Below are 279,729 nucleotides of genomic sequence, written 5' to 3'. Positions count from 1 at the left end.
GAGAAAATTGAGGGAGGGCAAGAAGGAAAAAGTAGAAAGGGGGAAGAGAGGGAAGGAGAAGAGGAGAAGAGAAGAAGAAGGGAGGACCTAGGAGGGAAGAGGAGAGAATAGGGGAGAGTGGGAAAGAAGAAGGGGAAGAAGAGAGGTTATACCACTTAGAGAAATTAAGATTCAGATCCAACACATTTAGCTCCTGTGGTCTAACACTGCCATTTATTTTGCTTTTGATTTGTAAAATATGAATATCACAAGAGTACACCAAACTGACATTATGCAACATCTAAAATTATTGTTTCCTTTATTTAAAAAAATCTAGTAACTGTGATTTCAATTACATGTTGATAGCAAAATTGTAGATAATACTTCCATCTTCTTCCATCTCTAGGTTTAAGCTACCACTTACAAATCAAAGAATATTTCTGTCACTCTCTGGGCTCCAGGTAACTTTTGTGGCCCAACCTGAGACTTTTGAGAAGAAGAAGAAGAGGGACATGCTAATATTATTTTAGTATGCCATAAGTACACAGCACCATAAAGAACTTACCGTTACTAGCCTAGTGTGATGGTACACACCTGATATCCCAGCTACAGTGGAAGCTGGAAATTGAAATTTGAAGCAGCAAGGCAAAAAAAAAAAAAATCAAGACTAAGTCAGCAAACAAGCTGGGCATGGTGGCATGCTTTTGTAATCGCAGTTCCGCTAAAAATGTTGGTGGAAGCATCATAGTTCAAAGCTGGATCCAAGCAAAAGGCAGGGGCAGTGCCCAGGCCTTGCCTGAGTTCAGGCCTCATGACCACCCCTAAAAAAGAAGAGTTAATCATTTTGTTTCTTGATTCAGACATATTGGTATCAGCCTGAAACAGTTTTAAAAAATAAATAATTAACCACATTCTTTATCCTGGAGGAGTTTAGTTGGGAAATAGCTTGATGTAGGCACAACATGTTATTGCTTAACTTCAGGTACATACAGAAAGGTTTCAGCATCAGCCATCACATATTCATATCACAAATGACTAAATATAAGTACTTTGTATTTCCTTTTTTTTTTTCCAGTCCTGGGCTTGGGCTCAGGGCTTGAGCACTGTCCCTGGATTTTCTCAAGGCTAGCACTCTACCACTTGAGCCACAGCACCATTTCTGGCTTTTTGCTACGTATGTGGTACCGAGGAATTGAACCCGGGTCTTCGTGCATGCTAGGCAAGCACTCTACCACTAGGCCAAACTCCGGGCCCTGTATTTCCTTTTTTATAGTACACTATAGGGTGGGTGACCTGACTCTGGAGACTCTGGAGTTAGATTACCTATTTTTAAATCTCAGTAGATGGTGTAATACTGAGTAGGTTTTTTTTAATGTCTCTATGATTCAATTTAATTGTAAAATGTGGATTAAAAAGAACCAACTGCTTCGTTGCATTTTGTGCCTGTTTACATAATAGATAATAATAAATAATAGCTACTAAAAATATTAAAAATAAAAAATTCTATTACCCTCCCCCCCAAAAAAGAAAAAGGGAAAAAAAGCTCAGCATTGTTGGCTTGAGCCTATAATCCTAGCGGCTTAAGAGGCTGAGATCTAAGGATCATTCTTTGAAGCAACCTCTATCAGAAAAATCCATGCATGAGATCACTAGCTCCTTCACCACCAAAACGTTTGAAGTGAAGCTGTGACTCAAGAGCTTAGAGCACTATCCTTGAACAAAAAGAAAAAAACACAGGCCTGGCACGGTGGCTCACTCCTGTAATCCTAGCTACTCAGGAGGCTGAGATCTGAAGATCAAGGTTCAAAGCCAGCCCGGACACTAAAGACCAGGAGACTTATTTCCAATTAATCTCCAGAAAAGGGAAAGTGGGTCTGACTCAAGGGGTAGGGTGGTAGCCTGGAGCTGAATAGCTCAGGGACAATGCCCAATTTGAGTTCAAGCCCCAAGACCCACAACTCCCTCCTCCCCCCCACACACAAAGAAACACCTCAGGGACAATAGCCACACCCTGAATTCAAGCCTCAGCTCTGACTGGCACACACACACACACACACACACACACACACACACACACACACACACACACACACACATCTGTGATGATCTGTTCCAAACTCTAAAATTCAAGTCAACCTATGTTCTGTCTTAGTTTTGTTTATAAGTTTTCCCAAATTACAATGATCTCAGTGGCAAAGCTGTCAGAGGAAAGTTTTCTATGGGTAAATCCACCATAAATTTTTGTCTTTTGGAGAGTTCTTTCACAGCCTAGGGAGCTACTTTCCTTTTAGGTAAAGAACTCTCCTGGAGGAATTCATTTTCCAGCTTCTCTAAAACGTCAAGGGGAGAGTAAAGAACTACAAGAGGCAGTATCAGCCATGGGTTTTGTCTGTTTAAGAGGGACTAACAATCATTTAAAGTAATAACAGTAACAGGAGCCAGGCACCAGTGCTCAATGTATCCTAACTACTCAGGAAGCTGAGATCTGAGGATTATGGCTTAAAGCCATCCAGAGCAGGTAAAGTGTTTGAGACTTTTATCTCCAATTAACCACAAAAAGCCAGAAGTAGAGCTGTAGCTCAAGGTTAGAGAGCTAGCCTGAGAAAAATTGCTTAGGGTCCACCTTAAGTTCAAGTCCTAGTACCAGCAATAATAATAATAATACTGCACAACTTTCTTTGATTCTGCACTTTCACAAAGGGTAATGGAGCCCTCCTGCTCTTTCTGCCTCTAGGAGCTCAGATGTGTGGATTTTGTGCAGAAAGACAATTTTTTTTTCTCTCCTTGTGTACACCAGACACTGAGAAGAGAGAATTCATGAATGCACACATTTTCCCCAAGCTGATGGCAAGATAGCTTTTTTCTGACCCCAATATGGCACAACAATTTCTCTAAGAGATCCTGAAAATAATCTTTCTGAGTTGTGACAACTATCCACACCCTTTTGGAATTTTATCAGACTATCTTAGCATGGGGCAGCTCAAACAAACCAGGGCCCCACAGCACTCAGCTGCCTTGCTTAAGAGTTGGAGAAACAGGATATGAGGCTGTATCCGTCTCCTGCAGGTGGGTGTTGGCTCATTTTAAGCAGATGGTGGGTTTATCATCCTATAGTGCTACACATTTCTCAATAGACAAATATTTGCATTGGACTAGAATACATAGGGGAAAAACGTATTCCTGAGCTCAGCTTTCAAAGAATGTCTAAAGTTTTTGGGACACCTCAGCATTCAAAGAAGAATGAGAGGAAGTAGGTGAACAAGTCACAATTTTGTCCTGTCTTCTACTAATGCATGAGGCCTGCCCCAATTGAAACAGAAAACATTTGGAAGGCACTAGCTTGGTGAGGCATGTGTGCAGATCTGTCTGCTTCTTCCACTCAAATAGCTCTTGAAAACAGGCAGGAAAAGCATATTTTCCCTGTAGTAGAAAGACTTAGGTTCCTGACTGGAACCACCAACTGTACATTTCCTTCTCTGGTCATTCCTATTGCTTCTTTCTGCAGTATGACAGCAATCGAGTTTCCTTTCAGAGTGTGCCTTGGTGAGGGAATTGAAGTAAATGTTTAGCAGGTTTATGAGGACACCAGCTTCACCTACACAAAGCAAGAATGTGTGAGTCTCTCTTCTGTGGAGGCTGGTTTCCCTACAGGACCTTCTTCAATGTGGCCCCAGAAAAAGAACAAAGATTCAGCATTAGAATAAAAGTTATTTAAGCTCTAAGTATGGTTATACATATGAGGCACTTGTCTGATGCATAGCTGGTGAAGATCTTTTCTACGAGCTTTCTATTTGTCCTGCTAGCTATGTCTTTTGCCATGCAGAAACTGTTCACTTTGATGCAATCACATTTATCCATTCTTTCTTTGATTTGTTGTGGTTCTGGATCTTAGAAAGTTTTGACCCATGCCTAGAAAGCGCAGTATTTTCCTCACCTTTTCCTGTAATATTTTCACAGTATCTGGCCTTACATTGAATCTTTGATCCATTTAGAGTTGATTCTGGCACTGGGTGATATGTGAATATCTAGCTTCAGTTTTCAGCACACGGATAACTAATTTTGCCATCACCATTTGTTAAAGAGGCTGTCTTTCTTCCAAACTGTGTTCTTGGCTCCCTTATCAAATATTAGGGGAGCTACAGGTCTATGGGACTATTTCTGGGTCTTCTATTTTGTTCCATTGGTCCTCTCAGGCCTATTCCTGTGCCAGTACCAAGCTGTTTTTATTACTATGGTTCTACAATAAAGATTATACATGGGGACATGATAAATTATATAGATCTCTAGACATTCACACATTGAGGCCAAAAAGAGAATATTCATAGGAGCAGATCACAAAGGCTCAATACCTCCAGTACCTGAGTACCAGTACTTCTAGTACCTCCAGTCCTAGAATACCTCAAGCACACTTGAGACACATCCCTCCTTATTTTTCATATAACCTCTCAGGATTTTGCTGGAACCACCTCAGACTGCTGGAATCATCCTCACACCTATGTCCCCCAATGTTTTTACTGGTCATTGTTGTTCTGTGTCATTTATCCCTTGATTCACTGCCAGCATTTCTGTTGTTCATATACTTAATGATGAACATTCTTACTGAGGTGAGAAAGAAGCTCAATGTTGTTTTTCATTTGCAGTTCCACTTTATTGCCAGAGGTATTGAACATTTCTTCATGTGTCTATCATCCATTTTCACTTCTTAGAAGCCTCTATTTAGGTCCTTTACTCATTTATTAAATGAGTTATTTGCAGGTGGTGGGGAGAAGGATGGTTCCTTGAGTTCCTTATATATTCTGGATATTAGGTCCTTGTCAAACATATTGTATAAGCTGTGGTGGAATAAGTATATAAGTTGTTGGAAATGTAAATTAGTACAACCATCACTGAAAACAGTTTGGAGATTCCTCAAAACATTCAACATAGAAATACTCTCTTATCCAGGGATACCATGCTTGGGCATTCATTCAAAAGATTACAAATCTAGATAAAGTAAAGGCACTTGCACAGTTACTTTCTTTGCTGCGCTGTTCACCATTGACAACTTATGAGACTAGTTCAAATGCTTTAGAGTGGAAGAATGAATCAAGAAAAGTGTGTGTGTGTGTGTGTGTGTGTGTGTATACAATGGAATTTTATTCCTTCACTGGAAGAATAATATGTCATTTACAGGGAAATGGGTTGGTTTGGAAAAACTAATGTTAAATGAAGTAACTCAGGACAAAAGGCATATGTTTTCTATATATGCCAGGGGAGGATTCCAATGATGTAACTGCTTTCAACAATTTATTTATAGTTTAACAGAATGAGTATGTGGGAGCTACAACATGTTTTGTCAAAGGGGAGTGGGAGTGAGGAGCCATTCTTCAGGTTTTTGTTTCTAAAGTCAGAATACAGCAAAATATATCCTTTACCATTTTGCCATGGAATGAGAATGATCACTTAGAAATAAACAGCACTTAAGATATTTTTGAAGTCAACAAGGATGATCATAAAGTCTGTTCCTGCAGTTTACCTCTAGGTTATTCACCCGGGATGGACAGATCTTAACAAGACCAGATGAGACTAATGGCTACAACCCAATCCACAAAAAGGAAATAATCATTTCAAACCCTGATCCTTAAATACTCACCCTCCCACACATGAAGAATATCCAATAGACAACCCTTCTTTATCTTCAAAATTTAACTTTGTTATTTATTTTCACCTAGAAATCTAAACTTATAGCCATCATTAAATAGGAAGGTCCATGAGCCAGTCTCACAAGTTTTAAGTTAGAAACCCAAGTAGGACCTGAGGAGAAGGAACCCCTGGGAACAGCTTTAGAAAAAGCTAAAAGGTTTCTCAAACAGGAAAAGAATATAGAAAGTCTCTTGGGTTGGAAACTCTGTCAAGTGTTCCAATGTGTTCCTCACATGTACTTTCTTGTGTTTCATTTATTACCCACAAAACCCTTGAAGTGTCACAGATGCTTTCAACAGTATCAGGAAATGCAGAGTCCTCAACTGGGTAAGAGAGACAGGACTCCTCTACCTCTAGTGAAGGCTTACTCCAGTGACAATATAAAGTAGACTAATGAAAAAGAAAATAGAGACATTCATCACATTTAGCTCAGATCTAGCTTTAGCCAGTTGTTATTCAAGTCTTTACTTCAGTAACCTGGTTTAAATATGTATGATAAAGTGCATTTGACATATCCTAGTCTACTAATATTTGGTTTTATATTAACTTGGTCATTTTTAAGTGGCCCATTGTCTTAAGAAGGTAAATGTTCCCATTTGAAATATTATTTACACCGTATCTTGGCACAGATTCACTTTTCCAAAGGCATATCAAAGCTTAATGTCAACTAGCCAGATGTGTATTATTATGAAGTCCAAATTAGTGTGATTGACAGTCTAATTTCGTAGCAATGCAGTTGAGCTTAGCTCAAAGGCTGGGATGTAAGATTTTTAGCAACACTAAGACATTGTTCTAAAATGGTTTTTAGCATTTAAAGGTTATATTATTTAGAAGTTATCTTCCCCCTCTTTTATACCTAAATATTCAGATGTATTCAAGGCAAAGATTTAGATTAAGAGAACAAAAAGAGATCAGAAAATAACGATGTGTCATACTGGTATTCTCTGTGGTGATTGATTTTCTTTTTTTTTTTTGGTGATTGATTTTCATAAGAGTAACAGACCAAGATAGGTTTGTTTTCTTAATTTAAATTTTATTATAAAGGTGATATATAGAGTAGTTACAGCTATACAAATCAGGTAATGAGTACATTTTTTTTGAACAGTGTTACCCCCTCCTTCACTTTCTCCCACATTTTCCCTCCCCCTCCCCAAGTTGTAAAGTTCATTTCCAACATAGTACTTAGTGATTTATCACTGAGACCAGGACACATTTGAAACAAATGTCCTGCAGCCTAAGCATGACCAAACTCCCTTCTAAAAGAACATATTTGAAGTCCTTTCCTAAGTAGCTTCAGCTGACAGGTGATAACAAAGGAATCTGATTTTTGCTGGAACAGGGAACCATTTCCATGAATTCTTTTACCGTCAGATCATCACCTCTGCAGTCAAACTTCTTTCTACACAGCTTGGTAGTGTGTAGGGTGGGGAGGGCGAATTGTTTTGTTTTGTTTTTGTCAGTGCCTGGGCACTGCTCTTGAGCATTCTCAAGGCTAATGCTCTGCCACTTGAGCTACAGTACCATTTCCACCTTTTTCTGTGTATGTGATACCAAGGATTCAAACCCAGGGCTTTGTGAATGCTTGGCAAGCACTCTACCACTAGCTACACTCCGGCCTCAAAACTCAGGTTTTTGAGGAGCTTTGCATTCAAATTCTAGTCCAGCTAATTTTTAACCTTGGATAGTTTACACTTGTCACTTAACTTGTCTCAAAGCCGCCACTGATTTATTTAAAATATACGTATATATAATAATCATATCCATATCCTCTTGAAGTAGGCGCAGTGACATGTCCCTGTAATCCTAGCTACTCAGAAGGCAGAGGAAAGAGTATCAGTTGGGCTCAGGAATTAGAAGTCATCTGTGCAACATACTGAGACTGTCTCAAATAAAAAGAATAATAATAATATCAACATGGCTGATTTTAAGAGATATGGAATAGCAAAACCCTCAGATGAGGGTCTAACAACTGCTTGATAAATCATAATTATTCACTCAAGAAATTTCTACCCAATATTATTATCAGAAAAGATAAACCATAAATTGAAAAGTGGAATTAAGTCTTAGCATAATCTAAGCTATTTACTGCAACAATGCAAGTATCATAAAAGGAATATTGTCAATGGGCAATTACATGACTGTGTTTGTTTCCTTTGCAGTCATCCCCTTTCTCACATCCCCTCCCTCCCTAGCTTCTTCCTACTAGGAGAGTAAAGGCCACCCGGTCTGCTCTGTGCTCTGTTCCCATCTCAGGAGACCTTGAGCTCACAGACTGCATGCAGCCGCTCTACCCTGTGTACTAGGTGTGCTTTGTCTCTCATCTCTTCTCACTTCACACTCACTACAGTAGGAGGAAATAATTGTATGCAGCTTTAATTAAATCATACTATAAAACTATTTTCTTATACTCTACTTTATGCTTTTGGTATTGTTGATCTTTAAAAATTAAATGGTCTTTGATAATGGAAAAAAAAAGGAATATTGTACACATTTACCACTAGTAGAAATATTTTCTAGAAGAGTAGGCTAGAACCTATTATATATCTAATACACCCTGTCTATATGTGAGAATATCTTAGTGTTTTTATATTATTACATTTATATCCTCCTACTAATATCTTGAAACTGCCATGCTCACCTGCCAGCCTAACCTCTGTGTTTCTTCATTGTATGTTGTGTATAGGAATAAAGGCTCACTCTTCCAAGCACAAGTGGCCTATGCTACTCATGAGACTGGGATCTACAGAATCACAGTTTGAGGTCATCCCAGAAAGAAAAGTTCACTACACTCCATCTCCAAAATAGCCTTCAAAAAGCTGGACAGGAAAAAAAAAGGTGGACAGGTGGCATGATTCAACTGGGAGTACATCTGCTGAGTAAGGGCCAGGCCTTGAGTTCAAACTTTAGTGCCACAAAAATGTCTTTATAATAGTATAGTGGTCTGCTTCCTAGCTCAAACTTTAATAGTTATAAAATCTTGGGGAAATTAGTAGCTTTGCTTTTTTTTCCCCATCTACCTGTTACTGTCTCATAAAGTATAGTTATTTTCTTTTTTTATTCTGTTGATTTCTTTTTTTCATATATATTTTATTGTAAATAATAGAAGGGTTACATTATATTTGCCAGATAGAAGGTACATTAATTCACATACATTGATACCCTTTCTCATGTCTTGGTCCCCATTTCCCTTCCCCCCACCCACTCCCTCATCTTGTTTTCCCCCCTTCCCTATCCAATTTCAAATAACCAAATACAAATATATCCAATATATCCGATAACAAAGTAAGATACTGTAACAATATGAGATAATCAAGAAATAGCAAAAGAGATGAGAGATAACATAGTACATTAAGGACATCAATCACTCATTACATGGCTTTTGTTTCTATATCTAGAGGTCCTTCATTTAGTGTCATACTATATGGCCTTATGTATCTAGATTTTGCTCTATTGCAAATCTCTGCTAGAAGAGACCAAGGTTTCTACTGATTACCTCATCCTCAAATTGAAATGCTGCCTTCTAAGGTTATTGTAGAAAAGGAATAGGAGATACACTAGGCCTCCTTGGCACAGGTCGAAACTTTCTTAATAAGGACCAAGAATCACAACAAATCAGAGAAAGGCTGGATAAGTGGGACTGCATTAAACTGCAGAGCTTTTGTATGGCAAAGGACATAGCTAGTAAATTAATTAGGAAGCCTACAGAGTAGGAGAAGATCTTCACCAACCAAACAACGGACAAAGGCCTCATATCTAAAATATATCAACAGCTCAAAAAATTGAATCACTCCAAAACTAATCTCCAAAGTAACAACTAGTCAATATGGAGGTAGAAACTAGTCTGTATATTAAATTGGTGAAAATTGTCGCTAAGCCATTAGCAATTTTTATTGGAACTTGGCAGAATAAAACTTGTTTTCTATTTTTTCATAGGTTACATAGCCATTTTTAAAAACTCCCCTATGATTTGTCTATGGCATTCCTGGGTGTATCTATCTCTTTGTGTAGTTTCTAGGGATTGCTCTAGCAGTTATATATGATAGTTGCAGAAATATTATATGTGTATATGCATGTGTATATTTTACAGTAACAAGTTTACTGGCAATGGCATCTTATCAGTTTGAATAAAGGGGACCAGCTTTGTCTCCTTTGCATAATTTTCCCTTTTATACTATGGTTGTCATAACTATTTCTCACAGACCTTGAGCACTACGTTGTATGACCTTACACTCTCTGCTTCAGTTATCAAACCTAAGTTGGAAAATTTAAAAGAAAAAAAATTTCTCCATGTTCATCCTTTTTCTCTTTCTGAAGCCCCAATATTCCTTCTTTTATCATTCATAATGTGTGTGAGGGTGAGGTGTGTGTGTGCACATTGGTACAGGGATTTGAATTCAGGGGCTTTTGCTTGGCTATTTTTGCTCACAGCTGGTGCTCTACCACTTGAGCCACACTTCCACTTTTGGCTTTTGCTAGCACATGAGTCTATACTCAAGGAGCCCCACTGTTATAGTCTTGGACTCAATATTAATTTAAAAATACACTGAAAAATAATATTTGGAACATATTGTTTAAACAAGAGGCCACTTTGCTTTTCCAAAATGGCCTTGGATCAAACAAAATCACAAAGGATAAGGAACTGAATTTTCCTCCTCATCCTCTCTCCCAAACTTTTAGAGAACAGGTTTTGATTATACTACACTTGAGTATAAAGCTATTGGGATAAAGATGTATCTCTAAAGGGGCCAGGAGTTTGGCCTAGTCGTAGAGTGCTTGCCTAGCATGCACAATGTCCCAGGTTCGATTCCTCGGTATCACATATATAGAAAAAAGCCGGAAGTGGTGCTGAGGCTCAAGTGGTAGAGCTCTAGCCTTGAGAAAGTCCAAGGACAGTGCTCAGGCCCTGAGCTCAAGCCCAAGACTGGCAAAAAAAAAAAGATGTATCTCTAGCCATGCATCTAATATTAACAATAACAATGTTGATAGCTTTCATTATTAGGTACATATTACATGCCAGGAATATTGTATAAACTATTAATTATCCTTAATATAAACACTTGATTGTAACTGTTCTCTCTCCTGTCTGTGCCAGAAACTGAACTTTTATCTGTCTGGCTCTACCCACTCAGATGGTGACAATGTAGAATTTTATTGAAAAGAAAAAGTAATAATAATAACATCATTTCACTCTAAGGAAATACCCTAAGAAATTGCAAGTTCAAAGGAAAGAACAATTGCTGACAAGAACTTGAATGTCAAGATTAATAAACAAACAAAAAATAATTAAGGTGTATAGGCAAGAAAACAGAATGAATTTTGCAGAACCAAAGAAGAACCAAAGAGAAAAATCCATCTGGCCCTCAAGAAATTAGGAAATCAAGATGTCAGATTACTCTGATGTACAGTCAGAGTCTCAGACAAGAAAATTCCTAAAGTCTATGAACATTTAAGAAACTCCCATACATCATTAACAGAAACTCACTCTGTGTGGGAAGGAGCTCTAGAAATCGAAGCACAGTAGATATCCTGCTGTAAGTGATATAAATTGAAGGATTAAGCCTATAGTTAGATTCAGACACAGTGTCTTCATTTCTCCTCACTTCCAGGAAAGGCCTAAATGGATTTCGATGTCAGAAGCAGTGTAGATTTGATCTGGTAGACCCCCAGGGATTTTTACTGTAACAGGCAGCCTTTTCTTGCAAAGTAAGACAATTAAAGGTTTTGTGCAGTTTTGTACTAAAGCAAGAATGTTTGATAGGCCTTTCATTCCTCTGAATCTGTTTCCCTGTGTGTAATATAAGATCTAGAGTGACAGATTTCTAAAATAATCTTTAAGTATAAAATGCTATAACAATATTTAAAAATTTTGAGACAATACTCTTTTTTTTTGCTTTATTTTTTTATTGTAATTAGTAAAAGGGTTACATGATATTTGCCAGATAGAAGGTGCATTAATTCACATACATTGATACCCTTTCACATGTAGAGACAATACTCTTAAGAGAATTATGAATATAACTTCTGTCAACAGTATTACTAAATGTATTACTAAATGTATGGTCATTTTTGTGGACATGAATACAACTTCATAAGGACCAATCATTCCAATTTCATTTTAGGCCCTAAAATTTCTACTTCATGCTTTTGGGTCCTAATGAAAGCCAAGACAGCAAAGAAACTACTTGCTGAAAACTGCCTGGATCAAAGTCCAATGTTGAATATCCAAAATTGACTATGGACTTAGGCAAATTACTTTATGTTCCCAGCTTTCATTTCCTCTTTATTCCTCAAATACAATAATACAGGTGTCCTTGCTTTCTAAATTTAGGAACTGATGAGTTACATTCAATCAAACTCCTACTGCATTATTTTCCAATTTTGGATTTGATACTAATATTTCTGTTGTCATAATAATTAAATTATTGAAGAATGTATGACAGAGAATCTAACATTGAGTGTATGCTATTTCCAGTCAAAGTGACATAATCTATCAGAAATATTAAAAATGAATAAACAGACCTTCCCAAGTAAGCACTTTATTCTTTTACATTTTTGTCTGTCATAGGGCTTGAACTCAGGGCCTGAGTGATGTCCCTGAGCTCTTTTTTTCAAGGCTCTACACTTTGAGCCATATCTCTACTTCCAGTTATCTGGTGGATAAATGGAGCTAAGAGTCTCACAGACTTTTTCCTGGCTGGCTTTGAATCATAATCCTCAAAATCCGCCTTCTGCATAGCTACAATCACAGGTGTGAGCACCCAGCTCCCAAGCAATTTATTATTTGACACAGGCTCATAATACTATAATCCAAAACATTTTAAATATATTTTTATTGTAATTAATACAAGGGTGACATTATATTCGCCAAATAAAAGGAGCATTACTTAATAAACATTGCTACACCTTCTCATGTTTTGTCCTCATTTCCCTACCACCACCCTTCCCCTCATTTTGTTTTCTCCCTTCCCTATCCTATTTCAAATAAACAAATAAACATGTATATAATATATCAGATAACAAGGTAAGATACTGTAACAATATGAGATAACCAAGGGACAACAAAAGTGATGAGAAATAACAGTACATTAAGAACAACAATCACACATAATATGGCTCTTGTTTCTATATCTTGGAGGTCCTTACATTTAGCCTCATCCTATATGGCCTTATGTATCTAGGTTTTGCCCTATTGTAGTCCTCTACGAGGAGAGTCCATGGTTTCTACTAATTATGACAAATGAGGGAAATCTATGTTCCTTTGAGTATGGCTTACTTCACTTAGTATGATTTTTTTTCTAAGTCTTTCCATTTCCTTACAAATGGGGCGATGTCGTTCTTTCTGATGGCAGCATAGAATTGCATTGTGTATAAATACCACATCTTGTTGATCTAATCATCAACTGAGGGACATCTGGGTTGGTTCCATATCTTCGCCATGGCAAATAGTGCAGCAATGAACACCGTTGTGCTAGTGGAAAAATCCAAAATCTTATAGAAGGACTAATCCTCCCATTTCTTTTGTGTATTTATTTGTTTGGTTTTTCATGAGGACTATTTTCAGGAAAGAAAAGAACATAATACTATAAAGAAGGAGACCTCCTTTCTAGCCCTTTCCTTGCAAAGTACCATTATAGCACGGTAGTCAGGGGATAACTCTGAAGCTTCAAGTTTGTCTTCAGAAAAGTGAAAGAAGCATCTGCTCTTCATACCTAATGAGCTAAAGCAAAGCAAGTAAAGACATCAGGGCTCTGCTGATGGGGATCCATAGCATTTAAGAAAGAATTAGTGGGCTGGGAGTTTGGCATAGTGATAGAGTACTTGTCTAGCATGCATAAAGACATGGGTTCGGATTCCCTGTACCTCATACATAGAAAGTGGTTCTGTGGCTCAAGTGGTAGAGCTCTAGCCTTCCCTGAGTTCAAGGCCCAGGATTGGCAAAAAAAAAAAAGAAAGAAAGAAAGAAAGAGGGGCCGGGAGTTTGGCCTAATGGTAGAGTGCTTGCCTAGCATGCATGAAGACCCAGATTCCATTCCTTGGTACCACATACTTAGAAAAAGCCAGAAGTGATGGTGAGGCTCAAGTGGTAGAGTTCTACCCTTGAGAAAAATCCAAGGACAGTGCTCAGGCCCTGAGCTCAAGCCCAAGACTGGCAAAAAAAAAAAAAAAGAAAGAAAGAAAAGAAAAAGGGGTGAGGGGAGAGAAATGGGGACCGAGACATGAGAAAGGGTATCAATGTTTGTGAAGTAATGCACCTTCTATCTGGTGAATATAATATAACCCTTCTATTAATTACAATAAAAAATATATGAAAAAAGAAACTAAATAAATAAAAATTTTAAAAAAGAAAGAACGAAGTAGCTTCTTACTCCACTTAAATCATTTCTCCACTCTATCTGCAGGATATAGCTTCAACATTATAGTAGTCATCCTAAAACCCAGATGAAATCCAGGATCATAAACAATCTTTGGTTGCAAACAAAACCATACAATATTTTAATTGATCAGTGGACTAGTTGGTGTACAATAGAACGCATTAGAAACAAAGTTCATTGAAGCAACAAGTATTTGAAGAGAACATGCTTCATAGCAAGAGCTGTTTATCCAAACCTGGAGAAGTAAGAAAATATGACAGAAAATATTGATATAAATTCTCCTCCTAGTTGCCATGTTGTTTTCCTTTATTAAGTAACTTATCATTTCTCAAACTTCTTTTCTTTCTAAAAAGAAAAGGGGGGCTCTGTGTTTCAGGAGATTATGTCTATTTGTAAGATCATGTTACTACTGTGTTTGCATTTACTCAAAAAGAAATTCTAATTGAAAAGCGAGTATTTATTAATCATATTTCAGCGCAATAATTTCCAATGGCAATACCTGCTTTGTTATCCTTCTTTTTCTTCCTTGTAAATTTAATAAACTTTATCTGAAAGGGCAGGAGTCCTTCCTGTATAGCAGACCAAAGGTATTTGTAGAGTATTTAATATTTAGCCAACCCTTTACAATCTCACTGTTTATTTTCCCCCTAGCAACTCTATGTTGTTCATTATCACCAGTCTTTTTAGAAATGGAGAAGCTGAGGTCCCAGTGCAGATATAATTCATCAAATATACCCACCAAAGTTGGCCTAACATGTTTAGTCAAGTGAAAAATTAGTCATTGAGTTAAACAATATTTTTACCTTAAAAAATTATCCTCCATAAGACTTAGAAAAAATCATATTAAGTGAAGTAAGCCAGACTCAAAGGAACATAGGCTCAATGGTTTCCCTCATTTGTCATAATCAGTAGAAACCTTGGGCTCTCCTAGCAGAGATTTACAATAGAAAAAAACCTATATACATAAGGGCATATAGAATGATGCTAAATGAAAGGACCTCCAGGATATAGAAACAAAAGCCATATAATGAGTGATTGTTGTCCTTAATGTACTATGTTATCTCTCATCTCTTTTGCTATCCCTTGGTGATCTCATATTATTACAGTATTTCACTTGGTTATCTGATATATTTTATATATGCGTAATTGGTTATTTGAAGTTGGATAGGGAAGGGGGGAAAGCAAGATGAGGGGTGGGGGTAGGGGTAGGGAAAAGGGGAACAAGACATGAGAAAGGGTACCAATGTATGATGAGGAAAAAAGTTATCCTCCAAGCATAATTGACAAAGATGATTTAATTCCAGTAGGATTTTTTTAATTCTAGGTAGGATTAGATGTGTGGACCTGACTACACAGGAGCCTGAGTTTGAAGCCAGCCCTAACAGAAAAGTCCTTGAGTCTCTATATCCAAGTAATTAACAAAATGCTAGGGTAAGGGCATGGCTCAAGAGATAGAGCATCATCTTTAAGCAAGCAAGGCTGAGCAGTCATGAGGTCCTGAGTTAAAGTCTCCATACTCTCAAAAAGAAGTTCAGATAGAATACATATCTGATATCACACAATGAAAAATATCATGTGTGGGGCCAGGATTTTGGCCTACTGGTAGAGTGCTTGCATAGCATGCATAAAGACCTGGGTTCGATTCCTCAGTACCACATACATAGAAAAAGTTGAACATGGTGCAGTGGCTCAAGTGCACTGTCCTTGAGAAAGCCCAAGGACAGTGCTCAGGCCCTGAGTTCAAGCACCAGGACTGGCAAAAAATATATGTATATATAATTACATATATATATATATGTATCATGTGTTTTTCAATATGAAAGCAATTCTCCCTTAAGTCTCTTCAATATCCTTTTCACCTTATCTTCAGTATTTGCTAAACTAGGTACACATCTTCATTATCTGTAAATTATATATGCTACCAACTGAATGTGAAGTTGTGGCTCACTCAAGTGGTAGAGCACTAGCTTTGAACAAAATAAGCTTAGAGACAGCATCTTGGCCTTGAGTTCAAGCCCCAGGACTGGAACCAAAAAGAAAAATGGAAAAAACAATCAGATTATTATTATGAAGTTGCAAAATAAATAAATTTCCTAAGCAACAAGAATACTTTGGACTAAAAACAATGGAAAAAATCACCTGTCACCTACTGTGACTTCTCTAACTCAAGAGCAGTGTGTTTTTGAAGAAAGATCACAAGCCCTATTTGCCTGAGGACTTAGAGCCATGCTCTTTGACTTCTGAGAACCCTTACTGTTTGACAGGTATTTACTATACCTTTACTGAGTTTGTCAAATCAAAACTACTGCTTTGAATCTTCTTTCTCCAAAACCAATTTTTACTTCAACAAAACCACCTCCATTTTCAGAGATTAAATGCAACTAGACTGAATTTCTCTCTCTCTCTCTGTTAAAGAAGAGCTATCCTTTTTTTTTCTAGTCCTGGGGCTTGAACTCATGGCCTAGAAACTGTCCCTGAGCCTCTCTGTGCTCAAAACTAACACTCTATCACTTGAACCACAGTGCCACTTCCAGCTTTTTCTGTGTATACGGTATTAAGGAATTGAACCCAGGGCTTCATACATGCTAGATAAGCACTCTACCACTCAGCCATATTCCCAGATCCTAGTCTATATCCTTGTTTAGGAAAACCCTTGTCCCATATTTTTCCACTGTCACTGGGCCTCCAACTCTTACAGCCCTTTTTCGGTTCGTAATAAGGAGCTGAAGCAACCTCTACTCTAAAATAAACTTTCACTCATCCTGTTGTTATGCAGAACTATCATCTTTTCTCGTACTACCAATTTCTTGACTTATCAGTATTTACCTTTCCATAAATTATTTTCACCCAATGACATAAAAAAGACAAAAGAGGGGCCAGGAGTTTGGCCTAGTGGTAGAGTGCTTGCCTAGCATGCATGAAGACCCGGGTTTGATTCCTCGGTACCGCATACATAGAAAAAAGCCAGAAATAGTGTTGAGGCTCAAGTGGTAGAGCTCTAGCCTTGAGAAAGTCCAAGGACAGTTCTCAGGCCCTGAGCTCAAGCCCAGGATTGGCAAAAAGAAAAAAAGGAAAAACAAAAAACTAAAGACTGGCTTTTGTTCCAAATCATCTATCTTTAAGTCATATATCAAGACATATTTGTTTATTCAGAAAATAGTTTTGGAGCACATCCTTCTGCTTGGTGGTAGAAACACAATAATTACTTGTAATAGACAGAGGATACAGAGTCTGTAAAGAAGAAATATATAAAGACTTACAAATATAGAGAGATACTATAAGATAGATGAGAAGGCAAAACGATAGCTAATAGCAAGGGAGAACTATCCACAGCAGTGTGGTAGTCAGGGAGGATTTGATAAAGTGGGGATTCTAAAAAACACTATCAGTTATTCATTCTAAGAACAGAGAGTAGCCCTTCAGAAAGAAGCAATCGGATCTACAAAGACTCAGTTCAACGAACTGCTTAATGTACTGAATGAACAATTCAGTTCAACCCAACAAGCAGGACAGAAAGTGAAGGACCAAGGTCATGGAAAGAGATCACTGACTGATCAGACTCCAGTGCCAGTTCTCAGTAGAACATCCAATCAGGCAGGTAGAAAACAGTACTCAGGAGTGCCACTAATATTCTCCGAAGTCATCCAACACAGAGGACCAGAGATCCTTAATAGATGCAATATCCCGACAGGTAAAACTGAGAGATCTCATCAAATAGCATTGGGGAATTCTGGGAGTGGATAACAAAGCCTTGGTTATTGGATGCCAGCTTCAGTCCTAATCATGGAATCTTGTCTTAAAGGAACCAAGGCAGGATGTGAACCTTAAGCACAGAAAACAAAATGAAGAAAATATTCCTAAATCCATTTACCAAAACTGGGGTAGCCCATAAGCCTGAGCTGACACTCTGAGCTTTTAAGTTGTAATGAGTACATTCAAAGCAACTTCAGACTTTTCTAAATAGATTTTTATAAAAATTGAATCATTTGGGGGCTGGTGGCTCATGCCTGTAATCCTAGCTACTGAGGAGGCTGAGATCTGAGGATCGTGATTCAAAGCCAACCTTAGCAGAAAAGTCTGTGAGAAGCTTTTCTCCAGAATTAAAGAGCCTCAGGTAGTAGTCAACATCAAACTTAGGTACAGACTATTTGGCCAAGTCTGAAAGAGGACACAGGTGATCACAGCTAAATACATGACCCACTTTTGCAGTTGCCTCTGTCCTTATGCTGTAAAAACGGTCAGTAAGCAATCATTTTAGATGCGGTTGCCACTTCTCTGATGATGAAATGAAATTTCTTTTACCTTTAGTAGTGAGTCATCACTACCCAAAGTTCCTTAAGTACCTTAGTGTTTGTAGCCACACACACGCACACACACACACACACACACATCCATGCATACACACACACACACACACACACACACACATCCATGCATACACACACACACACACACACATCCATGCATACACATACAGACACAAACACTCTGGATGGTATTTTAGACAGGCTAAAAATGTGGTAACAACTAAACACTAAGTTAAGTTTTCTTGAACTAGAGAAGACACACATCCCTGAGAAATCTCCTGACTTACCCTCTAGCTGGACAGCTTACTTCCTTAGACATTTACACAAGGCCACCCACATCCTGAATGTTATCACTTCTCCTTCCAAGGACAAATACAAGAAAACAGGAAATAGAGGCCTTCTTCCATTCATTCAGAAAGAATTAGCTGCTATTGCTATATCAGCTTTAACCCAGGCACCCATCTGCTGTTCGATCACCACCTGACATGGCCTAGACTTGCTGCCTGCTCCACATTTCATTTCCTCCCTTTCTGAGTCTGCCTCTTCCAAATTGCAACTCAGGCTGGCTCCACCAAGATTTTAACTAAAACCACTCCCATGTTGCCATGACAATAATCACTGTCAGACAACACTGTTTATAGAAGCTGTCTAAATCCTCTTTTCCAGAGAAGCAAAAGAGTCACTAAAAGTAATAATGAGTGCTTGCATTAACACAAATCAATTCAGACCAGATAGTGCAGGAGACAGCTGCTTACATTCCCTACCTCACCTATGGACAGCTTCAGAAGACATTCAGAAATGTCCAGTAGCCAGGATATATGTAGCTCAGTGACAGAGCCCTTGTCTAGCATGAGTTTGAGACTGTGGTTGATTCTCAGCACGTCAATATAATAACAGTAATAGTAATAAAGGTGATTTGAGAGCAATAGGAGTTAAAACCTAGAATTCAGCCAGGTACAGTGGCACATGCCTGTAATCCTAGCTACTTAGGAGGCTGAGATATGAGGATGGAAGTTCAAAGCCAGCCCATGCACTAAAGTCTGTGAGACTCTTATCTCCAATTAACCACCAGAAAACCGGAAGTGGCACTGTGGCTCTACCAGAGTTCAAGCCCTACAACTGACAAAAAATGACAAAAACCTAGTGCTCTCCTGAAATTATGTACTTGTGGGAAGGTTGCTGTAAAATACCACCTAGTTACTGAGAAATTCAAGGAAGAAATGTCCTTTGCAGAAAACTGGTAAAGAGAATCAAAATAAAACAAGACACATATCTGTAAAAGAGGAAAAGGATGCCTCTCACAAGTGTGAGTTTGCAAGTGAAGTATCTACTATCTCCCCTGTGCAAGAACCTTCCAAAGAACAGCAATAAGCACAAAGCTGGCCCTGGCCTAGAGAGTAACTCAGAAAGGATGTGTGAGAACCTGTGTACTGATGCCATGAGCTTGGCCTAGTGGTAAGAGTGCTTGAATAGCTTTCACAAAGACTTGAGTTCGAGTCCTTGGTTCCTCATGCAAAGAAAAAGTTCAAAGTAGTTCTGAGGCTCAAGAGGTAGACCTCTAGCCTTGAGAAAGCTCAAGGACAGTGGCTCAGGCCTTGAGTTCAAGCCCCAGGACTGTCAAAGAAAGAAAAAGAAAAGAAAACCTGGATACTACCCAGCATACAGAAATCCTGTAGGAAAATAATTCATATGGAGGACAGATTCACAAACAAAAAGCATAGACTATGACAAGAAAAAAATTTTCTCTTCCAAAAGGACATCAGAGGGATCCACATAGGGAAAGAAGAAATTAAACTATCCCTATTCACAGATGACATGATCCTCTACTTGAGTGACCCAACAAACTCTACTCCCAAACTCATAGAATTAATAAACTACTTTGGCAAAGTGGCAGGATACAAAATTAACCTTCAGAAGTCAGTAGCCTTCTTGTACACCAACAATATGCAAACAGAAGGCCAAATCAAGAAAATGATCCCATTTGCAATAGCCCCCAAAAAGAATAAAATACTTAGGAATTAACTTAACCAAAGATGTAAAGGAATTATTCAATGAAAACTATAAAAGCCTAATGAAAGAAATTAAAGAGGACACTAGAAAATGGAAAGACATCCCATGCTCATGGATAGGGAGAACCAACATAGTGAAAATAGCTATACTGCCAAAATTGATATACAAATTCAATGCAATCCCCATCAAAATCCCAAAGACATTCTTTACTGAAATAGAAGATACAATCCAAAGGTTCATATGGAACAAGAAAAGACCTAGAATAGCCAAAACAATTCTAGGCAAAAAGAGCAATGCTGGGGGTAGTACAATACCAGATTTCAAACTCTACTATACAGCCATAATAACAAAAACTGCTTGGTATTGGCACAAAATCAGACCAGAAGATCAGTGGAACAGAATAGAAGACCACATACAGAAATAGAACCACATACCTATAGGCAACTTGTATTTGACAAATTTTATTGGTGCGGGCAAAACTGAGCATCCACATGCAGAAAACTAAAAATCAACCCTAGCCTTTCACCATGCACAAGCATTAACTCAATGTGATCAAAGACCTCAACGTCAGACCAGAAACCATGAAACTGCTACAGGATAGAGTAGGAGAGACACTGAAACTCATAGGCACAGGCAAAAACTTCTTGAACAGAATCCCAGGGTCACAACAGATTGGAGAGAGACTCGATAAAGGGACTACCTAAAAATAAAAAGTTTCTGCACATATAAAAGCATAGCTACTAAAGTAGAAAGACAGCCAACCAACTGGGAAAAGATATTTACCAATAATACATCTGAAAAAATGCTTAATATCCAGTATCTACAGGGAACTCAAGAAACTAATCCCCCCCAAACCCAACAAACCATTCACTAAATGGTCAAGGGAACAAAAGAGAGATTAAAATGGCAGAAAAGCATATGAGAAAATGTTCATCATCCATGGTCTTAAAGGAAATGCAAATAAAAACAACCCTAAGATACCACCTTACCCCAACAAGAATGGTCAAGATTGTGAACTCAGACAATGACAGTTGTTGGCAGGGTTGTGGAGAAAAAGGAACCCTACTACACTGCTGGTGGGATTGTAAGCTAGTTTAGCCACTCTGGAAAGCAGTGTGGAGGTTTCTTAAAGAACTGAAAATTGACCTTCCCCATGATCCCGCCATACCACTTCTGGGCATCTACCCTGAACATCATAACCCAAGATATTATAAGGATAACTGCTCAGCTATGTTCATCTCTGCACTATTCACAATAGCCAGGCAATGGAAACAATCCAGATGCCCTACTGCAGATGAATAGATACAGAAAATGTGATATATATATATATATATACTTATAATGGAATTCTACGAAGCCAACAGACAAGATAAAATAATGGCATTCACAGGGAAGTGGATGAATCTAGAGCGAATCATGTTGAGACAAGTCAAACCAAAGGAACAAAAGGCGCATGGTATCCTTAATAGATGGCTATTAGATCCAAACAGTGCAAGAGCGAGGACTCAATATTTGCATACCCGATGATATGGACATGGTACTGGAAATAGTAACATAACTACATAGACATAAAAACCTATAACTCTATAGACATAATGTTTTATTTCATAAATTAATATGTAGCTATGATATACAAACCCTTAGCCTAATTTTGATTATGTTCTAAAAACTAAGTGCCAGTGATTATATATAGATTCCCTTATTGAACACTTGTTTGTTAAACATGTCATTTGAAATATGATGTAAAAAAATAAATAAACAGATCAAGGAACAAAAAAAAATTTTCTCTTCCCTTTGTGGGTGGGGACAGGAGCAGGGAGAAAAAAAGCAGATTTCCTTAAGTGACTCACTCAAATATAATTAAACTTATTAAACAAACATTTAAGAGGAAATAAATAACTGATGCTAATAAATAATAAAAGTAATAGAAGTTTATAAATAATTTGCTTGAGAAAAAAAGCCAATATAACATCTAGAAATGGACATTAAAGTGTGTTAGTGTAAACCAAGTCCTTGAAATGAGTGGTAAAAGTGGGGAATCCTCCAGATACTTCTCAGACTGACGGTGACACTATTTGCACTGCAGAAGAGGGAAACCCTCCAGAAATATCGCCCTAATCCTAGCAATGAGACAACACTGTAACTCCAACTGAGCAAGCACCAGTGACAATTTCCTTCATTCCTAGCTACTTAGGAACTTGAGAATAGGAAGATTAAAATGTGAATCTGGGCAAAACAGAAAAAGTTCACAAGACCCCTTCTCAAGCCCATAGCTGGGTACTGGAGGCACACTACTGACTACATGAGATGCTGAGATTGGAGAGGATTTCGGTTCAGAGTCAACTCAGAACAGAAAGTTCTTGGAAATTCATCTCACAGAGGCTAGATTCACTGGTGCATACCTGAAGTCTCAGAGACATTGAGAAACTTACAGTAGAGTGATAATAGCTCAGGCACACGCCCAGTGGGAAACAAAACCCACTTGTAAATAAGGACAAACAGGACTGAAGGTAGGACTTATAGGCTAGCAAGCTCAAAGCCCTGAGTTCAAACTCCAGGACCACCAAATAGGGAAAAATTCTCTCTACAGTTCCTGTCTCCTTATGCTAACAGATCCAAGTGTAGGAGAGTTCTAGTATACAATATCTCCTAACAGCATCTTCTAACAGCATCCTTAAGAGAGAAGCCTTGAGGACACAAAACCTACCTATGAGGGCAGAGAGCCAAAGGGCTTTCCAGTTTATGGTAAGAAAGCATTTCCTCATTTCCCTTTTGCATTAGGCACTGAGCTCAGGTACTGCTCTGGACCTGCTTCTTTCTTAGCCTTTACAAAAAATAGAGCATGAGCACTGCATGTCTGCATCTATATCACTGACAAGAACTTAGGAAATAAAATGCACAACATTTATACTTAACCAACGACCCAGAATTGTACAATTAGCTAGCATAAACTGGTCCCCTGGGCACCACTTTTGCATTAGTAACTTCCTCCATCTGAGTTTAATAAATCTTTGTAAGATGATTGCCTAACTTAAGGGTTCCTCTAGAGTGACTTGAAAAGGGGAAATGGCCACAAAATCACAATCTCAGAGTGTGTGAAAGTCTTCCAAAACTGAGCCCGTCAGGGTCTTTGGTTCCACTGAAACGTGTGGTATTTCTAAGTGATGAAATGTGACCGGATATACGATTGTTCTTAATATGATATACTTTGAGGAGTCGTTTTGCAACTTTAATCTTTATTGGAATACAGATGCCAGGATAAATATTATGTTACCTCATTCATGGCTGCTGATTTATTCTAGCTCTGAACATGTAGTTAGTCAACAAAGAGGAGCAATTTTGCCAAAATTCAGTCATGTATACTGTTCACAATTGTACTCATAAACTGACATACTAAATTGAAGCCCCTTTCACAACTAATTTTTTAACTAAAAATTGTAACATTTACCAGTATGTCCTAAGAATATAAATTTCAGTTTTATTTTTCTAACAGTAATTTTATGGCAAAAGAAATTCCTCCTCTACACTCATTCCTTAATTTAGTATTCATAGATTGATCATTTTAGGCCTTTTTCCTTGTACTGGGGATTGAACTTAGGGCCTTGTTAGAAAGGGCCTCTGTCACTTAAGTCACACTCCAGTCCTTCTTGTACTGGTAATTTTTGATGTAGGGCTTACTTTATGCCAGGGCAAGTCTGGAATGAGATTCTTCTATTTGTTATTTCTTGGTAATGAAAAATGCATACCACATACCCATCCACTATGCTTTTCACATAGCTGGTGAAACAGGTGTGTGTCCCTGTGACTGCCACTGGGTTGAGATGGTATCTTATGAACTTTTATGCCCAGGCGGGACTCAAACGACAATACCCAATCTCTTCTTCTTTAGTAGCTAGGATTCCAGGGTTAAGCTATCACATCCTGCTCATTTAGACATTTGTGCCCATTATCCCTTGGTCCAGTCAGAGTAACCTATTTAATTGACTCTAAAGGACAATATCACAGAGGAAAAGTTTATAACAAGAGGTTGATACGAATGCACCTTCTGTCTGGCGAATATAACTGTCACCCTTCTATTCATTAAAATTTTTAAAAATCCTAAAAAAATTAAATAATCAATGAAAAAGGCAAATATAAAAAATATGGTTGATACATAAAGCTTAAAGAAAGATTTGTATCTGTGGCAACCATTTGCCATAAAGAAAACTCAGAGCATGAAGGATCAATGGCACATTGAGAACAGCCAGTCTAAGCCATAGGTTTTACTTATTTTATTTATTCATTTTTGCTGGTCTTGGGTTTGAACACTGGGTCTAGTTGCTATCCCTGAGCTCCTTGTGCTCAAAGCTAGCACTCTTAACACTTGAGCCACAGAGCCACTTGTGGCTTTTTCTGTAATTAATTGGAGGTAAGAATCTCACAAACTTTCCTGCCTGTGCTGGCTTCGAACCTCAATCCTCAGATCTCAGCCTCCTGACTAGCTAGGAGTACAGGTGTGAGCCACCATGACTGGTTTAAACTATAGGTTTTTAAAACATCTAAAAACATCAGCTACAATATGCTTTCAGAAATCTTTGACAAATTTCACAGATTATTGGCTTCATTTCCTTTGCTTGTCTTCTGGAAGCCACTCTTAACAGTTTTCTAAACTAACCTAAGCTACAAATGATTCTATACCTACCACATAAAAGCATTTTAAAATCACTTCCACTCCAAAACACTGTAAATGAATATGAGCCAGGTCTGTAAAATGAATCAGATGAAATTATTAAATTATAAATAAATTGCCTATGTATTCATTTGAACTTTATAACTCATATTTTCTTGCCAGTTAAGAAACAAAACTCATGTAGTGCTCTTTCTGGTATTTGAGAGAAAGTTGCCTTTATGATTCCATATGGAAATCTATTTATAGAATATCTAATTTCATGCTGTAGGTCCAGCAGACATATCTCCATCTGACTATAACGAAGCCTTAAAAAATTCACACCAAAGTCATAAAATGTTTGGATGTTTGCAGTAATTGGTAGAATTACTTTTATTAAGAAAGCCTTTTATCTGGCAACCTGATATAAAATGAGAATAAATGAAAACTGGTTTAACCATAATGAAGGTTCACTTCTAAAATTACATCCTAAATACTCTCTAGATCAAAATTCATTCTCACCCAACAGAGCCCCAAAGCCTCTAAATAATGGGGGAAAAAAGTGTCCTTTCCCTACGAATGCTGCAAAGTAAACACAGGAAAGCTTAGTCTTGAAGTGCTGACGAGGTCTTAGATCAGGAAGGAAGAAATGTGGCAACTTTCTTCTGTATTTGCTTTTTGGGTTGGCCCATGGCTGAAGACTATGGGAATAAAGTTAATATAAAGTGAGTCATACGGAAAGCAGAGGCAAACAGAAGGCTTTTGAGACTAGAGAACGTGCTATTCTCTCATTGGTACTCCATGTCAAGGATAAAATAGGAGAATTAGATAGTACAAACTGTCCCCCAAAGATCAATTTCTGGGAAAAAAATGGTTATCCTTTCTTTTAAATGAATACTTAAAACTGATACTTAATTGATACTTAAAAACATGTAAGTTTAATAATAATGAAGTGTCTTAGAGAAATTTTGATATGTGTATACATTATATAATCAGATTTAACATATATATCTCCCCAAACATTTATCCCTTGTAATGAAGACATTCAAAATTATTTCTTCCAGCTCTATGAGACACATAGCATACAAACACTATCTACAGTTATTGAACTGTGCAATAATAGCATAACCAAATTCCTTTCTCTGTCTAGCTGCAAATTAATATCCAATTATCAGATTAATATGTACTTTAGAAAAAATCCAAGCAATTTTTAAACCCTCAAATCACTCAAACATGGAGTGTGTGTGTGTGTGTGTGTGTGTGTGTGTGTGTGTGTGTGTGTGTACTGGCTCTAGGGCTTAAAGTCAGCGGTCTGAGCAGTATGCCTGAGTTTTTCACTCAAGGATGGCACTCTACCACTTGAGCCACAGCTCCACTTCTGACTTTTAGACAGTTTATTGTAGATAAAGAGTTGCATGGACTTTCCTTCCCAGGCTGGCTTCAAACTTTGATCCTTGATGCTTTTCCTGAGTAGCTAGAATTACAGGTGTGAGCTACCAGCACCCCACCAAACTCTGATGTTTTTAATCAATTATTTTTTTTCGAAACCAATAAAACAGAATCAATTGATAGAGACATAGACTAGCGCAATCATTAAAGTATAAATTTGGAATTGTTGAGAAATTGGCTTGATCTTCCAAGTTTACTCAATTTATACTAACAGCAAAAATTTAGGGACTGTAACTCAGTGGTAGAGCACTTGCACAAGGTCCTGGGTTCAATTCTGGGCACCACCAAAGAGAAATAAAGAGTTATTGGAAAGTTTCTTATTACTGTTAAGCAATAATAGTACTTAAGTTTAGAAAGTATAAGCACAATAGTGCTTTTTCCTTATGAGAGTGCTTAACAGTTAGATGTAATTTCTTTTTTTTTTCCTTTAAAAAAACATTATTGGGCCAAGAATTTGGCGTAGTGGTAGAGTGCTTGCCTAGCATGCACAAAGACCCCAGTTCCATTCCTCTGTACCACATACATAGAAAAAAACTGGAAGTGGTGCTGTGGCTCAAGTGGTAGAGTGTGTGAGTGTGTGTGTACATACACATCCATCTAGATATGTCAATCAGGAGAAATTTCATAGAAATACAGTCAAAGTAGAGTTATCTTACAAGGCAGAGTTGGGCTTTTCAAAAGGTCACTTACATGCGTATAGAAGAGTGAAAACTTCCAGCAGCAGCTCTGCTTGTTCAGTGCCCCACCCTCCTTAATGTGTTTGTCCTATAACAATACTGACTTCAGGAACAGAATCCTACTGCTAAGGACACGTTGCCTTAGATTATATGAGTCTCCTTTACATGCATGGCTAACATCATTAAGAAACTCAGATTTAGCTAGGCGCTGGTGGCTCACACCTGTAATCTTAGCTACACAGGAGCCTGAGATCTGAGGATTGCAGTTCAAAGCCAGCCCTGGCAAGAAAGTCCATGAGACTCTTATCTCTAATTAACCACCAGAAAACTGGAAGTGGCACTGTAGCTAATTGTGGCAAAGTGGTGGCCTTGAGCTGAAGAACTCAGGGACAGCACCCAGGCCCACAGTTCAAGCCCCATGACTGACAAAAAAAAAATAAGAAAAAGGAACTCAGATTTAAAAGAGAAGAAAAGGAACCCTGTTTCCAGCCTAGTCACTGAGATTATTTCAAATTTTCAAAACAATGATGCTAATGTCTCCTTTATAAATACTGTCTTCCAAAACATTAGAGTTTATAAAAAATTCATTTAATCAATTCAGATACCTGTACATTTAAACACGCTTTTCATCTGTTCTTCTTTAAAGAGGGAGCCTCGGTCATGATTAAAACAATTTCAGAATGTAGCCTTTTCATCAACAAGTACAACAGACCTGAAAAGCTATGGGATTTTATCCTCTCCCCATTCAGGATGGATATACAATGTTCAATAGCCAGGAAGATAGAGAAAATTACACTATACAACAAGACAAATACCCTATTCTAAAGCTGTGGGCTCCCTAAAATTCTCATGAGAGCAAAAGTTTTTAACCTGGGATGGATGGATCCCCACAAAGTGATCCTTGGATTGCATTCAATTATCTAAGGCAATTGTAAAATTATGCATGTGCGTTTTTCTAGAGTCAGGAGATTTAATCAAAACTGTCATTTATGGTTCAAATAATGATATTTTTTAAGCATGAAAAGCAAGTTCCTGACTATACTCAGTAACAAGCTTTAACAGACGCTATCGTGACCCAGCAGGGAAACATAGAAACCTTACTAGTGATGGCAAAAAGTAACATTTACCTGCATCTGCTTTATTTTTTCATTAGTTCAGGTAGAGGTATCATCAATGAATTGTTATTTAAGGTGCCTGATTTTTATACGAACAAGTCTATTCCAACTATCAACTAGAAGGTTCAATTGCATTTCATACTGGTTGTTGCTTTGTCCTTCTGATTCCCAGGTCCCAGGTCTGGTGTCCTCATTCTTTTGCCACACTTAATGTGCTATAAAAATACCCTTTTTTCTCATCTTTTTAAATGGATGGTGATGACCAAAACTTGATGCCAACCCTTCGATGTCATCTTCCCCCTCTACCCCAAGAAACACAGCTATTGGCCTAAGATCACATAGAAGCATATCAATGACTGGTTCTCAGCCTTGTTCCTACATGAGCTTCTCAAACTTCAGCTGGAAGGACCAGTTTATCAGAGGAGTAAATTCTGCTCCTCCACTTGCCACAGAGGAAGAACGAGTACTACAGCTGATGAACGAGTACTACAGCTGATGATGTTACTTAACACCTATTGATGGTCCTGGGCTAGGTACAGGGGCCTCCTCTCCCATAGTTCAGCATACCAGGCACCATCAATACCAAGCCCTTCGTTTGGAGCAGTAAAAGCTAGCCCCATCCCTTGAAACAGTATTTCTCTGGGGCAGCTGACCTTCAGGCCTGGGCAGCTGCAGATATCCCTTATCTACCCTTTGGGCAACAGCCATAAATCCTAGTCCTCCATGACAGCCCCTAGTTCTCACATCCACCCCAGAGTCTCCACCTCCTCTCCACCTCCTCTCTGCCTCCTAAACCCTACAGGTTATATAGGTCACCCCAGATAATAGCCTGTGCTTCTTCTCACTTGACTGACTTGACCTGTGAGAAGGGCTCAGCAGGACCCTTTCCCATCCATAAACTTCTCCCTTTGTTCACTGCAAAATATATACAAATACAATGCAAAATAATATGCAAAATCTGCATATTATCTAACACCTATAATATTGAAGATTTCCATACTGTTTTTAAAATATTAGACCAAAAAAATAAGGTGCTTTAAAGTGTTAATGAGACATAAAAGAAGCATATTTTTATCAACCCAAGTATTAGTCTTGTAACTTCAAAACATGTGTCTAGAATTAGGATTTTTATCAGGGAAAGTGTATAACTATTTCTGCAACAATATTAAAATGACTAATACAATCAATTGAATACTAAAAAGAAATACAAAATAAGAAATGGATTTATCCAGCCAGGTGTGGTGGCTCACGCCTGTAATCCTAGCTACTCAGGAGGCTGAGATCTGAGGATCAAGGTTCAAAGCCAGCCCAGGAACAAAAGGACAAGAGATAATTATCTCCATTAACCTCCAGAAAACAGGAAGTGGGGCTTGGCTCAAGGCTAGGGCAGTAGTCTTGAGCTGAAGAGGTCAAGGACAGCGCCCAGGCATAGTTCAAGCCCCATAATCCACACACACACACACACACACACACACACACACACACACACACACACAAAGGTTTTACCCATTTATCTTGGATCCAAAGTAATGAGAAAACAAATTTCTGATGTTTCAGTCTTCCAGAAGAGGGTAGTCTGTTATGGAAGTCCTAAAAAAACTAACACACCAAATATTTCTCATTCAAATGACTATATAAATCATCTCATTTTGTAGACAGGTAAAGTGAAGCTTTAGAGGTTAAGTGACAGTTCTGATGTCATCCAGTGCACAGGAACCAGCACCTTGATTGTAATCTAGTAACTCCCAGTGTCACTGGAAGGCCCTTTTCCACAGGCAATAGATGAGAAAACCACTGGGCCCTGGGCCCAGATCAGCCCTAAACAATGGGATGTTCAGAAAAATATTTTTTATTATCTTCATTTTTTTCTGTCTGCAAAATAAAATGGTTGAGTTGAATATCCCAAGGGCTAAATACTGAAGCTATTGTTATTTTAAGAATTTAGTACAAACCATTCCTTTCAAACTGCTGAAAAATTTGTCAGAAAATTCTTTTACAACTGGAAGAAAATTCAATTGTTTTAAGAATAATTATTTAGCTCAGAGAATTCAAGTCTCTCTTTCATTGCAAAAAAATGTTTTGAAATATAATCACCTTAACTCACTTTAAAAGGTTATTTTTTCATATATTTTTCATTGTAATTAATAGAAGGGTTACATTATATTCACCAAATAGAAGGTGCATTACTTCACATATATTGATACCCTTTCTCATGTCATGGTCCCCATTTCCCTCCCCTCACCCCCGCCCCCATCTTGTTTTCCTCCCTTCCCTACCCGACGTCAAATAACCAACTACCCATATATACAATACATCAGATGACCAGGTGAAATACTGTAACAATATGAGATCACCAAGGGACAGCAAAAGAGATGAGAGATAACATAGTACATTAAGGAAAACAATCATTCATTGTATGGCTTTTGTTTCTATATCCTGGAGGTCCTTCCATTTAGCATCATTCTATATTGCCTTATGTATCTAGGTTTTGCTCCACTGTAAATCTCTGCTAGGAGAGCCCAAGGTTTCTACTGATTATGACAAATGAGGGAAACCATTGAGCCTATGTTCCTTTGAGTCTGGCTTACTTCACGTAATATGAGTTTTTCTAAGTTTTTCCATTTCCTTACAAATGGGGCGATGTCATTCTTTCTGACAGCAGCATAGAATTCCATTGTGTATAAATACCACATCTTGTTGATCCACTCATCAACTGAGGGGCATCTGGGTTGGTTCTATATCTTTGCTATGGTAAATAGTACTGCAATGAACATCGTTGTGTTAGTGGATTTAGTATGTCCTTGTTTCTGGACGATTGGGTAAATGCCAAGTAGTGGAATTGCTGGGTCATACGGGAGCTCTATGTTTAGTCTTTTGATGAACTGCCATACTGTAAAAGGTTATTTTTAAACTGAGTGCTAATGGTTCATGCTAGCTACTCAGAAGGCCGAGATGCAATGGATCAAAGCCAGTCCAAGTAAAGATGTCCTCCAGACTCTATTTTCAACTACCAGCAAAAAACTTGCATGGAGGCCTGGATCAAGTGGTAAAGTGACAGCCGTGAATGAAAATGCCAGAAAGAGCGCAGACTCTGAGTTTAAGGTCTGTACTAACACACACACACACACACACACACACGCACACACATGCACACACACACACACACACACACACAGAGGCTATTTTTATTATATTTACATCCCATTAGCTAATTCCCTATTGTTAAAAATTTCTCCACCCAGGGCTTTTGAAAAATTGCATATAAACTGGTGCCAATAGCACAAGCCTGTAATCCTAGCTACTCAGGAATAAATGGTGTATTCCCAAGTATGCCTTAAGCAAAACATTTTTTAATAGAATGCCTTGCCTTGATATGCAATAAATTAAAGCAAAATTGTATTTGCGAACTACAAAATAAAACATCAAACATTTTGTGAAGTTTGTATTTTGCATACTCAAAGTGAAAATTAAGTTTTGTATAAATCTTTAACATTTTATCTGAAAAAAAACTGGAACCCCAGTACAAGTTAAAGAAAAAAAATATGTATATATGTACATATATATGTATACATACATATATACAGATATATATACATATATACATACATATACACACATATATACATATATATGTGAATATTTGTATATATTGCCAGGGACTGATGACTAAGGCCTACAATCCTAGCTACTCAGGAAACTGAGATCAGAAGATCTTGACTCAAAGTCAGCCCATAGCCAAAAAAAAAATGTCTGTGCGACTCTTTTCTCCAACTAATTACCAAAAAAACTGGAATTGGTTCTGTGGCTTAATAGAATGCAAGTCTTAAGCAAAATGAGCTCAGGAACAGTACTAAGGCCCTGAGTTCAAACCCTACAATCAACCAAAAAGAAAAAAGAAAAGAAAAATGCATAGTTTCATGAACAATGCAGAAAATTTCACTTCCCTTTTTAAAATTCTGTGTATGATTGGATTATCTTGAGTTAAAAAAATTAGTTTCTAGGTTCAAGAACTGAGATAAGTGGTTTTATGCATGTCCTATAAGAAATTATCTGTGAAATATCTTTGAGTTTTTTGGAGGAAAGTTGATATATATACTTATCAACAAGGTAATTATTACAAAACTAAGTTTCCAACAATCTAATAATTTTTGAAGTAGACTATAAATATTTGAATTTTATTTTTATGCCTATAGTTAGTGTATCCTTTTTTTTACCCAAGAGAAAAAAAAATGTATATCGTGGAAAAGAATTTGTATGAGATTATATGATTACACAGGATTAGAATTGTGAATGATCTTCTGTGTGTTTTCAGCTAAATCAAGGCAACCTGCCCAATGGACGTTAAAAAAAAAAAAGAAAAGAAAATCTATAAACCGCAAACTCCATCCAATCACATAAAGACAAATCAGCCTACTGGCAAATCAAAAGTCCCCATTTAAACCTTACCTGGATTTGGCCCTGTGCCCATTTTTAGTAACTGCCTTCTTAACGATGTACTTTCATAAATGGCTTTAAATACACACACATACTCACATGCATACTCAAACGCAGATGCTTCAGAATATTAGTTTTTAAGGAAGAGTCTCTTTAGCCTAGGAGAGACAATTTCTTGGGGAAAAGAAAGTTTGCTTCCCAGTCAGCTACATGTGGAAACAAGATTAGTGGGTGGGATTGAGGTGTGCTCCCATGCATAAATAGAGGCTCAGAGCTGCGCTGGCACACTCGGAAGCCCTGACCTCCTCCTGGCTGGCTCACACAAAACAGGTGGGTGGGGCAATCCAGGTAAGGCTCTTGACAATAGCTTTGGAATGCCACCCTGAACAGGGAGGTTTGCCCTCTGATTTCTCCTGTGCTGAGTTGCAGGGAATCAACAGAAAGAGAATCTAAGTTTTACAGGGTAATTGAGTGGGGGTTTAATGGAATCTCCATTAGAAATTAGAGGGGGAATAATGGAATCTCTACCAAAAGTTCACTGTGGCCTTTCTTTGGATAAGTTGGCAGGGTTACAATCTTACACAGGTTCTTACACAGGATGCTTTCTTTCTTTAGGGAACCAGCGGTTTAAGATTAAGTCAATTCTAGAATTTTCAGTCCAGACACTCAGAAACTCACCATCTAAGTACTTACTTGTCTTCCACAGGCTAAAGCAAAGACCTCAGCCCCCCCTCCTCAGTGAAACTTCAGATCAGACTGCCTCAGGAGAGTAGATTACTGCAAACCAGGAAATGGTTTCCTTTTTTCTATCAAGCATATCTAGTGGCTTTTTCTGTTATTAAACTCCTGATCTAGCCTGTCAGAGGAGAAAATATAGTTATTTTCCTGAGAAAAGGAAGAACAAAACACCCTTGCAAGATCATTTCTTGTTAAAGATAAGAAGACAGGATACAGTGAGCAGTAAAAAATGCTAGAGTCACAGTCGTCAATGTGTGTGTGTGTGTGTGTGTGTGTGTGTGTGTGTGTGCACGCGCGCGCGTGCACGTAAATTACCATTATCATCAGGTTAGTATTGGATTTTAATGAGTATGTGCAGGATGTTTGCAAAGCAGTCTCTTTGTCCCATGAAAACTCAGGAGAGTCAATCTCAGAACATCATCCCACAGCAGGATGTTTGTACAGCAGGAGTTCTATTAGCCTTCCTTGTATCCTCCTGCCATAAAACACATGTGCTTTATCAATAGTCCCAATTTGAAATCTACAGGGCTATGTAGAGAGGGGTCACATTACTCAATAAGAATCATCACTAGACTAAAAAGAAAAAAGTAGCTCATTATCAATTTCCTATTTTTTTCAAATATACAAATACTGCCATAAATGAAATAGATGTTTGATCATAAATACAGAGTAGTATCTTTCTGAACCAACTGATATTTCAGAATATAAAAGTTTTTAATTTTTTTAATAATAGAAGTCTTCACACCAAGAGAGATGAATATGGATAACTTGTAGTAAACATGAGTTATTCTAGATGAACTTTAGAAGATAAAAATTGTTAATGTCATTTCTACCTCTTATGAGTATAGAAAATGAGATTACATTCCTGAATTTTGCTTATGACATTTTCTTCTAATATTTAGCATAATAAATGCTTTAATAGTCATCTTTCTGAGTAAGAAATTTTGTGGCTGCATACCAAGTCATAATAACAACTGATCAGTTTAATATAAAGAATTACTTAGATTTCATAACTTAACAATTTTTTTTGGTTGGTCATGGGGCTTGAACTCAGGACCCGGTCGCTATCTATGAGCTCTTTTACTGAAAGCTAGTGTTCTGTCACTTTGAGCCTCAGCACCACTTCTTGTTTCTGATGATTAATTTTAGATAAAAATCTCGTGGACTTGCCTACCTTTGCTGGCTTTGAAAAGCAATCCTCAGATCTCAGCCTTCTGAGTAGCTAGGATTACAGGCATAAGTCAACAGCACCCAGCTAACTTGGCAACTTTTAAAACTATATAATGCCTAGTAAAGGTTCTCATTCAAGTATCATGGGAAACACTGTCTAACAAATACTAAGTCATGATATAATGTATACTACTTTTTCTTTAAGGAGTTAAACTTAACTCAAAAGCTATGTCAATTAGTTTGATGCTAGAGGTATTTTGTTGTTATTATCTTGTTTTATGTGTGTCTGTGTGTATCTATTTAGGTCTGTGGGGTGGAGGGGCAGGAGATAGGGGATGGAGGTTGGGGCGGGGCAGGGGGCAGGGAGAAGTCCCGAGGCATTAACTCTAGACCAGATGTTATCCTGAGTTCTGGTGCTTGGGCTAGCAGTAGGCTACTTAAGCCACTGCTGCTCCATTTCCAGCTTTTTGGTGGTTAACTGGAACCAAGACTTTCATGGACTTTACTGCTTGGGCTGCCTTTGAACCATGATTCTCATACCTCAGCCTCCTGTATAGCTAGGATTACAGGGTGAGCTAATGGCGTCAAAGTCTTACGATTCTTTCTAAACAGTTTTAAGGTGACCAGCTCTCTGTGTTATGTCCCCTGTGCAGCCTGTGACATGTGATAGCACTCACTTGACTAGCTCCCTCCATTCTCACCAGTGGAACTCATCCTGCCATTCACACTTCTAGTCATAAGCATTTGCTTCCACTATTCCTAGTAATTACCTACAATTTATAGGAAGGAAAGGGGGAATTCAGTAGAGACACCCTAGGGTTGATTTCCTCTGTGTTGTGAATCTTAACAATATTTCTATGCATTGAAAAGTCCACAGCCTGTAAAGGCCCACATATAAAGTCAATAAATGTTCCTCTAGGAGGAACTTAACATTGATGTGATTATTTTTATTCCAGTCCTGGGGCTTGAACTCTGGGCCTGGGCACTGTCCTTGAACTTCTTTTGCTCAAAATAACCACTGTACCACTTGAGCCACAGTGCCATTTCCAGCTTTTTTAAAGCAGTTTATTAGAGATAAGAGTCTCATGGAATTTCTTGCCCCAGCTGGCTTCAAATTATGAGCCTCAGAACTCAGCCTCCTGAGTAGCTAGGGTGTCTTTGTAAATTTAGAGCTAATACAGAGCCGAAGTAAATGTGACACTAGGGAGAAACATTTGGGTGGGTGAAAAGGAAAAGACTGGCAGGCTCTAAATGATAGAATGAAACAGCCATTTCATGCATTGTATGCGTGCTTTGATAGTAATACTTCCAGTTTAACGAAAAGTTAAAGAAGTGTGAAGGCATAGAGTGATTGTTTCAGGGTGGGAAGTTTAGAGCCAGCACTACCCAATGGCAAAATCAGGAAGTCTTGGTTCTGGTCCTATTTCATAAATCTTTTCAGCAGGGTGCCAGTGGCTTAAGCCTGTAATCTTAGCTCATTTAGGAGACTGAGGATGGAAGTCAGCCTGGATAGGAAAATTCCCTTTTTTTATTTTTGCCAGTCTTGGGGCTTGAACTCAGGGCCTGGCCACTGTCCTTGGACTTCCTCAAGGCTAGCACTCTATCACTTGAGCCACAGCACCACTTCTGGCCTTTTCTGTGTATGTGCTACTGCAGAATTGAATCCAGGGCTTCAGGAATTCTAGGCAAGCGCTCTCATGTTCCTGGTCCCTGGACAGGAAAATTCTTGAGACTCTTATCTACAACTAACTACCAAAAAGCTAGAAGTAGAACTGTACCTCAAGTGGTAGAGCACTAGCCTTGAGTTCAAGAATCAATACCAACACACACAAACTTCTTTTTAATCTTTTACCTCTGTAATGAGGCTTTGGGTAAGTGAAAACTCCTAATTCTTGTTTGCCTGTTTTCCATATAGACTTACCATGGAGAAAATTTTGGTGTCAGCATTCTTACTCCTTTTGGCTCTCTCCTGCACTTTGGCCAAAGAAACCACTGTCAAACCTGGAGCTAAAAAGGACACCAAAGATTCTAGACCCAAACTGCCCCAGACTCTCTCCAGAGGTAGGTAGCTTTCTATAGGTTTCCAACTGCTTCGTAAGTGAGAAAGATTTCTTAGCTTTTGGTGCTGAATGATGCATGCTTAAGCATATTTGCATGCTTACATGATTTATTTTAGTTTATTATCGTTTCTACATTCCCTTGAGGCTCTTCTTCATTTTTAGGATTGAGTATATATGTACCTTTACCTTTACATTTGCTTTTCAACAAGTTTGGGCCTGAAATTATAGTAGTGTTAATTCGGTATGTTGGCTCTATTTTATTTTTTTAAGGTTGGGGTGATCAACTTATCTGGACTCAGACCTATGAAGAAGCTTTATACAAATCCAAGACAAGGTAAGGGTAAGGTTACACAAAGCTCTCTCAAACTTGCAAGAGTGCCACCTAGTGATATTTAGACACACGTGAAATCCTATAAGTGCTGCCAGCTGAGACTCACAAGATCTCCGTCTCTTACAGCAACAAACCTTTGATGATAATTCATCACCTGGATGAATGTCCACACAGCCAAGGTAATTCATTTTAAATACTATTTCCTTTATACATTTTTAGGTAGTTTCAGAGTTCAGATCAGTCATCTTTGTGTCCTTAGAGCCTTACAAGAGTTGAATAAGCAAGATTATTTTAAGCAAGAAAAGCATTTTTCCTTTTAACATAACTTCGAATAGCTCATGTTTTCTGTTAACCATCAGTGCCTATTTTGAATAAGCTTTAAGACTGATCTCTCCTTCTTCATATTGCTTCTTCCCACATCCGGTAGACTAGCAAATATTATTGGTTTTACTTTCGAATTAGGGTTTGCTTTCAGTAAATGGGGAGAATGTGTGTGTGTATGTGTGTGTGTGTGTGTGTGTGTGTGCGCGCGCGCGCGCCTACAGAGATTCTCAATCCAAGACTATGTTGTTACTGCCTTAAAATTCTAATGATTCTTGACAAAGGGGTTTTGCATTTTCCTTTTGTGCTGTGCTCCTTATACTAGGATCTCAGCAAATACAATCACTTCCTATGCCCCTGGGCTACTGTGTTAATCTAAGCCAAGATCTCATTATATCTGACAATGGTAACAGCCATTCAATGAGTCATACAACAGTCAGTATCTACATAGAAGTCAGAGTGAAACTTATAGACACAACTTCGGTCCTTTGCCTCTTCAAGTGGCTTCTCATTTCAGGCCATGCCATACGACAGTTCCTCTCTATGGTGTTCATCTGGCTGTCTTTGCTTTCCTACCATGCTCTGCTTATTCTTTTATTTTGCCTTCAACTGTCCTCTAGAACTCCTGAATTCATCCTCATCTCAAGGCTATTGCTCTTACAGCCTGATCTGCCCCCCAATAATCTTTTGTGACCCACTCCCAAAATGGAGCCCACCCTTTCTTCAATGTATTCTCCTCAGATGACCTACTCTGAACAACCTAGAGATCTTAGTTTTAATATAAGATACTAATTATTTTGTGCATCAGTATGTATGTAGTGGTCCTGGGGCTCAAAGTCAGGGCCTGGGTTTTTTCAAGGTTGGCACTCTACCACTGGAGTCACAGCTCCACTTTCAGCTTTCTTGGTAGTTAATTGGAGATAAGAATCTCATGGGTTTTCCTACTAAGGCTGGCTTGGAACTTTAATCTTCAGATCTCAGCTTCCTGAGTAGATAGGGTTATAGGTACGAGACACAGGCCTTAGGCTTAATATATAGTATTTTAAAGACAAAATGATAGTGATAAGTGGTTTGCAGAGGTTCAGATTAAGGGTGAGGTAGGCTAAGAAGGAGTAGAGAAGTGAGTATATTTTTCTAAGAACAACATGGATTCTTATGATGATAGAATCTCCTAGGAAACCTATAGCTCTTAGAAACCTTGATTCACTATTTTCTCTCCAAAGTACAGATTTTCATCTGCAATTATTATATATTTCTTTGTGGGCATCTTTATGTCCTGTCTCCCATAGAACTTTGGATTCTATGGAAATAACACTCACTTTTTTATTCTTTGCAATTTCACAATGCTTAAAAATGACACAAAGCAGTAACTGAGTAAACATAGCTAATAACTGGATGGATAAATGAATAAATGAACAATAAGAAGCAAATAAGATCTCTCATCTCCTTTGCTGTCCCTTGGGTATCTCATATTGTTACAGTATCTCATTTTGTTATCTGATATATTGAATTTATTTGAAATTTGATAGGGAAGGGGGGAAAACCAAGACGGGGAGTGGGTGTTGGGTGAGGGGGAGGGTAATGGGTACCAAGACATGTGAAAGGGTATCAATGTATGTGAATTAATGCACCTTCTATCTGGCAAATATCATGTAACCCTTTTATTAATTACAATAAAAAATAAATTTAAAAAAAGATAGATGATATGGATATTACTTCACAATTCATCTGTTAAAAAGGCAAAGTCTTGCATTTTTAATGCAATTAAACTTGCAACACAGTTCAACTTAAAATACAGAACCAAAGCTGAGATGAATGCGTAATGATTTTCCTTTCCTTATGTTTCAGCTTTGAAGAAAGCGTTTGCTGAAAATAAAGACATCCAGAAATTAGCAGAACAGTTTGTTCTCCTCAATCTAGTGGTAAGTTTACCTTTTATATGACCAGTATATTTCCTTATGGTTCATTATCGGAAATGGATGAATCACTTTTTCTGTGTGTCTTATCAGACCACATTAACTGGGATCTCTTTCAAATATTAGAAGGTGCCGGGGCCAGCCGGCAGCAAACCAGGATTCGCAGATTGGGATTCCTGAAATAGGGGGCAAGGACTAGGAAAAAATAGAAGAGAGACAAACAGATGGGGTTCAGGAGGGCTACAGCCCAAATCAGGAGCCACAGCTTAAGAAGCCTGTAGCCCAAGACCGTAGCCCAGTTTATTTTCAGTTCTGACCTTAAATACACTTCTTTAAACTAGGGAACTGCCAGGGGCTACATTCGTACAAACAGTATCAAGTCTGAAATAGGTTGAATGAGAAGCTATTGACACAGCCCAAAATCATGATAAGAGCTTACTTCCTTGTGTACTCAATTGTGCGGGTCCAAGGTCACTGACCCCACAGTCAGTCCCCAACAAGAAGGAAAAGAGTAGTTTGTCTTATTAGTAAGCTTTTTTGCTTATCTGTTTGGTAATAACCTCAGTGTCTCTGAGGAATATTATGGGCATGATATTCTCTGTTGCCATAACAATGGCAAGGATTTTGTAGTTAGAAATTACTTCCTGAGCCTGTCCTGCTCACCCTCAGCTTCTTAATCCCTGCCTCCTCTCCTCCCTCCTTCCTTTCCCCCCTCTCTGATAAACTCCTCAGGTATCCAAATCTGCTCCTGTCTCCTACACTTATCATTCTCACCACCACTACCACCCTCTTGATACTCAGGTTTTCTGCCTGCAAATTCTTGTTACTCTTTTACTCTATAGGTAAACTGGGTCCATTCTCCCTCTAAAAGCAAAATAACTATTGACCATATGTCCCCATGAGCCTGTCTCCCTCTTAATTCTTACAGATTGGCTTCTTCAAAGAGCAAGCAATACCTATAATTCCTTCTCATCTCCTTCCACTCACTCTTCTTCCTCTATCTATTGCTCATCACCAGAAACTTGAGAAACCTCTATTTAACCCTTTTCTTTCCACATTTGCATTCTCTACGGACATCATTTATACATAAATGTATCGATTTCTATGCACCAATTTCTACATCTTAACCTAAATATGCAACAACATCCACTTTGTCTGCCCACCTTTATTAACAGATACCTCATCATTAATTTAAATTTGATAGGTTGCACACTGAAGTAATCACTCTGAGACTTCTCAAAACAGCTGATCTTTATTCCTGTGTCATTAAAAGTGGTTTTCCTCTAGGTGGTACTCTCTATTCTTGTGCATCACTTAATCTCTTAATATTCCTGATACCCTGCTTTATTAAAAACTCAGGAGTATGAGTTCTATATTTTGCCTACTGTAGTATTTCTAAATGGCTCCCTATTACAAAACAAACCTATCTGACCATTGATAGCTGCAGGACAATCATTCAAAGTACCAAACTGGGGTCATGGTGTCTCAGAGCCTGGGCTCTGACCCTCAGCTCTTTTGTTCAAGGCTAGCACTCTACCACTTTGTTCCACAGCACCAATTCTCATTTTCCAGTAGTTAACTGGAGATAAGGGTCTCATGAACTTTTTTTGCCCAAGCTTTGAACCAATGCTGATGCTCAAATCTCAATCTACTGAGTAGCTAAGATCACAAGCATGAGCCCCTGGTACTCAGTAGTTCTTAATTCTGTCTGAGCAGAGGAAAATATTGGAGCATGTGCACAAGCTATGCATGAGTTCACTCCAGCAGTAACTTATCATCTCCACTATATCTTCATGTATACCTATTCCTCTAACCCTTCTCAAGCTGCTGGTCCTATAAGAAAACTTGACCCTTCTCCTCTCCATCCTTGTGCATATGTGTCTTACCATATGGTCTTCTTTTCCAGCTCACTCCTATTCAGAAAATCTTAGGGGACCTTGCATACCAAGACCAATGAATGTTCTGTTCTGAGCATCCACAGAATTGACTAAAATTTTTGAGTCAGCTGGGCATCTGTGTCACACACCTGTCATCCCAGCTACTCAGGAAGTTGAGATCTGCTAATCATGTTTCAAATCTAATCAAAGCAGACTACTCTGAGACACTCTTACTTTCAATTAAACAGTAAAAATGGGGTTTTCCTTGAGCATCAGCCTTGAGTTAAAAAGCTAAGCAAGAGTACAATCCCTAAGCTCAAGCCCCATTACTGGCACAAGAATATAAATAAATAAACAAACAAATAAATACCTTTTGAATGAATACTGGATCCTCAGTATTGATTTTCCTGCCTATATCTCTCAAAAGACAATGCCTTTATCAAAGATAAGCACTGCATCTTACTAAATCCATAAATTCTAACTTGAAACTAGAGGAATAATCAAAAATTCTGTTTGGATTCATAGTCTTTCCATCTATGTCTTCTGTTCTTCTCATTGATCTATCTCCACCTATGCCTTCCAAGATGACTTCCTGAACCATCATCAATCCTTTTCAATGCTTCCTTTCTTTCTTTGTGTGTGTGTGTGTGTGTGTGTGTGTGTGTGTGTGTGTGTGTGCACATGCCAACCTAGGGCTTGAACTCAGGGCCTGGACTTTTTTCCTTAAGGTTAACACTGTACCATTTGAGCCACAGCTCAAATGCCAGCATATTTTTGGTGTGGGAGGAAGGTGGGGGCTTATTGGAGATAAGATTCTCATGGTCTTTCCTGCCCACCCTGGCCTTGAACTGAGATCATCAAATCTCAGCCACCTGAGTATCTAGGATTACAGGCATAAGCCACTAGTATCCAGCAACCAACGCTTCCCTCTTGTAGTTTTTGCTTCATGCTTCACATCCTTTCAGTTACTCATCTTCTGCCTCCCAATCCCTCCATCTTATCATCCATGCACAACTTGTCTTTCTATGTGCTCCAAACTCTGTAAAAGAGACCTCCTTTGAGTCACATTAGGTCTCTGGTAAAATACTGTACTCAACCATTTGTCAGTTGATTTGAAAGTCACTGAGGAGCAAACAAGCTAAAAGTTGTTTTGTTTTGTTTTAACCTCAGTATGAAACAACGGACAAACACCTTTCTCCTGATGGTCAGTACGTCCCCAGGATTCTGTTTGTGGGTAAGTGGCAGACACATTAGGGTTGGGCACTCTCCAGATTGGCATTCCTTCCTCCATTCCCCCCCCTTGTCATCTCCCTTCACCATGGTCAAAGCCACCCCCCAAAGGTCTAGAAAGGCAGATGACATTTCAGGGGGTATGATACTCCTTTAGGTTTTACATTTTCATTAGAAAATGTGAGCCTCTGTCACTTTCCACAGCTGACTGCTCATCTGCTCATTTGAACTTTTTATCTCTGTCTTAAATATATCTGAGAAGGACAATTTTGTCATTATCCAGACAGTCCTAAGTGGTGATTTTTTTTACTTATTAATAATTATTTTCAACAGAGTTGTCCTAGCAAGTCCCTGTGGTAAAGTATCATTGAGTGTTTATTGAGTGTATGAATAAATGCATTGAGTTTAGCTTTGACCAAACTCATATTGTTGTAAGGAAAATCTACACCAAACGTATTGAATAGAGTTCATTTTCATCAAGCTGCTCATCAGTTTGCAATACATGCACAAAACAGGAGGAATATTGCTTACTGCATTGGGGTTTTGATATATCCTAAGCAATGAGCAATGTCCAACCATGTTGCAGGAGCTCAATAAATGTTGGTGCATAAATATCTCAAATAGCATGTGCTAAGAGTTTGTAGATACATTTTAATTCACTCGAGTATCCTTTTTTGCTGATTTGGGTTTTTATTTTTTATTTTGTCCAGTCCTGGGTTAAGCTTAGGGCCTGAGCACTGTCCTTGGACTTTCTCAAAGCTAGAGCTCTACCACTTGAGCGTCAGTACCACTTGCAGCTTTTTTCTTATGTTTGTGGTACGAAGGAATCAAACCAGGGTCTTCGTGCATGCTAGGCAAGCACTCTACCACTAGGCCAAACTCCTAGCCCTTGATTTGGAGTTTTTATTGTTTTGTTGTTTGTTTGTTTGTTTTGGGGGTGGGGCTGGTCATGGGACTTGAACTCTAGCCTGGGCCCTGTCCCTGAGCATTTCAGTTCAAGGCTAGGGCTCTGCCCCTTGAGACACAGTGCCACTTTCTGGAGTGTCTTTTTGTTTTTGAACTCAATGCCATAGGAAATACAAAGCTGTACCCTACTGTTTTTAATACCATAGAAAATGTGGTGGCTTAATGTTATTGTTTTGGAGTGTATTTTTAGAAATATGAATAAATCTTTAAGAGGAGACATGTTTCAGCACTAATATATCTATAAAATCTGTAGACCAAAATTTTAAAACAACAACAGCATTAAAAAAGGTGATAGAGGACTATACAAGGCTAAATTCCAGTACAAATTAGATTAGGTTCTCTCAGGATTTAGAACAATTAGAACCGTAACACTGAAAGAGAATTTGTAGGTCATATAGTTAATGTTTGTGTGGAGCTTCATTTTAGTCTCCTGTAAAATTTCTAAATATATTCATTTCCTTCAGTCACAGGCAACAACCCTAGTGTTGTTTGCTCAAGCAGCTCCCTGAGTCTCCATGCCTCCATTCTGGCTGCATGTTAGAATCATCTGGAGGATTTAAAAGAGCAGGGTGTCCAGGCTACCCCTCAAACCAATTAAATAGGAACCTCTAGGGGTGGGTAAAAGCAATCATAATTTTAAAGGTCTCTTAGGTTATGATGTGTGAGCTCCAATAGGTGTTTAAAGAATTTTTCTCATATTAAATTGTTCTAAAGCACTCTACTCCACACACCAAGTCTTTATTGAATAAATAAATGTCTATTTCTCATCATTCTAAAATGATCATGACAGTCCACTCCAGAATTAATGACAGATTCTGCAAATTCCCAGATGGTTCTTATATACCTTCTCTGTTTTTAGGGTATGTGATTTAGTTTCTTAAGTCATGGCTGTTTTGAGGGGTATCAAACTTGGGGTCTGATGCATGCTTGACAAGCACTCTACCGCTGAACTACTTAACACTTTCTAGACTTCTCTGCATCCCACTTTCCTTTTGGGTGTCCCATGTGCCATGAGTGTATGTGTAAATACATAGATGTGTGTAAATATGTGTGTGTGTGTGTGCATAAATTTTTGCCAATAGTGAGGTTTGAACTCAGGTCATCACACACGTTCTCAGTTTGCTCTCTTGGCTGCTGCTCTACCACGTGAGACATTCTCCACTCTTACTTTTTGCTAGTTAATTAGAGATGGAGTCTACAAAAATGTTCTGCTTGGGCTGCTTCTGTTTTTATATTTTATGTTTATATTTTGTTATGTGTATGTTACATATTTATTATATGGTTTATATATTTTACATTTTATATAATTATATAGGACTAACATTGGATATATGTTTCTAATTATCTTCAATACTTTTAGTAAAATGTCACCTGACACATAATTGTTTAAAAAGTTTACAATAAAAAAAAAGTTTACAATAATTCCGTGCTAGAGAATGCTATTTACACCCAAACAGTAAATACCCAAAAAAATGCTATGCTGTTTTCAGATCACATTATATACTACAGTAGTGTTCAAAAAGGCTCAGACAAATAGCACTATGTAGCTGTTATGTGTACCCAGCCCTCTTCCAGTTATGATCTGTCAAAGGACAGGTAGCAGAGTAGATGAAATGGCATTTGATGGAATGAAGTTTGATGCAAGTGGATCCACGGATCCACTATTTCTTTCATAGGACATGGATTTGAGTCGGGTCACTTGTAAACGAAATATCCCCTTCCCTTTGCTTTATCACTGCAGATCCATCCCTGACAGTCAGAGCAGACATCACTGGAAGATATTCAAACCGTCTCTATGCTTATGAGCCTTCAGATACATCTCTATGTAAGTGTCACCTCCAGGGTGGATGCTATCCAAGTACCAACCACGTCCCTTTGCCAAAATGATGGGGTTTTTTTTGTTTTGTTTTATCTGTTTTGTTTTGTTGCTTGTTTGTTTTTGCCAGACATGGGGCTTAAACTCAGGGCCTGAGCACTGTCCTTGGGCTTTCTCAAAGCTAACCCTCTACCACCAAAGCCACAGCACCACTTCTGGTTTTTCTGTGAATGTGGTACTGAGGAATCAAACCCAGGTCTTCATGCATGTTAGGCAAGCACTTTATAACTAGGCCAATGTTCTGGCCCTAAAGTGATGGGTTTTGAGGCTGCTGGTGAGGTGGGTGAGACCTCTGTTTAGGGATGCCAGATAAAATGTTTGATTATAATTAGTCCTCAGACAAATCCCTTTCCATCTCAATTTCTTTTCTTTAATCTCAAAAATGAGAAGGGATTATTTAGATTAAGTATCCTTTGTTCTATAACCACATTACCTTCCCTATATGTCTCTCTCAGTAGGCTTCAACCCAGCTTATTGAAGTTGAGTTCAGGTTCAATTTAAGAATCAGTAGGAAAGATGACACTAAAAGATGCCATAAAAAGAGAAGTACGACACAAATGAGGCATGGAGAGAGAGACAGAGACAGTCACAGATTGAAGGATTTAAGACAACTGAAGTAACTAAAGGGGAGAATGTATGTAGTTGTAACATGCAATTAATCCTCGGAATACTGAGTTTTATTCCAAGAGCCACTAGTTGTAGTCAACTTTCATAGCTGCCTACACCCATCCTGACCAAAACATTCGCTATTACCCATATATTAATAAAAACTGAAATTTTAGTTTTGCAGTTATACTTTCCACATTCCACATGTTCACAGAGCATGCACAGATACTATTTCTGTGCAGTGCTGTCACAAGAGTATTGTGCTAAAGGACAGGCTATACCTACAGGTCCATAGAAGCATTCTTCATGGTCCATCAATAATGTCCCCGAGATGGGGTGGTGAGGGGAGAACCTCTGAGGACAAGGGAAAGTATGTTCCTAGTACTGGCCAAAATATCAGAGACAATACCATATATCATTATAAAACTTAACTCTTGGGCTGGGAGTTTGGCCTAGTAGAGGGGTGCTTGCCTAGAAAGCACAAAGCCCTGGGTTCCATTTCTCGGTACCACACACAGAAAAAATCGGAAGTGGTGCTGTGGCTCAAGTGGTAGAGCTCTAGCCTTGAGAAAGCCTTGAGTTCAAGCCCCACTATGGGCAAAAAAAAAAAAGCACTTAACTCTCAAAGGACCAGAATCCTATCTTTGTTCTGCCTTGCAGAACAAGCATTCATTCAATAAATATTACAGAAGAGACAAATAAGCATCTGTCCAGTGCTGATCACATGGATCACATAGCTCATATTCACAACCTCATACTGAAGGGTGGTGATGTAGAGCTCTGGATTTCGGAGCAATAGCTGTACCGCTTGTTAGTTTTGCGACTACAGGCAAACAACTGAGTCTCTGAAGTATTTAGTAGACTTTCCGTGAGGATTAGAAGAATTCATTTGGGTGAAGCACCTCCATTTGCTAGGATTTATATTGTAGTTACTTTTAAATAATTTTCATACGCATATCTAACACATAAAAGTTACCTCAAAACTACCAGAAATATTTTGGTGCTGATAAGAGTTTATAAAGTATTTTCTTTTGGAAAAGGAGTTGGAGAAGGAAGATATGAGAAGGAAGAAACAGAACTGAGGGGAGGAGATGAGTTATCTCCAAAAGCTACTCACATAATTTTAGAGAAAAATTATACTCAGATCACCAACTACTCAGCCTTTGGCTAAGCAACCCCCATTTATAGTGGAGACTAACTGTGGGGACTTATTCCACCCTTTGTTATGTTTTCTGATGACCCATTGTCTTGTCTTTTTCCATATCAGTGTATGACAACATGAATAGAGCGCTCAAGCTACTGAAGACAGAATTGTAGAGCAAAAGCAAACTGCAAACTCCTTCCTTTGTGTGGGGTCCTGAGACTTGGAACCAGAGATTTTTTAGAAGACCAGAAGATTCTGACACTCTGATGGGAACAGAATTTATTATGGTTTCATGTTACAAAAGCTATTTAAAGAAAGAAAAAAATTGGTTTCAAGCACATGTGAAACTATTATTGTTAACTACTCTAGTGAGCTATGATTTTCTAAGAAATAAATACTTTTGGAAGTACTCAAAGTTATTATTTTTCCCAACTTGATTCCTCACTGAAAAGCAATTTGATACATTTATCAAATAGTTCGATACTACTAGACAAAGGCCAAAGACAACGAAAGTTATCTCCCCATATCACAGGTCTCAGTGATGAAAATAGACATGAGCATAACTGAAAAAAGCATCAAATAGCATATTTTAGTGTGAAGAAGATGCAAAAAGGCATTGAAGAAAATCAGGTTCCTACTTAAGAGACAACATTCCTTGTCCTGGCCAGAAATTCCTGAGCAAACACTTAAATTGAAAAAAGTTTTGACCCATACTAGGAAGGCCTATGGCAGGAAAATTTCTTCAAAAGAATAATTTAGTGTAAATATCACCCACAGAATATCTATATCTCTAAAAGCACCCCATGAAGACATTCTTTGAATTAGCCTTGTGGCTTTGAATAAATTTAATATGAATTGTTTTGCCTGCTTCACCAACATGTGACTGTTTCAGAGGAAAGCAAAGGGGAATGAGAGCCAGTTGATGAGGGAGAAGTCTGAAGTCACTACCGTTTGGGACAGTTGTGAGAGGATGGTGAATTGGGCAGAGAAGCAGTTTGTTCTACTTTTAACTCTACATTATGCTTCACAAAAATGACAACTGTGTATTTTGGGTTTTTCCCCATATTTAATCTCACATTTATTATTCTATGGAATAATACCTCTACCACCCTCACTGAGTTTTTGGCCCCCCCCTCTGTAGTGGGCTATCCAGTACTTCCTTCACATGACGACTGCCTGTTGTCCTTAGTGAACAGTCTGCATACTCCCTTTTCTGGGCAGATCCTTAAATAGTCTACCTGCAAGGCTGTGCTATCTCTCACAGCGAAGATCTATCACTAGTCACAAGTTTTGAGGAAATAACATCAATGTAACAACATTCAAATCCTGAGCTTAAAAACCATTTTGGTATCAGCTCCTCTCTCCTCTCTCAGTAATCTACAGATGCTGACAGAAATACAACATTCCATTTAGAAAGCGCTCTGAGGGCTGAAATAAGGAAAAAGGAAATTTTTATTTTTTGTATTTTGTATGACTACTTAGAAATTGTCCAAGTTTCTTCTGTAGTCCAGGAAAAGAATTTTTCCCATTGAGCTTCTGGGAAATAGTGTTAGGTTCTTTAAAAAGCAGGTACAGCCAGGAAGGATGGTTCATGCCTGTAATCCCCACACTTTGGTGTCTGAGGCAGGAGGGCCATAAATCCCAGAGCCACTTATAAAAGAACACAAGCCAGGTGCTGCTGTTTCACCCCTGTAATCCTGGCTATCCAGGAGGCTGAGATATGAAGACTGTAGTTCAAACCTGACCTGAGCAGAAAAGTCCGAGAGACTCTTATCCCCAATTAACTATCTTGAAACCAGAAGTGGAGCTGTGGCTCTCAAGCAGTAGAGCATTAACCTTAAGCAAAATAACTCAGGGACAGTGCTCAGGCTCTGAGTTCAAACCCAGAACTGGCACAAAAAGAAAAAAAAGAACTCAAGTAATAAGATATTAATAAGATATAAACAATTTTTACATCTTTAGAAAATTAAATGTCATCTATAAAAGTGATGAACAAGAAGACATGGAAAGAGCTAAGTTAAAGAGTTATTTCTGGGCCTGGAGTGTGGCCTAGTGGTAGAGTGCTTGCCTAGCAGGCATGAAGCACTAGGTTTGCTTCCTTATTATCACCTACACAGAAAAGACAGAAGTAATGCTCTCGCTTAAGTGGTAGAGTGCTCACCTTGGGAAAGCTCAAGAACAGTGCTCAGGCCCTGAGTTCAAGCCCCAGAACTGGCCCCCTAAAAAAGATTATTTCTCTGCTGTATTTGCAACTGCAAGAAATGTATATGAACATTCTGAAGAGTTGAAGATTAAAATATGAAAATGTAGTCAGCTCTATGAGAACACCAGCAATGCCTATTCTACCTTCTGCCATTTCACAACCTTTCACTTATGTTCTAACAAAACATGAATATAAATTCAAATGTTCTACTTTCCTGGCTGAGAAATAGGTAGTCCAGAATAATATCATTCAATAGTACTGGAAGACTAGTGAATACAATGTTCAGTCGCAGAATCAGCATGTTAGTAACTCCACAGAAATGTCCAAGGTGGGTCCTAAAAATGTTAAACATAAAATTACCAGACAATCCAGCAATTCTACTTCTGGGTTTATGCCCAAATAACTGAAAGCATCTATCTATCTATCTATCTATCTATCTATCTATCTATCTATCTATCTATCTATATTATATATGTATTATAATTTTTTGCCAGTCCTGGGGCTTGAACTTGGAACCTCAGCACTGTCCTTGGGCTTTCTCAAGGCTAAAGTTCTGTCACTTGAGCCACAGTACCATTTGTGGATTTTTCTATGTATGTGGTACCGAAGAATTGAACCCAGGTCTTTGTGCATGCTAGGCAAGCACTTTACCACTAGGCCAAACTCCCAGCCCAATAAATATTTATTTAATACACCTGGCTCATAGCAGCATTCTTCATAATAGTTGAGAGGCAATCCAAATTTCTGAAAAATAAAACATGGCACAAACAATGGAATATTAATCAAACTTTAAAAAAAGGAAATTCTTGTACCTTTTACAACATGGGTAAACTTTGAAGATATTATGGCTGCTAGGTTAAATAAACAAGGCAGGAAAAGACAAATACTCAAAAAGTCTGCTTACCCAGGGTATGGAGGACAGTCTTCATAGAGCATGGAGTGTAGGTTGGCCTAGAGTTACTGTTTAGTGTGAAGTTTCACGTTGGGAAGATGAAGTGTTCTAGATATAACTAGTGATCACAGTTTACACAATGTATGTGTGGTAAGACTACTGAACTACAAACAAAATGATTATAATTAATTTTACACTATACACATTTTTCTACAATATTTTTCCTCACTTTTACCTGAGGTCTCATAGTGTAGGAGGGAAACACATAAAAATATCACTAACATAAAGCCATGGAAAGGATGGCCACACACTTGATTAGCGATTTTTCACCTATTTCAGAACTGGGATCTTCTTCAAATGATCATCTATGGATGTGTCTTCTTTGATTTGTTGGTTGTTTTCCTCCCCTTTTATCCAGTAATATTATTTAACTACTGAGATCTTCCTTTCAGTGATGAATGACAGGATGGGAGCCAGAGGGTAGAAGAAAACAAGAATAGCCCTTGCTTCAGTTCAAAGAGCTAGACTTCAAAGTTCAAGTCAGCTTAACTCATTAAAAGGCCACTTGCCAACTTATGACCTCACTTCTTTGCAAAAGGTGAAATACTCAAAGTAAGAAAACAAGTCGAAGTTCATTCCTCCATATGTAATTGAAGTCATAGGTAATTCCCCTGAATTCCTCATTTGAAAATTAATTCTAAAGCTGGCTTTCTTCAGAAAAGTAATGAGAAATAGCTTTCCACAATCGTAGGAGAATATGAATTTCTTTTTCTAGTCTGAAAAGAGTTCAAGACTACCATTGCTAGTTGAATTACATCCCCTTTCTTCCCCCCCCCCCAAAAAAAACCCTGCATCATGACAAGCCCTGTCCTCTCTACCACCCTCCCTCCCTCAACCACCCAACTTTACTCCACTACCAACTGCCCCCACCCCCAACTACTATCCAGAAGTCTGGAAAAGTTAATCTTCAACTTCTCTGTTTCCTCTAACAAAAACAAAACTGGACAGGTGGGATATGTGTGCAATTTGTCATGCATGTTTTTCTCCTCTGAAAAAGCATTTTCAGTACTTTACTAGTCAAGAAGTAAAATGGTTTCAAGGGAATGAGTAAACGGAAACTAAGTTAAACAAATATTTAGAAAACTGGGTGGAGGAGGAGGTCTTGACTCAAGGAATCTACTAAACACTACACTCCTGGTTTCCTTTCCTTCTCTGAAAGATCCCATTAAGTATATTATTAAGATTGAGCATGTAAAACTAGTTTCATACCAGATGTGCTAATGCTTAGAGAACTGAACTGAGATGATTTTGAGATATAAGGAGCTCAGATTTTAGAAATTATAGCTGAATCTGTGCTCCTCCAGCTAAAATTTCACCTTTAACATGAAAAACAATGGAGCAAATGTTCTCAGGAACATTCCTCTAGATAGAATATGTAAATAGGAAATTGCAAATCTTTTTTCTAAGTAATTTCTTTCTTTTTTTTTTTTTTTAGGAAAAGTAAGGTTGGACCTGCCTACAGTCATTTGTGGTTGAGAGCAGACCTGGGTGTGAGCCATCCCTTCTCTGATATTTCACACTGGCAGCATTGTGTACACACAGGCGGTGTCCTATAATAATTCTGAGATCTGCCTACAACAGGAGCTTTCAGGACTCAGGGTCAAATTCAGGTATGTTTCCAGTGGCCACTATGATATTGAGTGGAGTGGGAGCAGTATCTTTACATCCAAAAAGAGATCACATCTCAGAGTGGGCTGGTAATCCACAATCTTCAGATTCATCTAATGAAGGAAAAAGCCCAAATTCATTTGACAAGGACTTTTGCTAGTACTTTGAAAATAGACATCTCTTATGTGACTAATCATCATTTATTACTCACTCTCATAAGATACTAGTTCTAAAGATTCTAAAGATTCATCTGGCCCTGAACCTGGGTGACTCTAATAAAGCCAATGTAATTTAGAACACAAATCTAAGTAGAGGCTTGGTTTTCTCAAGATCACATCATCCTCATACAAGCATTTCTACCAAGGAAAGTATTTTGTTAGGGCATTCCAGAGCCTTACAGGATTATGAAATGCAACTAAACACAGAATGCTAAAGAAAGACACAATTAGAAAAATCTCCCCTTCAAATCTTCTGTTACAGCGTAAGCAACAATACTCTGTGGTCAATGTCAGCATGACATTGTAATATTAGCTTGGTTCTGTCTTCTTGGGAGATTAACTAGTGTTGCTGAATTTTGGAAGTGACATACATACAATGCTCTGCAGTTCTATCGATCACCATTTTCCTAAAAATCTACCAAGATTTACTAAACAAACACATGCTACCTGGAATGCAAAAATAACAGCAATGTAGTGCTTATTAATAATGGAAGAGAACTTTTCCTAAACAAATATGACTTCTACTTTATTTCTATTTTGTTCACTATACAATGTTTTGAAAAAATCTTTAAGTAGCCAGGCACTGGTGGCTCACACTGTAATCTTAGCTATTCACGTGGCTGAGATCCAAAGAGTTCAGTCAGTCCAAGCAGAAAAGTCCCCATGAAACATTTATCTCCAAATAACCACTTGTAAACCAGAACTGGCACTGCAGCTTAAGAGGTAGAGTGCCATCCTTTAGCACAAAGAGTCTGTGGGACTGTGCCCGGGCACTGAATTTAAGCCTCACAATGGAAGAAAAAGAATCTTTTGCACCATCTATCTGGCAAATATCATGTAACCTTTCTATTAATTACAATTTTAAAAATCACAAAAAAATCTTTTAAGTATTTGCATGAAGAGGTTTCAATATATGAAGACAATTAATCTTGACCAGTATTAGCCCCTTCCATTATTCTCCCCTATATATCTCAGCCCTGCCTGTCTCCTCAAATGATGTAGTAATTTTCACATAAGCACTTCTTTTTCACAGCCAACATTCTCTACTTATTACAAATGGGCCCACAGATAAGATATTTATGCCTGGATAAATGTGATCCCCATTATGTTAGGTTAATAATTAGAAGATAATTTTTATGAATTACTGTTTAGTACAGAAATTTAAAGCCCTTTTTCAGATGAGGAAAAAAATGTATTGAAAAGCCCAACAAATAAGATAATAAGTCCTTCTGGCTGAAAAACATGGGGGGAGAAGTGAGTACCAGAGACAGCTTGTGGGAGAGATAAAGGCTCAATGGAATGAGAAACAAATCGTTCCCACTCTCTGACAAAGTCCCTGGAGACTTTCAGCCACCCTAGAACATCACATAACATCCCATCTATGATGTAATACATTTTTGATAAAAGGAAGTCTCTAATTCTCTTCTTTGCCAATTCAATACTACAGAGTCCTATACTTCCTACTCATCAGTAGAGGAATTGATAACAATGAATAGATGAATTGACTGAATGAATACATATATACTTGCAAACAAACTGAGTGAAATCTTAGTTACTTTTCTTGCTGAGACAAAAGCCATTATTAAAATTGAAATAAAGTTGGATTTTTTTGAAACCCTGGTAGATTACAATATCAACAATTAAATGCTTTTAAAATTCTTTTTATTATCTTTAGTTGTACAAAGGGGTTACAATTTCAACACGTCAGTTTATGAGTGCAATGCATCTTGATCTCTCACCCCTTTCATCATTCTCTTCCCTCCCTCCCAATGCCACCCTTCCCACTCGATTTGAATTGTCTCAAAGTTACTTCACAAAATAAAAACAAACACACACAGAACTCTTTCCTGTTTATAATAATAAAAAAGTCTCTGGAGTGATTTTCTGTTTCTCCTAAATCCATACCCTCCATCTTTTGGTAACCAGACACTCCCATGCTCCTCTTACGAACAAGAACTTTCTTCCTTTCTGTAGGAAACCTATGCATCAATATATTCCATGGACTCTTATCCATCCATCCACCCATGTTTAGCCAAGGCATAGGCACATTGTACAATGCATTAGGCGGATGAACCAATCCTCTGGCCCCAATAAATGAAGCTTGTCTGAGATCCTGAGGTTCAAAAGCAATGATATGAGCTGTTCCATCCACTGCAGTGGTTATGATCAAATAGACTGTTCTTCAGATCTGCAACTGGGAATCCTGCAGCTCTGTTGATAAGAAGCATTCTGAACCTTTCTTGTTGTTTAGCCTTTTCTTCGCTTCTCTGGACTCTTGTATATTTCTTCACATTTACTTTTATGTATATATTTTTGTCGATTTGTAGTTGTTAGCCACAACCACTTCTAATACCCAAGAACAGTAAATAATCGAAGAATCCTACAACTAATAACATAGGTGGAAATTCACTTGAAGAAACATATTAGCTGGGCACTAATGGATCCTGCCTATAATCCCAGCTACTCAGTTCAATATGCTCCTAGAGGATTAAGCTGTAAAGGCAAAATAAGGAGTGAGGAAGAGAGTTCGAGGCATAGGTCAAGTGGCAGAAAGCCAGAACATCAAAAACAAAACCCCAGTACTCCATAGGCAGATAAAATTTGTTTCATTGTTTTGTCAATTCACTACCATTAATTAAGTCCTACATTTTAGAAGGTCTCTTATAAATATGTTGAATAAATAAATTTATTCAGGTGAGTAAATACATAAATTCATTTACACTTTTCAACAAACTGAATAAAATCTTACAGTTGTTATCTTTGTTGCTAAGATGAATGAAATTAAAATCTAAATATAATTAGATTTGAGAAATACATCGGTAAAAAGTATGAGCTAATATTGAATGTCAACCACTGAATTATGATTTAAAGTTACTCTACAACATAGAAATTTATATACATAGAATTCTGTCCTTTTCGTGTGTGTGTGTGTGTGCGTGTGTGTTTTGTCAGTCGTGAGGCTTGGACTCTGGGCCTGGACGCTATCCCTGAGATCTTCAGCTCAAGGTTACCGCCCTACCCCTTGAGCCACACCACCACTTCGGTTTTCTAGTGGTTAATTGGAGAGAAGAGTCTCACAGTCTTTAAGTGCCCGGGCTGGCTTTGAACCACAATCCTGAGATCTCAGCCTCCTGAGTATCTAGGATTACAGGGGTGAGCCACCAAACCTGGTTGTCCTATTTTTATAATAAAGAAAAAGTCTTAAAATACCTATCTATCTCTCTATCTAGTGTTTTACCTAAACATATAGCTTTTGGTACAAAAGCAGGTATAACCCATCCTTTTTTTTTTTTTTTTTTTTTGCCAGTCCTGGACTTGAGCTCAGGGCCTGAGCACTATCCTTGGACTTTCTCAAGGCTAACACTCTGCCACTTGAGCTACAACACTTCCAGCCTTTTTCTATGTATGTGGTACCAAGGAATCAAACCTGGGTCTTCGTGCATGCTAGGCAAGCACTCTGCCACTAGGCCAAACTCCTGGCCCCCAACCCATCTTTTTTTATGAACATGAACTTTCTTCCATTTCATACGAAATCACACCAAAAAATTCCACTCACTCCTTCTCCATCCACTGATGTCTGACCAAGATGCAGGCACGCTGCATTAGATAGATTTATCAAATCCTTTGGTCATGGGTGGGCACTGATGACTCATAACTACAATCTTAGCTGTTCATATGAGTAAGATCAAGCATTGAGGCCACCTGGAGCAGAATGGTTGGCAAGATTCTCCAAAAACAAGCACACAAACCAGCTTTACTGGTTTTGAATCCCAGTATCACCAGGAAGGGAGCAAGGAAGAAAAATATCTCTCCTTAATTCTCCCATCAATAGTTCCATTAGCTTTTGTCAATTCAAATATGCATACACAAAGAATGGTTTCCATCTTTTAATGTGTTTAAACAATCATACAGAACCACAATATTATTTCACTTTCGAAGTACGGGATATATCACATTTAAATATGCTTGGATTTGACAAGGTGTTACTATAATACTGAGAAATTTCATGAAAATGTTAACTCTTTAGGACAGTCAAATTACCTTTTTGCTACATGGGCCAATGCATTAAAGAGTAACTTGTTTAAAAATGCAAGTTTTTTTTTTAGACTTCAAATTGCTTTTGGTTTTGTTTTTACAAAGAATATTAAGATTATATAGACACATGTGTTCCATTTTGAAAGCAGAAGGGACTTGGTACACATTAGAACCATTCTCCTTTGTACTTAACCTGTAGAAGTCAACAATGAAACTACAATTTTCTAAAGATACAAATATATTTAGAATTACATCCGTGTCACATCACAGACAACTACGGAATGAAATGATCATTTCTATAGTAACACGTCATCACAGTACATCGTTTCCTAAAAAGACAAAGAAAAATATTGAGGATGTGGATTTCCCTTTACTGAGCTGATGAACATAATAAATCTCGGACTTTCTGGCTATAATAAACTTCCACCCTTCCCAGGCAGAACTATCTACACAGCATAGTGCTACACATAATTATTCCAGTGAGATGTATACTCCATTTCACAAGATGATCAACACAGTAGTGCCATACAAAGTTTTTCTGCAGATAAAAATGCTAAAAGGCCACAGTGGACAGTGCCAGACACCGTGAGGACACAGAACAACAGGTACAGATACCACTCAGGGTCAGGAGACACCATGAGTTTCCTTTTTTTTTTTTCACACTAACGGAAGCAGAAAATCATTTAGAGAAACACGAGTAAAAATGTATCATTCCACTGTAGGTAACATAACGTTTCAGTGTTTCCTTTGCTAAATGGGCAAATTAGCTTAATGGATAGAGAAGTGAACAAGATCCGACAAAGATTTCCGTGGGTCCTCCTTACAGGAACGCACTAGGGTTGGCTCTAGGGTCCTTCTGGTTCCTGTATCTATAGGTCAGCCAAACACCCAGGATCTGGAATTTAAAAAACAAATAAATAAAAAGGGAGAAAAACGTTTGTGTATAATTATGTAACTGTTTAGTTTATCAATAAAACAGCTCTAGAACATCGAAATCACCTTGCTTTATTATTTGTTTCATTTTCTGTTCTTTATTATTTTTTAAACTAAGGTATGCAATAAGGCTTGAACTCACGAGTCCCAAACTCAGGCTCTGCTATTTCACTTAAGACTGGCATCCCTTTTGAGTCCCAGCCCAACTTTCAGCTTTTTGATGGTTAACTGGAACATTGGCTAGCTTCAAGGCAAGAACCTCAGACTTCAGCCTAGTGAGTAGCTAGGATAACAGGTGTAAGCCACTAGAGCTCAGCTTCACCTTGCTTTTTCTGTTGTTTCAGAGGAGAGGTTTTATTTATTTATTTTTCTTTAAAAATGAAGTAAAACAAAAGAAGTCACAATATATTAAAGTACGCTCAGTGTGGTAGGCTACATGTCCCCCTCAAGCATCTACACCAAAAGCCCCCCAAAACCTGACAATATGTCACTTGGTGGGGTAACAGGGACTTTGTGGCAGTGACTAAGTTACAGATTATCAAGATTAGGTGCAGTGATGAATTACAGTGGTCTATAAAAGAGAGGGACAGGAAAGACCAACTCAGAAGGCACTATGAGAAGCAATAGACAAAACAAGAAAGCAGACCAGAGAGAGAGCGAGAGACAGAGTACTCCAAGGCTATGCTGGTCTTAAACTGGAGTTTGAAGCTTGATGTTCTTTGTCAACTTTGTTATTAACAGTTAAATGTGAACTTTTTCACTCAGGGGAGAAAAAAGAAGCTGAATTAATATAAAACCAATCACACATTGGATACCTACATACATATGCATACATGGTATACAGAGATGCAGTTAATAATTATTGAAATATTTTACACACACATAAGAAAGGCGTTTCTAAAGCATAATATCAAAAGGATAAACAATATGGGGGGAAACATTTGATTTAGTAAAGCTAAAAATCCTCTCTAATGAAAAAAAAATCCCAGCCATAAAAAAGTTTGATAAGTATCAAAGAAATTGAAAGCAGAAGAAAGCAAAGTACACGCGTACACACACACACACACACACACACACACACACACACACACACACACACACACACACAAATGTGAAGGATAATGAAGCATTAAAGGGGAAAATGGAAGAGAAAGGCAGAAGATAGGGTTAAGTAGAGAAGACAGGAAGCGACAGGGAGTTCCGGGGAGCCTTCCTATCCGCCTCCCCACAAAAGGCCCAGCTTGGTGCTAAACTCTCACACATGTTATTCCACCCCTGCTGACACTCTTAGAGAAAACTTCCCATTTAAAATATGTTATTTAAATTCACTATACACAATCGCAAAGGCCCCAACTGAAACAAAAGTTATTACACCCCTATAGATATACGGGTGAAATTCACTGGCCATGTCTTCCTTCACAAGAGCACGGAGGACTGTAGTACCACTAACAGCATCAAACTGCCAAATAGTAAAATAGTTAAAAATAACTAGTAGGTGACGGAATCACAAGTTAGTAAATTGGTTTCCACTATCAAGAAACCAATTTGACAATACAGTATTTATCAAAATCCTTTAGGGTGTTCCTATCCTAAGTCATATTTTAATCTAGCCATGTAAAAGCTAGGAGATAAAACATTCCACAGCAGAAAGCTGACCACAGAAATACTTATCGCAATGAAACATTAAAGGGGAAAACCACTGGTCAATCCATTAGGGAATCACCTGAAATTCTAAGCATTCAAAGTACTTAGGATTTTCCTGATTTGTCATATGGTTCTGTAGATATACACAACAATCTTAACTAAATACTTGACCTATATTACTTTGCTTAAAGCAGCAGCGGACATATAACTAACAATAACAGCCTCAACTCTCCTTTTCACTAAGGGGATCATGTGTTGACTTACATACCAGTAACTTCTTGTTACAAAATGACAGCTAACCTGCCATATACTGGGTACTATTTTAAGAGTTGTATAAGTTTTATATGTACTAAATACCTGTGATAAATAAAGGTAAAACTATATCCCCAACTGTACTCTTGATGTACAAACAAGATTAAGCAACTTGGTCAAGGGCACAGGATGCCTAAGCTGCAACACTAGGTTGCCACCCAGTCAGGGCAGCTGTTAGTTCTTTGTCCAACACTTCACCTAACCAGCACTGTAATAAAGAACAGAAGAACTTGAACCTGCTCCCAAAGGTTTAGTATTCAAAACTATAAACATCCGGGGACCAGGAGTTTGGCCTAGTGGTAGAGTGCTTGCCGAGCATGCACGAATACCCGGGTTCAATTCCTCAGTACCACATACATAGAAAAAGCCGGAAATGGAGCTGTAGCTCTAGTGGTAGAGCTCTAGCCTTGAGAAAAAAAAAAACAAGGAGAGTGCTCAAACCCTGAGCTCAAGCCCAGGACTGGCAATAAATTAATAAATATTTTTTTTTAAAAACTATAAACAGGGCTGGGAGTTTGGCCTAGTGGTTAAAGTGCTTTCCTAGCATGCATGAAGAGCTGGGTTCGATTCCTAGGTACCATATATAGAAAAAAGCCGGAAGTGGTGCTGAGGCTCAAGTGATAGAGCTCTAGCCTTGAGAAAGTCCAAGGACAGTGCTCAGGCCCTGAGCTCAAGCCCAGGACTGGCAAAAACAAACAAACAAACAAACAAAAAAACTATAAACATCCTTTGTGTTCACTTTGTATCTCCCTGAAATAAAATACTAGAAGACTTTATGAGTCAAAAGAAAATATACACTTTTAATATCTATGTGGTTAAAATAAAAATTAGACGTTTCATATTTATCTATCTATCTACTATCGTGGTTATAGAGTTGAACCCAGGATTAAGTGCTCTACCACTAAGCCATGCCTCTATATGTTCGTGAGTCAATGTCTCATTAAGAATGTGTTCTATGGGGACTGGGAGTTTGGCCTAGTGGTAGAGTGCTTGCCTAGCATGCATGAAGACCCGGGTTCGATTCCTTGGTACCACATACATAGGGAAAAAAAAGCTAAAAGTGGTGCTGAGGCTCAAGTGGGTAGAGCTTTAGCCTTGAGAAAGTCCAAGGACAGTGCTCACGCCCTGAGCTCATGCCTACGACTGGCCAAAAAAAAAAAAAAAAAAAAAATGTTTTCTATGGTCTCCAAATAAAGCTGGAGCTCCTTCTGCTTCCATGTCCTAAGTAGCTGGAATTGTATTATGGGCCCTATAAAAAACAATTTCATTCAATAAACATTTCCAACTTACAAGTATAGAAAAAATTGTCCACAACTGGGACCAGAGGCTTATGCCTGTAAACCTGACTACTCGGGAGGATGACATCTGAGGAGCTTGGCTCAAAGTCTCAGCCACAGCAGAAAAGTTCATGAGACTCTTATATCTAATTAACCAGGTAAAAAAAAAAAAAAAAAAAAAAAAAAAAAAAAAAAACCAGAAGTAAAGCTGTAGCACAAATGGTAGAGCACCAGCCTTAAGCAAAAAGGCTTAAGACAGTAATCTGATAATGAGTTCAAGCCCCATACTGTCACATACCTAATGATCAAGTCATAAAGACACTTAAAATTAGCAACATATATGGTTTTGCATATGGATATATGTAATATAAAAAAATGTGTTGAGCCACGCACTGGTGGCTCACGTATATAATACGTCGGGAGGTCGAGATCTGAAAATTTTGGTTCAGGGCCAGCTAGAGAAGTTGTGGGGCTTGGACTAAAGACCTGGGCACCATCCATGAGCTCTTCAGCTCAAGGTTAGTGCTTTACCACTTTCAGCCACAGCTCCACTCTGGTCTTCTGGAGGTAAAATGGAGGTAAGAGTCTCACAGACTTCCCTGCCTGGGCAGGTTTTGAACTATGATCCTCAGCTCTCGGTCTCCTGAGTAGCCAGGATAGGCATGAACCACCAGCACCCAATTCTGTGAGACTCATCTCCAACTAATCACTGAAAGCTAAAAGTGGAGCTGTGGCTCAAAGAGCAGAGCATTAGCCTTGGGCACAAAAACTCAGGCTCCAAATGCAAGCCCCAGAACCAGCGTGTGTGCACACCACTCTCACAAACACACACAGAGAAAGTATTAATTGGAATAAATAAGTATCAACTGGAATAAGTACACCAATGTATTTATTGTATAAACATATAGAAACAAATTGTAAGAGTAGTCACCTATGGGAGGCTGGAAACAAAGTGGGAATAGAGGAAGGCTTTGAGAGACAGTTTTTCAGAGCATATTTGTGTGTGTGTGTGCCTGTGTGTGTGTGTGTGTGTGTGTGTGTATGTGTGTACCTACCTATTAACACACATTCAATAATGTAAAGATTCCAATCACTGAACTAAAACTAATTTACCACATAATTCTTGAAAGGGAAGGGGAAAAAAAACTCATTTAATCTGTTCCTTCAATTTTCCCTAGGAGGAAATATTTCTTCATCATTTGTTCTTGTAGTTTGTCAGATGTCATCATCGCAAGCCCAGAGTAAACCTGTTACATTACTAGTTCTTCTACAGAGCATTCACTACTGCCTGTGGAAGTTGAGATTATCATTCTCAAGTGCACCACTGTGTCTTGCTGCTCCCTGGGACAAAAGAGAAGAATGAGTTGTTTGCACCTACCTCTGTAAAGCTGAAGAAGAGTCCGATACCACCAACAAATCTCAGAACCTCTCCAGCATATTTCCCAATTATTGGAGCACACAGTGAGCACTGCTGGCTGCTTTTAAAACAGCTCTGTCAATTAAAGAAAGGAGGGTAGATATGATCAGAGTACTTTATATACAAGTAATGAAAATAGAAAGGGGATAGAGCAGAAAAAAATAATTTAATAAATATTTTTAAAAGGGTAAGGAGGAATAAGAAAGAGGAACAGGGGTGTGGACTTATACACATGTGTGGAAATTTCATAAGGAAACCCCTTTGTATAATTGATAAGCCCTAATTTTTAAAAAAGGGAACAGTAGATTTACAAAAAGGCACACTTACAAAGAGCAATTGAAAAGTGCACACAAAATTAGGGTCTGGGTTCTTATAATCAATCCCGGGTATATTCTTAGAAGAGATGTAAATCTTTAGGGTGGCTTGTTGGTAAATGACCCTGTCTTCCTGTGGTTAGGACCTGTAAGTATAATGGGCGAATCACTCTCATGTCTAGACTACATTTACTATGACTCCATCTGATCAGAATGGAGTGATTTTCATGCTAACTTTATGCCTGTATTGTGACATGAGGCACCCACCTGACAGCCACCAAGAAAACAGGACCTTCGGTCTGGAGACTACTAAGAGCCAATATTCCCCCCAATAGTGAGGCAGCCTGAGGATCTCAGGCCTGTGTGACTATCAGCCTCTGCCAACAACACCTGATGTCGGCCTCATGAGACCGTAATTGACCCCTAATTGACTCCTGACCCATGGACCTGTGAGATGATGATGAATGAGTGCTGTTTCAGGTGGGAAAATGTATAACACTGTGTGACACAGCCAACAGAAGAATACTGAGACTCCTTCAGGACCCAGAGAGGTGGTGACAGAGGTTTCTCTAAAATATAAAACACACATGAATTTCCTAGGTGAGTTAAGCTCTGAGCTGTTTCTCATACAGTGTTGGAGTTAGAGCTTGAAGGTTCAAAGTCTGGCCTGGGACAGCAGAGTGGCTCTATTTGATCTATAAATAGTTTAACTCCAAATCAATCGTGATAGGAGAGAAGGGAGAAAAAGAAGGTACTTCTGTGTGACTTCCACCTTAGTGTCTATCTGGTTAAAAAAAAAAACAATCTAGCATTGATGTTTTTTTCTACTATCAAAATCATGATGTTTACTTGCTTCTTTTAAAGCTCTAAGATTGGCCTATTATTTCTCTTTCGCTATTTATTCTAGGAAAAGGCAAATGGGAAAAAAAATTAGGGGCAACAAACCAAAATCTTAGGATGTCTGACAGGGACCTGAAATAGTATTCTCATGTTATTTGAGAACAGGCAAATGTTTGAGTAGTGTATATTAAATATAATATAGGTATATGAAAGACAATTCTGACATACAACTCAGTATCCTCCATCACATTCATTAATTACTACATACATATTTAAAAAGAAAGAAAGAAAAGAAAAGAAAAGAAAGAAAGGAAAGGAAAGGAAAGAGAAGGAAGGAAAGAAGGAAGGAAGGAAGGAAAGGCAAAATCTAGCCAGGCACCAGTGGCTCGCACCTGTGGTCCTGGCTGCTCAGGAGGCTGAGATTTGAGGATGGCAGTTCAAAGTCAACCCAGGAAAAAAAGTCCACTGGAATAGCACACAGGCCCCAAGTTCAAGCTCCAGGATAGGCATTAAAACAAATAAACAGCAACAACACAAAACTTTATACTTTGGACTTACAGCCAGGCAGGTATCATTTGGGTTAAAAGTTCGGAACCCACAGCAGTTTAAGTTTCTCTGGATGTCATTTCGAGCACTTGCTGTATTGTTCCAACCAACCTCCAGAAGCTGACCCTGGGAAATACATTTCATACTTATTTTAAAATATGTGTCTGCATAAAATCATGAAGCTAGAGCCTATAGCTTCTAGACCTGAGTGTGCACAAAATTAATATACTCTATAAAACTATTAAAACCTTTCAAAGGCTTATCTTTCCATTTGCAACCAGAATTAAGGCACAATTCCATCTATGATATGCAATTTCAAATATGGACCAAAAAAGCATTTGGTCCAAAGGCATAATTATCTGACTAGAATAAGACTAAGTTTCTGTTGCCTTAACACAAGAAACCCTTATTTCTCTATATATTATAAACAGAGTAACTTCTAGGATGACACTACACACATCTCAAAGCCAATATCTCCCCACTTATTAATGGTGGGATGACCTATTAAACATCTTATAGCAGTAGCAACTTCTATTAGAGCTAAAACAGAAAGGATACAAAAGTTTACAATACCTCATGGTCTTTTCAGCTCCTATCAACCCACTAATAAGGACTCAAAAACAAAGAGTTAAGCTGGGCGAGGTGGCTCATGCCTGTAATCCTAGCAACTCTCGAGGCTGAGATCTGAGGAACAAGATTCAAAGCCAGCCCAGGCACAAAATGACCTGAGACTCTTATCTCCAATTAACCTCTAGAAAACGGGGAGGGGGGGCTTGGCTCAAGGGTAGGGCAGTAGCCTTGAGCTGAAAAGCACAGGGACAATGCCCAGGCCTAGGGGTAGGGCGGTAGACTTGAGCTGAAGAGGTCAGAGACAGTGCCCAGGCTGAGTTCAAGCCCTATGCCCACAAAAACAAAACAACACAACAACAACAAAAACAAACAAGGAGTTGAGCTATTCAGAGTAAAGTATCCTCAATTCTAGGCAAAATAAACATTTTCATAGACTAGTCATTTCCCCCCTTTTTTTCATGCCCATGATATAAAAAAGTAGTAGAAATAGGTGTTGGTGGCTTACACCTGTAATCCTAGCTACTCAGAAGGCTGAGATTTGACAAGTATAATTCAAAGGCAGCCCAGGTAGAAAAATCTGTTAGAATCTTATCTCCAATAAACCAACAAAAAGCTAGAAGTAGAAGTGTGGCTCAAGTGCTACAGCACCAGCCTTGAGTAAAAAAGCCAAGTGAAAGCTCCAGGCCTTTAGTACAAGCCCCAATACCAGCACTCAAGGAATGGATTAATGACTGGAAGAATAAAAATAAAGTAGAAGAAAAAAAGGCTCCACTCACCTGCTGCTCCTCATTCAGGGCTAAACAAGCACAGGACACAGAGAACTGAACAATAAATACCAGTAGGAGAATAATCATATACTGAAAGGCAAAGTTAAGGACATTTTTCAGCATTCCTAAAATAGTATAAAGCAAAAACACTGACATAACTTTAAATGTACTGAAAGAAATTCACCCAGAATTATATGTATGAAAAGTACACATAATTTTTACTTTGCTAACACACTGTAAGTTCATATTGAAAAATATGAATGCAAACAACACATGGATAACACATTAGAATTTCATCACAAATGAAACTAACTGTATGTTTGTATATATAAAACTAAGCAGACAAGAAATACACAAATTATCTAGGAAACGTACAAACTTGTCAACCAAATAATAGAAAACATTGGTAATTACTTCACTGAACTTTCCCAAAAAAAATTCTTTATGATTTGACTAAGAGTAGGAATATCTAACCCTACAATAAACTTTACCCTCACAAATGTTCCTCGTATTGGTGGAACAAACATGCAAAAGGTTTCTACAAGTTTGCTTTGTGGCAATTCCTTCCTAATAATACCAAATGAACTGTAACCACTCCAACAGTAATCGGTAATGAGTAAGAAGTCAACCTAAATGAGCTAAAAATTCAAATGTTACCAAGGATACAAAAAATAGCAGGACTTGATGGTGCTTTACAGCTCCAATCAGCCCCACCAGAGCAATCAGGAACAAGAAGATGCCCACTGCAATGACCACGCCAACCACACGGAGACTGGAAATGAGCCCGAAGCCAATACCCCAGGCAGCAATGCCGATCAGCAACAGACTAACCAGCTGGGAAGACAGAAGAGGAAATGATTAATTTACATCATAGCCACATTTTTATAGGTTCTTTTTTCTTCATTTTAATATCTTTCAAATCCTTGCAGAGCTCCTCCGTATCTGTAGCAGGGAACGATGCCAGGACCTCCCCTCATACAAACATTGGAGGTTTGTCATCTTTCTTATAAAATGATGTAATATTTGTTCATCACCTCTGCACATCTTCTCATGGACTTTAGTTCACCCTTGCCCTACGATACTGGACGCAAAGTAAATGTTATATAAATAGTAGTTATGCTAAATTGCTATGGAATTATAACAAGAAAAAAAAAAAGAAAAAACTCTGTCTGTGATGTAAGTACCCTGTCCCCTCACCCCCACCCAAGAATGTTCTTGATCCACATTTGGGTTAGCCAGCCTCTGGGTTATGTATCTGGGGTCTGATTTCCAGAGGCTGAAGATTCATGGATCCACAGCTAAGATGAAGTTTACACAAAAGATTTAAATGGAAAATACTGCTTAATGAATTACATTAGTATCCTCAGTTATACTTTATAAAATAACAATGTTCTACAAAATAACCATGAAGCCTCAGAGATCATCAGGTTTACTAAACTGTACTAAAATATGGTACTTAAGCTGGTAAAGTGACAGTGTAAGTAAAACTTCTAGACACCAGTATACCTTAGTCTAATGTACTGATCTCTGAAGATGAAAATTACTTTTCTTTTCCTTCAAGCCCAGTTGATCTGTGGCCTTCCCTAACCTTAGGCTCCAGAATAATGCTTTCTCTAGAAGTGTTAACTAAAATGTGATTCTATTTTCCTCTTTATTGCACTCACTCTTGTTTCTAAGCCTATGCTTCCAAAAGCCTGGTGACACTTGAGAGTCAGGGCCCAGAATTCTCTCACATCCTTTTGTTCCCAGAACCTGCCACAGGCACTGGAGCCTAGAGAACATGCAAAAATTATTCACAATACTGCTGTTGAAATAAATCATTCTAGATGTCATTATCTCATACTCAAATTTAGAGAGACACAGAGGCCATTAAAAAGAGAAAAAACTTCAGCTATTTCCAATGAAATGACATCCACAGCGGGAGAACAAAACAAAAACAGAAGAAATTATTATACAGTCTGATCACTTTACACTACAAGGAAGCCAGGTTTCAGTGAATCGCAACCTAATTCTCCCTATATAGGAGACTTGAGATCTGGAAGTCATGGTTCAATGTCAGCCCCACGAAAAACGTCTTTAATTTCTTATCTACAACTAACCACTAAAAAAGTTGATGTGGAGCTGTGACACAGTGGTAAAAACACTAGCCCTGAGTCTGAAAAAAAAAAAAAATCAAGGGACACTACAAGTGTGAGTTCAAGCCCCAGTACTGGCACAATAAAAAAAAAAAAAAAAAAAAGAGGGAGAGAGAAAGAAAAAGAAAAGAAAAGAACACCAGGAGAAGAATAAGAACATGCTTCATGGTAAAACTGTCATAATTACTTCCTCAACACTTAATAAGTAGGATGCACGTAGGGAACAAAATCAACTGATAGAAGCTGCAGCTAGAAAAGGTCTGAGTGAAGGGATGGAGGACAGCCATGTGGCAGAATAGTACTTACTTTGGATAAATCAGAATGGAATATAAATAAATATATATATATATATATATATATATATTTACCTTTACCTTCACTAACAGATGAAACCATATATACAGAGAGAAACACAGACCATGATTTCTTTCATTCCCATGCTTTGCCTCTTTGGTAAAGATACAGAGATTCTGGATAAAAATACATATACAGAAAGGGGAGGTATGGCTCTACGTGGTAGAATACTAGCCCTTAAGAGGAGAAACAAAGGCCCTGAATTCAGTCTTACTACCAACACACACACAAATACCCTAAATGCACACTAAATGAAACTCAGCAGGTTTGCTTGTGTTTCTCACTACATATAATCTTATATACTTGTAAAGTTAAAGTTTATCAAATGAACTATTTTACATGTGAAAAATTATACATTCAAGCAGAAAGGATTCCTTTGAAAAATGGTAAAGTTGTAGAGTCTATTGGTCTCTGTTGTAGTTCATATGCACAGAAAGCTTGTTTTCAGAGCAGTAGAGGGGGGAGTGCACAAAAAATTTTGCCCCCCAGAAATTGGTCTAATCTCCATTCTCAGTACTACTTATCAGCATGTCTGTTTGCTTCAGTTTGTTGGTTTTTTTTTTTTATCATCTTCTCTCAGTATTCTCACAACTTTAAATAATTTTAGACTGAGGGGTGAAAAAACTCTCTGTTCACAAGTGAGCTTCTCATTGTGATATCCAAATATAACATTTATTTTCCCAAGCAGCAAGAGACAGAAGCCTGAAGGAGGTGTGAGGGAAGAAGGGCCACATGACGCTTGGGGCAGCCTCGCCTCCACCAGGAGAGAAGCCTGGCTATCTCAAGGCTGAGCACAGAAATAGTCCCTATTTACACACATGAGTAGCTTGCTGTAGTACTTTGGGGGCTCTAGATAGAGAATCAATACGAAATGTCTACATCTATCCATCTGTCAATAGAAAAATAGGCAAAGACAGAGAGGAGAGGCTTTAAAAGAAACAGGTGCACACAACTGTTATGATTGGCAAGTGCAGGTTGTACTTCACTGACCTTTGCTCTGCATGACAATACAGAATGGAAAGTTACAATGGGGCAAATGCTTGCTATTGTCAGACATGCTACATGCTGAGAACCACAGTACCAGACAATACTTTTAAAACAAAAGAAAAATCTAGGTAAAGCTTGGTGGCTGGTGTTTCACACTTGTAATTCCAGCTACTCAGGAGTCTGAGATCTGTTAGCCTGAACAGACCAATCTTCAAGTATCTTATCTCCAGTTAACCAGCAAAATGGCTGAACTGGAAGGATGGCTCAAGTAGTAGAATACCAATCTTAAGTAAAAAAAAGGTGAGTCAGGCCCTAATAAAAGCTTTTAAAAATGGTAGGAACTAATAAATATCTCTCAATCTTAACACTCAATATCAATGGACTTAACTCGCCAATTAAACGGCATAGGCTGTCTAGTTGGATCAAAAAGCAAGAGCCATCGTTCTGCCGTGTTCAAGAGACACATCTTTTTTTTAAAAAACTTTTTAAAATTTTATTGTCAGGATAAGGTATAGAGGGGCTACAGTTACCTTGTCAGGTACTAGGTGCATTACTTCTTGCACATTGATATCCCTTTTCATGTTTTTAAGAGACACATCTTACCCAAAAAAACAATCATCTTTTGAAAGTGAGAGGTTGGAATAAACTCTATCAAGCTAACGGCCCCCATAAACAGGCTGGAGTTGCCATCCTCATATCAGATAAAATAGACTTCAAACTAAAATTAGTAAGAAAAGACAAAGAAGATTACTACATACTACTAAAGGGATCTTTCCTCCAGGAAGACATAAGGATCCTAAATATTTACACACCCAATCCCGGAGCTGCAAACTTCATCAAGCAAACTTTACTTACACTGAAACCATACATAGATCAAAATACAGTGATTGTCGGTGACTTTAACACACCACTCTCACCTATGGACAGATCAACAAGGCAAAAACTCAACAGAGAAACCTTAGAACTGAACAACTATATAGACCAACTAGATCTAACAGACATCTGCAGAATATTCCACCCAGCAACAACACAATATACGTTTTTCTCAGCAGCACATGGAACATTTTCCAAAATAGATCACATCTTAGGCCATAAAACAAACCTGGTCAGATTCAGAAACACTGAAATTATTCCATGCACACACAGACCACAAAGGCATCAAATTGAAACTGAACACACATCTCCACCAACGAAAACCCTGTAACTCATGGAGACTGAACAACACATTGTTGAATCACCAATGGGTCATCGAAGACATCAGAACAGAAATCCAACAGTTCATGAAATTTAACAGTAAGGAGCACACAAAATACCAACTCCTTTGGGACACAGCAAAGGCAGTACTCAGAGGGAAATTTATAGCGCTGAGTGCCTACAACAAGTTGGAAAAATTGCAAACCAAGTTAATGTCTCACCTTAAGCTCCTGGAAAAAGAGCAACAAACCAACCCTAATCCCAGTAGAAGAAAGCAAATTATTAAAATCAAAGCAGAATTAAATGATTTGGAATCCAAAAAAATTATAGAAAGAATCAACAAAACAAGGAGAATTAACAAAATTGACAAGCCCTTAGCAAATCTTACCAAAAAAAGAAGAGAGCATATCGAAATAAACAAAATCGCAGATGAAAATGGTAATATCACGACAGAAATTACCAAGATCCAGACTATCATGAGGGAATACTTCTCAAACCTTTATGCCAACAAATTTGAGAATCTAGAAGAAATGGATGAATTCCTAGCCAATATTAACATACCCACACTGAACTAAGAAGAACTAAACCAACTCAACAGGCCTATTTCAAGCTCTGAAATAGAAATGGCAATTAGAGAACTTCCACCTAAGAAAAGCCCAGGGCCAGATGGATTCACAGCTGAATTCTATAAGGTCTTCAAAGCAGAGCTCACACCAATACTCCTCAAGCTCTTCAACGAAATTGAAAATGAAGGTTGTTTACGAAACTCATTCTATGAAGCCAGTATAACCCTCATCCCCAAACCAGACAGAGATTCATAAAAGAAATATAACTATAGACCTATTTCTTTGATGAACATCGATGCAAAACTTCTCAACAAAATACTGGTCAACCTTCTACAACTCATCAAAAAAATTATACACTATGATCAAACTGGATTCATCACAGGGAGGCAAAGCTGGTTCAACATAAGCAAATCAATTAATATAATTCAACACATCAACAGGAGCAAGGACAAAAATCACATCATTGTCTCAATAGACACGGAAAAGGCATTTGACAAGATCCAACACCCCTTTATGTTAAAAGCTCTGGAGAAACTAGGAATCCATGGAACATTCCTCAATATAATAAAGGCTGTGTATTACAAACCCGCTGCTAGTATTACACTTAATGGTGAAAATCTAAAGCTATTCCCTCTAAAATCAGGAATGAGACAAAGATGCCCACTCTCTCCACTCCTCTTTAACATAGTACTAGAATTCCTAACCAGTGCAATAAGTCAAGAAGCAAGCATAAAGGGGATCCAAGTAGGGAAAGAGGAAGTAAAACTATCCCTCTTTGCAGATGACATGATTCTGTATTTAAAGAATCCTATAGACTCTACTCCCAAGCTCCTTGAGCTCATTCAAAACTTTGGAAGGGTAGCAGGCTATAAAATTAACCCTCAAAAATCAACTGCCTTCCTTTACGCCAACAGTGAGAGGAACGAGGCAATAATCAGGAAAGCAACTCCTTTCACAATAGCCTCAAAGAAAATAAAGTACCTAGGAATTAGCTTAACTAAGAATGTAAAGGACCTTTTCGATGAAAACTTTAAAACCCTAAAAAAGGAAATTAAAGCAGAACTAAGGAAATGGAAAAACCTCCCATGCTCCTGGATTGGAAGAATCAACATTGTGAAAATGACAATCTTGCCAAGGGCTATCTACAAATCCAACCCAATACCCATCAATATCCCAATGTCATTCTTTAAAGAAATAGAAGAGGCAATTCAAAATTTCATATGGAATAATAAAAGACTCCGTATAGCAAAAACACTTCTTAGCAGAAAGAACAGCGCTGGAGGAATTTCAATTCCAAACTTTAGACTCTATTACAGAGCTATAATTCTCAAAACAGCTTGGTACTGGTACAAGAACAGGCCTGAAGACCAATGGAATAGAACTGAGGACCCAGATATTAAACCACAGACCTATGGCCACCTAATCTTTGACAAGGGAGCCAAAAAAATAGAATGGAAGAAAGACAGCCTCTTCAACAAGTTGTGCTGGCAGAACTGGTTAAGCACCTGCAGAAAACTAAAGTTGGATCCTTCTTTGTCACCTTGCACTAGAATTAACTCCAAATGGATCAAAGACCTGGAGGTAAAAGCTGACACACTGAAAACTTTACAGGAAGGAATAGGAGATACACTAGGCCTCCTTGGCACAGGTCGAAACTTTCTTAATAAGGACCAAGAATCACAACAAATCAGAGAAAGGCTGGATAAGTGGGACTGCATTAAACTGCAGAGCTTTTGTATGGCAAAGGACATAGCTAGTAAATTAATTAGGAAGCCTACAGAGTGGGAGAAGATCTTCACCAACCAAACAACGGACAAAGGCCTCATATCTAAAATATATCAACAACTCATAAAATTGAATCACTCCCAAACTAATCTCCAAAGTAACAACCATCCCATTAAAAAATGGGCCAAAGACTTAAAGAGAGTCTTCTCTGAAGAAGAAACAAAAATGGCCTATAGACACATGAAGAAATGCTCAACATCTCTGGTCATAAAAGAAATGCAAATCAAAACAACTCTAAGATTCCACCTCACTCCAGTTAGAATGGCCAGGATCAGGAAAATGAATAATAACAGATGCTGGAGGGGATGTGGCCAGGAGGGATCACTACTACACTGTTGGTAGGAGTGCAAACTCGTTCAACCACTATGGAAAGCAGTGTGGCAGTGCCCCAAAAGGCTAAACCTAGAACTCCCCTATGACCCAGCAATTCCACTACTTGGCATTTACCCAACCATCCAGAAACAAGGGCATACTAAATCCACTAGCACAACAATGTACACTGCAGCACTATTCACCATAGCAAAGATATGGAACCAACCTAAATGTCCCTCAGTTGATGAGTGGATCAACAAGTTGTGGTATTTGTACACAATGGAATTCTATGCTGCTGTCAGATAAAACTACATCGACCCATTTGTTAGGAAATCGAAAGACTTAGAAAAAATCATGTTAAGTGAAGTAAGCCAGACGCAAAGGAACTTAGCCTCAATGGTTTCCCTCATTCGTCATAATCAGTAGAAACCTTGGGCTCTCCTAGCAGAGATCTGCAATAGAGCAAAATCTTGATACATAAGGCCACACTGTATGAAACTAATTGAAAGGACCTCCAGGATATTGAAACAAAAGCCATATAACGAATGATTGTTGTCCTTAATGTACTATGTTGTCTCTCATCTCCTTTGCTGTCCCTTGGTTATCTCATATTGTTACAGTATCTCACTTTGTTATCTGATATATTGAATTTATTTGTATTTGGTTATTTGAAATTTGATAGGGAAGGGGGAAAACCAAGACGGGGGTTGGGTGGTGGGTGGGGGGGAGGGTAATGGGTACCAAGACATGTGAAAGGGTATCAATGTATGTGAATTAATGCACCTTCTATCTGGCAAATATCATGTAACCCTTTTACTAATTACAATAAAAAATTTAAAAAAAAAAAAAGGTGAGCCAGAATATGCGACTAGGGGTTCAGTCTCAGTACACACACACACACACACACACACACACACACTTTTTAGTTGTTGATAAATAAAACTAGCCAAAACCTACAATAGAACAGAAGAGAACAGGGAGTAAACTGAAAAAGAAGCCAACTTGTGAATATTACCTTACTCAGCAAAAGAATAAATAGTAAATATATGGCAAGGGTATGACTAAATTAAGGATCTTCCTGCTGCTTTTTGTGACAGTCCTGGGGCTTGAGCTCAGGGGCCTGGGCACTGTTCTTAAGCTTTTGTTCAAAGCTAATGCTCCACCACTTAAGCAACAGCTCCGACTTTTGGCTTTCTTGGAAGTTTATTGGAAGTTGAGTGTCTCATGGACCTTCCTGGCTGGGCTGGTTTAGAACCATGATCCTCAGATCTCAGCCTCCTGAGAAACTAGAATTATAGGCATGAACCACTGGCATTAGGCTAAATGAATGATCTCAAAGCCGCTTTTCCTGCATTGTCAGGTGGGGCCTTGGATGTCATCACATCCTTATGAGACAGGGGGTAGAAAAACAGAAAAAAGCGAATTATTGGTATAGTTACAAGCCAAAAGAAATGTCAACAGCCACCAAAATGTGGAAGAGGTGAGGAACAGAGGCCTGGACCTAACTGACACCTCATCAGGCATTCTGATCTCCAGAATAATGATAGCACATTTTTTGTTCTCAACCACTGTGATGGTGGTCATTTGAAACAGCATCTCTAGGGAAAAAACAAAAACAAACAAACACACAAAAAACAGAACAATTCATGCCTTTGGAAAGAAGTCAGAAACCTCTCCTGTTTCAGGAACTGCCTGATATTTAAGCACCAATAAAATCCCATCTGTGTACCCACAGTGGTGCTCCAAGCAAACCAACCCTTTACACCAACAACAGCATTTCAGCAAAGGCGACAATGTTCTGTGTTCACTCAGTTGCAGCTAATAAGCTCACTCTTCCTCACTCACTTTTTCCTGAGATAGGGTCTCAATATGTTGCCCAGGCTGGCTCTAAACACCTGAATTTGAATGTTCCTCCTGCCTCTGCCTTTGAGCAGCTTGGATTACAAATGTTTATGACCATATCCTGCTCCAAAACAATACTATCTATAACTAAAAGTGAGTGAGGGAAGCAGTAATCTAGCCCCCAGAATAGCCAGTTTGCAATTACTGAAAATGCCATCAAGGACATTTATAGCCAGGTGGCAGTGGCTCACATCTGTTTTTCCAAGCTGCTCAGGAGACTGAGAGCTGAGGACCGTGCCAGCCTGGGCAGTTAACTCCACGAGACTCTTATATCCAACTAATGACTAACAAGCTGGAAGTGGAGCTGTGATTCAGGTGGTTGAGTATCAGTCTGGACATTCTAGAGCAAAGAAGCTAAAAGATTAATACCTAAGCCTTGAATACAAGCTCCAGTATCAACATACACACACACACACACACATACACACACACACACACACACACACACACACACACACACACAACTTATAGCTGAGAGCTTTTCTTCCTTTTTTCCAGACACAGAAAGGAAAAAGAAGAGACTACTTACTTCTATAATTCTGCCCAGGGAATTCCTCATCGAGGTGATTTGGTTAAACTCGTGTAGAGTGCAGTGTGTTCCCATTGTTCCTACCACACAATCTCTCCAAATCACTGAAAGTTAATGCTTAAAACACCTCTGGTTTGGACTGGGAGTTTGGCCTAGTGGTAGAGTGCTTGCCTAGCATGCACGAAGTCCCAGGTTCGATTCCTCGGTACCATATACATAGAAAAAAAAAGCCAGAAGTGGTGCTGAGGCTCAAGTGGTAGAGCTCTGTCCAAGGACAGTGCTCAGGCCCTGAGTTCAAGCCCAGGACTGGTAAAAAAAACAACAACACTGGTTTATTATCCTACAGTTCTACAGGTGAGACGTTCAACATGGATCCTTCTAGGCTACATGTCTTCTGCAAGTTTCAATGCAGAACCTGCTTTCATTCTTCTCTAGTTTCTACCACTTACTCACCTCCCTTGGCATACAGCCCCTTCCTCTTCAAATCTAAGAGGACAGCATCTTCACCTTTCTTGGATCTTTTTCCCTCAGGACATCTTTTTTTTCTGACTTAGACTCTTCTTTCTTCCTCTCATATTAACCTTTATGATTATACAAGTTTACCCAAAATAAATGACCAATGCAATTAATTAAATCTCATCTTCAGTATTCCCTTTGCTATGTAAGGCTACATAATGGCTGATTCCAAGAATTCAGATATGGATACTTTGAATACAGGCATTAGTCAGCCAATCTAATAGGGTTCTGGGAACATGGATTACCAAGTTACCATAGAAACCTTCCTATTGTATATATTTTTAAACAATGGAAAGGGTTCTAACATTGGATGTGTTTGTGTGTGTGTGTGTGTGTGATGAGCACAGAGAAACTATGGGACATTGCATAGGCCCGAAATTAAAGCAGAACTGAAAAAGCTCACACTGTTAAAAACAACAACAAGGAGTGGAATGGTGCCTACAAAGGAATAGGGATCACATGGTCTCTGAAGGAGACTCTGGCTTGAAACAAGGCAGAACTAGGAAATGGAAGTGAGAATTTTACCTAGTCAGGAACTTCAAAAAGCTAATTTTTCAGATAGTAGGTGGGAGGTAGAGAGGAGAACAAGCCAGAACACTACATAGCCAGAAAGGTAGCAGAGATTTTGTAGTCTCTTCAAGAGAAAAGGGAGCCTACCTGGAATTTAAATGTGCATGCAGTGCAAGAAACTTCATGCCGAACAATCCAGAGAAAACTAATTACGAGCTGAAAAAGTCATAGGAAACAAATCCAAAACAACTCAGGAAAGAGACTTTCAAATCCCAGGCTTAAGCCATTCTCAAACTTAAAAATTTATAAGTTGGTTACCAATCAAAAGAAAGAAAAAAATCCACCAGTCTCAAAACGGAAAAAAAAAATCTACTTTTTAGAAAGAAGCAACATGCATGTAAGGAGACATAGAGCTCCCAAAACTTTAGATAATAGGACTAAATGAAACTAAAAAGAGTTCATTTAAACTAACAAGATAAAGACAATATTCCCTGCCCCACTCTTTGGAGCTTGAACTAAAGACCTGGGTGCATTCACAAGATCTTTTTGCCTAAGGCCAGAGCTCTCCCACTTTGAGCCATTTCATTTTCTGGTAGTTAACTAAAGATTAGTCTCACAGACTTTCTTTCCTAGGCTGGCTTTCAACCAGGATTTTTGGAACTCAGCTTCCTGAGTAGCTGGGATTTACAGGCATGAGCCACCAGCCTGGCAAGAGATTTTTTTAATAGAAAAAGCTGAAGATTTAAAAGAAGCTTAAAATAAACCAGAAAAAAATACAAAGAAGACAAAAAATAATAAAATGTGTCTTTTAAGAAGGACAACTCTCAAGAAAAATTATTCTTAAGGAAAAGAACAGGAGTAAAGACACCTATTAAAAAAAACAGTGCAAGCCTGGCACCAATGACTCAAGGCCTGTAATTCTAATTATTCAAGGCCAGCCCAGGTAGAAAAGTTCCTGAGTATTCCCCCCCAGTATTACTGCCACTCCAAAAAAGTACAAAATTCAAACACAATGACAAAATATGACACTTCCTCTGAACTTCATTTCACTTCTTCTTTGCAGCTGTATAGAGGAGTTCTTAAGATATCTGGGAAAGAGTAAAGAAAAAATGAAGGTGATCACGGTACCCAGGGAATCAGAACGATAATCCGAGCTACTCAGGAGGCAGAGATCTAAGACCAGCAGTTTAGAGCCAGCCCAGGAAGGCAAATCTGAGAGAGTTTTATATCAAAAAATAAAAAGGCAGAAACTGAGGCATGGCTCAAGTGATGAAGCACCAGAAAAGCTGAATGAGAGCCTGAGCTCCTGGGTTGAAGCCCCAGAATAGGCAAAAATAAAATTAAAGAATTACGAAGGTAGCGGGGGGCACAGCTATCATTATTTAAAAATTAGTAATCATATTTACAAAGGAAATCCAAAACATCTACAAAATCATTAAAATTGACATGAACCAGTCAAAGCTGCTACACACCGCAGCAATCAACAAAAATATTTTTTAAATGTTTCCTCAGGATACAATTTATAACAGTCCCCTTCCTCCATGCACAAGGTGCCTATGCATAAATCTAGCAAAAGCAATTATGGAGAAAACTGTGAAATGAATGGAATTACTCTAAGTTAAATTAAGAGACATAACATGGACAGTGACAGGGGAACACTTGTAATTATCAAGCTTCAATTCACTCCCCAATTAGCCTACATTCTTCAATATAATTCTGGTCAACATCTCCACTAGGGTTTTAGTGTGGAGGCATCAGTGCTTCAGGAAACTCTGGGCACTGAGGATGCGTAAGGAGAAGTTCTCTATCTGGTGCACTTCTAGTCAATCCAGCTACACAGTCACCAGCACCTTGATCTTCACTTCACTGGCCCTGCATCCAAGGTTACGCCCACACTGTCTTGAATACTGTCTGCCAAACTGAAGCCCAACTACATTATCCGGATGCATTTTATTCTTGAAAACTTGGCAAAAGTAGGTACATACATAGGATTACAATAACTAATGATCTTTAAAAAAATCATCCTAACAGATCTCAAAATGTATTTTAATAGTTCAAGACAGCCACAGAGGCACACAAGACAACAGTGCTGGGGCCAGGAGTTCAGCCTAGTGGTAGAGTGCTTGCCTAGCATGCTCAGCACAGCATAATCGAGAACCCAGGTTTGAGTCCTTGGTATGACATACATAGAGCCAGAAGTGGTGCTGTGGCTCAAGTGGTAGAGCTGTAGCCTTGAGAAAGCTCAAGGAAGTGCTAGGCCCTGAGGTCAAGCCAGAATTGGAAAAAGAGAAAGAGAGAGAGAGAGGCAAAGGGAGAGGGAGAGGGAGAGGGAGAGAGAGAGGGAGGGAGGGAGGGAGAAGAGGGAGAGAGGGAGGGAGAGGGAGAGAGAGAGAGACAGAGACAGAGAGAGAGAGAGAGAGAAACAGACAGAGACAAACAGACAGACAGACAGAGAGGACAGCAGTGTTGTTTGGGGAGCTATGGAATTGTAGATCAGTGGAAAAGAAAGGACATTAGTAGCCTGTGACAATTATTTTCACAGTTTGAGAAAGGATAATTAATCTCCACCTCATGCTACATATTGAACCCTAAATAGGAGAGTATCACTGTTGTAAAAAAAAAAAAACATACAGGAAAGTATTTTAACAACTTTGTGATTAAAGAAGCATTTCTTAAACCTGACTCAAAGCAGCCCCAAAACATTAATATAGCAGTTGCTATATGGAAAAATTATCCTTAAGTGCTTTACATTTGTGAAGTTAATATTACAATAATGCTAGGAGGTAGGCAATAGCTGTTTTCCAGAAAGAAAAAGTTGACCGCAGAGATGTGGAGCAACTTGTCTAACATGACAGCACGTTAGGGGCAGAACAAGACAAGAAACCCAGAGCTTTCTGTCTGAAGATTCTATGTTATGACCTACTCTGTCACACTAAATACTAAAAATTTTCAATTCTAAACAATGAAAAATATAAGAAAACTATGGAACAGAAATGAGAGATGGCTCAAAGGATAAAGAGCTTGGCTAGCAAGTATTAGGTCCTATGATGGATCCCATGCTACAAAAAGGAAAAAAGAGAAATATGGGATGAGCCTAAGACTAGGAGAAATTATTGCCAGTACATATTTTCAAATGCCTACAAATCACAGTGAGCACACTTGAAAAGGACTCAAAGGCAGTGTGAGGTAGTCAGTAAAAGAAGTAACCAAAATCAACATAAGAATGCTGCTAAGTCTCATTAAAAGTCAGAAAATGAAATTTGGAACATGGAGATGGACTCTCACATTCATTATGACAAAAACCTGCTAGCACAGAAGGCACAGAGGATCTGCAATTCATGTTCAAGTAGAAATGTAAATTTTTATAACAACTTTCCAGAATACTCAGGCAGAAAGTTAAAGATGTATATCTCTTGTCACTGAAGCAATTCTGTTTCTAGGTTGATCCCCAAGAGAAACAGGCATCGAATCAGCTATCCACACTGTTGCATTCTACTGAGGCCTTGACGGTAACAGTGAAAACCTGAAATCAACTGCAAACTTGGCTAAGGAATTCAGAAACCCTAGTATAATCACATAATAGGATGTGCATATTTATCTACTCATGACATCAATAATTTTCAAAACATAAAATAAATCAGATAAACTATATAAATACAATGAAATATATCATTTATGTGAATTTTCAAACATATACTTACATTGTGCTCTTTACCCTTTTCTGTAGATTAGTATATCAGATAACTTGTTGTATGCTATATACATGCACAGAAAGGACAGATTTTTTTCGGGTGGATGGGGGTCATGGGCTTGAGCTTTTGTGCTGAAGGCTAGCACTTTACCACTTTGAGCCACACCTCCACTTACAGGTTTGGTTTTTTTCTCTGGTGGTTAATTAGAGATAAGAGTCTCACAGACTTTCCTGTATGGGCTGGCTTCAAACCCTGATACACAGATCTCAGCCTCTAGAATATTTAGGCTTCTAGGCATGAGCTAGTTAATTAGAGATAAAAGTCTCACAGACTTTCTTGTCCGGGCTGGCTTCAAACCCTGATACTCATATCTCAGCCTCTAGAGCACCTAGACTTCCAGGCATATGCCATTGGTGCTAGGCTGACAGATGTTGATGTAAGGAGAGTGACCACTTCTGAGGGATAGAAAAAAATGGGAAAGGGGTTCCAATGTGACCCTACAACTCTGATTAATTGCCTATAGAAAACGAGATACTCAGATCACTGGAATCTGTGAAATCTAGATAGTGAATTAACAAGACTTGGTCACATTCTTTTCTGCACATGAAATATTTCCTAATTGAAACTAGAAATGTTTTTAATTGGCATTGTTAGAACACATCTGTAATCCCAACACTCAGGAGAGGTTCAAGTTTAAGGGAAGTACAAGCTATACAATGAAACCCTGTCTTAAAAAAAAAAAAAAAAAACTGACCAGGGAAGGAGGAAGGGAGGCAGAAAAAGAGGAACGGAGAAGGTTTTGGTCTTTTTTTTTTTTCTCCAGTTCTGGGCCTTGAACTCAGGGCTTGGGCACTGTCCTTGGGTTTTCTCAAGGCTAAAGCTCTATCACTTGAGCCACAGCAACATTTCTGGCTTTTTTTTCCCCTATGGATATGGTACCAAGGAACCCTGGTCTTCCTGCATGCTAGGCAAGCACTCTACCACTAGGCTAAACTCTAGGCCCAAGTTTTAACAGCATCTTCTTACAAGGGCACTTTGCCTATGCCTCGAGGCAGTAGGCAGTAGGCAGTAATTTAATGATTCTCCACACATGTGTAACCAAATGTATTTTTCAGTCTAGGGGGTACTGGCTTGCCTAGCACATATGAGGTTCTAGACAAGCTTCCCAGTACCTGGAGAGGGGGGCAAGAGGATGGGAGAAAAAGGAAGAGCAGAGAAGAAAAGTAGTTCTCTAGGACTATTACATTTGAGTGGCATCAAGTATGAACCAAGAAACCCCCTACCCCCTCTCTTACACACATACAAATATATACAACTTATTCAAAAGGTAAAGCAGCAATCTGAACAAATGTGAGATCCTGACTTCAAATAGAAGAAATAAATACAAGAAAAACAGTAGAGAAACTAAAAGAAAATGTATTTGTATGCAACTGAGGTTTCTGAAGCATTACAACAAAATTCTGCCATATGTTCATAATTGGCTTTTTAAGTTAGAAATACTACCTGCCGACTTTTAATCTGTCTCTAACATTTGATTATAAGGTTTCTTTAACTTGTGCCCAAAAGGAGCTGTTTAAAGACAATAATAAAACAATTTATTTCTAAGCAGTGGTAATTATGTGCTATTGTTGGTTTGTAATTTTGAAAAGAACAAGATTATATGATGTCTTCTAAACTAGTGATCTAAAAATTATTGATTCAAATAAAATGAATTCTAGCTGCATAATTAAAAAGTCTAAGTTCGTTAATATAACTTAGTATACAAAGGAACTGGAAGGAACCCTTTGTTCAATTATAATAACAGTTTCCTTGTGAAACCGATTATAATAGAAAGTAAATTTAGATCTATGACAAATAAGTTTCCTTCCTCTGGGAGACAAAATGCTGATAAAAACAGATTATGGCTCTGTTAACTCCTTGATAATGATGTTTTTATGAGCAGGAAGTGTCAACCTTTCCTGTTTTCTCTTTAAAACAAAGAAAATCAGATCATATAAAAAGAGCTGTAATGGAAAAAAGGCACCCAAGAAGATTACTGAAGTGTCTAAAATTGGACTCGCTTCGCCAAACAAATAGCAAGAGACAGTGGCAGCGGCAAACCTGCCAGCAGATAGATTCTGACGCAGGAGAAGAAACAAGGGACTCGGAAATATTCAGCCAATGCTCAGAGACAGCACCAAACCACTGAATCAGGAGAGGCACCAAGGCCCCTGGTCAGGGATCTCAATCTACTCCTTTCCATTTACAGGCAAGGAATCAGAGTAGCCAGTTAGTATGTCAAATGATACAGACATAGAGCTGTAGCAAACTCTGCATAACACAGCTTTCCCTCTGTACTGAACCATGGCATAGGACCTCGAAATCTGCTGAAATACCTTTTAACACTGAGGTCTAACATTAAAGCTATCATTATAATGCATAAGAAATTATGGTCATTGCTTTGTAGCCTGATCAATATATTACATAGCACCACTGACCTACTCCCTAGGAAACCTGGCTGCACAGTGCCAGTAAAAGAACAATAAAGCCACCTTGGCATATGACCTTTCCAGTAGTTAAATGCCAAATGCTAACCTATTCCCTTTTGTGCTTCCTATTTATCTCTGATCTGAATAAAATATTTCCCCATATCTACTTAAATTCAGTCACACAGAAAAGCACACAGAGCATTCGCTACCTACAATGCTAGAAATCCTATTTTGCAAGAAATGACTTTTTCTTTGAGATCTCTCAAGTACACAGAAATGTTGAGAACTAATCACCAGGGATTCATGCAACTTTAGGGTTGAGACAGGTAATGCTACTAAAAAAACAAAGATAACCTGAACAATGTTCTTTATAATCTAGCACAAGTGTTAAATATTAAGCCATTAAGCATTCAAATGATAAAGAAATTGCTACCCTATTCTGGAATTGAAAAATGAAGAAACAAAGAAATTGTTGCCCAGAGGAAAATTAACCTCTTGAGTAGACAATGCATCATGCCTTTCAATCCAGTTTATTATTTTTAGCACATTAATCCTAGTGACTCACCCTATGACCTCCACCAACAGTAGATACACAAGACTCAAGTCCACCTTCCTGCCTATAGTGCTTGGTTTAACAGATGGATTCATAAACCAACAGAGTATATTCCATAAAATCGGACACAAGGATAATGAAAAGGAAATAAATAAGCCCCTCTGGTATAGAAAGCTATATGGACAAAGTTGATCTGTCAGTAACTATCTCACTCGTGGAAATAAAAGATCTGGCCTTTACAAAAATCAGCTAAGTGCTCATCCTATAAGTCTTCTTTATTTTATTTTTTTGGCCAGTCCTGGGACTTGAACTTAGGGCCTGGGCACTGTTCTTGGGCTTTCTCAAGGCTAGCACTCTACCACTTGAGCCACAGCATCACTTCCAGTTTTTTTTTTTTTTCTATATATGTGGTACTGAGGAATCAAACTCGGTAGAATGCATGCTAGGCAAGCACTCTACCACTAGGCCAGACTCCCAGCCCCTCATCCTATAATTCTAACTGTTCAAGAGAGTAATGTCTGAGGATCAGAGTTTGAAGCCAGCCCAAGTAGAGGAGTCCATGAGGCTCTTATTTCCAATTAATGACTAAAAAGCTAAAAGTGGAGGTGTGGATCAAATGGTAGAACCCCAGCCTCAAGCAGAAAATGCCAATCACAAGCTTAAATACCTGAGCCACAAGTTTAAGCCTCAGTTCTCTTCACAAAATAAAATAAAAATCTAATCAGAAACAAGCTGAATTGAAGCAACTAGAAGGAGTAAAAGAATTTTGACCTTCCCAGAGATGAGTCTAACCTATGATCTAATTAAATGTATGTCCCAGTTACACAAATCAAAACATTTTTTTTTGGCCAGTCCTGGGCTTGAGCTCAGGGGCTGAGCACTGTCCTTGGATTTTCTCAAGGCTAGAGCTCTACCACTTGAGCCTCAGCACCACTTCCAGCTTTTTTCTATGCATGTGGTACCAAGGAATCGAACCCGGGTCTTCATTCATGCGAGGCAAGCACTTTAACCACTAGGCCAAACTCCCAGCCCCTCAAAACATTTTTTCAAGCTCACCTATAATTCAAAAAGAATCCTAATTAATAAAAGCTCCATCTTTTAAATAGTCACTATAATTTTTTTTTTACTGGTCCTGGGACTTGAACTCTGGGCCTCGGCCCTGTCCCTGACTCTTCAGCTCAAAGCTAGCACTATACCATTCTGAGCCACACTTCCATTTTTCTGGTGGTTAATTGGAGATAAGAGTTTTGTGGGCTTTTATGCCCAGGCTGGCTTTGAACCTTGATCCTCTGATCTCAGTCTCCAGAGTAGCTAGAATTACAGCCATGAGCCACTGACACCTGGCCAACTATAAATTTTTTAAAACTAAACATTTACATTAACCTTAATTATTTTCAACATCATAGCCACCTTTCCTTACAAAACCAAATTTAAACCCCTCATCCTTGAAATATGTTTTATAAACATGAGCAACTGTTGTCACTAAAATAAACAATAGTTGTCTGGGTGCCTCAAATCTGGTCATACTCAATACTGGTACTGAGTATTGACTATGTTGAAAATGAACTGTACAACTTGTGAGAGGAGGGGAAAAAACTGGGAGAGAGCAATGGAAAAGATGACATGGTGCAAAAAGAAATGTACTCTTTACCTAACTTATGTAATTGCAACCCTTCTGTACATCACCTTAAAAACAAGAGAATGAGATCTAAGGATTAAGGTTCAAATCCAGCCTGGGCTGACAAATAGACTGCAGCTAATCATCAGAAGGCCAGAAGAGAAGGTGTGGTTCAAGTGGTAGAACACCACCAGCCTCCAGTGTAAAAGCCAAATGAAAACATGAGGCCCAGAATTTAATCCCCAGTAATGACATGCACATACACACACATGTACATGCACATACATACACACACACACAGAGTTAACAGAGCCTCAGAATAGGTGAGAGGGAAAATGTTCTATAGCAAACTAGGATAAGAATGTTTACAATCACCGAATATTTCAAAACAGCTAGAAGGAAAGATTTTCAACACTTCCATCACAAGGAAATTGTGTTTGAAATGGTGGATGTGGCAATTACTCTGATTTGATCATTACATGTTATACATATAATGATCAGATTTTTATTGAGATGTAGCTCATAAATATATACATAGAACCATTGTATCAATTAAAGATAAAATATTTCTATATTAAAAACCCAGCCGGGCACAGGTGGCTCACACCTATAAACCTAGCTACTCAGGAAGCTGAAATCTGAGGACTGAGGTTCAAAGCCAGCCCAGGCATGAAAGTCGGTGTGACTCTTACCCCCGATTAACCACCAGAAAACTGGAAGTAGCCATGTGACTCAAGTGTTACATAATCAAGGCACCTGTTGATCTTGAATTCCGAGTATGTGGCTAAGAGCCTAGTACTTAAGAAGGCTCAAAATTTAGTTGATATAGATCTCACTGACACTACACACTAGACTTTAAGAACATGGTACTCTGGAAGCTATATGATAGTCAGTGAGGGAAAACACTCAGTGTAATGGTGTTCCAGATTATTCTATCTATGCAACATATAAAAAAAATTTTCATTGTTTCATTAAATAGCTGGTAAGAAGCCAGCTACATTAGGTTTTCGTGTCAAAATTCTAGGGCAATAAGTAACTGAGAACAAAGTAACTGCTTTGCGCACACACACACACACACACACACAAAAACTCAAGACATCTTAAAAAAATTGGATTAAGTGCCATAATTCAACTGTGCTGTAATTAAATTATGTAAGACATGTTTTTCAAGCATTAAAGCAAAAAGGAAAGATGACAACAATGGGAGTTAAGAAAATTCAAAACCATTATTTCTAAGATAAAGGAGGATTATATTATATTATATTATATTATATTATGCCAAAACTCATACTACATTTCTCATGTAAAGAAAACAAAGGCACTCCATCAGCTCCTTTTACATGCTTCAGCATCAATGAGGAATGACCCCGGAAAACTGAACTCTGTTCCCAACTTTTTTCTTTCTTTTTTGCCAGTCCTGGGCTTGAGCTCAGAGCCTGAGCACCGTCCTTGGACTTTCTCAAGGCTAGAGCTCTGCCATTTGAGCCTCAACACCACTTCCGGCTTTTTCTATGTATGTGGTACCAAGGAATCGAACCTGGGTCTTCATGCATGCTAGGCAAGCACCCAACCACTAGGCCAAACTCCCGGCCCCTTATTGATCCTTTTGTGGAGCAGTTCTGAGAAATAAATGGACATATGGACATAACAACGATACCCTGACTCTTACATTTAGTAACTAATACTAGCCATATTTAAGGACTGCAACTCAGGACAGAATAATAATTGAGACAAGATCCTTACTGTTGGTGGACTCTTAGTTTACCTGCTATTTTCAATCATTTTTCTCGCAGCTAAACTCAAGAGTTAAAGTCTCAGTTCTCACCCTGAATCAGCAGCACTTGACACCCATATCCAAATTTATCTCCTTAACACACTTACATTTGGCTTCCAGGACACCAAACTCTCCTAAGTTTTCCTCTTCCATCACAGTTACTCCTTTCTCAGCCATCTGCAGAAAATCTTCCTTGTATCTTGGAGTTTGAGTAAATGTCTGTCATGAACTCTCTACCCCCTTCTGTAGCTCCTGTCATTTATGTACTGAAGGCATCCAGTCACAACTGCAGAAATAACATTCTCTATGCTGACAGATGCCATCTCTCAGTAGCCTTCTCCCCTGAATGTTGGTAATGATGTGTGAGAGAAAAAAATGTCACAGATGACTCATGCTGGTGACCCAAGTAATTAACAATAAGGCTATAGCAGTAAAGACTGTGGAATGAAAATTCAACCTATCAGGAGTTCAACTGACTCCTTCCTTAAAAGGGACCCAGAATTTATCTATTTCACTTTCACGGTTAATATTCTATACTTCTTCATACCTACTTTATAGCCTTAGGTCTCCATTCTCACAGAAATCAGACTGTGCCACCTTTAAGACCTCAAATTACCAAGAATATTCCCATTTTGTGTGGAATAAAAGCTCAAGTCTTTATAAACTCTCCAAGCCATTTGCAATCTGGGCTCCCCAGGTTCATCAGCATCCTTTCCTACACTTGCTAGCTGGTTCTAGCCCAGCCATACTCCATCCCTTTGTCCCTTACACGAACGAGGAATTCTCCTACAAGCTCTTTTCAAAGACCACTGCTCTAGCCCAAAACCTTTCCCAGAGAAACCTGTCCTTTATCTCCTTCCAATCTCTCTTCCAGAACGATTTTCCCAAGCTGCTCAATTGTTACTCAATTCATGGTATGACTGGAATAGAGGCAAGCCAATGCATTCGATTCATCTTATACCATACTTCTATTAGACTACAAATAAAGAACCCCAGTCGAGAACAATTATAATACAGTTTCACAAACTCACTAGGTGTAAATTTGCTGATGGGACAGACTCTAGGACATGTTGAAGTCTATCCACAAGTGGAACAAAAAAGTATTCCAAGACACAATACATTCTACAGTGACTGTAGTTCCTACTTAATTTTTTAAAATAATTTTTATTGTGATTAATAGAAGGGTTACATTATATTCACCAGATAGAAGGTGTATAACTTCACAGACATTAATACCCTTTCTCATGACATGGTCCCCATTTCCCTCCCACCCTCCCCCCACCTATCTTGATTTCCCCCCTTATCTATCCAATTTCAAATAACCAATAAAGCACATATAAAATATATCAGATAACACGGTGAAAATTTGTAACTATATGAGATAACCAAGGAACAGCAAAAGAGATGAGAGATAACATAGTACATTAAGGACAACAGTCACTCATTTTATGGCTTTTGTTTCCTTATCCTGGAGGTCCTTACATTTAGGGTCATACTGTTTGGCCTAATGTCTCTAAATTTTGTTCTATTGTAAATCTCTGCTAGGAGAGCCCAAGGTTTCTACTGATTATGACAAATGAGGGAGACTATTGGGCCTATGTTCCTTTGAGTATGGCTTACTTCACTTAATATGATTTTTTTTAAGTCTTTCCATTTCCTTACAAATGGGGCGATGTCGTTCTTTCTGACAGCAGCATATAATTCCATTGTGTATAAATACCACATCTTGTTGATCCACTCATCAACTGAGGGACATATGGGTTGGTTCCATATCTTTGCTATGGTAAATAGTGCTGCAATGAACATCATTGTGCTAGTGGACTTAGTATGCCCTTGTTTCTGGACAGTTGGGTAAATGCCAAGTTCCTACTTAATTTTTAATCTAACACAAACTTCTATTTGCTATAAGATAGTTGGCTGTGTGGTAGGGTTTGCTTGCTGTGACTGTATCTATCTCACATAGGCAACCCATCACCACAAAAAAAAAATTAATTGAAGAGGCCGCCCCATGGTAGTATATGCTTATAATACCAGTACTTGGAAGATGAAAACAGGAAGAGTCAAGTCTGGGGCTATTCAGTAAACTCATATCTCAGAAATCTAAAATACTAAAATTTAATACATAAAAATGGCCATGTTCTGGCTGCAACTTTTGCTTTCTGTGTGAGTCACAGTGCTGGAAATCAAACCCAAAGTCTCAGATACTAGGCAAATGCATGATCACTGAGCTAACCCACTCTCAACACTTAGTCTTGGCTTTACCTTGGATGACATGAGCTAAAAGAAAATAATCATTTTAGACAAGTTTTTCTTACCCAGGTTTTACCTGTGAAGAGTAGCTAGAAAAGAGGACAGCCAAGTCTGCAAATTCAGTTCAGGAAGTAGTTGGAGAACAGAAGCTCTGTGTTAGTGAAAATAATATAATTACACAGCAGAGGGATAAACCATAGGGAAAGCCATGACCTCTGCCAACAAGAAGTATGTGCTCCAGCAAGAGAAAAAAACAGGCCCAAGACCATCTTTAATATAGAGAACTGGGTTGGTCAAGAGCAAAGACAGAATAAAAATAAATCTGATCATACCAGCTCTCATTGTAAGCTAGAATTAGCTACTATAGAATTTAGGTTAAAAAACAAATTTCATGTATCACATGCCCTCACACCTCCCTGAATCCCACTGAGACAAAACTAAGAAGCCGGAGATGTGTGTGTATATGTGTGTATGTGTGTGTGTGTGTGTGTGTGTTTTAAAATTTTATTTGCTCCATTGTTTGCCCTTGCTGCTGTTGTTGTTGTTTGGCAGGGGCAGGGAAGGAAGTTCTGGGTTTGAAAGTCAGGGTCAAGCACTTGCTTAGTGTGTTGGGTCAAGTGGCACTCTACCACTTGTGTTAAGCTTTCTATAATATTTTTTTGCCAGTTCTGGAGACTGAACTCAGGGCCTGAGCACTGTCCTCAGACTTTGTCAAGGCCAGAGCTCTAGCACTTGAGCCACAGCACCACTTCCAGATTTTTTCTATGTATGTGGTACCACGGAATCGAACCCCGGACTTTGTGCGTGCTAGGCAAGCACTCTACCACTAGGCAAACTCCTGGCCCCTTGTGTTACACTTTCAACCCCGCTTTTTTTTTTCTTTTTCTGGTTAGTTGTAGAGATGATGTTTTCCTGGATTTTTCTGCCAAAGTGTGATTTGAAGTATGATCTCAGACGCCTGAGTAGCTAGGATTACAAGCATCCATCCACCAGTGCTCTGCAAATTTAAAGGTAAAAACTTTTTCCTAACTCAAGAGGTTTTATTAAAGTACATTGGAAAGATGGAGTAAGGGACCAGATACAGGTGTTTCACATCTGTAATCTTACTCAGAAGGCTGACATCTTAGGACCACAGTTTGAAACAAGCATAAGCAGTGAAGTCCATAAGACTGTACCTCCAAAACAAAAACAGCAAAAAAGCCACAAGCAGGCCGGGAGTTTGGCCTAGTGGTAGAGTGCTTGCCTAGCATGCACGAATACCCGGGTTCAATTCCTCGGTACCACATACATAGCAAAAAGCCGGAAGTGGTGCTGAGGCTCAAGTGGTAGAGCTCTAGCCTTGAGAAAGTCTAAGGACAGTGCTCAGGCCCTGAGCTCAAGCCTAGGACTGGCAAAAAAAAAAAAAAAAAAAAAAAAAAAGCCACAAGCAGAGCTGTGAATCAAATGATATGATGCTTGCCTTAAGTGAAAAAGCCCAAAAAAGCTACAGCTCAAGCCCCATGTTCTCCCCCCACACCGACCACACATACACAGAAGGCACAGGCTGAACAAACACATCATAGTGGGTTTTTTGTTGTTGTTTGTTGTTGCTGGTGGTTGTGGTCATCAAGCCTTGGACTCTGGGCCTAGGTTTTCTCCTTGACCTCTTCAACTCAAGGCTACCACCCTGTTCCTTGAGCCTCAACATTTCCAAAATCATAGTTTTTCTAGCATCCTAATGACTAGACCAAAAAGCAAGAAAATTTTTTTAAAATGTAGCGCTAAATTTAAAAATTATAAATCTGAATGTATATCACACCTCAGCCATTTTTCCCCTTACAACTGAAAGATGTATTTTATTAAAAGAAGACTTCTGCTTCTGGAAACCTGTTGACTGTATAATCTCTATTATGTTAGAATCCTAACTGCTTAAAAACCTTTCCAACACAGAAGACTGGTTTATAACTCAAAAGTTGGAAGTAATTCAGCTTTTTCTGCCCAAAGCTGCAGCAACTTAATTTTGTTTCTGTAATAAATCCAAAGAAGCTAGAGTCACAATTCCCCTCACCACAACCTCAGGAGGAAAGAATGGAAAATATCACCCATTTATGAATAAAGAAACTAAGGACCTCCAGGATATGGAAAGAAGAGCTATATAATGAGTGAATGTTGTTCTTAATGTACTATGTTATTTCTCATCCCTTTTGTTGTTCCTTGTTTATTCTCATCTTGTAGCAATATCTTACCTTGTAATCTGGTGTATTATACATACGTTTATTTGTTTATTTGAAATAGGAAGGGGAAGGGGGAAAACAAGATGAGGGGAGGGGTGGGGGAAGGAAATGGGAACAAAAACATGAAAAGGGGTATCAATGCGTGTGAAGTAATTCTCCGTCTATCTGGTGACCCCTCTGTTACTTACAATAAAAAGTTTTAAAATAAAAGAAAGAAACAAAAGAACAAATAAAATATGCATCGAATTGGAAGAACTAAGTTTTCTTTGTAACACTGGTATTTTTCTCCTCAAATTATATGAAGGTTTTTTTAACAGAAAATTCTAGTGCATTTATTTATTTTGCTAGTATTGGGGTTTGAAACCAGTCTTGCACATACTAGACCAACACTCTTATCATTTAAACCATGGTCCAGGTTCAGCCCTTTTTTGCTTTGGGGATTTGTTGTTGTTTTCACATGGGAAAAGACATGGTAGGGCTAGCTTTGGATTATAATCCTTCTAGCTATGCCTCCTGTTGCTGCTATAACTACAAACCTGGCTACGCACTATATGGTATATTTGTTGAGACAGGGTCTTGCCAGATTTTTGCCCCACATGGCCTGGAAGCACTGTCATTCTTGTTAAAACAGCTTGAGATTTGGAGCATGGTAAAGGACTAAGGATACCAACTGAAAAGGAACTCGGCAAGGCAAAGTTTACTTCTGCAGAGGGATGTGCCATCAGTCAAACTCTAGCAAGCAAGCACACTCCCTTCTTACCCCTAATTGGGTGCTCCCATCACTGAGCTCTGGTTTACAGTTTGCAAAACGATGTGGTTTAATTAACAGTATGTAACTAACCTTTAAGGAACTTCTAACAGGAAGTGCAGCAGGAAAAGTATGTAACTAAAATGTAATTAACAAGGGCCAAACTACCTGACCAAAGCAGGAACTTGTTAGGAAAACAATTTTTACAATTATTAGGATGGGAGCAAACTACTTGGATAGAAAAGAGCTCTTATGACATTCTGATCACTACCTCCTGAGTAGCTGGGAGTGTAGTTGTGAGGTACCATACCAGGGCACTGTAAAACGCATCACCATTTCATTTTAAAATGCAAGTCAGTGTGTGTGTGTGTGTGTGTGTGTGTGTGTGTGTGTGTGTGTAGACTGTGCTCTTGTTTACCAGTTTTGCTCAAGGCTGGCACATTATTACTTGAGTCACAGCTCCACTTCCATCTTTTTGCTGGTTAACTGGAGGTAAGAGTCTCAGACTTTTCTACTTGGACAAAATTTAAACTACAATCCTCAGATTGCAATCTCCTAAGTAGATATGATAACAGGCACAAAGAACTATGGGTCCAGATGATATTCATTAATAAAAACATGTACTTTCATGTTGCATGATGATTTTTCTCAAACTTACAACAGGGAAAATACACAAACACACACACACACACCCCAGAAAGGAAAAAAGTGTAAAGCATATTTTAGATGAACACTAAAGAAAGAGAACTAAAATTTCTGGAAATACTCTCATTCATTCTAAGACAAATAATTCTCTACCCTTACATTCTTAGTTAAGGATCACATATATTTTATCTATGTATAGATGGATGTATTCATAATACTCTAGCAGTACATTTCCTTAATATCCCAACACAGAAAATACTTTTCTGGTAATATTTTTTACTCTGTGTCTATTTAACAAAGTCATCTACTCAATCAGACCTATCTGTCTGGTTAAGTGCAGGGAACTATACTACAAAACTTCAATGTAGTAATGAGCAATATAATACAATATATGATCGATGTAATGTAGGATTGGGATATGATTCAGTGGTAGAGCATTTGTAGTAGGCCCTAGGTTCAAGCTTCAACACTAGAAAAACATTTTCTAAGCTTCAACATGCTTCAAATTTTAATATAAATTTCTTATGTCCTAAATTTCTCAATAAATCCCTATGTATTTTAAAGCTTCTACCTGTGAAAATATTCTCAATCTTAAACATTCATATAATATAGTATTAAAGTATGCATTCATTTTAATATTCTATTGAAAATAAACTTCCAAAACTAGCATTAACTCATAATTATAATCTAAACATTGCCACTCATTCCAAATACCCCAAATTCCATCATTCCTTGTTGATTTATAACCAACAAAAATATTCCCCAGTCTTAGATTTTAATGGCACTTACAATATAATTCACCACTTAATTTCTCCAATCAGAGCCTCTCTAATTGTGCAAGTATTTTCCTTAGTCTGTTTCTCATAGTTCTCTAAATAGAATACAATAGACATATGTTTACTGATTGACCTCAGTTCTGGAGATCACATGGAAAAAAGGTGGTAAATAGGCTTCATAGAAAGCAAGGGACTTTCAAGCCCTGTTTGGTTTGCTGTTGTATTCCCACACTGAAAATAGAAAGGGGTCCACAATAGGTATGTAACCAGTATTGATAGACTAATGTGACTTTATTTACTATTTGTAAACACAGGAAGCTCTAAAGTAAGTCATCCTCTCCATTACAATACCAGGAAGATTCAGCAAGAGATTGTAGCTTTTAAACTGGGCACTCTTGACTTACACTTGGAATCCTGGCTACTCGAGAGGCTAAGAGCAGAGGATCATGGTTTAAAGCTAATCTAGGCAGAAAAATCCGTAAGATTCTTATCTCCAATTAATCACCCAAAAGGCAGGAGTGGAGATGTGGCTCAACTGCTAAAGTGCCTGCCTTAAGGGAAAAAGCTAAGACATAGAACCCAAACATTTAGCTCAAGTCCAAGTACTAGCATGTATACACACACACACACACACACACACACACACACACACACACACACACACACACACAGAGTCTGTAGTTTCCCTCTATTCTCCTATACCTAACAAATTACATACATGTATTATACAACTTAATTAACATTATGCCAGGTGTTAGTGGCTATTCAGGAGGCTGAGATCTGAGGATTGTGATTCCAAGCCAGCCCTTACAAGAAAAGTCTGTGAGACTCTTATCTCTAATCATCAGAAAAGCAGAAGTGGCACTGTGGTTCAAAGTGGTACAGCACTAGACTTGAGCAAAGAGCACAGAGATAGCACCTAGGCCTTGAGTTCGAGGCTCACTACTGACAAAAAAAAAGTAATGAAAACCAACCATTATCTCAGTTTAGTCACCAAACTTCCAAAACACTTATGGAAAGGTGTCTTTTAACTTGTTCTAGCATCCTGCTTTCTGGATTATTCCTGAATATAGCCCTAATCTCAAACTCCTCAACCATCTGAGAATGTACAGGGGTTGGCTGGTGAAGTCCTAAGCTCCTGTGAGAAAATACTGTAGCACAACAGTGATGAGGTGGAAAGGTCTCTACACTCTAACTCCCAGGTGTAGCTCATGTCCTGTCACTTTCAGAGATGGCCTCAATCTTAACTCTGAGCATGCTTCAGAGGCACTGACAGAGAAAAACAGAATCTACAAAGTAATTTTGTTCTTCAACCCCAACACACATACACACATACACACACACACTGCTCTTTTTTGTGATTTTTTTTTTTTTTTGCGAGTCTTGGGCCTTAAACTCAGGGCCTGAGCACTGTTCTTGGGCTTTCTTAAGGCTGAAGCTTTACCACTTGAGTCAGAACACCACTTCCGGCTTTTTTTCTATATATGTGGTACCGAGGACTTGAACCTGGGTCTTCCTGCATGGTAGGCAAGTACCCTATCACTAGGCCAAACTCCTGGCCCCCCAACACACTGTTCTTTTCATGATTAAAATGTGGAAAAAAGCCAACCACCAGGAGGAGCCTGGAACAGTAATCCTAGCTATTCAGAAGGCTGAGATAGGAGAATTGCAGTTAAAAGTCAGGTCCAAAAGAAAAGTCTGTGACACTCTTACCTCCACTGGTGTGGCTCATGCCTGTAATCCTACCTACTCAGGAGGCTGAGATCTAAGGATCATAGTTCAAAGCCAACCCTGGCAGGAAAGTTTGTGAGACCCTTATCTACAATTAACCACCAGGAAACTTCAAGTGGAGCAGTAACTCAAAGTGGTAAAGGACTAGACTTGAGCAAAAGAAGCTCAAGGACAGTGCTCAGGCCCTGAGTGCAAGCCCCATGACAACAAACATATTTTTTTTTTTAATTAGGCTAATGTCTAGCCTAACTTTTGCCTGTTATTCACCTCTTTTATTTAAACTGCTGAACTACTTATTTAGCCTATGTACAATGTGTACAAAGAAACAGGCACTCATTTATTTTAATAAATGCCCCTTTGCTGAAAACTCCTATTATTTTAAAGAGCTATTTTTGTAATCCCATGAATTTCCAATTAGTTACATTTTTACTGCAGAGCTATTAAAATCATTGAAGAACAATAATTTAGAACAGACATTAAATAATCTCAATGTGTACATTTGAAAGCAACCTTCTTTTGCCTTCATTTTGTGAAATATTATAAATACAACTGGAAATAATAGTATCCTGAAAGCAATAGCACTTAGTTTGAAAATAACTTGCTTTTAAAAAAATTTGTACATATCGTACATTGGTCTATACAGACTCTTTGGCCAAGTAATTATGCAAAGCAGACACTCTATTGTGTGTAAGCAGACACTATAAGATTAAGTGTCTAGTGGATAGATGACTAAATCATTGAAAGAGGCAGAATGAAATTTTAAAACACACACACACAGAAATTAGGACAAAAAAACAAAATCAAGAAAATATAAAGCCCCAAGCAGATCATCTGCACTATTAAAATATTTGATCAGTGTTTACTTAATAAACAATGAGATAAGTAAGCATACTAAAGGGAACGCAGGTGAATTTTGATCTGCAACTTGACACCCATCTGCAACTACAAGAATCTGTACCAAGTGTTCTATCATTAGCAGCCCTGCTGACAACATTCTTCCTCACTGGCCAGAAAAGCATGCCTTTCTATCCTGCTTTTCTTCCCTCCCCCCCAAACAACCCCTCTCTCACATATACACACACACTAATGAGCCACTATCTGTCTCCCTGTGTTGGTGACCTCAAGGCATCCTCTCATCCTGGCCATTCCAAGCCTGTAACCTAAGCTTGTGTAGATGACCTAGCTCTTTCTACTCTTTGCTAATGCAAGGGAACTGGAACTGGGTTTGTTTTGTTTTGTTGTTTATTTTTGGGGCGAGGGGGCTGCAAAACACCAGATATATTTATAGAAGGGAGCAATAGCAGGATGGGGGGATGATGACGGAAGAGGAAGTTTCTTCTCAGTGGGAGCAGCCTGTACAAAGATCTGGATTTCACAGCATAGGTTCCCCTCATGCCCACCAGCTGCAAAACTTACTAAAAACCGTGTGTGTGTGTGTGTGTGTGTGTGTGTGTGTGTGTGTGTGTGTGTGTGTGTGTGTGTGTGTGTGTGTGTGTGTGTGTGTGTGTGTGTGTGTATTATCTTCTGTATTACATTTAGACAACCCTCTGATTACCAGAATGTCGCATATGGAAAACCTGGGGTTGTCGTAAGCATTCAATAAACACATTCTTCTTCCTCCTGCCCGGAACTGTGCCTCAAATTAAGAGAGAAAAAAAAAAAAAAGCCCCACAAAGAATCTAAAACTAAGAGGTCAAAGCTGGTTAGCGAGGGGGGGGGAGGAGGACTTGGGTGGAGGCTTGGCATAAAATGGAGCTGGGATCTTGACAGCGGGGTGGGGGGGGGGAGACGAAGGAGGGGGGAGAAAAGCATGGGGAAAGCATCCTCTGAGTAAAACTGGCAATCCCATCCACAAAGACACAAAAATCCCATCCCTTTACGTAAGCATTCAACAAAACTTGGGAAGCTGCGGGTGTTCAGGGAACCTAACTCGGTGGCCTCCATTCAAATGGCAACAGCTCGTGGGGCTTATCCGCGAAGCACCCCAAGCCAGAGACTGCTGCCTCGTCCATTTCAGAGCTCGCTAGGCTGGAAAGAAGAAGAAAAAGAAAAAGAACTATGCTCAAACCCCGGGCGGCGATCCCGCCTCCAAATCCGCTCCAGATGGGATTGGAGCGGCAGAAGGGATGGGGATGGAAAAATGGGAAGATCTGATTAAATGGGAGGGTGGGGGGGGCACCCAGACGGTGGGTGAGGGGGCGGGGTGGAGCGGAGCACCGAGGCAGAGACCAGACCAGGCAGCTTCACAAAGAAGGAAAGGAAGAGGCTGCGACAGGCCCGGACGCTCGGCCCTGGAGGGGGTGGGGGGGACCCGCTGGCGCGGCCGGGTGCGAGGGGGGGGGCGCGCAGGGCGTGGGAAGACGAGAAGGGGGCGCGGGTGAGGCGCCCCAGTGTGGCCGTGGGCAGAAGCAAGGCAGCGGGGCGTCCGAGCAGGTGCAAAGCCTTCGCCTCCACCCCCACCCCCGCCCCAGGCGAGAAGCCCCGGGCTCTCGGGAGCCTCACCGTGTACAGCAGGTTGAGCGCACACAGGCAGTTCTTGGAGCACGCGAAGCCCCCGCAAACCATCTTGGCGACTGGTTGCCGGCGACTGGGTAAATTCGATCCGGCGGAGTCGGATGAGACCAGTCCTTCAGGGCCGGGCTGGGGGAGGCCGGAGCGGCGGCGGCGCCGGGGGCAGGCCTGGAGTCGGGGCCGGGGTGGAGGGGGGGCTGGCTGGCTGGGAGGGTGGGCCTGCAGTGCGCGGCGCGGCTCGCTCGGGAACCTGCGGCCGCCGCAGCTCCAGCCCTGCCGCCGGCCCCGCCCAGCCACCCGCCTCTCTCCGCGAGCTGATTGGTTGCTGCCGGGGAACAAAGGTAGAAATATGCAAATAATTGCGCTGGGCGAGCGGGGATCCGGGAGGGGCGGGGTGGTGCTGAGCTCCGGGGGTGGGGCGGGTGCGAGCGGACGCGAAGCCCCGGGCCTGAGCTGGGGTCAGTTTCCCCGGGAGCAGGTGAGCAGCAGGGGGCGGGCCTCCGCGGAGAGGAGCGAGGACTGTGACAGCACCTCTCGATTCTTGGCCTGGGCGGATGACGTGGCACCATTTTGAATGAGATTTCAAAAGTAAGCACCTGGCATTGCTTGAAAGAAAGAGGGAAGGAAGGAAAAGAATGAAAGAATTGAAAGAATGAAGTAGAAGCAAATGAAAGGCGGAAAAAAGAGCTTAGGAGTAAATGGAACCTATTTCTGTCATTGTAACCCCTCTTTATGTCACCTTTATCATAACAATTAAAATCTTTTGAGACAAAGAAGAAGCAGAAGAAGGAGGAGGAGGAAGAGGAGGAAGAGGAGGAAGGAAGGAAGGAAGGAAGGAAGGAAGGAAGGAAGGAAGGAAGGAAGGAAGGAAGGAAGGAAGGAAGGAAAGAAGAAAAGGAAAGAAAGGAAGAGGAGGAAAGAAAGAGGAGGAAAGAAGATGAGGACGTAAGTAGGAAATATGGCCCATAATTGTGACCTGTGTCAGGACTTGGAGATTTGTTAGATAATAAATTTTTTAAATTATGAATACATGCTTGTAAAAGAAAATTGAAATTATTTCCATGATCAAGTCCTGAATTTCAATAAGCATTTGTCCAAATAAATCCCAGTTCATTTATTTTTACTGTATTGCTTGATCTTTATTACCCTCAGTTCCTCACCTGTAACTGGATATAAAAAATACGTCCAGTGCTTTTTTTTTTTTCTATAGAACCTGCCTGGTACAGTATAAAAGTTCAAGAAATTCCAACTAGTATTAGTAGATACAACTTAAAAAGAGAAAGAAAGAAAGCAAGAAAGAAAGAAAACCTGATATATCCCTAGCCTTAATAAGGGGTTGCTTAATTCAGTACCTCTGTCAATAAAATATTTTCATTAAAAGTTTTAAATTTACAATGCTTATCTGGAACCTAAAGTTGTGTATTTACTAAGTTAATGGAATGCTAAATGTGTTTAATAAAATTGTGGTTTAAACAAGCTAATTTAAATAGTTGGTCTTCTTTACTCCATCCCCTCTTCCAACCTAACAGGGCCTCATCAGCTCTGATGTCATCTACATTGGCTTTTTGTGTACACCCAAAAAGTTAACCTGGAAAACAAATGACCCCCAATTTTAAACAGCACTTAGGCACATGGGATTTCCTTTATTTTTTTTTTTTAAGTCCAGACATTGCCAGACAGGAGTGCTGCATGCTTATACTCCTAGCTACCCCGGAGGCTGAGATCTGAGAGGATCGCAGTTTAAAGCCTGCCTGGGCAGGAAAGTCTCTTATCTCCAATTAACCAGAAAAAGCTGAAAGTGGAGCTACAGCTCAAGGTATGGAGGACTAACCTCAAGCACAAAAGCTTAGGGACAATGCTCAGGCCCAGAATTCAAGCTAGACCACTGGCAAAAAATAAAATAAAATATAGCCAACTGTTTACTAAAGAAGAGGTGTATTGGCAGGGAATCTCTAAGCCATCCACATCAGAAACCTAATTAAATAAGGAGTTGACCATTTCCTTTGAGTAAATAGCAACATCAGTCTCAATTTACCTTTTATATATACTTTATGACACGCCATTAAAAATTAAGAAAGACTTGGATGAGAATAGACGCAGTCCAAAAGAACGTTTCCTTGAGGGATGGGAAGAAACATAGAAGGGGTAACATTGATCAAAATGCTTTGTACTCATAAACTGACATGTGGAATTGAAATTCTTTTGTCCAACTACTTAAAGATAATAAGAGAAAAAGAACAGTTTTCTAATAATTGAGGAAATTGCTAACTCTTCCTTTTCTCCCCCATTTACCTCCTCCTTCTTCTTTGTCTTTTAGTATATTTTGTGCCAGGATGAAGGAAAATTGTTGTGCATTCGCCCAGACCTTCAGAGTCCAGATGCCAAGAATGGGTTAGATGTGCAAAAGATTAATTAAAAGAAATAACTGTGAGGGAGGGAGAAAACCATAGGAGGCTGGAAGAGCTAAGTGACCACAATGCAACTGTGATATCTGTGAGAGGGTAGGAGAAGGAAACAAGGAAGGGAGAAGGAAGAAAAGGTCTAAGGCTGTGATGCACTTTTAAAATTTGACAAAAGGCTACCTAGGCTTTGAAAATGGTTTAGTGTAACCCTCGCCACTTATGTGCTGAAATTTAGTCCCCACTGTGAGTTATTAAGAGGTGGAACTTTATGGGACTGTGCTCTTTGAGAGGTGATTAAGATTATGTAAGTGTGTGTGTGTGTGTGTGTGTGTGTGTGTCAAAGCTCCAAGGTTAGATCCTGATGGCGAGAGAGAGAGAGAGAGAGAGAGAGAGAGAGAGAGAGAGAGAGAGAGAGAGAGAGAGAGAGAGAGAGAGAGAGATGCAGACACAGCTGAGCATGCCCTGCCTCTTGTCATATGACAGTAGCCAGGTGATGAAACCCTGTGTTGCCAAGGGACTTGGCAGCAAGCAGGTCTTCACCAGATGCAGTCTCTCCACCTTGGACCTCCACCTCGTGAGCCTAAATAAACCTCATTTTGTTCTGTTATATTGTGCTAGTGGCAATAGAAACAGGCTAATGTTCAACATGAAGTCTGTGGGCCAAACCCCAGAAATCTTGCACACCTCCTTGAAATGAGTCTGCTTCCTGATCACAGGCTGAAACAGCAATGAAGCTGAAATGAATTTCAGAGCATAAGCACTGGGCTGGCTCTGATTCCACTTCCCACAGTGGTTAGGACATATGCCATTTCTGAAAGAAGAAGAGAAAGAAGGAGAAGGAGGAGGAGGGGGAGGAGGAGGAGGAGGGGGAGGAGGAAAAAGGATTCAGATTACATTTGTCCCTTACGCTGTACAAATGCCTTTTATCTGGTGATATTTCAAGGCATTGTTCATTCCTGTAAACCTCATCATTTCCTTAGGGAAGGAAATTCTAACTTTAGGTAATCCATTTCAGATTTTCATAATTCTTATTTAAAGTTTTTTCTCTAGGTTTTGTTTGACATCGTCTTTTTTTAAAAAACGTAATTATTCAGCTTATGGTCAACTTTTAAATAACTCTGCATTGGGCTCCATATGTCCTAATCAAAAAATTACTCGTAAACACTTACAACTTTACTATTAAAAACTGTACCAAATAGTTTCTAGGCTCCCCAGAAATAAGAATGTGAAATTAGAGCAGGGTGCTGGTGGCTTACACCTGTAATCCTAGCTACTCAGGAGGCTCAGGTCTGAAGATCACAGTTTGAAGCCAGCCCAGGCAGTAAAGTCCATGAGACTACTATCACCAATAAACTACTCAGAAAAAGCCAGAAATGGTACTATGACTCAAGTGGTAGAATGATACCCTTGAACCAAAGAAGCTCAGGGACAGTAACCAGGCATTGAGTTCAAGCTCCAGGACTGGTGTGTGGATGCACACACACATACAGAAAAGAATGTGAAGCTAGATAAAAAAAAATTTATCATACATACACAAATTATAATTACATAAAATATTAATAAATTTCAAATTGTTTCACCTACAGTCTAAGAAGCTGTAGCTAAGTACCAATGTAATATTTCCTTAGCCTACAAAATATACAGTCATGATACGCGACAAACATTGTGTAAAAGTGAAACTAGGTAACTTGAGGGCATGAATGGGATTGGGAAAGATGGCAGAGAATGATGGAAGAAGTAACGTTGATTGGCAGGCATTGTACTCATAAGCAGACTCATTGAATTGAAACCCTTGTGTATACCTACTTAAATTTTTTTTAGGGATGGGGAAGGGAGAGGAAAACTGGGAGAAAATGAGGGAGGGGTGACACTGTTCAAAAAGAAATGTGCTCATTACCTACCTGACTTATGTAACTATAACCCCTCTGTACATCACCTTTTCAATATTTTTTAATTTAAAACAACTCTTGCTATTGGATAAAGTCAAAATGAATCTTTATAATGTCAGAAGTATTACATAGAGTTGTTATGTTTAAATGATTTCTAATGACAAATAATTTTTTATTCTCAGTATTTTTAGATTCTTATTCTCCTATCTGCTAAACAAAGAGGAGAGAGCGGGGACCTTCCTGTCATAATGCCTGGGAAACTTTTGGATGAGATGCACCAGAGGGAATATTCTTGTCCTGCCGTGAAAGAAAGAAACTAAGCACAGCAGTGTTCTTCCATGTTCTCCTCTGCTCTGTTTGCTCTGGTATCCTATTATTTTTGATGTTCTGCCAGACTTTGGCAATTAAATGCAGCACATTTCTGCAATAATATTCCATCTCCCTTTTGCTACACAGAATGTTTTGTTCTTCCTGCCAGACTTCAATTAAATTTTTTCTTTGCTTCTAACTGCAAATTGAACAGAAATGACTCTTGCTAAAATTTTTGCGCTCTTACTAGCCATTTGTCATATGTGAATGATGATTCTGTCCCCCTCTCAATATCATGTCAGTAGATCTAAATTATATCTAAGTCATATGAATATATTGCAATAATGATATTGACACTAACATTTCAGTTCTGAATTCTGATGTCTGTTTCACTTTGTTTTGGGGTTCCCCCCCCAACTGATATGAAAGCTTGAACTCTGGATCCTGTGCTGGGTTCCTTGCATCTGTCTGGTATACTACCACTTGAGCCATGCCTTCAGCCTAGCTTTTTGATGGTTAATTGGAGTTAGAGTGTTGAGGACTTTTGTCCTCATGATTGCCTTCAAAATAAAACCTTCTCAAGCTCAGCCTCCTGGATAGCTAAAATTACAGGTATTAGGCCCTACCTCATGGCTAAGTGAGAGGGTTTTTTTCCATATTTTTATTATAATTGTAATTAATAGAAGGGTTACATTATATTCACCACATAGAGGTGCATTACTTCACAAACATTGATACCCTTTCACATGTCTTGGTCCCCATTTCCCTGCCCGACCCCAGCCCCTCATCTTCTTTTCTCCCTTCCCTATCCTATTTCAAATAACCAAATAAGCATATACACAATATATCAGATAACAAGGCAAAATACTGTAACAATATGAGATAACCAAGGGACAGCAAAAGAGATGAGAGATAACATAATACGTTAAAGGACAACACTCACTCATTATATGGCTTTTGTTTCTATATCCTGGAGGTCCTTTCATTTACTGTCATACTACACGGCCTTATGTGTCTAGGTTTTGTTCTATTGTAAATCTCTGCTAGGTTTCTACTGATTATGACAAATGAGGTAAGCCATTCAATCTATGGTCCTGTGAGGGGCATCTGGGTTAGTTCCATATCTTTGCTATGGTAAATAATGCTGCAATAAACATCATTGTGCTAGTGGATTTAGTGTGCCCTTGTTTCTGGACAATTGGGTAAATGCCAAGTAGTGGATTGCTGGGTCATAGGGGAGTTCTATGTTTAGTCTTTTGAGGAACTGCCATACTGCTTTCCAAGAAAAACAACAAATCAGAGAAAGTCTGGATAAGTGGGACTGCCTTAAACTGCAAAGCGTCTGTATGGCAAAGGACATAGCCAGCAAACTAACTAGATAGCCTACAGAGTAGGAGAAGATTTTCAGGAACCATACAACAGACAAAGGCCTCATATCTAAAATATATCAACAGCTCAAAAAATTAAATCACTCCAGAACTAATCTCCAAAGAAACAACCATCCCATTAAAAGATGGGCCAAAGACTTAAAGAGAGTCTTCTCTGAAGAAGAAATAAGAATGGCCTATAGACACAGGAAGAAATGTTTCTGGCCATAAAAGAAATGCAAATTAAAACAACTCTAAGATTCCACCTCACTCCAGTTAGAATGGCCATGATCAAGAAATCTAATAACAACAGATGCTGGAGGGGATGTGGCCAGGAGGGATCACTACTACACTGTTGGTGGGAGTGCAAACTCGTTCAACTACTATAGAAAGCAGTATGGTGGTTCCTGAAAAGATTAAACATAGAGCTCCCCTATGACCCAGCACTTCCACTACTTGACATTTACCCAATCGTCCAGAAACAAGGATATACTAAATTCACTAGCACAATGATGTTCATTGTAGCACTATTTATCATAGCAAAGATATGGAACCAACCCAAATGCCCCTCAGTTGATGAGTGGATCAACAACATGTGGTATTTATACACAATGCAATTCTATGCTGCTGTCAGAAAGAACAACATCGCCCCATTTGTAAGGAAATGGAAAGACTTAGAAAAACTCATATTAAGTGAAGTAAGCCAGACTCACAGGAACATAGACTGAATGGTTTCCCTCATTTGTCATAATCAATAGAAACCTTGGGCTCTCCTAGCAGAGATTTACAATAGAACAAAACCTAGACACATAAGGCCATATAGTATGACAGTAAATGAAAGGACCTCCAGGATATAGAAACAAAAGCCCTGTAATGAGTGAATGTTATCCTTAATGTACTATGTTATCTCTCATCTCTTTTTGCTGTCCCTTGGTTATCTCATATTGTTACCGTATTTTACCTTGTTATCTAATATATTGTGTATATTCTTGTTTGGCTATTTGAAATAGTATAGGGAAGGGGGCAAAACAAGATAAGGGGTGGGGGTGTGGGGAAGGAAATGGGGACCAAGACAGGAGAAAGGGTATCAATGTTTGTGAAGTAATGCACCTTCTATCTGGTGAATTTAATGTAACCTTTCTATTAATTACAATAAAAAATGATGAAAAGAAAGAAATCTAGTAACAACAGATGTAGAGGGGATGTGGCTAGGAGGGATCACTACTACACTTTTGGTAAGTGAGAGTTTTTAAGGAGTTATTTGACTACTACAGCATTATATACAACTCTAGGGCCCAAAGGCAAATCTAGCATGATGGAAAGACACAAACAATGTACCCACTGACCCCCTGGATTTAATGAGGAGGAAAATCAGCTTTATTGACCATTAAGTGCACATAATTTTCAACTATTTTTGTCTCCACACCCTCCTTTCCAACTCACTCTTCCCTGTTCATACTAACTATGTATCAGTGAGAATGCCATTTAGAGCAGATGGAGGATATTTTTAGTATTGTTAGTATCACATCTAAAAGAATTTACTATGAATTTCCCCTCTTTGGATTCAAAGGCCTGAGTCTGTTATTTCCAATTTGAGGGTTGCAAATCACTGTTTACTATATTTATTTCATTAATACTACTTCACAAGTAGTTTTTTTTCTCTTTTACCTGAGAGTTAATAATACCACTTTAGTTCACATCTATCAGAAAGTAACCATTGAGGACAAGTGGAATTCTGGTGTTGGTGGGTGTACTCCTAGCTACTCAGAGATATAAGGATCCCAGTACAGAGCCAGACCAGAGAGAAAAGTTTGTGAGTCTCATCTCTAATTAACCAGCAAAAAGCCAAAAGTGGAGCACTGGCTTGAGTGGTAACACACCAGCCTTGAGCAAAAAAGCTAAGGGAGAATGCTGGTCCAAGCCTCAGTACTGGCACACACACAAAAGAAAGTAAAAACAATGAGTAGAGAAAGACGAGATGAAGCTGGACAGTTTAGTTGCTTCAAATGGGTTTTGCTTAGGTTTGGAAAGATTGAAGTATTATGAAATTTATTAAGGGTGACTGAAGGTTTCTAAATTTCATAAGAAGGTACTGTTCTCCCTCTTATGCATGAAGAGCTTATGAATTCTAAAAGTGAGGTTGATATACACTGACTGATCTGTGGTGTACTGGAACCAACTCCAATATCTATCACCAGTAGAAACATATAGCTAAATCATGGTATGTTTACATAATGATAACTTCCACATGAGAAATAAACAAAATTTAACCATTTCAGTAAAATTATGCTGTCCTACAGACATAGAGCTGAATCCAAGAAATGAGAAATACAAATATTAAAAAGTACGTATTGGTTCTTCACTACTTGTTTGTTAAACACGTCATTTGAAATATCATGTAAAGATCGATGTTAATAAATTCTTTGATTAAAAAAGAATACATATTGAATGATTCCATTCATATAATGGCTCACTCTATGTGTGCACGCATGTGTATTTGTATGTATGCATGAATGCATGCCATTACTGGGGTTTGAACTCAGGGACTGGATGCTGCCCTTTAACCTTTTTTTTTTTTTTTTTGCTCATGGTTAGGGCTCTGCTGTGGCTTGAGCCACAGTCCATCCTACTTCTGGCTTGGGTGGTGTGTGTGTGTACGTGTGTCTAATGATCTTTCATTTCCAGGCAGGCTTGGAACCATGATCCTCAGAACTTAGCCTCCCGTGTAGCTACGATTACAGACGTGAGCCCTCAGCTTCCCAGTTACAAAAACATTAACTTTCACAGCAGTTTTTAAGGACATTACAAATACAAATAGGGATTCATAAATACAAAAGTCAGAAGAGTAATGATATAGTTAGGGAAGATTACAGGAATCACGATTGGGAAGAACTAGAGGGCAATGGGAGGAGAGAGGAGGAAGGAGACAGGAATGTACATAGAATCTAGATCCTAGAGGGCCTTTGTTATTAAATAGTAAGAGTGTGTGGCGGGAAGTGGGGTGCCAGTGGTTTATACCTGCAATCCTAGCTACTGAGGAAGCTGAGATCGGAGGATCATGATTTGAAGCTGTCTAGGCAGGAAAGTCCATGAGACGTTTATCTCTAATTAATCACCAAAAAGCTAAAATTAGAGCTGTGGCTCAAGTGTATAGCACTATCCTGGAACAGAAAAGCTCAAGGACTGGCACACACACACAAACACACACACACACACACACACACACACACACACACACACGCATGCACACACACAGTGTGAAGGGAAGAAAAGTATAGTATAGACTAAGGTATAAACCTTCTTGATTTTAGATTATGCTGTTATGTGGAAAAATAGTAAAGCCATCTGTGTGGCTTGGTAAACAGGTTTTTCTTTAGAAAAGTAACTGTTTATTAAGGATGTAGTTGATCAAGTGACCTTTGGCATTCACTTCAAAGTGTTACTGCTCAAAGTGCCAGTTCTGTTTTCATATTTTTGGCAGAATACCAGCACAATCTAGGGCAAGGAGACGTCATTTGGGGAAGTAAATGTGTGTCAGTGTTAAGTCATTTCCTGTTTATACAACTTCAAATATACTGGAATTCATTGTTTACTAGTTTCCAAAAATGAAGTGTAGGGTAAAAATTTTAAGACTTTCTGCACCAGAAATATTTTTACTTTGTCATCCTTTCTTATTTGGTTGAAGTCCCACAGTATGTCCAAATTTAGGTTGGAAATTATTTCTGGCTAAAAGCTTAATGGCATTTTATCTGCTATTGAAAAGTTCAAAGACAGTCTAATTCCTGATCTTTTGTATGTGATAATTTGTTTTGTTTTGTTGAGGGGAGGGGAATTACCATTGGGTTTTGTTTGTTGTTTTTGTTTCTTGTGCCAGAACTAAACCTTGCACTCAGGTCTTCAAATGCTTAACCATTGCTGTCATGCTCCATGGCTGGCACTCTAACATATGAACCACAACTCTACTTACAACATTTTGCTGAAAATCAAAACAACTCTAAGATTCCACCTCACTTCAGTTAGAATGACCAGGATCAGGAAAACGAATAATAACAGATGCTGGAGGGGATGTGGCCAGGAGGGATCCCTACTACACTGTTGGTGGGAGTGCAAACTCATTCAACCACTATGGAAAGGAGTATGGCAGTGCCTCAAAAGGCTAAACATAGAGCTCTCCTATGACCCAGCAATTCCACTACTTGGCATTTACGCAACCATCCAGAATCTAGGGCATACTAAATCCACTAGCACAACAATGTTCATTGCAGCATTATTCACCATAACAAAGATATGGAACCAACCCAGATGTCCCTCAGTTGATGAGTGGATCAACAAGTTGTGGTATTTGTACACAATGGAATTCTATGCTGCTGTCAGAAAGAATGACATCGACCCATTTGATAGGAAATGGAAAGACTTAGAAAAAATCATATTAAGTGAAGTAAGCCAGACTCAAAAGAACTTAGGCTCAATGGTTTCCCTCATTCGTCATAATCAGTAGAAACCTTGGGCTCTACTAGCAGAGATCTGCAATAGAGCAAAACCTTGGTACATAAAGCCATATAGTATGAAGCTAATTGAAAGGACCTCCAGGATATTGAAACAAAAGCCATATAACGAATGATTGTTGTCCTTAATGTACTATGTTATCTCTCATCTCCTTTGCTGTCCCTTGGGTATCTCATATTGTTACAGTATCTCACTTTGTTATCTGATATATTGAATTTATTTGTATTTGGTTATTTGAAATTTGATAGGGAAGGGGGAAAACCAAGACGGGGGAGGGGTAGGGGAGTGGGGGGGGGGAGAGTAATGGGTACCAAGACATGTGAAAGGGTATCAATGTATGTGAATTAATGCACCTTCTATCTGGCAAATATCATGTAACCCTTTTATTAATTACAATAAAAAATAAATTAAAAAACTTATAAAAAAATAAAGTAACAGTACGACTAGAAAAAAAAACATTTTGCTGACTAATTGGAGATGGAATCTCAATGAATTTTCTTCCTGCCTTGCTCCAAAAATGACATCTTCCACCTCCCTACCTCCTGAGTAGCTAGAGTAGCTACAATTATAGGTATGAGTCACCAGCCCAAGCTAACAATTTCTTTCCACCAGATCAGTGGAAAGTCCTAAGAAGTCCTGGAAGTTTCTTTGTGACCACCTGGCAAAAGAGAATTGTAACAGGAGAGGTTCCAGTGGAGAGTCAGCTGCTTCAATTGATTGGGATGGACATGCCTTGTTTACAAACTTCACAAAACTTGAACTATGCACTAGCCATTTTAGAATCCCTCTTCAGGATTTAAAGAAGCCTATTTATATCCTTCTTCTCCCTTTCTGTCCTATACCTTCTACTCTCTGTATCATTTCAGAATAGAATTGTTGCCACGGCTTTGTAAAATCTCACCCTTATGTTTCTTTCCATCCATTCCCTATCATAGAACATTCAAAAACAAAATCAAACCATCCTAAAGCATTTAAAAAATTCCTTAATATACTTAGGAAAAAAATCATATTAAGTGAAGTAAGCCAGACTCACAGGAACATAGGCTCAATGGTTTCCCTCATTTGTCATAATAAGTAGAAACTTTGGGCTCTCCTAGCAGAGATTTACAATAGAACAAAATCTAGATACATAAGGCCATATAGTATCATGATAAATGTAAGGACCTCCAGGATATAGAAACAAATGCCATATAATGTGTGATTGTTGTCCTTAATGTACTATGTTATCTCTCATCTCTTTTGCTGTCCTGTGGTTATCTCATATTGTTACAATATTTCACCTTGTTATCTGATATATTTTATATATGCTTAATTGGTTATTTGAAATAGGATAGGGAAGGGGGAAATCAAGATGAGCAGGGGGAGGGGAGAGGGAAATGGGGACCATGACATGAGAAAGAGTATCAATATTTGTGAACTAATGTACCTTCTATCTGATGAATATAATGTAACCTTTCTATTAATTACAATACAAAATATGAAAAAAATTCCTTAATATGATTCAGAAGTCTTTTTAAAACCTAGACAATACCATCTTTCAAACTAACTCTTCCTATTGACATTCAAGTACTCTGTAATCCAAACACACCTAAAATAGTTCTAATGCCCTGATACTCTTTTCAAGTGTGAGTCTTTACAACTCCTAAATCTTGAGTCTGCACAATATCAGACGTAGTAGACTACATTTGTGCATGTGTATGTGTGTGTCTGTGTGTGTGTGCGTGTGTACCGATACTGGGGTTTAAACTTGGGGCCTGGGTGCTATCTGTTCTTTACCTTATTTACTCAGGGCTAGTACTCTTGAGGCACAGGTCCACTTCTTAATTGGAGATACTAGTGGCATGGACTTTCCTGCCTGTGTTTGTTTCAAATCTCAGTCCTCAGATTTCAGGCTCTGAGTAGTTAGGGTTATAAGCATGAGCCACCAATACCCATCTTAGAAAGTTTGACCTGAAGTTACATAATTGCAATGGTACAAAGTTTGCACATGCAAAGTTGTGTGGAGGAGCTGTCATCAGTGATGACCCAGCAACTCAAGCATCTTCTATCTTGCCACACTGAAGGGGGAGAGTGAGCTCAAAGTATACAAACATGCTCTTCAAACTAACCCCATGGAGGTTTGAAGTTGTATTGTGGCTCAATGGGAGAGTTCAACCCTTATCACAAAGGTGGTGGTGGTGGGGTGTTTGCATTACTTTTGTTCACTGTCCTTTGGTCATAGTGAATTACGAATGAGATAAGCCAGACAAAGTGATATATGCTTGTAATCACCAGGCTGTGGAATCTGAAGAATCTGAATCATGGGTTCAAGGCCAGTCTGGTTTGCACAGAAGGACTGTGTCAACCTCACCAGTCTCCAAATTTCTCTCCCCGACCCCCAAAAAATTCCTATATAGCAACAAAAAAGGATGAAATAATTGGTAATCATCACAATTCATCATTATCCATGTAAGCTGCTCGCATTATGCCTCCAACCAACCTTACCATCAGATTTGTCACACTTATTGCCCAGGTCCTGTACACTATTCAAATGCTGTTTATTCTACAGTAAATTCTGTGAGAGGAATAAGCTAAAGTTTGCTTTTTATTCGTACCTAGCAAACTCTAAGCATTGAATGAATGTTTACTAAATGGATAAATGAACAAAGAATTATTAGTCTACCATTATAAGTTCATTATAAGGCTTAACCTCAACTTTTCCTAATCACCAGAATAAATTATGAAACATATATACCTTCCACCACTTATTTTTGTTCATGGTTTGCTTGTTTGTGGTGCTAGAGATTGAACTCAGGGCTCTGCTCATGCTAATGCTAAACAAATGCTTTACTACTCAGCTTGGCGCTTAAGCCCTTGATGCTTGGGTTTAGATAATACAGCTTAGACAGGCTTCATGTTTGAGATTCTCTTGCTATTAGTGATGGGGTTATACCCATATGCCTCCACTTCCAGTCATGTCTAGGAAGCTAATATGATTTCTTGTCTTAATATTAAAGATTTTTTTAATCCTGAGGGACTGGAGGTTTTAAATTTTTTAATTTGTTTTGATTCTCTTTAAGTAATTGCATGAATTCACCCAACAGTTTATAAGTACAACACATTTTGATTAGTACCACCCCTTCCATTATTCTTCCTCATGGAAGATCTTTTCTCTTGGCCATATAGCAGACCCAATTCTATATATGGTCAGTGAGCCTGAGTAGCCTAAGCATACACATTTCAAAGGAAGACAGGTTTCCAGGCCTACCATTGGACACTTCCCAAGCGAAAATCTCTGAGCTCTGGAAATATTCTGCCCAAATAAGTGTGAAGTATTTTGCATACCTGATGTCTATTTATGATGAATGCCTGTTTCCTTGGGTGGGGCAAGGAGAGTAAGGGTTAAAATCTTAGTAGCTGTGATACCAGGATACCTATCTTCAGGAAAACCCAAGATGTCAAGGTTGGGGTGAGCTTGCCCATTTTATGACATTCTCAGTTATCACACATAATGCTGAGGAAATTACGTGCACCCCATGAGATTCCTCCACAAGGGACCCTTAGAAAATCTTGCTTCTGTTATTATTCTAGACTGTTTCCTGCATGTCTTTTCTTTCACTGATTCTTATCTGCATCCTTCCATTATAATAAACTGCCACGAAGCCTGTAGCAGCTTCCTGAGTCCCGCTAGACTTGTAATGAATCAACCAGCTGCAGGATAGATTTGGGGGGTCTCACACATCTGTAACATGTCTATACTATGTTCTTTATAAACTTGTGCTTTTTGGGTGGAAATCAAAACACTTTTCATTCAGGGCTACACAAGCCACCTCTGCTTTTGGCTTTTTGCTAGTTCACTGGAGATAAGAGTCTTATACACTTGTGTGACGAGGCTGGTTTTCAACAATTTTCAAATCTCAGCCTCCTGGGTTGTTAGGCTTCCAGACATGAGCCACTAGCATCAGCCTAAATACTTTTAACAACTTTGGAGGGACAGTTTAAAGATGAGCTCAACCACTTACTACATCTCCAGAACCTCAACATCTTTTTTCTTTCTTTTTTCTTTTCTTTTCTTTTTTTTTGGGGGGGGGGGGGCAGTCCTCGGGCTGGAACCCTGGGCCTGAGCACTGTCCCTGAGCTCTTCAGCTCAAGGCTACCACCCTGCATCTTGAGACACAGCCCCACTTCCCATTTTCTAATGATTAATTGGAAATTTCTAATGATTAATTGGAGTGCTGGCTTTGAACCTCGATCTTCAGATCTCATTCTTGTGTTTCTTACAAGCATCAAAGCAATAGCCAGTTCTAGTCAATTATCTTAAGGAAAATTCCTCTCTCTCTCTCTCTCTCTCTCTCTCTCTCTCTCTCTCTCTCTCTCTCTCTCTCTCTCTCTCTCTCTCTCTCTCATCTTTTTGTGTGTGCTGCTCCTGGGTCTTGAACTCTGAATCTGGACAATGTTCCTGAACTTTTTGTGTTCAAGGCTAGTGCGCTATCACTTGAGCTCCAGCTCTAGTTGTAGCTTTTTTGGTGCTTAAGTGGAGATAAGAGTCTCACTGACTTTCCTATCTGGGCTGGAATCAAACTGTGATACTGAAATCTCAGACTCCTGGGAAGCCACTGGTGCCTAGCCAAAGTCTCCTTTCTTTCTTTCTTTTTTTTGAAAAATCAGAAACACAACGTAGGTTTTGGAAGATCTATTCAGCTTCAATCTGTTCCATGGTGCAAGTTTGACTTTGGAGAAAACATGACAGTTTGCTCAGTTATAAACTCATTTATAAACTGTAATGATAATATCATTTTTTCCTCTTTCCTTTCCTTAGGTTGTTTTTGTTGTTTTGTTTTTTTCCCCATGGTAGTGAGGGGAGGATCAACACATGGCCTCACACATTCTGGACAAGCACTCTAGCACTAAACTATATTCCTCAGCCCTCCAACCAGGTTTATAATACTTCATTAAGTGAGAGTTAGAAAGGAGAAAAAGCAATAAAATAAGTCAGAAAACATTAAATCTATATTTAAAAATGAAGTATTATTATAAATTCTCATTGTAATGACAACAAAGCTGTTTTCAATCTACCTTATTTGTCCTAAAGAAATCTTGCTCTTAGGTAGACTTCTATAGTACTTACTTGAATATTTAACTGTAAGACTCATACTTAGGAACCTAAAAAGTTTACTCATAAAAAAAGAATATGATTATGCTATTAGCTATATAGCAGTGGTAAAGCTGGTTTTAAAAGGCCTATTTTATATATTAAGTTATGACCTTAAAAGAGACTAAAGTTAGGCTGGGTACTACTGATTTGTCTCTGTAATCTTAGCTATTCAGGAGGTTAAGATCTGAGGATAATAGTTCAAAGCCAGCCCAGTAAAAAAAAAAATCTGTGTGAGACACTTATCAGCAATTAACCAGCAAAAAAGCCAGAAGTAAATAGATGACTCAAATGGGAGAGTATCAGCATTGAGCAAAAAAGCCAAGCAAGATCACAGGGCCCTCCAATCAAGACCCAGTAGCAGCGTACACAAAAAAAAGACACTAAAGTTAGAATATAAAGAAAAAATGTCTCCAAAGCAGAAGTCACTTTTCCTGACAAAATGAATATTATTTTACAAATATTAGATAAAAGCAATTGTGCCAGACTATTCCAGAAAGGATGTAATCACGTGAGAAATATAACAATCAGAATCAACAAGACCATAATGTGATAGTGTTCACCCTAATATCTCATGGATTTAGGAAACCAAATTTTATCTTATTTACACACTCATCAAAGATGACAGAACCTTCTGGTCCATGTTATCACCTGGAGACTTTTATTCATACTTCCATCACTAAACAATAACTTGTCAAAATTTGTATGTTTTTGTGCTTTTTTTTGTCAGTTGTAGGGGCTTGCACTCAGGGCCTGGGTACTGTCCCTGTGCTGTTTTGCCCAAGGTTATCACTCTATCACTTAGAGTGAAAGCTTCATTTCTGGTTTTCTAGTGAGCAGTTGGAGATAAGAGTTATGCACTTTCCTACCCAGAATGGTTTTGAACCACAGTTCTCAGATCTCAGGCTCCTGAGTAGCTAAGAGTATAGGCGTGGACCTCCAGCATCCAGCTTATATTTTTGTTTCTTATATCAATAGAATCATAAGACACATGTTTTCATATTTCTGATGTGAATATCCCAATATAAGATTCTTAAGGTCATCATATCATGGTGGGTGGGGGGAAGACACCTAGAAAACCCTTAAACGTTTCAGTCATTTTTCACAGCATACTTTCTAAAATGATTGCTATGATCTGGCAAGTGTTCCTGAGGACTGAATGTAGAGAACACTATTCACCTGGATGTACCCAGATGGGGCACATGATAATGAGTCATCCCTGCTGCAAGATAAGCAACCAAGAATAATCTCTTTCCTAGAACCTAATAGAACTGACCTATATGTGCTGTAGTAAATTTGTTATACAGTGTCATGTAACAGACACTCTTGGACTATTGAGCACTTTACAGGCTGGACATCTAGCATATATATATCTGTACTTTCCACATCGTATTCTCCCTTGTTAAAAGTAAATACCATTTTCCAAAAGCAGCACTCAGAAGCTAATCCTACCCTACCCATGTAGAATGGGCTTTCAGTGCCTTCAGTGGCCTGCCCTTGGCAGAACATTGTTTTAAGGTAGGTATACAAACTAAGTTGCCCCATTTAGGCAAACCTTACCAGCCTTGCTTGAAGTATTGAGGGCAAGTTTCCTCTCATAGCAGACGGACGTAAGGCAGATATAAGGCCATCAAAGGGAAACCATCCTGAGATGGTGTGACACAAAGAAGAAACAATTGGAACTCATGGATCAGCTAGTCATGACCCTGTTTCTCATCTAAATTTGCAGGCAGATAATCTTGTATGACTTTGTAAGACCTTTGAGTCAACTCGTAAGTGTAGCCAAATATTAAAATATGTAAATATGTAAATCCTACACAGACCTGCCAGTTTACAGCATTTACAATTAGTTCCTATTGTCTTAGGAACTTAGAAGCTGTTTTGTCTGAAAAACTCCCAATTCCTCACTTGGACCTGTTTATGTCCAAAGAGTAGCTACAAGCAGGAAAAAGGGCTGGACATAGCTCGATCTCTTCTATATCTTATCCTTTTCTGTAAGTCATTCTATCCTGTAGACACTTTAAAGTCACCATGAAATCTAGGAAAGGCAGGACAGGGATAGATACCCTAAACAGGAGTTCATGCTATACCTAGCCAGGCTACAAAGACGTTCTCATTTTAACAATGAGTATTATCAATACTCATTGATAATGAACAACTGGACCACATCCAGGACAGAGACTGGTTAATAATTATATGTGAGCCCACTTATGCCTCAGTTTTTCCTGTATTTAAAACTAAAATAGAGGCCGGGAATTTGGTCTAGTGGTAGAGTGCTTGCCTAGCATGCACGAGACCCGGGTTCAATTCCTCGGTACCACATACATAGAAAAAAGCCAGAAATGGTGCTGAGGCTCAAGTGGTAGAGCTTCTAGCCTTGAGAAAGTCCCTAAAACACATGTCTTTATAAGGAAGTGGTCTGAGATATTTTACCTCTTTCTTTGGAGTGTCTGTGTTGTGTTAACAAATCTCCTTTCTCTGCCCAGTTCAATGTTTTGATTTGTATTTTTCCTGACGATTAATGTTAAAGGGGTTTTTTTTCCATGTATTAATTGGCCATTTGTGTTTCTTCGTTTGAAGAGTTAGTTCAGTTGATTTAGGCAAGTTTACAAAATAATCTCACCTCCACAGACTTGATTTAGTTTTTTCCTTCTGGGTCCCCATCATATCTGTGCTTTCTCCTGATGGCTTTAGTGATTATCCCAACTGTACTTCATACTATTTACAAGACTACAGTACTTTTCCCACATTTTCACTGAATGGGCTGTTTTATTTTGAACTTAACTGTTGATTTTTACATCTTACTGCTCCAAATCCAACCTTCTTATTTTTGAAAGGAAAAAAAAATAAACTAGCATCGCTTTCCGAGTATTTCAAATGGAGTTGTAATCCCATTGTTAATCAGAGATCAGAAATGTCTGCAGCCAAACTGCAGGCATTCCATTCATTGTGTAGCTGACCTTTGAAACATGGTTAACCTTTGCTAAGTTTCTGTACAATGGACCCTTCCCTCCAACTATCTAGGCAAAACACACTTCTTCCTTCCTTCCTTCCTTCCTTCCTTCCTTCCTTCCTTCCTTCCTTCTTTTTCCTTCCTTCTCTTTCCTTCCTTCCTTCTCTTTCTTTCTTTCTTCCTTCCTTCCTTCCTTCCTTCCTTCCTTCCTTCCTTCCTTCCTTCCCTCCTTCCTTCCTTCCTTCCTTCTCTTTCCTTCCTTCCTTCTCTTTCCTTCTTCCTTTCTTTGTTCCTTCCTTCCTTCCTTCCTTCTTTTCTTTCTTTCTTTCTTCCTTCCTTCCTTCCTTCCTTCCTTTCTTTGTTCCTTCCTTCCTTTCTTCCTTCTTTTCTTTCTTTCTTTCTTTCTTTCTTCCTTTCTTTCCTCCTCTCTCTCTTTCTCTTTGTGTGTGTGTATATGTGTTTGTATGTGTTTGTGTGTCTGCCTATCCTGGGGCTTGAACACTCTCTCTCTCTCTCTCTCTCTCTCTCTCTCTCTCTCTCTCTCTCTCTCTCTCTCTCTGCGTGTGTGTGTGTGTGTGTGTGTGTGTGTGTGTGTGTGTGTGTGTGTGTGTGTGCCTATCCTGGGACATGAACTCAGGACCTGGACACCCCCTGAAGCTTTTTGATTTAAAGCTAGTGCTCTATCACTTAAACTACAGCTTCACTTCCGGCTTTTTGTGGTTAACTAAAGATACGAGTCTCATGATCTTTCTTCCTGAGCTGACTCAGAACCGTGGTCTTCAGATATCAGACTCCTGAGTTGCTAGGATTACAGATGTGAGCCACCACCACCTAATCTAACTCCCTTTCTTTTATTTATTCTATCTGTCTATCTATCTATCTATCTATCTATCTATCTATCTATCTATCTATCTATCTATTTTTTGCCAGTCCTGGGCTTGATTTCAGGGACTGAGCATTGTCCTTGGGCTTTCTCAAGGTTAGAGCTCTACCTCTTGAGCCACGGCACCACTTCCAACTTTTTCTATATATGTGGTACTGAGGAATCAAACCGGGTCTTTGTGTATAGTGGGCAAGCATTCTACCTTTGGGCCAAACTCTTGGCCCCTAACTCCCTTTCTTATAAGACAGATTATCTTGTCATCTTCAAAGCATTGTTTTCCATTTTACCCTATTCTTTTATAATTATTGAGTCTATATGGTAAATAATCCATTATTGCAAAATAAATTATTTACTTCTTAAAAATCTCATTTGTATTATTAATAACAAATATTTACTGAATGCTTATTATGCACCTGAAAATGTGCTAAGTACACTACACACATTTCTTTCTTGTGAAAGCTAAGAACATGCATAAGCTTGCATCTGAGATAACTTGTGTTATGAAGTAACCTTAATCATTGCATTAAGCTATGACAACAGCTCTACAAAAGATTAATTAACTTTTAAATAAAGGTTAGAACTGTATTAATAAAAGAAGACTCAGGGGAAATTTGTGGAAAAGTAATAATTGTGACAAAGCCCTAAGATAAATAAGAACAGAAGGGTTTGTGTTAATATAATTCATAGGGAAATCCATCTTAAATAAAATATAAGATTGCAGACTTCTATACTAATACTACTATTCTATCATTTCATTTATGATTAGTAAAATCTAATACTTTGTAAAAACACATTAGTTAAAAATTTTTTTTGTGTGTATGTATTGTATATGGGTTGGGGGGCTTAGACTCTGGGCCTGGGTGCTGTCCCCAATCTCTTTAGCTCAGGGCTATTGCCCTGCCTCTGGAGCCACATTGACACTTCCAGTTTTCTAGTGGTTAATTGGAGATAAGAGTCTCATGGTCTTTAGTGCCTAGGCTTTGAACCGCAATCCTCAGATCTCAGCCTCCCAAATAGCTAGGATTATAGGCATGAGCCACTGCACCCAGAGACACAGTAGTTGAATTTTACATACAATTTTCCAAATAGTAAGCAGGTAACAGAGTCATATTTAAGAATCCTCAAGGAAGCGGGGCCAGGAGCGTGCGGGAGCGACCCGGGCCGGAGCGAGCGGGGCCAGGAGCAGGGCCGGGCCGGAGCAAGCGGGGCCAAGAGCAAGCTGGAGCGAGCCGGGCGGAAGCAAGCCGGGCCAGAGCGAGCGGGGCCGGAGCGAGCGGGGCCTGAGCTAGAAAGGGGGCCTGAGCTAGAAAGGGGGCCTGAGCTAGAAAGGGGGCCTAGCCGGGCCGGAGCGAGCAGGGCCGGAGCGAGCGGGGCCAGAAAGAGAAAGGGGCCAAAAAAAAAAAAAAAAAAAAAAAAAGAATCCTCAAGGAATGCTTCTACCAATGATGAGTTTAAATTTTTCCATTAATTATTTAAGAGGAAGTATTCATCTGGGCACTGGTGACTCACACCTAGTCACTCAAGAAGCTGAGAGTTAAGGATCCTGGTTTGAATCTAAGAGACACTTACCTCCTATTAACCAACACAAAACATCCAGAAATGGAGATGTAGCTCAAAGTGGCAGAGTACCTGCTTTGGGCAAAAAGACGAAAGGAGACTACCAATTCCTGAGTTCAAGCCTCAGTGCGGCACAAAAAGAGATGGGGTGAGTGGACAGAGATGAAATAAGGACACTGGGTCTAACCAGAGCCATCTTAGCCATGTCTTAATTTTAAATGATGCCATCTTGTCTTTATGGCAGAAGCAGGGAAGTTCTACCCACAGGTGATGGGCATGCCTGAATTCTTAGAGGCGGGGACAGGGACTTGGACAATAGGTTTCTGGACCTGTCAGTCCAGAGACTTGAACTTGTGAGACTCACAAGTTTTCTGTCACCTTGCCCCCTCCCCCCCCCACCCCTATTAGGCCCGAATCAGCTCAGGCACCATTATCTCATGCCTCATGCCTTCTCTCCTCCAGTCACCAAGGCAACCCACTTCAGCTCCCCATTGAAGTTGACCTGGTTTGTTGTTATTGTTTTTCTTCTCTTTCTTTCCTTTCCTACTCTCATGGCAGTTTTCTAACAGTGTTAAGTTATTCAAGGGGCTGCAGATCTTTGAGACAAGAGTCCACCTGCAGTTGCTGGCTTGCCAATACACTCACAATTTAACCTCTCAAAATGTGGCTTCTAGGTTTCTCACCAATCAAAAATTTTTATTTTTAACTTTTGATTAAGACAAAATAAATTTAGGTCAGGTGATGGCGGCTCCCCTCTTTATCCTAACTATGCAAGAGATTGAGGATTAGAGTTCAAAGCCAGCTCAAGCAGACAAGTCTGAGAAACTTTTATCTCTAACCACTAAAATAAGCTGGAATTGGAACTGTGCCTCAAATGATAGAGCACCAGACTTGTACAAAAAGATTACAAACCAGGATACAGCAAAACTACCAGTACAACCATGTTCATTGCAATAAAATGCATCATAACCAAGGTATGGAATCAGCCCACATGCCTCTCGAAGGACAAATGAATCAAGAAAATATGGTCATACATATATGCTTATATTTGCATAAGATGATCATATATGACATGTAGACATATATGTGTCTATATTTATGAACACAATGGAAATTTACGCATCCATTAGAATGATATTGTATCCATTGTAAAGAAATGGAAAGACCTGGAAAAAATTATAAGTGAATCAGCCCTAGAGAGAGAGAGGATACACATAGTCCTTTATATGTGTAAGCTATATATCTAGCTTATAAGCGTATAAGTAAATATATTGGGGGCATGCAAATATATAAAAAATGTATTAACGGAAATATGGTAGATTCAAAGGAAACTCATTTAGTGTAAATCCTTAGAAAGGAAAAGTTAAAGTTTAGCAAAATACCAGCAAATGGGAACTTGAAAAGGGTAGAGTGGGATCTAGAGAAGTAGATAAATGAGGAGGAGAAAAGAGAGTATTCGGTCAAGGAGCCAATGTATATCCTATAAAATTAAGAAAGGTGAAGTAAGGGGGGGGGTTGAGAAGGATAGGTAAGAATCAAGACACACTATATTCATAAACTGCTTTGTAAAATGGCAAACTGCTTTCGTTTAAAAAAAGAGCTGGGCCAGGAGTTTGGCCTAATGGTAGTGTATGTGCCTAGCAAGCGTGAATACCTGGGTTTGATTCCTCGGTACCACTTCCGTAGAGAAAGCTGGAAGTGGTGCTGTGGCTCAAGTGGTAGAGCTCTAGCCTTGAGAAAGCCCCCCAAGGACAGTGCTTAGGTCCTGAGTTCAAGCCCCAGCATGGGCAAAAAAATAATGGTAAGGGATACCATCTAAGACTTGAGTTCAAGCACTAATACCAATGTAACACAACACACTAAAATCTTAGAATTATATGTGAAACCAGGTGCTTGTGGTTCATACATTTAATCTTAGCTACTCAGGATGCGGAGATTTGATGATCACAGTTCTGAGCCAGTCTGGGCAGGAATGTTTGTAGGATTCTTATCACCAATTAGCCATCAGAAATATGATGGTACGGTGCCAGCCTTAGGCACAAAAGCTCAGGGATAGTGCCCAGTCCCTGAATTTATTCCTTGTCTGACAGAAAACAAAGGAGAATTTATATTTGAAAGTTAAGGATCTTCTTTAAAGGCAGAAGAGAATGTAATGAAGTACTCATGCCTGAAAGTCAGACTTCCTTGACCAGTTATCTGAAAAACTGTTAATAACTCACTTTGCTAAGCTTGTTTGTCCACTGTAAAGTCAGCTCTTTGTATGTCAGCTCTTCAGGGCTTGTTTTAAGATTAAAAAGAAGATTCTTTTTTTTTCATAGTGAATTAAGTATAAATACTGAAGTGGCAGTTATATTTTCTTGGTCAATTTTATGGATTTAAAATTTAATTTGGCAACTATGTGGATATGAGAGGCAAGAGTCTCCAGAGGCATTCCTTAGCCATGTATGTTTAATTTTGTTGTCTAAGAATTCAGTCTTGAGAAACAAAGAAACCACATTTTGAAAGGTTGAAACAGGAGTCTTTATTAGAGTCTTTATTATCCATCCACTGCAGATGGATACATGTCTCCAGAAAACTTTCAGCCTTGAATACTTGAAAATTGAACCAGGAGAGTAAGAGAGGAAAAAAAGAGCAGAAAAACAATACCAACCAACTAGATCAATTCCAATGGCAGGCTAAAGTGGAATGCCCTGGTGACTGGGGGAGAGAAGACATGAGGCATAAGATAATGTTGCTTGAGCTGGTCCAGGTCTAATAGGGGCAGGGCAGGAGCAGGGGGTGGGGTCACAGGAAACATGTGAGTCTTACCAGTTCAAGTCTCAGGACTGACAGGTCCAGAAACCTATTGTCCCAAGTCGATGCCCCTGACTGGGAATTCAGGCATGCCCAGCACCTGGGGAGGGGCTTCTCTGTCTCTAATATGTAGACAAAATGGCCCCAGTTAAACTCAATTCCCTATCATCCACCACGTGGTCAAGATGGCTCTGGTTAGACCCAGTACCCTTATTTCACTTTGTAATCTGTTTTAGAAAGCTCACTATTGGCCATTTTATCTTCTATCTTGTATAAAAATAATGAACATTTTTATGTAAACTTGACTTCAGTGTCTAGCAGAGAGCTCATTGTGGCTGTTCCTCTACTTTGAGTTTCCTGTTAGATACCAATCTAGTTTGATCTTTCTTTCTCTCTCTCTTTCTTCCTTTCTTTCTTCCTTCCTTCCTTCCTTCCTTCCTTCCTTCCTTTCTTTTTTTCTTTCCTTCCTTCCTTCCTTCCTGTCAGTCATGGGGCTTGGCTTGAACTTGGCCTGGGTGCTGTCCCTGAGCTCTTCAGCTCAAGGCTTCTGCCTTACCCCTTGAGCCACAGAGACACTTCTGCTTTTCTGGTGGTTAATTGGAGATAAGGGTCTCATGGTTGTTAGTGCCTGGGCTGGCTTTGAACCAAGATTCTCAGAACTCAGTCTCCTGGTTAGCTAGGATTATATGCATGAGCCACTGCACCCGGCCCCAACCTAGTTCTTTAGTTGGTGACTTGGTCAGCTTAGATTAAAATAACCAAATACCATACACTGACAGAGTTAAATGATTGGCAATTATTTCTCAAGGTTCTGGAGCCAGGGAAGTCCAAGAACAGGAATTGAAGCCCGGTCTTCATGCATGCTAGGTAAGCACTCTACCACTAAGCCAAACTCCTGGCCCCCATATCTTCTCTTTCAACTCTTGTCTGGTTGGAGATAGGAATCTCATAGAATTTTCTGCCTGACTTGGCTTTGAACTTTGATACCCAGACCTCAGTGCTTGGCCTTAACTTTTTTTTTTCTTTTTTTGCCAGTCCTGGGCTTGAGCTCAGTGCCTGAGCACTGTCCTTGGATTTTCTCAAGGCTAGAGCTGTACCACTTGAGCCTCAGCACCACTTTCGGCTTTTTTCTATATATGTGGTGCGGAGGAATCGAACCCGGGTCTTCATGCATGCTAGGCAAAGCACTCTACCACTAGGCCAAACCCCCTGCCCCTGGTCTTAACTTTTATAAACATTGAAAGTTCAAAGCCAAGTGAGGCAGAAAATTCTATGAGATTCTTATCTCCAACCAGACAAGAGTTGAAAGAGAAGGTATGGGAGCCAGGAGGCTCAATTGGTAGAACTCTAGCCTTGAGGAAGTGCTCAGTCCCTGAGCTCAAGCCCAGGACTGGCACCAAAAAAAAAGAGAAGTTATATCTCAGATATTTTTCCTTGAGGGAAAAAACCAAGTAAGAGTGCAAGGCCTTAAATTCAGGCCATAGCATACTAAAAAAAAAAAAAGAAAGATAAGGATATGAAGTGTCATCTAGCTCTCAAATATTCATATACTAACTAATTTTTCACGTTTTAAGAAATATTATTTAATATATGCTGTAGTCGAAGTGTTCTTATTTGGAACCTCTCTTCTATGGAAAGTATTCATACATAATAATGAAACTAAATCCTGAGCTTTGTATAACCAACATTTTATTTTATTTTTGCAAGTCCCAGGGCTTGAACTTGGGGCCTGAGCACTGTCCTTGGGCTTTCTCAAGGCTAAAGCTCTACTACTTGAGCCATAGTATCACTTTTTTCTATGTATGTGGTACCAAGGAATCGAACCTGAGTCTTCATGAATGCCAGGCAAGCACTCTACCACTAGGCCAAACTCCTGGCCCCAACATTTTATTTTTAAGAAAGGCTTCCTAGATGACTTTCACTTCGGCCTCTGCAGAATTAGCTCTCCCTGGTTTCCCTCGTCTCCATCCCAATGGCTGGCCCTAAACTCCCAGGTTGTCCACAGTGAGCTACTTCTTTAAGTCAAAGTAAGATCCACATATCTTCTAGAATGAGATTAAAAAAAAATTATTAAGAGGATGGGCAAAATGTGGAACTTCATGAACCCCAGATTGTGGCCTACCCCTAGGAAGGAGAGTTTAAGCATGGGGTGGGTAGGAGAATCCCATCCCTTACAATGTCCTAGTCTCTGGATGACTTCTGCTACCACTGTATAGGGCATTAATGCCCACTCTTGGAATTGTCACTCACAGCTTCTCACTTACAAAGAATAGTTCAGTTTGACAAACCTGAGCTCTTCTCTTGGTTCCAGGGAGTATTCCGATGCTGGCTGCCATTAGCCTCCAATCAAGCCAGAGACTTTTTCATTGCCCAGAGTTACACCTGAAAATGACTTAGTGGATTCAAAGGAGTCTTTCAGGAGAAATAACCCTGCTGTTTATTCAGTGGTAGATCTCAAGCTAAGCCCTGAAACAGGAGCCTGTAGGCAGTCACATGCAAGGTCTATACGGGATTGAACTTCATCTTTCTGTAGCAACAGGTAACAGGCTTTCTTGCTGGTGTTATATGGGTCCCCCTTGGCCTTTTTGCAATGGAAGTTCTCTACCACTGAACTACATTCCAAACCCCTAGTGACACTAGGAATGCCGCTTTAATAGTTATGCCAATTTATGTTTAGAAGTACTTTGACCTTTCCCCTTTACCACAGGTGCTGTTCTTCTTGATACATTGTTTGGGACAAAGTCTTGCTATGCAGCTCCAGTGCCTTAACTGCTGGGATTACAGGCATGTGCCACTATACTTTGCTTGATAAAAGTTCTTGTTAATAAATTTAACTTGAATTTACAGAAAGAAATAAGAAACACACACTTACAAAAAGCAATGGAATCCTATGTGTTATTGAGATCCATGTCAAATAAAATTAGCTGTTTGCTCAGTTCCCTGGTATGGTAGTTAAAAGGGGGCTACAAAAGTGCCGGGGCCAGCCGGCAGCAAACCAGGGTTCGCAGATTGGGATTCCTGAAATAGGGGCAAGGACTAGGAAAAATTAAAAGAGAGACAAACAGATGGAGTTCGGGAGGACTACAGCCCAAGTCAGCAGTCCAAGAAGGCTGTGAGTTCCAGACTGCCGCCTAAGACTGTCCTGTTTATTTTAAGTTCTGACCTTAAATACTCTTCTTAAAACTAGGGAACTGCCAGAGGCTACATTCATACAAAATAGTAAACAAGTCACATACAGGATAAATGAGAAAGGATTAACATTGCTTAAAGTCACCCTGATAAGAACTGATTGACATTGCTTAAGGTTATCCTGATAAGAACTGATTGACATTGCTTAAAGTTATCCTGATAAGAGTTACTTCCTTGTGTATACAGTTGTGTAGGTCCAAGGTCAGGTCCAAGGTCATTGACCCCACAGTCGGTCCCCAACACAAAAGGAGATATTAATTTTTTAAAAAATATTAGGCAGTTTTTACTAGAGAACCTTAATTAAAAGTCACTACTTAATTATTCATGTGCCACTCAAGGTATTCAAATGCTTTAGAAAGAACTAGCAACTAACCTTTGGACGGACTTGAGTGAACTAACAGTAACTCAGTATACATTCAGAACACTATTGTGATGTCAGGTCTTCAGGCTTGTATCTATTAGCTTTCAAAGCTACCAGCTAAAGTGGTCACTGATGAGATCAAAGTCAAGGAGATGCGGTTTTGAATTTAGACTTAAAATTCTACAGAAATGTCACACTGAATTTTACCAGCTTACAGGAAGTTGATAAGGCTGATACACCACAGATATTTTTGGTTGGGGTAAGTTGTACTAGGGTTTGAACTCAGGGCACCAGGCAGGTCTTCTACTATGACAGCCAAATTTCCAGCTTTACAGAGTGTTAGAAACTAAGATATAATCACAGCCAAAGCAAAATTTCAGTTACGGAATGTAACTGGACCCTCTGTAGCCCTTTGGTGAAAAGGCAGCTCCTGAGTGCTGGAGATCTCAGGATGATAAAATTCACTTTGGAGAAGCTGGGCTAGGGGTTTCTCAGTAAAATGAGTGGAGAGACATCTCAGTGAACCCAAAACAATGTGCAAAATGAACTCCTTAGTCAATCTCCACTTTGTGTCGGGGGGGGGCGGTGCATGAGAGAGGATGGATGTATATGTGTCTGCTGGTAATAAGGCCTTAACTCGGGGCCTGGTTATTATTCCTTTCCTTTTTCCACTCAAAGCTGGTGCTTCATCACCTGGGCCACAGCTTTACTGTTGGCTTTTTTCTGGTTAATTAGAGATATGAATCTCTCAAATTTGTCTGGGCTGGTTTCAAACCTCAATCCTCAGATTTCAGCCTCCTGAGATCCTTCTTTTTTTTTAAAGTTTTTTTTCATATATTTTTATTGTAATTAATAGAAGGGTTTACATTATATTCACCAGATAGAAGGTGCATTGCTTCATAAACATTGGTACCCTTTCTCATGTCTTGGTCCCCATTTCCCTCCCCCCACCCCCACCTCTTATCTTGTTTTCCCCCCTTCCCTACCCTATTTCAAATAACCAAATAAGCATGTATACAATATATCAGATAACAAGGTAAAATACTGTAACAATATGAGATAACCAAGGGACAGCAAAAGAGATGAGAGATAACATAGTACATTAAGGATAACAATCACTCATTACAGGGCTTTTGTTTCTATATCCTGGAGATACTAAATAGCCTTATGTGTCTAGGTTTTGCGCTATTGTGAATCTCTGCTAGGAGAGCCCAAGGTTTCTACTGATTATGACAAATGAGGGAAACCATTGAGCCTGTGTTCTTTGAGTCTGGCTTACTTCACTTAATATGATTTTTTCTAAGTCTTTCTATTTCCTTACAAATGGGGCGATGTCATTCTTTCTGACAGCAGCATAGAATTGCATTGTGTATAAATACCACATGTTGTTGATCCACTCATCAACTGAGGGACATCTGAGTTGGTTCCATATCGTTGCTATGGTAAATAGTGCTGCAATGAAGATCGTTGTGCTAATGAATTTAGTATGTCCTTGTTTGTGGACAATTGGGTAAATGTCAAGTAGTGGAATTGCTGGGTCATAGGGGAGCTCTATGTTTAGTCTTTTGAGGAACTGCCATACTGCTTTCCATAGTGGTTGAAGGAGATTGCACTCCCACCAACAGTGTAGTAGTGATCCCTCCTGGCCACATCCCTGCCAGAATCAGCTGTTATTAGATTTTTTGATCATGGCCATTCTAACTGGAGTGAGGTGGAATCTTAGAGTTGTTCTAATTTGCGTTTCTTTTATGGCCAGACACATTTCTTCATGTGTCTATAGGCCATTCTTATTTCTTCTTCAGAGAAGACTCTCTTTAAGTCTTTGGCCCATCTTTTAATGGGATGGTTGTTTCTTTGGAGATTAGTGTTGAAGTGATTCAATTTTTTGAGCTGTTGATATATTTTAGATATGAGGCCTTTGTCTGTTGTATGGTTAGTGAAGACCTCCCACTCTGTAGGCTTTCTAGTTAGTTTGCTAGCTATGTCCTTTGCCATATAGAGGCTCTGCAGTTTAATGCAGTCCCACATATCCAGACTTTCTCTGATTTGTTTTGATTCTTGGTCCTTATTAAGAAAGTTTCAACCTGTGCCAACCAGACCTAGTGTATCTCCTACTTCTTCTTATAAAGTTTTCAGTGTATCTGCTTTTACCTCCAGGTCTTTGATCTATTTGGAGTTAACCCTGGTGCAGGGTGACAAAGAAGGATCCAACTTTAGTTTTCTGCAGGTGCTTAACCAGTTCTGCCAGCACCACTTGTTGAAAAGGCTGTCTTTCTTCCATTCTATTTTTTTGGCTCCCTTATCAAAGATTAGGTGGCCATAGGTCTGTGGTTTAATATCTGGGTCCTCAGTTCTATTCCAGGCCTGTTCTTGTGCCAGTTCCAAGCTGTTTTGGTCACTATATCTCTTTAATAGAGTCTAAAGTTTGGTATTGAAATTTCTCCTGTGCTGTTCTTTCTGCTAAGAATTGTTTTTGCTATGTGGGATCTTTTATTATTACATATGAAATTTTGGATTGCCTCTTCTATTTCCTCAAAGAATGACATTGGGATATTAATGGGTATTGCATTGAATTTGTAGGTAGCCCTTGACAAGACTGCCATTTTCACAGTGTTAATTCTTCCAATCCAGGAGCATGGGAGTTTTTTCCATTTCCTCAGTTCTGCTTTAATTTCCTTTTGCAGGGTTTTAAAGTTTTCATCAAAAAGGTCCTTTAAATTCTTAGTTAAGTTAATTCCTAGGTACTTTATTTTCTTTGAGGCTATTGTGAAAAGGAGTTGCTTTCCTCATTGTTGCCTCATTCCTCTTGCTGTTGGCATATAGGAAGGCAGCTGATTTTTGAGGGTTAATTTTATACCCTGCTACCTTGCCAAAGTTTTGAATCAGCTCAGTAAGCTTGGGAGTGGAGTCTATAGGGTTCTTTAAATACAGGATCATGTCATCTGCCAAGAGGGAAAGTTTTACTTCCTCTTTCCCTGTTTGGATCCCCTTTATGCTTGCTTCTTGCCTTATTGCTCTGGCTAGGAATTCTAATACTATGTTAAAGAGTGTAGAGAGTGTGCATCCTTGTCTTGTTCCTGATTTTAGAGGAAATAGCTTTAGCTTTTTACTGTTAAGTATAATGCTAGCTGTGGGTTTGTCATCCACGGCCTTTATTATACTGAAGAATGTTCCATGGATTCCTAGTTTTTCCCGAGATCCTTCTAAGGTCTCTACTTTCATTCATTTTCAAAGGCTCAACTCTGTGACCTAGTTATCTTCCCAAAAGTCATCTTCTATCAGTATCAATCTCTCATGTCAATATATGCATTTTGAGGAGACACTAACATTACATACATAAATTACTAACATAGTATACATTGCCATGGTGTAGAGTTTTGGTTTTGTAAGATGAAAGTTCAATTAAATAACAATGAAAGTGTCCTGAAGTTGGGGACCACAATCCTGGGCCACAGGCCCAACTTCAGGTCTTCTAACATGTTGGTTCAGCCCTCACCCCAAATATGCCCAATAGAGATGAGTAGTGGCAAAAGGGAGAAAAAGGAGATTTATAAGCACACTGTGGAAAGAGGCAAGGTAAACATTTCAGCCATCTTCGGGGTAGGGACATGAGTTTTGTTTTAAATAGAAGAAGAAGTATGGCAAGGAGTGGGGAAAGTATTTTTAATTGTATTTTATTTTAGTGGTAGTTAATCGAAGATAACTGGGTTGGTCTTGAACATGATCTTTATAACTCATCCTCTTGGGTAGCTAGAATATAATGTTTTAAAGATAGCCTATGCCTTGGGTCTTACCTTTATTCAGGATCAATGGTGTGCACGGTCAGTGGACTGTAGGTTTACTAAAGCAGGACTACTCGAAGATCCATGCTGCAAAGGAAAACATCTATACTGTTTTGAAATATTTGTCAACTTAAAAGCTTATATCAATTTAAAATCTATTTGCTGTCTCATGGATGTTATATTATTTTGTTTTTGCTAGCACTGGGACTAGAACTCGGGGCTTCATGCTCTTGGTTGGCTGTTTTGCTCAATGTTGGTACTCTACCACTTGAATCACATCTCTACTTCTGGCTTTTTGGTGGTTTGTTAGGGATAAGAGTCTCATGGATTTTTCTGCCTGGGTTCTTTGAAACTTGATCTTCAGATTTCAACCTCTTGAGTAGTTAGGATTAAAAGCTTAAGCCATCAGTGTCAGGAATAACACAGAAATTTTAACATTGTAATTGGTAATGAAAGAAGTGAACTGCCATTAGAGTCTCTAAATGGCCACATCTGAGACAGAAACACACACCCCTGGAAGAAGTCGGAAGAAAAATCAGAAGAATCATGAACATATGTGCTAATGAGATAGCATTGTATGCTTGTGTTTTGCTTGCAAATAAAGTTCTATAAAGAAGAAGGCCACACAGAACTCTTTTTTACTTAATGACTAAACTTTTTTTTTTTTTTGGCTGGGTGGATTATGACAGAATTGATGATGTCAGTCAGCAAGGTCCACAGATGGATAAGGAAGTCCCTCCTCTAGCAAACATCATTGGCAAGTGTGAGTTGGCAAACACAATTCTCTAAAACAAATACTGCTTTCTATAAAATGAAATGGCTCAAAGGCCAACAATACTCAGAGCATAATTCATAAAAACAAATATTAAACATAGTTAAGTATGATGAGGAAGCTCCCTCTCCTCTGTAGGAAACAAATTAACATACTATTTTAGGAGGACAGGGAATGTAAACAAAGACTGTCAGCCACAGGACTTGAGCTCAGATGCTACCCCTGAGTTCTTTTACTCAAGGCTAGTGCTCTACCACTTTGAGCCATGGTACCACTTCCAGTTCTCTAGTGGTTAGCCAGAGATAAGAATCCTATGAATTTTCCTACCTGGAATGGTTTAGAACTATGATCCTCATATCTTATCTAGAATTCCAAGTATGAGCTACCAGCACCCTGCTAGATGCTTTATTCTTTGTCTCTTTTCTCTCTCTAAATACTGAGTAGCAACTAAACCCATACTTGCATGTACACAATTATTTCAGCAAGTTTTTATTTTCCCTTTCTACTTTGCCTTTTAAACATTTGTCTACTGAAGTTTTCCCTTTAATTTAATGAAGGTGAATTAAAGTCCTTGTGTCTGATTATTTCTTTTCCCTTTTTGTTGTGAATAATCCAAGCTGCTGCAGCTGCTTCCTCCTTTTCCTCCTCTTTCTTCTCCTCCTCCTCCTCCTGCTCCTCTTCCTCTCTGTCCTCCTCATCCTCTTTGTTCTTGGTCTTCTCTTTATTTGTTGGGGATTAAGCCTGGGTTAGTACTAAAGTCAATCCTTATGCACACTAAGAATACACATATACTATCTATTTTTATAGTCTTGATGGAATTTTAATAATTGTTGGTAGAATAATTGTATGAGAAATTTTGTATGGAATGGCTCTCAAAGATATCCTCACCCAACCTCTAGATCCTGTGGGTATGACCTTCTGTGACAAATAGAGCAATATATGTGTGTATGTGTGTGTGTGTGTGTGTGTGTGTGTGTGTGTGTGTGTGTGTGTGTGTGTGATTTAGTATGGACTTTGGGATGGGGAGAGCAGCTTATATTCTCTGGCTTTGACATAATCACAAGGATTCTATGAGGAGAGGGTGTGGGACCAGTGGTACAGAGGCCAGGGATAAAGGAAGGGACCAGGAGACAAGAGATGCAGGCAGCCTATAAAAGCAAAAACCTAGATTGTTTTCTAGAGCCTCCACAAGGGAAGAGCCTGGCCAGGATGATTCATTTCACACTTCTGAGTTCCTCAACTGCAAATCAATAAATTTGTGTGACACCTCTTTGTGATTTGTTGCAACCCCAATAGGATAGAGTCCCAATGATAAAAGTAAATGTCACTTATCATATCTATGGGAATACACAGCTAGTCTGAATGTTGCTTGTAATTTGTTGCTTTTTGTCTGTTGGGGCCCGGCACTCTCAAGCCAGTCAAGCAGTGGAAGCTTTAGATGAAGTGTGAGGCCTATTCTGCCTTGTCACAAATACTTAGGCTAACCTACATGACTATTTGATATCTAGGTAAGAATGCTTATTCAATGCAACAAAAATACTAACATGTTCATTTTAAAGTTAGATAATTTAGGTAAGCAAAGGAACTCCAAGGTTGCATGCCATTAGTGACTGTAATCAGTACCTCTTAGATGTGTTTCATCACCTATTGGACCTACTTTAGATTTGACTAGAATAGATTTGACTAGAATAAACTCACTCGGAACCTTTATTCTCTGAGAACTATCACACCAAATTGATAGAAAAGGTGTTTCTTAACCAAGCATAATATTGGATTCACAATTAAATATTGATCGGTGATGTTTTCTCTGACTTTTCTCTCACCTGTTTAGTTCAGAGCCCAGACTGTCTATAACTTTCTTCTATTTCCATGGACAATTAGTGATGCCTCTGGACTGACTCCTGATTGTATTCTGATCCTACTCCTACTTCTCTTCTTAAGTAATGATCTGACAGCTCTTATGAGTGCATTTGTGTTTGTGTGTATGCACATGTGTGTGCCTGTGCACACATACATGTGTGCACATGTGTCCCTCAGTATTTTTTAACCAAAATGTTGCTGAAAAATAGCTTGGGAGAAATGAAATTGTGAAAAGGCAAAATGCAGTTGAATTCCATTCACTCCTGTTATTGAAAATCTGGAAGTTAGCAAAACCTTTAGCCATTTCAGTCAAGTCAAAAACAGTTATCTCTAACACTGTTTGTTGTTTATATATTTAAGTTTTGCTGGTACTGGGGTTCCATCTCAAGGCCTCGACCTAGGCACTGTGTCCTAAATTTTTTGCTCAGGGATCTACTACTTGAGCCAAAGCTGTACTTCTAGATATTTGCTGGTTAATTAGAGATGATTAATACTCCTGAAGACATCTGCCCTGGATGGCTTGAGTAGCTAGATTACAGATGTGAACTACTGAAGCTTGGATTGCTTCTAAATTTTTTTTAAAACATATCAAAAGGCAAAAAATGATCAGAATGGATTCTTAAAGAGCAGGACTCAGTAACATACTCTGTACAAGGGCCATCTTTTAGCTATATAGGCACAGATAGGTTCAAAATAAACATACAAAAGAGATATTCCAAACCAAGTATGGTAGTACAAACCTGCAACCCCAGCACTCAGGAGGTAGAAACAGGATATTTACCAGTTCTTCATTGCCTGGGCAACTGGGTAAGACCCTATCCTATCTCAAGAAAACCAGAGGTGCAGTCATACCTGTGACTCATACCTGTCTGTAGTACTAGGTATTCAAGAGACTAAAATTTGAGGATTTGTTCTAAGTAAGTCCAGGCAACAAAGTCTGTGTGACCACCAAAAAAAAAAAAAATCCAAAAGTGGCTCAAATGATAGAGTGCAAGCCTTGAACTAAAATGTACTGAGGTACACTGCGCAAGCTCTGTGCTGAAGCCCCAGAACTGGCACCAAACAAAAGTGTGTGTGTGTGTGTGTGTGTGTGTGTAGACAGAGAGGGGGAGACGGAGAGAGGGGGGAAGGAGAGAGAGAGAGAGAGAGAGAGAGAGAGAGAGAGAGAGAGAGAGAGAGAGAGAGAGAGAGATCATATAGACAATCTGCCTGAAAGTATGGAGTGGTTAAATGATGGAGTAGACTTCAGGTACAACATACTACCAGAGATAAAGCAAACTTTATAACAAACTAATCAGTCATGAGAAAATGTACATGTTCATAACCACACAGTTTCCAGGTACACAAAACAGAATTAGCCACATGAACAGATACAACTTTTATAATCATTATAATCATAGTTACAGGCTTTAATTCACCTTTCTCAGAAACTATAAGAATGCAGCATTTCAGATCAACCACTAGACCTCAATGTTATTCCTAGAAAACGTCAACCAGTAATTTCAGAATACACAGTTATAGAACATTTTGCTCACTAACAACAAAACACATATTGACTTAATAGACCAAATATGCCAAGCTATAAAACAAGTCTCAGTAAATTCAAAAGCACTGACATCATCCTGTTTCTGTTCAATGTCCACAAAGAAATTAAACTAGAAAGCAATAATATTAGAAAAACCCAAATATCTGGAAATTTTTAAAATATATTTGTAAAAATAAACCTGGGCTACCATGATTGCTTCTCAGTCACTTAGCATGTGCATGCTACAATGTGACATGTTTTGATTCCAGTAAAAGACTGGTGACAATATGAGCAAAGTGAACAGATTTTCTAAAATCCACAGGAAAACTTTAAAGTTGGACCAGAAAGAGAACTGTTTAATACGCTGTGTTATTTTTATTCTCAGCATCGCTGCTTCATCAGAACTTTTCAACCTTTTATTGCAAGCTAGTTAGCACAGCACCCTACAAACTCAACTCTTAATTATTGGTGCACAAAAAATGTATTCATCCTTGCTTCTTCTGCTCACTTCCTATCATCCAAAATTTATTGTGACATACATTGTTAATGCTCATCTATTTTCGATTACATTTTATTCTTATTTTTTATTTGTTTTTGTAAATCCTGGGCCTTGAGCTCAGGGCCTGAGCACTGTCCTTCGACTTTCCCAAGGCTAGCACTCTACCACTTGAGCCACAACACCACTTCCAGCTTCTTCTATGGCATTTCAAAGAGATGCTGTTTGGTGCAGTAAAACCTGGATGCTGTGTTTGTGGGTGAGGCAACCTGGGAGAAGAAAACAAAAAGAATGGATTTTTATTTTGTTGTTCAGTCAGTAAGAAGATAATAAACCTAAGAAGAAAATTCTTAGCCAATGACCGCTCATGCCTGTAATCCTAGTTATTATGGAAGATGAAATCTGAAACTCAAGCTTCAAAGCCACCCTGGGCAGGAAGTAAGACTCTTCTCCAATTAACAACCAGAAAACCAGAAGTGGCACTGTGGCTCAAAGTGGTAGATTGCTAGTCTTGAGCAAAAAAGCTTAGGGATAGCACCCAAGCCCTGATTTAAAGCCCTAAGATCAATCAACCAACCAACCACCACCACCACCACAACAACCTGCTTAGAAACTAGTCCTTGTGCAAAATAAATAAGTAAACATAGGAGAGCATTCTGTTTCATTAAAAAGCAATGTTCTCATGATTCATTTGTTTTGTTGAGAGAGCATGTTAATAGATAATTGCACATACTAATTTTAAAACAGAAAGGAGCTAAACACAAAGAACAAAATCAAATGGAGTAAAACAGGAATAAAAAAGTCATACTCTGTGTACCCATTTCACACACAGAATGAATCTTTGCTGGAAGAATTCAGAATTATGCCATTTCTTGAAGGCTGGATGGAGGCAGTAGTTGAGGGGGTCTTTGAGGGAGTTAATGCTGGTTTCATTTAACAGCTGATGAGTTAGATCATTTTTCTTAGATGATAAATGATTGAAACATAATATTATGATTTTGAAATTTTAAATATGAAAAGATTAGATGAAGAAAGGGTTTCTTGGGGAAAAGCATTTTACGCACAACTGTTGAAGAGGTTGTTGTATTATAGAAACACCTACAGAAGGGACATTGCAGTCTACCAGTGTTTGGAAAAGGAGGGAATTGTCGTTTGCTTTGAGGTAGAGGCAGACTCTGCCAAAGCCTGGGCTGGGAGGTGACCTAGGAGCAAGAATGGGACTTATCAGCTTAGAGGAAATGATTCAACATCATGCAGGACCTAATGTGTTTAGGATTGGCTTAAAAAGGAAAGATCTTTACTTCCTTTTAACCCGACATATTTTTTAAAAATTAAAATGATTGTCTATAAAAATGGGAATGACTGTATTCAAAAATATAAATACAAACACAGAAAATGAGATCCTATTTTGTTAAAGATATTCAAGCTGTTTGACCCAAGTTTTTCTGAATAACGTCAGATGAACTTTCCTTATATATTCATTAATAGTGCTGAGGATTAAATCCCAGGGCATTGTGTATGCTAGGTAAATATTCCACTGAGCTACACTACCAGTACCCAAATTAATTGTAAGTAGTATTTTTGGATAGTCTCAGCAAAGGTTTTTAGTAGAACAGGATGAAAGAAGGGATAACTAGAATAGTAAACAGGACTAAAGAAGGGATAACTAGAAGACACATTTTCTGTTCCCTATTTAGGAATTTTTTCCCCCTCAAGGCTATTTCTCTACCATTTGGGGTCATAGCTCTACTTTGGCTTTAAGCTGGTTAACTGTAGCTAAGAGTCTCAAGGACTTTCCTGCCTGGGCTGACATTGAACTTCAGTCCTCAGATCTCAAGCCTCTCTCCTGAGTAGCAAGGATTACATAATTTTACCTATTTTTGTTTGTTTGTTTCGTTTTGTTTTGCCTATCCTGGGGCTTGAACTCAGTTCCTGGGCACATTGTCCTTTGGCTTTCCCAAGGTCAGTGCTCTGCCACTTGAGACACAGCACCACTTTTGGCTTTTTCCATATATGTGGGTACCCAGGAATTGAACCCAGGGCTTTGTGCATGCTAGGTAAGCACTCTACCACTAGGTCACATTCTGGGCTCTTACCTGCCTTTCTTTCTTTCTCTCTTTCTCTCTTTCTTTCTTTCTTTTTTTCTTTCTTTCTTTCTTTCTTTCTTTCTTTCTTTCTTTCTTTCTTTTTCTTTCTTTCTCTCTCTCTGTCTCTCTCTCTCTTTCTTTCTTTCTTTTTTTCATTTATTTATTTTTGCCAGTCCTGGGCTTGAGCTCAGAGCCTGAGCATTGTCCTTGGACTTTCTCAAGGTAGAGCTCTACCACTTGAGCCCCAGCACCACTTTTTTTTTCCTATGTATGTGGTACTGAGGAATCGAACCTGGGTCTTCGTGCATGCTAGGCAAGTACTCTACCACTAGCCCAAACTCCCAGCCCTACCTACCTATTATAACAGGAAACAAAAAAAGACATTCTGTTTAACTTAGATTTTTAACAATATATTATGAACACCTTTTTGAGTATACCTCAATTGAAAATGTGGCTTTAACAAGCCTCTTTCTTTATAGATTGGCAGAAACCATAACATCATATGTTTATTTAAAAATGTAAGTGTTGGGGCAGGTACTGGTGGCTCATGTGTATAATCCTAGCTACTCAGGAGGCTAAGAAAGAACTGAGGCTCTCCATTTGGAAGCAGCCTGAGCAGGAAAGTCCATGATACTTTCAATAAACTATTGAAGAAAAAAAAAAAAAAAGGAAGTAGTGCTGTGGCTCAAGTGGTAGAGCACTGGCCTTGATCATCAAAGCTCAGGGACAGAGCTCAGGCCCTGATTTTAAGCTTCAGGACAGGCAAAAAAAAAAAAAAAAAAAAGGTGGTGTGGGAGTTTGGCCTAATTGGTAGAGTGCTAGCATGCATGAAGGACCTGGGTTCCATTCCTCCGTACCAAATACATAGAAAAAGCTGGAAATGGTGCTGTGGCTCAAGTGGCAGAGCTCTAGCCTTGGGAAAGCCTAAGGACAGTGCGCTACTGGAATAACTGTTGTGCAACAACAGGTAATCAAATTAACCATTTTCATAATTGTACAGGTTCTATTTTTTAAAAGTATGCAGAGAGATCCGTCTTTCAAAGACTAGGCTTTGGTAAGGGATTCAACTCATTGCTATTTGAAAATCTCTTCTCCTCCCATTCTTACTTACCTTAAAATCACCATCTCAAATTGTTTGGGAAAAAATGGTAAGTGAAATTCCATACTTATTACAGATATAAAGTAGAAAACAGATTTTCCAGCTGTTTCTCAACTAGAAGTACTGGGGTTTCCCCCCCCCCCCCTATTGTTTTTGCTCTCATCTTTATTCTTGGTGCATGGGCTGTAAGCCAGGACCTTAAACACAGTAAACAGAGCTCCAGCAACAGCACCTTTCCCACCCCAGAGCTCTAAAGTGAAAAACACTTCTGTTTTCAATAAAGAAAACAAAAAGCGCAGAGATGTGGTGTAAGAAAGGCCAAAACAACATAGGCTCAATGGTTTCCCTCATTTGTTATAACCAGTAGAAACCTTGGGCTCTCCTAGCAGAGATTTGCAATAGAACAAAACCTAGATACATAAGGCCATATAGTATGACGCTAAATGAAAGGACTTCCAGGATATAGAAACAAAAGCCATATAATGATTGTTGTCCTTAATGTACTATGTTATCTCTCATCTCTTTTGCTGTCCCTTGGTTATCTCATATTGTTACAGTATCTCACTTTGTTATCTGATATATTGGATATATTTGTATTTATTTGAAATAGGATAGGGAAGGGGGGGAAAACAAGATGAGGGGTGGGGGTGAGGGGAGGGAAATGGGGACCAAGACATGAGAAAGTGTATCAATGTATGTGAATTAATGCACCTCCTATCTGGCAAATATAATGTAACCCTTCTTTTAATTACAATAAAAATATATGAAAAAAAGGCCAAAGCATTTCAATATTCAGATATATTTCCATGTGCCTTAATTAGCAGAAAACACTTAAAATTCATTGGACAAATTTATTTTTAAAATTAATTTCCGGGCAGGCAGTTTGGCCTAGTGGTAGAGTGCTTGCCTAGCATGCATGAAGACCTGGGTTCCATTCCTTGGTGCCGGAAGAGGTGCTGAGGTTCAAGTGGTAGCATTCTAGCCTTGAGAAAGTCCAAAGACAGTGCTCAGACCCTGAACCCAAGCCCAGGACTGGCACACACACACACACACACACACACACACACACACACACACAAAATCTAGCTTTCCTTTCAAAATTAGCATGTAATCTGTAGAGTTTCAGTATGTTCTTCATATATCCCTCAACCATCCTTTCTCCCTCTTCTTTGGTATTTTATGTTTGTTGTTTTATTTTTCTTGAGAAAGGGCTTGAATTCTTAATCTTCCTGCCTCAGCCTCCAGAATGTTGGGATTATGGAATTTCGGGCACGTGCTTCTTCTTTTTTTTTTTTTTTTGCCAGTCCTGGGCTTGAGCTCAGGGCGCTCAGTGCTTGAGCACTGTCCTTGGACTTTCTCAAGGCTAGAGCTCTGCCACTTGAACCTCAGCACCACTTCTAGCTTTTTGCTGTGTATGTGGGATACAGAGGAATCGAACCTGGGTCTTTGTGCATGCTAGGCAAGCACTCTACCACTAGGCCAAACTCCCAGCCCGTCAGGCACGTGCTTCTTATTTGTTATTTTTAAACTAAACAATAAGCATTGGGCTTATTGTAATCCTAGCTCTTCAGGAGGCTGAGACTTGAAAGCAGTCATCGCATTAAAGTCCTTGAAACTCTTTTCTCTAATAAAATACGACCTCCCCATCCCCCCAAATCAGAAGTGGAGCTGTGGCTCAACTAGTAGAGCAGTAGCCTTGAACAAAATAAGCTCTGAGGCAGTGTCCACCCAGGTCCCGAGTTCAAGCTCACATGCACTTGCTCAGCATACACGAGCATGGTACAGGCACACACAGAGACAGGCACAATTTGTGTGCATAGTATTCACACATACACTTCAAGTAAGCAAATTAATATACACTATTATGTGACTGCCTCAGAATTCTAATTGCAGAAATCTATTAGATAATGGAGAATTGCCACAAACTGATGGTCTGGTCTGGATGAAGTCAAACACCTCACTGAACAGTGCCAGTTTTTCTAGGAAACAATCCAAGAACAACATGTTCTAGAACTGTCCCTATGGTCATGGGATAGGCACATTACTTCCTTTTATAAAGCAAGAGATGGGAGATGGGAAAGGGGAAAAAAAAACCATACTTTTTTATTTAGGAGATCAACTTGAAAGAATGTTATTTCTAATCACTTAGTGACATAGGGTATCAAAAGTAACAAAGGTCTTTATTTTCTGAATTTCTGTCACTGGGGAGAAGAGTTGACAATTATTATTTCCTGTGTATTAACCACCAGAGAGGTTTCAGAGATTTTTTAAAAACTGGTGTTTCTCTTTGCATGGCAGAACAGTATTGTTTACAGTGAGTGCTTTAACCCTAAGGGAAGCATAATGTCTGAGATGAGAGGAAGTCTCATCAGGTATAGCTTTAGGTATATAATCAGATCATAGGAAAATACTCATTTCTCTTCCCAAAGAAACATAGTTACTAGTTACCTGTTTCAGGTATACCCCCCTCAACCCCCACCTTCTTTTTTTGCCAGTCTTGGGGCTTGAACTCCGGGTGAGAGCTATCTTTGAGCTTTTTTCACTTAAGCCAATTTCATTTCTGGGTTTTTGTGATTAACTGGCAATAAGGGCCTCATGCATTTTCCTGCTGGGGCTGGTTTTGAATTGCAATCCTCTGATCTTGAGTAGTAGGAGTACAAGGGTGAATCACTGGTACCAGATGGTTGATAATGTTCTAACAGCAAGGGGCAGTATGTTAGATATACAAATAAAAAAGACTTACAGAATAAAACTGTCTCCTACCTCACGGCCAATGTTTCACTGTTACTATTGTGAATGGGATACTAAGAGAATAAAATCATGAGGTTATACAATAAACAGGTTTAATATATATACCTGTTTCTGTCTGTGGTGGAACTGGGGCTTGAGTTCAGGGACTCATGCCCTCATTTGGCTTTTTTTTTCTCAAGGCTGGCACTCTACCATCTCCATGTCTGGCTTTTTGGTGGAGACAAGAGTCTTATAAACTTTTCTCCTTGGGCTAACTTTGCAGAGGATCTTTGCATTCTGAGTACTTAAGACTGCATGCATGAACTGCAGTACCTGGCTTAGCAAGCTTTCAGTTCTCTAATCAGGGAAGAAATAGAAGACATATTTTTATAGGACCAATGTTTATAGGTCTTACTAGTAATTACTATGGTGTAAAAAGAAAGTATCAATGTATATTTTGGAATCATTTCTATTTCACTCTGAAGAGAACTGAAATTTATTACCAAAGATTGAAATGAGCTGATTTTAAAGACTTGAAAAAAATTACAACACCAAAATGCCATCTCCATAAGAAGTAAAAACTCTGGGAATGTAGGCAGATTTTTAAAAAGCCATTTATTTAAAAAAAAAAACTGAGTTTGTCAAATCACATACACGAGCAGATACACAACTACTGAAGTGGCCCTGGAAGAGACACCAGTGGGGCATCCACCACACAGTACCTGAAAAATACCGCTAAAAAAAGGAGTCTGCTGGGTATTCAATTTCAGATTCCTACTGGACTCCTGGTTGAATGGCTTTAAGTTAGCATGTAGTAAGAGGTAGAGTCCCAAGTATATTAACTGATGCCTCAGGGCTCCATTTAAAAACAAAACAGAAAATGAAAACCATTTCCTCTCCATGAGGGGAGGCCTATCCTATTGTGTTTTTCCTTTGTGAAAACAAGCCAAGGTTTTCTTCCCAAATGGTTCAGCATTCCCAATCAAAAAGTGTGGTGTGGTAACATCAGCACTGTGCTTGTTGAGCTGGCTAATTTTCCTCACCTTCTGATTCCGATTCTAGGAGAGAAGAAAGAAAGAAATTAGATATTCCCCCAGGATACCTTTAAATAAGATCATGAGGCACCTTCCCCAATTTTGACATTTTAAAGCATCAACTGTGTATTAGGAAAAATGTTATTTCTGAGGACACACAGCACACCGGGGCTCCTGTTCACTTTCAAGTGCAACCCTCTCCCAGTAGAGCCAGACGTGACACTGAAGCACATAACCCTCTCATTCTTTGGATCATCTCATCTAGATTCTCTCTGTCAATCTATCACTACTCTTTTCACTCTATTTTCTCATTGCAAATACCAGTTAACTGGTAAAGGTTCTATAAAAATGTCTCTTGGATTCACCATATGTGATTAAGCCAAATAGATTTTTTTTTCTTGTACAGCCACCAATTATTCCTTCCTCATAATCATCTTCCATTAGGATGAACAACTGAAGATTTTATTTCTTTTTTTAAAAGTATCATATAGACTTTTTTATTACCTTGCTTCAGAAAGGAGCACTAAGCACAGGCAAAAAGTTTGACATAGAAGACACTTCAAGAATGTTAAACTTAAGAAAGCAAGAAAAAAAAAAGTATGGAAAAAGTATTTAAGTGGACACTGAAGTTGTAAAATGGAATTATTACCTTCTTCTGCGTTTTGTAACCACTCAACAAATTTCTTCATCTGGTCAAGAAAAACACTCTTGCCCTTGGCAACATGTGCTTCTTTATACCACTTCAGAATTGCTTCTTCACTTAGAACATCCGCTGCAATCACACACCAAGGATTTCAGAGTTACTCTACGAATGGCATGTTCTAAAACCTCAGGTCCTATAACTTACTACAAAGCAATCTCTTTTAATATTAAAAGTTGTATCAAGGATATCCAAACTGAGCATGGCAGTCCATGCCTGTAATCTCAGAACTCAGAAGATAGAAGCAAGGGGACGAAAATGTTAAAGCCAGTGTGCATCACATACACTGTGTCAAAATGCCAAAAATGAATTCCTAGCTGAAATGTTCCTGAAGAGAGGACCCAAGTTTAACAGACAACACAGTACCATATTCTAACAAATGATTTATTTACTTTTAGACGTGTATATGTGCGTGTATGTGTGTATACATATGTGACCAGTACTTGCAAATTCTCAACTACTTGAGCTACGTCCTTTTCCATTTTGTTTGTACCTGCTACCTAAAGCATTCAACTCTACAAGTGTGCCTTTATGTCTTCAATACTACTGAGAATATTTAATATTAAAAAAATAAAAGGGAAATATAAAAATTGCCTATTTTGAGTTTAGATTAGGAAATAACAAGTTGATATGGCACTGTCCCTGAGCATTTTTGCTCAAGACTAGTGCTCAACTTTGTTTTTGTGGGGAGGAGAAAAAGGCAGAAGTTACCTGCTACTGTGTAAGAGTGCCTTGTACAGGCTTTTCAAGAACACTAGAGACATTTGAGGCCTGGTAGTGCTAGGATGTGAACTGAGGGTCTCTTCACTAGGTAATTTCTCTACCAACCACTTAATCTACATCAGCTTTTAATAAGGATTTTTTTTTTTTTACATTCCTGCAGCTTGAACTCAGGACCTCAGCACTGTCCTAGAGCTCTACCACTTGAGCCACAACACCACTTCCAGCTTTTTCTATGATTGTGGCACTGAGGAATCAAACCTTGGCCTTTGTGCATGCTAGGCAAGGACTCTATATGACTAGGCCAAACTCCCCCCTCCCCTCCTTCTTCCCTGGGAGCTCTCCCTTAGCTTTTTCACTGAAGGCTGGCACTACCACTTGAGCTATAGCTCCACTTCAGCTTTTGGGTAGTTAATTGGAGAAAAAGAGTCTCACAGATTTTTCTGCCTGGTTGCCTTTGAACTTCAAAGATCTCCGTCCCTAGAGTACCTAGGATTGCAGGAGAAACCAGTGGCACCCAGCTAGCTAAGAGGTTTTAGAATGATCTATGTAATTGGTGAACTGCCTTTAAGATGTTTTTGTTGTCCAGACTGTTTTGACAAATCATCCTTAGCAGTAAGACAATTTTGATGATGTATGCCCAACATATGAATATAATTATTGTTGTTATAAAATAATATTTAATGATGTGGCAAACAGGTGAAGGGAAATCTGTTTTCTCTCCAAACATTAATCCATTAGTGATACAAAAAACTTACTGGACAGCTGATTGAGTTGCTCTTTAGTGAAACTGTTTCTGAGGTTTCCTAGGGAAGGCTGAGAGCTTATCCCTGTGTTTTATTGCCCCACAGAGGCCAGACAGGGCCATGCAGTTAGTAAAGCCACAGGGACAGCACTTTTGAAACAAATGCCAAATAACTGTCCTGTTTACCTAACCAGATAAATAGCATAAAGTTGAGTCATTCGCAATTAAGAACTCAATTTAGTAATACAGAATCACCCATAGTCCAAATTTCTACAACCAAGGCATTAAGAAATTCAATTTCTGTTTAGTGAGAAGTCTGATCTACAAAGGCAGAAAAGAAAAGGACAATTTCTTCCCCCACACCCCTTAAAGTCAGGAGACAAAGGCTCCTTAAAATTTGGAGCCCACACGGTTTTGAATTTTTCCAGGAGTGTCTTCCAGGAATACCAAATTCCAGTGAATTGACAGTTAAGAAGTGAAGACCGTCTGCTGTTGGAATCAAGAGTTCCCTCAGATTGTGTGTTTACTTCCATCTGTCCAACTTTGTTAATGTCTCATGGAAATACTTGCATCCTCTTTTTCTTCTCTAAATTGGATTCAGATTCAGGTTGAATGCCCTCCCCTGCTGTATCAATCATCCTACCATTTTGGTAATTCTCTACCAGGAGCCCTTTTGGACAGTTGACATCAGGAGTTTGTTTTCTTCTATATCTCAAATTCAGAAAGTTGCAAGCTATTTGGTTCATTTCACTTCTAGAATTTAATGTAAGTCTGGTCATATAACATGTAAAAGACAAATGAATTGATGAGGAAAACTTGAATATTTCTCAGTTTATAGAATTATAGTTTAAAATCATGAACATCAAAGAGATAACAGAGCCTATAAAAAACAGGGCAAGAAGTTCTAGTTTTCCAAAACATCAGTTAATTAAGTTTAGGTAATTAAGTTTAAAACTATGTGACCAAAAACTTAGGAAATTTAGACTATGCTGAGGATGTCACATAGGGACACAACTAAAAAATGATTTCCCCTAAGAGTTCTGGGAATATTTGCTGAAAAGAACATTTATCTTCTTTTAAGAACAAGAATTAAAAAAAACTTATGCCAGGCACAGGTGGTTTCCGCTTGTAATCATAGCTGAGTTCTGAGAATCATAGGTCTGAATCAGACAAGGCAGGAAAGTTTTTGAGATTCACATCTTGAAAAAAAGGAAACTGAAAAGGAATATGGGGAAAAAAATGGGAAGGGGTATCAATGTTCAAGAAGTAATGTATCTACTATCTGACAAATCTAACTAACCCCTCTATATATCACTTTGACAATAAAATTAAAGGAAAAAAAACTGGTTAAAAAAAGGACTACTCGGGGGCTGCGAGTTTGGCCTAGTGGTAGAGTGCTTGCCTAGCATGCACGAAGACCAGGGTTCAATTCCTTGGCACCACATACATAGAAAAAAGCTGGAAGTGGTGCTGAGGCTCAAGTGGTAGAGTCTAGCCTTGAGAAAGTCTAAGGACAGTGCTTAGGCCCATAGTCACGCCTATGACTGGCAAAAAAAAAAAAAAAAAAGGACTACTCCTCATTTTATTGATGATAAATATTACGTGTAATTCATTCACTTTTACTCCACTGTACAAAAATTCTTAAAATCATTAAAAAGTAATGGTATTGGGTGGCATTAATTATATGGATGTGGTTAAGGATATAATCAATTATAATCAATTTTTAAATAACATTTCCATGTCCTGGAATCTTTGGGATACAGATGTGTAAGAGATAGGCAAGGAAGTAGCTCTGTGGTTCAAAGTGATACAGTGGTAACCGTGAGCATAAAGAAGCTTAGCGACAGCAGCCAGGCCCTAAGTTCAAGTCTCAACACTGGCAAAAAAACAAACCAAACAAGGAAGGTATGGAAGATTATGAAATCACCAAGAAAATAATGGTTAGCTTTAGCAGCTCAGGGATATGTTTATAGGTTTTTATTTTAAAATGAGTTTCTTCATTTCTTTTCAAAAAATAAGCAGAGGAGAGCAAGGCCTATTGGCAGAGTGCTTGCCTAGTATGCACAAAGCTACTGGCTACACAAATCTTGTTCTTCTTCTTGGTTGCTGGTCATTGTCTGTAGGTTGGCAATATGAACCCCAGGTTTGATTCTGAGGAGTCAATTTGAGTATTATTGTGAACCCAAGATGTTGTTGTTGTTTTAAGACACATGGTTTCATGATATACCTCAGACTGGCCTGGAACTCTGTTATGAGATGGCCTCGAACATGCAACACTGGGATTATAGAATATGTGCTCCCATACTTAGCTAAGCTCCAGTTTTAAGATACTGTTATCTCCTGAGTACATAAAAAAAAAAACAACAAACCAAAAACCAAATTCCTGTGACCAACTTCAAATGATATTTAACCATTATTACATTCTCCAATTAGCTGACATACTTAGTGATATATACCTCAGCACTCTGCAAAGTAAAATTTCAATGAAACACTGTGAGCAAGGCACACACATTTAATTAGTTTAAAATGGCTACTAATGATAACTTTTAATATTCGAACTTCCATAGTCATCACTCAAACAGATGAGTCTAATAATACGCCAAAAAAATTAACTGGAATTATTTTATAGCTACTTATTTTATGCTACTTAGGTTTGTAATAACTTCTAATTAGCATTATATAATGTTCAAAATCTCTCAGGTGCTCCTTCCTCCTCCTCTTACAAGCCTACATAAATCTGGCCCAAAAAAATCGTCCATAATATATTTTTTTTAATGCTGTAGGTACAGAGATTGAGATCAGTTAAAACCTTTAGCATTCATTTTTAGTGCCAGTTGTCATGGCAACCTAAGCTTTATAAAATACAATGAGAAGACAGTAAATGTGAAAGCCTAAAAATAGCCATTGCCTCAGAAAATAAAATGGCTGAGCCAAATAACTAAAATGCCAAGTGAAAGAGGCTAATTACTTTCAAGTCAGCTCCATGGCAACTCAACAGGTCTGTATATGTAGCATTTTGATAATCATTGTTATTAGATCTAATTGTTCCAGTGTTAAAGAGACTCAATTATCTTATATAATTACATTCTTTCATCATCTCTGAAAAAAAAGAAAGAATATCCAGTTCACCCCCAGTCTTCTGGTGACTTCTCCCAGTGAGAAGTACCTAGGAGTTTCACCGGGCTGGGTCCCCAGTTCAAGTACAATGCAGTATGCCTTTTCTCTGCATGATACAGTTACCTCACTACAATTTGATAAGGATCTCTGTGGCCCTCTTCCTAATCTCCTACTGTGCTCTTAAGGGACGTCAACAAAACACTAAAACAAAGGCTTGGAAGCACTTAGATGGAAAGCTACCTTTATAAAACAGAACCACGATCTTCTGAAAGGCTTTCATGAAGTGGATGTTGTCGTAACAGTATTCTTGAACCTTTTGGAGAAGAATCAGCTCTGACTGGCCTTGGGAGCTGAACGCAGCCAGCAAGGGAGCATATTGCTAGAACAGAAAAGTCCAGGATGTAAAGAGTCAACACTGGTGGAATATTGATGATCTGCAGGTCTGCTTAGAAGACATTTGTTCCTACTTAGGACTATTATCTTCCTAGTATCATAGTATGTCTAACCCAAATGAATTATTTTTATCAGTGTTTAGATTTCCTTCTGTTTCCATTCAAATGAGTTCAAACATGAGAATATTTCTGTATTAAAATTGCTGTCTACTATTGGTACTACTACTCATTACCTCAAAGTATGGCTCTACCAATAGAAGAGTGGGAGTCTCCTTCCCCAGATATCCTAGACTCTACATAGGCCATCTGATTAGCTTTGTTCCTATTCTTTCTTTTTTTTTTTTTTTTTTTTTTTGCCAGTCCTGGGCTTGGGCTCAGGGCCTGAGCACTGTCCTTGGACTTTCTCAAGGCTTAGCACTCTACCACTTGAGCCTCAGCACCACTTCCAGCCTTTTTCAATGTATGTGGTACCAAGGAATCAAACCCGGGTCTTTGTGCATGCTAGGCAAGCACTTTACCACTAGGCCAAACTCCCGGCCCTCCTATTCTTTCTTTTAACTCAAAAGCCCTTGGATTTTTGCCACTGATGTACATAGCTATTGTTTTCTTTAATCTCTCCTTAGTTCAGCCCTTACCTCTCACAAGGAGCCATGCTTGATCAAGGTAACCTGCAAAGTTTGCTTAAGCTTCATTTCTCATTAACCCTGAAAGTAATTTCCTTTCTTTGCTTTTTGGTGCCTGCACTGGAGATAAAACTCAGGGCTTGGACTCTGCTCCTTAGCATTTTTCCTCAAGTCTGGTGCCCTATCATTTGAACTACATACAGCTCTGCTTCTGGCAGTTAATTGGAGGTAACAGTCTCATAGTCTTTCTTTAAACCATGGATCCCAGGCTCTTGAGCAGCAAAGATTACAAGTGTAAGCCAAAGATACCGGGCAGTCTCATTTTCTCTAAATTATACTTTACCTAGTTTATATTCTGACCTTAACTTCCCAACTCAAATGTAAAGCAACAGGTCTAACTGTACACTTCAATATAGTTGTTTTTTCTTTCCTGTTGGTTGTGGGGCTTGAACTTTTCAAACTTGTTTTGTAAGGAGGAAACTATTAATAAAAGCATTGCTGGTCCTTGGGCTTGAATTCAAGGCCAGAGCACTGTTCTGAGCTTTTTTTTTTTTCTTAAGGCTAGTGTTCTACCACTTAAGCCGCAGCTCCATGTCTGGCTTTTTGGTGGTTAAGTGGAGATAAAGAAAATCAGGAACTTTCCTATGTGGGCTGCTTTCAAACCATGATCCCCAGATGTTAATTACCTGATTAGCTAGGATTACAGATGTGAGTCACCAACATGCAGTTTCTGATATTTTTAATAAGAACTTAGGATATTTCATATGTTCTTCTATTTGAAACACTTTTATGCATAGAAAAATTTGGAGGTATATGTTTAGCTTGATTCTGGAAAAATCATAATTAAAAACCATTTGACATACCCCAGAGGTTCAGGTGGGCTACCGCTGAGACAGCTTGTTAGAAGACTTTTTTACCTTCAGATGCTTGAGGGCTTGCTCTGCAACAAGTTCTTCCTTCTTGTTCCACTCGACAGCGTTCATTATACAGGTCCACAGAAGGCCAATCACTGCTGTTTCAGGGAGGTCATTCCTTTTCATTTCTTCTTTGACATAAAGCACCACCTGCATTTTGTAGAAAGAAGGTTGGAATGTAAGAAGCAGATGGGGTGTTCCCCCTCTCACGGTTTGGCTGATAAAAGGTTTGGGGGTAGTTAAGAAGAGACAGTCTTCTCAAACCCCCATTTCTGGTACAAACTGCAAATTAACAAAGAAATGCATAGATTTGAGAGTAGATTTGGTTTTAGTTGAAAAACTGATAGGTTTAGCTGCAGGATAGCTGGAAGGAAAGAGGATCTCTATTGTGTTTTTGCATGGTGGAATCCATAGTGCATTGTTATCCAGGAGAACAGGGACTTTCTTGGAACTTGAAAAAGGCACGAGAGCTGTGACTTTTTCTTTTTACTTCCATGTCTCAACTCTAAATTTATTGGACAATGACTTCAGTTTCTGTCTATTCTTTACCATTTTTCCTTTAATTATACTTATCCCCAGATAATTATGCTTATCCCCAGATTCCCCTGCCATGAAAAGCCAATTTATAAAGTAAACTGTATAGTGCAAGGCAATTTTCAAAGTTTGTATCCATTAATTTAGCCAAACTGAAATTGTCAGTGGTAGTTTCTGTTATAGCTTTTTCTTTCCCATAGGAAATCAGATACATATAAGCTCTGGCCCAAAGAAATACTGCTACATGTACTGTTGACTTTAACACCATAAGAGTTGAAAGTATTTGCTCTTCTAATACCTCCATCTGGTGGATAGTTATCAACCTGACTATTTCTAACCCTCAAGCACAAAAAGAGACTTGCAGGGCTTCAAGCATGGTGGAGAAAGGTGAGAAACAGAAATTTAGGGAAGGATCATTTGCAGCTCATCACATGCAAAGTTGATTCTGAAGTGTGTAAAGAGGAAGTATTCTTCAGGCACACAATTACAGTCATAGGAAATGTCTAGATTATGTGTATAGTTATAAATGTGAAATAAGTATAGCTTCTACATAACACACAACTACTGTGAATGTTAACAAGTTGCTAGTTCAATTGGTCTTTTCTCTTGCTATGAATTCAGTTTGGTCATTTACAAACATAAAGCCTATGGGCTGAAATTATAGCTCAGGGATAGAGTTCTTGTCTAGTATGTATTAATCCCTGGGTTTTAAACCCAGCATCACAAAGAATAAAAACAAAAATCTACACATTCTCACAAAGCAACTGATTCTAATACTGATTCCAAACACTAATAAAATACTTATTCAGATTAGACAATCTACAACAAAATAGGAAAAAAAATATAATAGTATGGCCTGTTCTGTATTCTGACAGTGGATAGTCAAATGCATGACAGATAATACAAAGTCTGATTATCACAGTTGCACAATCACCAGTTAATTTCTTGAATACTCTAGAATGCAGTAAAATAGAAGATTCTCAATTAGCAGACTAATGAACGTGTATGTGTACATGTGTGTGTTGTCTATGATACTGAGACTAGGAACCCAGGTCCTCACACATGTGTGTGGACTGAGCTCCCTAGCCCTTCTTTGGGGTATGGTGCAGAGGTGTCTGCCTGTGGTTTCCCACCTCTTTGATTGGGGATTCCTGAGACAGTCGCTCCTGGAGTTCCTTCTGCAGTTCCTTCCTGGTGCCCAGGGACTGTTGAACGCGTAGAAAATCTGACAGCTCCTTCAGCCCTGCATCAGTGAAATACTTAGCAAAATGATCCACACTCTGTCTGTTCACTGGGAAGAGTTCCTGAGAGAAAAAAATGGGAAAAGACTTGTATACTACAAGCTATTCAAACTTCAACAGGCATCAGGTATAAAGCTTTCATTTTTAACATATTACTTAAGATATTTTGTATTTGGGAGAGAACAACAATACAAGGTCTAGTTTTAGAAGGCTGTAACTCTAGAGTATCTAGAAAGCTATACACCTTTTATAATAAAGCAGTTTCAGAAAGAGAATGGTCCGCAATTCAGATCAGGTGGCTTTATTTTATTCATTTTGACCCACCTATCTTTCTATCTTTTACTTTAATAAATAATTGCATGTATAAACACAGGTTATTTTCCTAAAATAAATGTAAACTTATTATTTGAAATACTTTAATCTGGAAAGAAAAATATTGAATTCTAAAGATTTCCTTTTGTTAGCAGACAAAAGTCAATTTTAGTGATGTTGAAAATGACAAGATAATACAGAATAATAATACAACCATTTTCTTCTCAATCTTCATTTTGATTCTGAGCAAATGTTGCTATTATTCTAAAATATAGAACTGAGGAGCAATGAGGAAATTTGTCATTATCTATTACTGATGGCTGTTCTTAAATTCATGGCAAGACCTAACAAACTAAACTCAACATAAGAAGCTCTTCACTTGATTATATAATTTTGATGGAACTTTTTACTTTTCTTAAGAAAAGAGCAAAGCACCAGAGCTGCTTTTGTATTTTTAATTCACTTCATTTTACCCTACACAGTTTGGCAGAATCTCGGTAACACTTAGTCATGATCTAATCCTGTGTGAGTTCAACACCTAACTAAGAAATTAAGGCGATTTTCGAAGCTTTCATATTTTTTCAGGCTGCTATCAAGTCCAAAGAAATAGACCTAACTTTGTATTGGTTAGATTTACATATACAGAGCTAAAGGGAGTATGAATTCAATATAAATTTCAGTGGAGACATATATATAATGCATTTGCTACTCTGTAGAGGAATACAGCCAGTAGTTTCTATGCTAATAATAATTCAAAATTCCCCATTTTCTAATCATCTTCATTCCTTGAGTCAGACGTTTCAATATCAGAAGTTGGAGGAAGCATCTACCAAACATGCATTTGTGTTAAAACAAACCTTTTATATCAGACTGACATTTTGTCACTAATATTTTTCTTATCACAAGATCTTCCAAGTTTGGAGGAGGGGAGTTATTTGATTTTACAGAGTTTCTTCCATGAATCAAGATTGTAATAAAATAAAATAAAAAAATAAGTCTTCTGGGGCAAGTTAAAAAATAGATTCTATCCTTGTTCCTGATCACTTACCTTCTCTCTGTTATCCTTTTGTCTATGAAATACTTATAGAACCCAATTGAGCCTAGTTAAGATATATATATATATATATAGTTATTCTACAGATAATTAACATGCTCATGAGTCCTTTAAGATTCTTTGTTCCTATTTACAAGGGATTTTCCCTAAATCCACTAGACAAGGGCAGGATATTTTTCTATTTTGTTTGCTCTTGGATGCACAGCTTCTTCTAAGATCATGCCCAGAACAGAGCATGCACTTAATAAATACATATTCAAAGAAAATTGTCATTAGCAGAAATAAATAAATCCCAGATTTATTCATTTTTCTACTTTATCATGATATAAACACTTTCCAGGCACAGTCAGGGCTATTTTAAGTGATAGGGAGCAGTTGGTAAGGGAATCTTGACTTTAGATTTTATCTTACAAATATAAAAACAATTCTACATTGAGAAAACTTTATCTGCACAGAAAGTACTAGCGTGGAGAAAGCAGCAATTACAACAAGGAAATACTTATCTTTGAGAAGTACAAGTCAGCAGTTGTGATCACCAAAATTCAAATTACCTATAATCAGTTTGTTTCCTTCAATTGTTCAAGAATTTCCAGGGCTGGGTGCTAGTAGCTCACACATGTAATCCTAGCTACTCAGGAGGCTGAGATCTGAGGATTGGTGTTTAAAGACAGCCTGGCCCAGAGTTCAAGCCCCATGACTAGCACATACAATGTTTTTTTTGTTTGTTTATACATCTGTGTTGTCAGCAAACTACACAGCTTCACTTCTGGCTTTTTGGAGCTAAGAGTCTCAGTCTTTCCTGCTGGTCTGGGCTTTAAACTGCTATCCTTAGATATCAATATCCTGATTAGTTAAGATGCCAGAAGTGAATCATAGTTAACCAGCTCTCAAAAATCTTAAATCTGGCAAAATATTAATGGAACACCAAAGAGAGAGGAACATACTTTCAGTTCAGTAGAGGCTTTGACATCTCAGGCATGAGTTACTCTGTAGGCCCTGTCAAGACCACAACAGAACCATCATACAGAAAACCTTCGGCAAGAATACACTTACGAGCAGCCTCTTGTCTAAGTTGGCTTTCCTCAAGGAAGAGGTAACAGAGTTGGCGTCCTTTTCTGCCATCCAGGCTTTGAACAGCTTGACAGCAAAGGAGGCTGCAATGCCTATGGGGCCAACAAACAAGAAGACAGAATTTCATTCCTTATAGAAGCAAAACCACTTTTGATGATGTACAGGGCAACATTTCTTATAAAAGAGTGTGTTTGACAAGAAGGGGAAAAAACATTATAATATTTTGTAAAATTGGACTTTTCATTCCAACCTGCACTAATTAGTAATTGCTTATGTATTTCCTTTTCCTTTGATCAAATACATATGCACAGCCCTTACTTTTTGCCTGGGGTTCATCAGTATTTTATATTTGCAAAACTCCTCTTTTGGCTTTCAGAATAGGATCACAATGGCTGTTGTTAAGACAAGTACTTTACAAAAGTTTACAGAAAATGGAGCCAGGAATACAGTGGTAGATCCACTCAGAATAACTGGCATAAAGTGCCAGATGTGTTCACTATGACATGGAAAAAAAATACGCTAGTCACAATGATTTAGAAATCAAAATTGCACATGATTATTCCAAGTGCTATATATTTCAAGTGAGTCTTGATGATCTGCAGAATAATGAAGTTGAACTCAGAAAATTCAAGGTAATCACTGGGAATTTTCAGGGCAAATTCTAATTGCCTCTCTGACTTGTGGCAGAGATCCTAACTATGAAAAAATATGTTCCATGTAAAAAATGGCAGACCATGACTGAAGTACATTTTGATGCCTATTCTGCTGGTTTTACTAAAATGCAAAAATGAGATAAAGAAGACCTCTGGCATCAACAGTTATGCTGACACAATGGCAATCATGCCCAAGAAATACAGATAATCCCAGAGAAGTGGTCAAAAAACCGATCTCAGACATCCTTGAGAAAGGCATGGGAGAGACTTATCAGTCCAGTTAACCTCTTTATGAGAGACTACAAGAATAAATGTTAAAAAATCCAAATTTGAATCAGAAAACTTATGAATTTATAGTGAGTGCTGCAGCTCCAGAAAAGCTACTGGTGCTGAGAAAAATTCTAAGGTCTAATGAACTGTTTAATACTCGGACTTTATGACAAACAAAATGTCCTATTTGTGGAAAGAAACAAATAAAAAGCAAATGGTGATCCTGAAACACAAGCATAGTTGATGAGAGGCAATATCGCAACTAATTTGTTGAAAATGCCAGCAAAAGAAGATAAATAGGAATGCAACAAGTATAGCTATATATGAATGAGCACTGTTTACTTCAAATTTCTCCTGGAAAAGAACACTTAAAAAGATTCTTGATACCTAACTGTACATCATCATACTTCTCTGGATTTCTAAATACTTTTATGTAGGTAGCTGTGTTAATTAGGAAGCCTCTCAACCACATAACCATAATTATACTGTGATTTATTTAAAAATAAAAAGTAGACAGACAGCAGATGGTTCTGTAATCAACAATTTATAAATTTGTAATATATTTGCTTAAGTGTTATGGTGTAGTTGAAAATATTTAACTGAGTTTTTGTAAACTACAGTTTTCACCATTGTTAATGACTTAACAGTAGGGGATAATCCTTGGGATGGAATTCGCACCACAAATCGTAATGCAGTCAACCATTTGAATTCTGAATGATCCACGACGTCTTCCCTACTTTTATACGAGAAATTATATATATATATGTCATTGTGGGGATAAAACCCAGAACCCTCAGGTATATCAGGTAGGCACTCTACACTAGTATTAAATTCCCAGCCAACAATATCGATATTTAGCATCATCATTATCCCAGAAAATCAAAATGAAATGCAATATAAACTTATGTAATTCAACCAAATTAAGACTGGGCTGTCATCTATCTAGTAAGTAAGAAAAATGAAGATAAGCTTGAAAATAGTCAGAATATAGGTTTAAGTCTATTATTTTGCATGGGAAGTGGCTCTTGGTGCAAAGTTCTGGAAATTTATTTACAGTCTCTATTCTTTTATTTCTCTTGGACGGATGGGTGGTAGAGGACAATTATAATAACTTGGTCCTTTCCTAAATAGCAAGTGAGAATTTCACCCTATAGTATTTTATAAAGATGGCAGAATATAAAAATGCATTTCAAGTGGACATTATATCAATTAAACTGCAAAGTATTTCTCCCTTCCTCATTTGATTATAAAATTTTTTGATCACACAGGAAAGTTGAGCAATTAGAATTCTCATAAGACTACTATGTGGTAAATAATCCTGCAATGAACATGGCTGTGTTGCTAGCTTTAGTGTGGCCTTGTTTGTGATCTTTTGGGTAAATGCCCAGGAGTAGGATTGCTGGGTCATAGGGGAGCTCTATGTTTAGTCTTTTGAGGAATCTCCATACTGCTTTCCAGGGTGGTTGAAGAAGTTTACACTCCCAATAACAGTGTAGTAGGGATCTTTCCTGACCACACATCTCTGTCATCAGAAAAATACTTTCAAATACACCAACCTTAACAACATTCACATAAACAGAATCTGGATTGTCATACATCTGAGCTATTTTAAGCCAAACATGTCTGAACAAAACCATCAATAAGAATGTCTGAATAATACCATCTTATTTGATTTACTTTTTTACCCCCTTAGCTACCAAGAAAACTATAGTCTTTCATCATGAGCATGAATGAGGCTAAGACTTTATATATGTGTAGGAGGAAAACTTTTTTAAATTCTCAGAAGAAACAGATGTTCTCACAAAAGGTCTTTTATTTTTGAGGAAAATAAAATTGTGTTTTGTGTTATATTCTAATTTGAATATATTACCCTCCTACAAGAAAACAGCCTACTGAAGTTTTATTCTATAACTAAGTCATTATACGCATGCCTGTCAAACTTAAAATACCTTAAAATTAAGACAAGCCTCTTTCTGATGTAGCATTTCTTTCCAAAGAAAACTGTCATGAAGACTGAATATCTTTAGGTTTTTTTTGGTAGTGGGGCTGGAACTCACGGCCTGGGATACCATCCCTGAGGTTTTCTGCTGAAAGCTAGTCCTCTTCTACTCTGAGCCACAGGTCCACTTCTAGTTTATGATGGTTAACATGGAGATAAGAGACATGAACTCTCCTGTACAAACTGGCTTCCAAAGGCAATCCTCAGCTCTCAGCCTCCTGAGTAGCTAGAGTTACAGGCATGAGCCTGCTGTGCTCAGCCAAGACTTATTTTGAATGAAGAAAATTTAGAAGTGTGGTTCTATCTAAGGGACCTTTAAAAAGATTCCTTTATTTTTATCTATTTAAATTTTTGGTCATTTGTGGGGCTTGAACTCTGGGCCTGGGCCCTGTCCCTGAGTTCTTTAGCTCAAGGCTATTGTTCTACCACTTGGGCCACAGTGTCATTTCTGGTTTTCTGGTTGTTAACTGGAGATAAAGAGTCTCATGGACTTTAGTGCCTAGGCTAGCTTTGAACCGCGATTCTCAGATCTCACCCTCTTAGCCACCAGTGCTAAGACTTAAAGTTATTTTTTTAAAGGCATCGTTGCTTGTTATATTATATGGAAGTAAGTGCTACAGGCTTGCCATTCTGTGTTTAACAGCCACTAGGTTAAACATCCCACAGAGCACAAAACATTCCTGCATAATACAACATTGTCCGAAGAGTTCCAGCAACACCTTCGGTGAGAGAAATGATTTAGATTTGTTTAGTTCCAGGGTATTCAATATAGGGACTGAGCCATCTGCTTAAGATCTTTGTTTATAAATAGACTCTAAATGACTCCACAGTCATGCATATTTTTTCTTTTAATTTCCTACAATGTATATGGCACTCTTCTAATGTTTTAAACCTCCCTTCTCCCCTGCCTGTCTGTTTCTGAGAACAAGCAATAGACGGGTCTGCAAAAAAGGTATGGATCTATTTCCATGGCTTTCCTTTTCTGTTTCCATTGGACGTGCTTACCTTCTTTGACTAAGCTGTCGGTGAAAAGGCTGGTGAGGATGGTGGCAGGAAGGGTGCCATTGCCCAGCAGGATCCCAGATAGCATTGCCAACTTTGTTTGCTCTGCTTCAGAAAAGGCTTTAAGGAAGAGGAGAAGCTGTGGGTCAAACAAAAGAAATCATGTCTGTAAAGGAGTTCAGTAGGAAGTAACAAGAATGTACATGTATCCAGCTTATGTGAAACCAAGAGCCTTGTGCAGAGCCTCGCTCTTCTAAAGTGGAAATATGCATCACTCTTCTAAAGTGGAAATATGCATATCCAAGTATACACAGGCACCAAAGAAAATTGTATTAAGAGGCCCTCCCCTCTTAAGTTCATTCACACAAACCTGCAAGTATCAGAATTCATGGCACAATAAAGAAACGTGGAGGACAGTGTATACAGATAAATAAGTCAGATTTGACTATGCACATGAAAAAAATATATAAGCACACACACATAAACCTAAAATGTCTTCTGAAATATACTTTCACATTGTTTCACTTTGGGTAAGCATCTTGTCTACCCTCCGCCCCTCTTCCCCATTTTCTTGGGAGAAGAATAGAATTTTCTATGGCAAACAAAATAAAAAACAAGGGGCTGGGAGCTTGGCCTAGTGGTAGAGTGCTTGCCTAGCATGCACAAAGACCCGGGAACCAGTCTTCCATACCACATGCATAGAAAAAAGCCGGAAGTGGTGTTGAGGCTCAAGTGGTAGAGCTCTAGCCTTGAGAAAGTCCAAGGACAGTGCTCAGATCCTGAGCTCAAGCCCAGGACTGGCAACGCAACAAAAAACAAACAAACAAAAAACCCAACATGGACAGATACTTCATACATTCTTTTCTGAACTCACAGAACAAAAGTGTTCAAAGCAAGAGTACTGGGGGAGAAGAGAAATCTCCGAAGTTCTTTCATTTATTTTCTTTGTGACTAGTACTGGGGCTTGAACTCAGAGCTTGGACACTGTCCCTTAGCTTTATTGCTCAAGGCTAGTTTTGTATGGATCTGAGCCATACCTCCATTTCTGTCTTTTTGGTGGGAGAATCTTGCGAGTCTCTTATGTATTTCTTACTAATCTGGCTGCTAATCATGATCAGTACATCTCAGCCTCTTGAGTAGTTAAGAGTTACAGGAATGATTCAATGACATTTGAGGAAACTCGTAAGTTCTCAATGTTCTAAAATGATTGAGATTCAAACATGATATTTCTTGGATCATATGGTATTGTATATGAGGGTTGAAAAATTCTTAGAAGCTGAGCAGTGGAATTATATTATTAAAAAATGTAATTTTACTACCAGGGGCTGGAAGTTTGGCCTAGTGGTAAACTGCTTGCCTAGCATGCACTAAGACCTGGGTTTCATTCTTTGGTACCACATGCATAGAAAAAAGCCGGAAGTGGTGCTGAGGCTCAAGTGGTAGAGCTCTAGCCTTGAGAAAGTACAAGGACAGTGCTCAGGCCCTGAGCTCAAGCCCAGGACTAGCAAAAAAAAAAAAGGTAATTTTACTACCAATGCACTTTTCAATATTAAATACAGTCACTTAGGACAGGGGTTAATAAGTAGCAAAGAAGTCTGTGTAAAGGCAGATTTCTTAATTTTTTTTCTTTTTAACTTATGCAGGTTTATAGAAACAATGACAACATGCAAAGCTGGAATAAGTTAATACATTGAGTCCCACATATAAATCTAAACGAATAAAGTACTGGAAGAGAAAACAAGTTATACTTCACTATAAAGCTGAACTTGGCTACTATTGTTTGGGGAACTTACTAAAGACCAATGACTGTAGCTATATTATAGCTACAAAATGTTACAGAATTTCACTGCTTGATAGTAGCTATGCCATGCTCTCACACAGACTTTAATTTATTAACAACTTGTTTGATTTTTATCTTAACATAGAATGATGTGTGTTAAGATGATGGTGGGCCTGTTGTGGATGACATATGTAATAATATTCTCCTGTGATTATAATATGGTTAAGGCATGCCATCTAGGTTTGTGTAAATACATTCTAGGATCACCCAATGATTTATTTTTCAGAATAAATCCCTCTCACTGACCATCACGATGTATTTATTATTATTTTTCTGTATCTGGAATCTATAGTTCTCATGCTAATCTTTGTGATAATAGAGATCATGCTCTGTCAACCACTTCTATTTTGTCAGTATAAACCAGAAAACATTGTGTTTGAATGTTTACCTTTTTCATTTCATCTTCAAATGCCTTTTCCAAGTACTTGTATCTCCTGATGAGTTTATTGAAGACCTAAACATAAAATTGAGTCATTAAATACAGTATGTAAACAATTTCAAAAGCTATTGAAGGAATTACAGAAATTCACTGTAAGTATCCCATTGGTCAATACTACTACCTACAATTATCGGATACAGGAACTCTATGTATTTCAAGAGTAACTACATCCTAGGAAAAGAAACACATACAAGTTAAGGTAATTCAGTTAATTTTTTTTCTTTCTTTCTTAGACCTGGGGCTTGAATTCTAGGTCTGGGGGCTGTCTTGAGCTTTTAAGCTTAAGGCTACCACCCTACCCCTGCAGCCACAGAGCCACTTCTGGTTTTCTACCAGTTAACTGAGGTAAGAGTCTCAGGGACTTTAATGCCCAGATTGGCTTTGAATGGTGATCCTCAGATCTTAGCCTCCTGAGTACAAGCATGAGCCACTAGCTGGGCTATAGCTCCTTTCTTATACTCACATGATACATTCATTCAACTTCGTTCCATATTTCTTTATGAATTACAATGTATCCTAAGAGTAAAATTAGTGGTCCAGAGGGTTGACAGTTGTAAAAAAAGGAAACAAGGTGTCTTGAAACCCTACAGATTTGAGTTCTACTTTAACAGTAGTACTCACACATTCCTTAACGTGATCATTAGTAGGAAATACAGCTCTTTGGAGTCTTTTTCTATTCAGAAAAGACTCCAAAGCTAAATGTCTAACTAGAAAGTGAATGAACTAACCTAGCTTGTAAAAGTTGTCACTAACTCCAATTACCTCCTCCTCCTAATTTCTCTAATTAGTGATCTTGCTGGCTAGAGTTTTTCAATCTGTAAATACGTAATCTTTTAATTAAAAAATACCAAGTGCACTTTCTTAAACTAACCATATTCTACATAAAAAATTAAAATCTTTTAAGAATACTTTCTGAACAAATAAAAGGTCCTGAATCTAAATACCAGTAAAACCAAATATGTAAATAACAAACAAATAAACAAGAAGAAAACACTATTCAGATATAATTTGCCAAATGAGGAAACTGTTAGCAGGCATCAGAGCAAGTTTGAACGTAGAAATTACTATTACTGTGAACTGTCTTTATGCACCTGAGTAGGACATTATACCGTTACTACATACAGAAGAGAAGCCAAGGATAGGTCTTAAGAGTTAGGTTAGGGTATGACTAATTCAAACCTGTCAAATCTTTTGTTACAATTATAAACTATTTCTTTTGTTTTTTTATCTCTCCAACAATTTTCATATGTAAAAAGGAATATACACATTTTAATATAGCATATGATTTAAACATATTTTAATGTTTAAAATTTTAAGCTTTCTCAAGTAACCTAGCCTAGCAGGCCTCAGATGTTTTATTAACTACAAACAAGAATTTTTACCATAAAAGGTTCAGCCACTCATCTATGGTTAATTACCATGGCTTTTCATCTCATGTAATGGAACGGATATAATAATTGTTTCCTTGGTGAAAGAGGGGAACTTGCCCTAACAGTTTAGCTGATAGTAACTTTCTTCTTTTCCTTTGGTTCATTTCTTTTTCTTTTCTTTTTTTTTTGCCAGTACTGGGGCTTGAAATCTGGGTTTGAGCGCTGTGCTCTGACCTCCCCCACCCCCATCCCTACCCTTTTTATTGTCAGTGGCAGGGCTTGAACTCTGAGCCTGGGGGTTGTCCCTGAGCTCTTCTGCTCAAGGCTACTTGAGCCTTGAGCCAAGCCCCACTTCCCATCTTCTAGAGGTTAAGTGGAGATACGAGACTTTTTTGTGCCCCAGCTGGCTTTGAACTTTGATCCTCAGATCTCAGCTTCCTGAGCAGCTTGGATTATAGGTGTGAGCCATTTGTCTGTATGGTAGATAAGAGTCTCAAAGTCTTTGCTACAGTTGACTTCAAATTGCAATCCTCAAACAGCATCCTCCTAAGTAGTTCAGATTACAGGAATGACCTATCAACATTTGCCTCTTTTGTTTTCCTTTAAAAATTAGCATAATTGTTTATGCAAGATTGTAAAAATTAGTTTACACAAGGATTTGTCATTGTGCTATTTCCATACATGCTTATACCTTAATCTCAAGCTAACTTATAAAAAGAGTCAGTAAAGGAGCACATCAAGTTTTGTCTAGCTAGTTGCAATGAATGCATGATTAGCTTTGCTAAACTGTTCTATTTTGCATGCTAACTACTTTCTGAACTTTAGCAGGAATAATGAGTTTTTCGTTTTCACCAAACCAATGTAATACTTATAGTTTGGTTGAATCTGTCTTCATGCATTTATTTTATTTCATTCATTTATTTTTTGTTACTTGTGGGGCTTGAACTTAGAGCTTTGGGGCTTGAACTCAGAGCTTCGGTACTATCTCTGAGCTCTTTTTCTCAAGGCTAGTGCTTTGCGACCCTGAGGCATAGTTCCGATTCTGGTTTTTGAATGGTTAACTGGAAACCAGAGTCTTATCTTTTGTGCCTTGGCTGGCTTTGAACCATGATCTATAGAAGTCAGCCTTCTGAGTAGCTAAGATTACAAGTTTGAGCCACCATCACCTGTTTCATCTTCATGAATTTTAAGGGGACTTGTGTTGCTTCTCCTTTGAAATTGCTTTACTATCCTAGTTAAGTCATTGAAATTGCTCTACTATCTTTCTTAAGCTAAATTTGGATCTTCTGTAGATTCTATGCATTAACAATACCATCTTACTTCTTACCACATCGGAGTCTATCGACATGAACTACCAAAGGATATAACTATTTCTCTATCGATTTTTATATTGTTTTCATTCTTTGATGTTATCAGGAGACACTGTGATATACAAAATTGCTAGGACAAGGGGAAGGTACAGTCTTAGTTTTTGAGAGACTGAGAAAAATTGTTTCCTCACAAACATCAGACCAATTTTCACTCCTATCATTAATCTTTATAGCATTTGGTATCCCATCCATGTCCCTCAGAGGTGAGCGGTAAAATAAAAATGGCATCACCTGTGGTTTGAATGGCCACTGCCTTACTATGAATGTAACTGAGACTCTTTTCATAGGTTGAACAGTTATCCAACATACCTACTTAATTAAGACTAAGGTACAGTTCCCTTCCCCTTTATCAGTTCCACATATCTGACTCAAAGCTCTACCTGAGCATAGTTTCGGATGGTTTCATGATCTTCATTTGCTGAAAACACACAGTGGTTGGTCATCTTGGTTTTGTCACCATCATCTATGCGTGTTCCTCCAGGGGCTGTAAAGACATTAGTTAGGTCAAAACTGAAATGTCAAAGGCATTTACACAACATACCACTATTTTCATGCCAAGAAAAATAATGCAAATAGTTTTCAAAAAATAAGCTACACAGGTGCCGAGAGTTTGGCCTAGAGGAAGAGTGCTTGCCTAGTGTGCATGAAAACCCGGGTTCAATTCCTCAGTATCACATGCATAGAAAAAAGCTGGAAGTGGCGCTGAGGCTCAAGGGTAGAGAGCTCTAGCCTTGAGAAAGTCCAAGGACAAGGCTCAGGCCCTGAGCTCAAGCCCAGGACTGGCAAAAAAAAAAAAAAAAAGCTACACAAAATATCAGAATTTGAGCAAGTGTGAACATGGTCACGTTGCTACACAGAAATACCATAGGTCCTACCATTTCAAATGCCACCCAACACTCCTTATCTTCACCATCATTGGGCCTTATCATTAGAAACCTGCTTCTTTCCAAAGAATACCTTTAATCATGAATCTAAAGAGCAACCATCATTCAAGGAACTTACTTGTATTATTTTCAGTACTGCTTCTGATATTCATCACCTAACCATGAGACTGAGTCAATCCTACTTTTTTCTGTTGAGTAGGTATTGCAACTATTCACTCTGTTATCCCAATCACGATTGAACTGTGAATATTGTGTACTCTGACTCCTTAAGATTTGTGTTTTACCACCCAGCAGCTATGTTGTTTAAGCAGAATATTTTATTCTCTCGCCTTTGGTCTAAAAGGATTTAAAACAAAAGAATGCCATTTTTATATCACTCAAATCATTCACCTTTCCTTAGTCAAAGAATGAAGAAAGAATTGCATGTTCCAGTTCTGGTCACTGTAAGAAGTGGCAGGAACAGAACATGAAGTTTTCTGGTTCTGCTTCATTATAATTAAGACCAAAGGTTTGAGCAGCCCAAGTTAGTAACAGCTTCCATATATTTAACAAGCATTTGTAGCACATGTACTCATGGTACTCAGTATTCAAAGCTGAGAGACTAAGGTTAAAGACTGATCAGCCACTTCTTTTTCTTTGGAAATCTCAGATCTTTGAATGAAAAGAGCCACGTATAGCCATCTCATTAGGAGACCCACACAAACTCAACTGAGTTATTTTACTATTTCAGTTATATTTTCCTTTTTTTTTTTTTTGCCAGTCCTGTGCTTGAGTTCAGGGGCTGAGCCCTGTCCTTGGACTTTCTCAAGGCTAGAGCTCTACCACTAGTCTCAGCACCACTTCCGGCTTTTTTCTATGTATGTGGTACCAAGGAATCGAACCTGGGTCTTCGTGCATGCTAGGCAAGCACTCTACCACTAGGCCAAACTCCCAGCCCCAGTTATTTACCTTTATAGATTTTAGACTCTAGCAAACAGTTTTTAATTTAGTTTCAGAGAAGTCAGATCCTTCAGGAGTCCACTCTCAATTAATTTATGTACCAGATTTAATTAGCACTTTTTAATGACTATATCTACCTAGAACAAAATTATATTTCTAGCCTAATTCCTAGCTGAAAAAAATTATAAAACTGAGAAGTCTGGTTGTGATTTCTCTGAAGTCACAGAAATTGCATTCTTTTAACCCAGTGAAAACACCTGTTAACCTATTAATAATGTTGTGCCATATTTTGGTTTTAAAGTGTGATACTAGTTCGAAGTATTAACTGCCATTTCTAAGGTGGTTAGGGGCCCTGATATTTTTCCTAAAGTAACAACAACAACAAAAAAGCCAGTGGCTTATGCCTGTAATCCTAGTTACTCAGGAGGCTGAGATCTGAAAGTCGAGGTTTGAATTCAGCACAGGCAGGCAAGTACATGAGACTCTTATCTCCAATTAACTACCAAAAAAGTAGGAGTAGAGCCGTGGCTCAAGTGGTAGAGTATAATCTGAACATAGAGGAAGGCAAATTTGTTTTGTGGGTTTTAAAATTTCTACACATTAACCAAGAATGCATCTGGCTAGATTCACTAATTATACCGTAAATCTGGACTCAGTAGGTATCCAGGCCTTGGCTACTGTACTCAGTAGGTTGTGCCAAACATTTTTGCCCTACCTTCTTCTTAATGTGCAGATACAGCAGGAAGGAGCAAAATCTTCTCTGCAGAGATAAATCTTCTGATTATAATAAATAAAATCTCAAGATAAAGCAAAATGTACAGGCAATTTAACACATTATAACAAGTACTTAGAAACTGCTTTTGCAAATAATCACCGACTCCTCAGCTGTGTCAAGGCAAACTCAAGGCAGGATGAATGTGACACCTAGGTCCCCATTTTTACTTTGAGTCTCTCTCTCTCTCTCTCTCTCTCTCTCTCTCTCTCTCTCTCTCTCTCTCTCTCTCCTTAGATTGTGGGTAAGACAGGACTGGTCAGCAAGAACTGGTGACCAAAACCACCCTCAAGCAATGGAAAGCCTAGCAGACAGACCATCTTTCCAAATGAGGAAAATTACTTAGGAGAATAAACATGAGGCTGTACCCTGAAGCACTAAATTATCTCATGGAGACCAGATTGCCCCACTCCCCTCTGGTGATGACAGCAATGACTACTTTAAGTGAGATAATGAACAACCAGGCCACACTTTGACCAACTACATAAATACCTTGATCCCTGCCCCAAACCTTCCTCTGTTTAAACCTAAAGCTGATGTGAAAATCAGGAAGATAAGCTGAAATGCTTACTTTTCCTTTGGCCCAACCTATGTTTCTGTGGCGATTTAATCATTCATTTCTGACCCTCTACCATTACTTCCATTAAAATTCTTTGGGCTGAGTGGCTCAACCCAACATCTAGAATCCCTAGAATTGGGTCTCTGGCCTTTAACTTCAGCTATAATATATTGGGGCGGTTGAAAGTAAGAGTTGTTTAACAAGCGGCACCCCAGAGAGTTATGAAGAACTTAGTAGACTCAAGAGAGGAAAGAAATAAAAATAATTCAAGAATGCCAACAGAGTTTTAAGTGTGCTCTAGATATCATATAGAACTGAAAATACTCTGTACAGTTGTACTTCAGTAACAACAAGATCCCCTATGATTGACTAATGATGACTGCCAGTATATTGATTAAAAAAATATACTACAATTAATGGAACACTAAAAGTTAAAAAATCAGATTGCAAGTGGTCAATCTCACTGTAAGCTAAAAAATACCTATCAATTACTTAATTGACAAAGACCTAAAAAAAACTGCTAAAGTTGGACACAAAAAGGACTTACAAATTTTGATAAGAAGTTCTTTTTTTTTTAAGTGCTGGTAGGGTACTTTGAACCCTGAGTCTTGAGCTCTTCAGTGTTTTCACTCATGGCTAGTTCTCTACTACTTGAGCATTAAGCTTCCAGTTTTACAGCACTCCTTCTGATAATTATTTTTTTTTCTTTCAGGTAGATTCAAATAAATAGAAACATCTCTATCCTCTAATACATTAATCATTTGCTAAGTACATGAAGATATAAACAGATAAAAAGCACAAGGATGTGTATTTAGATGCTGATGGTGTTTATCATGATAAAAACTGGAAACAAATATTTTTTCTACTTACCAAAATACTATTAATTTCTTTGTGCTCTTATACTATTATTTCCTGCACACTTCCACTCTCTCCCTATCTTGCTCATTCGTTCCATTCCTCACTTTCATCCCTTGAATTATTACACCTATACTCTTATCAATTGTTAATCTACAAGTTCATTTTTAAGAAACAAGGTTCCAATCCTCTAATAACCATACAAGAGAAGAGACTGAAGTTCTCAATCACTTTTTACTTCTGAAACAAACATTTTTTACACCACATTGGCTGCAATTCTCCCCCCAGACAAAAGACAATCACCTAACGTAACATTTAGGGGTATAAAAACCAAAATACAGGGGCCGGGAGTTTGGCCTAGTGGTTAAAGTGCTTGCCTAGCATGCATGAAGACCCAAGTTTGATTCCTTGGTACCACATACATAGAAAAAAGCTGGAAGTGGTGCTGAGGCTCAAGTGGTAGAGCTCTAGCCTTGAGAAAGTCCAAGGACATTGCTCAGGCCCTGAGCTCAAGCCCAGGACTGGCAAAAAAAAAAAAAAACAACAACAAAAAAATACATTGCTGAGTAAATACAAAGTACTGACCACAGTATTGTATTTGTATAGTATGGCTCAATTCTTCAAAGTTAAAAGAGATGCTAGAAGGGAATGAACCAAAACATTATTATGGTTATTCTGGATATTTAAGATTTGATTATGCTATCTGTAGCTTTTTTTTGTCAGTGATAGGACTTGAATTCTGGGCCTGGGCGTTTGGCCTTGAGCTCTTCAGCTCAAGGCTATCATCCTACCCCTTGAGTCATAGCACCACTTCCGCTATTTGTAGCTTTGTCTTTCTTTCTTTTCTTTTGTCGTTTGTGGGGCTTGAACTCTGGGCTTGGGCGCTGTTCCTGAGCTCTTCAGCTCAAGGCTACTGCCCTACCCCTTGAGCCACAGCACCACTTCTATCTGTAGCTTTTATACTTGGACTTCAAGTACCTCTAGTAATAATGAGTGATCTGCATAAATGACACAACTAATTCCGCATTTAGTGAAACCAGTAATGCATGACAGGGAATACATATCACAACAAATGTCAGGAAATCTATATTCAAAATAGACTCCATTCTTTCTTCTAGAGATGTTCCTTGTGTCAAAGTCAAAGTGATTAATTTGAGTAGTTTGTCTTTATCAATGCTACCATTGATAGCCTTTAGGCCTGGGAATTTTGTATTGTGTTAAATGGTTTGTTGCATAATGGCTTATATAGCTTAACTGAACTACATTCCCAAGGCAATCCCAAAATGCTTCTAAATACTTGCACATGTACCCTAGACAATTGAAACCCATAGACCCAAAACAATGAACTTCTAGTAACTATGGCCAGCATACAAACCAATCCTAAAAACTCAGGTGTATGAATGACTATGAGAGGAATAATACTGGCTACAATATGTAATAAGCATGTGGACCAGCTCTTCATCTAATGCCCCTGCTTTGTATGGTATAATTTTTACACTGCTTTAATAATTTCCATTCTTCTACCTTTACTCCTTTTAGCTTAGTATTCAGAATTTAAAGAATTTTTTCTTGTCAGTCATGAGGCTTGAACTTGGGGCCTGGGCACAGTCTCTGAGCCACAGCTCCACTTATGGTTTTTTGACTAGTTAACTGGAGATGAGTCTCAAGGGGACTTTTCTGCCTGGGCTGGCTTCGAACTGCGATCTTTAGACTTCAGCCTTCTGAGTAGCTAGAATTACAGGTATGAGCCAACTGGTATCGGGCTTAAATAATTTTTTTTGGTCAGTTGTGGGGCTTGAACTCTGGGCCCAGGAACTGTTCCTGAGCTCTTTAGCTCAAGGCTACTGCTCCACTTAAATAATTTAAAAATTTTATTCCACAGCTATTTCATTACTTATGGATGAAATTATTTAATTTTATTGGCAATTGTATTTCCAAGAATCAAAAAAAAAGAGATCAGATTCAAAGGAAAAGTTGCCACACTCTTATTTTTGTGCTGGTACTAGGGCTTTAACTCAGGGCCTGGGCTGTCCCTTAGCTTTTTGACTCTAGGTTGGAGCTCTACCATTTGAGCCACAGCTCTACTTCTAGATTTTTGCTGACTACTTGGATTTAAGAGGCTCACAGACTTTCTTGCCTGGTTGGGTTCAAACTGTGATCCTCAAGATCCTGGGTTCCTGAGTAGTTAAGATTACCTGTGTGAGCCACAGGTGCTTGGCTATCCTACTCTTTTTAAAAAAAGGGTAATCTTATGCTAAAGCACTTAAGGATCAAAGATGTATGGGACAATTTGGTTTTAGTTACAGCATAGTGGACAATGGTGATATAATGTTAACAAAATCCTCTGTCCCATGCCTTTAGTAATAGTAGGTTCCTATCTTTATTTTTTAACTCAACTAAATCTAAGTTTATAAACTAAGTTTATAAAGATTCTATCTCATAAAGAGATGTTAAAACAGATTCAAATATCTGCTAAAAGATGCTACATTACAGGGCTTACCAAGCATACTGCCAGCCACCAGGATATCAAAGAGTGTGTCTGCATAGCGACGGTAGTCTAATCTTGAGCCAGTGGAGTCCAGAAACTTGGCTACAGCCTCAAGGTCATCACCAGCTTCATTAAGCCCCTGGACAAGTGTATCCCTGAAAACTGTGGGTTCGAATTTCTCTTTTTCATCTGAAACAACAAAAAAAATCATAAAATTATTCCTTTTTATACATTATATTCTCCATAAAGACAAGGCACCCTTTACTTTCTTCATTGATCCTTATAGAGATTATAGAGAATCAGAAGGACAATGTAAGTTTTACTGTCAGATTTTCATGTCCTGAAAACTCTTGTTTAAACACTTACTCAGGTCAATAGTTTATTTCCATTCAAAGGAGCCATAAGCATATTTTAACCATTATATTTATCATTGTTCATTTGTTCAAGGCCAATGTAATCTATTAACTCTGACCATGAAAGAAAAAAATGTCAATTAAAGATCAAGTTGTCATTTTAACTAAGCTTCAGTTAGTAAATTATCCAGATTCCACAATTCCTCAACATTCTCCTATAATTCCCCAAATATATGAGAAATATAAACAGATTGAAAAGTATATGTAGATATATTATAGCCGCAATGCAGATGCCTGAACTTTTTGGCCTCTTGACTCTTTGCAATTCTTTTCTTTTTTCCACATATTTTTTTTTATTGTAATTGATAGAAGGGTTACATTATATTCACCAGATAGAAGGTGCATTACTTCACAAGCATTGATACCCTTTCTCATGTCTTGGTCCCCATTTCCCTCCCCTTACCCCCGCCCCTCATCTTGTTTTCCCCTCTTCCCTATCTGAATTCAAATAACCAAATATGCATATATACAGCCTTTGCAATTCTTTAACCGGAGATTTCAAAGACTTTTTTTGCCCATGGACTTTGTACCTCTAGGCACTGATTTTATCAGAAATTAAGCAGAACACTTTAGCACATTTATTAAGCTAAAAAATTACTGAGAATTAACAGTATTGTGGGAAGAGTAGTATTTGTACTCATGTAAATCTTTTTCTAATTTTTTTGATATTGCAGTTGGGATTTGAACTCAATGCACTCTTCAACTTGATTCATGCCTAAACTTCAGCTTTTGGCTGATTAATTGGAGATAAAAACAGCTTCATGGATTTGTCAGTCTGAACTGGATTTGAACTTTGATTCTCACATGTCAGCCTCCTAGATTTACAAGCATGACCCGTATACTACAAGTGGACTTATACTTCTCATATTCAGTCTACTGAAACATCACACATCCAACACATTCTGGAAATCTTGACTATAAACTCAGGAGAATATGGGAAAACAGTAAATATTCTGAGTATTTCACCTGAAAAGACTTCAGAGGATTTAAGGGAAAGCAGATGCTGTATAGTTTTTTATTCTCAGTCAACACTGGTTAGATAAATATAGAACAACCACAGGGGCACTAATTAAATGTATAAACGAGCTGCATGATGTGGCATGTTGTTTCTGGAAATCACAGAACAGAAGGAACTCTGGTCTTGACTCTAGAGACAAGCTTTGTCTAGATGTCGAAGGAGGAGAGATAAAGGGGAAGAGGATGAAAAGGGTGGAAGGATGCTATAAATATATTTCATGAATAAAAATGAATTCCTAGCCTTGGTGCCAAAGACATCTATAATCCTAGTGACTCAGGGGGCTAAGATCTGAGAATTTTGGTCTTCAGGCAAATTAGATAGACAAATCCTCAAACCTCTTAATTTATCAGTAAAAAAAGCATAAGTGGAACTGTGGCTCATATCCTATTGCAACAGAAAACTAGGTAACAGTGTGGCAAAATATGGCAAGAAAAAAACTGAAGGAATAGGCTGCTTGAGATCCTAGCCTGATCAGTCAAAGTGGATCCCTGTAGACAGATTTAGGGAACATTGTATTCTTTGAAGTTGTGAGGGAAAACAAAATGAAAATAGCAAGTATCAAGAAACTGAATGATATGAATTGTTCCAATTCATGCAACAGAAAATTTCTTCTGAAGAAAAACACCTAGCATTCTAGGGTCCAAGGCAAAACAATAAGATCAAAGCAAAGCGAGACTATACTGAAACTCACAGTAAAGAATAACTATCCAGGAAGCCATAAGATCTTGGGGTAGGGAGGGGAAATAAAACAAACAAACAAAAAACCCATAAGAGCGGGCAAGAATTATTTTCGTGGATGATGAGAAACAGCATTTCCAGCATTTCAAGTCAATAGCAGGTCTGACAATAGCCAGACTACTGTGACATAATTTTTTTTTTTTTGCCAGTCTTGGGCTTGAACTCAGGGCCTGAGCACTGTCTTTGGACTTTCTCAAGGCTAGAGCTCTACCACTTGAGCCTCAGCACCATTTCTGGCTTTTTTCTATGTATGTGGTACGGAGGAATCGAACCCAGGTCTTCATGCATGTTAGGCAAGCACTCTACCACTAGGCCAAACTCCCAGCCCCCATGATTTGTTTTTGATGATTTTTTTGTGTGTCTGTGACTAAGAATTCCTTCAGTATATTCTCCCTTGCTAGAATTCCTAAAGTGCCTTTCATTATAAGATTTACATAATAAAGGGGCAAGCTAAGATGAATTAGTTTCAAGGCATAGAAAATAAAATCCAAAGATGATAAATTACACAAGTTAATTTAATCCAGAAATTATAAAATAATATTCAGAAAGATAATAAGCAAATAGACAGTTCAGCTATGAAAAGCATGTACAAAGTCATAATAATATAAATTATTTACACTGGTCCAGATGAAGTTTATGCTACACTAAGAAGATACTGTAGGTCTAGGGACAGGAGAGATGCAAGTGAGTAGGGATGGGAAAATGCTGAAATTTTCAACTCTTGACCAAAGTGTGCTTTTAATAATTCCAACAGAAGGACCAAGAAATAACCATACAAGAATGCTAGTTGGGGGCCGGGAGTTTGGCCTAGTGGTTAAAGTGCTTGCCTAGCATGCACGAAGACCCAGGTTCAATTCCTTGGTACCACATACATAGAAAAAAACCGGAAGTGGTGCTGAGGCTCAAGTGGTAGAGCTCTAGCCTTGAGAAAGTCCAAGGACAGTGCTCAGGCCCTGAGCTCAAGCCCAGGACTGGCAAAAATAAATAAATAAATAAATAAATTGCCTTTAAAAAAAAAAAAGAATGCTAGTTGGCTGCATTGACATAAATATCAAAAGCAGCACTTACGAGAGTTGAAAGAGATTCTATTCTGTGGGGGAACAGACCTGCTGCTGTTAGAACATGTCTTACAGAACTTTGACTATTTAAGCCATGTGCTTGCATAATTTTGATAAAATTAAAACTACATTTTAAAACCACACCGTCTGGTTTGTGCAGACTGACGGTTTGCAGTTCTCCAGCAGACAGGATGGGCTGTAAGTAGTTAACACCACTTACATCAGCTTTAGAACAGGAGAATGGCATTAATTGTACCAGCTGGAGTCACAGGGTTTAAGATACCATAAAGACATACATAAGCTAGCTAGAATAATTGCCATAAACAAGAGAGAAAAAGTCCTTTTGATTCCATAAATGAAACATCATGCAGTCAAACAAAACACAACAGAAGAAAAAAAAAAGTATAATTAGGGTCTTGTTGGTTGAAGGGGGAGGGGAAATGGCTAGGAACTCTAGGGAGGGCTGGAGGAGGGGAATTACTGTATCTGTAAGCTACAGAAACTCACAGGCAAAGAAAACTGCACCTCATCCTCGGGGTCTAGCCAAAGGGTAACTCTTCATCCTAGGAAAAAGATGTTGCCTTTCCTGTAACACCAGAACACAGGAAATCAAAAGACCACAAGTCCTGTGACCAGCTTCAGTTGAGGCCATCTCCACTATGACATTGCTGCATATTTGAGTATTGACTCTGGTGGTAGATCAGATTTTGACTATTTGAAAATTACAAATTGAAGCGCTGGGAAATATGAATTGGTAAATGAGGAAAAGTTTCAGCTGTGCCAAGATCCAACATGGAAGATTTTTTTGTTGTTTTGAATTTCAGAGACAACTTAAAACCTTGCCTTCATGGAAAAAAATAGGCCTTCATTTTTGTATTATAATTTTCCAAGAGAAATGCCAAGAAAGAGAAGAAGCAAAAGCAGAAAGATCACACATCATGACTGGGACATTTCAATAGTGATGCATTAATCAGGTTAAATGAAGTTTACTTATAGCTTGACAATTGAAGCATTTGAAACAGTGACACATTCTTGTAGTTTGTATTCTTCACTTCAGGCTAAAAGAGCAGAAATGCTAGCAACATCCTAAAACATTATGCCATGCCTCCTTTGGTTTCAACTCAGCAAATCAAAACTCCCTTGAGTTAGGAGAAATATAATTAGGGTCTCAAATTTATACTGTGATGGTGAGTCATAAATGTGACAATGAATCATCAGTCATAATAGTTCTTGTACTGACAGAGAAACTGGCTTGTTCTTGACATTCAACTATGCTTGTGCATTAGTGACCTACATTCTTACTATCAGAACTACAATAACTGGTTAGTTAACCATTTGCTTGACTTACTAATAAAGTAATAAATAACCTAACCTGTATGTTTTCAAGGAGGTCACTAAGGTACTAAAATAAATTCTTATTTTCCTAACCATATACTACATGTGTTTCTCAATTTGTTTTTAATGCCACTTAGTGAAAAAGTTTTACCTTTTCAGTGTTGGGGATTAAATGAAGAGCTGTATGCAAATGTAGACAACTGCTCTACCACTAAGTTATATCCCAGCCCTGGAAATCTAACAGTATTTAAAACCAAAAGCACAGTTACAAATCTGAGATTAGCCTGAGTACAATGGTCACTTTGGATGTCTGCTATTTTATTCATTACCCTTCCTTTCTTATTTCCCCTATTCTTTGATACAATTAATGCCATATCCATTATTAAATATACTTCGTTTAGCAAAGCATAGCAAGAGCCAAGTGAAGGAATCATCAAACATTCAGGTTCCCACAAGTCACACTAGAAAAGTATGGAGAGTATACAAGATGAGCAAGATATGAATGTCTCATAAAGTAAAGGAGGGTCTGATGGAGATGGGAGTTTGGCCTGGTGGTAGAGTGCTTATCTAACATGCACGAAGACCTGAGTTTGATTCCTTAGTACCACATATATAGAAAAAAACAGAAATGGTACTGTGGCTCAAATGGTAGAGCTCTAGTCTTGAGAAACCCCAATGATAGTGTAGGCCCTGAGTTCAAGCCCCAGGACTGGCAAAAAAAAAAAAAAAAAAGTCTCAGGAAAGGAGGGTCTGTCTGAGTGGGGTTCTGTAGAATGTGTCCTAACACAATTTTTACATTTTGACATTAAACAGTAAGAAACACACTTTTTTTTTTTTTTGGGGGGGGGGTCAGTCATAGGGCTTGAACTCTGGGCTTGAGTGCTTTCACTGAGCTCTTCATCTCAAGCTACCACCCTACCCCTTGGGCCACAGCCCCACTTCCAGTTTTTAAGTGGTTAATTTGAGATAAGAATCTCATAGTCTTTAGTACCCAGGCTGGCTTTGAACTGGATCACCAGATCATAGCTTCCTGTGTAGCTAGAATTATAGATGTGAGCCACTGCTCGGCTACACTTTTTTTTAAACTTTGAGACACATCTCCAGAAAATAACCTATCAAATGTCCTTTACATATAATCAATAGTTTCACCCCTTCAGTTGTATACAACTACTGGACATTTATTTAAATCCACCCCATACTCAGAAGGAAATTTACCAGAATGAAGAGCAGAATATGAAGTTCTTACAATATTCTTTTTTGTCAGCATTTAGGCACAAAATGACTGCAGGGTTGCTTAAAACCCCAACAGATATGAGGTTTATGAACCCAGCTCAACTAGCAAATAAATTGTTTCTCCTCAGTGCTCTCTAAGTACTCTTGGGGCATAATTTTGACCATCAAATGAATCAGAGGCAAATGTGTTCATAATTAGAGAAAAGCCTTCTCATGGCAATCTAAAGGCCGATGGCAAGGGCGAGCTCACCTGTCAAATCATGCCCGCTGTTATGCAAGGTTGCAAGGCTTGGTTACAGTGAATCAGGAGCAGACTGGTTGAGGATCATGCTGGAAACCAGGTCTGGAACTGTATGGCTCATTCCTGATAACTCCTTCATACCTCATCTGTGTCTGTGTGTGTGACTTGAACAATTAGAGTATAAATGCATGCAGGGTAGCACCTCCTAGATAACTGCTTCCTGATTCCAATGGGGAATTGAGTGGAGATTGACACGAAGTCTCACTAGAGAGAGGGAGGTGGCACAACTACATTTGTACTTATAGCTAGAGATTTAAAAAAGAAAGTACAAATAGTAATTCTGTATGGTTACCTTTCAATGTCTTCATGTTTTGTGCACATGCAGCTTTTCTCAGCAGACAGGAAAAAGTTACAATCAGCCTCACGGCTATCTAGTGACTCACAAGTACTTCTGCTCCAATGCATCCATGGTTTGGAGCCCGACTATGGAACTACTTTTATGTTAAGTGGCATGAAACATGGGTTGCAAGGGCTCCCTCTGTACTGGTAATGCCAAGGGCATAGAATGAGGGTTATTACTCCTATGATTCTCACATGGGACTGCCTGGATAATTTATGTCTCATATACTTTTCAGTCACTGTTAAATCTAAACACCAGTCATATATATACACATATATATGTGTCAGGGCTTAGACTCAGAGGCTTGGGCTTTCTCAAGTCTAGAGCTCTATCACTTGAGCCATAGCCCCACTTCCATCTTTTTCTGTATTATCTGGTACCAGGGAATAGAACCCAGGGCTTCTTTGCACATGCTAGGCAACTACTTGGCCACACTCCTGGCCCTTAAAATTTTGTCTAATGTTTCCCCTTTGAAAGTGTTTCCCTGCTATTTTTATATCCCAGAAAATGTAATTATGAAAAACTGACAATTTATTTTTGCAATAGTGACAACACAAAGTCATGTTTAAAATATTCCTGATAAGGATAGTAAGAGAAAGTCACATAGTGGAAATTTTTGCAACTATTATCAAATTGCATCTACTCTATTCTACTTAAAACGCACTTTGAGGAAGTAAAAAACAAAACAAGAGGGTCTGGGAGTTTGGCCTGGTGGTAGAGTGCTTGCCTAGCATGCATGAAGACCTGGGTTTGATTCCTTGGTACCACATACATAGAAAAAGCAGGAAGTGGTGCTGTGGTTCAAGTGGTAGAGTTCTAGCTATTGTCACCTCTGCCATCAACATTTTCTTAAAAATTAAAAGCAAACACTGATGTTAAAAACTAAGTTTTCTTTTGTGTATGTGCTGGTTCAGGGGTTAATTCTGGGCCTGGGTACTGTCTTAAGTTTCTTTTTGTTCAATGCTGGCATTCAATTGCTTGAGCCACAGCTCCACTTCTGATTTTTAAGTGGTTAATTAGACATAAGAGTCTCACTTTCCTGGTGGGTGTGGATTTGAACCATGATAATCATGAGATCTCAGCCTCACAAGTAGCTAGGCTTTGAGGTGGACATGTCCTATGGCTAGCTGTGTATTTTAACAGCAAGTTTATTAGTTGCCTTTACTTTAGGGGTAACAATGCATAACTCAGGCTAAATGGCATTGAAACCTGAGCAACTGAAAGCTCTACTGCTGGAGTGGAGAACTAGGTTTTATAGAGAACAGAAGATTAGTAAGGTTTTGAGTATTAGAATTTTTCTACTGCAATATTATACTTTGATCTGAACCTTAAAAATGGAGGAAAATTGAGAGGATGAATAGAGTTGGAAGAGCTAGGGGAGAATTGTAAAAGGACATTGATCAACATGTAATATTCTCATAAACTAACATGTTTAATTGAAATCTCTCTGCACAACTACTTAAAAAATAACAAAAAAATCCAACTTTAAACACATACACACACACACACACACACCCCTCCACAACTTACCCCTTTTCCGAGTTTTGAACCGCTGGCCTGTGAGCACTGGCTTCTGATGCTTATTCATAAAATTTCTGAAAAACAAAAAATACATCAGAGCATTGGAGGTCAACATTAGGCAAAGTTAGAGAGACCCTAACTCAAAACCAAAATATATAGCTGGGAGTGGTGGCTCACACCTGTAATCCTACCTACTTAGGCTGAGATCTGAGGATTGCAGTTTAAAGCCAGCCTAGGCACTAACGTTCATGAGACTCTTATCTCAAATTAACCACCAGAAAACCTGAAGAGGCACGGTGGCTCAAGGAGTAGGGTGGTAGTCTTGAGCTGAAGAGCTCAGAGACAGCGCCCAGGCCCAGAGTTCAAGTCCCACAATAACTACACACACACACACACACGCACACGCACTCAATAGGGCTGGTAGCTCAAGTGGTTGAGCACTTTCCTAGCATGTGTAATGGCCTGGGTACAATTCCCAACCAGTACCAAAACAATACATGAATAGGAAAATTAATCATTTCTTAAAAATGGAAGGCATAACAGAGTGACAAACATGCAAGTAGTTGTTTTAACTGAGTTTACTACAAAGTAAAATAAATTTAATAGACCTTGATTTGAGATACCAAAGTCAGAATTAACAGCTTAAAAACAATGTGTCAGTGAAAACAGCAGAATTCAAGACCTGAATAAGTAATGGCTCTTTCTATATGGATGCAGCACAAACAAAGATATTATAAAACTCATTGAGTAATTTTCCTGTTGCCATTTTCATCATTTACTATGGATCAGCAAACATTTACTCCATACAAAAGTGAGCCAGGCATCAATGGCTCATGTCTGTAATCCTAGCTATTCAAGAGCCACAAGATTTGAAGCCAACAGAGAAAGTAAAGTCCATGAGAATCTTATTTCCAATTAATTAGCAAAAAGAGTCAGGAGTGGAGCTGTGGCTAAAATGGTAGATCACTACCTTTGAACAAAAGAAGCTCAGGGACAACACCCAGTTCAAATCTTGGGACTAACAAACACATATACACACTCAAATCCTAAATACACTTACTTGGTACTAAAATTGATGCCTTATATAAGTGTTTACTCATTTTATTTCCACTCCAAAAAGTACCTTTTTTTTTTTTTTCCTGGCCAGTCCTGGGGCTTGAACTCAGGGCCTGAGCATTATCCCTGGGCTTTCTCAAGGCTAGAGCTCTACCACTTGAGCCACAGCATCACTTCTGCCTTTTTGTACATATGTGGCACCAAGGAATCGAACCTAGGTCTTTGTGCATGTGAGGCAAGCACTCTATCACTAGGCTAAACTCCCGGCCCCAAATATGTACTCTTGTTTTAACTAAGTATTCAACTTATATAAATGTAACCCCTCTATAATCACCCTTACAATAAAATTAATCACACACATACACACAGACACACATGGAATTCAAATGTGAGATGTCTTTTTAAAACTTTTACTTTTGATCTAGACGATAACTCAGAATTTCCTATTAACTCTATCTTTCTGCCTTTTCTTTCTTTTAAATTAACGCAGAAATGTCACCAAACGATAGGAAAGAACTTTTGTACTTCCTCAAGTGGAAAAGCTAAAGTTTTTCTTCATAGCCCCATTACAGGGGCTTACTTTTCATATTCTCATAATACTCTATGTAGAGAATAGCATAACATAAATATAAAGATACATTCAACACAAACACCATCAAAATTTGAATTAAAAACAACAAAAAAAAACCCCCTCATTACCCAAAGACAAAATGAAGATAATCTATTCACCAAGAGTACCTATGGTTTAGCTGTTACTATTTGGGGCTGAGGCACAGCCTCCCTCTAAATTTAGCTTTCCATGCTACACAGTAATCTGTTCCAGCAAGGGTCAGCCTTTATAAGGTCCTTACTGAGCCATTATAAAAGCTCTGCCCTAAGAGAAGTCAGGGCAACCTAAATTTTTAAAAAAAGGGCTAGATAAAGCTTGGGAAAATAACAAAGAAACACTAATTAAGACAATTTTATTAGGCTACTGTCAAAAACAATTTATTACATTGTACTAAATAAGATAAACTAAATAAAGACAGACATGTTAATAAATATTAGAGTTTAATCAAGTACTTAAAGTTAAATTCATATGGAGTATAACCTACGTATCATTATTTTGGCACCCATTTAAAAAAAACAAACTAAAAATTGTACTCATTACTTTACTTATGGAATGGTAACCCTTCTGTACAACACTCTAATAATAAAATTACATTTTAAAAAGCACTGCAAAACAATAGCCCTGTGAACTAAACACATAGAAAATGCATAATCTCCTGACCCACAAAAGAGGAACAGCTCCATGGTATGGAACATTACGAAAACTTTGGAGCCGAAAATAGCAGATATATTTGCAATCACAGCACTAAGGAGGCTGAGTTGGGGGGCAGAAAGACCAAGAGTTCCAGGCCAGACTGGGTGACATCCTGAGACCCTGTCTTAAAAGTAACTAAGTAGCTGGGCACTGGCTGTTTATATCTATAATCCTAGCTACTTGGCAGGCTAATGAGGATCATGGTTTGAAACTAGCCCAGGCAGGAACGTTATGGAAGTTGAACTGTGGTTCAAATGTTAGGGCATTAAAGTCCCCGGACCAACACACACACACACACACACACACACACACACACACACACACACACACACACACACACACACACACACACACACACACACACACACACACACACACACACACACACACACACACACACACACACACACACACACACACACACACACACACACACACACACAGAAAAAAAGAAAAAGAAAAAAATGAAACTATTCATGAATTGTTTCCACCAATTAATATATTTTTGAGTACCTATTATTTCACCACTTCAGATTCCCTCTGCCTTAAGGACAAAGGACCTCTGCCCAGGCATGACACTGGACCAGCTGCATGGCTTGATCTCTTGGCACTAATCCTGTTAGCTGCCCCAGACACCAAAGTAGAATGATGTTGCATGGTGACCATTCAGTGAAAGGATCTACCAGACAGAGGTTGAACTTTCCAGTTGTCTCTACAAGGAGACAACTATAATTCAGAGAACCATCTTAAAATACTTTTGACTTTTCTGATTTAGCTGGTTTTTGAACTATGGTAACTGGCTTGATAGTATGCATATAGTATACAATCAATGTGATTTACCATTACAACCTTATGAACATTTATTGTCTATGGTAAGGACCACAAAATTGTTAGAAGCTTCCACACACAATATGCAAATAGAAAGTAGATCATAGTGGGGGCCCCAATCTAGAACAATATATCTAAAAGACCTGAAATTGTTCTTTATCTGATCTAATATGGTAGCTATAAATACATTTGGTCATCAAGCCCTGGAATCATGGCTACCATGACTGAAGAACTAAATATTTAATTTTATTTCATTTTTATCAATTAAAGCTGGGTGCCAGTGGCTCATACCTGTAATCCCAGTTACTCATGAGGTAGTTATCTGAGGATTGTGGTTCAAAGCCAGCCCAAGCCAAAAAGCCCTCATTCAGGAACATTGTTCAGACTCCTAAGGTTAAGCCCCAGAATTTGTTTTTTTTCTTAGACAAAAATAGGGATTTTTGTATTCCCTCCAAAGTAGAACATGTTTTGCCAATACAGAAGCTCAGCAAATATGAGCCATTCCCTAAAGTAGTTTGTGTTTAGCAGCAAGTTTCAAGAACTTTTTATTCCATACTCAAAATGAGTGAGATAATTTACTCTACAAAGAACTTGAAATTACTCATAATTATAAGTGATTCTTCCTTCCATTAAAGCTAAAACTGCCAGAATAAGCATCATGAAATCCTTTACAGAACATGTCAGATCCAGGACACCTCTGGGAGCTAAGTTCTCTCAAATGAAATAAAAATGATGTTAGCTCTCAAGGTTTAAATTATTAACACTCTAGAGCAATCAATTAAATATATGCCTCTAATAACACAGCACAAAGTGTTGCCCATATTAATAGTGTATTAGCTTGCTTTATACCCTTATCAGGATTTTGTAAGTTATAGCATCTTCATAATCAAAATCATCTAGCCTCTGCAAAAACATTCATCAAATGTTCTAACAAAGTCTATTAAAGTTATAGCACTAGAAAAAATTTATACCTAAAATAGCAGATGTCTAGGCATAAAACACTTGTAAATATCAAACACTTGTAAACATCAAAATGCCCATAATGCCCATGTTATTGCATTCTTCAAACTAAATGTGTTAATTTTGATGTTAAAATGCCTCAAAACCTGGCTCTAGATAAGACCTTCAGAACTTTTGTCTACATGATAACATTGTTATAACTGAAATTGTAAAACCTGAGAAGTTAGGAAACAATGCCACAAAATAAGCAAATATTCAATGATTACATGTTCATCTGTGGCTTAAATATATTGATGCATTAAGTATACTTTACAGTGTCTTTTATTTGTAAGGCATTGAATGAGAACAGTAGTTTTACCCAGAAATTACTGCCATATGGTCTCTGGGAGATGAAATTATCAATGTCTGCTGGCAGTTTTGGCCATCTGTAGAAGAGATAGGTAAGTGTAATGGAATCTAAATTTAAAGAAAATAACTTACCAGTACACAAAAAGAAGTAACTGGGGAGAAAGGAAAGCTTTTGTTTTAGTAGAAGCCAACTAATAAACAAGAGACAACAATGAATTAAAAAATGTATCAATCTGCAATTACTACACTAAAAAGTAATTCATGCAAGACCTGCTAAATCTGAAAGAACCTGCACAGGGCACAAGAACTTAATCTACAGGATATTTACATAACCTCAAAGTACCTTCATACAAGCTATAAAGGGAAACAATACACATTGGAGTAAAAAGACAAGTTCGTACTTGACAATGGGTTAATATCTTAGGTATCTTCAAAGTATCTGCACTGAGAAGAACATGATATATGATAAGCCACATGACACATGTGGTATTGTAGACAAAAATGCAAGACCTAAATCTAATCAGGAATGCTTGCCTAGGAATCTTCCAATCAATTTGTCTGTATTCTTCAAAAATGTCAATAGCTCTATAAAACCATTACTTCAGATTAAAAGATGATACAACAAAGACATAATATATAGTAAATGTATTATTGTTACATTGCGGTTGTAAAAGTAACTTATCCTGAGGAAATACTAAAACAAGAGGTAAGTATATACAACCTACTCTCAAACTGTTCAGAAATTAAAATGAAGATGTACATAAAGCAAAGGCAAACACAGGAAGCCAGAGGAATTTTAGGGAATAAAGTCTGGCATGAGGAATGATTTAGGGAGCGGAAAAAGCCCAGGAAACCAAACTCTATAACTTTAAGCCCCTCAGACCTGGCTTTGCTGTAATGTGAGAAATAACTCAGCTGGGTGACTGCACACTCAAGGAAAAAGCAAATTAACTCTATGAACCTGGTTGTAATAAATACTTCGGTTAATGAATTTTTTCCCTATTTTTCCATATACAAGGAAAAACCATTTAAATGCCTTCATTGGTAGATCAAAAAAGGAGGTTCTTTAACCCAATACATATACACCTAAACTACCTGAACCATGGTGTTTGTCAGCCATGATTGGGAAATAATTCCCCACAGTTCAGTCTTGATAAATGCAAAAAGGCAACCTCATGAAAAGAATGAAGTAAAAGTGAGGAGAAAAATATGCATGCAAAACAGACATGAGCTTTATGCTTAGTAGGCAGAAGCTTTATCACTTGAGCTACACTTCTAGCCTTGGATTTTTCTGGTTAACTGGAGGTGGAATCTACTGAGCTTTTCTTCCTCATTCGACCTCAATCCAAGTTCCTTCAGATCAGCCTCCTGAGTAGCTAGGATGACAGGCATGAGCCACCAGTGCCTGGCTCTGTTATGAATTCATTAAAAAAAAAAATACGTACACAAACAGCAAGATTAAGTAATCAGGTCAAGTACTTTTAATAAAAATGGTGGATGATTGTAAATCAAGACGCCTGATTTCCATAAATGGCATTATAAGGTAATACTTTTAAAAAATGACTTCAAAGATGCATTGTTTAACTGAAATTTCAATAGAGTAAACTCATATATTAAAAAGTGCTGACTTGGGGCCGGGAGTTTGGCCTAGTTGTTAAAGTGCTTGCCTAGCATGCATGAAGACCCGGGTTCGATTCCTCGGTATCACATACATAGAAAAAAGCCAGAAGTGGTGCTGAGGCTCAAGTGGTAGAGCTCTAGCCTTGAGAAAGTCCAAGGACAGTGCCCTGAGCTCAAGCCCAGGACTGGCAAAAAAAAAAAAAAAAAAAAGTGCTGACTTGAGGGCTCACACCTTCCAAGAATCTGGGTTTATTTATTATCTGGTATCTATTATGCCAGTTTATTTCATTATATAAGCTATAGATTTTATTAATGATAATGCTTACCACTTAATTATTTGTAACAATATGAAAGTAAACACATCTTATAGATGTGTTCTTTGGGAAGTACATACATAAATATTACAATACAATTCTATCATCAGTTTTAATATTATATTAATATGGTATCTTGGTTCAAATGGGAAGTCAGAGGATAAGCTATTAAACTAAGAGTAGTAAAGTATAGTAGAAGATTTTAAAGAAGAGAGGAATGGAATCTTCTAAAGAAAAAAAAAGTCCTCACTATAAACAATAGAAGAAACAGAATAAAACACAATAGTAACAGTTGTGGACCATGCCGCTAATCTCCAGGTTCTCAAGAGGTGATGATCAATGATCAAGGAAATTCCTAGGTTCAAGGCTAGCCCTGGTCAAAGAAAAAAAAAAAAAACTGGGGAAAACTACCTCAGCTCATTAGCTAGGTACAGTGGCATAAGCCTGTGGTCCCAGCATAGGTCGGGGTGGGTAGGGGTGTGGGCAGGAATCCAAATGTTTACTCACATTCTGCTCTATTCTCCCAGTAGGGGACCTGCTCAAGCTTGTCTAGCAGAGGAAATAATAGTTGAAAAGTTACACACACACACACTATCCACATTTTAAGAACATGGACTGATATTAAATGGGGCACACCCATTAATATGAGACTTCTTTCTCTGAAGCCATTTTATAGGAATAGATTATACCTATAAATTCAACTTAAAGGTATGGGTGGGGATAAGACTAGTGTAGTACTACAAACTTCTTCAATCATACTTTTAACGTAATTCAAATATACAGGGAATAATTTGTGAAATATACCAAGTCTGGAGCTAGGAACAACGAAAACCAAATCAAATCAATTTCATGGTGCTTGTTCTGTTTCTTCTCTTGCAATACTACTTGAGTCACAGCTCCATGTATGGCTTTTTTGGTGACTAATTGGCGTAAGAGTCTCACAGACTTTCTATCCAGAATGGTTTCAAACTGTGATTCTCAGACCTAAGACTACTGATTAGCTAGGATTGGAGGGTGAGAGCCACTGGTGACCAGTGTACTTTTTAGAAGATGAAATTTTTGCCTCAAGCAGTAACAAAAAAGGAGAGAGAGGAGAAGGAGGAAAAAAAGGAAGAGGACGACGAGGAGGGCAGCAAGAAGTTATAAGCAGAGTGATCTCTAGTATGTCAGAATATATCCTACTATACATTGGAGTTGCAATTGTGTTTGTTAATTCTTTAATAACTATATGGTTTTATAGTTGTAATTAAAACTTGACACCCATGAAGAATGGAGCACTTTGGAACCGGGTTCTGCATCCAGGCTTTCCAATCCACACCTCAGATAAATTCTGGTGAAGTCAAAGCATTTGTTTGAAGTGATGCTCTTGGTTTCAAAACTGGTAGTACAGTGGAAATGCAAGCAGAAAGATCCCTGCCCATCAGGAAATTACATAGCTGGGAGAGTAGGACCAAAACCTGACAGGACCAGTGCTCTTTGAAGGAGCCCAAGTTGTTTCACTGTTGTAGAAAGTTATTTATACAGTTCCTGAAGGCAGCTTTTTCATTATTTGCCTCACAGATTTTTATGGTTTGGAATTAGATAGAGTAGAGCATAAATATTAATTCAAGGTCTAGTTCAGCACTTAGATGAATTGAATTAGCATACATTGCCTCCAAAATACCAAATAGCTCTCCATAAAGCTCTATTAAGGAAAGCAGCCACTTAGCTTTAGCGAGAGGATTTAATTAAAATACTGTCTCTTAGGGGCATACAAATATTAGGAAATTTATGGCACTATGATTGCTGTAACACTGTTGGATCCCATTTTTAAATTATTTCCTGCATAGGTTCAATAGGAACAAAACCACAATCTTCACATTCTCAAACATTGGCGCTATATCCTTTTTCCTTTAACCAGCAGTTTCCTCTACGCCATCCATTTGGGTGCCCTTTCCTGTTTATAATCCACCCATTCTATTACCTTGTACACAGAGAAAAACACTCATGTTCCCCTCCCTCATTTTCTTATAAAGAACCATAAATCAAAGAAAAGGTACAGCTGCATCTGAAAAGCTAGCTACTTAGGAGGTTGAGATCGGAGGATTGCAGTTCAAAGCCAGCCTTGTCAGGAAAGTCCCCATGAAAGCCCCAGGATCTCCAAAAACCTCGAAGTGGTGCTGTGGCTCAAGGTGGTGGCGTGCTAGCCTTGACCAAAATTGCTGTAGGATAGAGTACAAGCTCTGAGTTCAAGCCCGGTGATCCATTCAATCAACAAACACAACAATAAGGGATATGACACTTCCATATTAATATCAGCATATTTCTTTGTTTTTGCTGCAAACAAAAAATCCAAGAAATGCCCAATATTAAATCAAGAACTAATGATAACTTTATCTTCGGCATTGGAAAGAGGATGGTGCAGTGAGCTATCTTAATCTAGTTTTCTTTCAAAGCAGATAGCTTACAACTATGACTACCTGCGCATTCCTGGCACTCTTCACTCAACACATGCCAAATTTAGAACAAGCCAAATCATTCCACGTGGCTCCTAACTGCTTACAGGATCTTGTTGAAGATGTCTGTGGCCTCAATGTGGTTAGAGTCGGGAGGGCTGAAAATAAAAGTATTCTTGAGAATGACCTGCTTATAAAGGTAGATTTTTATGTTAAATCATGTCTTCTGAAAACTCTTCACAAAGACAAATGAAAAATAATACTGAGACTATCTAAAATAGGAAATAATTGCTTGAAGTGGTGCTAGGGGTCCAACCTACGCTACAAGGATGCTAGGTAAGCATTTGCATCACACTCCTAGCATTCAAAAAAAAATTTAAACATTTAAACATACAAACCCAAGTTGCAAAGTTACAAGAACTGGAAAAGAGGTGTCTAAATAAGTACTTTCTCCACACACAACAGCATAGCAGGCACTGTGATCCTGATTTTCCTATAGCCATGTTCTTTTCCTTAACAGTAGTGATTTTACTCACAATATATCTTTTTTTTTGGGGGGGGGGGCAGTCCTGGAGCTTTAACTCAGGGCCTGAGCACTGTCCTTGGGCTTTTTCCTCAAGGCTAGGACCCTGCCACTTGAGCCACAGAATCACTTCTGGCTTTATGTACAGAGGAATCAAACCCAGTCTTCATGCATGTTAGGCAAGCACTCTACCACTAGGTCAAACTCCCAGCCCACATTCGATCCTTTTATGAGAATGCCTTCTGAGTTGCTCATGAGGCAAAGTGAGGAAAATCAGTACTGGCCCTGTATTCACATCTTGACCATCTCAGCTAAACTGAAACATGTTGGTACAATTTGTCTTCAGAGTTATCTACAAATTACTTTGCTAAAAAAAAAAAAAAAAGGATGGAATTGCCAGGAAGATAGTCATAAACCTAGGAAACAGGCACTGGGTAATGCTACCTGCTTTTATGGTACTGAGATGTTAAAATATGATGTGGTGTATTTATAGAAATGCACTATTCATAAGCTAATCCTTTGTAGATTTAGGTATAACTGTGGTACTGCTTAAATGAATAAATGCATAAGCTAAACTCAAGTTTAAAGAAAGAACATTTGTATTCATACTCCTTGAGTAAGTTATATAAAATACACAAAACAACAATTTTGTAGGGGCTGAAATACTTCCAAATTTTAATTTTAAAAACCTTATGGAAAAGTTCAAACATATGGAAAATTTTGAACATATCCCCAAATAGTATAACAAAGCTACTATTTGATGTCAACAAGTTATAATCTAGTCTATTTTGTCTCATTTATGTTTTTACGTCTCTGTCCCCCAATGTCATAGAATTATACTATAATGAATCTCAAATGTTGTATCATTTTCTTCTGAAACAGTTCAGAACCTATTATGTTAAAAGATCGTTGAAAACACAACTGTATATAAAACTGTTTTTAAAATTCTTACCACCACCAAGTGTCCAGCCAAAAAAATATAATAGTGTAAAATCAAATGTCAAGGAAAACAGAACCTTGTAAGTGCAATATCCAAACCTCAAAGATGATCTTTACCTTTGTACAACTGTGGATTAAAATTCAACCCCAAAATAGAAAGAAAATACTCTCTTAAAGCAGGGAGCAGGAGACCAGGGGCTTCAGTACAGTAAACGGGAATGATATGCAGACATTCACACTTATGCCATAGGACATTTTTTTTTCTTACTTGACAGCATTCATTAGAAAATCAAGAAACTTGAGATTCAAAACATTTCACAACTTTTTTCCCCATGGCTATGCCTGAATGTGCTTAGTGCCACATCACTTCACATTCCCAGGAAGGATTAGTCAAGTTGAGAAATTCACCTAAAAAAACTTAAAGAGATCAGATGCTTTCAACTCATCAGGTACTGACTGATACAGGGAATTCACTTAACAGGGATGTAGTGTGAGAAATGGAAATAAACTGAATTAGTCTTAACATTTAAGGAGAATGTGACAAGATGACCAGTTTATCAGATGGGTGCTGGGAAGAGAAAGGAGGTTATTCCAGGAAGAGAAATCAGGAACAAAGAACTGGAAATTACTGGTAGGTTAGGGAACCAGTAACGTGGTGACCTTAGGGCAGAAAGGGTAGGAGGGGCTGGTTGACTGGAAATGCCTGCTTGGGCTACTAGCTGGAGACTTTTTCCTGGGCCAAGGGGCCAGAGGCCAAGGGAGGCTACTCACGGAGGATCGGTCCTGTGAACACTGAAGTAAATTCCTTCAACTGAGAAATGTGAGGGAGAAGCCTGGTACTAAGGAATCGCTCCAACAGGGTGATAGTAGTAGAAATAGAGGTGATAAGACACATAGAAGAATATTTCAGACATGCCAAAAATGATTATTTTTGAAAGATATTCAGAAGAGTATATAGTTCAATTTCTATTATGCATGTGTTAGTATGTCCATCCTCATTTGTTAAAAACTCAGAAATATAGAATATATGTAAAAAGACATTTGCCAGTCATCTCCCCTTACTGTCTGAAAAGTAAAACACAAAAGGTTTTAAATATGGCCAATCTAGGTTCTAATTTAAGCACATAACTGTGGTTATAAGGAAATTAATTTTTTCCCTTATTTTCATAAGTAGGGACGATGTTGGCTAATCCTTGGGTTGTTAAGACAAATGGTTAAATTCCATACAAAGCATCTGGTAGAATATCTGGACAGACTAAATACTCAATATGATGAGCTGTTTTATTTCAATAAAACTTCTTCACTGTGAATACATTTTAATAAGCTCATTAGCTATTGACTGCTACATTAAATATATAAAGTGTACAGAACTATCCATGTAACCCCTCTAATGAGCACTATCCATTAAGAACTTGCTTCTAGAAATCCGAACACAATATATGACTTATCTGCATCTCTAGGCGAAATGTTAATTTCTTTGTCCTTACATGTCATTGACTCTAACTTTAGTCACGTATTCAGAGGACTAAATACCAACCAGGTGTCAAGAAAGCACCAAGGGAATAGATAAATTGTTATCCTCTAGGAACTGATAACCTCAGTGAGACAAACAGGTGTGACCTTCAAATAACCATGGCCCAGATTTGTCATAAGAGATGGAAATACTGGCAGTCAAGTCCTCAATGCTGCCTATGCCTCAGCTGGTTACATGTTAAGTCACATGTCTAGGTTACTCTTGCAGCCTTTTCTTAGATTTGTGGGTTCCTTTAGCATGATACATTATATATCAATTGTAATCCTGGTAGCATCAGCAGTCTTAAGTGTTACAAAATACTGGTCATTCTCAAAAGCCCTATTCCTGGCTTGAACAGCCTCTTCATTATTAAAGCATCACCAAACAAAAGTTGCTTTGTTACACATTGAGATGAATAATTTCAAACCATTTTCATGTGAAACGTTCTGGCACAGAGCTGCTCCTCCCTCCCCTTTTCCAAAGCTGAAGCTGGAGGTTGGGGGCAGGGACGGAGATGGGAAACTGATGGAAAGATTTTTTTTTAAAAAATTAAAACGAAGAGATAATGATGAACACCTTCCCTGTGTTTTTTATTTTTTCAGTAAAGGCTTTGGGAAAAAAAGGAAGGAGCAACACACACACACACACACACACACACACACACACACACACACACACACACACACACACACACACAGCATCGTGAAAAGAAAAGAGAGGTCCAGGAAATATTTAACAAAACCCATATACCTAATTATTCAAATATTTCTCTGACACAGTTGGGTCTCCAGAGAAACATCAGTACTAATCTGTAGAGAGAAACAATGTAACTGTAAATAATAGTTTCTAAAAAAGCTTCCATGGCGGATGCAAATATGTGGTGGAAGTGCTTCTACTAAGGGTGGCAGACTTACACATTTTAACAAGCATGTCTGGATCATGTCTGGATCACAGGAGGACGACGTGCTCACATTTATCCCTTATCGACCTATGGTGGAACCCTGGAGCTACACAGCTGAATGAAGGTTGGATTAAGAGGCTAATCTAAGACTATATATAGACAGCAACACCAATTTAATCTCCGCCCTCTTCACTCCCCCCCCCCCCCCTATTTCCATAAATCTCAACATCTGAGTTACAAAGAGGCTGGGAACTCTCGCGGAGCGAAGAGGCCCTTCCTTCCACCCCACCCCCTCCCTCCAGGCTGTCTCTCCTAAACCAAGGGTGGCGAGAGAGCAAGTGTAAATTGCTTTCCAAACACCCCTAAACAGGAACCACTGGGCAATCAGGTCCGGTTTTCATCTACAGCTACCGGAGGCCAAGAGGAGATGACAAGTGGGGGGGGGGTGCCGGGTGGGGGCTGTGGGGGAACAAGAGGGCTTGCCCAAAAGAGAATTAGCTTCTCCGACTCTCCCCCCTCCATGTGCGTTCCCCTAGCGCGCAAAGGAGGGTGCTTTCACGCCTGCACCCCTACCCCAGAACCCCAGCACCGGCTTCCCAGGGACGGCCTCCAGCGCTGCCACGCACGAGACCATGTGCAACCCGCCGCTGCCCACCGCGTGGCCGTCCACCTCCCCCCCCTTCCTCGTGCGCGCGCGGTCCCAGGGTCTCCGCGGGCGTCCAAACATGGGGAGACCGGAGGGCGGGGTCCTCACTGTGGGCGCAATGGGTGGGGGGCGATCGTGTGTGTGTGGTGCTGGGGTGAAGCGGGCACTTCCTCACCGACAGGCAGGCAGCCACCTCGGGAGGCACATGCTTCCTCCCCGCCAGCGCTGGCTCCGGATGCGAGACCCTGGGGAGAGGCTGCGGTCCCGGTCCGGGTCTCCCTCGGGGTTGTCTCGGCCTCACCTGGGTGACGTCTTACCTGTCCGAGGAGGTAGCGACGACGCGCGGGGCTGAGGGGCTGCGGCGGCTCCTGCAGCGGCAGTGGAGGAGGAGGAGACGGCGGCGGCGGCAGTGGCGGCGGCAGACAATGGAGGAGTGAAGGACAGACACATTGACATAGACTCACGGAATCCGGCTCCGCCCCGCCCCCGGGCCCTCCTCCCACCTCCTCCCGCCCCGCCCTCCTCTCGGAGTGCGCCCCTCTCCGGGGGATGTCACGGAAGAGACGGCGACACCCGAGGACCTCCGCGCACCGCCCCGGAGCCGCACCCGGAAAATCAGGTTACCCACTGCACATGCAGGATTCATGGGCGCGCGAAAATACCTGAACAGAAGAGGACGGAGGCGGTCAGACGCGCAGGGAATCCCTCAATCCCCCCCTCCACTCTGCTCCACTTGGTGAGGCCCGCATCGGCTGCTCCAATTGGAGTCCCTCACGGCCCCTTCTTGGGGCTCCGCCTCCGAGCCCGGCGGAGGGGGCGGTGTCTTGCCGCTGGGCCTGCGGGGACCGCGCGCCTGGCTCGCCCGAGCTCGCCCGGAGCCCGCCGGCCTGCTACGGAGAGCGAGGGGAGAAGTCTACCTCTTCCGTCGTTGGCCACTCTGTGTCCTGTTCTCAAGTTGCCACATTGCAGCTGACTTTCCTTAACACAGACACATTTTCTCTCTTCTCTCTCCTCCCTCTCTCTCCCCCCCCCCCCCCCCCCCTCTCTCTCTCTCTCTCTCTCTCTCTCTCTCTCTCTCTCTCTCTCTCTCTCTCTCTCTCTCTCTGAAATTAAAATAACCTTCAAGCTGGCGGGAGCAATGGTGCACATAAAGAAAGGCGAGCTGACCCAGGAAGAAAAGGAGCTCCTGGAAGTGATCGGGAAAGGTATGGATGATTGGGTGAGCCACCGGGTCAGGCCAACCTGGCCTGGGGGCGTGGCGGATGCCAGGTGGGCGGGGGGGGGGCGGGGAAGCCACGGGTCCTGGTGACCCCTGGACTGAGCTTTCAGATCAAGGACACGGCAGGCTTCCATCGGTCTTCGGGCCTGGTTTTGCGAAGGGCGGGAGAGATAGGAGACACACGTTGCTGGGGTTTGGAGCAGAGGTCTCCGGGGCCTAGCCTCCACACCAGCGGTTTGGAAATGCCCACGTCTACCCTTTCCCTCCGGTGCTAACGGAAGTCCCCGGGATGTGGGTCGTAGGCGGTGCCTGCACGCCTCAGATGGGTCTCCAAGATCCACTCTGGGAGGCCTGGGTGTTCCACGTTCTTAGGCTGGTGAGTCCACCGGGCCCTTTCGACTTCACGAGGCCGTGGAATCTGGAGCTCTCGTCGGTCCCCGCCCCGACTTGAGGGTGGCGGGCGCGCCCTGCGAGCCGGGTTCTTTATAAGGGCACAAAACTAGGTCTGTAATCTGCCGCCTGGAGGTGTTTTTTTTTTTTACCTCCAGGGCCTTCGGGAGTGGGGGGGGGATAAGGAGGGGGGGACGGAGCTAGGGACCTGCGGAGAGGCAAGGAAATTGGCCCCGACCTCCGCGTCCAGCCTCCGGCCCAGGCTACACCGTCTCTAACTAGTTTTCTGCTCCTTGGTGCTTTTCGCCTGTCCCACTTCCGCCGCGCGGGTTGGTAGGAAAGGAAGGCACCCAGAGCAGCCAGGAGCCATGTTTTCCCTTCAGCCCGAGTGGACGTCCCCGAGGAGTTTCCTGTAGAATCCCGTTACCAGTTGCCTGGCAGGCGTGACCTCAAGTGTCTCCTGCGCTATCCAGCCCTGGGATGCGGATGCTGAGGCCCGCAGGCATGATTAAGCAGATTGCGTGTGTGTGTGTGTGTGTGTGTGTGTGTGCTGGGTTTTGGGCTTGAACTCCAGTCCAGGGCACTTACCGTCCCTGAGCTTTTTTTGCTCAAGGCTAGCGCAGTGCCAGCTGAGCCACAGCTCCACTTTGGAGGCTGCGATCTGGGGATCACACCTGAAGCCAGCCTGGGTAGACAAATAGGAGACTCTTACCTCTAACTATCCAGAAAAACGGCGGCCAGATAAAAAGGCCTAAGTAGAGCTATGGTTCAAGTGGTAGAGTGAAAAAGTTAAGGGGAAAATTCTCAATTCCTGAGTTCAAGTCCCACTCCTGAGGCACATGCACACATCACACACCACTTTGCCCTGAAATGCAGAGAGGACAGACATTACAACAGTCTTGTTTCCATTTAAGTGGCCAAATTCAAATCTAAAACCTAAGGCCAAGGTGAATTGCTTTTCTTTCTTTCTTTTTTTTTTATTGTAATTAATAGAAGGGTTACAGTAACAATCGCCAGATAGAAGGTGCATCACTTCATACACATTGATACTCTTTCTCATGTTTTTCTCCCCATTTCCCTCCTCCCCAATCTTGTTTTTCCCCCTTCCCTTTCCTATTTCAAATAAACAAATAATCATATATACAATGTAAGGTGAATTACTTCTTAACAAGGAAAGTCTAGGTGTTAAAAAAAAAAATCTGGGTTTGAGCAGAACAGGCAATGAACTGAGCCATTTAATCAACTTTCAGTCACAGCTAGATTTATGTAAGTGCTCTGTACCTGGAATCCTGGAGCTTTGGGTTGGGTTTTTATTGCATGGCTCACATGACCTATTTGGCATTTAATTCTTTCAATACTGAATGTCTGGGTAATTCTCTCTGCCTTTGGTGGCTCTGGGACTTGATTTAGAGATAAATAAGATCTAGTCATGTGCCAGTTACTGTGTGGGCAAAAAAGACACAACAGAGACTTCATTCACCAGCAATAAAAATTGTCATTTTAAACAGTCCAAAGCTGTCACATATTCTTTACAAAGTGGAAACTCGTATTCTTTAAAAAGTGGTTATATAAATAGGTATCTGAAGCTGGGTACCAGTTGCTCACACCTATAATCCTAGCTATTCAGAAGGTTTAGATCTGAGGATAACTGTTTGAAGCCAGCCAAGACTAGGATGCCCAGGAGACACTTATCTTGAATTAACCAGCAAAAAGCCAAAAGTAAAGCTGTGGCTCAAGGGTAGAGCACCACCCTTGAATGAAAAAGCTAAGGGAGTGCCCAGGCCTTTAGTTGAAACTGCTACTCCATGTAATTCAGTACTACATACCTGCACACAAAGAATAGTTCTCTGAAATGGAAAACAGAAGTGCTTGGATATATTCTGAGACTGCTACCAGTTTTATTCTGAAGATAATATGGTGGAAAACCCATATGTATGTAGCTCTCCTTGGCATGCGATATTTTAGGCCAACTTGAAGCATGAGGTTATATGAGTGCACAGATGGTATGTTTCATCACTTTAACTGGCCTTTGGCCAATGAAAAAAACAAGGTGGATACAGTATGTCATGCATTCTTGCCAAAAGAAGGTTTGTGGGACATCATTGTTCTCAAGAAAATATAGATGATAAGAGAAGATACCCAATATTGATTGGGTTATATTACCCATATATATATGTATATATGTATATATATATATATATATATATAGGGTCAGGCATAATTCTAAGCACTTTGAGGGTATTTACACATTTAATCATTTATTTAATGCTAGCCTTTTAGGTTTTTTTTGTTTATGGCTGATACTCTGCCACTTGAGCCACAGCTCCAGGTCTAGCTTTTTGGAGATAAGAGTCTCATGGGCTTTCATGTCTAGGCTGGCTTCATTTATCCTCAAATCTCAACCCCATGAATAGCTCAGAGGTGTAGTCCACTGGGGCCCAGCTTCATACATTTAATCTCGATGAAGTTGTACATTCATTTTTAAGCTGTATCATAAGAAAGCCTCATGGGATGCTGTTTCTGAATGGAAGCAGATCTGGTTCCATGTGCAAGTGGCATTTCCTTAAATTCTGCATGTGAAAATGTGGGAACGGTGACAGTTGCTCCCTCTCCAGTTAGAATGGTGAGTTAGATCAAACATTGACATCACTGTGAGGCCTGCTTTCTTACTTCCTGCAACTCAGTGGAGCAGAAGTGTGAGAGTTGGCAGGGTAGAAGGGAAGTCACCAGCCAGTCCGATCTGTACCACAGGGTTCCAGGGGTGCTGGAGGACACGTGTGGTCAATTTACTCTCCCCTGCATGTTCCTTCTGGGCAATTCAGGGAAGCCCTGCATGGGGTTGGTTGTTGATTATGTTAATCTCCCTTTTGTAAACAAGGACAGGAAGGAAGACTTTTAGAAACAACACAAATTCCCTGTACTAAAGTTTATATATTGTAATTAGAAACCTGCAAGTCTTTAAGTGTATGTATGGCTTTCTATGATGTTTTTGGAAGAATCTATTTATTTTTTATTGTATTTTATTGTTAGTGATGTATAGAGGGGTTATAGTTCCCCTACTCATCAGGTAGTATGGGAACATTACTTCTTGAGCATTGTCCTTAGTCTTTCTCAAGGTTAGATTTCTACCACTTGAGCCACAGCACTACTTCCTGCTTTTTCTATGTATGTGGTACTGAGGAATTGAACCTGAATTTTTATGCATGCTAGCTAGGCAAGCACTCTACCACTAAGCCAGACTCCTGGCCCAAGCCAAATCATTTTTTTAAAAAATTCTTCATTTAGATATAGATTCCTTAAACCATACGTTTTATGGAGTCTTATTAAATAATTGTTTAAATTAAAATGCCCTAAGGGCCAAAGATGTAGCTCAGTGGTAGAGTGCTTGCTTAGCATGAATTAGGCCCTCTATAGTACAAATGCCCCATATAGTACAAAGTACTAAAGAAGCAGAGTGTTTTCTTACACACTTGTAATTGCACACTTCTGAGGTAGAGACATGAAGATTTCTGGGGAGGTCAGACCAAACAAAAGCTATGGAGACCCTATCTAAAAAATCAGGCAAAGTGATGATACACACCTGTGGTCCCAGATACCCAGAAGGCAAAGGTCAGAGGATCTAGGCTCTAGGCCAACCCAAGTAAAGTTAGCTGGAAATCCTACCAGAAAACTAAAACCTCAAAGTTGAGGCATAGCGCCAGTAGTATTTACCTAGCAAGTAGGAGGCCTTGAGTTTCATCTCCAGTACTGCAAAACAAAAGTAAAAAACCCCTATGCAAACAAAAACCCAACCCCTGCCCTCCTGAATGTCCTGGTTTTTAGGAAGATTGCTGGAAACAGTATCAGAAGTTTGCTTCTTTCATTTGGTTTTGTTTGGCTACATCTGTTTATCTTCAATAGTAACCTATAGTCTCAATCTAGATACTAGAAATGTAACAGTGAAGTATATTGGCCTGCTTTGAATATAAAACAATGAACCCATGATTGAGCAAGCCTGCTGTCCTCTGTAGAGTCCTATGGGATGGATAAAGATTGTGTTTCACTGGTGAGGAAACACTACACTGAGGCTTGAACTCAAGGCCTTGTACTTTTGCCCAGATGTTTTTTGCTCATGGCTGGTGCTCTTCTACTTGATCCTTGCCTCCAGTCCATAATAACACTTTTTTTTTGCCAGTCCTGGGCTTGGGCTCAGGGCCTGAGCACTGTCCTTGGACTTTCTCAAGGCTAGAGCTCTACCACTTGAGCTTCAGCACCACTTCCGGCTTTTTTCTGTGTATGTGGTACCGAGGAATCGAACCCGGGTCTTCATACATGCTAGGCAAGCACTTTAACCACTAGGCCAAACTCCTGGCCCTCATAATATCACTTTTTAGATTACCTCTTTTCTGTTGAAATGCTTCTTTATACAGATAAATTGCTCACTCCACCCTCAGGAAGCAGGTTGTGTTGTGCTTTTCTTCTTTGGTTTGAGCAGCTTGCAGAATTTCTTCACAGGGGAACAAACATAATACTTCTTCTATTTCCGTAGATCTGATAAGTTTTGCCTTACAGGAAAATAAATGTTGGCTGATTGTACGCCTTTTCCTAAGAGAAGTGCATCTTCTTACCCTAAGAATTTGTTGAATTACAGTGAACACATTTATTTTCCAGAGTAAACAATTTGTCTTTAAACTTAATTGCAAAATATTGTCTGAGAGTAGTCTCCTGGTGAGGAATGATGACAAGAGGTAAAAGCTGTACGAGCCAGGTGTTTCCCATTTCTGCGCTATCCAAGTTGGTTTGTGGCTCCTGCCTAGTGCCAGTAAATAAATGAATGAATGAAGAACCACAAGAAACACCATCACCATTTCTTTTTTCCTCTCAGTGCACTTCTGCTCATCTCTTCCAAAAATCTAGTCTCCTCCTACAGCATCAACTAGTTTCTCAACTAGTTTCTTGTAGTTCAAGGAGCCAACCTTAATCTGTTGAGTGGTGTATGTGTGTATGTGTTTGTGCGTGTGTGATATAATAAGAATTGTCTATTTGCTCTCTGCCCCTAGTCCTGACATAGAGACTAAGACCCTCTAAGCCTCTCCTAATCAGTAGGAGTGCTGGATACATCTTTTGATCTAATGAGTGATCTTTGACCCTGATTCTTGGCCACAGAGATCCTAATCCCTGGAAGTTTCCTGGGTGACAGAAGCATCTTTTGTTCTCATTAGTGGACTCATGGTGGGCTCCTGAATTGCTTGAGAATGTGGGCTGCTCATTAGAAGCTCAGAATCTTTAGGTTTTTGACTCTCCTCCCAGCCTCTGTAATAAATATCCCTGAACTATAACTGTGTTCAGTTTTTGCATTGTTGATGGATGGAATGTCCAAAGAGGTGCTGTGCTTCTTCACTTGTACTTTAACCTATGGGGGTCTCCTCCAGTGGACTATTCACCTCATCTCCTTGTAGTATGTTTTATAATCGGTAAATAGGAGTTAAGTGTCTCCCTGCGTTCGTAGCAAATACTCAAACATGAGGAAGTCCCATTTTTGCTGTATGCTGTTGAGTTGTTTGGTGTGCGGAAACCTCTGTAACATCTGACAGATGTACACTGAGTAAGAATTAGCACCAAAAAAGTTTATTTTTCCCCTCCCCTAAACCACAGCATGCCTTTTCTTTTCAGATAATTCCTGGGCAAGACTGATTAATTTAGATTGCTGGCCATTAGGCTAACATTTTATAGAATTAGCAGCAATGCTCTGAAGAGATCCAAATGTTTATGATTATAATCCCCATCGTCTTCTTAATCTGCAGCAAGCTTTGACCTGCTCACAATCCCCCATGGCATTTTCTCTCTACTGACCAGAAAGAATAACTTCAGTTAGTGCTCAGTGGAGAACATGGTGATTTTCAACCAAGGCATTTTCTTCAAGGGCAGGTTTGAAGGTGCAGGGATTTCTGTTCTATTCTGATCCTTCTCTAAAGCAATTTGAGAAGGGTTGTGGGGTAAAGCCATGGGTAAGGAATGATAAGGTTAAAGGTAAAACTTAATTACATATGAGAGTTCAGGGCCAGAAAAAAATGCACCGCTTGCAAAAATAGCTGTTGTCAACACCAGAGACATGTAGAACATGCTCCTGACAGTTTCCCAATAGAGTGGTGCTCATGCCTACCCAAGAGACATTTCTCTTATTGGTAAGGAGCATCGAGGTGACTTGCCTGAAAAAAAAAAATAGATTAGGGAAGACCACAAAATTTAAGCACATTCTCAAATTGTTAATTTCTCCAAAGTGAAGAAGTCATCTTGCTGAGAGATGCCCCGACCTTGTTTTACAGGACAGGCTGTCTCATCCTTTCTCCCAGGGAACATTTACTTTCATTGTTCTCTTCCCAGTCAAACCAGAAACTATTTGGCAGAACATGTGGCTTCTTGGATTTATGATGATAATAGCAATGTTCTATCCTGCAGCCACTCACTGGCTTCTACCATTATCCTCACAGAAGACTGGAAAAACCTGCTAATTGTGGCCCAATTACGGCTTGTTTCCATGTTTGTAGAGGACTGCCTTTCAAGTTTAAATTCGGTCACTTTCAGTGTAGCAATCTGAAGACTGATAGTGCAGTGCTGTTACGTAGTACCAGGTTTTACAGATATGTTTCACCTAAACAACTCCAAAACCCAGACATTCTGTTACAAACATGGCATCGATTCACAACACCCAAGGCTGCCATGTGGTGTAGGTAATGACTGCATTTTGAATTTCAGTGGAAAAGGACTAGAATTTAAGCTCCACGTGGTGGTTTGGATTAGATATTCTCTAAGGTTTGTTTCAATATGAATTCTCAAGATTTTGTGGTTATTCTTTTACTGCCAAGAAGACAATGTGATCAATTGAATGTTATGAGAGTAATGACATGAAACCATGTTAGTTCTTACAAGTCTGGGGAGAGAGTTACTTGTGAAATAAATAGTATGGGACTAGGTGCTTATGGATCTTTAAAACTTATCACCTTAGTCATGGTAGAGTGTTTGCCTAGCAAATAAAGATATGGGGTAGGATTCCTAGCACAGAAAAATATTTTTATTGCCCTGATATTAGATTAAAAAAAATTACAGTGACAATCTTACCTTTTATCTTTTTCCCCCAAGGAACCGTCCAAGAAGCTGGAACATTATTATCCACAAAGAACGTCCGTGTTAACTGTTTGGATGAGGTATAATACCATGTTGGTCACATGGTTTTTCATTACCTATGAGAATATTTCTAAAGCTGTTAATGAAGGTGTTTTCTAGACTTTCTCCTCCGACTTGTACTAATAGTCTCTAAACCAAATGTAAGAAAGCAGGGCACAGATCACAATTAAGGATGTAAAACCTTGTTTAATTATACTAGTACAATTCCTAAGTATATAATAAAGTTTAATTAAACATACATTTTAAAAAAGCATGACTTTTTTGGATGCCAATCTTAAGGCTTGAACTCATGGCTCAGGGCCTTTTTGCTCAAAGCTAGCATTCTACCACTTGAACTATAGCTCCATCTCACTTTTTATTTGTGGTTTTTTTTTTTTTTTTTTTTTTTTTTGCGGGGGTGTGGGCAGTTAATTGGACTTTCCTACCCAGGCTAGATTTGAACTGCAATCCCAGATCTTAGCCTCCTGAGTAGACATTACAGGCATGAGCCAGTAGTTCATAGCAATGAATCTGTATTTTTATATCACCATTATTCACAATAACTAGATGCCCACATGTCCCATCAATTGATAGGTGAATAGAGAAAAAGTAATATAGTTGAGAAAACCTGAGTAGTTGTTATTAAACTTAAAGGATCATTACATTTTTGTTTTACACAAGTTATATCATTAACTTACTCAAACATAAAAAGATTTCCCAGCTCAATCGATAAACCCAGTGAAATGGCAAAGGCATGTAAGAAGAGCCCTCCAACACTCCCAACTGGGAACTCAGCTCAATTTATAATCGCAAGCATACTAAATGAAATGTTAGCAATATGATTTGTAGCCAGGTAAAATTTCTTTTCAACACTGTTAGGTTGGTTATGTTTTAGAAAAATCTTTCAGTGCTCTCCAGTGTATTGCAGAAAGTGAAACAAATAGGATCATGTTCACAGATGTGTTTCCTAAAACTCGGTGGCTAGTCATAAGAAAAAAGAAAACTTAAGATACTGAAATGGAGTGACTCTTTCGGAGCTTGATAAAAAGTTTTCAGAGAGTGACCATATACGTGGTGTCAATCATTAGAAGCACCAAGAGAAAGACAAAGAGACTATTGAGTGTTTCTGGAGATGCTTTAAGTGGACTGAGACAAACTGGCCTTCTTAATGGTCCATGAGCACCGTGGAAATGCCTCAGTCTTCCTGAGTTCTGTACTTTCTCTCCCTTCACCTGATCATTTTCTAGTTGTATCTCTTGTTCTACAGCTTCCTTCAGGGCTCTGCTCAAATGGTACCTTGTCAGAGGACATTTCTTCGATGTCTCCCCCACCCTGCCCAAAAATAAATAAATAAACCTTTATCTTCTGGCAGTACCTTTCCCCTTATTTATCCCTTACACTAGTATCACCATCTGCTTTGTGACCCCTACAGTGTTAATCAGCTTCCCGTCACTATGATGCAATATCTGAGAAGATCAACTTAAAGGAGGAAGGATGAATTTGATTAATTTCAGCTCTTGATTGCTCATCACTGTTGTTTTGGGGCTGTGACAGCAAAAAGCATGGTAGGACTGTGTGGCTTTAGTGGAGGTGCTCACCTCCTGCTGTCAAGAAAGCAATGCATAACTCATCCACTCTCTTCCCCTAAAGAGTCCATAATTTTCTGATGGTGCCATTAGGCCAGTTACCCAGCTTTGAGGGAAGATATTTCAGATCTAAACCATAACATTTACTAAAATTTATTTGTCACAGACTAAGAATATTGGTGTAAGGAATTTGTTGATTGTTACTCACAGTGTGTATGTCTGTGTCTAACAAATTATCTACTCTATGTTACTTGCTGAATGAATCAGTGATAGATTTTAAATGTTTGGGTAATGAAGAATAGAGAAGTTTTTACTTTTTGGATTTCATTAGCTTTATGATGCCACAGCTTTAAAAACCATTAGATTTCACAGACACTAAAAAATGAAGGGGTGTGAACTGATTATAGTTGTAAGATTCTAGTACTTAAAAAACAGAAATAAAATTAACAGATGTTCAATATGCAAATGTGCGTCTTAGAATTGATGAACTACCTGCAGCACTATGATAACATTTGATGAAATTTCAGCACTACTTTCCTAATTTGAACGCAGAAATAAGAATTCACTGTATTTATTTTCTGAAACCAAGTCGTTCAATCTTTAAAACTAGAAGGTAACACTTTAAACTCAAGTTAGTCAATTTATTTTAAACAGTTTGGTTTATATAAATCAATATCTCTGGATATTTATGTTGAAATACTACAAAATGCTATTATGACTGAAAAATTTATAGCCCAATAGCTCTGCGGGTCATCAACATTTGTTAAGTTTGCTTTTTAAATACTTTACCCTACTGAAAAGTTTCTATAACAGATAATATTAGGACCAACATGCACAGGAGTCTGTGTGCTTACAATTTATAAATTTCCTTTTGCATGCCTTTAAATTTGTGTAGCATAAAATTGAACCTAGATAAGAAAACATGTGTCATAGTCAATTTTTCGAAGAGCTAGTTGAAACTTCTTTACCAAAAGGTTAATTTCCAATACCCAGGGCATCCAGCACAGCCCTGAAACTGAGATGGGCAAAAACCCTATTGCATTATATGCATTATGAACCTGATGGAACAACAGCTGCAGAGATTGCAAATGATCTCTTGATCATTTTGGAACAGGCTATTTTATTGGTTGGGCCTAAAATATAATTTCTGTTTGGGGGATAGTAAGTGGGGAAATAAATACATAATAACTTCACCGAGTGTAAAGATGATTTATTAATTCTTGTCTTTATTCACGTGTAAGAAGGTAAACATGTATCGCTTACACATTTGTGTCTCTTTCTGCTAAAGAATGGAATGACTCCTCTAATGCATGCCGCCTACAAAGGAAAACTTGATATGTGCAAATTACTTCTTCGCCATGGAGCTGATGTCAATTGTTACCAACATGAACATGGATACACGGCCCTCATGTTCGCTGCACTTTCAGGTGAAGTTTTAGCTTTTACTCTATCCGTACTAGTTATCTCTCTATATATTTTTAAGTACATGTATATGTTAAATCAAATACATTTTCATTTTAGTAGTTGTAAGATCAAGTTTTACGGGAAGGAATGGGGATTTGTGTGTAGGTGTGTGTATGTGTGCGAGTCTTGGGACTTGAGCTCGGGGACCCTTGGCTTCTTGGCTTAAACTCAGGGTCTTTTGCTCTTGCTTGACTTTTTCACTCTAGGTTTGGTCTCTCCCACTTGTGCCACACTTGTGGCATTTTTGCTGGCTAACTGGAGATAAGACATCTCAGTCTCCTGAGCAGCAAGGATTACAGACATTAGCCACCAGTGCCTAGCTTTTGAGACTGGTTATTAAAATTCTAAAATTGGTGAAAGAAATTATATAATTAATTTTGTAGTCTTTCTTTAGTGGCTTTCTTGGTTTTCCTCTTAACATTGTATTAGAATTGAAGAACTGTATCTGTTCTTAGAGTTTGCTCCTTTGATATTTGGTATTTTCCTGTTTTGAAGTAATTATTTCTTTGTTCTCTTCATTGAACAGCTGCTTATGATAAAGCTGGCTTTTTGGCTCCTGGGGATTTTTGTACTTAATATTACCAGCCATGTGGAACCTTGTTCATGTTGCTTATTATTTGCTGAATACATTCAAGAAAAATCACCTAAAATTAAATAAAGTTGTGACTGTTGCAGTTTTTTTTAAAGAAAATACTATTGTAATACAACAACCTCATATATTAAAGTCATCTATATATGTTTATAATGCTGGAATACCAACACATTTCTAAGTAGTATATATAAGATACAGAATCCTTTGGGTCGAGAATGTGGCCTAGTGATAGAATGTTGCCTAGCGTGCATGAAGCCCTGGGTTCCATTCCTCAGTACTACATACAGAGAAAGAGCTGGAAGTGGTACTGTGGCTCAAAGGGTAAAGCACTAGCCTTGAGAAAGCCCAAGGTCAGTGCCCAAGCCCTAAGTTCAAACCCCAGAACTGGCAACAAAACAAAACAAGCAACAACAACAACAAAAAAACAGAGTGCCAAAAGACAACCCAAATTGTCATATATGGACTATACCATAAATGGAGTTAGAAGAATAGAAATGAAGGCAAATGTTATGCTTATGTTATATATCTTATGTTATGCTTAAAAGATTTTTGTGAATCAAAGAAGGTAAGTACTTCAATGAAAAATAGAACCAAGAACTAGAGAATTACAACTGACGAATGTACATACAAGCCATTTGCAGTGTTAGTCAAAGAAATTAAACTAGTATAAGCTATCACTTTACCCTTTTCAAATTAGAGTAAAAGATGAACTACTTACCATTTTTTTCACTCTGTTTTGGGGCACGCATTCTGTCTGACCTTAGTAGATAGCAATCTGGAAAGATGCATAATCTTTAATCCATTTGTAGTTCCCAGAAACAGTGTGTAAGAAAATCAGTGTTTAAACTCTGAGTAGAAAATGCAATTAAGTAAATATAGCTTATAATAGCAAAATATCTGCAATGTTTTAGAAAAATAAGATTAATTGTGGTGTTCAGATAGAAGATATCTAGAAATATGGATCCTCAGTGATTATTATTATTGTTGTTGTTGTTTTATTATTATCCTATTGTTATTCCCTAGCCTATAGGTATGAGGGATAGAGGGATCTGAGCATTGTCCTTGTTTTTTCTCAAGGCTAGCACTCTACCACTTGAACCTCAGCACCACTTCCCGCTTTTTTCTATGTATGTGGTACCAAGAAATTGAACTCTGGGCCCGGGTTCTATTCCTCGGTACCACATACATAGAAAAAAGCTGGAAGTGGTGCTGAGGCTCAAGTGGTAGAGCTCTAACCTTGAGAAAGTCCAAGGGCAGTGCTCAGGCCCTGAGCTCAAGCCCAGGACTGGCAAAAAAAAAAAAAAGAAAAGAAATTGAACCCTGGTCTTTGTGCATGCTAGGTAAGCACTCTACCACTAGGCCAAACTCCCAGCCCCATGTATTTTATTTTAAAAAGTGATAGTTCCATGCCATTTTTATGTGCCAGATTTGTTATCTAGATTGCTAAACTCGTAGGTTGTTTTTAAAGTAGATTCTGTAGCTTTTTACTTTACTGTTGTTATGATTCATATTTAAAGAAATATCTTTATGATGGATACTGAAAAGTAAATTAGGTAAAAGATGGTGTGTGTGTGTGTGTGTGTGTGTGTGTGTGTGTGTGTGTTCCAATCCTGGATCTTGAACTTAGTGTCTAGATACTGTTTTTGAGGCTTTTGGCTCAAGGTGAGCCCTTCACCACCTGAACTACAGTGCCACATTTCTGTGTGCACATGAGCATGTGTGTGCGCGTGCACGTGTGTGTGTGTGTGTGTGTGTGTGTGTGTTTTCAGGTTTGCATATTTTGAATATGCAATATTTTGAATGAAAGATTTCACTTGTGCATGCTTCCACATTTTTAACATTCTAGGTAATAAAGACATCACATGGGTTATGTTAGAAGCTGGGGCAGAGACAGATGTGGTAAACTCTGTGGGGAGAACGGCAGCTCAGATGGCAGCTTTTGTGGGTAAGTTTTGCTTTTATACAGGATCCTTTTCCAAGTTTCCTTTCTGAAACTAATACTACTTTGCTCGTCAAACTGCAGACATCATTCTGTTCATTTCAAAAGAAAAAACAAACTTTATGTTCCACTTTGTCTAGTGTAATGAAATACCTAGTGATGCTTTGTTTTTCTTTTTTTTCTTGTATCTAGGACTTCCATTATTTTTCAGTATTTTGTGGATGTCTTCAGCTTTCTTATGATGTCCATCCTCAAATCATTCTGAGATATTTCCTTTACTTGATCTACATTAAGAATCTGGTTCTTAGTAGGAAACAGGTTCACCTCTTTCATTTAAAAAATTTGACTTTTGGGGCCAGGAGTTTGGCCTAATGGTAGAGTGCTTGCTTAGCATGCACGAAGACCCAGGTTTGATTCCTTGGCAGCACATACATAGAAAAATGCCAGAAGTGGTGCTGTGGCTCAAGTGGTAGAGCTCTAGCATTGAGAAAGTCCATGGACAGTGTTCAGGCCCTGAGCTCAAGCCCAGGACTGGCAAAAAAAAAAAAAAAAAAGCTACAAGTGGAGGTTGTGGCTCAAGTAGTATAGCACCAAACTTTAGAGAAAAAGCCAAGCAAAAATGTGAAGCCCTGAGTTCAAGCTCCATGACCAGCAAAAATAAATAAATAAATAATTGACTTTTACTGTGGTTCTTGAATTTGCTTAAGAGCTTGTTTTTTTTTTTTTTTTTTAAATTGTTTGTCTATTTTGGTTGTGGTAGCCATTGAGTTGCTGTGGTTAATGTTCTTAAGACACCTGTAACCCATAAGCTATCAGTTGAGGGCACTGCATTGTCTTAGCTACTTAGCCAGATAAAGGTGCTAGAATTGTCTGACAATAAGTGCTAGTCTGTACCTGTGGGTTCAGCATCACTAATCAGCTGGGGCAGAAGAAGAAATTGTGAAACTTTGAATTCCCCAGAAGATGCCAGTGGCAAACTGAGTCCTCTGCCAGCCTCAGGTGCTAGAGTTCCACTGGGCCACAATGCAGTCCTCCTTCAGGTGACTTGTTGGCAGGATCGCTTGATCCTTGAGGCTGTAGGACCATGCACTGATAGGCAGGGGCCTTGCAGCCTTCCTAGCAAGGACCACACTATGGAAGCAGGAGCCACGACTCACTGCTGTTGGTCCCTCAGCCCTTATCAGGCAGAGAGGAGGCCTCTCTGTTCTCTAGGGTATTCTGAATGCTCTGCTTGCTTTTCCAGAGTGGCTGCTTGCTGGCTCCAGGGAGGCAGTAGAGAGGAGCTGAGGAAAGCAACAGGGATGACCAGGCCACCATCTTTGCTGGGGAAGATTTTTTTTTTTTAATGCTAATTTTGTGGCTTCAACTCAGGGACTGAGTACTATTGCTGAGCTTTTGTACTCAAGACTAGTGGTCTACTACTTGAGTTACACCTCCATTTTCGGCCTTTTGGTGGTTAATTGGAAATAAGAGTCTCATGGACTTTCCTGCCCCAGCTAGCTTTGAACCTCATTCCTCAGATCTCAGCCTCCTGAGTAGCTAAGATTACACGTATGAGCCTCCAGTGCCCTGCCAAAGCTTTGTTTTTTGACATTAGAAATGTTTCTAGGAAGTGGCTTAAACAACAGTGAGAAGCCATAATATGCATTCCAAACTTACAGAAGCAAAACATTCTCTGAGTTCACTTCACAAAGCATCCAAGCTTCTCTCAAATTCAAGGTTAAAGAGAAAATTATTTAAGTTAAATAAATGGTTATTATAATAAAGACAGGTTATATGTCATATAAACTGTGTAATATAACTACATGTTTTAAGGATGCATGATTATTATGTGTGTGGGAGTAGATGGAAGGAGAGACATATTTAAACACTTTTTAAAGTCATCTGTAAGTTGAACATTGTTTTTATACATTTCAGAGTCCTCATATATAGGATTTTCACTTTAGAATGTTTGTAAATATTCTCTGAAGTATTTTGCCTCTTTTTCTTTTCTTCTAGTCCTTTCTTGGAAAATTTGTTATTAATGCATGTTTACATCATTTCCTACTGTTTAATAATAAAATTATAACTTTTCTGTTTCTGTATTTGAAGGTCAACATGATTGTGTGACTATAATCAACAATTTCTTTCCTCGAGAGAGACTGGATTATTACACTAAACCCCAGGGATTGGATAAAGAGCCAAAATTGCCCCCAAAGTTGGCAGGCCCACTGCACAAAATTATCACCACCACAAATCTTCATCCTGTCAAGGTACTGTGGTGGTTATGGTATTTAATTCTTTAAAATATTGCTTTGGAATTCAATTGCTCTTTTTTATATGAGATTGTGATTGTCTGGGGCTGAGTTTGGATATGGAGTTTGCATTCGGCTCCCTTATTCAGTTGATTCAGTGAAGGAATATTCTTGGCAGAGAGTGTGGGAATCTGTCAGGAGCTGGAGGAAAGGTGGGCAAACAGGAAGGTTCAGCCTCAAACCTAGCTTTAAATCATCCTGTAGGCAAATCTGGAGTGGGCATGGTTCCAGAGAAGGGGTGAGTCAGGCCTTTGTATGCATCATTCTGTCACTGGCCAGTGCATGTCTCCAGAGAGAAAGGGGAGCCATCTAGATGGAAGGAAGTGAGATGGACTCTGGGGATTGAAGATAGTTCTCCAGAGGAGGCCACTGTGAACCAGTGCTCCAAATGTGCCTTGTCAAAAGGACCTAGGTCTGGCACCATCAGCAGATACTGCAATAATCATTCAGGAAATATTCTACAATGTGATCAGGAACATATGTGTGTGTGTGTGCGCGTACTTGTGCGTGCATACATGTGCATGCCTGTGCTGTTTCTGAGGATTGAACTTAAGGCCTAGGCACTGTCTTAGTTTTTTTCTTTCAAGTCTGGCATTTTACCACTTGAGCCACACCTCTACTTCTAGCATTTTGCTGGTTAATTAGAAGTACAAATCACATGGACTATACTGCCCTGGCTGGCTTTGAACTGTGATCACAGATTTCAGCCTGTTAAGTAACTAGGATTATAGGCATGAGCCACCAATACCTGGCTGTGAACACATTTTTAATGCAAGTGGCTATTGGAAACCTTTCAGTAATAACAGTTCTTCCAGCAATTAGTCAAATTAGTTACTTCTCTTCTTTCCAGCACACATTGAGGAAAGAGAACTGGGAATAGCGGCCCAGGCTGGGCTGGGAGACAGGTTTGAAATAAAAGTCTAGTATTTTCCCCTTGTTTCTACCTCAATCTAAGCATTATTCACTAGTGTAGCTTAGAACAATTTGAAGACATTCCCTATATGTTTCGAATTGACTGGCTTTTTTTCTGTGTCTTGAGAGTATAGTAAGATTCTGGAATACTTTTTTCCAAGGATTTTAAAAATTAAGTTTCTGAGTTGTTCACAGTAAGATGTTTCAATATGTATCATAACACATACATACTTATAATATGCTTTCATCGTAGTCACTCTCTCACCCTTTCTTCTCCCTTTCCCCCATTTTCTTTCACATCTGGAATGATTTTTGATGCTTATGTGGGACCTACTCTTCAACATGAAATGTCCTAAGACTTATTCTTCAGTAATCTTTAAGAACATATACTTAGAGTAAATTAAACTGAGGGCAGATGAATGCAGACAATAAATTACAAAGTTATATAACCTGAAATAGTTGGCATAATATTTTTTGAAGTATTGAGTCTTCCAAAGAGACTCTTGTTTGGCTCTAATACCTTGCTTCAGAACAGTCCTTGCTATATTGTAGGTATAAACAATTCATTCCCTTGAAGTCCTTTCTTTTATCTATACCTTGGATATAAAAGCTGCCCAGTTGCTTTTGTTGTGGTGGCCCATTTTCATTGCTTTACCCCTTTACAAAGAAGCTTACTTGTTTATAGGAAGTATTATAAAAAAGTAACAAACAGCTACTGTCTAAAGACAAAGTCCTTTTTAAGATAGGCATAGAAGTTCTCTACAGTACACAATTCACCTTTTCATTTCCTGGCATCTAACCTAGCTTCATTTGTGTCTGTGTTGGCTGCTATAGCAGTAAGGATGTGTTTGTTTTCAAAAGAGAAGTAGGGACTTGTGGGATACCAGCAACCAGAGGTTATAACCTAGGAGAAGAGAATGCCAGAACAAAAAAAAGGAAACAGAGCAGGGGATAGGTACAAGTAGGACATTCTTGCCTTTGATGATTAAGATGATTTTTAACCCCAGAGCTGTTGATTTGGTAAAATACAAAATGAGATATGGGATGTGGGTTATATAGTTCAATGACAGAGTATTTGGCTGCTGGTTTTGATTTTCACCATGAATTATTTTTTAAAAAGTAAAGGACTTTAAAATAAAGCAATTTCAAAATGCTAATGGAGGCTCATATTCTAAGGCAGGAGTTCTTGTTTTGTGTATGTGTGTGCCAGTCCTGGGGCTTGAATTCAGTACCTGGGCCTTGTCTCAGTGATTTGATGCTCAAGGCTTTCACTCTACCACTTGAATCATAGCTCCACTTCTGGTTTTTTGGAGTTTAGTTGGAGGTAAGAGTCTCATGGACTTTCCTGCACTGGCTGACTTTAAACTCCAGTTCTAAGATCTCAGCCTCCTGAGTTGCTAGGATTCCAGGTATGCACCATGGACACTCAGCTAGGTAGCAGTACTTTGAGGGGTAAGATTCATGTACTTCTCCTGAAAAGAATGTATTTATTCCTTATTGGTAAGTAGTAGTGAGGATTTCCTTTATATCACATCATCATGCTTCAGAGAAGAAAGCTAGTAAGAGTATTCTTCTGTGTACAACCATGTAAATGCGTCATTAAACCCATGAGTGACAATGCTGTTTATCATTCTTTCTTTATAAATACTTGTTTCTTTCTTTCTGAATACTTCATGTTACAAAACAAAAGGGGTCTAATGTCTCAATACATAACACACAGATCGTCTTTGAGATCTCTAAGAATTCTCACTTGAAAGTTTGAGTGTATACTCTGTTTTAAATGCCATATACAAAAAGATTGGTCGGGCACTTTAGCTGATTGCAGTTAGTAGAAGTATAAATGGATACTTAAGGAGTCTCCCCCACACTTTTTTTTTAAAACAATATCCCATTATAGCTCAGACTGACCTCTAACCATGAACCATCTGCCTTATCTTCGCACTGTTGGCATTATTATAGGTATTCACATGTCAAGCTAAACAAATTATTATTTTTTGTACCAGTCCTGGGACTTGAATTCTGGGTCTGTCCCTGTGTGTTTCTGCTCATGGCTAGCACACTGCCACCTGAGCCACACTTCATTATTGTTGTTTTTGTTTTGTTTTGTTTTTGTTGTTTTCTTATGACTAAAGAGTCTCTTGGACTTTCTTATCTTTGAATCGGGATCCTTGGATCTTAGCCTCCTGAGTATAGGATTATAGGAACCACCTGTTCCTGGCAACATATTAAATGTTGGGTTTTTTTGTTTGTTTTTTTTTTGTTTTTTTTGGTCAGTCCTGGGCTTGAGCTTAGGGACTGTCCTTGGACTTTCTCAAGGCTAGAGGTCTACTACTTGGAGATGATGGAAAACATCCTTCCTTCCTTCCTTCCTTCCTTCCTTCCTTCCTTCCTTCCTTCCTTTCTTTCTTCCTTTCTTTCTTTCTTTCTTTCTTTTTCTTTCATTCTTGCTCTCTCACTTTCTTTCTTCCCTCCCTCCCCATGCCCTTAGGGCGATAACTCAGGGCCTGGGCATTGTCTTTGAGCTTTCTCATGGCTAGTGCTCTACCACTTGAGCCATAGCACCACTTCTGGTTTTTTTCTGGGTATGTTTTCTGTGTATTTGGTACCAAGGACTTGAAACCAGGACTTCATGCATGCCAGGCAAGCACTCTACCACTAGGCCATGCTCCTGGCCCCGATGGAAAGCATCTTTAGGGAAATTTCCACAAAGATATATAGTTGGAAATGGAACACATTTAATTTCTAGTCATTTTTTTATAAAATCACTTATATTAATAAGAATTCATGAGAGCCAGGTACTGGTGGTTCATGCCTGCAATCCTAGCTTCTCAGCTGCTGAGAACTGAAGATCACTGTTCAAAACCAGACCAGGCAGGAAAGTCTATGAAACTCTTATCTCCAGTCAACCATCAGAAAACTGGAAGTGGTACTGTGCTGGCCTTGAGCAAAAAAAGCTCAGAGACAGCACCCAGGGCCTGAGTTCAAGCCCCGCAATCGAAATAATGAGAATTGTCTTTTCCTTGTCATGAATTTATAGAGCTTAGTATTGTTAACTGAAAGTAGTGATTGTTCCTTTATTGGATGCTATGTATAAAGGTTGTGCTTATATGAAACCATGTATTGGAATGGCATACTAGTTAGTACCCTGTGTAGAAAAAGGACATTTCACATTTTAACCTGATCAGGTCCTCTGTATTACTGTAGTAAATGGTGATCAGTGACACTTTACATGCTAATTTGAATCAGCACAGTAGCTGTATGCTATTAAGAAAAATTTTATTTAGTCATCTCTTGAAATCACCTGAAATACCTTACATATGGCAGCATCTCCTGCGAGTTTCTAAGTGCACACTTTAAATGTCTTGTAGATTGTGATGCTTGTAAATGAGAATCCCCTTCTGGCTGATGAAGCAGCCTTGAATAAATGCTACAAGGTGATGGATTTAATTTGTGAGAAGTGCATGAAACAAAGGGACATGAATGAAGTATTGGCTATGAAAATGCATTATATCAGCTGTATCTTTCAGAAGTGCATTAACTTCTTAAAAGATGGAGAGAATACACTGGATACTCTAATCAAAAGGTACTATTTTACCCATGTCATGTATCAAATATACCAAAGTGGATGTTTTATTCTTATATGAAGCCTGATTATGGATTTAAAAATTAAGCATTTTAGTAACAGATGACATTGCTGGGATCACATTTAGTCTGCAAGAAACAAGGCCCAGTATTAGGCTTGGTGAGATTTGGTATTTGTGGTTCACTGATGAAGGCTAAAAAGCATACTATCTATGTCAAACAGCTAGAAAATGGCTCAGTTCCAAATGTGAGACTGTAGGTACCACTCTGCATTCACAATGGCACTCTGTGTAACTGTTGCCATATCTCAATGAGCTTTGTGAAATCCTTGTGCTCAGACAACCAGAGATTACATTCTCTTGTAGCTTTACTAAAAAATGGAAACTGAAGCAGTAGATTGTGACTCCATGAGAGTTTCCATTCTTCCTAAAAATAACTGACATGTTAATAGGTAAATAATCTGACAAAAGCATTTACCTTTCTGTGGCTGGGGTCATATTTATCTATAAGTTTCAGCACCTGGAAACCTATTGTGGCCCAAGATAGTATTCAGGTTACATAGCAATTTGCATTGAATTCATATTCATGATTTGAAGAGACAATGAAAATCTTAAGTGGCAAAGAAGATACTATTAAAAGCTGTTGGGTCAACTTGAAGGGACTATTTCAGTGATTCAGCTTGAACTATTTAAAAAAAAAAAATATATATATATATATCTTCCAGCTTGTTAAAAGGCCGAGCTTCTGATGGCTTTCCAGTATATCAGGAAAAGATCATTAGAGAAAGTATCAGAAAATTTCCTTACTGTGAAGCAACAATCCTGCAGCAGTTGGTTCGAAGCATTGCTCCTGTTGAAATTGTAAGGCTCCCCATCCACTAAGTTGCGCCAGTAAGACCTAATTACCATAACCTGTTCTCTTTGCTATTTATTTTTCTTAGTTCTGAGAATTCATAATTACAAAGATAGCCATAGGTTTTCTTGCTCAAACTGTTTCTATTCATTGATTTCTCTTCTCATGATCCTTTCTTATATGTTCAGAGCTTAGTGTAATAAATAGGAATAGATGATTATCCTGGACACTGGTTTATCAGTACCCTAGCTACTTGAGAGCCTGTGATCCATAGTGTTGTGTTTTGAGGCCCACCCAAGCAGAAATTTCATAGGATTGTCTATTTCCCAAGTTACTAGCAGAAAGTTAGCTTGGATGTGTAGCTGAAGTGGTATAACACCAGTCTAGTGGGCAAGCAAGCAAGCCAAGCAAGTGTGAGGCCCTGGTTTTAAACTGCAAAAAAAAGAAGAAAAAAAAAGACGAGAAAACTGGTTATAATAGAAATTTCGATGTTAGCTACCTCTTGAAACATAAAACAAGTATTCACATGTCATGTGCAATAATACAGCCTCTCACATAGGTACACTGGTAACCTAACAGAGTTTTAATATAGATAAAAACATAATAAAATGGCACCAAAATAGAATTGACAGCTCAAGGCTACTGCCCTACCCTCAAGCCAAGCCCCACTTCCCATTATCTAGAGGTTAATTGGAATGAGTCTTTTGTGCTGGGGCTGGCTTTAAACCTTGACCCTCAGATCTCAGCCTCCTGAATAGCTAGGATTACAGGTGTGAGCGACCACACCCAGCTAATCTGAATTTTTTTTATGTCATTTCTCAGATAAAATTCTCCCGAGTTCATCATCTGAAGTCAGTATATACTTAAGGAATAATTTTAGTGAAAATGCTTTCATTATAGAATAGGAAGGAGTTTTTACTTTACTGAGATTTGTGATTTAATTTTGTATTATTTATAGTTTATATCCTAAATTCTGTATGAAGACTAACTTAATGATTTCTCTCATGGCTAGCCTATTGTCTTTCATGGTGATTAAAAGTTTGTTTAATTTGTTTACCCTCTTCATATCTACTCTAGGGTTCTGATCCCACTGCATTCTCTGTACTAACCCAAGCCATCACTGGTCAGGTGGGTTTTGTGGATGTTGAATTTTGTACCACCTGTGGAGAAAAGGGAGCCAGTAAAAGATGTTCTGTATGCAAAATGGTAAGAGTAGAATTCTTCTCACACTTCACAGGTAGCTAAGTTGTAATGTTCTGGAAACCTAACAATTGATGTTAGTGGTCCAAGAAATTCTTTTTTTTTTTTTTTCTGCCAGTCCTGGGGCTTGAACTTGGCCTGAGCACTGTTTTGGGGCTTTCTCAAGGCTAGAGCTCTACCACTTGAGCCATAGCACCATTTCCAGTTTTTTTCTATGTATGTGGTACTGAGGAATCGAACCCAGGTCTTCGTGCATTCTACCACTAGGCCAAACTCCCAGCCCCCAAGAAATTCTTAAGAGTGCATATGTTATATCTAATAGTCATTATAGGTTAGATGTAAATCTGTGCCCTATCTTCTGCCCAGTGACTACCCGGCCTCAGTTTCTGTGCTTAGCACCATCCTAGCTGGAGTGGATCTTTGCCTTGTTTGTGTTCCCTTTACTTCTATACCCTGCTGGGTTCCCAACTATATTCTTAAAGGGTCTGCCTCTTCCCATCTGCCCCATCCTATGCCTTTCTTCAGCCCTAGCTTCCTCTGGGATAACAATTGTTTTTCTTTGTTATCTTATCATTCCAGTTCTGCTGCACTGTAGGTTCTTACAATCTTGTATAGTCTGTTGAATGTTTTTCAAATGAAGTATGAGAAACGTTTTTGCAGAACAATTTGACTTTAATAGCATAGTTGGAAAGTGATGGAATTCGACTTCCTCAAAAGAAAATAACTCTGGCATTGCTTTCAGGTAATATATTGTGACCAAACTTGCCAGAAAGCACATTGGTTTACACATAAGAAAATCTGTAAGAATCTGAAGGACATTTATGAGAAGCAACAATCAGAGGCTGGCAAAGAAAAGCATGAAGAGGAGAAGAGTATGTATGATGCTACCGAGCTCTTTCAGCTTCTTCAGGGGGAAATAAAGGGTGTGAGATTAACACTGAGCACAAAAGAAATGAGGAGACTCTGGGGTGTCCTATTTGATGATCATACTTAATTGTACCCCATTTTTAACCTTTGAGATACCGTAGACAATACAATCAGAGGAGCCATCACTGGAAATTATAGTTATAAAATTCTAAAGGATGTGGTTTATTCCACAACTTCACTAACTCATGTGAGTAACCTGGAATGATGAGCAGTCACATCCTCTCTTTAGGAAGAATTTAACATCTTTGAACAAGGAAATGATTTTCTCAATTGGCTATCAGAAGACTTATAAGTGTAAATATTCCTTTTTTTTTTTTTTTAACTGGTCCTGGGCTTGAACTGTGGACCTGGACATTGTCTTTGAGCACTTTTCTGTTCAAGATTAGCATTTTACTACTTGGGCCACAGGTCCACCTCTGAGTTTTTCTTTCATTAATTAGAGATAAGTCTCACAGAGCTTTCTTGCCTGAGCTGGCTTCAAACTATAATCCTCAGATCTCAGCCTCTTGAATAGCTAGGATTGATTATAGGAGTGAGTCACCAATGCCTGGGTAAAAATTTCTAAATTTTTTATACTTCCAGTTCAATTACCAAGTGTACTTATAAATTACAGATTGCACATCTGTACACATTTCTTCAAGCATTAGAGCAGTGAGTTGCATGTTATTTTTTGCTCTTTCTCTCTTGAGATGAGTTATTTTCTTTAGAAACTGACTTGCTTCCGCAGTGACTCAGATTGGAGAAGACTAACCCTAGTCCTGTGTCTTACCCCAGAGAATTTATCCTGAATCCTTGGGTAGTGCTTGTAGTTTTAAAAAATTGCCTCCTGTATATCCACCCATGAAGGGACCATGTTCTTTTTACCACTTGATTGACTGATTTATACAAAATTAAATTGTTTATTACTATGAGCTTAGGACTTGCTTTCTATTTTCTAAGCAAATGCTATTATGTGCTGTAAGTGATAGCTATTTGTGACATCTTGAGACAGTAGGATTGCCAGTACAATGGGAACCCCAGATGTTAAACATCAGCCATGTGCCTCACACTATTCTAAATGTCACAAATGTTTTCTTCTTTACAAATGTAAAATGGGCTTGTGAAAGGTAATTGCCTGCTCAAGGTATCAGACTAATTAAAAGTCAAGCTGTCCTTGAAGGCCCATCTTGTCAAGTCCCCCACAATAATCATGTTGGCGAGAGGCCTGGCTGTCGGGTGAAGGGCTGCATTCAGTACAGATTCTTCTGCTTTCATGGCTGTGAAGCTGTGTAACCCATGCCTGTTAGCAGACTTTTTCCTTTGGGAAAAAAAATGGTGATATAATACAGACTAAATAAGTTAATATATGTAAAGCATTGTGAGTATCTGACAATGTTTTTTTTTTTTTTTCTTAGATGGCAGACTCGATGTCAATTCTAATTGTGTTAATGAAGAACAAGCAGAGGCTGAAACGGGTATCTCCCAAGAGGATTCCAATCCTGAAGATTCTGTGGAAGGGGAGAAAGCATCTCTGGGAAGTGACAAAGGGCCAGTGGAGACGCCTGAGGGTCCTCAGCTGTCTGAGGAGTGAAGGCTGTAGCCTTGGCCAGCCTGGACAGTCCTCTTGCTGCTAGGCAGTTGGACAACTCACATTGAACCCATCTTCATTGCCTCGTGAGACCTACCTGCAGGACACCACGGCGGGATGGCAAAGCTCTGTCTACCATGCCCTGATTTCCTATTTGTTTCTTTCTACAATTGAACAGCTATTCCTATAGAACGAGTTTTCTTTCAAAATACATGAAAAACATTCCCATTCTCTTTCAGAGGCTGACTCCTCAGCAGTTTGCCTGAGAGGAAAATGAATCCCCATAGAAAAGAAATACTGTAGGCTCTAGGGATCAACAGACAGCACAGGTGTGAGAGAGAAAGAAAATTTTCATGGCCATAGAGATAGGCAGTTAAAAAAAATCCTAACTTATAAATGAGTAAAATACATATAAATAGCATTTATTATACTAAAGTTCTACTTAATTCAGATCTAATAAGTTGAAGAAGAGCTATCTGTTAAAAGAATTTGCTGTAGTTCAGCCAAGTGTTATTTTATATAGGAACTAACATGAGATGTTTGAACTTTACATGATTCCTTTAGAGATGTTCTAAGTTTGTAAAGAGTATTTGTACCTTCCTTCAGAAATGTCACATCCATCAAAGGAACTGAGACAGGAACTGGGGCTGTCATAGCACATGTATTAAGAAAAGCACTTCTTAAAATTTTGTAATTAAAGGGCCGGGAGTTTGGCCTAGTGGTAGAGTGCTTGCCTAGCATGCACGAAGACCCAGGTTTAATTCCTCTGTACCACATACATAGAAAAAAGCCAGAAGTGGTGCTGAGGCTCAAGTAGTAGAGCTCTAGCCTTGAGAAAGACCAAGGACAGTGCTCAGGCCCTGAGCTAAAGCCCAGTACTGGCCAAAAAAAAAAAAACCCAAAACCTTATAATTAAATACTGGCTAAATATACTGTATATACAGTTCTTATAAAACGGGTGCCATGTTTCACCTAAAAGGCTGATTTTTACCTTCCCAGAAGAAACTGATGTGTTATTGTTGTTTAGAGAAGGCCACACACTTGTAGGTGTTAGTACATATGTTTACATGGAGCTTGGATATGTTGTCTGAAGGTCTTTTTCAAAGTTTCTTGTGTTGATTTAAAAATAAATCATGCCTATCAATATAAATAACATCTTGTTTCATAATTTATTATTGACAGGAAGTGGCAAATATTAAGACCTATAACAAAAAGTAGGAACTTTGCAAATTTTGGAGAACAAAGGAAAACTGATTTTAATATGTACAATTTGATGTGAAGAGAATTCTCACTTCACCTTAGTGATCCAGTGTTTCTACCTTGTTCTTAAGAAACCTGACAGTGGGGAATTGATTTTCACTCTTAGTGATTCTGTTTACATTTAGAAGTTTGAAATCATAGTAAATCTATCATGTGTTATATTACCAGGTAGCTTAAGGTGGGACTGAGTTCTCCGAGGGTTTCTGGAAATGCTGGGTTATCTCAGCGTAAGAGTAAACATTTTAGAAGGTTTTGTGTCTTCCTCTTGAAGGTATTTTTCTTCTCGTGTTGGAACAGTGTCCCAGTTCATGGAGGAAAAAGTCATTATTGATCTCTTCATGGACCTGATGTACACAGCATCTTCTGGGTCATCAAACACAGTCCTGTACCGGTAGCAATTATGTGAGAAAAAAATTAATTTGACCAAAGTGAATTTTTTTTTGTTTTGTGTTTATAATGCTGGGTGTTAAACTCATGGCCTCATTCATTCTAGGCCAAGTGCTCTACTTAATTTACCAGCTTTGAATTTTCCTGTATTAAGTATACTACAGAACCACTCGCAAATAATTTGTTGACTTTACTACCATATGACTTCCTTTTTTGTGTAGTGGTCGTAAGGCTTGAATTTAGTGCTTCACACTCTTGCTTGCCCTGTTTTCACTATGGTTATGGAATCTGGTGATAGTTATGGGTTTGCTGGTAATGGAATCTCAGATTTTTTTCTGTCCAGGTTGGCTTCAGTGGCAACTGATGTTCACATTAAGCAACAAGATTTTCATGAATCTATGATTTGCTGATTTTTTTTTTTTTTTGGCCAGTCCTGGGGCTTGAACTTGGGGCCTGGGTACTGTTCTTGGGTTTTCTCAAGTGGGCTCTACCACTTGAGTCTCAGCACCACTTCCAGCTTTCTCTATGTATGTGATATCAAGGAATCAAAACCCAGGTCTTCATGAACGCTAGGCAAGGACTCTACCACTGGGCCAAACTCCCAGCAAGCCTCTAGTTTGCTGTTTTTAAAATACAGTTTCCAAACATATTTTGAGAATAATGTTTTTCAACACTGAATCCAATGAAAAGATTTACAAATGCAAAGAATAGTAATTTTAAAACTCATCAGTAGTCACACATTTGAAATATCTTGCATAGAATTAATGAAGTGTTTACTTTTGAAAATGTAAATTCTAGAGAGTGTGAAATGCTAATCTACATGATAATTGCTTCACTGAACATATTTAGAAGAAAAGTAAATATGGAAAGTCCCTCATTTGGAATAGCTAATAATTCTTAACTCGTTTTAATGTTTTATGCATGAAATCACCTTTTCATTTATACAAAGTTATTAAAAAGAACCTCAATATATCAACTATGAGTAAATAGCAGGAAGTCATTTATCATAGAAAAATAGCCATTTTCCTGTCTAGTGAAGAGCTACTCATCTTATTTTAACTCATCAAAGTCTGTTTTAGAAAAGTCTGTTTTAGGAAATAGGGATAATTTAGAGACAAGATAATTATAAATTAATATGACAATAAGGGTAGACAAAAAATCACTTACTTGTCTGAACTATCCCCAAATGTAAAATCTAAAAAAGAAAAAATAATTTAATTAGTGATTTTGAAATGTTTATTTAGCATTGGAATAGTAAAAATATATAAATAAAAAAATTGGAATAAACAATAGAATAATTCTCTAACTAGAAAACTTGCTTTGTGATTTCAAGTAATTGACCAGAAGTGGCTTGACACTTGACCCCAAACTGAAAATTTCTCTTAGAAAGGGTTGGTTTTGTCTTAAGTTCTTTAATACAAGACAAATGAACAGGATTTACAAACAGAATGCTTAAATCAGTTTAGTTGCCAATGAACTCCAAGTGGGCATTTTTTCTAACTAAGATATTGACATTCACATTGCAGAAGTGAATCTTCTTTTTTCTTTATACAATCCTATACGCCTCTAAATGGACAGGTGTTCCAAAATGAAGAGAAATATATAAGGGCCATTTTTGCCCATCGGATTTTTGGCATTTACTTCAAAGAAAAAGAACAACAAATCCCCCAGCTCATAAGAATCTCTGTCTCCTCTAGCTTTAGAGCTCAAGGACTATACAGACCTCAAAGCTTAGAAGCTCTTGCAGTATCTTCCAGAATAGCATTGCTTTGTTTACTTCTCTCCAAAAGGATTAGTGCTGGAATAGAGATGGAACTTTCCACCACCTGTTGGGTCTCTAAAGCCCATCCTATGAGCTCTTGCCAGTGTGCCACAAGAGGAAGAGAGCCTGATCTACCACTGCCTTGAGAAACTCAGACTTGTTCTTTCACAACCTGTGCATTTTGATTCTCTCCAGGCCCTATTTTTTCTACATTTCCCTCGATAATGTTGAGGAATGAAAAATTGGAGTTATACATACCTACGATGTACAACTATGCAATAGTATCTATAAATATGCAAAATATAACTATAAAATATATAATAAAAATCACAGCTTACATATTCACCACTTGACATAGCTACCTTTTTTTTTTTGTTGTGGTTGTGCTTGTGTTGGTAAACACATTTAAAATCCACCCTTAAACAAATTTCAAGTATGTCATATTGTTATATATAGTCACATTACATAAGATCTCTAGAATGTAGTTGTCCTGCATAATTGAAACTGCCCCCTGGCAAACATCTCCCCATATGGGAGACCCCCACAGCCATCATTCTGTGCTCTGTTTCTCTGAGTTTGAGATTTTAGGTCTTGTATGCATATAATTTTAAGTAGCATTTTGCTTTCGGATGTCTGGCTTATTTCATTCCATATAATATCCTTCAGGCTTATCTATAGTGTTGTAAATGGCAGGATTTCGCTATGCTTTCTTCTACAAAGGAATAATCACAAAAAGAATACTTTCCCCAATGCTATAGACATGGTATTGGAAAGACAAATACAATTTTATAGTTATAGAAATTTATGACTCTATAGACATAATGTTTTATTACATAGATTAATATGTATCTATGACATACAAACCCTCAGCCTAATTTTAATTATGTTCTAAAATCTAAGTGTCAGTGATTGTATATAGAGATTCCCTTCTTGAATACTTGTTTGTTAAACACATCACTTGAAATATGATGTAAAAATCAATGTTAATAAATCCTTTAATAAAAAAACAAATTATATAAAAAAGAATACTTTCCTCTTGCAAAAAAATATAAATAATAAAAACAAGGCTTAAAAAGTGAAATACCGGGCCGGGAGTTTGGCCTAGTGGTTAAAGTGCTTGCCTAGCATGCATGAAGACCCGGGTTCGATTCCTTGGTACTACATACATAGAACAAAGCCGGAAGTGGTGCTGAGGTTCAAGTGGTAGAGCTCTAGCCTTGAGAAAGTCCAAGGGCAGTGCTCAGGCCCTGAGCTCAAGCCCAGGACTGGCAAAAAAAAAAAAAAAAGAAAAAAGTGAAGTACCTCCTTCACCTTCCCAATGCATCTAAACAAAAGTATCACTGTGAAACACTGAGGGTAGAGTTTAGAGGCAGAGTTCATCCTTAGCATATGTAAGGCCTGCATTCAACCTCTAGCATTAAAAAAAATGCTATTAAGAGTTTGTTCATACGGATGCATAAATTGCTTTGCCGATAAATTTAAATTTTGTGATATTACTCTAATGTGTCTTAAAATATTCCAAGTATACTATGAAATAATGGAATGATTCTGTAAGGGATCATTGGTTTATACCAGTGTGCAATAATGATTCCATTATTTGCTTATGTGAGACCATTCAAATTATATCTGCATCATAATGAGAAACACCACAGCTAACAGCCTCCAATGTAGACATGTTTTTATGCGTGTGAACGGATTTTAAGTCCGTTACACATGTTTACATGTCAACGTACTGCCACCTTATCTTCCAATAAAGTTGGGCCTATTCTTATTCTTATCAATGAATGGCATGGATAGTGAATTCTGTCATTTTGAATGCTCTTTTAGAACTGTGTCCCTTTGTACAGCCTTTGGAAGTTCAGAAGAAAAAAGTTATGAATGCAATAAAATAATCCTTGTATTCTTTCTTCCTCTGGTTTTTATTTGATGGCTCAGATGAAATACAATACAAAGAATGAAAAATACATTAATATTCTAGCGTGGAGCACAATCAAAACAATGTAAAGCAGAAATGGTTGTGACCACATCTCTCCTCCCCCTATGATAATGATAGCACTGGAAGACAGACAAGATTATCTATGTACCTTGTTACTGTCATATATTAGTGCTCTGAGGGGAAGTCCCTCTTCCAAAGTTTCCTTCCCTAGCTCAGTGTAACTTGTTTCCACCAATTCACTGACATGCAGTTTGAGCCACTGTCTGGCTATGTGAAGCAAAAGAAAACCAAGAACATGGCTGGTACACAGAAGCAGTTCCACTTAGTGAACACTTGATAAGTGTCAGATCCAGTTTTTCAGTAGTTTACCTCACAACAATCAAATGAAGGTAAGAAGCCCATTTTTAAATCAGAAAACTAAGGTCTAGACTAAAATTTCTAATTATCAGCAGAGCTGGTATTTAAATATAGGAAAGTCTGATGTCAAGACCAGTCTTTTACTTTATGTGGGCTTCTTGCTGCCAGGAAGGTTTGTTACCATCATTTAGAAGATTTACAACAACTGAGCTAGGTTGAGTGTTAAGGTACATATCTGTAGTTCAAAGTACTTGAGAGATGGAGGCAGGAGGACCTTGGACTTGAAACCAGCCTGAGCCAAAAGTTAGTTTGATCCCACATCAAAATTAAACTACAAACAACACAGTTGGAAGGAAGCTCAAGTGGTTTAGCATTTGCCCAGCATATAGGGAAGCCCTGAGTTGTTCAAACCCCAATAATATAAAGGCAAACCCAAACAAAACAAAATAGCAGCTGGGTGCTGAAGATTCTAATTTAGGAAATAACGGAAGTGTTTTCATTATTACTAAGTTCCTGGAGCTGCAGGTCTTTGGGGAATCTGGAAGCCCACCCACCATTCCACACATTGATCTTCTGCACCTGTCCTACAGGCACTAGTTTATTCCAGTGGAAGTAGGAGAAACCACAAAAGAAGGCAAAGGAAGTAATCCCAAAACTCTAGGCATTCAACTGTATGACTGGCCTAGCCGTAAAACCACAGGGAAAAATAATTGCCTGTTGTACTGGATTTGGCTTCAAGGGCAACTGTCTTCTTGGAAAAGTTGGGAAAGTATATAGATTAGATGTCAAATTGCATTGATTATTTCTTTGTTTTCCTTATCTTTGATAATGACATTCTAGCTTTAGAGTGGATTATCTTTAGCTTTAGACTTGCAGGCTAAGTAATGAATTGAGGTGAAGTCTACTCCAGAAACATTTCAGTGGCTACATAAGACATCCTCTTCCCAGATTCTTGTGCAGTGGGATAACCACTGAGATAGGAGAAGCCCCTGAGAAGGCTGGTCCTTTCAGAATGAGGAAGGAGGCTGAGCATCCTGTCGGGAGGTTGGAGAATGAGGCACCTATAGACATTAAGTGTTCTTTCACCTGTGGAATTTTCACACTAAACAAATTGAGGAAATCCTTTCCATGTGGCCTCATTGTTTTACTTTATCCTTTCTGTTCATTGTTGATTAATAACCTAGTTAATCATTAATAACATAGTTCTTGAGTTACTACATATTTTAACAAATTTCCTAAAAGTTTCAGGACTTTCAATTTTTAATTTTTTTTTTTTTGTTCAAAATACCTGATGGCAGCCTGCGGACCAGTTTCTGCCGGAATGGTAATTTGGTGTTCCACGAGGCATCTACTTTTTTTCCAAATGCGATTGATTGAATGGTATGAGCTTTTTTGTGATTGAAAATGGTAATTATTGATCTTCTTTCTTTATCTGCAATTTCTGGTAAATATAGGAAGGGATGTTAGTGCCTAGGATGGTAAATAGATATGTAAGGTGATCTTAAATACAATCGAACAGTTGACTATGGGGTTTGGAAACATCTTGTCAAAATAGATTCATAAAGGGGTAACTCCAATTAGCTCTTCAATCCCATAAATAGCTAGGATATATTGATACATCCTTCACGTCATCAGGTAGAGCTCAATCATGTAGTCAACTGCCTGTAGACACTTTCTAACAATCACCAGGGATACTATTTCCCTGGATCCCTAAGCCTAGAACATTCCTAAATTTCTTCAATGTTATGGGAAAGAAGAGCCCTAACCATGAGCTTTAGATATGTCCTAATAGAAAGAAGTTAGTCAGTAACAAATTGTGAAGAATACTTTGTAGAGCTAGAAAGTAAGGAGAGCGATAATGAAGTTAAGGGTAAGATTGACGACAGAACTGTGAAACAGAGGCACTGAGGTTAATTGGGTGTACAGGCCTTCTAAAAAGCAAACACAATAGTATAAGATACATTTACAAAAGTGGTATGGAATTGTGACTGTTTGAACACATGGATTCCAATGAAAGTCTAGTTTACAATAGTGAGATCAATGTTCTGACTGTTGAGGTAAGCGTGTGAGATGCACAGGGTCAGTGGTGGCACATCTAGCACACTGATATCCAAGCAGTATCATGCTCTCAGCTCAATGATCCATGCTCTCAGCTCAATGACCTTTCCATGACGAGGTGGACAAATGGATTTCTAAACTAGGTTCAATTTCAGGAGAGAGAGAGAGAGAGAGAGAGAGAGAGAGAGAGAGAGAGAGAGAGAGAGAGAGAGAGAGAGAGAGAGAGAGAGAGAGAGAGAGAGAGAGAGAGAGAGAGAGAGAAAGTAAAAATGGAAAATTAAGCCACTGAAGAACTTCCATTTGTGATTATTCGGAAGCATTCTTTTACAGAGACAAATTTTCAGACTTTTTTTCCCCACTGCATCTTAAAACCACGTAGTCAAGGCAAGGCTTATCAACTATTTCTCTGCAAGGAGGAAGGAGACCTTACGATTTCGGTCAAGCAGCTTGACTCCCGGAAGATGGTAGATGATGTGTAAACGGTACAGGTTATACTGGCACAAAGGGTTTTGGTAAAGAGCTACAAAGGAAGAATCCAAAATGAAGATGTCAGATTTCAAAATCAGCTTCCTTTATATTTCCCAGTGAAACAGGAGAAATTGCAGGATTCATGGGCAGCATAAGGATTCATTGACAACACACTATACTATGTTTATATTAAGCCAGTGGCCCCATCAGACTCTTCTCTGGAGCAACAGTTCCTTTTATTACCTGCCAAATCCATTCAACAAGGATTACTGAGTACTACTTACTACTAGGAATTATACTAGGTGCTGGGTACATATCACTGACTCTCATCTGCCCCAAAATTAAGAAAATTGAAGTGACTATAGAGAATTTGTTGAGGAAATTTGCTCTTTAGATCAGTAGGAGTCTGGGAATTCTTCTTCCAGTCTCAAAGGTCCTGTAAGGGTCTGAATGGACATAGACAGATACTGAATGGGGTATGTTTTCTGCTTCTAGCCTGACACCTGGGTGAGTTTCCACTGAGCCTGGCTCAGATACAGATACTGGTAGAAGAGGAGTACATTTCTTCAGGACTTGGGGTGTGTGTGTGTGTGTGTGTGTGTGTGTGTGTGTGTGTGTGTGTGTGTGTTGTCAGTCCTGGACTTGAGCTCGGGGTCTGAGCACTGTCCTTGGGCTTTCCCAAGGCTAGAGTTCTATCTCTTGAACCAGAGCACCACTTCTGCCTTTTTCTGTGTATGTAGTACCAAGGAATTGAACCCATGCTAGACGAGCACTCCACCACTGGGCTCCTGTAGGTATATTTTAACCTATCTTTAACTAGTGAGTTTTATTTTCAAGTATTTTGTTTAATCCTCTTTAGATAACATCAACCAGGAATTATTTCAATACATTGTGAAGTTATGTTTTACAGTTTGGGGCATCTCTTAGATGTGTAGATTTTGCTCCCATATAATTTCTAAGAAAATACTTCTGAAAATTGTACATAGTGTATGGAACCACTAGATGGCAGTAGTAGAAAGAGCTCTAGCTACTGTGTAAACAGCATTGCTCAACTTCTGTTGAGCTGTTCCCAAAATATATGTTAAGCGTCCTGCTAGAGATATATTCATAAAATACAGATAAGTTTTATAAAAACACATTAAATGCAAAGAGTTAGAACTCCCTATTCCCCAAGAATGGATTATTATTTATAATACAGAGTTTGTCTCACAAAGATTGTGAGGGAATCTGCTTAAAGAAAAGATTTTTAAAAAATGTTTTCTGTGTAAAGAATAAAACTATGACTTTTTTGCATAAATACAAACTTTTCTGGCTAATAAGATCTTTACGTATAGTTATTCCTTCTAGAACATATGATCATTAAAGGAATGTACGTAATCAATGGAAAATACCGGGTACATAACAAATCACGATTAATAGAATAGGAAAAGGCATATAGGAAATATAGAAGAAGGAGCAACAAAAATGTCAAAGAAAAGAAACATGTATGTGTTACAATAGGTAAAGAAATTCAAACAGAAAAACTCCAAAAAAGTTTAAGTGAGAAAAAAATGGCTTGAATTTTGTTTTTATTTATAATTTTTTGTGTCATTACTGGTGGTTAAACTCAGGGCCTTGCATTCTTGTTTAGTTTTGTTGTTTTTGTTTTTGTTTTTGCTGAAGGCTGTCTAGCCAACCAACTTTGGTGGTTATTTAGAGATAAGAGTCTCTTGGATTTGCCTGGGGCAGACAAACAAGGATCCTCAGATTTCAGCCTCTTGAGTAGCTGGGACATCAGGTCTGAGCCACCCACTTGGTTTAAACTTCATTTTTAAGAGACAATAGGGGATGGAATGGATGCACTCTAAACCAGTGCAATGACTTGATTAAAAAGAGTCATAGGGATTGTGCGTTGCAGTTTGAGAGAAGGAAAGTATAGGATACTCTTCAAGTATATAAAAGTATATAAAAGCAACACCCAATTGTTTTTCTTGATAACTTTGGAAGAAGAAAAGTCACCAACACTTTCATGCAAAAGTCTGCTTTGTCTTGTGAAGATACAGCTGTTGACACTTCCTCAGTCTGTATTAATGGCTGAAAGTCAGTTTGTCTTTGCATGGGAGATTGACAGAAATCAACTAGCATCCTCTCATATTGTCCACTCTTGCTATTCTCTTGGCATTACCTTTTCTGGGTGAACATCACTGTTACTCCTCCTCCTCCTCCTCCTCCTCATCCTCCTCCTCCTCCTCCTCCTCTTCTTTATTTGGCCTTCTTTTGATCCTCAGTTATACAGTGTTAAAGCTTTCATTTCAGTTAAGCAAAACACCAAACGTGTGGGCTTCCAGGACAATACTTGATAACAAGATATCTCCAGACTTAAAATTCCATGTGCTTATTGTTTCCATCATTAGTCTCATCGTTTATGTGGTGGGAGGGAAAGAAGGGGGAGAGAGGGGGGGGGGTGGGGGAGAGAGAGAGAGAGACTCCTAGGGCTTGAAGTCAGGGCCAAGGCTCTTCATCACTTGAGCTGCAGCTCCACTGTGTGTGTGTGTGTGTGTGTGTGTGTGTGTGTGTGTGTGTGTGTGTGTGTGTGTGTGTGTGTGTAACTGGAGATAAGATGGGTAAGGATCCTGCCCAGGTTGGTTTTGAATCCTCAGATCTCAGCCTTCTGAGTAGCTAGGATTACATACATGAGCCACCTATGCTGGACCGTTAGTCTCAAAGCAGAATCAGGAAGTCAGAGATCTGAGCTGTCAGCCCCATCTCTGCTGACAGTAATTAAGAAAAAATTATATAAATTGAGCTACATAATTTGAAAGGCATTTTATCTTCATTAGTCTTCACATGTTCCTACCTCTTCAATTTCAGAAGGAAGTAATTTTATTTTTAACTCTCTCTCCCCCCACACACTATAAGTTTTAAGCATTTAACATTTTTGAATTTATGAGTTTTGGATGGATACTTCTAAAATTACCATAAATTAAGTTTCTAAGATATGAAATCAGTTTCCTGTGTCTGAATGTTCTGAAAGCCTTCCGTGATGTATGGTGCATTCCTTCAAAAACTGTGAAGGAAAATTGCTTACACTTTCGCTTTCCGTAGCTTAATACTATTTAAACCACCTTGCCTGGAGGCTACTCTTAAGAGCACACCTTCGTGGCGCCAGCACTGTCTTGCTAATCTTCATTTGGGATTCAGCGTCTCAGCAATTTACATTTACTCAACAATATATCAAAATGTCTCTACCCTCCCCCTTACTATACAAGCTTGAGCTATAACAGTCACTTTCGGGAAGCTATTTTTAATGAAACAGGAGGGAAAAAACAAAAAAGCTACAGTCATCTGAATTGGCTCTAGTTAGCTTTTTTAACCTTTGAAGCAAAATTAAAAAATGTAATCCTTTAAGTGGATCCAAATGTTTTTAAGGCCTTTGGTGAAATTAATAAATGACCAATGTAATTAATAAAGACCAGTATGACCATTCTTAACTGACAAAGGTGTGTGATGAAAGTAAACGTTTGCCCAAGACAAAGAAGTACAGATCTATGGCCATTGGTCACACACCTAGGGGTGTGTGTGTGTGTGTGTGTGTGAACTTAGAACACATGTGCTGTCTCTACGCTTTTTGATCAAGGCTAGCACTTTACCACTGAGCCACAGCTTTCCTTCCTACTTTTTGGTGATTAAGGAGATAAGAGTCTGGTGGATTTCCCTACCCAGGTTGTTTTCTATACTCTGATGTTTGCTTCACAGCCCTCTGAATAGACAGGATAACAGAAAGGAAGCATTGGTTCCTTGTTAGGCACCTAGATTTTAAGATTCTGGTTTGAAGTTAGTTAGATGAGACTTACTATCTTACTGTAACTAAAATCTGTGGGCATCACATGATAAATAACTTTCTAAGTGTAGATATCACCTTTGGCTTAACAAGGCAGGAGTTGAAAAGAGTGGAAAGATCAGAGCCCTTTCTTCTTCAATACACTGTTACTAGCCCTGAGACACCAGCTGGCTGTGGATTGCTTTGTTGTCTGGAAGACATATTCCCAGCTTGATGGGCATTGTAAATTGAGATTTGAATGAAGAGTTTCTTGAGATCACACATCCTCCCAGGAGCCCAGGATCCTTCTTCATGCCTGTTTTTATGTTATCCAAAGTGGCTAAGAACTGAGAAAGTTTAAGAGCAGCCAGAGAGACTCTCTGGAATGAGTGGACACCTTTTCTAATCATCATCTTGAAATCTTTGCTAGCCAGTTGGATGTTAGCAATTCTGAATGCAGAAAGAGTCTGTTTCCAAAGAGCGGAGCTAAATAAAATACTGGAGCTAATAAATAACTGGAGCTAATTGAGAAGAACAAAGATTTAAGGATAGGAAGGGTGAGCTAGGAGGGTTTTTTAAATTTTTATTTTATTTTTGGTGCTTACCTATAGGCAAGTTGACATTGTTTGGAGAAGGCTGAGAAGAGGAAAATAAAATGGAGGGGGAGGGAGAAAGTGGGGAAATGTAGGCCTGCTTAGAAGAGGAAGGGCCCCTCCCTCGCTGGAGGAGAGGAATTCCATCACCAGGACCTCACACTCTGCTGCTGCTTTCCGGCCTCCCGGGAGCTCTCAGCCACTAGTATCCTGGATGGTCGCTTGGCACAGCTCCGCATGAATGCCAGGGGAGGGTGCTATGCTGAAATGGATTAGAGGTTTAGCCTCCAGGCTATTTTCTCACCCTCTGAAGAACTTGTAATTGAAATGGAATACTAATAGTGCTTCAGATTCTTATATGGCTTCCAACTTGAAAAGACAAAACATACCATTTGAAAATATATAGTTTCTAAGAACAAAAGAGAAAATCATAGTTTCTCATTTGACTGAATGAACTGAATGGAATCTGCAATCGCAAACAAGGCTTGTAGAAATATTACTAACAGTCTAGTAAATGCATTTTTTTTTTTGTTTTGGCCAGTCCCGGGGCCTGAACTCAGCCGGAGCTCTGTCTTTGGGCTTTCTCAAGGCTAGAGCTCTACCACTTGAGCCACAGCACCACTTCTGGTTTTTTCTATGTATGTAGTATGGAAGAATTGAACCTGGGTCTTTGTGCATGCTAGGCAAGCACTCTACCACTAGGCTGAAACCCCAGGCCCAAACTTTTTTTTATTTTATTTTATCTATTTATTTATTTACTGTGGACATGGGGCTTGAATTCTGGGCCTCGGCGCTGTCCCAGAGCGCTTCAGTTCAAGGCTACCGCCCTACTCATTGAGCCACCGTGCCACTTCCTGTTTTCTAGTGATTAATTGGAGGTAAGAGTCTCACAGACTTTAGTGCCCAGGCTGGCTTTGAATCGCAATCCTCAGATCTCAGCCTCCTGAGAAGCTAGGATTACAGGCATGAGCCACTGCACCTCGCACCAAACTCTTTTTTTAATATAGTATCTTGGACCCAAACAAGATATTGGATTAAAAATATTTGTTACCAAAATTTTCCTGAAAATGCCTTTGGATATAGCGTTTTCTTCATTCCAAAAAACAAAAGAGTCTCTACAACAAGTTTCTCCATTTAAATAATCACAGTTATAACTTAAATTACAACGCTGTATTTTAAAGTGGCAGTCATTTTTAAGTGACATAACAGGTAATAATATGGCTTATTAAAGGCTAGCCTTTAAAGGAGGAACTGGACATTCTATCCCCCTCCCTTGGACCTGACACAGTTGTGTGCTCAAATGTGCCTTTGATAAGTAGAATAGGGATTGGGTTCCAACGTCCACTCAGTCTAGACCAGGCATGGGTGGAGTGCTAACCTTGTTCACCACTGTGGTGAGTCAATCTTGCTTACTACTCTCTGAATACATTGGGTTAAATATTGAATTATCACATATAGTGAATTGCTCAAATAGTTTTATATCTGTAATGAAATATTTCCTATTTTATAGTCTATTTACTGGCAGAATTCCTAGATAGTATGCGACTTTATAATTATCTTGCTTATACAATATGTAACACAATTTATTATGTCAGTCTATGTGTCATGTATGTGTGTTATGTGTATGTATATATGTCTGTCTATCTATCTATCTATCTACCTACCTATCTATGTGTCTTTGTACTCTTACTGGGGCTTGAACTCAGAGCCTAGTCAGTGTCCCTCAGTCTCTTTCACTCAAGCCTAATTAATGCTGTGCCACTCAAGCCACAACTTTATTTCCAGCTTTTTGGTGATTAGTTGGAGACAAGAGACTCACAAAGTTTTCTGCCTTGTCTGGTTTCAAATCAGCATCTTCAGATGCCAGCCTCCTAAATAGTGGGGATTACAAGTCTGAGTCACTGTCACGTAACCAATATTTTTATCTTTGTTGCTTCTTTAAAATACCATTAATGACAACAAATGTTTTCTTATGAAGTGCTTTGTTGGTCTCTCTCTGAATACCCAAAGGCTGTAGAAAAGTCCCAACCATAAGTGGATTTATTTATACCTCAAAACAAATATGGAACTACTATAAACTTGGTATGATTTTAATATTTGGATTTACAGAATAGGCCTGTAATCACATGAATCATTTGTCCTCATTACAGATGTCACTGACGACAATGACAAATCTATAGAAGCTTTAGTTGCTCTGTATATGTTGATTTCATCAAAATCTTCACCATCAATACTAGTTTATATAGACTGAGCATACTGACTCATGGAATTCTGAAAAGTGAGGATGAACAGGTAAACCTACTTCCTGACATGTCCAGGTTTCTAAACAATACAGTCTGCAAACCTCCTTGATGACCTGAAGGCCTTTAGCCATGGCACACCTTGAATCATTTGCCTTGCCTTGTGGTGCTATTGTATGCTTGTTTGTTAGCCCTCCAAACAGGCATGTTGAGAGCATATTTAACTAATTCTACCTAGGTTACTTTTCAGTACTAACACTGGCTTTTTACTGGCTGTGATTCATTGATTAATACTTTATCAACTCATGTAATTTTAGTATATTCATTGACTCCTACAAGCTATTATGGTAACTAATTTTAGATATCATCCTCCAATTTCCTCATCTTTCTAGCACTGAGTGAAAGTAATCTTCACTTTTCAAATTGTTGTAAAGGAAGTGTATAGAGGGGTTATGGTAACATAACTGATATGAGTACATTTCTTTTTTCTTTTTTTTGCCAGACCTGTGGCTTGAACTCGCCCTGAGCACTGTCCTTGGACTTTCTCAAGGCTAGTGCTCTACCACTTGAGCCTCCGTACCACTTCTGGCTTTTTCTGTGTATATGGTACCGAGGAATCAAACCTAGGTCTTTGTGCATGCTAGGTGAGCACTCTACCACTAGACCAGACTCCCAGCCCAGTACATTTCTGTTTTAACAGCATTACCCCTTTTCCTTGCTTTCTACCAGATTTTTATCTCTAAACTCCTTCTTCCCCAAGTTGTATAGCTCATTTTCAACACAGTATCTAGTGAGTATCACTGCTGCATTTGTTCGACTTTTGTCCCACCATTTCTGAGCTCCCCCATCCCCCCCAATTAATTAATTTACATATAAGACAAAAGGTATGGAAAACAAAAACAGTGAGAAAAATAAAAAGACAGAAACAAAAAAGAAAATAACAAAAACATCCCTGTTTCCATTTCTTGTAGTACATTTCAAGAAATATCATTTTATATGTTCATATGCACATAGCTATTGAGGTTTTGTGATCCTTTCTTAAGAATATCCTCCTTTGATCTCACTGTGTGAGTGTTTAGTGTACTGTGTGCCCAAGTGTAGGTTTTTGTTTTTTCATTTCCTTACAAATGGTACAATATACTTCTTTTTTGATGGAAATGTAGAATTCCATTGTATATATATATATATATATATATCACATTTTTTTCATCCATTTGTTCACTTTGTGGCATCTGGATTGATTCCACATCTTGGCTCTAGTAAACAATGCTACAACAAACATGGTTGTGCTGGTAGCTTTAGTGTGGCCTTGATGTAAGGCCAGATACTATGGAAATATTACAGGAAGGGATAGGGGAACAGTAGGGCTCCTTGGCACAGGTTGAAACTTCCTAAGTAAAGATAAAAAATCACAACAAATCAAAGAAAGACAATAAGAAGAGCTTCTGCAAGGCAAGGGAATTAGCTAAAAAGATAAATAGAAAGTCCACAAAATGGGAGATTTTTATTAGGTATGCCTCAGACAAGGGCTTCATATCTAAAATATCCTAATAGCTTAATAGACTAAACTCCTCTAAACCCTCAAAGAAACAAAACCAAATTAATAAAGGAATAAAGACTTAAAGAGAGATTTCTCAGAAGAAGTATTAATGGCCAATAGACACCTGAGAATTTTTCATTATCTCTGGTTATAAAAGAAATGCAAATCAAAACAATATCAGGATTCAATCTCATCCCAATTTCAAGATTCAACTTCACCACAATTAGAATAACTATTATCAAGAAAACTAGTTGTAGCACATACTGGTAAGGATGTGGACAAAAGAGAACACTACTACACTGTTTTAGTAGTGAATGTAAATGCAATAGGGAATGTAAACTTGTTCAACTATTCTGGAAATCAGTACGGAGGTTCCTTAAAAGATTAAACATAGGACTTCCCTATGATGCAGCAATTCTACTCCTGGGCATTTATCCAAGAGATCACAGATTGAAATCTTCTTCAATGTAATTAAAACAACATTGCTGCTATCTCTATGTAGGATATTTCATATACATGGCATCATAGTATATATTAAAACTTACTTTTGAGGTAAGACCAAGCCATAGCCTTAAACAAATGAACCATCTTTCATTACTCTTGTCATTTTTCACTTGACATTTATAATATTACCTCACAAATAATCATTTCTGCCTATGGTTCTTCAAAAGCATGTCTTATAAACCTGGATTAGCCATGGAAACTTCCACCCATCCTCATAGCTACTTGGGAGATAGAGACAGAAGGACCATGGTTCTAAGCCAGCCTGGGGAAAAAGTTAGCAAGACCCCCAAATCTTAATGAACAATTTGGGTATGGTAGTTCATAGCTACAGTCCTAGCTATGAGGGAGACATAACAGCCAGGCCATTGTTCAAGGATTGTCTGGAGAAAAAGCAGGGAAATCCCTATTTAGAAAATCTTAAGGAAAAAAGGCTAGAGGAGTAGCTGTATAATGAGTACAGTGCCTTAATTTCAAAACTCGTGTCTGAGAGAGAGAAAGAAAGACAGAGAGAGGGAGAGGGAAAGGGAGAGGGAGAGAGAGAGAGAGAAGAGAGAGAGAGAGAGAGAGAGAGAGAGAGAGAGAGAGAGAGAGAATCTTAGTCATGTTTTACAAATTCCTAAATATTATAAATATTGATCTTCTAATCTCAAACTTCAAAAAGTAAAAAAGGTCTCATGTTATTAGTATTTTGAATCTTAGTTTTTATGATCATATTAAAGCAAAAATTAATACTTAGGATCCTGAGATTTGTCATTCCTGTTAATTCCTTCACAGTCGCACTGAAGTCTGTCAGCTCATTGTGGTGCAGCTGGAGAACGGACAAGCATGTCAACTTACTCAGACCTGAAAAATATTTTTCCGAAGATGTTAATCACTAGTTAATTTTTATAGATGTGTTGAAATTGAGAGAGGAAAACAAACATTTAACAATAATTTGGTAGGCTAATTAAATAATATATTGTATCTAGTAAAAGGAAGAATGTCTCTTAAGTTACTACTGATATACATTATCACCAAGGCACCAGTGGTTCATGTCTATAATCCAAGCTATTCAGGAGGCTGAGATCTGAGGATTACAATTGGAAGCCAGACTCAGCAAGAAAGTCCACAAAACTCTCATCTCCACTTAACAGGAGTGGTAGTATAACTGATGGTGAAATTTGAACTTAAATTCATTTTTTACCATGGTTATTTTTTTCACTAATTTTCTGATTTTTCTTGTGTAGATCTGCAGGAAAATTTTCTTTCTTCTCCCTACAGTGTAAACATTGCTATCATGCACTACTATCCCAACCTTCCCCCTCTGGATGCATTTCTGTCAATGTTAGACATAATGCCAATCAAAGGAATAATTAATCATCCACTTCAATGCCTTTTCTCTAATTCTTCAGCTAACATTTATTTTGTTCTTGAATACTTTCTACATTGTTAACAAAAATGAAAATCATTGTGATAGTCACATGACATTTTCATAGAAAATATTGTCTTGGTGACACATGAAATTATTTTTATTCATAATATAGAATATACAAGTGTTTTGTTCTGTAATATATATCATGATCAGGGCATATATCACTTTTATAAATGGTTCAAAATCATTCTTAGAAATCAGTGTATATATACATATATGTGTAAAATAACCTTATAAATACTGTTTACATTAGTTTACACAATATTAATTTATGTTCATATGTGCCTTAGAAAGTAGTATTTCTATGTTTAAAACTGATTTTTTGAAATTTTGAAAAGACATAATACTGAGCTGGTAAACTGATTCAACACCACATTTCTTAAAATGAAATTTAAGAATATTTAAAAATAGGTTCTATCTTGTGGTTTTTAATTTTATTTTTTGTTCTGGTCCTGGAGCTTAAACTCTCTGAGCTTCTTTTGCTCAAGGCTAGCACTCTACCATTTGAACTACAATCACTTTTATAGTAGTTTATAGTAGAGACAAGAGTCTCTGTCTTTTTCTGCCAGCTTTGATTCAAACTGCCATCCTCACATCTTACTCTCCTGAGAAGGTAGGATCACTTGATTGCAGGTTTGAGACAATTGGTGTATTGTTTTTTGTTTAATTCTGGTATGGGGGCTTTGAAGTCAGGGCCAAAACATTCTATTTTAGCTTTTCTCTAAAATATGGCACTGGTCCTCTTGAACCACTTCTGTCTTTGTGGAAGTTAATTGGGGGTTCACAGACTTTCCTGCTAGGGCTGGCTTTGAATCAAAAACATCATGAAAAGCCAGAAACATGCATGAGTCACAGGCAAGTGGCTTTATCACATTTTTTAAAAAAGCAATGTTAAATATATATTTGTGTATATTAATAACAATTACCATAGTTGAGAAACTTATTACTTAAAATGTAATAAGCATAGAAAACTGAAGACATACCTCTTATCTCAAATATTGAGTTGTTGTTTAGATATAGTTCTGTCAAACAATAGTTTCTAGTTAAAAATCCTATCTTGTGGAGCTGGAAGTAAGAGAACATATTTTACTTTCTGTGATATTATCAATTCATATTTGTAACAATAATAATAATAATAATAAAATGATTAAAAATTGACCAGAAATGGAGCTGTGGCTCAAGTTGTAGAGCAATAGCCTTGAACAACAAATGCTCAGTCCTGAGTTCAAGCCCTAGTACTGGATATATCCCCCAACACACAAATAGCAACAACAACAAAACCACACTTTTTTTTCATATATTTTTATTGTAATTAACAGAAGGGTTACATGATATTTGCCAGATAGCAGGTGCATTAATTCACATACATTGATACCCTTTCACATGTCTTGGTCCCCATTTCCCTCCCCCCTCCCCCACCCCTCATTTTGTTTTCCCGGCCTTCCTTATCCAATTTCAAATAACCAAATACAAATATATCCGATATATCAGGTAACAAAGTGAGATACTGTAACTATATGAGATAACTAAGGGACAGCAAGAGATGAGAGATAACATAGTACATTAAGGACAACAATCACTCATTATATGGCTTTTGTTTCTATATCCTAGAGGTCCTTTCATTTAGCGTCATACTATATGGCCTTATGTATCAAGGTTTTGCTCTATTGCAAATCTCTGCTAGGAGAACCCAAGGTTTCCACTGATTAGAAAAAATGAGGGAAACCATTGAGTCTATGTTCCTTTGAGTCTGGCTTAGTTCACTTAATATGATTTTTTCTAAGTCTTTCCATTTCCTACCAAATGGGGCGATGTCGTTCTTTCTGACAGCTGCATAGAATTCCATTGTGTACAAATACCACATCTTGTTGATCCACTCATCAACTGAGGGACATCTAGGTTGGTTCCATATCTTTGCTATGGTAAATAGTGCTGCAATGAACATTGTTGTGCTAGTGGATTTAGTATGTCCTTGTTTCTGGACAATTGGGTAAATGCCTTGTAGTGGAATTCCTGGGTCATAGGGGAGCTCTATGTTTAGTCTTTTGAGGAACTGCCATACTACTTTCCATAGTGGTTGAACGAGTTTGCACTCCCACCAACAGTGTAGTAGTGATCCCTCCTGGCCACATCCCTTCCAGCATCTATTGTTATTAGTTTTCTTAATCCTGGCCATTCTAACTGGAGTGAGGTAAAACCACACTTTTTAGACCCTTCTAAATCAACTGAATTTCATAGTCTCTGTAATCTGGCTCAGTCTTTTAGTTTTAATCACATTTCTCCTAGTTCTACTGCATTTAATCATTTAATCTCACTGGATTCACCTCCGCAATCTAGATAATCCACCATCCTTATGATGGTTAGCCAACAGCTTCTTCTTAGTGTTTCTACATGAGTCTTGATTTTCCTTTGCCTCTATGTCCTTTCATCCTGGTACATTTTTTTAAACTACTTTTAAAAGCCTCTGGCTAGCAAGGTACACTGAATCTTGGATGAATAAACTGTACAGTATGTTTTGATAATTGCTAAACCATTCTTTGACCTTTTTGATCTTTTAACCTCATAACTATTTTATCACTCAATTTTAACATATCTTTGTGTTTCTCTTAATTACCTATTCCAGAAGTTTGACTCATGTACCATTGCCCTCATTTATTTTTTGAATATGTCTTCCATGTATGCCTAGGCTGGTTTAATATCATGATCTTTCTAAGTAACTAGGATTACAGGTGAGTTATTATGACATAGTTACTTCCTCTCTCTTTCTCTCTCTCCCTCTATCCCTTCTTCCTTACTGTTCTCCCTCCTTCTTCTCCCTCCTTTCCTCCCCTCCCTCTCTCCATTTCTGCTCCCTCCCTCCTTCCTTCATTTGTTCTTTCCTTCCTTCCCTCTGCCTTCTGAACATCATTTATAAAAACTTAATAAGATTTCACATATTGATTTAAATTATGCTGTAATGTAGGAGAGCCACAAAGGAGAAACAGGTTTTTGGCAAGAACAGAAGACAAGGTAAATAAGTGTATGGCATTTTTACTATTTAATAGACTCTATTGAGAAGAAAAATTTCATGGAACAGTCACTAGCCAAGTGTTTAGTATTTCATATATACAGAAATGCTTGTTTGCAACTATAAACTCATTTTTTTTGAAGCTTATCCTGTCAGGGTCGTAGTGGCTCATGCCTATTCTATATAGAAAAGTCCTTGATACTTTTATCTTTAAGTAACTACTACTACCACCACCAGCACCACCAACAACAAATACAACAACAACTGGAAGTGGAGCTATGGCTCATAGTAGGCTCAAGTAGCCTTGAGCAGAGGACATCAGGGATAGTGTCCAGGACCTGAAGTGAAGCCCTGGGACCAACACACACTCATAGATGCATAAACACAAGCTAATCACAGAAACTAATCACAGAACAGCACAGGAGGAATTTTAATACCAAACTTTAGACTCTGTTACAGAGCTATAGTGACCAAAACAGCTTGGTACCGGCACAAGAGCAGGCCTGAAGACCAAGGGAATAGAACTGAAGACCCAGATATTAAACCACAGACCTATGGCCACCTAATCTTTGATAAGGGAGCCAAAGAAATAGAATGGAAGAAAGACAGCCTCTTCAACAAATGGTGCTGGCAGAACTGGTTAGGCACCTGCAGAAAACTAAAGTTGGATCCTTCTTTGTCACCCTGCACCAGGGTTAACTCCAAATAGATCAAGGACCTCGAAGTAAAAGCCATCACACTGAAAAATGTACAAGAAGGAATAGGAGATACACTAGGTCTCCTTGGCACAGGTCGAAACTTTCTTAATAAGGAATAAGAAACACAACAAATCAGAGAAAGGCTGGATAAGTGGGACTGCATTAAACTGCAGAGCTTCTGTATGGCAAAGGACATAGCTAGCAAATTAACTAGAAAGCCTACAGAGTAGGAGAAAATCTTCACTAACCGTATAACGGACAAAGGCCTCATATCTAAAATGTATCAACAGCTCAAAAAATTGAATCACTCCAAAACTAATCTCCAAAGAAACAACCATCCCATTAAAAGATGGGCTAAAGACTTAAAGAGAGTCTTCTTTGAAGAAGAAATAAAAATGGGGGGGCCAGGAGTTTGGCCTAGTGGTTAAAGTGCTTGCCTAGCATGCATGAAGACCCCGGTTCTATTCCTCGGTACCACATACATAGAAAAAAGCCGGAAGTGGTGCTGAGGCTCAAGTGGTAGAGCTCTAGCCTTGAGAAAGTCCAAGGACAGTGCTCAGGCCCTGAGCTCAAGCCCAGCACTGGCTAAATAAATGGCCTATAGGCACATGAAGAAATGCTCAACATCTCTGGTCATAAAAGAAATGCAAATCAATACAACTCTAAGATTCCACCTCACTCCAGTTAGAATGGCAATGATCAAAAAATCTAATAACAACAGATGGTGGTGGGGATGTGGCCAGGAGGGATCACTACTACACTGTTGGTGGGAGTGCAAACTAGTTCAACCACTATGGAAAGCAGTATGGCAGTGCCTCAAAAGACTAAACATAGAGCTCCCCTATGACCCAGAAATTCCAGTATTTGACATTTACCCAATTGTCCACAAACAAGTACATACTAAATCCACTAGCACAATGATGTTCATTGCAGCACTATTTACCATAGCAAAGATATGGAACCAATCCAGATGTCCCTCAGTTGATGAGTGGATCAACAAGATGTGGTATTTGTACACGATGGAATTCAGAAAGAACGACATCGCCCCATTTGTAAGTAAATGGAAAGACAGAAAAAATCATATGAAGTGAAGTAAGCCAGTCTCAAAGGAACATAGACTCAATGGTTTCCCTATTTTTCCTAATCAGTAGAAACCTTGGGCTCTCCTAGCAGATTCACAATAGAACAAAATCTAGATACATGAGGCCCTATAGTATGATGCTAAATGTAAGGACCTTCAGGATATAGAAACAAAAGCCATATAATGATTGTTGTCCTTAATGTACTGTTATCTCTTATCTCTTTTGCTGTCCTTGGTTATCTCATATTGTTACAATATTTCACCTTGTTATCTGATATATTTTTATATGCTTAATTGTTTATTTGAAATAGGATAGGGAAGGGGGCAAATCAAGATGAGCGGGGGAAGGGGGGAGGGAAATGGGGACCAAGACATGAGAAAGGGTATCAATACTTGTGAAGTAATGCACCTTCTATCTGGTGAATATAATGTAACCCTTCTATTAATTACAATAAAAATATGAAGAAAAAAATGAAATCAATCAGTCCTCAAAGGCCATATATATACTACACTATTCTCCTTACTATTGTTATCATTATTATTTCATTCTTGGTGGCTTTAGGGTTTGAGCTCAGGATCTTGTGTTTATGAAGTAAGTATTCTATCGCTTTAGCTACATGCCCAGTAGTTTTTGCTTTAGTTATTTTTCAGATTGGATCTTGCTTTTTTTGTCTAGTCTTTCCTGGACTGTGATCCACTATTTATGCCTGCTCTATATCTGGGATGACATGCATATTATTTCCATGCTGGGGTTATTGGTTTGAGACATGTTCTCCAAAATGCGTTCCATAGGCTGACTTCAAACTTCTAACTCATAGAAGGAAAGCGGACAATAGTGGTTGTGGGAGGCGAGGGGAAATTAGAGGGTTGTTAATCCATGAATATTAAATCTCAGTTATGCAAGATGAAAAATTCCTAGATATCTGCTACAAAATATGATTTCTATAGCTAACAGTGTGGTGTTGTGTGTTTAATTGTTTGTTAAAGAGGAAACCATGGGTCTGTGTGATGTTTAGACCTGGAAAGAGGGGAGTGAATTTTACCGATTGTGGCCAATTTCATGCTGTTCAAATGAACAGAAAAAAACACAAAAATGCTATGGATCTTTCTGAAGGAAGGCTACGTTTATTACCTATAAGCACATTTCCAAACATACACGTATTCAACATATGTACCAGTTATGCCTGTTACAACTGTTAAAATAAGTCTTTAAACTGTACATAATTATATGCATATCATAGTAAATGTAAATATAATTTAATAGAAAATAAATAATCACCTAATTTTACTATATTTTAAATAAGTAAAAAATGTTTACAGAAAAATAACCATTGGAAATTAAAACTTGAAAGTAGATATTAATAGGTGCTATGGCTTGAATCTGAAGCTCACTAGCCTTCATCTCTAAGATACTCAGCAAAAAATGCAGGGTGGGACATGTGGTTCAAGATAAGAGTGCTGGCCTAGCAAGCACAAGTTCATACCCTATTACCACAGGAAATAAAGGAGGGTTGGACTAAGGCAAATTCCTGGCCTTCTCATGTTTTTATTTCACAGATTAAAAATTATCTCTAAAGAGATAACATGAAAGATACAATGACTTATCCATAAAAAATTCATCTGAGCTAGGAGCCACAACTTATATTGATAATGCTCTAAGAGCTTAGATTGTTTATAGAATTATATTCAAGTAATTATATTTAAAGTACTGAATGTGAATATTTGCACAAATTACAAATCCTGACTTCAATTACTTGCATCCTGAAGTATTTGTATTTGGATCACACCATCTCGTATGGCATATTTTTCTACTGATAATGTATGACCCATTGACATTATTTAAGAAGCAGGGAGAGGGCTTGAGAGAGTGAGATGAGGAGGTGGTTTGGTAAGTGAACATTTTATGTATGTATGGAAAATGTCACAACAGACCCTTCCTCATACATGTATTCCATGCTAATAAAATACTTTTTAAGAAAGACAAAAAAAAGGAGGGTTGGAAATGTGGCTTAGTGATAAGGTGCTTGCCTAACATGCATTGGATTCCTAAGGTGCTTGCCTAACATGCCCTGGATTCCATTCCTCAATCCCACATAAACAGAAAAAGTTGGAAGTGGTGCTGTCGCTCAAGTGGTAGAGAGCTAGCCTTGAGCAAAAGAAGCTCAGGTCCAGTGCCCATGCCCTGTGTCCAAGCCCCAGGACTGGCAAAAAGAATGGGAAAAACCACCAAGAAAGCAAAGGAAAAGAAACAGAAGAACCAAAGATGTTGTCAGAGTGGAGACAAAGAGTTATTGGAGCTGTGCATAGACCCACAGGATGAGCAGTCCTGAAAAAGCCACAAAGCCCTAGACAGATGCCAAAAAAAATTGAAAGTAATTGAATTAAGTATTTTTCATGCAATGAACAATTGGGATTGAAGCTGAGAACTGGTGGCTCATGCTCGTAATCTTAGCTACTGAAGAGGCTGAGATCTGAGGATCACACTTCATACTCAGCCCGGGCATAAAAGTCCATGAGACTCTTATCTCCAATTAACCACCAGAAAACTGGAAGTGGTGATGTGGCTCAAGTAATAGACTATTAGCCTTGAGCTGAAGAGTTCAAGGACAGCACCTACTCCCAGAGTTCAAGCCCCACAATTGACAAAAATATAGAAAAGAAAAGAATCTCTACTAACAACATACAGGACATCCTGTTCCCTCCACCACCAATCCAACGTTAGGGGTCTTTTATCAGAGTAGCAAAACCATTGAATACTAATTCTTTGTATTTGAAGGAACATTTCAGAATACTTGCTGAAGTCACACAATTAGAATCCTAGCTACCCAGGATGCTCATATCTGAGCACTGCAGTTTCATGCTAACCTTGGCAGATAAACCCAAGAGATTCTATCTCCAATTAACCAGCAAAAAGCCACAAGTGGAGGCATAGCTCAAGTGGTAGTGTGCTAGATGTGAATGAATAAAAGCCCATCAAGAACACTAGGATGAAAGTTCAAGTCCCAGTACTGGCACAAAAAAAATTTTTTTAAATGGTGGCAGAGGTATGGCCTAGTGGTCGAGTGGTTGCCTAGAACACATGAAACCCTAGGTTTGATTCTTCTGTACTACACATACACAGAAAAAGCTAGATGTGGTGCTGAGGGTACCCAGACCCTGAGTTCAAGCCCTGGGATTGGCCAAAAAAATGAAAAATTGGGATTGAATAAGAGATAATGGCAGTCATGAAAGTACATTAGTTTTCGAGGGTTGCCATGGCATATGCCACTGAAGGATTGGCTTAAACTAGAAGAGCCTCTTTTCCTTGAAGCTGGAGAAGTGTGATGTCTGAGGCTGAGATGCCCAATGAGACTGGTCTGTTCTGAGGTTTCTCTACTTGACTGGCAGATGGTTGTTTCCTTCCAGGCCCTCAACATAGTTTCCCTGTATTGTTCATAGGTCTAATGCCCTTCTCTCTGTCTCTATGTCTCTCTCGCTCTGTCTCTCTCTCTCTCTGTCTCTCTGTCTGTCTCTGTCTCTCTGCCTCTCTCTGTCTCTCTGCCTCTCTCTGTCTCTGTCTCTCTGTCTCTGTCTGTCTCTCTGTCTCTCTCTCTCTGTCTCTCTCTCTGTCTCTGTCTCTCTCTCTCTCTGTCTCTCTCTGTCTCTGTCTCTGTCTCCCTCCCTCCCTCCCTCCCTCCCTCCCTCCCTCCCTCCCTCCCTCCCTCCCTCCCTCCCTCCCTCTCTCTCTCTCTCTCTCTCTCTCTCTCTCTCTCTCTCTCTCTCTCTCTCTCTCTCTCTCTCTCTCTCTCTCTCTCTCTCCAGTCCTGGGCTTGAACACAGGGCCTGAGCACTGTCATTGGGCTTTTTCCTCAAGGCTAGCACTCTGCCACTTAAGCCACAGCACCATTTCTGGCTTTTTCTATGCATGTGGTACTGAGGAATTGAGCCTGGGTCTTCGTGCATGCTAGGCAAGCCCTCTACCACTAGGTCAAACTCCCGGCCCATAATCTCTTGTTTTACAAAGAAATAATCACTTTGAATTAGGTCTGACTCCAACAATCCCATTTCAGCTTCAATATTATTTTAAATGCCCCATCTCCAAAAAACGAGCCCCATTCTGGGATACTAGAGATTAGGACTTTAATATATGAATTTAGGAGAGTATGTGTGTGTACAATTTAACCTGTAAAGAAAATAAATTTTTAAAAAATCAAGCAAATATAAATACTGGGGAATTAGAGGAAGTATGATAAAGAAAAAGTACAGTATAATACATAGTTGAGCTATGAAAAGGATACTTTTTCCTAACAATGTAACAAGTGAATATTGATTTAACCCAATTTATAATACAACAACATGGAAAGTATTCCTGTGTGTGGTAGAAATGGAGAAAAGAAAGAAAGAAGCCCTGTTTTCTTTAATGGAAACAAATACCTATTGTCCAAAAGAGAATAATGAAGACATGGAAGACCAATGTGATTTAGAAAAATGCCAACACATAGGAAAGTATCACTGCAAAGAGTTGAAGGGGCTTGCATCTGAGAAACTGAAAAAAAAAAAAAAACAGGGACCAGGTGTTTTAAATGGGAAACAATGAGCTAATTCTTTGAAAATAATTTTTCAAGAGATATGAGATCCTAATATTTATTCTGTGACACTGGGGAATAAACCAGAGAAGAAAAAAAAGGAAAGACAAAAGAAATAATTGCAGGGCTGGGGATGTGATTTAGTGGTAGGGTGCTTGTCTAGCATGCATGAAGCCCTGGGTTTCATTCCTCTGTACCACATAAATGGAAAACCGGAAGTAGCCTGTGGCTCAAAAGGTAGAACACTAGCCTTGAGCACAAAGAGGCTCAGGGACAGAGCCCAGGCCCTGAGTTAAAGCCCCTAGACTGACAAACACAAAACAAAACTGAAATAGTACACTAAAACTAAACAACCCCCTTCCCTCCGCCCTAAAAAACCTCTTGTTTCCATACTGTGGAGATGATTTCAGCCGGCATTGTTTTATGTGGTCATATGTACATAGCCGTTGGGCTATAGTGAACCTCTACTAGGACTGTCCTAGACATATACTAATCATTTCTTTGGGTGTGGCTTACTTCAGATGCTTTTTCCAAGTCTTTCCATTTCCTTATGAATGGGGGTGATATCATTCTTTCTGATAGAAGCATACAATTCCATTGTGTGTAAATTCCACATTTTCTTGATCCATTCACCTACTGAGGAGCAGCTGGGTTTGTTCCATATCTTAGTTGTGGTAAATAATGCTGCGATGAACATAGTTGTGCTGGTAGCTTTAGTGTGGCCTTGTTTGTGATCCTTTGGGTAAATACCCAGGAATGGGATTGCTGGGTTACAAGGGAGCTCTATGTTTAGTCTTTTCAGGAACTGCCATACTGCTTTCCAGAGTGATTGAACCAGTTACACTCCCACCAACAGTGTAGGTGTGTTCCCTTTTGGCTACATCCCTAAGAGCATCTGTTATTATTTGTTTAATACCTAGAAATTAACTTAACAAAAGATGTAAAGGATCTCTATGATGAAAACTTTAGAAACCTGAAGAAGGAAATGAAAGCAGATTTAAAGAAGTGGGAAAACTTCCCATGCTCTTGGATTGGGAAGATTAACCTGGTGAAAATGGTAATACTGCCAAAAGCTATCTACACATTCAGTGTAATACCTGTCAATACCCCAAAACATTCTTTAACAAAATAGAAGAAGCAGGATCCGCGGAGTTTGGCCTAGTAGTAGAGTGCTTGCCTGGCATGCACTCTATTATTATTATAGTTCTGTTCTAAGTACTCAAAGAGGAATTATTAATTCAAATATTGGTATTTTTTGCCAATCCTGGGGCTTGAACTCAGGGCCTGAGCACTGTGCTTGGGCTTTCTCAAGCATAGAGCTCTACCACTTGAACCACAGCACCAGTTCCAGCTTTTACTACATAGGTGGTACTGAGGAATCGAATCCGGGTCTTCATGAATGCTAGGCAAGCACTCTACCGCTAGTCCAATCTCCTGGTCCAGATATTGGTATTTTATTTTCAGCTTACTAAACATTACCTAAAAATTTTTGAAAGACATTGATTATAGTATTTTGAGTGGACAGCATCTAAACCATGGAGTTCTCTATCTAATATGTTATAGTGGAAATCAGAATATTCTCCACAGACAAGATATTTGCTCTCCCAAACCTCCCCCAGGGAAGATGTGCACAGGATCCAGAATAAGCCAATCTCAAATCTCAAATTTGAATTATGAAATGGCAAAATAAGGAAGTTGAGACAATCAGAAGTTAATTCTGGTGATGGCAGACACTGAGACAACAATATATGCTTCCTACAGCAGTGGAAATTATGACAGTAATGATCGTGGCTGCACAGAGGCTGGTGCTGGTGACACCAAGAGTGCAAGCTTGCCCTCCTATTACTGAATGACAAGTCAACATGTGACTTGGTTTAGATCCTGAAAATTTTCTGAATTTAAGCTCCATAATATTAATCCAATTTCTCTCTAATCAACATATTTTTTCTATTTAAAGCAAAAGAAGCATAGTTCTATCAAGTATACTTCTATCACGTAAATTAGTATTAATACAAAGAAAAATCCTCAGCTGTGATATCTATTAAGTAGAAAGTAATATTTCTCAAATGAACAACAAAAATAATGGAGAACACACTACCAAACTTCTATCTTCAGTTTATAATTGATGCCTAAATACATGCCATCTGGGATTCACTGATAAAAATTCAAATTAGAATTGTTGTATTTATGGGAAAATATTAGGATTTTGTTATGTATTCTTCTTTTCAACAAATGTTGTGGTACCAGACTCTGCTAAGTGTTGTGGATATTTCAGTGGATACAAATGAGAAAAATCCTTGCCTTGGATGTAGTATGGAAAATTAACATACAAAATTTCCCCAAATGAAAAACATGAGTTCTGAGATGGAAATTTTTCTGAATTAAAAACAATAGATGAAAATATTCTCCTATCCACACTCATCTTTGTGAAATATCAAAACACTGAGGACAAGGAGAGGAGCAAATGGGTGTCTAAGACAGAACTTCCCCAACACACACACACACACACACACACACACACACACACACACACACACACACACACACATACACACACCATGTTCAAACATCATACAAATAGATGAATTGAATTGCAAATTATGGCATATAAATGCTGTGGAAAAAACTGCCTCAAAGTGGAAAGTAGCAGATGGATATTGCATTGTTTTTAGTGATGTCATGATTGGCCTCCCTGGAAGTTGGTACTGAAGGTCCTTCCTAAAGTTGGGGCATGGGAAGTATCATGTCTGAAGTGCCAGCTCTTGTGACAAATGAGGGTCAAACCTCAGAGACTGTATGATAACTAAGGTGGCTGGATTTGAGTTGAGCAGGAGACAAGTGGGAGGCAGCCAACACCCCACTCGTATACTATGTTTAGAGGCCTTTGTGGGTTCCTGTAAGATCTTGGCTGAAAGTTGAGAGTTACCTTCTGGTAACTCAGAACCCAGGCATCATGTATTTTAATTTGAGTTTCCACAGTTCACTTCTTTTTTTTTGTTGTTATATTGAATAATTGTTTTTGGCAAGGGACAACGTTGTTCCCCTATGTGGCATGTGAATAGTATTCAGAAATAGTTTTTAAATTGTCATTCTTGAGAAGACTCCTAAAATTTAAGTGAATAGAGGACAGGCATGTAGTTCAACATCCAAAAATGCATACAACATCACCCACCACACCAAGAATTATCCAACACCTCAGTAGCAGTCTGGAAAACACCATTGGACAGTAATTAAATAGCATGGAAAATTCTATATGTGTGAAATTAAGAGTAACTTTATTTTATGTTTGATCATTGACATCTTGGTCTTTAAGTTTTCATAGAACTTTAATTACCCAAAGGGAAGAATTTTAATGATATATATTGATACACATAAAGAATAACATGTAATAACAGGATTCCTAAGTTCAGTTGTGTTCCTGTCCAGTAAATTAAAACAGTGCATTTAATCATTTTTATATTTCAAATTACATAGGGCTAAGAGAAAATAAAATATATATTTAAAAATTTTCAGAAATGACCAGTTTTATTCAGTATAGACTTCCATTTTAGGTTTTCTTATTCTAAGTTACTCAGATGTTTTGTCTATCTTCTTTCCAAAGAATAGATTATATTTCTTGGATGAATCATAAATAGATCTAGAGTATACATATCCACAAATTTCATAATTATTCAGTGAATTGTTTTTTCATTATTTATGCTAATTTACTTTTAAAATTCATTGTAAAGTACTTGGCAAAAGATATACTTACTATTGCCCAGGGGTAGCACAAATACAGAAGAGCACAAATTATATGGAATGCATGCTAGCTTAGTTTGTTCTTCAATAGTTCACACACTTGGCTATGGGGTTTGTGTGCTTTTAGCAATTTTTTTTTGGAAATTCATTCAAATGAATGAATAAATACATACTCCAAACTTAATGACAAATCAACCTGATAAAAAATTTGTAAGCAAATATATAAAACCTGAAAAAAGTGATGTAACCTTTTTTTGTTGTGTGTGGTCTTACTTTTCTTGGTTTTAATTATTCATGGTCAGCCACAATCCAAAAGTATTAGATGGAAAATTCCATGGATAAAGAACTTTTAAGTTTTGAGTACCATTCAGAGTAGCTTGATGAAACCTCAAATGCTCTTGATTCACCTTGCCAGCATATGGGTCATTTCTTTGTCTAGGCTTGCATAGGCTCCCCATCCATTAGTTAGAGTAGTCTTTGAAATATCATTTTAATGTTCAAATGAGCTTGTTTTTACTGATAATGCCCTCCAAAATAACAGAAGTAATGCTAGCGATTTTAGTAGTCCAAAGAGAAAGCATAAAAAACTCATGTTAGGTGAGATTGCAAAAGTATAGTAAGATATTCTTAGAAAGGAGAGAGAGAGAGAGAAAGAGAGAGAGAAAGAGAGAGGGGAAGGAAGGGAGGAAGGGAGGGAGGGAGGGAGAGAGAGAGAGAGAGAGAGAGAGAGAGAGAGAGAGAGAGAGAGAGAGAGAGAGAGGGAGTCCACATTCATGCAAATTAAATTTTATATTGTAGGTATGTGTGGAAAAACAGTATATACACAAGGTTTGTATTATCCATGGTTATGGGTATCTACTGGGTGGACATTAGTGTTTATTTAAAGACTTTTTTAATACTTAACAGTGATAAGGAAATACTACACTGTGCTATTAGTCAAAGAATTTGCTATCAATATTTATCCCAAACATTAAAAATAATGTGCCTTGTTGCATTTATTAAATCCCCTTAATAATACCTAGGCTATTTATTAAATGTGCCTTAGGGTGTTTATTAAAAATCTAAATATGTGTTGAATATTGGGAGAACAGGATGCAATAATAAATAAGCTTAAGATCTTTCTTAAAGCAATTGTATTATTGAGTCTGTATGTGGTGTATGATGCGATTTTGTTATGGTGCCCTGGATGTTCTCAAACTACGGAGCTCAAGTGATCCTCTTGAATTCTCTCATTCCAAGCTCATGAATAAAAGGATGTAAGGACTCATTCAGATTCTAAGTCTTCCCCAACCCCAGTTTTATCACTACAGCAGAGAATATCACATTTATTCTGTCAGTAGCCTGATACAAATTCAAAGTAAGCAACATCCATTAAGATATGTTTGGATACCAGGCAACTTCTGAGCTCAACTGAATCCAGCATATTATTTCACCTTCCAGTGAGTCCAGATATTATGAGACACTCATCGTTGCCATGATTCTCTAGAGTCTATCACTAAATTTGAGATTCTTTGAATTGGTCAGCTAGGTCTAACCTTGGTACCCAGTCAAGGAAGTTTCTAGGGAGAGCAGGGATTTCTCTTCTTGTATGGTCTTCTAGGAATGAACAAACTTCTTCCAGAAATGTAGCAAAGATTAACTATGTAGCCATAGTTAATTGGGTTATATGCCCTTTCATTAGACCAGTCATTCACCAGGAGGGTGGAATTACATTGTTGTTTTAACAGAATGGAACTGGAATGGGGCCACCTACTTGAGTGAAACGTTTGTTGGCCAGGAAAAAGGAAAGAATGGATTGACTAGACAGCCACTACTGGCTTTACAAACCTCAGTGAGTGCTGTGGATTGGATAAGTGAATAAACAAATGAAATTGGGTTCAGTTTAAGAGACTGTTAATTCCCTATTTGTTCCTAAATAGAGGGTGGTCTAAGATATTCATTAAGTAAGAATGTTGATCATCACACATTTTGATCATTCCTAACAAAGTTACAATGCCAAATATTTACTTTCATTTGTCAATGTTCATGCACATTTTTTTTTGCCACATCTCTCCTGACCACTATACAGTGGCATAATAAGATGGTCAACTAGGTTTCGAAGAAACCTCAGTCAGAATTCTACATGTGAATTTTGGTGCAAACTGTAATAGCAAATGGTCCTGTTAGAATTCAGTAATTAAATTTTTAGTGGAGGAAAACATTCATGGAACTTAACACTAGCCAATCATGAACCAATTAGTTGACTTATTCCGTTACTACTTATTCTATTTATTTCATGTCTACTTAAAATCTGTCTCAGACATGATATATTTCCAATGTTAGAAAAGCTCCCAAATTTGTTTCTTAGAGAACAAAGAAAGTGAAGGGAATGTTAGAAATAATATAGTTTGTTACATGTAAATATTCATGTACAAGTGAAGGACTCAGTCTCTTGTGTATCCTCTCCCTGCACCTTTCAAAAATAAAAGAATAAAACAGTTGATTGATAGAGCATGCAATACTTTTCCATATCCACTAGGCCAACTGTGTGAAAATTCACTAAGTGACTGGAGGCTAGAGAACACACCATCTCAGAAAGCCAAAAATAAAATTACAAAACCCTAGTTTTATCTCTTACATGTTCTTTCTTTTAAAAGTGAACACCACTTCACACAACATGGAGTATACAGTAAAAGCAAAGATGAGTCATTTTTGCCATGCCTGATTTCCATCTTTTTCTAATCAGAGGTCATATGAGATGACCTGGGATAATTTTTGGCAGACTATTTAGAAAAATTTTCAGCTTTTATGCCTTTAAGTGGTTCATGCACTTTTCATTTCATTTGTTAGCTGCCTGACCCTTGAAGAAATTTATGTTTGTTCTTTTAGAAACCACTTCAAGTTCCAGAAACTTATGCTTATAGTCAGTGCTTGGTGCACTGTGATTTTTTTTTTATTCCACTCAATAGGTTAAAAAACACTATTCAATGTTATGAAATATTGAAATAGATCCACAAATATGACCAATTAAAGATTCAGGGCTTCAAACATGGACTTCTACAGGAAGGCTGATTACTTCTGGAAACAAATTATTTCTTTATCTGTGGGTGTGTGAAAGTCTAAATTCAATGTGTTAAGATTGAGTAATCAATGTATCATGAACAGAGTACTGGAAAGTACTGACTGTGGGAAAGCCATCATTTTGAAAGTTAGAAACAGCCACCTGGCTAGCTAATGGTGATGACAACCTGGAAAGAACTGAGACCCCTGTTGTGAGGGGAGGGTGAATGAAAACACACCAAACTCCAGCCTCTAAGACAATCTTTAGGGACCACATTCTGTGACTTAGAGCCAGGTCTCTGAATTCTGGGGACATGTCAGCCTGATGCCTAATGCTTCCTGATGAAGTGGAGTCTTTTTTTGATAGTAGTTGGTTTCATCAATCCCCTTGGCCTTTCACTGCAGGACCAAGGTGTGTGAGTCATGGTAAGTGGCTATGGGACCTGGGGCCTATGGTGACCTGGAATGCTGGAACCTTTGGAATTCAAATCCAGGGGTATTTCCCAAGTTCTGAAGACCCTAAGTTGCTAGTAACCTTGGGATAAAGGTAAAGTGAGGACAAGAGTGGCCCATGAAGAGAAGTCCATGGTGGAGGAGTGTGTTAACTTGTTGTTGATATATCAGAATATATGGGGAAAATTAATCTAACAAGAAGAAAAATTTATTCTGTCTCATGGGTTCAGAGGTTTCTATTCATTGTTAGCCCAGTGATGTCTGGCTCACAGGGAGGCAGACTATCAAGGCAGAGGACCAAGTGGCAGAGTAGATGGGGTAGATGGGAGTGGGGAGAGGAGGAGAAGGTCTCAGTACAAGGCATATCCTCTTAATGCTTTGTGCTCAACCAGTTGTTGTTATAAGCTAACAACAAATGGCACTGTCGGCAGACCACCAATCCTTTTCTCTGGAGGCACATCTGCTAGTAACACAGGATACAAAACAAAGAACTTTACTTTTTCCTTAGCTCTAATCCACGCAATCCCATTCCATAGCAACTTGGACAAAGGCTTGAGTACAGGTCAGGAAAGTAAAAAATAGCCAACTAGACCTGCCTATATAATAAAAGGCAGCTACCTGTGTTTAGTTTTAGTTGTGATTATGTATTGTTTGTGTGTGTGTGTGATATTCGTGAATGAGGAAATATAGTTAATAATTGTTCACATGTATGACAATGACTAAATGGACTTTAAACTTTTATATTACCTAGAAGAGTCATGAGACTGTTCAAAATTTCTTCTAGGAATAGTCTCCACTGAACTGACTTTTTCTTTTTGAGGGGTTTTGTTTTGTTTTTTGGTTGGTTGTGAGACTTGAACTCAGGGTTTGGTTGCTGTTCCCCAGATCTTTTGCTCAAAGCTAGAAGTAGAGCCACAGTACCACTTCTGTTTTTCTGGCAGTTAATTGGAGAAAAGAGTCTTGAAAGGACTTTTCAATCCATGTTGGCTTTGAACTGTGATCCTTCTAGCTCAGCCTCCTGAGTAGCTAGCTCACAGGCATGAGCCACAAGTGGCAAGCCACTGAATAGTTTTGACTTGCCATGGGAGATAGGGCAGAGGAGAAGATTGTGCTCTTTCAAATAAATATATGTGGCAAAAAGCACTGGCTTCTTTAGGATTCTTACTTTGGGGCTGGTGATTCTGATGTTGGCCAGATAGTACTTTGAGATGAAATACACAGGATACCAGGATTGTCCTTATTTAGCATGTGATACACTCATATTCTGTGGTATCTCCGTACTATGTATATATGCATACACACAAGTATATATATATATATACAAATATATAAATGTAAATATAACATGCATGTTACATTGTAATTATTAAAGAATTTATTAATGTTGATTTTTACATCATATTTTAAATGACAAGTTTAACAAACAAGTGTTCAAGAAGGGGATCTCTATTTACAATCACTGGTACTTAGTATTTAGAACTACATTGTAATTTTAAAAGTTATAGTTCTATATAAGTGTATACCATATATTTCTATGTCTATACACATTTTTACTAAGTTTTAACTTTTGTATTAAATATTAGTTGTGTTAAGACATGAAATTAAAATAATTTTAGCAGTTTAAAGATAAAATACTACCTTGTTATGATGAAGCCATAAGTATTTTAATTTTTTAAATTTAGAAAGATCAATGACCTCCGTCAGTTCCCTAGAAAGAGAAAACAAATTTTAATATTAGCAATAATTAATTTTCTTATGAGTAAGCTTGTTCATAAAGGTAGCGTGGTTTGGGAGTAACTACAATGGCTTCTGTCACAGTCTGTCCAAAATTCCTGCCATACTCACTTGTCAACTTCTTAAATTCTATCATTGGACTAAGGTTTTGTCATTTGGTTAAAGCTCATACAAATCTGAGAGAGAACCTTGCATTTATCATATTAGCAAAAATGTCATCCCATTATGACTGAGCTTATTGGAATTTCATTTAAAAACAGATTTTCCTGAAGGAGACAAGCCACGGGGAAATGAAAGACACAAGAAGATATTGGGTGTTCAAAGAAATATGAAAAGCAGGGCTCTCAAGCTGAGATTTGCTGATTATGATGTCTGTTGGACAAGAGAAAAATTGCAGGATACCAAGATGCAGATGCTGAGTAGTGTCTCCTTTACTTAGTGGGGATCATATGTTACCTGCTCTTTTTTTTTTTTTTTTTGCCAGTCCTGGGCTTGAGCTAAGGGCCTGAGCACTGTCCTTAGGCTTTCTCAAGTCTAGAGCTCTACCATCTGAGCCTCAGCACCACTTCTGGATTTTTTTCTATGTATGTGGTACAGAGGAATTGAACCTAGATCTTTGTGCATGCTAGGCAAGTGCTCTACCTCGTGGCCAAACTCCAGGCCCTACCTGCTCTTCTTGAGTGCTGTGGGATTTTATCTGTCCAAGTGACTCCGATCTTCATAGCTGATGCAGTTCAAACAAAGATGCAGATGGGGGTTGGACTTGGGAGCAAACCTCTGAGAACTGGTCATTTGACTGGTGTGGCCTAGAGCTTTCAGGTTTCTTCTGTTTCTCAGAGTAGAAATTGTGAGTCCTATGCATGTAGGTACATATGTATGTCTCTTTATCTATCAAGTACTTAGTACATACATGGTGTATGTCACTTACATAAGTACTTAGAAATAACTAATGTTAATTAGTTTAACATATCAATTCACTTATAATAACATCACTCAGAATAGTTTTTAATCTTGGGGTTTAAAGGGCTAAGGTTTTCCTAATTTTTATGAAAAAACATAATTTAAGGTTACATCAGCTAAATCTTTCTGTTGTAAAAGTATATTTTAAAAATTATTAATATATAGGGTGTCCCTGAGCTCCTTTATGCTCAAGCATAGCATTCTACCACTTGAGTCATAGTGCCCCTTCTGGCTTTTTCTGGGTAGTTTATTGGAGACTTGGATCCTTCTTTGTCACCCTACACTAGAATTAACTCCAAATGGATCAAAGACCTCAAGGTAAAAGCCAACACACTGAAAACTTTACAAGAAGGAATAGGAGATACACTAGGCCTCCTTGGCACAGGTCAAAACTTTCTTAAGAAGGACCAAGAATCACAACAAATCAGAGAAAGGCTGGATAAGTGGGACTGCATTAAACTGCAGAGCTTTTGTATGGCAAAGGACATAGCTAGTAAATTAATTAGGAAGCCTCCGAATGGGAGAAGATCTTCACCAACCATACAATGGACAAAGGTCTCATATCTAAAATTTATCAAAAGCTCAAAAAATTGACTCACTCCAAAACTAATCTCCAAAGAAACAACCATCCCATTAAAAGATGGGCCAAAGACTTAAAGAGAGTCTTCTCTGAAGAAGAAACAATAGACACATGAAGAAATGCTCCACATCTCTGGTCATAAAAGAAATGCAAATCAAAACAACTCTAAGATTCCACCTCACTCCAGTTAGAATGGCCAGGATCAAGAAAACTAATGACAGATGTTGGAGGGATGTGGCCAGGAGGGATCACTACTACACTGTTGGTGGAATTGCAAACTCGTTCAACCACTATGGAAAGCAGTATGGCAGTTCCTCAAAAGACTAAACATAGAGCTCCCCTATGATCCAGCAATTGCACTACTAGGCATTTACCCAATTGTCCAGAAACAAGGACATACTAAATCCACTAGCACAACAATGTTCATTGCAGCACTATTTACCATAGCAAAGATATGGAACCAACCCAGATGTCCCTCAGTTGATGAGTGGATCAACAAGATGTGGTATTTGTATACAATGGAATTCTATGCAGCTGTCAGAAAGAACGATATCGCCCCACTTGGTAGGAAATGGAAAGACTTAGAAAAAACCATATTAAGTGAAGTAAGCCAGACTCAAAGGAACATAGGCTCAATGGTTTCCCTCATTTTTCCTAATCAATAGAAACCTTGGGCTCTCCTAGCAGAGATTTGCGATAGAGCAAAACCTAGATACATAAGGCCATATAGTATGAATAATAAAAGGACCTCCAGGATATAGAAAAAAAAGCCATATAATGAGCGATTGTTGTCCTTAATGTACTATGTTATCTCTCATCTCTTTTGCTGTCCCTTGGTTATCTCATATTGTTACAGTATCTCACTTTGTTATCTGATATATTGGATATATTTGTATTTGGTTATTTGAAATTAGATAGGGAAGGGGGAAAACAATATGAGGAGTGGGGGTGGGGGGGAGGGAAATGGGGACCAAGACATGAGAAAGGGTATCAATGTATGTGAATTAATGCACCTCCTATCTGGCAAATATAATGTAACCCTTCTATTAATTACAATAAAAATATATGAAAGAAAAGAATCTCAAGGACTTTCCTGTTCTGGCTGGCTTTGAGCCATGATCTTCAGATCTCAGCCTCCTGAGTAGCTTTTGAACTATTTTCTTAATGATATCAGCTTCAACCAATGATCCTTACCTCAAATACAGGCTTGGGATTTTAAGACTTTTCTGTTTTCATTCTTTTTCCATAAACTAACAGATATTCACCTGAAAAAAAAGCATCTACCCCCATCTCTTTTTTCTTTCCTTTATCCATCCATCTATCCATCCATCTGTTCATTCATTCATCTGTTTCCCTATCTTTAGTCTAGAGTTTTAAAATTTTTTAACTCTTTTCTTGTTTGTTTGCTTTTTTTGGGGGGCGGGGGGCCATTGGGCTTGAACTCCGCCTGGGTGCTGTCCTGAGCTCTTCAGCTCAAAGCTACCACCCTACCCTTGAGCCAAGCATCTCTTCCCATTTTCTAGAGATTAATTGAAGATAAGAGTCTCAGGTCCTTTTGTGCCCAGGTTGGCTTTGAACCTTGAGTCTCAGATTTCAGCCTCCTGAGTAGCTCGGATTACAGGTGTGAGCCACCACACCTGGCTTATTTGTTTGCTTTTTGATAGAGTCTTACTAGATTGCTTAGGCTGGCGTTAAGCTTGTGATCCTTCTGCCTCAGCCTCTTATATGCTGAGATTCTACCTGCTTCAGCATGCCTAACTTTTTATTTTTTGCCCGTCCTGGGCTTGAGCTCAGGTCCTGTGCACTGTCCTTGGACTTTCTACCATTTGAGCCTCAGCACCATTTCTGGCTTTTTTCTATGTATGTGGTACTGAGGAATTGAACCTGAGTCTTTGTGCATGCTAGGCAAGTACTCTACCGCTAGGCCAAACTCTCAGCCCCTTTTGGCTTGAGCTCTGGGCTTGGACACTGTCACTGAGATCTTTAGCTCAAGGCTATTGTTCTACCACATGAGCCATAGTGCCACTTCTTGTTTTCTGGTGATTAACTGGAGATACAAGTCTCACAGACTTTCATGCCTGGGATGGCTTCAAACTGTGATCCTTAGATCTCAGCCTCTTGAATAAGTAGGATTACAGGCATGAGCCATTGGTACCTGGGCTTTGACTAGTTTAATTTTTATCACTTAAATTTTATTAACCACGTGTGTCTTTTCAATATGTGTTTTTAGTCTCTGAGCACCTTCCTGACAAAAAAGTATTCTAGGTTCTTCTAATGCAACTTTCTGTAAGCAATTTTTACAGTTTCTATACTCTCATAGTAACTGTCTGCATTCTCCCAGGAGATCTATGATGAATTTTTAGGAAGGCAGCTCTTGGACTTGAGTGCAGGTGTACTATGCTAGATTCATCTCTTCTCATGATAATAATTAAACAATCACTATGTGGACATCATTTCAATACTCATTTAAGAGGATCTCATAACAATTTATTACATTAATACATTAACATTTTAATGGCATCAGGATTCTATTAATTTTCTTGTAATACCAATGCTGAATTTCAGATATCAGATACTGTTATTTTTAATTTTGTGCTGATCCTAGGGCTTGAACTGAGAGCCTAGGCTCTGTCCCTGAGCTTTTGTGCTCGAGGATAGTAGTTCTATCACTTGAGCCACTTCCAATTTTTTGTTCGTTAGAGATCAGAGTCTTAAAAACGTTCCTGCTCAGGTTGGGTTCAAATCACAGTCCTCAGCTCACAGCCTCCTAAATTGCTAGGATTACAGGCATGAGCCACCATCATGCGGCTAGAATTATTTACTTGTTATGGATATTTTAACTCTTTCCAGTTGGAAAGGTTAATGCCACACAGATGCCTGTCCTGAATCAATAGTGAGTGGCTTTGTTTTAAGGTGAAGGAAATGGAAGACTGATGATGAAACAACTGCTGTTGACTATAATATGTCAACACTGGTCACAGACTGTGATCTATGTGGTTCTAAAGAAGACCTGGTTGGTAAGATACTTTCTGCTTCCTAAGGGCAACAGAGTTTTGGCAAACATTACAATTTACCTGGTATGTTAGTATCTGGCCTGCGAACTATTTTATGTGCTCTGCTAGATTAAATGGCAATGCAGTTTATTCAGCAAATGAAAGGTGCTAATCTTTGACAATGTTGTAAAGCTATTCCTGTTATCTGCTTACCCTAGTAATCAAGACGGTAGTATTATCCACATCATGGAGCAATGACATGTGATCTTTTGACAACTGTAAAATATTTACTATTACTGGAAATCTTGTCTTTAGAAAAGCTCAGAGCATAATTTTCAATGTGTCAGAATTCTTTGCTGTATCTGTTCTACAATATTTGTGTTTTAAAATTTTCAGCCTAAGCCAGGCATAATGGTTCATGCTTATAATCCTAGCTAACTCAGGAGGCTGAGATCTGAGGATTGAGGTTCAAAGCTGGCTGGGGCACTAAAGTCTGTGAGACTCTTAACCACTAGAAAACTAGAAGTGGGGCTGTGGCTCCAGGGGTAGGAAGATAGCCTTGAGCTGAAGAGCTCAGGGACAGCACCCAGGCCCAGAATCAAAGCACCACGACCTACCGAAAAAAAAATTAACTTGGCTATTTCTTTGTTCTCTAACTAATAAGAGATAAATGCGAGACCACTAAAAATGTCAGATTTTTTTCTGTGCAAATAAATTGACTATAAATATTTAATTAGTATAAAATGAAGATGTTTGTTAATAAACGGCTACTCAAATTGCTACAAATGAAAATAATTATATTAATGTAAAACTAGAGCATTTTCTTTAGAAAAGATGAGTTTTAAAGACTATATGAGAATAGATATGTCATAGCTGTTTAAAAACATTATATAGAATTACATACATAAAGAAGATGTGAGTGGGGAGGGAGATGAAGAGTGGAAATAGAATCTCAGTCTATTTAGTCTGATGTGTCTTAGTTTGAAACTGAGAACTGGTAATTTATAATAAACAGAGATTTATTTCTTATAGTTCTACAGGCTGACTGTCAGAGGTCATGGATCCCACATCTGACCAGGGCCTTCTTTATATAACATAGCATTGTGGAAGGCATTATGTGATGAGAAAAAGAAAAGGAGAAAGTGAGATCCAGAAAAGAGAGGCAGATAAAAGTAGTGAGAGAGAAGTAGAGAAAGACAGAGCAAACAAACTCATCCTTTCAGCAAGAACTGACTCTTGAGATTAGCAGCATTCCTCCATACACAAAAGCAGAAGCACCATGACCTAATCAACTCTTGGTGATCTTATTTCTCCATACTGATGCATTAGAGATTAAGTTTCTACCATAGAACTGTGGGATCACATTCAAATTGTATCAGGGTCATTGCTAGGCAAATTCAGTTTATAGCTGTACAGGACATGAAACATTGGCTGGTGAAAACAGTGATGGTAGATTCTAATCCTAACCATGATCTCAAGTTATATCTCAAGCTCTGAGGTGTCTATGTCTGTACAAAGAAGCATCTACTTTTTCATTTCCCAGCTTGGGGAGTTTATGTGGAATTCAGAGTAACTTTGGCATAAGGGAGTGATTTCATTCTGCCAAACAAAACTGACAGAGGGTTTATTGGTGGTTATTGTATAAAGAGGGTTATTATTATGTGAATGATCATAATGGATCATTATTCCTACCAAGATCATCTATTGTACAGATGTCTACAACATTGGTACACAGTTTCAACCAATATAACCTAGTCTTCATAGCAACCCTATGAAGAAGTTGGTATTTTCAGTCAGAGAGAATATGGCTCCTAGATTAAATAAAGAATACAAGGCTGTGTTTGAATTTCAGAAAAAAAAAACAAAAACGTTTCCAATATTGTGTGGGACATAATGTTACCGAAATTTTTTCTCTAAAGTTCAGATGTAACTGAATGCTTTAAATTAGTTAAAATGACAGCCCAACAGGTAGGTTATGAAGCCCAGTAAGATTATCCAGCTTGAAAAAGAGTATTCAAACTCAGTCTGGCTCAATAATCTTTGATTTTAGAAAATATAATTTAGTCTTGCCAGACCAAAAGAAATGGTGGAGCCCAACAAGTAATATAGTATTCAGAGTATCTCTGGGGAGGAGGAAAAGGAAAAGAACATATGGAACTATTAAAGATTATCACATGGTAGTCCTACTTAAAAACTTAAAAAAATAGGATATACTTACTTATAAGAAAGGAACAGCTCTTCGACATCAATATCCCTCTTGTAGCCACATATCTTTAGCTGATTTTCAACTGCCTGGTAACATATAATTAATCTGTCAAACCACATTCCAATGAGCAAAAATACTGAGACATTTGTAGTCAATAACAAAATGTCTACAATAAGATCAAAAGAGAGGTTACTGTGGAAGACAACCTCTCCACACTGATAAATTCCAACACTACAATTATACATTATTTAATCATTTCTGTGGTTGCATTTCATTATTTTTAATCATGGGCACAGATGTGGAAGTAATTGTTAATCAGAATGCAGAACTATCTATGTGCATGTGTACTCCAAAAACAAATTTTTGATCCATTAGGAGGAAACCGGCAGGATAATATCATTTTTCTTTTTTTTGCCAGTCCTGGGGCTTGAACTTAGGGCCTGGCTACTGTCCTTGAGCATTTTTGCTCAGCACCATGTCTAGCCTTTTCTGTGTATGTGGTACTGAGGAATCAAGCCCATGGCTTCACATGTACTAGGCAAGCATTCAACCACAAGGCCACACTCCTTCCTCCATTTTTCAAACTTTTTGTGCCAGTACTGGGACTTGAACTTTTATCCTAGTGTTCTGGATGGGCTTTTATTCATTCACAGCTAGCACACTACCACTTGAGCTATGCCTCCACTTGTGGCTTTTTTGCTGGTGAATTGTAGAATCTTTTGGGTTTGTCTGCCAACATTGGCACAAAACTGCAATTCTCAGATATGGGAATCCTGAGCAGCTAGGGTTCTAGCTGGGAGACTTCAATAAGTATTCTGAAATGTTCCTTCAAATACAAATAATTTGTATTCGATGGTTTTGCCATTCTAATAAAAGATACCTAATGTTGGGTTGGTGGTGGAGGGAGCAAGATGTCCTGTAGGTCAATAAAAAAGATTCCTTTCCCTTCCCTTCCCTTCCCTTCCCTTCCCTTCCCTTCCCTTCCCTTCCCTTCCCTTCCCTTCCCTTCCCTCCCCTCCCCTCCCCTCCCCTACCCTACCCTTTCCCTTTCCCTTTTCCTTTCCCTTTCCCTTTTCCTTTCCCTTCCCCTCTCCTTCCCCTTTCTCCCTCTCTTCATCTCTCTCCCTCCCCTCCCTTCCCCTCCCCTCCCCTCCCCTCTTTCTTCCTCCCTCCCCTCCCTTCCTTCCTTCCTCCCTCCCCTCCCCTCCCCTCCCCTCCCCTCCCTCCCTCCCTCCCTCCCTCCCTCCCTTTCCTTCCTTCCTTCCTTCCTTCCTTCCTTCCTTCCTTCCTTCCTTCCTTCCTTCCTTCCTTCCTTCCTTCTGTTGTAGGGCTTGAACTCTGGGCATGAACTTTGCCCCTGAGCATATCAGCTCAAGGCTAGTGCTCTACCCCTTGAGCCACAGCACCACTTCCAGTTTTCTGGTGGTTAATTGGAGATAAGAGTCTCATGGATTTTTGTGCCCAGGCTGGCTTTAAACTGCGATCCTCAGATCTCAGCCTCCTGAGTATCTAGTATTACAGACTTGAGCCACCAGATTCTTTTAATTATCAACCACAAACATTTGATACCAGTAAAATCTTAAGTGTCAAACGGATAAGTGAATGAATAAATGTCATTTTCTTAAATAAGTGAATAGCTATTCTTGACAAACAGTAGTCATGTCAATTTTCACAGATCACTAACATACTAAGAGAAATTTTGGAAATTTGGGAAACTTTATTCCTGTAAATTTTGTTTGAAAACTATAAATCCAGCAAGAGCTATTCAAGTGTTTTGTTCTTTCTTCTTAAGTTTCTTTTCAAGATTGCAGAATAACATTTGTAGGTCATCTGACTTCACATGATATGAAAAAATTAGAGCCTGTCTATAATTTACCATGAACGAGTAGAGCTAACAAGACACAACAAAAGTGGAAAGCATAATTGCAGTCATTTTGAGCCTAACATTGTAATTATCAGAATCACAAACCATCTCCAAATTTCAGCTATGATTTGTCGTGGGTGGTAAGGTTGTAATGTCAAAAAGTGATTTATAAAGTTCTAAGAAATGTTTTTATTATTTAGTTGAGAACTTAAGAAGAGTTAAATTTAATAGGATGAACAAATATTTAAAGAAGCAAGGAAGGTAAATATCCCAGGCATGGAGAGCAGCTGCAATGTTATAATTCCAGATTTCCTTGGGTTACTTGCTAATCAAGCTGAAGCTGAAGTCAGGGGCTGGCTGAGAGAATGTGCAGGGTTGGGGGTATTTCTTCCAGTGCATTCTGTAATCCTTCTCTCCCCTTGGTCATACATCCCCTTCCCTGTGCATCACTCTATTTCCAGGTGATTATTTTGTTGGACTTTGACTTTCTCTTCCAATGAAATTATACTATTTGAGCTCTTCATAGAATATACCGTACTTCAGTTAATTCATTTATAGGCACATGCATATCACCTAATATGTCTACTTATGAATTTATAGGCTCATTCTAGCTATCACAAATGAGGGAAATCATGAAATCTTTGTTTCTCTAGATCTGACTTACTTCACATAGCATCATTTTCTCAAATATTTACTTAAAATGGCAAATTATCATTCCTTCTGATGGATAACATTTCATTGTATATTTATATCACATGTAATCTATTTATCCATTGAGGAGTATCTGATTCCATACTTGGCTGTGGTGAATAGTGCTACAATAAACTTGGTTGCACTGGTGGCTTTACTGCAATCTTATTTATTTGAATCTGGATATTTTAAGTAGAATAGCTAAACGCTTAGCACACAGTATGCTTGGTCACACCTTGCAATGTATTTGAGTGGCTAATGCCAACAGTATAGAATTAAAAAGATTTCATGTATGTTAAAATTATAATTATACCTTCAACTTGATTCAGTAATTCATCCTTTACTCAAAAATGTACAGAAAAATATGAATATCATTTATTCTTTATTTCAGAATATCATGTCTAATAATTGGAATATAGATTTAGATGTGAATTTAGGCAGGGTGGCAGTGCTAGACTGTGACTTCAGCTATTCAGGAGACTCAAACCTTGAGGACTGTGGTTTGAGCCTAGAGAAAAAAGTTCATCAGACTCTGTCTACAGTTAATTAACAAAATGCTGAATTGGAGGCATGACTCAAGTGGCAAGACGTTGAGCTCTGGTACCAGTAAAAAATAAATAAAAGATATGATTTCATGATAAAATATTGTGTACTTGAAAAATATGGAAAAATGATGGAATGATTAATTTTGTCAATTTGGCTAAAAGATAAGCAGATAATAAGTAAAACACAATTTCTGAGTATTTTGGTGAGTAGGTTTCCAGAATAGATTGGTATAACAGTTGGTAGACTGCGTAATCAAACTTCACAAACATGAATGGGTATCACCCAATATGTTGAAGATCCCCTACTACCTGCTAAAAAGACAGAAGAGGGGCAAATCATTTCTTTTTTGGAGTTGGGAGATAGGTTTTTTTTTTTCTGTTCTCAGACATCAATCAGCACTTGCCATCTTCAGGATTTTGGACTGAGATTTGGAACTATACCCTTGGCTTTCTTAGGTTTTCAGCTTATGGACAGCTAGGCCTTCTTAGCATTTATAATCAAATGAGCCAGTCTCTCATGATACATTTCTATTTATGAATGAATCTTATTCTGTTTCTTAAGAGACCCCAAATACACAAGGGTATCTAGACATCTAAAGATAACTGCAGTATATTACAAGTAACAAAAAGTAATGTAGTACAATCTGTATAAATGTATTTTTTGTTAAACATAACATTTGTATGCCTATCAAGACAGAGAAACTCCTCTAATTGTTAGCAAAAGTGATCACTTGAGATCATAAGGAATTTTCACTTTCTAGGACACACACACACACACACACACACACACACACACACTGGCAGACCTCAAGTGACCTTCCATCAACTTTTCATTTAACTAGAACTTACAGTCATGTACCACACTACTATTGTTCAGCTAAGGCAATACATATTTGTATGTTTAAATAGTCTATAGTAAAAAGTATTTGATAATAAGTATTTACTATTATCATACTAATAATATATTGATAATAATATATCCAAAGAATAATCAAATTGTTTTCATCAAATAATAATTATTTGCATCAAATAATTTGATAAGGTTCTCAAGTAATGTTTATTGATAGTAAATATTTGATAGTCAGTAACTAGGACACATTGTGGAAATTTTTATCCACAGAATAAATATTTGAATATTTAAAACGAATTTAGAAAACTAAGAGATGAAAGGAAAAATGGAAAGAATCTGCATAATTTATAAACTTCTGGCATTTACTGATACTTTTGTAGATTTTGGCATATTTATTTCCAACCAATAGTTTTGAACAAGCATGATAAGATGTATTAATATCAAAGTATCAAGAAACAAAGCAATGTGCTATGAAGTTTCAGGTTCCATGAATCCTGGTATGTCATTGAAAGTTACTGCATTAAAGGTGAAAAATGTAGTTTCACACAAATTCACTCTGCCATTTCTTAAGTCATAAACCTTTGAGCTGAAACTATTTTGGCTTGTAACTAGTGAATAGCAATGAATCATTTGAGATGTCTACTCTTTATGAATTTTTTTTAGGAAGAGAAGGAAGCAACATTTAACACTAGGAGAAAGCTGCAAACAGTAGGAGTTTTGAGAAAGAATAAGGAAGCATGCATTGCCAAATAAAGGGGAATAAGAGATTCTTGTTTACCTGGGCACTATAAAAAGATTGTGGGGTCCTCAAAAGACTAAACATAGAGCTCCCCTATGACCCAGGAATTCCACTATGAGGCATTTACCCAATCATCCAGAAACAAGGACATACTAAATCCATTAGCACAACAATGTTCATTGCAGCACTATTTACCATAGCAAAGATATGGAACCAACCCAGATGTCCTTCAGTTGAGGAGCGGATCAACAAGATGTGGTATTTGTACACAATGGAATTCTATGCAGCTGTCAGAAAGAACGACATCGCCCCATTTGATAGGAAATGGAAAGACTTAGAAAAAATCATATTAAGTGAAGTAAGCCAGACTCAAAGGAACTTAGGCTCAATGGTTTCCCTCATTTTTCCTAATCAGTAGAAACCTTGGGCTCTCCTAGCAGAGATTTGCAATAGAGCAAAACCTAGATACATGAGGCCATATAGTATGACACTAAATGAAAGGACCTCTAGGATATAGAAAGAAAAGCCATATAATGAGTGATTGTTGTCTTTAATGTACTGTTATCTCTCATCTCTTTTGCTGTCCCTTGGTTATCTCATATTGTTACAGTATCTCACTTTGTTATCTGATATATTGGATATATTTGTATTTGGTTATTTGAAATTAGATAGGGAAGGGGGGAAAAGAAGATGAGGGGTGGAGGCGGGGGGGAGGGAAATGAGGAGCAAGACATGAGAAAGGGTATCAATGTATGTGAATTACTGCACCTCCTATCTGGCAAATATCATGTAACCCTTCTATTAATTACAGTAAAAAATATATGAAAGAAAAGATTGTGGGGGAGAACCAGCACTCAGGGCCTTAAAGAGAAGGAAGAAAAGAAGCAGGATATTAATGGAAGAGGGGAGTGTGTATACAAAAGACAGAGTGAGATCCATAGGGCTTTCAGTTCTTAGCTACTAGGAAAGGCATAGAAATAGCAACTAGGGAAGTAAATTAAGAAAGGTAAGTGAGGATCTTAATATAAGTGCAACTTCTGAAGTTAGTTTGCTAATGTGCACTTAGTTGGCACCCAAATAAAATGTTCACTGGCACTCTCCCACCTGAGCCACAGCTCCACTTTCTTCCCCCCTCCCTTTCTCTCTCTCTCTTTCTCTGTGGTTAGAGAGAGAGCTGCTGGCTCTTGGCAACATCAGTGCTTTTAAACAATGTCAAATATGAAGTTATTTCAGAAGCACTTTCTTCAGTGCCCTTACTTTGTTGGTAAATACTTGAAAGAATGGCCCAAATTAACTACTGGGTAATTCAGCACTGGAATCAATATTGAACTGGAGAGATGTAACAAATTAGGCTTCAGAAAAGTACTTCTAACAGGAAGTTCCAGCAGTCTAAGGGGAGAGAGGGCAGATAGGGGAAGCAAGGGACACCTCTGGAAATTCAAGGCAAGAATGATCCCATCCCAGATCAATGGAAGGTGGTACAGATGTGACAAGTTAACAGGTATGACAAGTAACTGGAGGCAGAGAAGAAAGGCTGGGGAAGTTACAGGTGATGATGGCGGTGATGTGGTGACTAGAAGGTGACATGATAGGGAGGAATGATGGAGTGACATGAGAAATGTTGGGGTGTTGGCACAGGTGGAACCTAGAGATCACAGCGTTCACTAGAAAAGTGTTGAAAGCATGTGGATGTCATTAGCGATGGCAGGGCAGATCCTGAGTCATATTAGCCCACAGGAGAAAGTGGGAAGTGTGAAGATAATAGAAATGCATCTGACTGAAGGGTGAACAGGAGGGTAAACAGAAGAACAGTTGTAAAGAGAGGGTACAAACACCACAGGTGTTTTCAAAAGGATAGAATGTCTGCTCACAGTATTACACTTGATAGGAGAGGATGGCATTCATCAAAGATACTGAATTTGTAGGGAAACTTGCAGTAGTCTGATGAGGGGGGAAATGTTAGATTTAAGATTAGTTGCATAGTATAACAAGAAAATAAAAACCCAACAGAATCATGCTGTTTGACAGTCCTAAAATGGACTGAGAATAGCAGCTTTATCTACCTCCCCAATACCTTAAAAATTTAACATTCTTCTCAGGGAAATTACTGTGGTAGTTTCAAACAGAAACATATTGTTAAATTGTGGGATCAAATCCTGAAAGAATAAAATTTGCATTGAAATCTATGGAAAAGTTGGGTGCCAGTGGATTACAATACAATCCTAGCTAATCTGTAAGTGGAGAGCTGAGGATCTCAGTTTGAAACCAGCCGACACAGAAACGTCCATGAGACTCTTACCTCCACTGAACCATCAAAACCGTACGTGGAGCTGTAGCTCAAGTGATCAAGTGCCAGCCTTGAGAAAGAAAAAAACAAAAAGCTCAGAGACAGTGCCCATGTCCTGAGTTCAAGCCCCAGTACTGGTACTGGAAGAAAATGTCTGATTAGTCCCTATATCTCCGTGCAGTACACATGGCACTCTTACAGCTCAACAAAGTACTAAGGAGCTTGCCGACCCGTAGCTCAGGTAAGATGGGATGGGACGCACCTCTTACCTTGAGACTGCGCAGTAGGGTCGTTTCCCCATGCCATGGTGTTTTAGGGAATGGGAAAGCAAAGGACCCACAGTGGTTCGCAGGTACCGAAGACATGGAGGAAATGAAGGCCGCCTTGCCACAACGATAATCCACCGGGCTCGGCCCAGGCTCATTGTTCGGTTACCACATTCTCATCGACTAAAAGCCATTCCAAATGAGGGAAGATTTGAAGCCAAACCCCGACTTCTGTGACGTGTGCTTGTGCAGCATGGCAGCATATGGCTCTATCCGGGTGGGGCCCTGGTGGCTGCCGAGGCCAGAAGGAGGGGAGTCAGCTCTGCTGGAGCTCAGACAGGGCCAAGGGGCAGAACAGCCCTTGATCAGCAGTCACATCACAGAATCCAGAGAAGAACGCCAAGAAGGTTTAGGTTTCTGGATGAGGCTGGGGACCACACCCCACCTACACAGGCTAGGGTGGATCCGGTGCACAGTAGAATCTAAGGCAAAGGGGGAAAAAATCAGTACCAGGGCCGCTGTCATTACTTAAAATTTAGAATTTGGGAGGGGAAGGGGGAAAGCAAGATGATTGGAAGGGGGTAAGGGAAGGGAAACAGGGACAAAAACGTGTGAGAAGTAATGTACCTACTCTTTGACGAATGTAATTATACATTATCTCTCTATACATTATCCCGATAATAAAATAAAAATTTTAAAAATTTGGTATTTTGTGTATTATGGATTTTTTTGTATGTTTTTTTAAAAAAATTTAGAACAAAATAACATTTAATGATTTATGGATATAGCATAAAGCTGTCTCTTTTAAATGCTGTTTTTGGTGCCTTCTTACAGCTTGCACCAAGGCCTCTGATCTGATAGAGGAGGGGATACTAAGGATCCCCACGATTTCAATCACAGAAAAATGGGATTCCCACTGACTTTCTTAGTCAAGGGCACGTGTAGAAGTCCTCCCTGTGACGGAAAACAGACAGTGGAGCCAGTATTAGGTCAGTACCTTCTAAATTTGACGTTAAACAACCGATGTCATGATCTGTACTGGGGCCTTATTCAGTCAGTGACTAGTTTATAATTCTGTTGGCGTAGGAATGGTTTCTCTTCCCTTAGATAGTTTTGGCAGCAGGATCTGTTTGTGACACCTTTATTTTTATGCTGCGTATAACACACTATTCAATTAATGTTGATGCAGTAGAATTAATGTGTTTCTAGGCTCTAAATGTAAACTGGAAATTTAGGAATCAAATGTTCTTTGAAATGAGTCTGGCCATTCGCATTGTAAAAATTAGAATGCAACTCTAAAAAGTATCTCTGTGGAGAAATCAATAAAACTGTGTTTCTTTCTAAATAAATTTGGGTTTGGAATAGGGAATTAAAAAAAAAAAAAAGCTCTCCAAGTATTATGGAAGGAACAATTGTTTGAGAACGATTTTATTCCCCCTCCCCCTCCCACTTTTGGTTGGACTGAATTTGAACTAAGGGTCTCCCACTTGCTGGGCTGGTGTGATAACACTGAGCTACACTGGTTATTTTTAGGGGTTCATTTCATTTCCTCCTTGGCTGTGCCCACCTTGCAATTCATCTGCTTTCAGGCTTCCTGTCCTTGTTAGGATCACAAATGTGGCTCAAGATGTCCAGTTTCCCTCTACGGATATGAGTAGTCTTACAGACATTTCTGCCTGGGTTGGCCTCTCAGTCTCAGTTGTTCTGGTAGCTTCCGATGACAGATTCACTTTACCCAACTATGGATAAAAACCAAAATGTCTTCGAATTTTGATCCTTGCAAGTAGGTAGGATTTATTTCGTCTGTGCTAGTACTAAAGCTTGAACCCAGTTTCTGGGCACTGTCTCTATTGTTTCACTCAACCACTTGAGCTACACCTCCACTGTGTGTGTGTGTGTGTGTGTGTGTGTGTGTGTGTGTGTGTGTGTGTGTGTGTAATTAGATGTAAGAGTCTCACGGACTTTCTCGAAAGTGCTGTTTTTGAATTGTGATAAATCACAGCTCAGCCTCCTGAGCACCTAGGATTACAGAGGCATGGTTCTCAGCTGCCAGCAATTCATTAGCTCTCATTTTGCCATTAATCTGTGTCAGAACATTTCAGATATTATTCATGAATATGCTACTTGGAAAAATGGAAATGTATGCCACTTGTTCGATTTTTTAAAACATGTTTTTGTGACGGTAATCATGAGTAGTTAAAGTTACATAAGTTAGGTAGTGAGTACATTTCTTTTTTTTTTTTTTTGCCAGTCCTGGGCTTGAGCTCAGGGCCTGAGCACTGTCCTTGGACTTTCTCAAGGCTAAAGCTCTACCACTTGAGCCTCAGCACCACTTCTGGCTTTTTTCTATGTATGTGGTACTGAGGAATCGAACCCGGGTGTTCATGCATGCTAGGCAAGCACATTAACCACTAGGCCAAACTCCTGGCCCCGTGAGTACATTTCTTTTTTAGTTAAATTTAATGTATTATTATGGTAAAGGTGATGTGCATAGGTGTTACCATTACATATGTCACATAATGAGTTCTTTCTTTCTTTCTTTTCTTTCTTTCTTTCTTTCTTTCTTTCTTTCTTTCTTTACCTTCCTTTCTTTCTTTTTTAACAGTGTTAACGCTTCCCTTGTTTTTTTCCAGTTTTTTTTCTCTCCTGGCTTCCCCTCCCCCACAAAATGTATAGCTCATTTTCAACATAATGTCTAGTGGGCATCACTTTTGCATTTGTTCATCCTTTGTCCCATCTTTCCTTTAGTCTCCCTTACACAATCCTAGATAAACTTTCTTACAAGACAAAAGGTAAAGAAATAAAAAAGTAGTGACAAAGGAGAAAAATAAAACAAAGAAGCAAAAGTATAAAAACCTTGTTTCCATTTCCTGCAGTTCATTTTGATAAACATTTTATATGGTCATATGTCTATAGCTATTGAATGTTGTGATCCTCTCGTAAGAATATCCTCCTTTGGTTTCACTGTGTGAATGCCTAGGGTCCTGCATAATTTATTATGTCCAAGTATATTTCTTAACTTTGATCATCCAGTGTGTTTCATTATAGATTTATAGGCACTTTCTAGTTACAAGTGAGGGAAACCATGCAACCTGTGTTTCATTGGGTCTGGCTTACTTTGCTTACTATAATTTTTTACCAAGTATTTCCATTTCTTTATGAATGAGACAACATCATTCTTTCTGATGGAAGCATAGAATTTCATTGTGACTATATACCACAGATCTACTCATCTTCTGAGGGGCATCAGATAAAGATCTCATAACTAAAATATAGCTAAAGCAACTAAAACCTCAAAGAAACAACTTACCCAACTAATAAATAGGCTAAAGAATTACCGAGAGACTTAGAAGAAGTTACAATGTCCAGTACACACATGAAGAAATGTTCAGCATCTTTGGTCATAAAAGAAATGCAAATCAAAACAACATTGAGCTTTCACCTCACCCCAGTTAGAATGCTCATTATCAAGAAAACTGACAATAATAGATGGTAGTGGGGATGTGGCTAAAAGGGAACACTAAATACACTGTGGGAATGTAAACTTGTTCAACCTCTCTGCAAAGCAATATGTAGAGGTTCCTCAGAAGACAAAACATGATCCAGCAATTTCACTCCTTACATTTATCCAAAAAATGTCACACTAATGCTACCAGCACAACCATGTCCATTACAGCATTGTTTACCATAGCAAAGATAGGGAACTAACTTGTTCAATTTTGTACATTATACAAATAGGATGTTTTAGAACTAGATACATATGCAAAATATGATCTCAGAAGTCAATGTCTTAAGCATCTAGACTTGTCCCAAATCATACTTTACATAATCAAGCCTTCATTGTAGGATCATTTTGGTTTTTGTTTTTTTATATATTTTTTATTGTAATTAATAAAAGGGTTACACGATATTTGCCAGATAGAAGGTGCATTAATTCACATATATTGATACCCTTTCACATGTCTTGGTACCCATTACCCTCTCCCCCACCCCTCCACCCCCCGTCTTGGTTTTCCCCCTTCCCTATCAAATTTCAAATAACCAAATACAAATAAATTCAATATATCAGGTAACAAAGTGAGATACTGTAACAATATGAGATAACCAAGGGACAGCAAAAGAGATGAGAGATAACATAGTACATTAAGGACAACAATCATTCATTATATGGCTTTTGTTTCAATATCCTGGAGGTCCTTTCAATTAGCTTCATACTATATGGCCTTATGTATCAAGGTTTTGCTCTATTGCAGATCTCTGCTAGTAGAGCCCAAGGTTTCTACTGATTATGACAAATGAGGGAAACCATTGTTCTTAACCTTAATTAAGTTTTTGCATTAAAAAATAAATAGAACCTTTTTATTACAAAAGAAACTCAGAAGTCCTTTTGTTATAACCTTTCCCACTTTTTTTCTGGAGCGTTGGCTTCCTGCCATCACTTTAGCATTTGAACTAACCCTCAGTTTATTGTAAGGTCTAAATACATTCCATCTTCAAGAAAAAGTTATAATTTAATAATCAGGAACAACACAAATTTTGCTATGGAATGTCAATGATGGAGGTTAATGAAGGTTCTTTTTGGATAAAAAGATCATTTGTAGACATTTTTCCATGATATAAATAAATAAATAACAAAGAATTATCACTAGCTAAATGAACAGAGAACTTTTACCCATAAGGTGGGATAATAGCCTGAGGAATCATCCTGAAATCTTAAAAATTTATGTAAAGTGTGCATTCTCCTTTATAATCAATCTTGTTTTAATATAAAAACAGAGTGGCTCCTCTAACTCCCCTCAAATCTTTAGGCAATATTTACACTGAAGCAAGACACCCTGTGTTTATCCTGTGGCTTCACCTCCCCGGCATGCTGCCATTGCCTGCAGGGTTCTGCATACCCCAGTTTGAAAGCTCTATTGGATCATGTATGTGGATTTGGATAAGAAGAAAGAGCCTGTTCTCCAAGTCAGGGCATGTGGGCTTTAGTCTCAGATCTGATATTAACTACTTGTTGGCCATTGGTGAGTGACTATAAAGTCCCTAGGTCTCACTTCAGAAGTTAAGTGAAGAACTTGAGCATTATGTAAAGAAACTAACTACAGTCTCCTACATAAGAAAGGTGTAGTGTTCACAGAGTAAAAAACTGTTATTAGATAAAATGATATTTACATTAATTTTCTGCTATGTAGAACGTGAGTACAGTGAACAATATACAGGTCATTATTAATTTCTATTTTATATCTTATATATAGAAAGACACACCTGAGTATGATACTTTGTGAAAAATGTATTAACATTTATATTGTTACTAGTTTAGAGAATATCCCTCAACTTTATTTTTTCTGGTACTAGAGTTGTACTTTGGGTTTTTCATGCTCACTAGATTCTCTTGTTCAAGACTGACTCTTCCCCTTGATCGACACTGTCTGCCTCACATTTTTCTTATTAGTTGGAGGAGTTGTGTGGACTTTACTACTCTTCCTGTTTTTGAGTCTTGGTCTTCTGGGCATCAGGCTCCTGAATAGTTAGGATTACAGCATGAATTACCAACTCTTGGGAGAGACTAAGGCAGAATCTCAACTTCACAAGTAAAAATGGTTTTCAGCTGCAAACTTGGACCACATTCTGTGTAACTGCACGCATTTTTCTCTCATAAAACCTGAGTGCATTTTTTTTTTTTAGTGTGGATTGAACTGAGCCTGAGCACTGTCCCTGAGCTCTTCAGCTCAAGGCTACCACCCTACCCTTGAGTCAAGCCCCACTTCCCATTAATTGGGGATAAGAGTCTCAGGTCCTTTTGTGCCCAGGCTGGCTTTGAACCTTCATCCTCAGATATTAATCTTCTGAGTAGCTAGGATTACAGGTGTGAGCCACCTCGCCCTGCTTGAAATCTGAGTTTTATGTCTAAGTTCTGACTGTTGTCTTAAACAACCATGAGTTGCTTATTCCTGGGGCCCAGGGAAATATATACCCCTTATTTCAGAGTCCTAGATGAAAAGTAAAAATATAAGGCAAAGATTGCATGTGAATATAACCACTGCCACTGTGGGCATAGAGGGGCATGGAGTTCACAGGGAGGAAGAAAACAAGGCATTTTAAACATTAGAGAAGGGAAGAAGTTTCTTTGTCTGAAATTAGAGATTGTAAAGGACAGAGAATCACACAAATTGTGAAAATGCATTTCCAGATGGAGCTAGGTAACTTCAGCTAGGTAATTTCCAGATGGAGTTGGGAAAGATGGTGGAGAATAATGAAAGGTGTGACTCTGACCCTTATATGCTGTGCTCACACACTGACACATTGAATTGAAACCCTTTGTACAACAACTTAAAGATGATAAAAATTTAATTTCATGTGCACTTTGAGATATCAGTATAAAGGCACCGAAATTATTCTTCTCTCATTCTGAACTTGGTGACAATTTTCAGTTTTTCCTAAACTCTCTGACCAAAAACAAAATCTCGTCAATGCTTGCCAAAGACTGTTACATCTTGTCACACCCATGATACAACAACGGGTATTTGAGATGGATTCTCTATGTATACTGAAAGCCATGTGTGCACACTTGTGCATGTGTCTGTGTGTGCATGTTTGTACATGCACACAGAGATAAGTTGATGTGGCTCAGATGTGGTTTATTGCTTGGAGACTGGTTCCTTAGTGTAATAGTGGGGTGGAGTTGAGCTGAAGAAATCTTTAAGAGGCAAGGCTTAATTGGAGGTTATTAGGTCAGTGAGGAAGCTGCCTTCAGAAGAGCTTAAGATAGTTCACTGGGATATAGAAATAAAAGCCATATAATGAGTGATTGCTGTCCTTAATGTACTATGTAATCTCTCATCTCTTTTGCTGTCCCTTAGTTATCTCATATGGTTATAGTATTTCACCTTGTTATCTGATATATTGTATATGTGTTTATTTGGTTATTTGAAATAGGACAAGGAAGAGGGGAAAACAAGATGGGGGTGGGGGAAAGAAATGGGGACCAAGACATGAGAAAGGGTATCAATGTTTGTGAAGTAATGCACCTTCTATCTGGTGAATATAATGTAACCCTTCTATTAATCACAATAAAAATATATGAAAAAAAGAAAAGTGCTGCATTTGTAAAACGTTGAATGTGGCACGACTATTAAGAAGAATGGAAAACAAGAGCTATATACTGTATTGATTGTTGTTCTTAATGTACCATGTTAATTCTCATCTCTTTTGTTTTCCCTTGGTTATTCTCATATTGTTACAGTATCTTACCTTGTTTATCTGGCATATTGTCTATACATTTATTTGTTTATTTGAAATGGGAAAGGGAAGGGGGAAAACAAGATGAGGGGAGGGAGTAGAAGGAGGGAAATGGGGACAGGAACATGAGAAGGGGTATCAATGTGTGTTAAGTAATGTACCATCTATCTGATGAATATAACTGTAACCCCTCTATTAATTGCAATAAAAATATATGGAAAAAAGAGATAGTTCCCTGGGGACATTGCTATTTTCCTAGAAAATGAGTTGCTATAAAAGATAGAGCTTGACTCTGGAATTGTTCTGTTTCCTACCAGGATGACACTCTCCGAGGCCCCCAGCAGTAACTGATCAAGTAGGTCTTGTTTCAAGACTTTCTTCCTTTTTCTAAGTCTTTCCATTTTCCTACAAATGGGGCAAAGTCATTCTTTCTGATGGCAGCATATTAAGTGAATAAGGCAGACTCGAAGGAACATAGGCTCAATGGTTTCCCCCATTTTTCCTAATCAGTAGAAACCTTGGGCTCTCCTAGCAGAGATTTACAATAGAACAAAACCTAGATACATAAAGCCGTATATGGAAGGACCTCCAGTATATAGAAACAAAAGCCATATAATGAGTGATTGTTGTCCTTAATGTACTATGTTATCTCTCATCTCTTATGTTGTCCCTTGGTTATCTCATATTGTTATAGTATCTTACCTTGTTATCTGGTACAGTGTATATATGTTTATTTGAAATAGGATAGGGAAGGGGCGAAAACAAGATGAGGGGAGGGGGTAAAGGAGGGAAATGGGACAAAAACATGAGAAAGGGTAGCAATGCTTGTGAAGTAATGAATCCTCTATCTGGCAAATGTAATGTAACCCTCCTATTAATTACAATAAAATATTTTTAAAGACTTTCTTCATTTAAAACTGTGAGCTAAGTTAAGCTATTTTGTTCTTCACACATCACTCACCTCAGGAATTTTGTTTCAATCATGAACATTGGACTAAAATTGGAGGCAATCTTCACGAGGCTCTAAGTATTCCCTGTCTCCAGGTTTTCACATTCCTATATGATTCCCCTGTCCTCATGTCTTGGCTGAATTTGTGGGACTTACTTCTAATTAATAGAATATAAAGAATGGGAGATTTCATCTGAAATTAAGTTACAGAAAGATTAATATTCTTCATATACTTTCTGTCTCCAACATCTTCCCTTTTGCTATCTAGCCTACTCAGAGGAAAACTAGCTACATGATATAGATGTTTCTCCCCAACCGTCAGAAAGAAACTGAGGCTGCTCTAAAAGTGATCCTCTTGCCCACCCAGGGAGTATTGGAGTAACCGCAGTCCTCGCTTGGACTGAAGCCTCCAGGGATTTTCTGGCCAGAGGCACCCAGCCCAACAATAGATAGATTCCTAAACCCTTAGGAGCAAACATTATAAATGCTTTTTTTTTCTTCCCTTAACTGCTAAGTCCTGAGGTTATTTGCTATAAAGCAAAAAAGAAATACACGTACCTATATAAGTTTATTATGTACCACACATAAATTTAAGCGACAAGTACTTATAAGACCAAATAGGGACATGTTCCCAGTTAAAAAGTCCCGTTCAGTATATATAGTAAAAAGTTTGCAAAATTCCTTATTCTGACAATGTCGAGATTAATATGTTCATACAACCATATGTTTGAATATAAAAATGAATTCAACTCTTTTACCAGGAGAGACAATAACTTAATTTGAGGGTAATTTGAAAAGGATTGCTCTTAGACTGTTTCCAAAGAGACTTAACTACAGTGTCTTTTTAGTTTTTCCAGTTTATTAATTCTCTCATGAAAAAATTTGCCCTGTAGATGAAATCACTATGGAGTTGTCACTCCTGTTTCCTGTCACCACCACCACTATGTTGGCCTTTGAGTCCCCCAACTTTCTTCATTCTGTTTTTGTTTTTCTGGCTCTGCGTTCATGATGTTGTTTTCTTCTCATGAAGATCATGTCTTGCAAGTCTGAGTTGGATGCGTTTTTCTTTGCATAATTCAGGAAACTATTATTCATGCCCAAATCATTGAATGAATTCTGAATCCAAATTTGTATCTAGCATTGTTAACCTTTTGACTAGTTTCCTCCATGTTTCTTTCTTGGGTACTATTGCATTCCCAGTGTCAAATATATTGTTGGTCATTTTTTCCTTTTCTGAAATGTTTGGTCATAAACTTTCATGTGCAGATACTGTGGCATTCATGAAGTTATCTCACAGCCAGCAGAAAAAAAAGAGGACTACTGTCAAGAGGCCAATCACATCAAGATGCAAGGAATGGCTCCCAGCATAGGGATAGGGCTAGAGCTGGCAAGAGAGGTAAGCAAATCAGGGAGAGGGAGCCCCAAGGTTGACTGGGATCAGCCCTGTTCGAAAGTTTTCGGTTAAATATTTAATTAAAAACAACATTATTTATCTTAATGTATACTATTACCAAGACAGTTATGTGTCATTACTTAAAACAACAAAGGGTAACTGCTTAAAGATAATCAAAGTATGTTGAAACACAACAAAGGGAAGCCAGGAGCTGGTGGCTCAAACCTCTAATCTAGCTTAGCTACTCAGGAGGCTGCAATTTGAGGATGGAGGTTGGAAGCTTATCAAGGCAGGAAAGTCCATGGCACTCTTTTTTTTTAAATAGAAAGTATTTATTAAATAATTGTAATATATTTCAACTTCATACAAATATAACTCTAAAGTACAATTTTATTATAAATTTATTATCAAGTAGTAGTAAAAAGTGGTTTTAGTTCAATGTCAGCTCAGAAGGACATTGTACCTCGATCAATGATTATCACCTCTTTCACCATTCTCTCCACCTCTCCTACTCCCACCCAGCCCCTCAGTTTTCCTAGTTCTGATTTCATATGTACATATTGATTTTACAACAGCACTCTCTATTCTTCCTTTCTTCATTCATGTATCCTACCATTCCCCCTGACCTAACCTCTTCATCTGATACCTGGTACCAGTAACAACTTCATGGTATTTATTTTGTTAGATTGTGAGTTATTATTCAAAGAATTTATACAACTGGAATTCTACTTTTCATATATTTTTATTGTAATTAATAGAAGGGTTACATTATATTCACCAGATAGAAGGTGCATTACTTCACATACATTGATACCATTTCTCATGTCTTGGTCCCCATTTCCTCCCCCTCATCTTGTTTTCCTCCCTTTCTTATTTGACTTCAAATAAGCAAATATGCATAGATACAATATATCAAACAACCAGGTGAAATACTGCAACAATATGAGATATGGCTTTGTTTTTCTAGGTTTTCTTCTATTGTAAATCTCTGCTAGGAGAGCCCAAGGTTTCCACTGATTATGACAAATGAGGGAAACCATTGAGCCTATGTTCCTTTGAATTTAACTTATTTCACTTAATATGATTTTTTCTAAGCCTTTCCATTTCATTACAAATGGGGTGATGTCAATCCTTCTGACAGCAGCACAGAATTCCATTGTGTATAAATACCACATCTTGTTGATCCACTCATCAACTGAGGGGCATCTGGGTTGGTTCCATACCTTTGCTATGGTAAATAGTGCTGCAATGAACATCATTGTGCTAGTGGATTTAGTATGTCCTTCTTTCTGGATGATTGGGTAAATGCCAAGTAGTAGAATTGTTGGGCTGTAGGGGAGCTCTATGTTTAGTCTTTTGAGGAACCACCATACTGCTTTGCATGGTAGTTGAACAAGTTTGCACTCCCACAACAGTGCAGTAGTGATCCCTCCTGGCCACATCCCCTCCAGCATCTGTTGTTATTAGATTTCTTGATCATGGCCATTCTAATTGGATTGAGGTGGAAACTTAGAATTGTTTTGATTTGTATTTCTTTTATGGCCAGAGATGTCGAGCATGTCTTCATGTGTCTATAGGCCATTTTTATTTCTTCTTCAGAGAAGACTCTCTTTAAATCTTTTGCTGGGGCCAGCCGGCAGCAAACCAGGGTTCGCAGATTGGGGTTCCTGAAATAGGGGGCAAGGACTAGGAAGAAATAGAAGAGAGACAGACACTCCAGGTCCGGGATGTCTGCAGTCCAGGTAAAGACTGCTGTGTTTATTTTCCACTCCAGCTTCTTCCCTTCTTGAGACCCAGGGAACTTCCAGGTGTTACATTCATATGGTAAATCTCAGGTCATTTTAACAGAATAAGGCCAGAAAACAATAAGACAATAAGACAATAAGACAATAAAGCCATTGTCTGATGCAAATCAAGGTACAGTTTGATTCCACTCTGGCTCCCAACAGTCTTTGGTCCACCTTTTAATGGGATGGTTGTTTCTTTGGAGATTAGTTTTGGAGTGATTCAGTGTTTTGAGCTGTTGATGTATTTTAGATATGAGGCCTTTGTCTGTTGTATGGTTAGTGAAGATTTTCTCCCACTTTGTGGGCTTTCTAGTTAATTTGCTAGCTATGTCCTTTGCCATACAAAAGCTCTGCAGTTTAATGCAGTCCCACATATCCATACTTTCTCTGATTTGTTGTGTTTCTTATTCCTTATTAAGAAAGTTTCGACCTGTGCCAAGGAGACCTAGTGTATCTCCTATTCCTTCCTGTAAAGTTTTCAGTGTGATGACTTTTACCTCCAGGTCTTTGATCCATTTGGAGTTAATCCTAGTGCAAGGTGACAAAGAAGGATCCAGCTTTAGTTTTCTGCAGGTGCTTAACCAGTTCTGCCAGCACCATTTGTTGAAGAGGCTGTCTTTCTTCCATTCTATTTTTTTGGCTCCCTTATCAAAGATTAGGTGGCCATAGGTCTGTGGTTTAATATCTGGGTGTTCAGTTCTATTCCATTGGTCTTCGGGCCTGTTCTTGTGCCACTACCAAGCTGTTTTGGTCACTATAGCTCTGTAATAGAGTCTAAAGTTTGGTATTGAAATCCTCCTGTGCTGTTCTTTCTGCTAAAAAGTGTTTTGCTATACGAGGTCTTTTATATTATTCCATATGAAATTTTGGATTGCCTCTTCTATTTCTTTAAAGAATGACATTGGGATATGGATGGGTATTGCGTTGAATTTGTAGGGAGTGGAGTCTATAGGGTTCTTTAAATAGAGAATCATGTCATCTGCAAAGAGGGAAAGTTTCACTTCCACTTTCCCTATTTGGATTCCCTTTATGTTTGTTTCTCGCCTTATTGCTTTGGCTAGGAATTCTAATAATATGTTAAAGAGGAATGGAGAGAGTGGGCACCCTTCTCTCGTTCTCTTCATGAAGCTTTTTCTATATAAGCCTAGATTCTGGTGCTGTAAGCCATGTTTCTTTCTGCCAATAGCAGAAGAATATCAAATCAATCACCTAGATCAAGAAAATACATCTACTGTTATTTGAGCTCTTCCATCTAGTTCACTCGACATCTGCTTTTACCATAGTTTATTAATACAAGAAATATACTTGCCTTTTGGTTTAGGCTGATGTGCTTTAGATTTGTTTTACTTTAAAAATGTGACAGAGTTAAGTTACGTGGTAATGCTATCTTGAGAACATATTTCATAATATTATGATATTGTAACTTAGACATGTCACTTCTTGAGTTTACATCCTGTCCTATTTTTTTTTTTTGCTGGAATACTTGCTCAGAGCTGGTCTTCGTTGGCTTATCTCACTAAATTAAGAACTAATAGGAAAATCAAAATTATTTCTAGTGCAATTGTTTTATTACTCTTTAAAAAATATTGGTTGGCTAGCTGCCAAGAGCTTGAGATACAGCTGCATCTTGTGAATTAATTAAATGCCATAGCTCTGTTTCCAGTTTCTATCAGTAACTGGAATGAATATTATTAAAAAGAGCATTTTCTGAGAGGAATGTGTTATGCAATTTAATGAAGGTTAGATGTAGGTGGCCTAAATATTGCTGCATTCCTACATATGCTCAGAAACATTAAAAATACTGTCACCAATGTGTGAATGCCATTCATCTAAAGGAAGTCAACTAAGCCCTTTCAATGGCATTATTTTAAATAATCTCTTCTGTATTTTCTAAGTCAGGTTGTATAATTAGCTAATCCATTTACCCATTGTGTTATGAGGTGGTGAAAAATGCATGCATCCTGTCTTTGGTGTAATTACATACATTCCTTTGCTATTTCCTTTTGTTGACTTTAGTTATATTTTGTACCATCCATTAAGTAACTAAGATATCTTTTGGATGAAGAAAATCCCTTATTTCCAATGTTTGCCATTTACAAGTTAATGACGTAAAATGTTACATGTGTACTTTCATAATGTTTCATCTAGTGCAACCCACTGTGAAAGTGATTTTATCTACTATCAAAATTACATTATTTTTTGACATGAGCTCATGAACATTGGTTGTTTTCTGTAGAAGTTTAGCATTGTGGGTTAGAAGTCTCTTGACAAGAAATTTAATAAGATCATCACTGCACTGGTAAATCTGACAGCTTTGTTGCTATCCTCTATAGCTTACCCTTCCACGATATATATTTTTACCAACCTGCTTTATTTTTTCTCATATTTTTATTTGAATAAACTCTTCTGCTATGTTTTGTTTTGTTGAAACAGTTTTGCATTATGTATCCCAGCCTGACCTCAAACTTGTGATCTCCCTGCCTGAATTTCCTGAGGCCACATGTTACATGCACACTGAATCTTTTATTTATTTGTGTGTTATTTGCATCACTAGGGTTTGAACACATGGCTTCACACTTCCTAGGCAGGTACTATATCACCTAAGCTATGATATCACTCTATTTTTGCTTCAGCATTTTTGGATAGATTTTTGCATTTTTTGCCGGGGTCTGACCCCTGAATAAGATCCTCTTACCTATTCCTCTCATGTAGCTGGGATGACAAGTGTGTCATCAGGCCTAGCATATTTGCTGAGATGGAGTCTTGTTAACTTGCTTCAAACCCAAGTAGCTGGGATTGTACACACTATGTATACATACATACATACATACATACATATATATATACACACATATATATATGTATATCACTATTGATATTTTACTGTTTTTTGTTATTTATTTGCTGTGGGACTGAAACCTGGTCCTGGGCTCTGTCCCTCAGCTCTTCAGCTCAAGGCTATTGCTCTACCACTTTTAGTCACAGCGCCACTTCTGGTTTTCTTGTGGTTAACTGGAGATAAGAGTCTCACAGATAAGAAGAAACAAAAATGGCCTATAGACACATGAAGAAATGTTCAACATCTCTGGTCATAAAAGAAATGCAAATCAAAACAACTCTAAGATTCCACCTCACTCCAGTTAGAATGGCCAGGATCAGGAAAACGAATAACAACAGATGCTGGAGGGGATGTGGCCAGGAGGGATCACTACTACACTGTTGGTGGGAGTGCAAACTCGTTCAACCACTATGGAAAGCAGTATGGCAGTGCCTCAAAAGGCTAAACATAGAACTCCCCTATGACCCAGCAATTCCACTACTTGGCATTTACCCAACCATACAGAAACTAGGGCATACTAAATCCACTAGCACAACAATGTTCATTGCAGCACTATTTACCATAGCAAAGATATGGAACCAACCCAGATGTCCCTCAGTTGATGAGTGGATCAACAAGTTGTGGTATTTGTGCACAATGGAATTCTATGCTGCCGTCAGAAAAAACGACATGGCCCCATTTGTTAGGAAATGGAAAGTCTTAGAAAAAATCATATTAAGTGAAGTAAGCCAGACTCAAAGGAACTTAGGCTCAATGGTTTCCCTCATTTGTCATAATCAGTAGAAACCTTGGGCTCTACTAGCAGAGATCTGCAATAGAGCAAAACCTTGATACATAAGGCCATAAAGTATGAAGCTAACTGAAAAGACCTCCAGGATATTGAAACAAAAGCCATATAATGAATGATTGTTATCCTTAATATACTATGTTATGTCTCATCTCTTTTGCTGTCCCTTGGTTATCTCATATTGTTACAGTATCTCACTTTGTTATCTGATGTATTGGATTTATTTGTATTTGGTTATTTGAAATTGGATAGGAAAGGGGGGAAAAACCAAGATTGAGGGGGAGGGAGGTGTGGAGGGGAGGGTAATGGGGACCAGGACATGTGAAAGGGTATCAATATATGTGAATTAATGCACCTTCTATCTGGCAAATATCATGTAATCCTTTTATTAATTACAATAAAAAAAGAAAATCTTGGGAAGGGAATTGAGAAAACAGAATAGTTTATGGATAACAAAGGATCAGGAAAGTTCCACATTACTGGTAAGGCAGAGTCAGCAATCCACCCACCCTAAGGTGGATTCGCTTCTTTTAAAATAAAGACGGGGGAGATTTGGGGGGCCGAGTGTGGGGTCAGAGTGATTTTGGACCTGCACAACTGAGTACACAAGGGATTAAGCTGTTATCATGATGACTTTTGGCTATGTCAATCGCCTCTTGTTTAACTTATCTGAGACTTGATTGCTGTTTTGTACGAATGTAACCCCTGGCAGTTCCCTGATTTTAAGAAAAGTATTTAAGATTGGAACTTAAAATAAACGGGATACAGTCTTAACCTCAGAGCCTTAGGATATAGTCTTAAACTTGCCTTAGGCTGCATTCTTGGCCTGCTGACTTAAGCTGTCGACCTTTCGACCCCATCTTTTTCTTGTCTTCTTCTTTTCCAAGTCCTCACTCCCTAAATCAGGAATCCCCATTCACTGACGGCTGGCCCCTGCCCATCCTGTGGCTGTCATTCTAGATCCACAAACTGTCCTGAGTATTGAAAGGAAAAAGGACTATACTGCATTGCTATCTGACAAGAGGAAATCTTGGGGAACATTTTTATTGATACCTCAACTCACATATCCTTGAGCAGAACTCCGTCAGATGCAGACTTCAAATTTCATCTTTGACAAGGGGAGTAGTATGGCTATGGAGGGGAACAATCAAGACTCCCTTGTTTTTGTTGAAGGGAGAGGGAGGGGTAGTTTGGTATAATGGAGAGAGAGGGAGAGAAAG

At 38.6% G+C, this 279,729-nt stretch overlaps 5 protein-coding genes across 5 annotated transcripts; 2 read left to right on the top strand and 3 right to left on the bottom strand.

Moving 5' to 3' along the window:
• The first annotated feature begins 32,964 nt into the window (after positions 1-32,964).
• Positions 32,965-47,314, top strand: Agr2 (anterior gradient 2, protein disulphide isomerase family member). Its single transcript, XM_090332288.1, has 8 exons — positions 32,965-33,000; positions 36,494-36,639; positions 36,909-36,972; positions 37,096-37,148; positions 39,139-39,212; positions 42,254-42,317; positions 45,021-45,104; positions 47,029-47,314. Exons 2-8 carry the CDS (start codon positions 36,501-36,503, stop codon positions 47,076-47,078), a joined length of 528 nt encoding a protein of 175 aa, XP_090188414.1. The 5' UTR covers positions 32,965-33,000; positions 36,494-36,500; the 3' UTR covers positions 47,079-47,314.
• Positions 47,315-55,760: 8,446 nt separating this feature from the next.
• Positions 55,761-96,528, bottom strand: Tspan13 (tetraspanin 13). The gene is made up of 6 exons (XM_090332725.1): positions 96,302-96,528; positions 65,208-65,375; positions 64,551-64,631; positions 63,217-63,330; positions 61,466-61,579; positions 55,761-56,816 (listed from the first exon to the last, which is right to left on the bottom strand). The coding sequence occupies exons 1-6, from the start codon at positions 96,362-96,364 to the stop codon at positions 56,742-56,744; spliced, it is 615 nt and encodes a 204-aa protein (XP_090188851.1). The 5' UTR covers positions 96,365-96,528; the 3' UTR covers positions 55,761-56,741.
• Positions 96,529-138,599: 42,071 nt separating this feature from the next.
• Bzw2 (basic leucine zipper and W2 domains 2) lies at positions 138,600-187,665 on the bottom strand. Its single transcript, XM_090332724.1, has 12 exons — positions 187,559-187,665; positions 173,865-173,929; positions 165,911-166,087; positions 159,782-159,885; positions 156,611-156,676; positions 154,386-154,521; positions 150,441-150,550; positions 147,914-148,084; positions 146,250-146,396; positions 144,558-144,696; positions 139,685-139,807; positions 138,600-139,059 (listed from the first exon to the last, which is right to left on the bottom strand). The coding sequence occupies exons 2-12, from the start codon at positions 173,920-173,922 to the stop codon at positions 139,031-139,033; spliced, it is 1,260 nt and encodes a 419-aa protein (XP_090188850.1). The 5' UTR covers positions 173,923-173,929; positions 187,559-187,665; the 3' UTR covers positions 138,600-139,030.
• A 636-nt stretch (positions 187,666-188,301) lies between these two features.
• On the top strand, positions 188,302-214,169 carry Ankmy2 (ankyrin repeat and MYND domain containing 2). The gene is made up of 10 exons (XM_090332723.1): positions 188,302-188,446; positions 195,970-196,034; positions 198,868-199,006; positions 201,482-201,580; positions 203,666-203,826; positions 208,149-208,363; positions 209,087-209,222; positions 210,292-210,420; positions 211,157-211,286; positions 212,736-214,169. Exons 1-10 carry the CDS (start codon positions 188,380-188,382, stop codon positions 212,909-212,911), a joined length of 1,317 nt encoding a protein of 438 aa, XP_090188849.1. The 5' UTR covers positions 188,302-188,379; the 3' UTR covers positions 212,912-214,169.
• Positions 214,170-214,193: 24 nt separating this feature from the next.
• On the bottom strand, positions 214,194-263,728 carry Lrrc72 (leucine rich repeat containing 72). The gene is made up of 9 exons (XM_090332722.1): positions 263,522-263,728; positions 256,290-256,363; positions 249,443-249,512; positions 232,207-232,288; positions 230,545-230,655; positions 221,099-221,188; positions 219,899-220,051; positions 215,723-215,750; positions 214,194-214,551 (listed from the first exon to the last, which is right to left on the bottom strand). The coding sequence occupies exons 1-9, from the start codon at positions 263,615-263,617 to the stop codon at positions 214,386-214,388; spliced, it is 870 nt and encodes a 289-aa protein (XP_090188848.1). The 5' UTR covers positions 263,618-263,728; the 3' UTR covers positions 214,194-214,385.
• Positions 263,729-279,729: the final 16,001 nt, after the last annotated feature.

The sequence above is a fragment of the Megascapheus bottae genome, chromosome 5, assembly GCF_031878675.1.
Source record: "Megascapheus bottae isolate mThoBot1 chromosome 5, mThoBot2.hap1, whole genome shotgun sequence".
Taxonomy (NCBI): Eukaryota; Metazoa; Chordata; class Mammalia; order Rodentia; family Geomyidae; genus Megascapheus; species Megascapheus bottae.
The sequence above is the reverse complement of the archived record's forward strand: the minus strand, read 5'-3'. Positions and strand labels throughout refer to the sequence as shown.

Excerpts from the sequence above, each read along its gene's own strand:
- Tspan13 (XM_090332725.1), bottom strand. The coding sequence starts at position 96,364 with ATGGTTTGCGGGGGCTTCGCGTGCTCCAAGAACTGCCTGTGTGCGCTC. Across the intron at positions 64,632-65,207 it reads ATCAAGTCCTGCTATTTTTT|TATATGATTATTCTCCTACT; the intron begins GTATCCTTGGTA and ends TTTGCCTTTCAG. Across the intron at positions 56,817-61,465 it reads TCTTCTTCAGCTTTACAGAG|ATCCTGGGTGTTTGGCTGAC; the intron begins GTAGGTGCAAAC and ends TTTAAATTCCAG.
- Agr2 (XM_090332288.1), top strand. The coding sequence starts at position 36,501 with ATGGAGAAAATTTTGGTGTCAGCATTCTTACTCCTTTTGGCTCTCTCC. Across the intron at positions 39,213-42,253 it reads TTGTTCTCCTCAATCTAGTG|TATGAAACAACGGACAAACA; the intron begins GTAAGTTTACCT and ends TTTTAACCTCAG. Across the intron at positions 45,105-47,028 it reads GCCTTCAGATACATCTCTAT|TGTATGACAACATGAATAGA; the intron begins GTAAGTGTCACC and ends TTTCCATATCAG.
- Lrrc72 (XM_090332722.1), bottom strand. The coding sequence starts at position 263,617 with ATGTCTTCGGTACCTGCGAACCACTGTGGGTCCTTTGCTTTCCCATTC. Across the intron at positions 221,189-230,544 it reads GACAAATCTCAGGATCCTAA|CTCTTTACCAAAACCCTTTG; the intron begins GTATTAATTTTT and ends CTTCCTTTGTAG. Across the intron at positions 215,751-219,898 it reads GGTCCGCAGGCTGCCATCAG|ATTTTACATTTGGGGATAGT; the intron begins GTATTTTGAACA and ends TTTCTTTTTTAG.
- Bzw2 (XM_090332724.1), bottom strand. The coding sequence starts at position 173,922 with ATGAATAAGCATCAGAAGCCAGTGCTCACAGGCCAGCGGTTCAAAACT. Across the intron at positions 156,677-159,781 it reads CCATCCGAAACTATGCTCAG|GTCTTCAATAAACTCATCAG; the intron begins GTAGAGCTTTGA and ends TTTTATGTTTAG. Across the intron at positions 148,085-150,440 it reads ACTTAGACAAGAGGCTGCTC|GAACTCTTCCCAGTGAACAG; the intron begins GTAAGTGTATTC and ends TTTTTCTCTCAG.
- Ankmy2 (XM_090332723.1), top strand. The coding sequence starts at position 188,380 with ATGGTGCACATAAAGAAAGGCGAGCTGACCCAGGAAGAAAAGGAGCTC. Across the intron at positions 199,007-201,481 it reads CATGTTCGCTGCACTTTCAG|GTAATAAAGACATCACATGG; the intron begins GTGAAGTTTTAG and ends TTAACATTCTAG. Across the intron at positions 201,581-203,665 it reads TCAGATGGCAGCTTTTGTGG|GTCAACATGATTGTGTGACT; the intron begins GTAAGTTTTGCT and ends CTGTATTTGAAG.